The sequence below is a fragment of the Protopterus annectens genome, chromosome 6.part0 (assembly GCF_019279795.1).
Source record: "Protopterus annectens isolate FY-2018-M chromosome 6.part0, PAN1.0, whole genome shotgun sequence".
Lineage (NCBI taxonomy): Eukaryota > Metazoa > Chordata > Ceratodontiformes > Protopteridae > Protopterus > Protopterus annectens.
Window position 1 is genome coordinate 328,545,880 of NC_056737.1, and position 243,793 is coordinate 328,789,672.

General features: G+C 38.3%; 1 protein-coding gene across 1 annotated transcript; it reads left to right on the forward strand.

Annotated features, from left to right (window-relative positions):
- The first annotated feature begins 97,715 nt into the window (after nucleotides 1–97,715).
- On the forward strand, nucleotides 97,716–242,814 carry LOC122803831 (prostaglandin reductase 2-like). The gene is made up of 7 exons (XM_044073514.1): nucleotides 97,716–97,823; nucleotides 118,110–118,301; nucleotides 173,245–173,415; nucleotides 224,645–224,854; nucleotides 228,410–228,531; nucleotides 239,512–239,599; nucleotides 242,566–242,814. The coding sequence occupies exons 1-7, from the start codon at nucleotides 97,722–97,724 to the stop codon at nucleotides 242,812–242,814; spliced, it is 1,134 nt and encodes a 377-aa protein (XP_043929449.1). The 5' UTR covers nucleotides 97,716–97,721.
- The last annotated feature ends 979 nt before the right edge of the window (nucleotides 242,815–243,793 follow it).

Consider the following 243,793-nt stretch of genomic DNA (forward strand, 5'->3'; position numbering starts at 1 on the left):
TTTGAAAGTACAGATTTTCATCTAGACTGCTTCAGATGGAAGTGGCAGACAGGAGAAGGGTTAAAGGTGTTTCTGTATTGTAATGGAGGGTAGATAGAGAAGGAAATATAAGGAGGAATGAGAAGTGTTGTTATATATGGTAAATCTTGCTATTTAAAGGTTTGTGGTAATATGATTAAATATGTTTGGCTGATTGACTTGTTTTGTTTGTCAGGTACATTTGGATTTTTCTTGTAGATGCGTTTTGTGTTTAGAGCAGAATTCCTGTTATCTGTAAACTATAAAATACTTTTTCATTTTTTTTGTATACTTATGTTTGTGAAATATTTCACTAGGATTGTACCTGTAAATGGTCATTTATATCTGTCTGCTATCCTGGTAAGCAGATATAAATATATAAAATATTTGTTAGGGTTTCAATGTTTGGTGGAATGGATTCCCAGGTTTTGGGGTCTAGTTTTGAGCTTTAGTAGTGGATGCACTGTCTTTTTGTTTTTGCAGTTGAAGAGAGTGCGCATTGCCTGGTTGCGATTGGTGGTGATAGTTTCTTTCCCAATATTCTGGAAGGTAACCATTTGAAATGTTGAGACCTGCTAGAGTGAGTCCCGATGTGTTGAGACTGAATGGCTGAAAGATTGGACTTGTATTTAGTAAGTCTGAGATGCCATTTCTCGAAATATTACTTTTTCTCTGAGGTGTAATGATCTCAGAGTTGGTATATATAAGTTTGGGGGGTGTAGGGCTGCAGAGAGGGAAGGCTTGCCCCCTAGTAAAAAGAAGTTTTAAGGAGAAGAGTGATTTTCAAGATTCAGTCTTCCCCTCTGTTTTTAGTCTTTTTTTTCCCATTTTTTTTGGAACTGGGCATTTTGAGTGCTGACATTTCAATACGGAGCCATCTTGACGTCTTCATATGTATGACTTTTAATTGCAGCACATCTGCTGAAAGAGGCCACGGTTCTTATTCAGCTAGATTTTAATACAGCACTTGACATAGAGCCATATAAATGATTAATATTGAAACTGGACAGACCTATCAAGTACTTGGCAACATTGTAGCATGGTTGAAATGTTTGGGTGCTTAATCTATCACAGAAGGTTACAGTAATGAAGTCTGTAGTGAAGAAGGAGAGTTATTAGAGGGGTCCCACATATCTATCTCTGTACAGAGAGTGATCTTTCAGATCTGTTTAAGAAAGAGTGCAGAAAGAAGTGAAAAGTATCTCTGTATAGATGATGCTGACTTCTGCAACAACACAGGAGATGAAATAGGACTCTGCTAAAATGCAGTTATGGGTGATGGGATTCTGAAGGAATAAACATTAACACGTCTACACAATGAACTACTTTCAATGCAAAAAGAAGACAACTTGTGATATTTATTTCAGATAACTTTAATGTGGAAATGTTTTGTGAGAAGACATGAAAGGTAAAAGGATTCTGAAGTGGTTTGGTACTGGATTTATATTATATGAACAATGAGCGAAAATCCTGGAAATCAAAAACGATATTGTGGGGGGCTGCATCCCCCTACACCCCCTGCTAAATATATATTCAAACTCCGAGATCGCACTACAGTGAGGAAAGGGCAAATACTCCAATCTTCACTGTACTGCGATCCCACAGCACACATCTCGATTTCCAGGATTTTCACTCATTAGAGCATCCAATTATATGAACTTTTGTTAGGTACTAACATTACAAGTAAGAAGATGTAGTTATTAATCATCTTATAAGCAATTGGCATGACTGTCTGCAGTATTTTGTACTATGTTATCCTGATTCTGTAAGAATGTAACTATGATTGGTGAAGTGCAGCGGATGGTCATCAAAATCCTACAAGGTCTACACTGTTTCCTATGGTTCTTGTTTGTAAAAGTCACTGTCTTCCTCTGGTGTTGCCACTGTAAAGAAAGTGGCATCATAAAGGTAATTCTCAGGAGCATAGCCCCTCACACAGTTCATAAAAGGGGAAGGCTGTAGCTACGCATACTCAGTGTACTCAAATGAGTAAATTGTTTTCTGAGTTTTATTCTGAATCTTTATGAATCAAAGAGCACAGAATTGTTAGAATTGTCTAAAATTGTTATAAACTCCAACTTTTAAAACAGTGTGCTCCCTAATGAAGTATATAGCGATAGCATTTTATGGAGTGAGATTATTTTTGAAATGATAGGTGGGTACTGCTGGTGGGGCAGTGAGTACAAAATATGAAGTTCTGGCTACACCCTTCATAAAGGGAGTTATGTCCCATACACTACAGATCCCAGCCTGTGTGTTTCTGAGTCAGCTGTGGTGGGGACTAGAGAGCTGCTTTGTAGTCGCAAGTCTGTTAAGTGGTTGTTTCAGTGAAAATGGCATGTTTAGCTCAAAGTGATTATTAAAGCAAGACTGAGATTTACTTCTGTGAAAGACATAGATATTACAGTCTGCTCTCAAACGTATATTAGAAAGTAGAGAAACTTAAGTTTAAAATATCTTAATGAAACCAATAAAGTCTAGGAGGATGGTGAGGAAATCTTAAGAAACTGCACAAGTGTAGAGGTTACAGCTGAAAGCACAATGACAGCAGTTGCAATAAGAGGAAGTGTTTATGGAAAGGGTGGTTGAAACCTGGAAGAGCCTTAAATCTGTCTTGGAAGGACAAAGTTTAATTCAAGTTAGTTACAGACAGAGAGTAGCACTAGGTTGGGGTATGACTATCTACAGATTGTCTCGACCTGCAGTCAGACTTGACATGGAAGTTACAAATGAGACTCCTTGGCCCTTGGTTTTAAATCTTTTCCAGTCTTGCATCCATCTGCCCTTCTCATGCTTGAGACATGTTTGTTTGTAGGCATGTGCATGCTACAGCTTAATAACATTGTCCCAGTAAAGCACTCTTGTCCTTCTGTAGGCTTTTACGTGCACACCTTTGTAGTATATACAAAGAAAATTGCACACTGTATCTTTAGTGTGGGCTTAATGTCCAGTATTATTATGGCCAGAAATTTATCTTTGAATAGCTTTAGCAATATTTCCCAGTTTTGTGAATCTGTTTACATAGGGATACGTGCCTTAAATTGTTTTTGTCCCCTCACTAGCAGCATTTAAGAGCTGTGAGAACAGCAAAACTGCTTTCCAATAACCACACAGTTGAAAATAATGAAATAAAATTGCCATGTTGCACTACACTTTTAAGATGGCAAATAGTTCAACTAAATTTGATTGACACTAAGCATATCTGGATAAATTTTGCTGAGCTGGCACCTATTTTGGTTGAACATTTTTGAATTAATGAAAAAATAATCTACCTGTGGGCTGGCATGGTAGTGGAGAAGTAAGGCATCCCTTTCTGTCATTGGTGACTTGGATAGACTAAGGTTTCTATGGACTAAGCTCTTAGGCTGTTTTTTTTTTTCTGTTTGGGAAAGGTAAGGGTGAAACACTGCCACCTGGGGAGTAGTGGGTAGAATGACTATGCTTGACATCTTCAGGGGGAGGGGGAGGGGGAGGGGGAGGGGAAGGGGGCAGAAAGAAATGCAGATTCACTGGATTCCTATCTGTTGGGGAATATATATAAAAAAAATAAATGATAAGTTTGATCCCAGCAGGGCACTTTGGAAGCACACAAAGCCTGGTTGTCACAGTCTTCAGTCACAAATCCAAGATCCCTAACTTACAGCAGCTACAAGTTCACTTGGCGGTGGTTGTTTGCAGATGACTTGCACAGGACAGTTCAGAAATATAGATTTTAATGAATTAATTAACTTGTTTATTTATTTATGTGTTTGCATTTAACTGGGATAAAGCAGTGATCCACATGGTCCTTTTTCAGACTCAGCCCTAGAGCATTGTATGGTTTTGTGACTTGTTCACAGCCACACTGCAGGCAAAAGGAGGTGGAAGGAATCAAACTCTTACCTTTAATTAAAGAAAGTAGGTAATTAACTGTTCAAAGCCTTAATTCTTTGTGCTTATTTTTGGGAACAAGAGTAGAGTCAATCGGCCAGGGGTAGCTCTTAGAGAGGTTGTGGGAGTCCCCCATTTTTTGGACAACCTCCATGTAAAAATGAAGTACAGGAAGACCTTCCAGAAGTATATATGCAGGTGTGATTTTACAGTTTCTGTCCATTTTAATAGAGTAAACTAAACATTGTCGTGATCAACTTTGTGGGTGAGCAGAAATCAGTGTACAATTTTAATTAGCTTTATGCATGCATTGGACATAGAATATCAGAGGGATGGAATTGGTATGTATCCTGCTGCTGTTTAAAGACTGAATGGAGATTCTTTATTTATTAAATTCACACAGTTATAGAAAAGAAAAAGCAAACCGCTTTAACATTTCACATTGGTTTCCTGCACTATACATGTATATGTTTTCTTTTTTAACAATTATCATTCACTTTAGCATTATGTAACATGCTCAAGTCCTGCCTTCCCTTAAGTTTCATTCCTCCTCCTGAGCATTATTCTGCATTTATTGTTCCAAAATTCCATTTGTTTCTATCTAATTTGCTCTCTGTCTTCTCTAAAGATCCCACCTCCAATTCGTGTATATCCTTTTCAGTATTCAATACTTCAGTTATGGTTTGCTTATATTTTGATTACCATTTATTTGTTTGTTTGTTTATTTATTTATTTATCCATCCATCCATCCATCCATCCATCCAGTATGGTAATCAGGGTAGAGCACTGATCCAAATGGACCTATTTCAGTCTCAGTCCAGGCAAATATAAATGACAGTAGACAAGCAAGTTAACAAGTATTATGGATACAAACAAAATGTTGTGTGCAGATAGCAATGAATCAGTAACAGTAATAATAATAAAGTACACAGTACAGGGGACAATAGGAAAGGATGGTTAGAGTAAGGAGGGAAGAAGAGAGTGAAATAGTGAATGGATAGAGCACAGAGTTAAAAAGATAAAAGTAAGGTAAGGGTGCACAGAAATTACCTGTACAATGTAGAAGAGATGCCACACATGAGTGTTGGAAAATAATGTGAGCAAAATGTATAAATCTTGTGTTATTTATTGTAGTTTAGGTTTTCACTGATGTGCAGGCTTTTATATTTTATCTGAAACATCCATAAAGTATATCACATGACAGGATTTTAGACTATTTAAACACATGACTATGACAATAGATTAGTTCTGATGAAGTCCAGCTGTTACAAGTTGAGCAACTGGTTTCATCCTTAAAAAGTATCTGTTCATTTGTGAGACAATTTAAGTTTGGAATAAGAAGCACTCATTCTTGGTTCTTTGAGGTAGACCCATAAGGTATAGTATTTTTTCTTTGGTTATTTGTGTTTTGTCTTTGGTGCATCAACATGTTAACTTTTGTAGGACAACAAAGGTACTTCGATGGTGAAGGGGAGAGTTGGGGGTTAAGTGATGTGTCCAGAGGAAAACATTTGCAAATTGACTTGGACTTAAGATGCTCTTTAAGCTGAGCATGGAATGAGGGGTGTGAGGTGAGGTTTTTAAGATCAGGAGGGAGGGAGGGATTCCTAGAGTTTGGGAACCAGGATGGAGAACGCATAGTTAGTGCAATGAAATCTGGTTCTGGTGCATCGAAGAAGTGGACCAGAGTGGTTAAGACTTCATAAATTGTAACTTGGAGGGGGGGGTGTCATCTGAATATGTTGTAGGTAAGGGAAGGACAGGAGTGCAACCAACAGTATTAAATTTTGCCTGGAAATAGTAGGGCCTTACTATTCAGATCCTATATCCCAGCTCAAAATAATTATTTTGTTAGCTTCAACCATTTGCTCACCCAGCATGTACCCTTTTACCGTTGTCCTTCCTATCAGACCTCCATGAATTGCTGTCTTTCTGAGAAAAAATAATTCTCTGAAGTCTGCTTGGGGTGTAAATATGCCTTTGCAAACACTTCCATGCAAAAATCCTAAACCTTCTGGACTGTGTTGTATACTTGGGGGCTATACAGATGTGCATTGTTCATTTCCATTCTCTCTTCCCAATCTTTTCTAACCTCCTTAGATCAATTCTTACAGTTATGTAATATTTTATATGCCCTATTAATTATTTCTTTGTTAACTGCAGCTTCTTTTCTGGACTCATTACTCTCTGGAGTTACTGATTTGAACTATTCAGGTAGAATATATCAAGGGATGATGTTCCTCTCTGTGGGTTTAAGCAGAAATATTGTTCTGGCACAGCTCTTACTGCACACCAAAACTTTGTCATTTCCTATCAAAGTCTTTTGCAAGGGGACTAACCTGTCATTGCTCTTATCCCATGATGTTCAGAACTGCGTTATGAAGCTTGGTAAGATTATGAATTGACAGTATGTAATATTTATTTGAGTGGTTTGGAACGGGTACAGTGTCTGTGAACCATGAAATGGCAATTCCATATTATGGAAAATCCCTAATGATGATAGGGCAGAAAAAGAAACCTTCAAAGTTAAGTATTTAAAAATGGTGTGAAGTACAGTCCTGAAAATGTCATGCTTGCAATGTTTGTGTAAAAAGGATTTGGATCTTTCATTTGAAACATGATTTAGGGCTCTGTAATGATTGAAGGATTTTTATTTTTTGCAGTTACTTAAAGTACTGCAGTGCTGTGTCTGTGAAATGCTGTATAGTGTATGTCACAACATAGTATTTTGTGATGCAATTGAGTGACTCTCATCCAGGGACTTCTAAACATTACAGTGACATTTTTTTAGCTCTTTTTGTGGCTTTGGCCTTTAGAGTTTTCTGACTTAAAGTATCTGAGGCCCACATCACTGACTAGCATTGTATGCTTATACATTTTTGTGCTTGGATCCTGGGGTTTTTTTTGTGCTTGGATCCTGTTTTGATTGCACCTTAGATCTGTGGCAAAATCCATTGACTAAGCTGAACTGGAAATTTGTGAAGTTCAATTTTCACCTTGCTTTGTGTGATTACTGTAAATATGCATCTGTACCTTGTAGATCAATACCATCTATAGTTTTCACTTGCCATGTTCATGGGTTAGAGCAGCAATAGTTCCCAAAGTGTCTTTCCACAACTTGGCTGTAAGTCACCATTTTGTGGGCCACACCACTGTACCAAAACCACCTGGAAGTACTACTCTGAAATCTATCTGCATCATTACCCTGCTTTTGGCTTTACTTCTGTATGTGTGTCCTCTCCACGTGTTTCAGCTGACTGCCATACTGAGTTACAGTCTGCTGACTGCACATCCATGGAGACTCCAGCAGAAATTAGCACAGTGTATATCCCTGGGGACTCCATGAGAAGATAGTGCTGTGCAGATCCCTGGGGACTCCATCAGAACATAGTGCTGTACACATCCCTGGGGCTTCCATCAGAGCATAGTGCTGTGCAGTTCCCTGGGGCCTCCATCAGAGCATAGTCCTGTGCAGTTCCCTGGGGACTCCATCAGAACATAGTGCTTTGCAGTTCCCTGGGGACTCCATCAGAACATAGTGCTGTGCACACCCCTGGGGACTCCATCACAACATAGTGCTGTACACACCCCTGGGGACTCCATCAGAACATAGTGCTGTGCACATCCCTGGGGACTCCATCAGAACATAGTGCTGTACACACCCCTGGGGACTCCATCAGAACATAGTTCTGTGCACATCCATGGGGACTCTATCAGAACATAGTGCTGTGCAGATCCCAGGGGACTCCATCAGAACATAGTGCTGTGCACACCCCTGGGGACTCTATCAGAACATAGTGCTGTGCACACCCCTGGGGACTCCATCACAACATAGTGCTGTACACACCCCTGGGGACTCCATCAGAACATAGTGCTGTGCACACCCCTGGGGACTCTATCAGAACATAGTGCTGTGCACACCCCTGGGGACTCCATCACAACATAGTGCTGTACACACCCCTGGGGACTCCATCAGAACATAGTGCTGTGCACATCCCTGGGGACTCCATCAGAACATAGTGCTGTACACACCCCTGGGGACTCCATCAGAACATAGTGCTGTGCACATCCCTGGGGACTCCATCAGAACATAGTGCTGTGCAGATCCCTGGGGACTCCATCAGAACATAGTGCTGTACACATCCCTGGGGACTCAGGGACTCCATCAGAACATAGTGCTGTGCACATCCCTGGGGACTCCATCAGAACATAGTGCTGTGCACACCCCTGGGGACTCCATCAGAACATAGTGCTGTGCACATCCCTGGGGACTCTATCAGAACATAGCACTGTGCACATTCCTGGGGACTTCATCAGGACATAACACTGGAGCACTGACTTTCAAAACCTCTTGTCCCTACAATATGAGTAACCACCTATCAGCCACTTAGTCCTATCCATCAGGTCCTTCACTGCCAAGATTTCTTGCTGAACCCTGATTAATGAAGATATAGTTGGGAGCAAAGTCATACACCAAAGGGTGGGGTCTCAAGTGTTATTGTCTGTAGTACTACAGTGGCCTTACAGAAATGTTTCTCTTAACTATTAATTTAAGTGTTTTTTTTTATTTGGCTACTTTTAACAGAAGATGTACTTTGTATTACAGACATTGGCTTCTGGATTTGGGGACTTGCTTCCTCTATAGTTTGTGCCAGCTACAGGATAGAGAATATCTCAGTCACATTTTTGCAAGATGTACATTTCACAGAATTGAGCATTTGTCAATGCTTACTCATTGTAGCACAGGGGAGTGTGCAAAGTGTACTGAGAAGCTACTCAGTATCCCATTCATGCCACTGGCATACTGGGCACCATGGACAGTACTCTGCACTTGAGGAAAAGTGGGAGTACAACCGCAAGACAGGATGCACTGTATGTTAGCCAATGTCGGCAGGTGAATGATGCAGCCATGTTCTCTGGAAAGCAGACATAATTGTAAGAAAGGTACACAGCATCTCAATGTGCATAGCACCACAGCCTCTATGCTATGGAGTGTTAAGACACTGCCAATATGGGTCAGGGTTTGACATGGCAGGAGCATAAAGTGTACTACTGTGGATGCACCTGTTACTACTAGTACCTGTCTGAATCAGTGAGATACAAACATAGTTGATAGTTGAGGGAAAACTGTATAAGGGCAGAAAGGTCAATTAAAATACAGACTCCCAAGTTAATGAATGTATCAAATGTCCCAAACAAATAATAAGAGCATTTTTGAAGGTTTTTATAGACAAAGTCTGAGTAATATAGAAAGAAAGTTTGTTTCCCAAGCAAACTGTCAAATGTGAACTAAACCTAGAGTTCAAGAATGTTCTACACTTATTGATCTTAAAGTGCAATCTCTTCCCCTATAGACACATCAATAATCAAAGTTCCTCATCACAGAGTGCATTAAAAGAAAGGAACAGTTTACCTTGCGAATGCCTTGCGTACTTATTCAGTATAAGCCCACTTATTTTAAACTTACATTATATGCAAGGCTATTGACATTATTAATTCTTTTGTTATATTTATGCTGAATGTCTTCTAAAAACAAAATATGTTTACTGTAAGCACAAGATAACAAGTTGTATTCAGTCACTGGTCTCATGCATATAATAAATAATCTAACCAAAAAGGTAGCTTTACATTATGAAAATGCTTAAAAATTAAACCCATCACACCTGTAGCCTTAGATATGATTACTTGCACCTGAGTTTTAAACTTCAGATTATTACACATGGTAATGCCCTTTGGATGAGATGTTAAACTGAGGCCCCATCTGCACAAGTTGCTGGAAGCTCTGGTGAATGTAAATGATCCCACTGTACTTATCGAAAAAGGAGAAGCGGAACTTTCCTGGTACCCCGGCCAAATTTTCCCTTTTCAGTATGAATGCCATCTCATGCTTACCCTGAAAAGAGGCCACTGGTCTACTGGGACTAACCTGATCAACAAACTGTAAATAAAAAAATAAGTGATATATCTAGATCTTTATAATTATCCATTATCTTATGGTAGCCACCCCCCCCCCCTCACAGCTTACTAGCTGTTTCCTAAAAAAAATAAAATACCACATTTATTTTGTCTTTATTTATCCTTTGTTGTCCAGGTTAGTCCTACTAGGCTAACAGTCTCTTTTCAGGGGAGAGCCAAGGTGGGATTTTATACTACTATGAGATATTAGGCCAGGACATCGGGGAAGTTCCCCTACTTGTTACAATGAGTGTTTGCTTGCAGCTCACATTCCTAACACAGTGGTAGCTAGGAAGAGTATTTTGTGCATGAAATGTTATGGCAGATGGCAGTGGAGAAACAGAAAACGTTTGTTTGGAGGAAGAAAAGGAGAATAAGGAGGATTCAGAAGCTATTTTTCAGCAAAATTTATTTGAAACCAGTGATATGACTGAAACGGAGGAATCGCCTTTGTGAGAGGAATATGTTTTTACAACCCTCCATTCAGGAGGGTTGTGAGATGATGTACTAAAGGACTTGGCATGCCAAGAAGAACTGGAGAGTGGACAAGTAGTATCTTGGGCAGAAATCATTAACGGACTTGACCAGGGGGAAATGGAAAATGAAAAAAAGACTTTTACAGTTGCTGCAACAATGAGAGGTAGTAAATGAGTTTTGAAAGAGACTGTAGGTAAAAGATACAAGGTGAGTCTTCAAAGTAAGGAAGATAAACGTCTGGATAAGTATGAGACTTGGAACAAAATAATCTTGCATTAGAAATTACCCCTTCACAGGTAAGAGCATTCAATTTTAATTGAAAGAAAGACTTTCTGTGACATTATTTTTGAAACTGGGGCTGGGCTTGAAAAGTTGATAAATGGATATGAGGAGAGAAGCAACATATTTCCTTGGAATAGAGAGACAAAGAAAAAATAAACATACAATTCAGAATGGACATTGGAAAAGACGCTTTATTGAAATATTTAAAGGGAAATTGTCATGATGTTATTAATTTGGTAAACAATTATGATAAATAGAAGGTTATGGATGGGTGGAAGGGATTTATAGTAATTCTGAAAATGTTAAATGGAAACATACAGCACATACCAAATGTTATTTTTGTTGTTGGATTGAAAGGTTTTGTAAGGTGTGGGGGACAACCTAAGACATTTTTTGTGGGTCAGATGAACAGTAATTAGAAAAATGTGATAAGAGAATATGTAATTTATGTGAGGTGAGACAACATGAGAGTAAAAATTGTAAAATGGAATGTTGTAAACACAGAAAGGTGGGGCATTCATGGATGCATTGTAATGAAGAAATTATTTTGTGTGAAAGACAAGATGAGCAAATGGAACAGGGAAATGAGGTAAAAAGAAAAAAAGAATTAGGGTGAGGGGAAATGTGATGGAAACACTGGTTAAAACAGTTTCTGAAACAGAAAATGGGTAGAAACATGTACTTTTTATAGAAAACAAAGAGAGTAGTGGGATACTGTAGAAGAAAAATGTAGATGGTATGTTGTTAAAGGAAAATATATCTTGGTAAAAGAGTCAAAGATAGAAAAAGGAAAATTAAAGAAAAAATTAAAAGAGAGAAAGAAAGAGAAGGGATGATTATAAAGTTAAACACTTTAACCATTAATAGTTTAATTAGTGATATAAGAAGATTATTGCTATATAATAATGGTGTGAAGAATCACAACTGATTTTATAGTTTTAAGAGACATTACTGCAGGATTCATGAAGCCTCCGTGTAAGAGTTAGCAAGTCTTACACGGAGGCTGCAGTTAAACGGGGTGATGTCAGCATGCCATGCATATTCATGAGGACATGCTGAATCACACCCTAGGCTAACACGGTCCGTGTAGCAATGTAGGGGGCGTGTCCGCATGGCGAGTCCTGCAAAGGGACACGCCCCCAGAAGAATCACAGTCCCAAAAGGAAACTCCCACGAGCGAGTCCGCGGAAATGTCAAGAAACACAACAGCACACATGCCCCCACAGACTATTAACCCAACTGAAATGTAAAACGTAAAAATGAACAGTTTAATTTTTTTTTAATTTCAAAAATGTTTGCCCGTAATTGCGCTGCTTATGGGTGTGCCCTTCGCTCAGCCACAGTTAGCAGTCATTGAAAAAGCATATAAGAACTAAATATGCAAAATAAGCCAAGTAGCAATAGCGTAGCAGTAGAGATGTCGACCAAAGAGGAGGTAGTCATGGTTCGAGCCCCAACAACATAATTTTTTATTTTTAGTGAAATAAGCACGAAACAATCCCCTGACATATATGTATATATATATATATATACAATTATAATTTAAGTAAAATGCAATGAAATGGGCCATGTTTTTATGAAGAAATCTGACACAATAAAAAAAAAAATAGTTTATAAGTGCCCATAGCTGAGCAGCGCTCTAGCAAGCTGAGTATGTTTGCCCGTAGGTGACCAGTGGTTTAACAGGTGTAATATGAGTGCCCGGAGTTGAGCAGCGCTTTAACACACTGAAACTAGCCACATAACGCATTAACCAGCATAACCCATTTGCGCGGAGCTGCGCAGTGCGCCAACCGGCTTACTGGCGGGCAACATTGAGCAACCTGTATGAAAGCCGCCTTTAAACAGACACACCTCCTAGCCTGTCTAGACAGTAGTAAAATAAAAAAAAGCAATGCCCAGGCTCGAACCCAGGATACTGTGCATCATAGTCAAAGTACTGAACCACTAAGCCATGACAGCTGTACTGAAAAAATGCAGTATTAGCATATATATAGGAATGAATGGAAATAGAAGCATGACAAAGCAAGTTTTGTGAAGCTGATACAATTCCAAAATGGCCAATCACAGATAAGTGCGGGAAAAACGGCATATATAAGCTCCATAGCCGGGAATACACAGCATAACTGATTGTGGAACCTATTTGCAGTCAGGATGGCAGGTGTAGGAGAGGGTAGTCACTTCCGAGCACAGAGGTGGGGTGTTGAGGAGTCCAAATACATGGTTTGGCTCCTAGTCCACGATCATGAGGCTCAACTCATGCAGGGCCAGGTTCTGTGGGGTGCATATAAGGCAGAGGTGTGGAACCGGTTGGCACATGATCTCACCAGTGCCACAGGCATACCAAGGACTGGTGAACAGGTCCGTCACCACCATGCGGACCTGAAGAGACGGAAGCAGGACCAACTGAACCATTGGATCCAGGAGGCCCGGCAAATGCCCAATGCCCCACTACTGAGTAAGTATCCATGTAATTATGTATGTAAGGAATTATCCTAGCTGATATTATGGAGATGTATGTTCCAATATTACTTAATTTATATTACAGCTGCAGGTGTGCGTTCCTTGAATCGGCGAGCCTATGGTGATAGGCTGGAGCGGTTGCGCCACCAGGCAGGTTAGTAATTATATTACTGTAATTGTTATACAATATAAGTGAGACAGCTTGTAAATGAGTTCACTGTAGTTACATATTAATAAAGTTCAAATAACACTAGAAGAAAGATTCTGCTAGTACTGTATGATTAGATAAGTGATGCAGCCTGTAATCCAGAAATAAAAATTAAACAAGTCTGAAATAGTGATTACCAACCTGAAGTGTAATAACATATAACCTGCTGCAGCCTGAAATCAGTGGTAAACAAGCTAAAGACAATAGACATGTGTCAAATACATCCCCTTAGAAAATCTGCCATATGAAACAAGCGAGTCTGTTGGAAAGGACTGTTGTAATCAAGTATGGCATGTTAATAACATCTAGAACAGGGGTGGGCAAACTTTTTGATTCGTGGGCCACATTGAGTTCTAACATTTGACAAAGGGGCCGGAACAGGAGCAGATAGATGGCATGCTTTGAAAACATCACCTCATTGGGGGGAAAATACACATCTTGGGATATGGAGAAAACATGTGCTTTAATTTCCAATGAAATGAAAAAAAGCATTACAATAAAATCTCTGACTTCGAAATGAGTCTTTAAACACTGAAAATCAAATAAATGACCATCTTGAGTGTTTAATGGGTTATATAAAAATGCAATAATTCAAATTAAGGTATTTGCTTCCTCCCTCTTCTTCAATCTCACTACAGAAATCCCTGACATTCACTTTAATAAACAGGACTTGATTTCTCATCATATGCTGTTCCATTGCTGTGACAGAAAAGTAATCCATAACCACATAAATAAAAAAATTTTAAATCTCATAAATGTACAGCATATTTCACTTTATTTGAACTGCATTACACTAGACATGCCTGGAGAACTTTTCATAAACATGCTGTATAACTATAGCTGTCAGGGGACAGATTTGGGGTCTGTGCATTTAATGTACATTTGCATCTGGACTGGAGTACAATGCAGTTATACAAATGAAAGGAAAACTACAGTAGTATACTTTAAAGAACCAACATGAGCAGGAAGGAAATGTCCAAAGTTGAAAGAAAGACATTTCTTGTGGGAAGGGGCTGATAAAGAATGGGAGGCTGAGTCTGTGATGAATATTAAGCAAGCAAATCAACCAAACTATAGTGCAGTTCAGTGTGACAACCCAACTGTTGGGAACACACTAAAAGTACAAATATTCAATGGAGTGCCTAGTGATGTGGAGAGAATGCACATTTTACTTATTTTAAGCAGTCAGATCATTTCTTTTTTTTGAAGGATAAGGCAAGAGAATAGATAATGAAGCAGATCGCTCACACACACACACACACACACACACACACACACACACACACACACACACACACACACACACTCTTCACCTTTCAAATCTGCATTCACTAATTTCACTCACTTTCTCTCTCCGATCGCACACACACACACACACACACACACACACACACACACACACACACACACACACACACACACACACACACTTTTCACCCTTCAAACCTGCATTCACTCACTTTCTCTCTCCGATCGCATACACACACACACACACACACACACTTCACCTTTCAAACCTGCATTCACTCACAATCTCTCCGATCGCATACACACACACACACACACACACACACACACACACATTTCACCTTTCAAACCTGCATTCACTCACTTTCTCTGTCTGATCGCTCACACACACACACACACACACACACACACACACACACACTTCACCTTTCAAACCTGCATTCACTCACTTTCTCTCTCCGATCGCATACACACACACACACACCTTTCAAACCTGCATTCACTCACTTTTTCTCTCCAATCGCTCACACACACACACTCTTCACCTTTCAAACCTGCATTCACTCACTTTCTCTCTCACACACACACACACACACACACACACACACACACACACACACACACACACACACACACACACACACACACACTTCACCTTTCAAACCTGCATTCACTCACTTTCTCCGATCGCATACACACACACACTTTACCTTTCAAATCTGCATTCACTCACTTTTTCTTTCCGATCACTCACACACACACACGCACACTCTTCACCTTTCAAACCTGCATTCACTCACTTTCTCTCTCCGATCGCATACACACACACACACACACACACACACACACACACACACACACACACACACACACACATTTGTTACCTTAAAGAAAACTTCAAAGCAAGCTGTGCAGCAACTCCCATTCTGTCTGGAAAACTCTGCAGTTTTATGGTGTAAAAGTCCGTTGAGCTTAAATCCAAAATGGCGGGCAGTCCCATTATTCAAACAGACGCGCTCCCGCATGTCCCTTGATCTTAATTCCGACAGGCTGACAGAGCTGACGTCATAGCGCACGTGATGACGTCAGCTCCAAAACCACGAAAAATGAAAAAGTCTAAAAAAAGACGAAAAATCGGAAATGAAGGGGTGCCACTCGGGAATCGTGGCACCCCATTATTGGGACCCCAAAACTCGGAAAAATCCGAGTAATTTGGGACGGTTGAGAGGTGGCGGGTCGAATCAAAACGTTTAATGGGCCGCATGTGGCCCCCGGGCCGTAGTTTGCCCATGCCTGGTCTAGAATAAAGTACCATCTTGAATTGTAAAAATAAAAGTGAGAGTGTGAGAAAGAGGTATGAATCGACCAAGAAAGCTGTTATAACTTCTGAATAAAGTATACTGCAGTCAGTACATAATGAAATGAATGAGACAGCCACAACCAAAAAGTGAAATGTTTGAAATAAAGTACTGAAGCTGGAATGTGTCTGTCCCACAATTTGTATATGTTGCTGTATCCTTGCAATATGGAGATAGTATGGTTGTATGAAATAATGAACATCCACAGTTGTCTAGAGCCATATAAATGAAATGTAGCAGGATGCTGTACCTGAACATAGCCAGATATGAAGGTGTATGAATAAAAATGCAATGTATATTAATGTAGCAGTAACAGTCCCATCACCAACATTCCTAAGGTTACATATAGGAAACTGTACTAAGACCGGTAGGGTATATATATATCTGCAGCTACTAGAGATGTACAGCATATGTATAGGTAGTTGAAGTTGTTAATGAAGTATTTCTTCACCCTACCCTATATTCACAAATAATGCCATTCCACAACAAACTGGGTATGTGTATTCACAATTAATTCCTATGGACATTTGTCCTGTTGGTTCAAACATATTTGCACGTACGTTGCTGCATGCGCCCTGTTCACATATCCAAACCTGATGGCCTGTTGCCATCAATCGACCCTGCATGCTGTTGGATTGTGTACTGTTGTTCAAAATATGCATGTGTTATGCTTGCTGTTCAATGTTTGAAATTCATGGGTGTTTGGTTAATGGGAATACTGATGCATGCTGTTGCAACTAATTTTGAATGGTATTGTTTGTTACTAACCCAAAATGTCATAAAATATTTCTAAACATAGGACAACAGGGAAGGCGGGTTCCAGCGGACCCACCTCTCCCACCTCAGCTGGCGAGTGCACCTGGCACTAGTGCCCAGGCTGGAACCTCCTCCGGTGGCCCTGTGCCACCTTCGGGTGGAAGCGCTGCAGGGGATGGGGCTCATCCCCCCTCTGCAAGCGTGGCCGGAGGAGACCGTCCACTCACCCTCCAAAGTGTCCGGTCTGTGGTGCATAGCGAGATCAGGCATTATGTGCTTGAACCCCTACACCAGCTTGAGGCTCGGGTGGCACAACTCACGGGTGTCCCTGCTGCCCATCCTACACAGCCCCCAGCACAGCCCCGTCCTGGGCTGTGAAGGCACAGTGGCAACTGCCCATGGGTGGGTTCTCAGTTCCACTGTTGCTATCTGTGGGCTCATGGGCTCGCGATATCCCAACATCCGTCCCCGTCAATTGTGTTTCCCCCCCACATGTGTCATACTCCGCCCCTGTATGCATCTTGTTTGTCTTGTCTGTTAACCTCCCCTATCTACCTCCCCAAATATACCTACTTCCTGTACCTCACATTCCACTCTCACCTGAAAAAAAAATAAAAAAAGGGCACTCTGTTCCCGCAAAAAAATTACGCCCCATACATAGCTGACCATTTTGCAGACATGTCTGCTGGACATGTGAAGTGATAATTATAATTGGCTGTACAACATATTTTGTTGTCCTCACCCCTCTCTCAGGGGTGGAAGGTTTCAAATTTCACACCAAATTACAGACATATGCGCAGCTGTTGCTGATAAAGAAATGGGCAGCTATGGGCCTTTCCTACATCCTTCCTGCAAATCCCGAGCTTGTTTTCCTACTGTCCTACCCTCTTTGTGCCCCCTTTTTCACCACTTTCCTATCTCCCCATTTTCTTTTCTTTTCTTTCAAAGAAATTAGAGCGGGTGTGCGCGAGAGTAAGCACTTTTAAGCAGTAGTAAGCAGGTGTGCGCTTGTGTGTGTTTAGCTAAACGTGTGTGCACGAAGCTAAGCGACAGTGCGCATGTGTGAGCTCTGCGCAAACCAGCACTAACCCGCTTACAACTGCTTAAAAGTGTCTTAGTCACTCTGAATGACAAGGCCTGTAGTCTGCTCAGCAGCAAAATAAAATTCCTCTGTCAGTCTCGAACCCAGGACCTTGGAAACACTAGTCTGCATGACTTACCACTAAGCCATGACTGATATACAAGAACTTTGTGCTGAAAGCAATATATCATGAAATAGTAGGACTGAATGTAAAGGGAATATAGGAAGGCTATTACACAAAGCTTTTCTTGTACCTTTACTGGCAATTCTTGTGGATTTGTATAACATTAGTGTGAGAAGAGAAACAGCCATGTTAGTCAGTAGCTAGTAGGTAATAATGTGACAGTAGCATCTTGCAAACCACACACACTATCAGAGCAGGATAAACACTGCCATATTTGAACAGGTAAGAGGCCAGACCTCGCAACTGTGACTGATTTACAGGGATGTCCCTGATTTGAAAACAAATGTTAACTGTGCCCCACTGACTCCCTGTGAAATGTACTAACAGTAGGCAGAAAGGTGTTTTATCCCACATAATGGTAACTGTCAACTACTGAAAATATGCACTACTTGCATGTCAGAAATGGTGTATTAATACATATGCTCAAAATACCCCACAGTCACAACTGCAGAATATCTGAATTATATCACGGGTGTATCCCACTGATATGAACCATATCCTAAGGCTGGTAAAAGATACACCTGAGAGTATCTGAGGCCTACAAGTATCACAAACTCACAGGCATATCATTCTGCCTGCTGTCACACACTCTGTGAATAGCTGTAGAATAGCTTCCACAAGCACACCCACATGTAAGTGTGCAACCCACAAATATCAAAGGAGGTATCCAACTAATAGAAGGACAGTATAGCAGTTTACAAGCACTGCATGTGCCTGCTATCCATAACTGTTAGTACAAAGTACAAGGCGCCACTACTGCTCAGCAGCAAAATAAAATACCCTTGTAGGTGTCAAGCCCCACACCTTGGCCAGACCAGACTGCATGCAGTACCACCAAACCACAACAAACATATAAGGAATTGCTGCTGAAAGAAATATAGCAAGCATTACAAGGAGTGAATGTGAATGGAAAATAGGAAAGCCATAGTAACACATTCCAGTAAAGACACCAAGCAGGCATGCAAGGAGTGAATGTAAAGGCCAAATAGTGAAGCCATAGCAACAAATTGCAAGAGCCACTGCTGTAAACCAGTTACTCCACAAGTCCCACAGGAAAGCACATACTCCCATTTAAACAGTATTAGTATTATTAGGTGTCACTTAACATACACACTGAGAAGAATAAACTGGAGGAAGCAATTGTCAGGTGTCAGTACAACATGCATGTCAGTGCCTACAACACAGCCTGAAATATGAGAGACATACCAACCTTTACACTCACACAACAGTGTCCACAGCATACCAGCATGGTCCCCACCTTGAAAATCTGAAAGGGCTACACCTACCTAACCTAACATTTTATAGCACTGTCTTGAAATCACAGTGAGAACTGCAATTACCACACAGCAGGCTGCATGCAATTAGCAAATGCTGGCTAACAATTGGTGCAGAGGCCATCACATGCACATGTGCATATACCTACAAAAGCAGCCTGTACTCCCAGTCCACACATGCAATACTTTCATTGCAACATCTGGAGGGAGAGACAGAGAGAGAGAGAGAGAGAGACAAAAAAAAAAAAAACAGAAGAGACACAGACAGCCGAAGATAAAACAATACAGAACAGCAAGCTAACCAGCAGCAAGCCATCACAAACAGCAGTGTCAAACAAAGGTAATGTAAACTAATAATGTAATAGTCTACATACTGTGAACCCTCCATATGTGTTAGCAGTCTGTATATATATATATATATATATATATATATATATATATATATATATATATATATGAATATGTGCATAGGGCAGGGGACATACTGCAACAGTTAGTGAAGGCTGGACATACTTATGTATGTGAAGGATGCTATCTGCACATATCAATGTAGGTTGTAGTGCAACATACAATGTAGGTTGCACAGTAATGGATGTTTAGCAGTATGTTAGTGTGTGTATTCGTATGTGTAAATAAAAAGGTATATATATAAATATATTATATGTATATGTATGTATATTTATATATGTATCTATATATAATATGCATATATGTATACATAGATAGAGAGGGATGTAGAAATAGATAGACCCAGAATGATACCACAGTACCAGGACAAAATGATTGACTTCAACAATTGGCTAAGCTTCTGGTGTCATTTTAAGGGGATCCAGTATTTGTCTTCCTGGGACTACATGATCGACAGTCCACGATGCTTTGCCAGAGATGGCCTGCACCTGTCGCCCTTAGGATTCCGGATACTGGCTAAGACTCTTGCCACCCCTATAGTGCCTTTGTCAGGCAAGGTTCAAATGACAAATTCACCACCGTAAACGGTGACATCTGTGACATCTGTGCAGTGACAGAGACCTGGTTCAAAGCTCCAGAGAGCACCCCTGCATTACCAGGCTTCAATGCATACCACACCTTTTGGCCCCTAACCCAGAAAGAAGCACTAAAGGCGGAGGCGTGTCCATATTCATTAAGGATATCCACACCTCCAGGCTAGTTGCACAGCATAATGCATCTGAGATTATCCAAGTGCAACTAACTCTGGGCAAGACCGCAATCCAAATTGTAGCTTGCTAAAGACCCCCCACCATGCCCCAGGATTCACACCCCTCATTTCTTGATACACTGGAAAGTATTAGAGTACAACCCAACACCCTAATAATGGGCGATTTCAACTACCCCACTATTAACTGGGAAAACTACTCATGTACCAACTCTTTTGCTCAACGTTTTCTAGAATTCATAAATACCAATGCCTTGGATCGACTTATTCACACCCCCACCAGGGGCAGCAATATCCTAGACTTGGTCATCACCAACATGGGAAACTGGTGTTCCACACCAGAGGTCAATTCTTTGTTGGTCACATCCGACCACAAGGTAATCAGCCTAGACATCCACATCCCACCCCAGCCCCAATTAGGGAAACCATTGTAACAAACTTCTCAAAAACCAACTTCACACTTCTTAAGACAGAAGTGGCAAACTTCATGACACCTATGCAGACAGACAGTAGAGGTATGACTGCCGAATCCTACACAAATGCACTGTATAAGCACTTACACGAGTGCATGGATCATGCTATCCCTAATAGAACCAAGATGTTATCCTCCAGACAAAGGAAGCCAGTCTGGTGGTCCTCTGCCATAAACAAACTCTACAACAGAAGAAAGAAACTGTTGCAAAAATAAGTAAAATCCCATGACTGGAGGAACTCCCTGGTCAACCTCAGTAAGAAGCTGAGATCCCTCATAAAATCTTCCAAAGCTAGTTACGAAAACAAAATTGCCACTGACTCTAAAGACAACCACAAAGCATTCTATAGCTATGTCAAGAATCTAAATGGGAACACTCAGATCTGCTCTGAGTTACAGCATAATGGCACTAAATATACAAAACCAACTGATATTGCCAACATCCTGGCAGATAGGTTCAGTGCTAACTTTACCCCCCTCTCACCCCCTAGAGGGCCCATCTCTATACCAGAAGAATGCAAAGTTCCTATAATCATGGCTGCACAGGTAAAAAACACACTCTCCAAAGCCAAGAACACAGCATCCATGGGACCTGACAATATCCCAGGATGCGTTCTACATGAACTACTGAATGAACTGGCACCCTACCAAAGTACCATGTTCAATCATAGCCTCACCTCAGGCTTTGTACCCACTGAATGGTGCACTGCGACACTTAGCCCACTCCACAAAGGGGGAGCCACGACGGACCCTGGTAACTACCACCCCATTAGCCTGACGAGCCTGATCTGCAAGGCCATGGAACGTATCATCATGGAACTCATAAACAAAGACATTGGTAATCTCCAAACTCCGGACCCTACTCAGTTTGGATTTGTAAAAGGCAGATCATGTCTCCTAAACCTGATTGACTTCTTTGAAGCAGTCAGCAAAGCCATAGATGATGGTAAAATGGTTCACACAGCTTATGTAGATCTCGCCAAGGCTTTCAACACCATCCCCCACTCTGGAATTATAGATAAGCTCACTAAACTAGGTATAAATCCCTATGTCATAAGGTGGGTTGCCAACTGGCTCATGGACAGAACCCACACTGTGAAAGTAGCGTATTCCAAATCCGACATCAGACCAGTGACAAATGGAGTACCACAGGGTTCAGTCCTGGGTTCACTCCTGTTTGGTATCTACTTCTCTGAAGTGCAGGCCAACACGGAAAGTCTTTGGCTAACAACGTTTGCAGATGACTGCAAACTAGGAGCCATAATCGCAACTCCTAACGATGTGGGCAAACTACAAAAGGGCCTCACTGAGACAGATACCTGGTGTCAAAGCCATGGCCTGAAGCTCAATGCCAAAAAGTGTATTGTCATCCCCTTTGGTAAAAACTCTGTACCCATGAACTACCACATAGCTGGTAGTCTACTTAATGACAAAAATGTGATAAGAGACCTTGGGACACAGGTGGACAGTAGTCTCTCCTTTGATAATCATATCGCCACAGTGGTCGGGAAATCCTTCTACGTGGCTCATCTCATCACAAAAGGATTCCCATCCAGAAAAAAGAGGTCATTGTTCCCCTCTACTCATCACTTATTAGACCCATTATAGAGTACAACGCCCATTTTGGTATGTACCTCACAAGACAACTACAACAACTGGAAAGACTCCAGAAATACCTCACAAAGAGGATTACTGGCCTCAAACAGATGCCCTATGCAGACCATCTCAAAAAACTACAGCTTGACTCCATGGCATATCGCCTACTCAGGGGTGATCTCTGCCTAACATACAAAGCTATGTCAAACCCAGAGCTGTTGGACATGCTCCACTTAAAGAAATCCCAATCCCTCCGAGCTACACGCTCTAGGGACCTTAACCTTGTCACCACAATAAACAGAACATGTTGGAGGGATAGAGTCCTGTCCCAGAGACTTCCCATACTGTGTAACAGACTACCTATCTATGTCAAACAGAGCTCCTCATTAGCACTCTTCAAGAAAGATCTTGATGATTGGATGGGAAATGGGAAATTCACCCCGGGGATCACTTCTGTGGCTCTGCTCGACAGGGGCATAGGAAAATACTTTTCTTGGGTGGCAAAAGCCAGGGTACATTTATTGGCTAGGCTTGTATGGGCCCTAGGGCCGATAGCCTAGTACCTACCTATGAACATATATAGATAGATGGATAGAATATGTATATACATATATTATGTAATAGACACATACATATATAGATATATATAGATACATACACATATACAGACAGATATGAATGTCTACAGATATGTATGTATATGAATATCTCCCTCTCTCTCTCTCTCTATATATATATATATATATATATATATATATATACACTGAGAGAGGCACATGTGTGCAGATGTATTGCAACAGGTGCCTGGTGACAAAGGCATGGACTGAACACCAGTGTGGATACAGGAGTACCATACCCCATTCCAAAACACTTACACCACTAACCACCACATATGTGGTTGCCTGCCTACTACTGGATGTGTCAGGAGGGAACATGGGAAACAAGTATACAATAGCCTCCCCTTTGATATTCACATTGGCACACCAGTCTTGTAATACCTGTACATGGTACATGTCAGCAGAAATGGTGTGCCAGCTAGTGAAATGTAGGTCACTGTACCCCTCTACACCTCACAATGTCCTACATGGTATGTACCTCCTATGACAACTACAGAAAGGGAGAAGGACACAGTCATACCTAACAAACAGTGATAATGCCCTCAAACACATTACCTATGCAGAGTGACTGACAAAACCACAGGCAGAGTGCCTCTCAAACTACCTACACAGAGGTTACCACTGCTGGATATACATAGTTAAGTCACACCCATAACAGTTGTCCAACAACCATGGTAACACCTCACAATATCCCCAGCATAAATGACCTATGTCTGTCATCCTTGGCACCGCAGTAAACAGCACATGGTGGAGGTACAGGTTCCTACCCACAAATAAGCCATACCCTGGAGTAAACCACCCAACATTAAGAAGCAAGGCCCCCCATTAGTAGATGTTAGACATACCCCTGTTGAATGTTATGCAGATAGGTAGTATGCCATATGAGTCACCCTGTGTAACTGTTTGACAGGACCATGTACAATCACATTACATGTGTCCCAAGGGGCAGGGTAGCATAACAGTATGCTGCTGTAGGCCCAGGCCCAATAGCATACTACCTGCCTATGACACAATGCACACACACATGTACTCATTGCAATACCAACTATGTGAGGTGGAATGAGTGTGCCACTGACTGTGTGCAAGGTCTGTAATGATGTGATTGCTCAGCATGACATTGTGTCTGTCATGGTAGTCTGTGTCCTTGGTGTGAGGCCAGAGAAAGATGTGTCAGGTATTGGGATACAAACATACTATATTGCCATATGTTGTGCTGTGGTTTCCTGTATGTGACTGTGGTGTAGGTATGGTTATGGCAACAAAGACTACGGTGCATTACCAGTGACATTTGTACTGTGCATTGCATGCATTGCATGGGTTGACGATGTTCCCCATACATTACCTTGCTACAAACCCCCAGTGTGAGGATGTGCATTGGACCTCAAATAGTGTGCCAACTGCTGGAGTATACTTGTTTGTTGTATGGAGTTGTCGGCTGAGCACTGATATGTGGTCATTTACATGTGTATCCCCCAATAGACAGACAGATGCTATATATGGCAGTTCAGTGATATCACTACAGTAGAGTATTATGTGTGTCATATCACTTGCTCACATATTTTTCTTTTCCTTCCAGGGCAATGGTGCACCAGCGCAACCCCACGTACTCTGCTGCAGAGGAAGAGGAGATACACCAGAGCCTGGTGCGGGATTTTGCCACACTGTTTTCCTGCACCAGCCAGAACCAGCAGGAGAGGGCTGCACTGTGGCAAGACCTTGTCCGTCGGGTAAATGACATAGGCATGCATAACTGGACATATGAGCAGGCACGCCATCACTGCAGTGATTTAATTAGAAATGTCCGTCCAGCGTGCGTCTGATATCCACAGGCAACAGCTTGCCACAGGTGGTGGGGTGGCTATACACCCCCCCCCTCACCAGACTGGAGGGGCTCCTCCTAAGTGTTGTGGCTCCAGCCCAACAACAACAACATCCGCACACATGTGTAATGATGGAGGCTGGAGCCACCCAGCAGGAGGACTTGGAGCGTGCAGGTAACATGCCATATCTATAGTTGACTATTCTCTACACTGGTAGTTTATGCATGTGTGAGGTGTGTCCTGTGTTTGTAGCTGTTATCCTGGTAATTATTGTGCAAGAGTGATATTCTCAATATCGGCAATAGACCTGTGAAAGCCAACTGTTGTACTACTGAACTGTATCATACTCACAGTATCAATGGCACAGTTGTGCCCACTGACAATAAATGTCTTATTTGTGCAGGTCCCTCTGGTGTAACAGCAAGGCAGCCAATCCATGCTAGTGAGTGTGTAATAACAATCCTTTAATACTAATGATAATAATAGTAATAATACCCTAAAATGGTATTGCTATGTGTGTGATTGCAGGTGTGTTTGTCTCTGTGTGTTTGTATCTCATGTACTGAGGAGTGTGCATGTGTGCATGTGTGCATGTGCCCATGTGTGCATGTATGCATGTGCCCATGTGTGCATGTGTGCATGTGTGCATGTGCCCATGTGTGCATGTGTGCATGTGTGCATGTGCCCATGTGTGCATGTGTGCATGTGCCCATGTCTGCATGTGTGCATGTGCCCATGTGTGCATGTGCTCATGTGCCCATGTGTGCATGTGCCCATGTGGGCATGTGTGCATGTGTGGTAACATTGTGTACACATTGTAAACTGTGTTTCCTGTCTTCCTCTCACAGGTTCTGGTGCTGCTCTGGTGGTGTGTAGCAGGGAACCTGAATCTGCTGCTGGGGATAGTGATAATGATGATACCTGTGTAATGGCACAGGGAGGTGTGCCAGGGTCCGTTGTTGGTCAGCCAATTGACAGTACACAGTTGTCAACCCCATCAATGCGCACAGTCATCCTGCCAATACATCCATTGTCACCAATATCCCTAGGTGATGGACAGCATACAGTGGGCATTGACCAGGGTAATGTGGTATCAGTGGCACATGCATCCCCTCACAGCAGCCATGGCCAGAGTCCTGACATGGTACCACACAGGCAGATGTCCAGGGGTTCTTGTGGGAGCATCCGTGGTCGTACTACCCCTGTCAGACATGCTCACAGAGGTCTTTCAACCTCAGCTATGTTCCGGGCTGTAATGCAGGCACAGTCACATATGGAACGGTACACCAGACAGGGTCTGAGGGAGCTGAGAGCACATCGCACTGCTATGAATGACACTATGCGTGACATTGCGGCTGCCATCCGTAATTTCACCGAGGTCATTGACAGATGTTGGGGGGGACACATTAGATCGGTTCCACAACTACATGTCCATGAGCCAGGGCAACACAGGATGGTTGAGGCGTTGATGTGGACAAATGCCAGCAACAGCAGCAGCTGGCAGTTGTCGCGGACGACAACAAACCCGCGGCCACTCCCATAGTGCCAGTACCAGCCCCAGAAATGCTGGATCTGTGCTGTCATCAGACCGCCCTAGGAGACCACGTGCATGTGGCTCTGGACAGTCCCAGCAGGGACATGTCTCCAGTCATCAACCACCTGCTTCTGATGACAGTACCCAGTCTGGCTTAGTACCTGATACTGTCTGTAGCACCCCTGCCAGGCATAGGTATGGTGTCCGTGGCCAGAGACAGTGATCTGTATGACCTGGCAGGTACAGTCTGTGGCTGTCCACAAACACCCGTATATGGCAGCCATGAGGTGAAACTGTGTGCATGCATACACACATGCATAATGCTAACACCTAGGGCTAACATATACATGCACACACTGCATCAACATTGCCCCATCTTCTACAGTTGTCCCTCACTAACACACACACACATACATGTCGATTGGTTGTATCAGTGGCAGACTCAGGCATACCAAGTACACACCCTGTGCATATGATGAAACTGTGCCACCTCCTACAATCTGTAACATCGATGCAGGACCGGTTAACATGGTGCTGATGCACAGGGTGACTACATAGATGTGTAGTAATATTATCATGTTATCAACTGTACAGTGTAATGATATCATTGTGGGTATATCCCAGCATGCCTGATGCATTAACAGTACGATTGTCATTGTATTGTTTGGTACACCCCTATTAATTACCATAGTGTAATGTCTGCACATCTTTGCATTCTGGTGGTAAGGCTGTAAGCAGAAGGCCACCTACATAGGTAGCACAGGGGATAAGAAAATGGAAGTAATGATACTCAATGACAGACATGTAAACCGCAAGATGCATACAGTCCAAACTCTACTCTGCATGGAGAATGTTGATATCTGTGCAGTAATAGACAACAGGTTCAAGATTCCCAAGAGCACCCTAGCACTACCAGGTTACACCTCATACCATGCTTGACAGCCCCAAAACACACAACTAACTATGACAGGAGGTGAGTCTAATTAAATGTCAGGGATACTGCGGTGGCAGGACAGGTAGCATACAGCCTACTAAGTTGGGAACTGCTGACTGAGGGCTCAGTGTCTGTTATTATAAATGTGTATTAGTTCTGGTTTAAGCACTTGGGCTTCAGGCCAGTTATTTGACATTACGGAGGTTCATGGTCTGCACTCTTGTGGGAGGAGATGCTGGACTCTGCCCATCTGAGCTGGGAATTTCTGGCTAAAGGCTTATAGTGCCTGCATATTTGAACTGTTTCTTACTGAAATTGGTACACCTTGTTTGCTGTAGCATAGCCTAGATCCATGCCTGATGAATGTAGCTTTGTTTGTATGCTTGTTTGCTTGTTATTTCCCTGAAACACTAATTCCACCTGAAACGCAGCTTTACAGTGCCTCTGTGGATCCCTAGTGACATCTGCATTGCTTACTGTAATTATGTCCTTGTTTCACTTGACAGAAAGTTAGTGTTTGTCATTTATGCAATTAAGTTACCTGTAACACATTGCATTTGAGTTACCTGGCACTTGCTCCCTAAAGCATTTATATATGCCAGCACTAACAAATTAAAAACACTACACCCTCACAAACTCACCTTGAGTACCTTGTTCCCCATTGGCCCTTTTTGTTGTTAGTTATAAAGGAATTCCCAATACTATTCTAGCATGTCCAAAGGTCAGTTGTCAATCTCCTCTCTGGTTCAGCTGGTGAATCTGGGAATCTAGAGGCAATGTTACAACTGCCTCATGTACACAGACAACCCTCTCCTCCTCCCAACAAATTCCAACACATGTGAGAGATGCAATCATATAGCCAAACTGCATGCTAAGCTCTCTCAACTCAGTACTGGCAAAACCTGTCAGGAGGAGAAGGAAACCACAGTCACTACAATTCCAGTCTCACATAGCCCTACCACGACAGCAATCCAAACAAATAAACACACGAAAACATACTCAGAGTCTCTAAATAAAAGTCTGCCTAAGCAGCAGACACCTCCAAAGCAGACACACAAGCAACCGCTACCCCAGAACAGAACGCGTGCAACACATAGCTCACAAAGCCAGTGTGCCAGTCACAGCACGTAAGGCTAAACAACACACCTGCTACACTTGTGATAGGTGCCTCTATTGTCAGGTACACTGACATCCTGCTCACCAGGCTGAACAAGGAGAAGGTCACGGTGAGATGCCTGTCGGGTGCTATGATCTGCCACATAACACAAGCACACAGGCCACACCAAGGCATGTACAAATATGACTCAGTCAGTGTCCTTGCCAGTGTGAATGACCTGAGATGTACCTCCCTGGACTACATGATAAGAGACATAGAGGAGCTCTCTGAGCATGTGGCCCAGACTGGTATGACCCTGACATTGAGTATCATCTTACCCTCACCAAGAGTGATGCCACAATATGTAGACAAGATGATCAATTTCAACAATTGGCTTATGTTTCAGTGTCATTCAAAGGGGATCCAATGCCTGTCAGCCTGGGATGACATGCTCGACAAGCCACACTGCTTTGCTAGGGACGGCTTGCACCTGTCACCCATGGGCTTTCGGATATTGGCAAAGGCTCTTGCTACCCCCATAGTGCCTTTTTTAGGCAAGGCTCACAAGACAGGACCACCTCCATAGGTATCACAAGGGATAGGAAACTAATAGTAATGCTACTCAACGCCAGCAGTGTAAACCTCGAGATGCATGCACTGGACACTGTCCTTAGCATGGAGAACATCAATATCTGTGCAGTAACAGAATCCTGGTTCAAGGCCCCCAAAAGCATCCCAGCACTGGCAGGTTATACCTCATACCATGCTTGTCGGCCCCAAAACTTGCACCGAAACAGAACAGGAGGGGGAGTATCAATATTCATCAAAGATACACACACATCCAGGTTGGTGGCACAGCATGAAGCATCAGAGACTATCCATGTGCAACTAACAGTGGGTAAGACTGCCTTCCAGTTCTTCCAGTTCATAGCCTGGCACACACCACACTCCCAAACCCAGGTAACCCACTTGGCCTACTTAAGAATACATGAATATCTGCAGGTGTCTCCAAACAACAATATATTGGGCAGCTTCATTTACCCACACATAGACTGGGAGCATTACTGTGGCTCCAATATCCTAGGTGTAAGGGTCCTAGAATCCATACACTCAATTGCTATGGAACAACTTACCACTCCCACAAGAGGGGAAAACATGCTGCACCTGTTCATCACCAACATGTGGACTATATGCTCCAGACCAGAAGTGTATCCCTCGCTGGTAAGATGACACCATAGACTACTCTCACTGTATATTCACATACCAAATGCAGCCTCTGCACAGAAAACCACAGTCATAAAGTTGTGTAATGCAAATTACATGTATTCACATGAGGCAGGCTTCACACATGAGAACTATTTAAGGTCACAGGTACATATGTCTATGTGGCACACACATACCTCATGTGTGCATTGACATTACTGATATGATCTATGTCATACAATATTAAGAGCAACACCCCACACACATGGACAAACTGTGTGACAAAAACAGACATGGCGTTTGTAAGATTCAAACCCCTACCTAACTATGTTATGACACTTGGGTGAGACGCATTAGCAGAGCACACTATTCGCATTTCTGGGAGGTTTCCCTTCTCCTGCTGTACTTATAGGGTGCTGACATCATCAGTGTTTAAAAAGAGGAAAGTGCATCATGCAGTGTGTTCTTCTAGGTGCCAAAAGGGACATTTCTTTCACACACACTAACCCCACCTCACCCAAACACACACTGAGCATTTGCAGGATTCAAACCCCTACCTAACTATGTTATGACACTTGAGAGAGACACATTAGCAGAGCACGCTATTCACATTACTGGGAGGTTTCCCTTCTCCTGCTGTACTTATAGGGTGCTGACATCATCAGTGTTTAGAAAGAGGAATGTGCATCATGCAGTGTGTTCTTCTAGTTGCCAAAAGGGACATTTCTTTCACACAGAATTGCACACACACACTAACCCCCCTCACCCAAACACACACTGAGCATTTGCAGGATTCAAACCCCTACCTAACTATGTTATGACATTTGAGAGAGATGAATGAGCAGAGCGCGCTATTCGCATTATTGGGAGGTTTCCCTTCTCCTGCTTTACTTATAGGGTGCTGAAATCATCAGTGTTTAGAAAGAGGAATGTGCATCATGCAGTGTGTTCTTCTAGATGCCAAAAGGGACATTTCTTTCACACAGAATTGCACACACACTAACCCCCTCACCATTTGCAGGATTCAAACCCCTACCTAACTATATTATGACACTTGAGAGAGACGCATTAGCGGAGCGCGCTATTCGAATTATTGGGTATCTGTATTTCTTCTGCAGTATTTATAGGGTGCTGACATCATTATTTATATAGAAGTATGTACATCTATTACTATCTGTCAGTTAGGGGGATAGCATATATATGCAGTAACAGCCACCTACTTTAGGGTCAGATATGCACATCAGCACTGTCAGGTTATGTTTTATACCATGCTTCATGACCACAGGACTTGTAACACACAACACAACCAGTTCAGACCACCCCTCCCATATCCAGGACACACACTTTGCTTCCCTGGGAACAGTGTAGGATATGAAGGTGTTCACATACACCATTACAGTGGTTAACGTCAGGTACAGGTATATTGTGTGGGGAACTACTCAGGCCTCAACAACATCACCCTACAGCCACTACAATTTGTGAATCCATGTGCTATGGCAGGACCACTCACCACAGCCACAAGGGGGAATACATATTGGACCTGACCATCTGCAACATGGGGACTGTATGTTCCACACCAGAGGTAGACCACCATTGTTAATATCTGACCATACCCAACTTTCCCTGGACATCCATATCCCATCCCCACCCCCAGGCAAGGAAGTCACTGCAATCAAAGTATTTATCAAAAGCAGACTTTGCACTTCTGAAGACTGGGATGGAAGACTGCAAAGGACCCATGCTGGGGGATTATACAGGCCACTCTGCATAATCCTTGACAATAGCATTCTATGAGCATCTGGAAGGTTTGCATTGATCATGCTATCCCAAATAAACCCATGACTCCTCCACAACAGGAGACCTGTCTGGTGTACACCAGACATATATAAGCTGTACAACAGAAGGAGGGAGCTAATACATTACAGAGCAATATCCCACAGAGGGAGGATGCCTCTGCACAGTATTGGCATGACACTTCAATCCCTCAAACTCATCGGATCAAGGTGTTGACAGTGACATTGTCCAGACACTGTAGATAAGGCTCCCCTCAGTCTGTAATTGACGCCCAATTACTGTTATAAGTCCTTGCCAGCTATCTTCCAGCAAACACCAGCCACATGGATGTGACATTGCAAATTCAACCCCTGGGATCTCCACTGTGTCCCTGCTTGATGGAGGCACAGCACACTAGCCTTAAACGGTGCCTTCTGTGACCTACTTTACAGAGGCACAGTAGCCTACTGTACTAGGGAGGCAGATGCCAAGCACACTCTGGCTAAGCTTGTATTCCCTAGGGCAAACAGCCTAGTATTGACCTCTACACCCATATGTTTAATTTTCAGATGCACAATATTTGTTGCTGATAAACTGTTTGCAGGTCTTTATTGCCATAGCTTTCCCTGTTATTATGAACAACTTGTGTATCTGTGGAAGATGTTTGAATATGAGAGGGATCCACTATTTAACTTATGTCTCTGTAGTCATTTAACTGTGTGAACTGGGCAGATTGCTGTATTGTGGTTGGTTCCTGGATTAACACATACAAATACCAGATATGTGTGGCCAACTGCCAAACTGAGACATGGCCTAAGTGTGTGAGCATGCCCCGTTCATTCTTTCCATGGTTTGTTGCCTGACATATGTCTCATTTATCAAAGTGTGCAAGCATGCCCAGTGTGTGCTTTCCATATGTTGAAATCTGCAGTCCACCACATTTGTGGTTGTGTGTGAACTTCAACAATATTTCACATTTATAGTTGTGTGCTGGGAGTCATGTTGTGTACTTACTGCCCAACTGCTTTGTGTCTGAACCCAACAGGGATTATACGGTGCCTGCAGGGTTTCCATGGGATAGTTTGCATACAGTTGTCAACATCCTTTCATACTGACCAAACACTGTAATATCGTATAATGTACTGGTTCAGTACTTTCACTGTGGTGGACAGTATCCTGGGTTTCAGTCCTATCACTGCTTTAAATATTCATAGTGAGCACACCAGACTGGTTAAGAGCCAGTGGTGCACATATGACCATGTTGCATTTTGTTCGGATATGGACTACTTAAACCAGGCTTGTCCAACATTGGTAGTGTATTCCACAACTTGGGTGGACATTGGCAAACACTAGTGATGTGCCCTAGGCCATTTCTACTGCTAGTCAGAGAGTGTGTTTGTCCTTCAACACACATTGTAACTGGATTTTGACGTGACATATTTCAAGGTTAGTATACTGTGCCTCTGTCTACCAGTGACATAACAGTGATACCCAGGGTAACCTTACCATCTCCCATCCACTCATCAAGATTCCTGTTGAGGAGAGTCAATGAGGGACTCTCTGGCTAACCTGTACTGGGAGTTTACTCAAGAGTGGAGGGAGCTTCTGGGTTACAGATCAATCACTACAGCATGTCCTAAGTATGTCAGTGCTGGGATTCAGGTCTCTCATGTGCATAGCTCACTGGCATTCAGATTGTACAAGGTGCAGCATGTTCATTGGTTCCAGCTTGGACATGGCTTTATACATCAGGCACAGATTGCTTCTGGGCAGGCAGTATGGCACTGTGTGGAGCTGCAGTTTGTTTAATCAGGCAACACATGGCATCTGTTTAAGCTCTTTGATCCTCCTGATGAGGTACTTTTGGGGTATTTCCAGTTGCTGGAGGTGTCTGCTGAGGTACATCCCACAGGGGCCATTGTACTCAATTGTGAGGCTGATGAAGGATGACTGAAGAGGCACAATGACCTCCCCTGATCTAGATCTGACTACCTTCATGATTAGGTGGGTATATGGTATGTTTCTGTAACCACTACAGCCACATGGTTGTCAAATGCAAGATATCTATCAAATTGTGTCCCCAGGTCTCTTATTACTTCTAAAGTACTTAATGGGTTAACACCTATGTGGTAATTGGTGGGCACTTACTATTTATCCACAGGGGATGACTATGCACTTTTCTGCAATTAGCTTGATGACATGGCTCTGGCACCAGTTGGGTGTTTCTATGCGGCCCTTTTGTAGGATGCTTGTGTCAGCTGGAGGGTCAGATATGGTGCCCAGTTTGTAGTCCTCTGCAAACTTGTTCAGACACAGTCCTCCCATGTTGGCTTGTACCTATGGGAAATATATACCAAACAAGGGAGGTCCCAGGACCAAGCCTTGTGGGATGCCAGTTGTAGCTGGTTTGTAGTCTGACATGGCTGCAGCATTTCTGACCATGTCAGTTCTGTCCTTGGGCTGGTTTGCAACCCATCTACTGACATAGGGGTTTATATTTAAGCTGGTGAGCTTATCTATAATGAACACATGGGTTATTGTATGGAAGGTTTTTGCAAGGTCCAGATAGGCTGTGTGGACCACATTCCCCTCATCAGTGGCCTTGATGACTGTTTCAAATGAGTCAAACATGTTTAAGGGGCAGGATCTGCCCTTAAGAAAGTCACGCTGGGTAGGGTCCAGTGTCTGTAGGTCCCCAATATCTTTATTTCTGAGGTCCATGATGATCCTTTCCATAGCTTTGCAGACCAAGCTTGTCAGGATTCTGGGGTGATAGTTTGCAGTATCCATTCAGGCACTACCTTTGTGGAGTGGGACCACTGTTGCTGTACACTGCTCTTTGGGTACATATCCTGTGGTAAGGCTGAAATTGAGCAGTAGTGTTATTTGGTATTCCATTCTTCTTGGAGTTCATGTTGGACACAGCCCAGGACACCATCTCGTACCATTGATGCTGTGTGCTTTGCTTTGAAGATGCTGGCTGTTACCTCAGCATCTGCAATGTCAGGGGGCCAGCACTCTGCTGGGATAGATATTTGGCATTTTGGTGGGGGGGGGGGTTTGTACTGAACCTGTCAGGTTGGATGTTGGCAATGTGTGTGGGTTTGGTGTATTGTTTGTAATATTTGGTAATTCAGAGCATATTTGTGAATTCCCAACAAGGTTCTTACCATCAGTTAAGAAAGCCTTGTGATTATCCTTAGTGTCCTGTACAATTTGTATCTTCATAGGTTCATAGGTTCATACTAGGCTATCTGCCCTAGGGCATTTATAAGCCTAGCCAGAGTGTGTGTGGCTTTCGCCACCCCTTGCTATGTGAATATTATGCCCAGTTAGGGTTTACTTTACTGTGCCTCTGTCTAGACATGACACAGTGAAGATACCCAGTGTAAATCTACGATCTTCCATCCACTTGGCAAGATTCCTGTTGAAGAGAGTCAGTGAGGGGCTCTGCCTAACACGGAGTGGGATTCTGTTCCAGAGTGTAGGGAGCCTCTGGGTTATGAATCTGTCCCTCCAGCAAATCCTATTTATTTATGTGTTGAGGTTGACATAAGTCGCTCTCGCGGCTCTGATGGATTTGGATTTTCTGAGGTGGAGCATGTCCATCAATTCTGTATTGGACATGACCTTATACATCGGGCATACATCGCCTCTGAGTATGCAGTATGTGACTGCATACAGCTGGGGTGTTGTCAGCCAGGCAGCATATGACAAATGTTTGAGACCCTTTATCCTCTTGGTGAGGTACTTTTGAGGTCTTTCTGACTGCTGCAGGTGTCGGGTACGGTACATCCCAAATGGGGCATTGTACTCAATTATGGGCCTGATAAGAGAAGAGTATAGGGGCACAATGACCTCTCTTGACATAGATGTGAATCCTTTCATGATAAGGTGGCCAATATAGGTGCTCTTCCTAGCCACGTTGGCAATGTGAGTGTCACATGTGGGGTTACTGTCCACTTGTGTCCCTAGGTCCCTGATTACTTCTTCCATATGTAATGGATTATCACCTATGTGATGATTTGTGAGTACCTTGTTTGGTATTTGGGGAGACATTCATACTCTCCAGTGTCTTCAGGAAGGCTGAGTGGTGTTCCTGGGTCTGAGAGGGTGGTCTGTAGCATGCTACAAACTGTACAGCGGTTTTGCCTACAGTTAGTTGCACATGGATGGTCTCTGATGCTTCGTGCATTGTCAGTAACCTGGACGTGTGGGTATCTTTGCTGAATATGGATACTCCCCCTCCTTTTGTGGTTTGGTCCAGGTTTTGGGGCCGAAAATCATGATATGAGGTATAACCTGGTAGTGCTGGGGTGCTCTCAGGAGCCTTGATGCAGGTTTCCATCACTGCACAGACATCGATGTTCTCCATACTGGGGAGGGCCTTGAGAGCATGCATCTTGAGGTTTAGACTTCTGGCATTGAGCAGCATTACCCTTATGTTTTTTCCAATTATGTTTTCTAGGGAGGTGGGTTTGTCTTTTCAGCCTTGCCTTCAAAAGGCACTATGGAGGTGGCAAGAGCCTTAGCCAATATCCAGACACCCAGGGGTGACCGGTGCAAGCCATCCCTGGCAAAGCAGCGTGGCTTGTCAAGCATGACATCCCAAGCAGACACACATTGGATCCCCTTGGAATGACACCAGTAATTGAGCCAATTGTTAAAGCTGATCATTCTGTCTGTACTGTGGCATCATTGTTGGTGGGGGTAGGATGCTGCTCAGGGTCAGAGTCATACTGGCCTGGCCTACATAATGGAAGAGCTCCTCTATGTCTCTTTACATGTAGTCCAGGGAGGTACGTCTCAGGTCATTCACACCAGCATGGACAATGACTGAGTCATATTTGTACTTGCTTTGGAGTGACCTGCATGCTTGTGTTATGTGGCGGATTGTAGCAGCCTACAGGCAGCTTACTGTACCCTTTTCCTTGTTCAGTCTAGTGAGCGGGACATCAGTGTGTCTGACTATGGAGTCACCTATTACAAGTGTATCAGGCATGTTGTTTGTCCTTACAGGCTGTGACTGTTTGGCACACCGACTTTGTGTACTATGTGTTGCATGTGCTATGTTTGGGGGTAGTGGTTGCTTGGGTGTCTGCTTTGGAGGCCTCTGTTGATTTGGTGGTTTTTAATTAGAGCCTCCGGGAATGTTTTTGTGTGTTTATGTCTTTGGTTTGCAGTTGTGATAGGTCTATGTGAGACTGGGTTTGTGGTGTGTGTGGTTACCTTCTCCTCCTGACTAGTTTAGACAGTACTGAGTTGAGAGAGCTCAGCCTCCAGTTTGGAGACGTGGTTGCATCTCTCACATATATTTGTATTTCTTGGGGGGAGGAGGGGTTGTCTGTGTACATGGGGCAGGTGTAACATTGCCCAAGATTCACAGATTCAACTTGTTGTAGCTGGCCTTAGTGGATTTTATGAGTGGCCATATTTTATTGCCATAATACTGATCAGAGATTACTTCCCTTTTTGGGTTTGCTCTATCATGTAGTGGCTTCCTCATTCTCTTGCATGGTTTGGTAATGGCTGGGGTCCACCATGCCAGATGCCTGCATGTATGGTATTGGGCCTTGGTTTTATTTGGGATTGCATAATCCATGCATTTCTGACTGTGTTCATAGAATGCATTTATAAAGGGTTCTGAGGTGTGGCCCATATTTTCCACAGGCACAGGGCCTTTAATGGATTCCACATCAGTTTGGAGGAGTGCAACATTTCCTTTACATGTGTTTTTCACTGTGGTTTTCTGGCCAGGGACTGTGGTCAGGATGTGAATATCCAGTGTGATTACTCTATGGTCTGATCTTACCAGTGAGGGATACGCTTCTCATCTGGCCGTAGAGTACCCATGTTGCTGATTATCACATCCAGTATGCTTACCCCTCTTGTGGGAGTGGTACGTTGTTCCTGAGCATTTTGGTTTATGGATTCTAGGAACCTTTGGCCTAGGGTGTTGGAGCTGGAATAATGCTCCCAGTCTATGTTTCAGTATTTTCAGTCACCCAATATAATGTTTGGAGAGCTTGATATTTCCATGTGTTCCAACGTAGGCCAAGTGCAGTTCCTGCAATTAGGAGGGTAGTCTGTAGCAGGCTACAAACTGGCAGGCAGTCTTAGCCACTGTTACTTGACCATGGATAGTCCATGCTGCTTCTTGTTGTGGTACCAACATGGGGGTGTGGTTATCCTTGACAATTATTGCTACTCACCCTCCTTTTGTAGTTTGTTCCATGTTTTGGGGCTCTAAAGCATGGTATGAGGTGTAACCTGGTAGTGTTAGGGTGCTCTTGTGAGCCTTAACCCAGTTTTCTGTTACAGGACAGATATCAACATTCTCCATGCTGAGGGGAGTTTAGACTGCATGCATCTTGCAGTTTAGACATTTGGCATTGGGTAGCATTACATCTAGGTTCTTATCCCTTGTGATACCTATGGAGGTGGGTTTGTGTTTTGAGCCTTACCTATTCAAGGCACAGTGGGGGTGACAACAGCCTTTGCCAGTATCCTAAAGGCCAGGACTGATAGGTGCACACCATCCCTAGCAGGTGGAGCATCGTGTCTTGCTCAGCATGTCATCCCAGGCTGGCACGCTTTGGATCCCCTTTGTCTAACAGCAATACGTAAGACAATTATTGTAATTGATCATCTCATCTTCATATTGTGGCATCATGCTTGGTGAGGGTAGGATGTTAGTCAGGGTCATCAAGTTTGCATATACTACATGGTGTTATATTGCTTAACACATGGCAATCATGCCTCAGGTGGTGCTCCAGGGCTGTCTATGTTGGATACACATACTACACTCCCTGTACATGTTTGATAGCAGGTTGTGTCAACTTAGGCATCCCTTTTACTATATGTGTGAGTCAGAGAGAGGTATCATTTCCTGGGTTCCTACTGAGCTAGTGTATGTGCTATGCATTGCCACTTTGCCAAGGCATACTGGGCACGCTTCCTTCTGCCTACTGGGGCAGGCTCAGGTTGTTCCTCCTCCGAGTCACGCTCTGCCTGTGATTGGCTTGGCAATGGTGGGGAGCTGTTTGGCCCAGCCCTATGCTGGTCCTGCTGCAGCTGTTTTCACAGAATCATATTATGTAGCATAGCACATACCATGACAATTTGGGTACATGTAGTTGGTGAGTACTGCAAGGCTCCACCAGATGTGTCCAGGCACCAGAACCATGACTTGAGCAGCCCAAACACACGCTCGATTACATTTCGTGTTTGTGCGTGTGTCTCATTATGGTGTTCTTGTTCAGGTGTGTGTGCATTTCTGATGGGTGTCATCAGCCACGGCTCCAGTGCATAGCCAGCATCCCCCACTAAGTGACCATGTGGGATGTCCCCATTGGCAAATGTCTGGTACAGCTGCGTCAAATGCCAGATATGGGAATCATGGTAGCTTTCAGGGCAGCCAGCACACACATTCATTATAATGCCCTGTGCATCACACACGAACTGGCAGTTCATGGAGGGGAAGCCCTTGCGGTTAATGTAGGCTGGTGCTTTGATGTGTATATGCATGCAGTCTATTGCACCCACTACCTCAGGGTATTCCGCTATTTGCTGGAAGAGACGCATATTGCTGGCCAATACCTCACGGGAATTGGGGAAATATACATGCTCACCGACATGTGCTGACATGGCATCCAGGAACTGGTGCAGTACCCTGGATGCTGATGCCTGTGATATCCCCATCATATCACCAGTTGGTCTCTGGAAGGTACCTGCTGCTAGTATTCTTAGGCCAACACATACCTTGGTTTCCACTGGGATGGGTTCCCCTCTGTTGGTTCTGTGTGTGAGGCGTGGCCTGCACAGCTCAACAATTTGCTGCAGGAGGTCTCTGTCCACTCTATAGCGCTCCACTATCTCCAGCTCATGTAACCCCTGGGAGGCGACCCTGGGCCTGTACACTCTTCTCCGTCTCCTCACTGTGGGTTGTCTGGCAGCATTTGCAAAGTCACCACCCTCAGCAAGTTGTATATGTCTCCTTATAACAGATATGGCAGCCCCTAGCATTTTTGGTCTGAGTGAAGCTTTTTCAGTTTTCACTTCTAATAGCTTACTCCTCTGTTGCAGTATCTCTTGAGAGAAACATTCTGCACTGTTGTTTGCAGAGTTTTAAGTGCTGGGCTGGGCTACTGTTCTGCCTGTGTAATTGCCTGCTTCTGATTGTTTTCACCTGCTAGCTCTGCCAGTAATCCCTGCTAGCTTCCTACTATTTCCCATGCTTCCTTTTTCCCTTCTGTTTCCTCAGGGGGGAGCAACGGCGCATACCAGCAAATTCATGCTCATAGTGGCTAACACGCACGCACACATTCTTAGACGGACTAGAATCTGCTTATTCAGGTTAAAACGTGTGCACACCAGCGCAAACAAGCTTACAGGTGTTTAAACAGGCTCCTACATGCTTATTCTGCCTTAAACATGAGCACTCACGCTTACACACGCGCACTCTATCTTATTCGCGCCTCCCAGCGTGCACACGCGCGCATGCATGCCCAGCAAGAAACTTTGATGTTATCCATAGTGTACACCTTCCATTTCTTGGCTTTCCCATGCCTACTTGTTGACACTCCTCTTTCCATGATGTGTGACTGACAGCTTTCACATGCCACTGTGCTCCAATGAGCTGCATTCCTTTCCTACATTCCCCCCTGTGATGTCACCTATCTCCTACTCTGTTACTCCCCCTTATCCTACTCCTACACTGCATGGAATGTGCTCATTTTCTATGTAACAGTGCGATTCACTATCCCACCACTCATTTACATTGGATTGCCTACTAATGCTTAGTTACATGTCTTACACTCCACTTCCCTCCTTAGCAACCCCAACTCAGTGGCCATGTTGTTTTAGCCTGCTATTCCCTTCCATTGTCAACTCATACTTTGCATTTGTGGGTTTAATATTTTTATTTTTCTGTTTTTTTATGGCGCAGCCCGTTTGCGCGACGCTACGCTACGTTTAAACATCGGCATTTTTATTTCATGTTTGCATCAGGGTACGTTGGCAGTGGCCACATATATGGCCATTGGCATGCTGCCTGGGACATTTGCAACCTTTATTTGGAGCTGACAAGGCTCCATTGTGTTATTTGCAGAACGGTACTCAGTTATCAACTGAGTATATTTCTGCAGATAACACGGCTCTTACACGGGCAGGTTTCTGCTTCCTGGATTGCGAAATTACCTCATTTGCATGCCTTTCAGCTGCAAGTGAGGTAATTAACATAGCCACGCCCTGCCCGTGCAAGAGCTGTTTTAGGTGCTCTCTTACATGCACATTCAGGCTGTTCCTGGATCGCGATGGCTGCATGGAGTCTTACACTACTCTTAGACTCCGTGCAAGCCATCGTGAATCCTGCCCATTAGATTTTTGAATAAAGAAAGGATAAACCAATTTGAGACATTATGGGTGAGGAATATGATTTGGAATTTAGGGATATGATTTGGAATTTAGGGATAAAACGTGTTCAGGGTTATTGTTATTATGCAAAAGAAATGAAGTAATACTAAGCTGTGGTGGTAGTAAAATGATTGTCAGTAGTGGATATTCATATGAGAGGACACATTTTGAGAATTATGATATATGCATATACAGATAGCATAAAAACAAGAGGAATTATTTGAAAAAAAAATGAAACCATATGTTATTGTAAATCTGGACATAATTGTGATGGATGACTTTAACTGTAATCAGAAGAAAGCAGTAGGAACACTATCAGGGGATGTTAAATAAAATAAGTTATAAATGTAGGTGAAATGGACCTTGATTCCAAAAGACTTGCTCTCAGCATAAGTGACCACTTATGCTGAGAGCAGGTATTTTGGAATCTGGTCCCAGTAGTAAGCCTGTTTATAGATAGGCCTTACACCAAAGTAAGTCTCTTACATTGATAGCAGGTCTTTCGGAATCAGGGCAAACTTACATTGACAGCACCATTTTTGGAATCTGGCCCATGACGTTGGGGAGAAAAGAAAAATATATGTACAAAAGAAATATTATAAAAATGGAAATTGATTGGGCTTTTTTCAGATTTTTTGACTTGGTAAGAAGTACAATTAAGGATTTTTTTCAGATCATGATGTGGTTTGGGCAAGAATAAATGTGAATTTAGAATACATTAAGATATGGACAGGTTTAAAAATTTAAATTATGCAAATATAAGAACAATTTTTGAGGAAAAAAGCAAACATTTTATATAAATTATATAACAACAAAATTGGTCTAGCTGGGTTGAATCCAAAAAGAAATTTAAAATGATATACAAAACAAAGGAAAATGATTTTTTTAAAGATTGATATAAGGAAATATAATGAGAAGAAGGAAAATTTGAGGGACTTGATGGAAAATGAAAAATATGTGGTAATAGAGAAGGAGTTATATGAACAAAATGTTAAGAAAACAGCCATATTTAATACAGGGGAAGACACAGGAACTTTCAACTTTTTGGGAAAGAAAATAAAGAGACAAAATTTAATAATGACACAAGTAAATACAAAATAAGATATTTATGTTAAAAGGTGGGATGAGTTTGAAGAAGTATTTTTAAGAAAGAAAGAAATATGAAAAATATAGAAATAAATAAAATAAAACAGGAATGTGAAAAGTTCTCAGATGAAGAAAATGAAGTTTTTAAAAAAATAAGTATGGAAGAGTTGGATAAAACTTTAAAAATGATTAAAGAGAGTTCTCCATTAGGTTTAGATGGTCTGGATTATAACTTTCTTTCTTAAAAATATGGAGGAGAATTAGGAAAGTATTTGTTGTTGTGACTTTCGGCTTTTCTCGGTTAGGGGTTGCCACAGCTGAACTTCGGTCCGCTAATGATTGGCAGTTGATTTTTACGTACCGAGTTGCCAGCCCTGACGCACAAGCTTCAATGAAGGTACGCCCATTCACGCATGTCTCCACGCAGAAGACGCTATAACTGTGAGTCGAACCGGACAGCCTTTTACTGTGAGCCGACAACGCTACCGCAGCACCACCACCGCGGATGATAGTAAATGAATGGAAAGATCATGATTTTAAAGAAACTGATATTTGTGAAGTAGTAATGGGATAGATTTTGAAGAAAGAAGACAGAGAGTTTGAATAAGTGAAGACCAATATCATTAATGAATACATTTTTGGTAAGAATTTAATGAAAATAACAAAAATTAGGATGGCTAGGATTTAGAATAGAAGTGGAAAGAAGGAATTTATGGAGTAAAGAAAAACATATTAAATGAAGAGGAGCTCTCGGATTATGTAGCCCAGTGGGCATGACCCTAGCCCTGAGCAGCATCCTACCATCACCCAGAATGATACCACAGTACAAGCAGAAAATGATTGATTTCAAAAATTAGTGACTAAGTTTCTGATGTCATTCTAAGGGGATCCAGTATCTGTCTGCTTGGGATGACATGATAGACAGACCTCGATGCTTTGCCAGAGATGGCCTGCATCTGTCACCCCTGGGCTTTCAGATACTTGCCAAGCCTCTTGCCACCCCTATTGTGCCTTTTTTAGGCGGTGTTCCAAAGACCAAATTACCACCGTAACAGCTACAAACAAATGCAATCTGAGGGTCATGCTGCTCAACGCTAGAAGTCTAAATCTCAAAATGCACTCATTCAAAGCACTCCTTAAAATGGAGAACATCAACATTTGTTCTGTAACAGAGACCTGGTTCAAGGCAGCAGAAACCACCCCTGCACTACCAGGCTGTAACTCATTCCACACCTTTTGGCCCCAGAACTTGGAGTGAAGCTCCAAAGGTGATGATGTTTCCATATTCATAAAGGATGCGCACACCTCCAGACTGGCAGCCCAACATAACTCATCAGAGATACTTCAGGTGCAGCTAACATTGGGTAAGACAGCAATTCAGGTTGTAGCCTGCTATAGGTCCCCAACCATGTCCCAAGACTCTCACTCCATGTTCCTAAGCACCCTGGAGAATATTAGGATCCAACCTAACACTCTCATACTGGGTGACTTCAACTACCCCTCCATTAACTGGGAAAACTACTCATGTACCAATACACTTGCCCAACGTTTCCTGGAATTCATTAATTCCAGTGCCCTGGACCAGCTCATTCTTACCCCCACTAGAGGTAGTAACATCCTTGACCTAGTCATTACTAACATGGGCAACTGTTGCTCTAAACCAAAAGTCAACTCCTCCCTGGTTAGATCTGACCACAAAATAATCACCTTGGAAATCCACATCCCTCCCACCTCCCCTGCGAAGGTAACCACCATGAAAAACTTCTCCAAAGCTAACTTTGGGCTTCTAAAAACAGAGGTGGCTAACTTCACTGCACCCATGCAAATGGAGAATAGTTGCATGACTGCCGAATCATACACTAATGCACTGTACAATCACGTACACAAATGCATGCATCTCACCATACCCAATAGAGCCAAGATACTCTCCTCCAAAAAAAGGAAGAAAATCTGGTGATCCCCTGCCATAAACAAACTATACAACAGAAGGAGGAAACTGATGCGGAATAAGGTGAAGTCCCAAGACTGGAAAAACTCCCTTATCAGCCTCAACAAAAAGCTGAGATCCCTCATCAAATCCTCTAAAGCTAGCTATGAAAACAGAATTACAGCAGATAGTAAAGACAACCACAAGACCTTCTATAGTTATGTAAAGAAGCTCCACAGCAATACCCAGATTTGCTCTGAGCTACTGCACAATGGTACCTCTTATACCAAGCCAACAGATTCAGTGGCAACTTTACCCCTTCCCCCAAGGACCAATCACAATACCAGTAGATTGCCAGTCATCCAGCATTACTTCTGCACAAGTTAAAACAGCACTGCCCAAGGCCAAGAATACAGCTTCTATGGGACCTGACAATATCCCTGGCTGTGTTCTACATGAACTACAGAGTGAACTGGCACCTCACCTGTGTGCCCTGTTCAATCACAGCTTCACCTCAGAATTTGTCCCTAATAAATGGCACACTGCTACAGTCATCCCTCTCCACAAAGGAGAAGCGACTACAGACCCTGGGAAATATCGCCCCATTAGCCTGATGAGTCTGATATGCAAAGCTAGGGAATGCATCATCATGGACCTAATAAACAAGGGAATAGGGAATTTCCAAACTCTGAATCCCACACAGTTTGGTTTTGTGAAAGGTAGATTCAGTGGCAACTTTACCCCCCAAGGACCAATCACAATACCAGTAGATTGCCAGGCATCCAGTATTACTGCTGCACAGGTTAAAACAGCACTGTCCAAGGCCAAAGATACATCTTCTATGGGACCTGACAATATCCCTGGCTGTGTTCTACATGAACTGCAGAGTGAACTGGCACCTCATCTGTGTGCCTTGTTCAATCACAGCCTCATCTCAGACTTTGTCCCTACCGAATGGTGCACTGCTACAGTCATCCCTCTCCACAAAGGAGAAGTGACTACAGACCCTGGGAACTATCGCCCCATTAGTCTGATGAGTCTAATATGCAAAGCTATGGAATGCATCATCATGGACCTAATAAACAAGGATATAGGGAATCTCCAAACTCTGGATCCCACACAGTTTGGTTTTGTGAAAGGTAAATCATGCCTGCTCAACTTGGTCAACTTCTTTCAGTCAGTCACCAGACCAGTGGATGATGGCAAAGTGGTTCATACAGCCTGCTTTGATCTGGCAAGGCCTTTGATACCATTCCCCACTCAGGAATTATAGAAAAACTCACTAAGCTAGGCATCAACCCCTATATCACTAGGTGGGTTGCAAACTGGCTCACAGATAGAACCCACAGTGTGAAAGTAGCTGACTCCAAGTCAGATTGCCGACTAGTCTTGAGTGGAGTCCCCCAGGGTTCGGTCCTGGGTCCTCTCGTGTTTGGTATTTACTTCTCTGAAGTCCAGGCCAACACAAAGGGTCTCTGGCTGAAAAAGTTCGCAGACAATTGCAAGTTGGGAGCTATTATTAACTCCCCAAGTGATGTTGACATCCTACAGAATGGCTTCACTGAGACCAACAACTGGTGTCAGAACCATGGCCTTAAGCTCAATGCCAAAAAATGTGTCATCATCCCCTTTGGGAAAAACCCGGTACCCATGAATTACCACATCAATGGTAGTCTGCTGAACAAAGAAGGTGTTATAAGAGATCTGGGCACACAGGTTGACAGCAGCTGCTCTTTTGATCAACACATTGCTACTGTGGTCAGAAAGTCCTTCTATGTGGCACGTCTCACTACTAAGGGTTTTTCATCCAGGAAGAAAGAGGTCACTGTCTCTCTCTACTCTTCCCTCATTATGCCAATCATCGAGTACAATGCCCCATTTGGCATGTACCTCACTAAACACCTGCAACAACTGGAGAGACTGCAAATGTACCAAACAAAGAGGCTCCTAGGCCTTAAACACTTGTCCTGTATGGACAGACTCAAACAACTACAACTATTCTCTGTCTCATATCACCTACTCAGAGGTGATCTCTGCTTGACTTACAAAGCCATGTCTGACCCAGCTCTGTTAGAAATGCTACATCTAAAGAAATCCCAATCCCTCCGCACTTCACACTCCAGAGACCTCAATGCCATTACCACAATCAACAGAAAGTACTGGAGGGACAGGTTCATAACCCAGAGACTGCCCATGCTATGGAAGACTTCCAGTATATGTCAAGCAAAGCACCTCGCTGACCCTCTTCAAAAGAAATCCCGATGAGTGGATGGGAAATAGAAAATTCACCCCAGGGGATCACTCCAGTGGCTCTACTCGACAGAGGCACTGGGAACTAAGGTCGGGTGGCACGATGCTGGGATAATCCTATGGCCAGGCTTGTAAAGGATCCAGGGCCATTAGCCTAGTACACTGCTATGAATCTATGAAATGTTAATGATTACAAAATAAATCATTTATACTATTAAGCAATAAGGAAAAGGGAAACAAAGTGTGATTAGTTAATATTAGTTAATGTAGATGTCGAAAAACACTACAAGATATCTTAAAAAGTTATAATACTCAGAAAAGTATAATCAGATTAAGACAGCATATGGAAAAGGTATTTCAAATATTGTAGAAAACTGAAAGGAAAAGGAAAATATTATCATAGAAAGGAGAGTGAGACAAGGATTTTCTTTAAGTAGTTTGTTATTCACTTTATGTATGAATGCAGTAGTAAAATTATTAATAAAAGATATAAGAGAGGCAGCATACACTGTAATTACAAAGGAATAAAGTACCTATGTTGATGGTGTATGCAGATGATCTAGTGTTTGTTGCAAAAATATAGAATGGCTAATTGAGGTGGTAAAAAGGAGAGATAGGTTTAGATTATAAAGGCTTGAAAATAAATAAGGATAAAAGTAAAGGTTTAGGAGAAATAGTCAAAAAACAGGAAATTATTTTAATAGCAAGAAAATTAAGATATTAGGAATAAGTTTTGGAAGTTATAAAGACATGTAAGAACATTGGAAAGTTAGTATTAAACAAATACAAGAGACATGTAAGGTATGAAGGATGTTTATTTAATTAATGGCTATATTTTAGGAAAATTTGATTTATTTTTGGTCAGCTAAGTATGGAAAACAAAATTATGCAAACAATTTATATATTTTTTGGGGGGGCCATAGGTTGAATCCAGTAAAAAGAGGGTTAGTGTATGTATAATAGAGAAGAAGAAGAAGGAGTTCTTAATTTGAATAATCCAAATGTGTTTCTAGCACCTTTATGTCTATATAAGATTTTGAAAGGGAGAAAGTCTGAGCAAGAAAAAACAATTTTTAGGATATTGGAAAAAAATATAAAGAATTGTCAAGATAAAAAGAATAAAAGAATAATTGGGAAGAAGAAGAGAAAATGGAAAAATAAAATATTAGAATGCAAGTTTGATATACCTAAAGTTCAGGAAAAAAAGAGAGAGACACGGTGTGGAAATATTGTAGTAGAAAATGTTTACATGTACCCATGGAAGGGGTTCAAAAGAGATAAAGAAACTTATTAAAAGAGAAGAGAAATATTTAAAACTTGAAAAGAAAGACAAAATTGTATGCAGAGGTTGATGATTAGAAAGTTGCCTGTTAAAGAAGGAATGAAATATAAATCAACAGAATTAAGGAAATGTCTGACGTGTAGTAAAAGAAACTGTAGAACATGCACTTTTAGAATGTGAAATGGTTAGTAAAGTATGGGAGGAAGTAAGGAAACAGAATAAATGGGATTGGGAAGAAGAAATGAGAAAGGAAATATTTGATACGGCTGGTATACAGAAGAAAGTGTAAGGATGACAGACAAGAAAGATATGTATAGCTATTGTTTTCCATACGTGGCAGGCAAGAACAAATGAAATGCTATTTAATAAGTGCTGGGATAAAACTAATATCTGTAAAAAGATAACATTTCGGCTATGACAAAATAATGGGGGTTAAAGATTGTAATGAAAAGTATGTAGTTTAATAAAATAAGGGGTATTTTAAATAACTTATTTATGTTATAAACACTGGTTATCATTGTATATAAATAACTGAAATGTTAGTTTTCTGTTTTATGTGTTTAAAGTTTGGAATAAAGAGACCCTACTCATTTCAGTAGGTGCAATGAATTTTTTTACATCCATATGAGTTACCACAAACTCAAGCAACTGGACCATGGTTTAATGTCTCATCCAAAGGACAACACACTTAATGTTGCACTGCTGTGTCAGTAATTGATCTTCCTGGTGTGGGAATAGAACCCAAAGCCTTTTACACCAAAGTCAGTTGTGTTACCTGTTGTGCCATTGACAGACACATTTATCTCTGTATGTAACTTGTGATCCTTTGTCCACAAATCTACTTTCTCAAGATAAATATTAAATTTACATATGTAATCAGGACATGTTACAAATGCTCCTATTTTAATATCATTAGCTTATTTTGCCTGTCAAAATAGATTAGATACGGGAAAGACTGATGATACAGTGTTGAATAAAATGGGTCCTAAAAGAGAACCTACAGCGATCCCTGCATGAACTGATTCCCATTTCAAATTATTGCAAATCCTAACCTTCAGATACCTATCCAAAAAACAGTCTTGAATGAAATGTATAGCATATTGGTTAATTAAGAAGTGAATATAATTAATAATAGCAGTGTAAGGAATATTATGTAAAGCTTTTGATAGGTCCCAATAGGCCACCACAACTTCAATACTTGAATCAATAGCATTATACACATGATCATGGAAGTCAACCATATTGCTAAATATTGACTGGTTCTTTAATGTCATGTTGAAAAATATCCAGTAATGATCCTGATAGATTATTGTTTGTAATAATATCTAGAATACATTCTTAATAACACTTTCTAATTAATGATGTTAAAGTAACAAGCCTGCAGTTATTCACCTTATCACAGGTACCCTCCTTTGTGGATTGGTATAACATTAGCCTGTTTGCAACTCTTGTATGCCACACAGGAAGACAGGGGTGTGAATGGAGAGATGACAAGTCAGCAAGCAAAGAAGAGTAGTATTGCTGAAATTGTATTCATCCTCAAGTCTTGGTGAGTATCTTCATGAGATAGACCCTGTTTTTCAGAAAATCTCACCAAGATGACACTGATATATAGACTATATTTATATAGCATATATCATGGACAGAAGTAGGTTAACAATTAAAAAAGATAGCTGATTGCACAAGACCCAGAATAAAAAAGTGCCCAATCCTGGTAGACACACCGGTACCAGGACTGGAAAAGATAGTGTAGAATCCTCAAAATATGGAAACATTCCTACAATGGGGCCAGGCCAGGCCTAGGGGGAGTATGGCCACCCCTGTTGTAGAAGGAAGTAGTAGTCCACAAAAATCACAAAAACTGATAGGCCAAAGAAGAGCCATAAAGATCATAAAGTGGACTATTGAGGATGAGAAATAAATTATGTATTGATACTATTATGCAAAAAGCTCAGAATTTCCAGACACAAGATATACAAAATTATTAAGAGAGAAATTAGAGGAAAGAAAAATACTTCCACAAGAAAAACTGTCAGAAGCTTCAAATAAAAAATTGCATTCATTAATACAACAGATTTTTGAAAAACAGTATATAGATCAAGAAACATTGATCTGTTTGAAAAAAGAAGCATCTGAGGAAGTGTGAAAATATAAACACAACCTAGAGATTTTTAAAAAGTATAAAAAACAAATATGGACATGGGAAAGAAAGAGAGATTTGATGTGGTGTAATATTTATTCAAGGGAGAAAGACAAATTAATCAATATAAAGAAGGAAGCCCCAAAATATTTGAAGAGAAATACATGCAAAGGCATCTAGACATGGAAAATTCCACAGTAAAAAAATAATATAATAAAGAGAGGCTGTAGAAAAGAAGATTAGTAAAGTAAAAGTTAAAAAAATAAACTTGAAGTTATGGAGTGCCTGCGAAGTGAAGGATTTGGTGTAGAAGGTCTAACACAGGTTACATCACAGCAAGATGGAGTGTGTCCACAAAGTAAAGAAAAGCAGGAAGATCAAGAGACATCTGAAGAAGAAATATGGACACCGAAAAGAAAAAGAGATTTAATATGGTGTAATATTTATGCAAAGGAGAAAGCAAAACTAACCAATACAAAAAGAGCAGCACCAAAGATATTTGAAGAAGAATACAGGCAAAGGAATACAGATATGGAAAACTTTATAATACAAAAAATAAGTAGACAAAGAGGAAAAGTAGAAAAGGAGATTAGTAATGGAGAAGTTAAAGAAATAGAAACTGGGGTTATGGAGTACCTTGGAAATGAAGGATTCAATGTAGAAAGTCTAATTCAGAAAGCACTACAGAAGGATAGAGCAATGGATATCCAAATTAAGGAGAAACCAGTGGAACGGGAAGCAATTGGTCAGGTGCCATATGAAGATTTTTTGGAGCCTTCCACAAGAAACCAGTATAAATGTTCACCTGAAACTGGACAGCAAGGGAATGAATGGGGAACTGTGGAAACTGACAATGTTGAGGAGTGATAGATCAGTGAATTCCCATATGACAGAAAAACGGATGGCACAGGATGAAATTGAAGAGAATGTGCCACAGGAAGATGCTGTAGAACTTTATAGTGAATGCCCACAGGAAATGGAAAATAAAAAAATGTGCCCTTAGTTTAGAAGAAAATGAGCTAAGAGAAGAGTTACTTGATTTAATAGAGATAGATATATTAAGATCAATGAAAGAAATAGACTGCAGAAGGTCAATAAAACCCAAAAAGTCAGAAGTTTGAAAAAACAAATGAACACAGTAATTAGGACTGTCAACAGAAATCCATGCGATATAACAGAAGTAAACAGGATATGCTACTGTGCAGCTAAATTAATAACTAATAAAATTTTACCAAAAGAACACAGGGTAGTGAGGGAAAGGAAGGGGACAAAATGTATACCATCATAAAAGTATCGAATAGAGAAAACTATAAAACAATTATGACAAGAAGTGCCACTGTTAGAAGAATATAGAAGAGGGAACAGATTAACAAAAATATTAAGAAAGATAGATGTAATAAAAGCAATGCACAGTATTAGAAAAGACCAAGATCTATCATGCACTATCGCAAATAACAAGCTAAAAATCTCACGACAGGTGGGAAAACGTAGAAGATACACAAAAAAATATAAAGGAGAAGTACAAAATAAGCAATTTATTGATGACCCAAAAAGTTTTACAGAGAACTGGGAAACAAGATAAAAGGAATTGAAAGACCACCAAAAAAGAAGAAGAAATAGATACATGTTGGAGAAGTATTTATGAAGATCATGTGGAACATAACAAAGATGCTAAATGGATAGAAGAAGTAAAAGAAAGAATAAGAAGTTGAAAGGTACAGGATATGAAATGGGATGAAGTAACAGCCAGAGAGATTGAAACAAAGTTAAGAAAGCCTCCAACTGGAAAACCCCAGGCTCAGATGCAGTGCTTAACTTCTGGTTAAAAATATTAACATCTCTGCACAAAGATTTAGCTATGAGTAAGAACTATTTATATGCACACCCTGAACAGATACCAACCTGGCTAACAACAGGAAAAACAATGCTCCTACTTAAGAGTGAACCTGCAAGCTACCCTAAAAACTATAGACCAATAACTTGCCTTCCGATGTATAAATACACATGAGAATTGATGCCGACAGAGTTTATATTCATTTAGAAGAAAACTCAATTGTGGCACTAGAACAAAAGGGCAATAAAAGAAAGTCATATGGAACAAAGGATCATTTGTTGTTAAATAAAGTCAAAGTGGAGAACTGTAAAAAGGGAAAGAATCTATTTATGGCATGGACTGACTACAAAAAAGCATTTGACAGTTTCCCACATTCATGGATAAAAGAGTGCTTAAAAATGTATAAGATACACCCTACAATGATCAACTACATTACAGTGACCATGAAACAGTGGTAGACCACTTTGCAATTAAGCCATGATAAAGGACAAATTATTATCCCAGGGATAACAGTTTAAAGGGGGACATTCCAGGGTGACTCTCTGTTGTCACCACTGCTATTCTGCCTTGCCCTTAACCCATTAAGCTGTGTACTTGACAGCTTAGGCCATGGCTATAATTTGGCTCCTCATCTTCTCTTTATTGATGATTTAAAATGGTATAGCTCATCAGATGAGGAACTGAAAGTAAAACTGCAAGTTGTCAATACTTTTTCAGATGATATAAGAATGTCATTAGAGTTTGATAAATGTGCAAAAGCAACCTTTAAAGCAGGAAAACTGCAGCACCAGGACAAGACTGTGATATAAAAGAACTTGAGCAAGAGGGAGTATATAAATATTTGGGAACAAATGAAGGATCAAAAATAAAACATGAACATGAAATGCAAATAAAACTTAGTATCAATACTTCAGAAGACTTAAATTTATTCTGAAAACAGCATTGACATCTAGGAACAAAATCCAAGCTATAAACCAATTTGCTCTTCCTGTCCTAACTTACAGTTTTGAAGTTATTGACTGGCCCCAAAATGTGTTGAATAGATTAGATAGGAAAACAAGAAGGATGGTTCATGCTCACCAAATGATTTATAAAAATCAGTGGATACCAAGATTATACATTCCCCATTCTGAAATAGGGATGGACCTCCCTAAAATTGATTGCATGTATAGATCTGCAATTGTGGGATTCCATGCATATCTGCTGACCTCACAAGACCCAAATGTAGTGAAAGTTTTGAAACATGAGGATAAATCTAAGATGACTTCTCTGCTTAATCTCACAGAAGCATGGCATCAAGCAGGAATGGCAATCAAACCAGCTGTAGATAAAAATCAGGCAGCAACCGAATGTGCCAAAAAAACAAAAGAAAGAATATGAGGTGAAAGACCAAGGCAAGAAATGTGGAAAATGCATAAATATAGTTACAAGTATAAAAAACTTCTGGAAGAACCTCATGTTGATCAGGAACGAACACAGGAATGGTTAAGGAGAGACAAATTCAAACCAAGAGATGAAAAGTTAATATTGGTGGACCAAGACAGTGAGCTACATACACACTGGTTTACAAAGTCTGTTGAACATGTGGGAGAAACTGACAAATGTAGATTTTGTAAAACTGAACTGAAAGTTGCACACCTCATTGCTGGTTGTGACATACTAATAGCAGAAGGACTGCATACTGAAAGGCATAATAATGTGGCAAGACTATTGCAGTGTGGATTATGCAAACATTGTAGTATTGAAGTGGCTGAAAAACACTGGAAGCATGAGGCAAAAAGCATCATTGAAACTGATGAAGTCTACATCACATGGGGGTCACCCATTATCAACAGTTCAAAAGATAGATGCTAGAAAACTGGATATAGTGGTCCAGGAAAAGAAGACAAAAGTGACATTGCTCACCACACCCAGTGACTACAGTGTCTTGTGTATAGAGAGGCACAAAGTCATAAAATAACAGGATCTGCATGCAGAAATGAGGGCAATGTGGAAGAAAGATACCCAGACAGTTCCAATACTAGTAGGAGCAATGGGTCTTATAAAAAAGAATCTACAATTGTATTTAGATATGTTACCAATACATGTAACCCCATACGAATTGCAGAAGGAGTCATTACTGGGCACATTGCGGGTGCTGCGAAGAACAGTCTTGGCTGATATCAAAGATCGAAACAATACAAATTTCATGAACTTTAATCATACTTTGACTTAGGAATGGGGTCCATTCCTGTCATGGTATTAGAAAACCAAAAAAACTTGGAGAAATTAAAAAAGGAAGATAGTAATAGATTAAACAATGTGGCAAGAGAGGCTTTTATATGCTTAGAAATCACAGTCCAAAAACTACCTGGGATCTTGTCTGGGCCAGGACTACTGTCATCTTTAATCTTTGTCAATTATCCATTTACTAAGTCCACTGTAAACACCAGGCATGGCACAATTTCATTTGTTTTATGTAAGGAGTCCCCATTATCCCATTCTACTTGTTGCAAATACTAGTAAAACAGAAATTGAATGTATTGACAAATTTCAATGCCAGATACAGAGATTTTTCTTCACAGGTAAAAGGATGAATACTATTGACTTGTCCTTTATTCATTTTAATATAATCAAATTTTTTTTGCTATCCCTTGACACAGTTAATTCATTTTCATAACTGCTCTTAGCCAATTTCAAAGAATGTTTTAATGTTTTACTCATAGTATAATATGTATTTTTTTGTAGGTGCTGTATTGGATGTTTACGTATCATATATTTGCTTTCTTTCTTCTGTGATCATTTTTGCTTTTAGTGCCACCAAGGAAGAATAAATTTGTGATTTTCCTTACAACCTCCATCTTGCACCATTTTACATGCTGTAAGCAATTATCTTCAAACATATCTTACATTCCTGCAATATCAGGATTGATACACTATCTAACAAAAAATGATCTTATTTATAAAATCCTTATTATGAAATTTTGACCTGTCATGGAAAAACTTTGTAAGCTGGGAAGAAATCATCTTTAAGAATAAAGAAAATATCTGTGTATATGGATGTGTACATGTTGTGTTCTAATCATACACAAATCTCAGTGTGTGTGTGTGTGCGTGTGTGGTACATGTAAGCACAAGTATCATCCTTCCTGCTGTTACAGACAGGTAGTGGTAGTGACAGGTACATTATATGCATGTAGGGCACACAGCACTGTGCAGTTCATCACCTTAACATGTGAAATCCACATACTATGGAGTCCCAGGAAGACAGCTATGCACCATGCATCTTGAGATGGCTGGAGAGTATGCAGGAATGGGTAGCAACATTCCTAAGATGTGTGACTTGTGCATTGACCTCATAACCCATTCCTGCATACAAGTCCTCGTTTACTTCTCATTAGCCCTTAGCTCTCACATACTGGCATCAGTGTTGTGCTGTAACACATCCTTGTTGGACTGTACTTCAGGATGTAGCCCATGCTTGCATACTGGTGCAAGTGTGTTAGTGCTTTATGAGGCCATTTGTGGGGAACTGTTAGGAACCTGCTTTGCTCTTTTTCATTCTGTGTTTGTACTTGTAACTGTATTGCTCTATCTGTCTCATTTTTTCTCTTACTGGTTCTTTGCCTATAAATATTTCTATCCTTGTGTGTGTGTGTGTGTGTGTGTGTGTGTGTGTGTGTGTGTGTGTGTGTGTGTGTGTGTGTTGTGCACCTGAGGGCTGGCTTATGCACAGGATGGTATGATTGAAGCATTTGCTTCAGTAATTAGCTGCTACTACAGTTTTACGGTTTCTGTCTGGTTCTTGGACTTCCATAACAATGTTGTAACGCAGTTTCTGATGACAGCTCCAATATGTAATAATGCTGACACAGAATCACATGATAACAGTTATTCATGGTAACTTGTTTATTTCCAAATGCACTGAACACTGTCTCCTAGCTTGGTATCCAGTAATCTATCTCTTCTGTAGCTGTGGTATAGTAAACCATTTAAAATCCCAAAGCACTTAATACCAAAGAGGAAATATCAACCAGCTAAGCCAGAAGGTACAAATGACCACAGTATCAACAGCTCATTTTGAATGAAACTATGAAGGTTGTCTGCAGCTCTGTCATTTCAGTCAGAATTTGCTTGTTGATGTTGGTCTGGAAAATGTATATGTTTGAGAACATGAGACATACATAGTAGGCCTTGAAGACACTGAAAACACATGCATTCTGTAGACATTGTAGTATCTATACATCAGCATTAAGGGGTAACATATGCTCATACCTCTCAACCTGTTAGAACAAGAAATCTGGACAAAGGCACAAATAATGGGGGGACAAAGGCTAAAAATAGGGACACGTTTTTAAATATTGCTCTTACAAACTTAGAGAGTTGATAGAATAGCAGGTTATGCATTAGCATGAATTTTCTAAAGGATATGAAGTCTGAAACTCAACTGTGTGTCATTATTTAATGACTTCAATATCCAATGATTTGCCAGTGATTTGCCAAAAAAAACACAATTTTATGAGAAATAGACCAAAAATACGGGGGAAAATCTGGACATTCTGCGAAAATCTGTACAGTTGAGAGGTATGCAATATGTTACTTTTACAAGCTAGCCAAGACTAACAAAAGCACATGCTGTGTGTTGGTCCTTGTTTGTTACTGTACAACAATGAGTTTTCAAAATTAGTAAGAGAAAATGAAATGTTTATTGGCAAATTGCAGAGCAAATTTTAGGCAAATAATGACTTAAAGTCTCTTGTGTATAAAAAAACTGTAACAACTGATACTGTTGATTTCATAGAACTGGAAAATTGTTACTGAATGAGCATGTGTAATACTCTCAAACTCAATGTGAGAATTAGCAAAACACACTGTCTGTATATGTGTGAGGGGTCTGTGAAACACTTGTAGGCATTTTCCATATGTTTTTCTACTTACCAGCTCTGTGTGCTCTACTCCATGTCTGTGAATCATACCAAAAGCATCCCCTTTCAATAATAAGAGTTTTTTTCAACTAAATCTATTATATAGTTCTTTGGATGTTGACTGAAATATCCTGATATTTTAAGAGCAAATAATGGATGTTTTTGTAACTTCTTTTTTTACAAAATCTTCCAATATCTTCATACATGTGTTTAAACTGTATTATTTTATTGTATGTACCCATTTAAGCATTTTAAAGTTGAACCAACATTGTGATTAAAACATCCATTTGTATATGACATCTACATTGAGATTTCTTAGACTTTTCCATATTTACTAAATGTTGTGTCATATAACAAATGTTCTGTAGTGCTGTAATATGTACCAGTGAAACAGATTTTTATTGCTTGCACTTGTGCCAGTCCATTCTTGAGGCACCACTGCCTGTTTATCAGATAATGTTAGACAATGTAGTTTACCTTATTATTTATATATCTGTAAACTTGTAGGTTTGGCAGCCCTAATACAACCATCAGACTCCAGACTTTGGGCATTGCCATTTATGGTCATTGGTCATGCCATATCTAAAGAAAATCTCTTGGTCTGTCCAGCCCTTCGTGATGCAGTTGCCCCTTCCATCCTCTTTTCCCATCTTTGCCTTGCTCCATCCTACTTTTTCCACTCTGATGACCTGAACTGTAGTACATTCCAGTGCCTTACCACCCTCTCTGTGAATTCTTATCATATCAGTAGCAAAAACATTCCCAGAGGACTCAGATTATGCAAAAAGCCTATTTGGAAATACATCCGAGAGAAACTTATTAATGAATTGTACAACACCCTCAAAACTGCAGGGCACAAACCAGTGGAAATTCTCCTAAAATGCAACAAGCAACAAGAAGAAGCCACCATTAGTACGATTTTAAAGTTGAGGAAAATGCAAAGACCACAGCTCCTAACCAGAAAAGGCAGCCAAAATTGAACTGAAGATAACCTCTTACGAAAATAAACCTAGAGAAAAAAGTTAAGGAAAATAGTAAGGGACACAAAAGACTACATGGACTCTTCAACTGGACAATATAACTACCACCGACCCAGGAGAAAACAACACTGCAGAACTTACAATGGGCGTAGACATTCCAATCAACACCAACAGTGGAGGTCCAGACAACAGCACCCATTAACCTCCACAGATCAAGGATTCACCTCCACCCCAGAGGACCATCAGGTTTTCATCAGGGCCCCCACATCCACGGATCAAACTTAATCACACCCATGAAGAAACCAACCAAGCAACTCGAGCTCAGGAGGATCCACAATCTAGAGACACCAGCAGCACCACCACCAGCTCCCAAGTCAAACCACTCCACAGATCAATTCCATCGGAGGTTCCAAATATCATCCCAACCTCAGTACCAACAGAGGACTTGAACATAGCAAGAAAGGAGAGAACTTCTGGACCTCAAGAAGGGAGGGCACTGGAAAGAAGGACCCCCCCCCCAGGGACCTGGGGTCTGGAACCATTAGCGGATTCTCTTCTCGGAAATAGAGAAAAAAAAGTCATAGGTAAGGGTATGACTTTTTTACTGCATAATCCTAGCTGCTTAGTCAATGCATTAATTTTATATTTTTAAACAGGAAACATCTTTATTAAATTATTACGTATGACATTGGCAATCATACATTTATACAAATAAAAACAAACCATACTGACATAATTTTAGTTGCAAACATTATACATCATAAACCATATTGACATAATTTTATTTATTTATTTTTTGCCATAGTCATAATGTATAGAAAGAATTGTGCTGATTTCTTATATGGCCATCTCTGTAATGATACCTATTGAGTATTACAACATTATGAAGTAGATTAAATCTGCTGATAATTGTGTTTAGAATATGCACTTGAATGGTTATATTCCACATGACTCTGATTTCAGCTTGTATTATCTTTTTTTATAAAATAGAAACATATTTATGAAATTATCATGTATGACATAGGCAATTATACATTTATATAAATGAAAACAAACTATATTAACATAATTGTAGTTGCAGACATTATATATCACAAACCATATTGACATAATTTTAATTGCAAACATTATACATCACTTATAATCTGTCCAGTCATTGTCAGTCAGACATTGCATAGCTCATTCAAATCCTGCCTTCTTTGAAACTTTGTTCCTCCTCTGCATGTATTGTTCCCGCAATTCCCATTTTTTATGTAATTTGCTCCTACCATTTTTTAAACATCCCAATTCCAGATGTTTTATCTATGTTACTATATTCACTACTTTTAGTAAAGTTGGTTTCGACTTTGATTTCCATTTTCTAGTAATTACTTTTTTAGCAGCCACCATAATTAGACTCAGCAAGGCCTTACTATATTTAGGCAATTCCGATTCTGTATCATACCTCAAAAAAATCATTTCTTTACTTACACCAGTATGCTCTCCCAGTATCTCTGACAGAGCACTGTGCAGGGAATCTTTAAAGTCTGCTAGCTCATTACACTACCAGAAAATATGTTCCCAATTACCTCTTTCTTCCCCTTCACACCTCCAACATTTGCTGTCTACCTGAGGAAAAATTCTTTGGAGTCTACTTGGGGTGTAAAATACCTATGTAAACACTTCCAAGCAAAGATCCTAAACCTTCTAGACTTTGTTGCATATTTGAAAGGCATACATATAGCCCACATTGTTTCTTTGTGAATTGCTTATCCATTATCCATTCTCGCTTCCCAATCCTTTCTAACCTCCTCTAATTGATTCTTATAGTTATCATAAAATATTTTGTATGCTCTACTAATTATTCCTTTTTTAACAGCAGGTTCTGTTCTTGATTCTACTAAAAACTCTACTAGTGCTGGTCTTTCACTTAAGATCCCCCCGGTTCTTTCACTCGGAAGGCAATCTCTAGCCTGCAGTCTAAATAAATTCTTGGCCTCTTCCCATTCTATTACCTTTCCCTCACTAATTATTTCCTTCTAATACCTTGGTTCTTTTGCCAGTTTTTTCCAATAAATTCCTGCCCCCTCTTGCTTATTGTCTGTATCCCTAATTGCAGTCATCCCTATTGGCAGAATCTCCTTTCTCCATTCCCGTGTTGGCTTAGTTCTTTGAACACTTTCTGCTACTTTATGAATATAATATTCTGTAATGTTATTGTTGTTCTCCTTAAGGATCTGCATCCAAAAATCCAGATTGTCCTTGTTTCTTGAGCTTCCCTCCTGTTTGGTCAATACATTAATTGATCTAAAAATGTTTGTTAGATAGGAATGGAGAAAGAAAAGTTTGTCGATAGTGATGACTGCAATTAGGGGTAGAGAGAATAAGCAAGAAGGGGCTAGAATTTACTGGAGGAAGCCAGTGGCTATAAAATCTCATGTTGTTTGACTGTAGTACTAGTGTCAGAAAAAAAACATTGTCATGGTTACTGCACTTGTCCTTCTTTGGATAAGGTCTTAAATAAAAAACAACCTGCATCTTATTGTTCGGAAATGAGGGGATGATATAATCAAAGGTAAACCAGATAATTTAATTTGGAGTACTACTGGCAAGAAACTTTTAGGAGTAAAGAGACACTTTTGACCTGTCATATTTAATGAAATGTTTCCAGGAAGCTTGCACCCAGTCTGTGAAGTAATGTTTTCTCAGGACTAGCTTTTTTTTTTTACTCTTTGCTCTGCTGTTTGCCAATCAGAAGACATTCTTTTGGTCAGCCTTCTGGTTCCCAACCACCTGGTGAGAGCTGAACAAGAGAGGTCATCATCAACTGTGGTTCTAACATTTTATGTTTTTTCTCAACATCCCTACCACACTGACCAGCACAGTGCTGGGGAAGAAATAGAATGTCTGTAAAGGACAACCACTTCTGCTAGTGGGTGTTATCTTGAAGCAACCCTGCCACCTCACCCCAGCAGCATGTGCAGCAGTCTGTCTGGCCTCCGAGTGGGGATCACACTACCCTGTGTGCCTCTGAGTGCATGCAAACCCTTCCAACTACCTGGAAGAGGTGAGGTCTTTCATTCCTCCACCTCCCTGCCTGGCTTCTCTAGTACCAGAGCTGTTAATCAAATTCTAGTAACCTGAGTTGCAGTCAGTGCTCCATCTCTCTCTCTCTCTCTCTCTCTCTCTGACCCATGGAGCCAGGCTATTTTCTCAAGACTAACATGAAACATTCTCCTACCAGCTGCCATTTGTGTAATCTTGATCCTTCTGTTAAACTGTTGAGAGGGTTCAGATCATACCCCCACTTTCTCTGCTAATGCACACATGCTCTACTTTTGTAAGTCTGTTTTTGTACCACATACCTCTACACCCTTCACCGTGGATGTCTGTGAAGCATGTTTGCAAAAACCTATCTTAATTCATCTGCACAGTTCCTACTACTGTATACTGGATTCCAGATGCAGCCTTATTAGTACGTTGTACAATAGAAAGATCACAATAACATTTCTGGAATCTAGTCTATAGGCAACTCAGCATTTTATTGACTCTCATCATTGTTATATGAAGTATACTGTGAATTATTAGTTAAGAAGAATTCCCTCTAAATCCTTTCCATCATATGCCTTAGTTAATGTTACCTCACCAAGACTGTGTGATATCTAGGGTTCCTAAGGTACAGTGCATAACACTGCACTATTTTAGGGACTTCCAAAATGTCTGTACACTGGATCAACAGCTTAATTTCAACTCTTCCAGTGTGAAATCAGAAACTGTGAAAAAATTGGGCCAGTAAAATAATATACTGTTGAGATGCTGGCAAAGAATAAATTTGTTGAACATGAAAGCCAAAAAAGGTAAAGAGAAAACACAGGCTGGGAAGAATCCTGCAGCTGTTCAGCAAAAAGCAGCTGATACAAGAAATGTTTTCCATTAATTTAGAGGAAAAAAATAAATTAAAAATTGAAGGAATATATCAGCTCAAATAACAGAAGGCTGGAAAATTTGAAGCTTTAACTAGCTATTCATATGAACAAAAAAATCTGCAAAAAAGTTGAAATGAAAAGGTTGGTTAAGTACGAGGCTTCTCAAGAGGAGATGTTTTAAAAATAGTAGAGTTGGAAGGCAGAGCATTCAGAAGAAACCTCAGATTTTCAGCTTGAGAAACTGGAAGGAACAGACCATATTAATTTTATGAAAACACAAATAAGCAGGTGGAATGGTATTCAGCAGCAGGATTTGTTAAGTGAAAGGGCTCATTGAATGTATGCTCCAAATCTGACCTGACCTATATAAGTAAAGATGCAATAATTCCAGCAAAAATAATTGATTCTTGCAAAACTGTGGAAGAAAGGAAAAGTATTACAAATTGGAGACAGCAGAGTGTTTGCAGTAAAGGATTATTCACTGTACACCATGCAGAAAAGAAGCAAATTTATCCAGCAATCAGGTAATGTCGAGAGGCAGGTATGAGATTCTAGCTGCTGTATCCAGCTTTTTGTCCTGAATAATCAAAGACATTTTTGGATGCAGAATAAGTTAAGGAGGAAATAAAAAAGTTTATCCAACAAAATGCTTCTCATTCTTCTGAAAATAAAGCTCACAAAGATATTTTGCCAGTGTTCCAAAGGAAAATGTTTGATAGAAAAAAGGGCAAGAGTTGACTATAGAATGGGGAATATTAAGAGTGCCTTTGATGTGAACCAGAGTCTGGTGTTGGGATATGCAGATGAACAGGAAGAAGACCATCAATACCAAAATTAGTAAATAAATAGGAGACTATAAAGCATCAGTCACATTTGTGAAATATGGCTTTGAGAGGAAAAAGGTGCAGAGAAAGACTGGACTTTTGTTGACTTTGTTAAACTTGTCAGTGTATGTAAAGCATATACCACGCTTTGTGTCATTAATGTTTAAAAGGACACCAAAGAGGAAAAATTAACTAAGTAAAACAATTTTTGTTTTTATTATTGTTTGTGTAAAATATTTCATGATATAAAATCATATTATATTGTAAAGCAGAAGCAAGTTTAAGTTAATGTCATGCTCAGATCTTGGGCTGTTGGAGTGGTGTTGTGGTATAAAAGTTTACAGATTATACTACATGTAGAATTAAGATTATTTCACTTAGTTTTTACAAGTGTGGACATCTAGATTAATGTCCTTGGCTTAAGTTATAAACATTTTTGTAAGCAAATAGGCTTGTAAAATAAGACAAAATAATGAAAGCAATGAAAAAATAAGTTTCTTGCATGTGCAAAGATATTCACTGTTTTTTTTCCATTAGCATTTGCTGTCAGTGGGAGAAAAGTCTGCAACTGAAAGACAGTTGGCTAGGTGAATTCTCTATATTATGTTATAAGTGAAATGTACAAACATTCCTGCACCTGCAAAGTTGATGGCTGTATTTTTTGTTGTTGCTGACATTTTTTACATGATGACAAGCTATTTTCAGGTGCAAGAAATTAATCTTGAGAATATCATGCATTCTTTGCTGTGAGAAATACAAAATTTAGAGGTACAATGGCAAGCAGTTTGGTGAAAAATAAAATTTTCGATGATGGGAAGCCAATAAGAGATAGCAGCCTCCCCAACTGCCTTAATACGTTAATGCATTTAGTAGAACAGGGCACAATTTAGTTTTATTTAAAGGTAGCCAGAGCAGTTTTTGTTAGGGTTAAAAGTTACTATTTACAGAAAGCATACAAGCTGTTTTTCACATCTGTGGGGTGTAATGGAGATGAGAAAAGAACAGACCGCAATTAGTGTATTTGAGAAAACAGGCTATAACATGTGTTTTAGCATGCGTAATCTTAATTTTAAATTATGTAATGCCTGTTGGTACAGCGGTCTATTTGTGGCAATTGTTCTATCTGGAGGGTTAAACTTCATTTTTTGAAAATGTACATAGTATGTTTGCTCTAAGTTAATAGGGGATGGGATATTCTGAAAATGTATTTTTCTTGTTTGAGGGTTTTTCTTAAAGCAAAAAGTCTTGAAAATGTGACATGGGTTCAAATGAAAGTGTATGAATGATATGCTTGCTAAACATTATTGTGTGCATGCAAGACAAAAAGTTAGACATGCACATTGAAGAAAAACTGTCATGTTTAATAGGTGGAAACAATAGCTTTTTATTATAATGACTATACTATCCATATTGTCTCAGATTGTAAATGGTTGTACGTGTATAGATAAAAGGAAAGACCCTTGAATTGTATTAAGAAATGCAAAGTGCAAATACTCATGCTGCAGGACATACATTTCGAAAGAAATGAGCATGTGAATTTGACTAGGAAAGGCTTTAAGAATGGGTATTTGGCAGAATATCAGGGACAAAGGAAAAGAGAAATAATACTGCTAATTGGCACAGTCGCTCCAATAGTAATATAAGAGAGAAAAAAAAGACAATGTGGTAGTAGGGGGCTATTGACAAGGGAGGAGGATTATGTTGGCATATATTTAAAAATGTTACTATGGCGTGTTTTCTTTTCTATTGATGTATATGTGCCTATGTTTTCAGTGATAATTTAATAAACGTGTTTAAAAAACACTGCACTATTATACATTAAATCCTAGTTGCCACCTATCTGTTTATCACTGAAGACCACACCATCCATTACTACTGTACCATTTTTCATATAAACAGTGTGTGGCATTTGACACATATATTAAGCAGGACTAGTTCTATCACTGAACCCTGTGGCAGTGTTTTGCTATATGACTTCTCCTAGTAGCTTAATTCTATTAACTACTCTCTGCTTCTTGTCAGGCAGACAGATACTAGTCAAAGATTTAATAGCTTTTATTAACAAGAAAAATTTGATTTAGTATATTAAATTTGTCATGTTCCTTTAGCTGACTCGTCAACATTTTCAGTCTAGTTTATTTGACTAGATTCTAAGCATTGCCATCTTCATTTAAATAATTCCAAGAGATATGCAAAATGATCAAATGATTGCACCTAGAATGCCATGATCCCTAGACTCTTTCCCAAAATGTTCTTAAACAACAGGTCTATTAGGAGAGGGCTTCCCTTTCATTCCTTTATCTCATCATTTTAGACTCATTATGAATTTTAGTGCACATACTTGTCCTATGTGAATTAGACTTATAAAATGAAAGTAAGTCTGCTGTGATACTTTAAAATAAGCACACCAAGATGTAAACAGACAATGATATAAGCAAATTGTTATAGTACATAATTTGGCTGTATGCAGACGGATGTATATCTCTGGACTTCTGCATTAAGGCTGCTAGGTCTTATCAAAGTAGGATTGAGTCTTTTTCTGTAATGGAGCTGTTTACTGATTCTCTTTACTTTATTAGCTGTTCTTCCTTATCCTTCTTAGCTTTACATGTATATCAGGTGTAGTTGTGTACCTAGTTTCTACATTACTGTCATAAAAGAGCAGCTTCTAGAAACTGTTCTTATGTTGGTTAAACCAAAAGAGAATTCACTGCCTGCATAAAAGAACATTTATACTACAACATCAATAGGTACAGTGTAAATGATGTTTTATGTAGTTTTAAATTTATTTGAAATATAAACTCATGTTTAAGGCATTGCTGCATTAAAAATTTTGTCATCGGATGGTAACTCTGAATTTTTATTATTATATGAATTAAGTAAATGGCAACAGTAACTATTTTTATGTTTATCCAGAGCAGTGTGTTTATTGAACTAACATAGGCCTTTGATTCTAGAGTAGCATCTAAAAAAAGGGTATCCAAAGAGGATACTAGATATGTCCTCAGACCAAATAATACTGACAATGGCCTAATCATATTTATTAAAATGTTATTACCACAACAAGAAAATGTTTTCAGCCACCAACATAAGAATATTGGCATCAACCAACTGGATAGCTACCTATAAGCATTTTTTCAGAAGATAAAATGGAGACAAAAGTTGGTCCAGTTACAAAAGGACAGGAGACAAAGACTGGGGATGCCTATGTCTCCCTTAGAGCAAGAACATGTGTAATAAATCTAAAACAATCTCCTTTAAACAAAATCAAAGTAGACAACCATCTTTAAAGAAAATCATATTAGTGTACTTAATCCCTGCCAGATTTCTGAAACTAGTTAAAAGGCAAATCTTTATAGCTTTCAGAAATTTACAAATTGCTACTCATATGTTTTGTGAGCTTCCCAAAACTGCCACAAAAGTCTTCTCTTACTTCGCTGGTAACCTCTGTCAGTCCTCCATCTTATTTTCATTTTGCCTTACAATCATTTTCCTTCTTCTTTTATTACCTTTCCAACTACCAATCAGTTGTTCAAACATATCCCCTTCTTTTATCCCCTTGGCCCCTGTAAAATTATATCCCAGATTCCTAAAAGCATGTACAAAAAAAATCTTAGTCTTGATGGAGTTTTCCTGAAGTTTGGAAATCTGCTATGGTATTTAGATATGAACATCTATTACTGCCACTTTGAGCAGTCCCAGAGTAATCATTATGTTACCAATGCTGAGCAAAACCCTTAAAAAGGTTGTTTGCACATAATTTCTTGATCATCTAAAGACTAACTTCATGTTTCACAAATCACAACATGGAGCCAGGGAGGATCATTAGAACCGTTACTTGCCCTTCTCACCCTTACCAACAAAATCTATACCCATACTGGGGAAGAAGCTCTAACAAGTGCTACCTTTGTCAGTCTTAGCAAAGGTTTTGATTCAGTTTTACTCCAGCTTCTGTCAGATAAACTCTACTTACATGGATACAATCATTCCTTCTTAGAATGGATACAGCATTATTTTAGCCAACAGCATAGCCTAGGCTGTTACATATGAGAGTCAGTACAGCCTTTTTAACCTAAAAGGAGGGTACCTCTGGAATCCATTCAAGGCTTCCTGCTGTTTATCATGTTTCTAAACAAGGGGCTTACTGCATACCCTGGGAAAGAATGATGTGTTGTGGTGATGGCATGGTCATAAATAGACATGGACAGTTAGCAGCTTATATTAAACCTATATAATGACCACTTTTTTCTTTCAAATCGTTCTTGGATCTCATCCATTTAGTGTTAATGCTGAGAAAGCCAGAACCATGTTTTTTTGTCAAAATAGCAAAGCTTTCCTATAATTCTCAAATGTGGTGCATTCTTGCTTTCTCAGATACTTTCCTTAAAAGAGTACAGTTCATAAAATATGTAGGCATTCTTGTAGAGACTTCCTTGTCTTTAGTGTGCATACTAAGGACATACAATGAAAGGTATCCACAGTGTTAAGAACTTGCTACAGAGCCACTAATTTCTTCAGTAAGGAAGCCCAGTTCACTCCAGGTGAAGATGTTCTAACTCCAGTACTGGAATATGGTGTCCTACTAGTTTATTTAAGCAAAGAGAACAGAACAAATCTGCAGATACTAAACAGAATGTGTCATTTTCATGGCACAGTCACCCAAAAATGATTACATTACATAACATTAACAAGGGCTACCTTCATTCTCACAGCATGTAGTTATGCAGACATCCTGGCTTCAGGTTTATGCACATCATCCCCCACATACTGTGGTGACTGCAGTGTTTACATTACTAGTAGTACGACAGGTTCTGTGCCATAAAGCTGCCTCTAAGGTGTAGAGGTTTTGTATTCAAGTACACCATGGATGATCCAGGTTTGACTAGTGGCCCAAATGCTGGATGACCTGGCTGGGGGAGGGGGAGAGGAGGACATTGCTGGATTGATCATGTCAACAGGCTTAATATATAACACACACACAGACAGTAGATGTGATCTAAACTCCATAAATTCTACAATGCAAACTTATTTCTGCACAATACCTTTGTTCACGTGACATGCTAATCATTCTTACCAGCTCATCAGAATTTAAAAATCCCTATGCTACACCTAAATACACTTGTCCACCTTGGGGGAGGGGGACAGCATGCAAAGTTCTACCACAGCAGGGCTACTTCTGGGAAGGCCTGGATTTAGAGCCTCTACAGTGAGGATACCTGAACAGCACAAGCCCACTACTAAGGAGTGTACAGCAGTTGGGCTGAGCATCACGGGTGTCGCTACAGTGTGGTCACTATGTAATAGACGGTTATAGCTATTAACTTCAACTTAGATAACTTATATACAAACTAGCTACATTCATTCTCACATGCTTACTCTCTGGCTGCACTTTCAAAATGGCACTAGGTACAACGTGTGCCTGCTATTTATATATGTATGTTCATCACTTGCTATGCTTCTTCAAGACACATCACACACTGTGCTCTACAACAGGTGTGCTAAACTGGGTGTGGCCACACTAGTTTGCAGAACAAACATCACACCACACTGTCCAGCCAAGTGGGTGGTTGTAGGACTATATTAAAAAAAATCACCGAACACTCATAAATGACAGCCACAATTCCTTGTTCTCGTCTCTTTTTCCTGGTAACACCATGGGCTGGTGGAATAAATATGACAGTAATGGATGGATACTCGATGGTCACAGGAGTGACTAAAAGCAAGCTGTTTGGCTCATGCAGTTAGTTTACACAGAGTCTTTTACTGTGCCACCAAATTCAGTCATGTCCAAGGCAGACAAATTGAGAAAAAAAAACACAGCGAACAGATAGCTTAGTTAGACACATACCCAAACTGCACCCCTCCAGTGGTCTTACATTAATACAATCTCTCAGTGAATTAAAAATGTATGCGTCACAGATAGAACTGGGCAGCATTATCCATCTTCAGTGACTGCTATACTCTGCATCATGTAGCTGCAAGCATGGGCTAGTAATTTTAGTAAACGGAGACAGGATAAACAGGGATTCCATCCTCATGTGCTTCCATAAAGTGATTTGCAGCCATGGCCCTTCTGTTAAAGGTCCTTCCCAGTGATCCTTGCTACTCCATAGAAGCAAACTACATATTCCACTGCCATAGTAAGACCCTGTAGTCAAACTTACAGATCATCCCATAAGACAGGATTTGGGATTCATCTGTTACAATTGTGTGTTCCTGTTTTGCCATCACTTGTACTACATGACACAGTGAAGTATCAAATACCATTTCGATTTCCTTGAATTAACTAATGCTACTATTTTCTGGATAAAATGTTCTATGTGCTATTATCACTTTATTTCTAGTGGAGACACCTGCATAGATTGCTTGTCATACAGCAGACACCATGGTGTCTTCCATCCCTTTACTTCTTCCACAGTATTGTCTTTTCCCTAATGTAAGAGTCCATTAATTTAGGAATCAACTTGTCTGTATTAATTGCAAGATCGTATTACAACCCATAGCCTTCCTAACCTTATTCTAGTATCTTGCTGTTCATCCATAACTCTGATCCTTTCCTAGTATTTCCATAATTTCTTTAAGATGTGGACTAGCATGTAAAGAAATATAACAAAAAAGCGTTCTTCTTTTTCTCAGGCACACCTATTTTGTCTTTCCACCCTTGTAAAACACAAATTCTGAAAGTGTCCCTTTTTCCCATCCGCTGAAGGAAAATAATAATTTAGCTTATTGTCAAACTACATGTGCTTTATCCTGCTCTGTAACCAGAGCTGCTAGAACAGCAGAACCCTTTCAATCATCTGAATCATGCCTTTTACATATCTCGCACCATATTAGAAATAAGCCTGATTGTGAAATGTGCCATAATTTTCAGTGCTTTTAGTAAATCACTTAATTGTTTATTTTTTAGCCTTCCTTCCTTCTTCTGTTTTCAGTGTCTTCTACTTCCTTAAAGGCTTTGCTGCAGTTCAAAGCGTTTCAATTTGCATCACTGCAGCAGAACACACATTGCCATGATCCGTTTTCCTCCCACTTATTCTTAAAATATATTTACTGACTTTTTACTACATCCCAGGGAAAAATATAATTTCTGTATGTCAGCTTCAGCTAATTTTTTTAATGTCCGTACAGGCAAAGCATAGAGATGCATCCATACAATTTAATCAATGCACAACCTTATTCACCCAGGAATGCACTCTATCTCTGTGATTACATCACTGAGAAAGACAATTTATTTGGGCCACTGCTTAAAAGTTTAGAAGTTATTATTATTATTATTATTATCAAAAAATGGCTCAAATATATAAGGAATAATACAGGGGAAATGCATGACAGTACTTAATTCACCATGTGCCACAATGCATAAATGAACTGCATCTATACACCTTATGAAGGCTGGTAGCCTCATTAATGTCTGCTGCCACGGTATTTTTACCATAGCATGACTAAAGTAATCCGGTATCTTTTTCACTGGTTCAGTTGCTATAGGAAACTCTTTGTTATTTCTGCTGCACCATGATTTGCTGGCCCATACCTCTCAACCTCTTAGAGCAAGAAATCTGGAGAAAGACATAAATAATGGGGGGACAAAGGTCCAAAAATAGGGACAATTTTTAAATATTGCTCTTACAAACTTAGAAAGTAGATAGAATAACAGGTTTTGCATTAGCATTAATTTTCTAAAGGATATGAAGTCTGAAACTCAAAAGTCTGTCATTATTTTCTGACTTAAATCTTCAATGATTTGCTATAAAACCACAGTTTTATGAAACATGGACCAAAAATATGAGGCAAAAATCTGGACTTTCTGCTAAAATCTGTACAGTTGAGAGGTATATCGCCTTTTTAACTTCCGAGAAATACATTCTCTTAGATCTTGCACTAAATCCTTATGGCATTTCAGATCTTTTAATCTGCAGTTTTCTTAATGTTCAACATCATTATCAGGCAGTTCATTCACAGTGTACCCTGCAGTGTTCTTTTCTCGCTCTGTTTAAGATCTCCCCGTCAAATGTGTCATATTTCCTGAATTGTCACCTTTGGTCTTCAGCTCACTTTATTTAGTGTGCAGGAGGGAAAATGGAAAGATTCCCTCTAGGGTTGGTCTTACACTTCCTTTCTGGTTCAGAGTTTAAAGACATGACCATAGGTGTCCTTGCTTAACACATCTTCACCTGATTACTCAGCCTGCCCTCATTCCTCTGTTTAAAATGCTTCTCAGGAGGTGCATAGTGTTAAGTAGCAAATTTAATGTCATGCTTTATGTCACCTATATGGCCTTATATGGCCTTACTAAAACACTTCTGTTTTCTTCTATTAAATGCTCCCCCTCAGACAAGCTTTCATTTGTTAGATAATATTTAGTGATTGTTAAATACATAGGTATTAATCACTCAAGACAACTTGGAGTGGTAGTAATTGAGTCTTATTCAAGATAAGAGGCTGAGTATCACAGCTAATATAAGCTGTTAATACACTTCACTCAGGCTGAGAATATCAGTAGGAAATGCATTCAGTTACACTTTTTCATGATGCACCCAATCCTAAAAAAATTATTTTTTGCAGATTTCATTATGGGAAGCTGTCCTGTTTTACCACTTTTGTTTAGTTTGTTCATCTTCATCCAAGGTTATCTTATTAGCCTACACAAAGTGAAACATTCCTTCTTGTAAACATTTACAAATTCTAGCTTCATGAAATAATCAGGTTAAAATAGAAAGTATTTTTTAGGAAAAACAGATTTTTAAAGAGACAGAAAAAACATACAGGCTAGTCAGTAACAATATGCAATCTGTAATCAGAAATCAAATACTGTTCATTAAAATGCTATTTATGTATTGAGAAATTAGTTTCCTCTTTCAAGGGTAATGCTGCTCATCCGTGAATAAAATGTATAAACCAAAGGAGCAACACTAAATCATTTTGGGCTACTAATCGTAGCTCTCAACCAATCAAAGACAAATCTTGACAGAATCAGGGACAAGTCCATAAAAGGGTCAATCAGGGACACTTTTAAATATTAGTACTATTAACATGAGGCTTGACAGAATAAGAAAATATGAATTAATATATATTTTTTGAAGTAAAAGAAGTCTGTAAATCTAATTAGTGTCATGATTTATTAAGTGTAATTCGCCTCCTTTTCTCCAAAAGTCACCAGTTTTAGGAGAGATTAAGAGGGACAGTGCTAAAATATGAGTCAAAATCAGGGACAGTTGAGAGGTATAGGTAATGCTGCCCAAACCTTTTCTGATGGACAGGAAATCCCTAGAACTTGGTAAAGATGCAACAGGACTGACAGTGTGTTGTGGAAAAATATTACGTCTCATGTTTATTCTTCACTAAATTTTTTTATTTTATTTTATTTTATTTTATTTTACATTTGTTTACCGGGAAGGTCCGACTGGACAGAGCTGTCCGTTTTCAGCAGAGGCCCGGGGAGAAAAGCTCCAGAACAATTGCTAACATACTATACATAAGATATCTACACATTCAGTTATAAAAAATATAGCAGACAATAACATATGATTGCATACGATATTTACATAAGCATAGTGGTTTAGACATACAATGCATAAATAAATACATATTAACTTGTAGTTTCTTCATAAATGACTCAAATGAAATATTTATGATATGTTTGTCTTAAGGAAAAGCTGAAAAACAGATGCATAATTATGCAAGCTATACTGTTTGCATAAGTAGTAGCCTTATATTTTCAAGCGCCTTACAAATGCATTTCCTGTATTAACAAATTATAGTGTACTTGCAGACAATTTAAGGTAAAGTAAATGCTGAAGGAGATAAGGGATGTATGCTATATTTAAAAGTTAATTTTAAAAAGTTAATGAATTGTGTCATGTATCCATGGAAAGAAGATTAATCAACAATACAATCTAGCCTTCTCAAGCTGGGAGATGTCTTTGCAAAGCTATCTGTGAGATAATGTGGACTTTTATTGAATGCTACAAAACTGAAGGACTAAATCTTAAGCACAGGTGGTCTGTGTTTTAAAATGCACATTTGTGACATGTTCACGTGAAACTCTGAGCGAGAAGCACGAGGGATGAGGAAATCTCTAAATACATTGATTTGTTAAAAGTAGTGTAACGTCAAAGTTCTGCATGGATGAAACTGATAAAAAAGATATATATATGACATGTTTTCTTTGTTCTTTCAGACCAATCTGAAAATTTTGGCAGGCAGACTCCCAGCATTGTTTGTGGAATAAACAAGTACTTTGTACATTCTGAAGCATCATTCTTGACTGAGTCAAAAAGGTAAAACTCTTTGTTATTTAATGTACTTTAACAGGTATTCTGCCTAACTACATAGATGCTAAACTAAGGATAACCATTTCTAGCACTGCAGAGAAGTTCTGATCCTGTATAAAGTCAACACTAAGAAGCTAATATTCTTTGCAAGGGAAGCATGGTCTATATGAAAGCTTAATGCAGCCAGCAAAACAGTAAAGCCTTGTGGCAAGACCCCTTGCATACGGTTTTGCTTCCAGCGATCAGTACTAGAAGGTCTGAACAGAAAGCTTTTTCCAAGCTTTTTTTAAGCCCCTTAGTATCAACAAAGGCTGCAACTTCTGGTAACACCCCATTAAATATTAACCCTGTTATAGTACTGCAACAGAGGATTATGACTATTAACTTCTAATTAGAATTCATTCAGTTCACTTGAGTTCAGGTACCTCATCTTCCCCTGTATATTGTATAGTTCTTAACCAAGTTGCACTGTAGAATGTTCATGGTTCATTCAATAAAAGAAGTATAGGTCACTGGTGTAATGCGAAAGACAAGAAATGTAATCCTTTTAATTACAGGGCTGTAAGTGTAAATATGGGTAATATATACCAAGTCCGAGGTTGTAGTACCTTAAAGTATTCCCTCTACTCCAAAGTACAGTGACAGTGGAGATAGTATATAAGTGAGGGGTGTAGACTACAGTTTCCCATGCCATGAGGTACAGGGGGGCTTGTCCCTGTCAAAATATGAATTCAGTCTGTCAGCTAGCACACAAGCTTGAGGCTATGAATTAAGGAGCTGCTTCTTGTAGTCCATTGTTTGATTCCCTCAGCCTCCATTTGCCTTCTGTGTAACTCTGAATCAATCAGTGCTCTGGGGCAGGAGGGAAACTGGACTAGGCTCTACAATGGTCTCCTTGACCACATGCCTAGAAATTACCTATGAATGTTAAATGTATCAGGGAGTCTTCCAATCTGCCATTTATGTGTTCAGATTTATTTATTTATGTATGTATTGACATTTGCTTACTGGGAAGGTCCAACTGGGCAAACTACCATTGTCAGTAGAGGCCCAGGGAAAAAGCCCCAACAAACATAATTATATACAATAAACAGATCAAGTAGAAGGATTTAAGACACTGTACAATTTTTGAATAGTAAAAAGTATATACACAATGAAATTACAAAATACATCATTACTTCTGAGTAGGTAGCAGTGCTAGTTACAAGCAATAAGGACATTAGTTAAGATTTACGTGAATACAAATCTGCTTTTTTTATTTTATTCAGTCTTTTTTATGGCAGAAAAAATGTTTTAGTGGTATGTTTTTTAAACTTCACTTCAGGTGTTTTCATTTTGTCACAATTAAATCTGATTAAGACTATCAGCTGATTAGTGCACACACACACACACACACACACACACACACACACACACACACACACACACACACACACACACACACACACACACACACACACAAATTGATTTAGTGGGTTTATTGTATTCTGAAGAAATCTTACTGACAAAAAGTTGATTTGCATTCACTGAAAGCTTAAATAAACATTTCATTCGTGGTTTGAGGCTGCTGAGCAGCCCGTTTTGGTTATTAGTTCTGTGTTTTCCTGGTTCCTTGTTTGATCTGTGGTTTTGGTTTTTAAAAAAATCAGATACAAGACAAACTGTAATGCTTCAGTGATGTTATTATATGCTCCATGTAAGCCAGTTTATAACAGTCTGACATATTTATATAGAAACATCTTTAAAGGGTCAAAGCAACTAATGCAGACTGTTTGTTTATGGTATATATAGACTGTTGATCTGTTTTGGAAGATTAGTTTTAACTGCAGTGAGGATGACATTGATTCGGAAGATTGTACTGCATTTTCGACCTGGTAAGTGTAATTTTTTTTGACTGTTCATTGCTTGTGTTTTTTAACCTTCAGATTTTCATGATAAAGCATTCACTATCATTTATTTATTAGCATTGCTATTAAACCTGCATGCTCCAGTTCAAAGCTGTCAGTCCTTGTTTCTATTAGTCTCGTAGTCTGCCACTTTAATGGGCTTTTGTTTCATGCCTTTTAGTGCATTATTAAAATTTCCTCACTTATTTCTGTCCTCTTTTTTTTTTTTTTTTTTTTTTTGTGTTACTGCATACAAATGTGCACTTTGGCAGAGGACATCACAAATATCACACTAAATGCTCCCCCAAATCACATCCTTCCATGCACTTATTGTACTGCTGTTACTGCTCATTGTAGTGCTGGTACAAGTCTATTCCATTACAACCTGACCATTTGTAAGTTTAATTTCTTTCCACAACTTTTTCTTTCTCTGTTTTTTTTTTTATTCTCTGTTTACTGCATCTCTCATTTGGGTTGCAAAGTACTATTCATGTAGTACTTTGGTAACTGTTTTTGTTGGAGCATTCAAAAGAAAAGTATATATTTTAAATACATTTATTAAATTATCACTTAAGACATAAACAAACATATATTAACAGAAAAGAAACCAAACCATTTTAACATTTTTCCATTTGAATACAAAACATATCCCATATATTTTCTTTCCATATATTTTCTTTGCTACCATCATCAGTCCAATGTTACAAAATATTGCTGAATTCCTGCCTTCCCTTAAACCTGATGGTAGTAGCAAAGAAAATATGTGTGATGTATATTGTATTTAAATGGAAAAATATTAAATGTATATATATATATATATATATATATATATATATATATATATATATATATATAAGTTAGCCTACGTTACAAGTGATAATTTAATAAAGGCACTTAAAAAAGAAAAATAAATACTTGGTCTAGGGGTCTAAACCTGTTCTACAATATCAACAGAATAGTTTGGAGGGAAAGGTATGTCTCACAGAGGACACCCTTGTCTGGAACAGACTCCCCATTCAAATAAAGTAAAGCTCATCCCTGTCCATATTCAAGCGCAGTTTGAATCTATGGATGGGATACATAACCAAAGACTTGCTCCCTGTACAACTAATAGAGGCAGCTCCTGAAAGCTGCATCCCATGCATAGGTCCCATCAAATTATCTATAGTATGATCCCAGTTATTCTCATTAGGGGTAATATATAATTATCGACCATGGAATGGGTAAGGCTAATTTAATACCAAATAGGATAGGTTAATTTTAGCACCAGAAGGGAAACTGGATAAGTTGAAAATGGCCTGCAAGGGCAGCTAGCCTATTACTTACCTGTGAACCAATAAATATAAACTATGGCTTGTAATATGGTTTTATGAAAATTTGGTTGGAAACAGGGTAGAATATAGGTTTGTGTGTGTGTGTGTGTGTGTGTGTGTGTGTGTGTGTGTGTGTGTGTGTGTGTATGTACATGTGTAATATTTATGCATGTATGTTTACCAGGAGAGGGGGATCCAGGTATTTCCAGGTTGTTTTTGCCTGGGAACCCCTGTCAGCCCCCCCCCCTTTCCCTGATAAACATTGAGCATTAGGGAATGTGGTGACTTACCCTCTCCTTATGTAAACACCCTCCCTTTCAGCTTGTCCTCTAACCCAGAATTACTTACTCCTGAGAGGAAACATGCCTCTGTATGCTGCTTATTTGTTGGCCAATTGGTGTGTATACAGGTTAGCAGTGTGGGCTTGGCTGGCTCAGAACTCCACTGGGTGAACACCTAGGGCTCATGTTAGGTTTCACCCATGTTGCAGGCCAAGAGCTACCATCCTTCTTCTAGCATGGGTAAGCTGGCAGTGGCTACTCATTCCTATCCTCCATGGATAAATACTACAGTCACCCAAGCTGCTAGTCAAACTCGGATCACATGCAGCATAGTCAGGGCTTTGTCCCTCCTCTTATGCCATGGAGCTGACTGTATGGTAGTATATTTTTGAACAGATAATGTGAATTTGCATTAAGAACAGTATATCACATCTGCAAATAAGAGACAAACTATTGTAGAGTTTATTGTATTAGCAAGAAATATTAAAATATGAGATGAAATGAAAATAGTTTGTACATACTGTGAATATTTGTGTTTACCTCTTTCTATTAACAGCAGTGAAATTGTGACCATATTTAATATAGTTATTGCTGCAGCATGAGTTGCATACCCAGATGTAGTCTGTTCAGTAAGTCACATGGTGAGTCTGCTTGTGTATTGGCAAGAGTAACAGCATATTAAAGGATACTGAATGTTTACACATATGCGGTGGAAGTTTGCGTCTTTCATATTCTTATTATGGGAACTTACAGAGAACTAGTAAGTAAAGTTAAGTTTAGTTAAGTAAAATAATTAATATCCTGCTACAAATGATAGCTTGGGAAAAGGACAATTTACATTAGAAGCAAATCCTTTGCATTTTTTAATTGGCTCCCCATACTCTCTTCTTCATTTGACTCACTTGTCATATTATAGCTGAAATTAAGGAAGAGGAATGCACCGGGGAAAATGAACCTTACACTTCAGCCATCACAACCGTGCCTTGTTAGTGTAGGCTGGTACACTGCTGTTGTAGATTCCTTACTGTTGCTGTTGCTGTGCTCATGTAAAATAGTAAACAAAAGTAGGACCTGCTCTGCAGAATTTGGTGCTTATTTATTTCATAAGGAAATGGTGATTCAGACACATTAACAGGGTATTCATGTGTGTGTGTGTGTGTGTGTGTGTGTGTGTGTGTGTGTGCGCTTGTGCATGTGTATATACATGTATTTGACTACTGGGAATGTCTGCTAGGTTGAGATCCTATTTTCAGTGATGTCCTGGAAGAGGCAATCTCCACTGTTAACAGGTAATACAATACAGCATGATTACAACTTTAATTAAAAGTATTAAAAGTGATATTCGCACATTATCCCACTAAAGATCGTGGTACAAAATAATATTAATAGCAAAAAACGTAGGCAGTGTGAAGCTGTCTTCATTGACATTTTTAAAACCTTACCATCTGTATATTACAGTTCCTAAATATGGGCACATACAAGACTTCAGTCCTATCCTTTTGTTTGTCTAATGTTAGAACTTGTCTCAAATAGCAACCATATTAACTTGCATCAAAAAATGCCCATTATTGCTAAATTATCTAGTTTGGCACTGAAAGAGGGGTTAATTGCCTGACCGTCACATTTACATTCACATTCACATACAGCCCCCATGACTGGACAGAATTACTGATCGTTATAGCCATTGAACATGGGAGTATCTAACTCAAAGATACATCTGTATTCTGTCCATACTATAAACCCCCTCCCCAGTAATGCACCTCCATTTAAAAATAATAAAGGTACAGCTTTGACTCTTTCCTATTGTGGGTTAGAACCTTATAAAGTAGAGCAGATGATAACCACAAAAATCCAAAATTGGATTTAATTTTTATCTGTTTTGGTCTACCCGGTATGACAACTAATGAATTCACATATCCCAATATTTTGCTTTTCTCCTATATGAAAACTTGCTGGGCTGAAATAAAAGAACTCAATATTATCAGTGTAAACACTTGCAGTGTTTGTGACAAGTGTTAAAAGCTTTCATACAGGGTAGACCAAAACAGATGAAAATTAAATCCAATTTTGGATTTTTGTGGTTATCGTCTGTGCAATTTACTAATAATTATTACTTTCTTGTGATTGAAAGTATGTTATTATGTATCCATACAGTCTGATGATTATGTATTAACTATATACCATTACTCCCCACCCTATGCTAATGTATGTACATCTCTTTCACTTTGTACTTGTTCTGTACAATATTTGATTACCTGTGGAGCTTTTCTTCCTGGGCCTCCACTGAAAATGGGTATCTGACCCAGTGGACTCTCCCGGTCAACAAATGACAATAAATAAATTAAATAAATAATAAATAATGTATTTGTGGATCACTATAATCCTTATATCCTAGTCATTACTGAGAGCTGGCTGCAGCCTCATATTAAAATAGTACAGATATCCACATAGCTGGCCATCATGTGTTTTGACAAGACAGAGTACAATGTGTGCATGAGGAGAGGGAGGGGTGGATACACTATATTATCCAAGGAATACCTAAATTGAAATCGGCAAAAAAAATATGTCCTCATCTTATAGGGTGTGGCACAGAGCTACTTACGGTTCCTTTGAGGAAACATAAATATATTTAAATTGTAAGAGATATATATTTCTTCAAAACAATCAGAAAGCATTCTAGCAGACACCCTTTTCTTTGGGGTACATAAATCATGTAAATTGTTATGAACAGAATTTCCCTCAAGCAACCATATAGCTTTCTAGAAGATGTCATCTCCTGGTTGCATACACATATTAACTGAAACTGTATGTTTGGAAAATGTAAACATTCCCAACTACATTTACCAGTAACAAGGAAACAGAACTATTTTGAAAAAAAAAAAAAACAAACATCACAGCTCGCAGTCGGTGCAAATAACCTTGGCATACCCAAAATGAGTCTTGTCTCATTATACTAAAGAAAATGGGCATTTTCACTGAAGAATTCTTGCAGAAATGAAAGGGTGTGACTGTTCAGGTTCTGATGGCATATCTCTAAAGTTTATATAACTGTCCACTTTCTGTCATGGCATTCCTATGACTATCTGAATACAGAGGAATCTCAGGGAATGGCTTAAAAGTTGTCTAGCTGGATGAGGACTCCAGATCAGATAAGGACATGAGCTCTCTTCAAAGTATAAACATCAGTTTTGTCATTGCCATTTACTCTTTAGCCTTTATCTTAACTCCTTACCAAACAGTTATGCTTTTCTCTCCATTATTTTAACATACAGACGATAACAGCTGTACTGTGCTTTGATATAAACCACTCTATAGATCAAAGGAAATTCCAGACTGAATTTCTAGTACTAGTAAATGACTGTATGACTTTTATCCTATTTTCAATGCAGATGAATACTGCAACTCTGTCTTGCAGCAACTTTTCCCAAAAGATAATGTAATGACTTACTTCCCAAAAGATAATGTAAACTGAGATCACCCCAGTGATTGGAAACGTGGGTGAATTAACTACTTGTTTCTTTCATCCTGTTGGATTAGAGGGAAAGATTAGAATACATCAGCTTCATTTATTAACTTTTTTCCAATTTGCTTTGGTTTAACAAAAAGAGTAGCAGATGCATTGTATGGTGGAAGAAATTTCTGTTAATGCTACAGCAGACTTAAAGATGGAGCATTTATCTCATGAGTTTATTTGCACTGGGACTGGGCTAACACTCGTAGATGACATTTGTTACTTCTCCATCTTTCCTGTCAGAATCCATAGTCTGTACAGAAATGGCCTACAGACTGTACATAACAATGTGAATAATCATACCTCTCAACCTCTTAGTGAAAGAAATCTGGAAAGAGCCTAAAGTTGCAGGGGACAAAGGCCCAAAAGTGGGTACAGATTGGCTATTGCTCTTATAAACTTGGAAAGTTATCATAATGACAGGTTGTGTGCTGGCATGCATTTTCTGATGAATATGAAGTAATATTCAGTGATTTGCTGGAAAACAACAAATTTTGAGAAACAGATGGAGAATGTGAGTCAAAAATATGAATATTTTGCAAAAATCTGGACAGATGTGTGAATAACTCTAAGCTGTATGCAACATTCGCTTGGTTGAATAAAGTTGCTGTAAAAAGCATTGTCTGTTAAGTACAACCAAAAAAAGTGTGCATTTGAGGTATGAAGGCATGACTTTTGCCTCTCCACCTTTCCACATATTGTTTATATTTTTATTAATTCTGTATGGACTATTATATGCATTCCACCAGCATGTGAACCCCAAAAACTATCTCTATTTTAATTAGGGCCAAAGTAAATATTGTACTGATTTGCCTCACAGAATAAATTATATATATTTTATTACTTCATGCAAATTTTTATTTTCATAACTGTAGTTAACAAGACTATGTGGAACTGCCTCAAAAATAAACAACTCACTAGTACAATACTGGTTTCCTGTGTAGTAGAGTTAAGACAATGAGTAAAAAGGTCACACAGGAAAACCAACTGGTTAAAAAACACAAAAAGAAAAATCTAGCAAATCTAGACTTTCCACTGTGTGATACCTTGAACCTATTGTATCAGTGGCAACATGGGATATATGCAAACTACCCCTTAAGGATATCAGGTGTTTCAGCTAAATAGAAATTCTGAATATCAAAAACTTTTTCTTTTACTTTTACCTTTAGGTCAATTTATAGACAATTTCAGGCCAATAAAGCCAAACCCCTATAGCTGTGGGCATGCATGTTTCTGTCCACTGTGTGATACCCTAAACCTCTTGTATCAGAAGCAACATGCATGTCCACAGCTAGAGGGGTTTGGCTTTATTGGCCTGAAATTGTCCATAAATAGACAAAGTTAAAAGTAAAAGAAAAAGTCATGGACATTCAGAATTGCCGTTTAGCTGAAACACCTGATATCCTTAAAGGGTAATTTGCATATACCCCATGTTGCCTCTGATACAAGAGGTTTAGGGTATCTCACAGTGGAAATTTTTTAACCAGTTGGCTTTCCTGTTTGACCTTTTTACTCATTGTTTTAGTTTGTTAATCGGGATATGTTGTAGATACCCTAATGTTTATGGATATCAGTTGGGTATGACAACCCTGCATTTCCAAAAGTCAAGGATTCCTCTTATTCTCTCCTGATGATGCCATAAGAAGGCAGAAACATGTATGTCCACAGCTAAAAGTACCTAGCTCTGGCACCAAGCATCTGTTTCTGTAAGGCCCTTTTGTAGAGTATCCACATCATTTGGGGATTCAATAATGGCTCCCAGTTTGCAGTCATCTGCAAACTTTGTTAGCCAGAGTCCCTTAGTGTTGACCTGTACTTCAGAGAAGTAGATGCCAAACAAGAGCGGCCCCAGGACTGAACCCTGAGGTACTTCACTTGTCACTTGTCTGGAGCTGTATTTGGAGTCGGCTACTTTTACAATGTGGGTTCTATCAGTAAGCCATTTAGCAACCCATTGGGTGACATAGGGATTAATGCCCAACTTAGTAAGTTTATCTATGATTCCAGAGTGGGGGATGGTGTCAAAGGCCTTGGCAAGGTCTAGATAGGCTGTGTAGACCACCTTACCCTTGTCCATGGCTCTGGAGACTGATTCAAAGAAGTCAATCAGGTTCAGGAGACAAGATCGGCCCTTCACAAACCCAAACTGGGTGGGGTCCAGTGTTTGAAGGTTGCCAATGTCTTTGTTTATAAGTTCCATGATAATACGCTCCATGGCCTTGCAGATAAGGCTTGTCATATTGATGGGACAGTAGTTTCCAGGATCCAAGGTGGATCCCCCCTTGTGGATTGGGATAACTGTAGCTCTGCGCCACTCAGTGGGCACGAAACCTGAGGTGAGGCTATGATTAAACATGACACTTAGGTGAGGTGCCAGTTCATATTGTAGTTCATGTAGTACACAGCCCGGGATGTCATCTGGTCCCATGGATGCTGTATTCTTGGCTTTAGAGAGTGCGTTTTGTACCTGTGTGGCCGTTATTACTGGAATTTGTCAATCTTCCGTTATTGAGATGGGCCATTTAGGGGGTGAGACTGGGGTGAAGTTGGCACTGAATCGATCTGCCAGGATATTGGCAATATCCTTCGGATCAGTATATTTAATGCCATTCTGTTTTAGCTCAGAGCAGATCTGAGCATTGCCATTTAGATTCTTGACATAGTTATAGAATGCTTTGTGGTTGTCTTTGGAATCTTTGGCAATTTTATTTTCGTAACTAGCTTTGGAGGATTTTATGAGGCATCTCAGTTTCTTACTGAGGCTAGTAAGGGAGTTTTTGCATCCTGGGATTTTCCTCTTTTCTGCAAAAGTTTCTTCCTTTTGTTGTAAAGTTTGTTTATGGCAGGGGACCACCAGATTGGCTTCTTTTTTGGATGAGAGCATTTTGGTTCTATTTGGGATGGCACGATTCATGCATGAGTGGATGTGCTCATACAGTGCCTTAGTGTAGGATTCAGCAGTTGAACTTTCAGTTCCCGTCTGCATGGGTGTCATGAAGTTTGTCACTTCTGACTTGAGTAGCATGAAGTTGGCTTTGGAGAAGTTTTTTATGGTGGTTTCTTTACTGGGGGGTGGGGGTGGGATGTGGATGTTAAGGGTGATTAGCTTATGGTCAGACCTGACTAACGAGGGGGTGACCATAGGTATGGAGCATTGATTTCCCATGTTGGTAATGACCAAGTCTAGGATATCCCCCTGGTGGGACTATGGATTAGTTGATCCAGGGCGTTGGAATTTATGAATTCCAAGAACTGTTGCGCAAAGGTGTTGGGACATGAGTAGTTTTCCCATTTAGTGGCAGGGTAGTTAAAATCACCCAGTATTAGGGTGTTTGGTTCTATCTTAATATTTTCCAGTATGTTTAGAAAGGTGTAGTGAGAATCTTGGGGTATGGTGGGGGATCTGTAGCAAGCTACAATTTGGATTGCAGTCTTACCTAGTGTTAGTTGCACTTGGAGAATTTCAGACACATTGTGTTGGCCAACTAGCCTGGTGGTGTGAATATCCTTGGTGAATATTGACACTCCTCCACCTTTAGTGTTTCGGTCCTGGTTTGGTGGCCGAAACGTGTGGTAAGAGTTGTAGCCTGGTATTGCAGGGGTGCTCTCTGGAGCCTTGAACCAGGTCTCAGTTACTGCACAGATATCGATGTTCTCCGTTTTTAGGAGTGCCTCGAGAGAGTGCATTTTGAGGTTTAGACTTCTAGCATTGAGTAGCATTACCTTCAGATTTTGTATGCTTGTACCTGTTAAGGTGGTGGTTTTGTCCTTTGAAGTTTGCCTAAAAAAGGCACTATAGGGGTGGCAAGAGCCTTAGCCAATAACCTGAATCCCAGGGGCGACAGGTGCAGACCATCTCTGTCAAAGCATCGTGGTCTGTCAATCATGTCATCCCAGGCAGACAGATACTGGATCCCCTTTGAATGACACCATAAGCTTAGCCAATTGTTGAAGTCAATCATTTTATCCTTATATTGTGGTATCATTCTGGGCGAAGGCAGGATGCTACTCAGGGCTAGGGTCATACCTGCCTGGGCCACATGATCTGAGAGCTCTTCCATGTCTCTTTTCATGTAGTCCAGGGAGGTACGTCTCAAGTCATTCACTCCAACATGGACAATGACAGAGTCATATTTGTACTTGTTGTGGAGTGACTTGAGTGCATGCGTTATGTGGCGGATCCTGGCACCCGACAGGCAGCTGACTGTAATTTTCTCCTTATTCAACCTGGTGAGAGGAACATCAGTGTGCCGGACTATAGAGTCACCTATGACTAAAGTGTTAGGTACATGGTCTTGCCTTAGGGGCTGTTGCTGGGTGGCAGAGGTTTAGGGTATCACACAGTGGGAAGTCTAGGTCTGTGTAGCAGAGCTGAGAATGTGCAATAAGCTTTCATTTTTAATGTATTGTATTCCAGTATTTTATATGTTGCTTGTTCAGTTCTCTTATATAAGCATTAATTTCACTATTATGTAGCTACAAATTATGGTATGTTCTGTACATTTTTTAACTGAGAATATTGAATTTTTAGTGGTTCAAAACTTCTTCCTATCCTTCATCACACCTCCTTCTTCCTACACAACCATCATTATATATTTCTCGTAGCATAATTTCTTTTTTACACATTAACCTCCCTATCATATCTTTCGCTATAATTTTCTCTAATACGTCATAAGCTAGCTTCTCATATTAACCTCCCCTCTATCTCTTAACTCTTTAATAATGTCCCTTACTTCTTTTACTACTTTTAGAATGTTTTGCTCTTCCTAATATCTTATACTTGCTATCCTGTATCATTTTTACTTACAAAGTCAATATGCTATATTCACAACTTCTCTGCCTGCAATTCAAGTTGAAAAACTAAACTGATTTTTTCTGACATATACTGTTATAAAGTACCACAAACTGTAAATTACTTATATGTTAAACCATATTAGACCTAATATAGTATCTATGCTTTTAGGAATACTGTATAACATATTTGTCTGTATCCTTTCTGGAAATGTATGTTAATGTTTTTTATAATTTTATAATTGTGTAATCTCTGAATGACTATATTTGTACTACTGGAGCTTTTCTGCTTGGGTCTATACTGAAAATGGATCATTGACCTAGTCGGACTTTCATAGTCACCAAATGTCAATAAATAAATAAATAAATATATAATAAGAGGTCTGAATATAAGCATATTTTTGTTAGTCTTAAGAAACATACTGAGCTTGTCAGATTAAGGAAAGCGAAGAAATTACAGAGGGTCAGGGATGAATATCAGGCAGCTACAGTTTATCCCTTATTCTCAGAATTCCTTTGTTCAGTATTTGAAGACTATAGACACTTGGGGATGTGATGGCAATAATACACAGCCTGATGGCTAGTCAACATTTTTTTAAAGCAGCCCCTAAGGCGTTCAAAATGCCTGGCTCAGTGGCAGTCAACAACCTCCAATAGCAATGTACAGAGAATAATGAGGGACAACAATCACAGGAGGAGAGGATTATGTGCTATGAACTTTTTGGTTCCAGTAAATATATATATATATATATATATATATATATATATATATATATATATATATCCTCCATGAATCTTCTGTGCACACTGATTTTACCATATATTATTTCAGTGATGTAACCCTCCAAACCCAGCATGAGCAGTTATTCAATAAAGGGTTTACTTTGATTCCTAATAGGCATTTTAATTTTGCTGATATGATCATTGATTTCAAATTATTTTTAAGGAATCTCAGTTTTGCATTTTGTTTCAGAATGACAATGGGACAGATGGACCCATATGCAGTTTAGCTTGGAGATACCAGTAGAATCCCCCTTTGAACCTTAGTCTAGTTGTTTTCAAAAGACTATATATGAAGGACTTCAAAAGGTTCTCAGTGGCTTGTACCAAATGTAAGAACATACATTTGATACCACTTGAGGTTAGGGCTCTTAAGGAACTTTCCACCAATAAGACCATTTGAATTATGAAACCTGATAATGGTGGTATGGTGGTGCTAATAAATTGCATGGATTATTCTAGCCGGATGTTTTCTCGCATATCATGAATGATGCCTTTATTATTTTCCACAATGAGATCAAACAGGCTTATTGGTCTGTAGGTTTGGTTATTAAAGGTTTATTGGCTACAGGAGACATTTCTCTAAAGTAGTACAGTTTCCTTACTGTTTCTAAGCTCAAGATCTCTGTTATTTTTAGAATCCCAAAAGTATGTAATTCTGCCATTGATCCACCCATTTGCCCTATTATTTCTTCTAGGGGATTTGTTACTGAACCGCTTGAAGCTTTTGTTGACTAAAAGCTCAAAGCCATTTTTTGCATTGCTTTCTGGGTTTCTTGAAAGACTCATGGGACTTTCTGGATAAACTGAGATATGTGAGTTATGATTTAAATAACTTGCTGGTTACTGGGGATGTGAAGGGCCTTTTACTGTCATCTCTGAGGAGCTTGGTGTTTATTGGTCTGGGGATATGGTTATCACATCCACTACTTTATCTACTATGAACATTAACACTATTTGTTGCCTTATGGAAATTGTTCTGAAATCCATTTTTTCACTTTTGAAGGGGATTTTTTTAGACAAGTGTCCGGTGTGGCCATTGGGGCAGCCTACACCAACATCATGCTATGCTTTAGGGAATACAGATTTATTATGAGTTGTCCTTATCACCAAAATCAAAATTTACATATGATTTTTAGATATTTTTTCAAATGGATGGGGGTTCAGGATATCCTTAATGAATTATTTCTGTATCTCAGGAGTACCATAGATTTTTTCTGGATTTTAAGTTTCATATGGACACTCAGCAAATTCTATTTATAGACGTTTTGATGTATAAGGATGTGGACCATTATTGTTCAAACATTTACAGGAAGCCCACATATTCAAATCATTTTTGCATTTTGACAGTTGCCCATACTTTGAAACAGAAAAGGGACTTAGTCAAGGGACAATTTATCAGAATGTCTAGGATCATCTCAGATGATGACTAATTTTTACAACAATGGTTTGTCTTAAGATTTGTTTGTTGCTAATAATTGGCCAAAGCCCTTGATTGATGACATCATGCATTTCCTGAAGCTAAAATGACATGCAAACTATGTACCTAGTCTAGTTAAGCCAGTGGTTCAGACCCCCCTCCAAGTAAATTAACAGAGTTTTGGTTGTTCTATGACTTTACATTACTCATTTGAAATGCATGAACTACAAGACATTATCATTAAGACCTTGAATTTCAAAACTTGGGTTCTTTACCCCAGTTTGTTTTCAAATCCATCAATAGCATTAGGAGTAGTTTTGAACAGGGACATGGGGTGTTGCAAATGATTTTTGAATAAATGTGGTGGTTGCTCTGGTTGTCATTTTATTTTTGAAGGTGAAATCCTCTCTCCACATCCTTACATAAAATGTATTTAACACAGTTGAAAAATGGTTCACACAATGCTGCCTTCTTCTTAACCCTCAGAAAACTAAGCTACTACTCTTTACTCCCACCATAAAATCTCCTCAGTTCCACTTCACTATTACCTCTGACAATGGAACCTGCATTTCCCCTGATTCTACTGCTCAACTACTTGGCATAACTATTGACCATAACCTCAGCTTCGATGCCCATGTTAATAATATTATAAAAACTGTTAATAAAAAATTAGGCTCCCCGTATAGAATAAAACCCTTCCCTACACCTCTAGCTAAGAAATCCATAGCCCAGACTCACCTTACTTCCACCCTATTCTATGCTTCTGCCATTTACACCAATCTATCAAAGCATAATCTCACCAAACTTGAAACTAGCTACAATAACATAACCAGATTTGCCACTGGCTCTCCATACAGAACTCATCACTGCCTCAACCTTAAACTCAAATGGTTAGAACTACAAAATCAACTACAATACAATCAATTTGTGATTGCACAAAAAATCCTGCACCATCCTACTAATACTCCCATCCTTACTAATCTGATCTCCCCTTATAAAAATCTTTCAAAACTACGCTCAGCTAATAAACTTCTTATTGCCAGCAACCCTTCTAATAACAAAGCAGGCGATTCCTTCTTCTCCAATGTTGTGGGTAGAATCTGGAACAAACTTTCTAATATACTCACCTCACTCTCATCCTCTCTAATCTTTAAAAAACACCTTAGAGACCACCTTAAAATACATTGGCTTTGCCCCTGCTCAAAGCCTGATTGAATCTACTTTTCATCTCTCCCCTCCCCTGGTTCCTTCTCTCTTGCTTCCTTAACAATTACCCTCCCATATCTTATGAACAACACTATAAAAAGTTTCCTAACGTTCTAATGTTTTAGTTTTTGATTGACTTCACATGAACCCTACTAAAGCATTAAGACTTGTTTATTTTTTACTTCTACTCTAATGAAACTTTACATTGTTCAAGATTTATTATTTTTTTTTCTTTTCATGTCTTATTTTGTAATGCGAAACTAGTCATTTTTAGAATATTTTGAATGTATTAATTTACTCATGTTGGAGCTTTTCTCCTCGGGCCTCTACTGAAAAGGGATATGTATCCAGCTAGACTAGCCCGGTCAACAAATGTAAATAAATAAATAAATAAATAAAAGGTACTACAAAGTTTAACTGTAAAAAAGCAGGTATTGTTTATGTTGCCATCTGCAGCACCAGCCTCTCATTTTATGACAGAAAAACAGAATGCTCCCTACAGAAAAGAATTTATGAACAGTATTCAAGCATTCACAAGGGGACATGAAAATTGCATTATTTAAACACTCTGCATGTTGCACCAATTATAAAAATACTTTTTATTTTAGAAAAGATAATGAAAAATTTTAAAGGTGGTGACTGGGCAATTTTTATGCTATGCAGGGAATTGTTCTGGCAAATCACTTTAAAAAGCAATACTCCACCAGGACTTAATGACCAAATTTGCATAGTTCCTTTTTTAAGGATGAGAACCAATAAACTGGCTAATTAGCTTTTTGCCTCCACCCTGTTTTGGGTACACTTTCTGTTTGCTTGTATGTTGTTTCCTGTGATGTACTTTTGAAAAAGGGATGAAAGCTATCAAATTAAAAGTTACATTGTGACATAGAAAAACTGTACTGTATGATGGTCCCAACTTCTCCACTCTTCTTCCTAATTTGTTTACTGGGGTAGAGCACTTATCGAAAAAGTGCAATTTCATTCTTGGCCAGGAATACAAAGAGGATCAGAGTTACATTTAGTAAGTGTTAGTAAGAGTATACTGAAAATGTACATGTGTAGAACACTAATAAAAATGTATAGAGTATCTACAAATTATACATTATTTATAAAATGCAATATAAATCTCATGTAGAAAGTGAGGTGTCTGTGATAATTATGGTTGTGTGCTGTCTAAGTGGGAATGATAGGATAACTGAGTGGAGTGAAGACTGTTGTACAGAGGATGTGAGTAGATGGAAAGAAAAGTTATATATTCATAGGAGATTACTAGGCAAAAGGCTCAAGAGCCCTTACAAGTCTAGCCAGTTTACCCAGATTTTACCCAATTTTCCATCCCCTAGAAGAAAGATAGCAAGGGTCAACAAGTATCGTTTTGACAATTTTTACAAACTGCCTCTGTCCATAAGGGACATGGGTGCCACCCCAGGAGTGAATTTGCGATTTACCATTGTTTGGTCTAGATTGCGCTTGAAGATAGTCAGAGAATAGCTCTGCTTCATGTGAATAGGAAGCATATTTCAGAGGAGAAACAATGTCCGGGACATATATCTGTCTCTTCAGCATGATCTATTTGTGTCAGAGATCACGTTTAGATCCTTGGAGTGAGTAACCCTCATGCAGTTAGTTTCGTGAATATGCAACATTTGCATCAGCATTGGGTCAAAGACTGCCTTGTACTCAGGCATAGGGAGGTAGGAAACTGTGATTGGGTTTTACTCAGTCTGCCTATGACATGTTGGTTGCACCCCGTAATTTTTTTTTTTTATGATAAATCTCTGAGTACACTCCAACTGTTGCATATGCCTGGTGAGGTGCCTGCCAAAGGGTGCATTGTACTCCATTATTGGTCTGATAAGGGCCAAATACAGTGGCATTATGACATCCATAGATTTGGGATGCCATGCCCTTAGTTATAACCTGAGCCACATAGAAGGATTTCCTCACCACCGTGGACACATGGTGGTCAAAGTTCAGATTTTCATTTATCTGAGTACCCAGATTTCTTACCACTGCATCATGCTATCAGTGTTGTAATTTGCAGGGGTATTTGAGTTCCCAAAGGGTATTATTATGCATTTCTTTGCATTTAGTTTGAGGTCATTGCTCTGACATCAATCATTAGTCTGCATCAGTCCTTTCTCTAGGATATCAGCATTGTTTGGGGAGTCATTGATTGCCTCTAACTAGACGTCATCTCCAAACTTGGTCAGCTAAAGGCCATCTACATTTGCTTTGACAATTGAGAAGTATATCCCAAGCAGGAGGGAGCCCAACACTGAGTCCTGTGGTACTCCACTGGTGACTGGCCTCTTGCTGAGGGTGGATTTCCCCACTCTAATAACATGTATCCTATCTGTGAGCCATTTGTCTATCCATCTGGCAATGTATGGGTTTATGCCCAATTTTGTGAATTTATTTATAATACCCTATTGTGTTAAATGCCTTGGCTAGGTCAAGAAAGATGTTATGCACTGTCTTACCCTCATCCATGGCCTTGGTGACCTTCTCAAAGAAGTCCACCATATTGAGGAGGTAGGACCTGTTCTTGACAAAACCAAACTGGGTTGGGTCTAGAGTCTGGAGATTCCCTATGTTGTTGTTAATCAGGTCCAAGTTTATCCTTTCCATAACTTTGCATATGAGGCTAGTCAGACTTATGAGTCTTGTGTATTAGTTGTATTAAGCAAAAATTTATTACACTTGGCTGATAACAGGCAGTGGGCCTTTAGTTAAGTCCTAAATTTTGGGTAAGATGAGATGTCCTTTATTTGTGGGTTAATACTGTCCCAGAGTTTTGGACCTATTCTAGCAAAGCAGTAACCTGTACAATTGATTAGATTCTGCTGGTTGTAATGTGGGGGGTGAGTGATTGTAGCTTCTGAGGGTGTGAGAAGAAGAATTTCTAATTTGTTTAGCTGCTAGCTGAGGCTAGAAGAATGGTTGACTAGGAGCTGGGATCCTACGAGAAAGTCAACTCTTTGTTGAGTATGGATCCATTTTGCTTTTTTTTCACTGTTTTACACTAGTATTCATTTTAGGTGATGGAGTAATAATCTATATAAAAGAAAGTGAAAAATAAACTAAATCCATATATATATATATATATATATATATATATATATATATATATATATATATGCTTTTGAGGCCCTTTGGTTTAGTTTGAGATCTTGTGGAGGTATAGGTGAGTTTGTGTTGCTTGAAGACCATCTGTGTAGGTGAGAGAGTGGTCACCAGGTTAGATCTCTCACAAATCATGTGATATTGGACCAGCTGTAGTTGGTTGTTTGTGAACATTAACTAATTAAAACTGCTTAAACCCAATTACTTCCCCCCAACAAAAAAGTCACAAATAAATATGCAAATATAAATAGCATATGCAAATATGCAGATATAAATAAATATATATTTTTTATTTAATCAATTCTGACTATATAAATGACTTTGGAATGAGGATTTACTGCATCGGATGAAGTCCTTACTTTGAGAAAGATGGAAACGTGGTGAATACAGTTAAGCATTTATGGTTTGTTGATTTTTTAATAAAGTGAGTGGTTGTTCAGCAACTTTGTTTATCATGGTTAACTCCTTCTTTATGCCATTTCCTCTGGATTTATTGATTTCTTGTTTGGCACTGCTTCTGCAGTTTTTTGTGTAGTTTTGATAAAAAAAAAAACAAAAATGAAAAGCCTGGTCAAGAGGGCATGGTACGAGAAAAATCTGTCTGATTTTTTTTTTTTTTTGTTTTTGCATAGGAGAATGACAGGATTAAGGCCCTTGGCTTGATATAATAACACGTTTTAAGAGAAAGCAAATAAAAAAGAACATTGAATATAATAAAGTTTTCCTCTTTCAAATAAATAAATGCTTGTAGGAGCAACTCTATGTCTGTTTCTCATGTCACTTTGGGAAAATTGTTTCTGTTAGGAGAGTAAAACGTCAATATTTGAAGATGTACATAGTTTTGTGTCTTAATTTAATAGGTCTTGGGGGTGTATTGGGGTGCATTTATTGAGGGCTTTCAATAAAACAAAACATTTTGTAAGATGTGACATAAGCTCACATGGATATGACAAGAAACATCTGTATAAAAGTTCAACCTGACAGACATTGGTGTATGCATGTAACACAAAAGCTGGAACTAGCTACTTAACAGAAAAGCTGTTATACAAAAAAGGAGGGAATAATACCTTTTCAAAATGACACTTTCTGAATTATCTTTAAATGTTAGTGGTCTCACAGATATATATAAAAAAGAGAGAGTAGTATTAAAAATGTAGAGTGTAAATAGTTATGCTACAGGAGACACATTTGGAAAGAACTGAACATGTGAATTTGATAAAGAAATGTTTTCAGGACTGTTATTCAGTAGAATACCAGGGACAAAGGAAAAGAGGAGTGCTTATATTGTAAGAGGAGCTCCAACAGTGATAGAAGATGATAAAAAGATAATAATGGTAGATTTGTAGTACTAGGAGGGTACAGGCAAGGGAGGAGGATTACGCTGGCATGTATTTATATTCCACCTAAAACTGCTATAATGGAGTTTAAGAAAATTCTGGGAGAAATAATCAGCTTTCAACAAGGAATAGTACTTATAGGTAGGGAGTGGTATTTGAATTGCACCAGTGAAGATGTGTCTGGGGTCTCAGAAGGGAAATATAACAAAGGAGGGTATATTTCTGAAGACATTTATGAAAATATTTGGCATGAAAAATGTTTATTTAGTAGTAGGAGTTTGGAGTGAATTTACATATTATTTCGCAAGATACAAAAACTGGGCTAGGCTAGACAGAACTTACATTTCACAGGAACATGTGCATTTAATTGAAAGTTTTGATACTTGCACAGTAACTATTTTAGATCACTTGCCAATAATAACTAAAATAAAAATGAGATACTGGTGCTTTCACATGTTGAAAAGAGAGGAATTTAAGGAATGGGTAGTAGAGATTATTTGGGAGTTATTAGAGAAGATAGAAATGTCTTCTGAAAATATAGCTAGAGAGTGGGATAAAACTAAAGTGGAGTTTAAAAATAGGGTGAAAATAAAAGAAAGGGAGATATGGTTAAGAAATAATTATTTAGAGGGACTGACAAACATTAAAGTATTACAGAATATAGGGAAATCTCACAGAACAAGAACAGGAGAAATTGTAGAATGCTAAACAGAAAATAAGGGATTACCTTGATAATGTGCATGAGTTTAGAAAGACTGCAATTAAGCAATTTTTTTAATAATAACTCCAGAGCACAAACACTTTAAGCACAATGACTCAGGCAAAAGAAAGTAGAAAGGGTTGTCACCAAGCTTATGGAGCCTATAATAAGGAAGATAAGAGATGCTGCAGAGGTACTAGCAATGTTTCGGAAATTCTATGAAAGTCTGTATAAAGCAGGGAAATATGGAAATCAAGAAATAGTGAAAATGGAAATGTTTATGGAAGAATTAAATATGACAAGGTTAGAGGTAGATGAGGCTCAATTACTAACAGTTAGGATAGAAAGAGATTAGATAAAAATGGTGATGTATAACCAATCCACAGGAAAGTCTCCAGGAATAGATGGTATTCCTGTGGAAGTTTGGAAGCGAGGAGTGAAAAACTAATCAAGATCTAGAAGGTTTTGTTTAACAGTATTTTAAGAGTAGGAGAAGCACCGACATCGTGGAAGAAAACTGTGGTGGCTATACTACCTAAAGAGGGTAAAGAACCATCAGACCCAGCTTCATACAGGCCCATTTCAATCCTAAACCAGGAGTATAAATTGTTTATGTCTATAATGTCTAAAAGAATGGCAAAAGTGATGCCAAAATTGATAGATATGGATCACTGTGGTCTTGTGGAGGGGAGGCAACCATTTGACAACATTAACAAAACACTGATGATCCAGAGAGAAGCAAAATATAAGAAAATACTGCTGTTTTTGGTGGGTCTTGATGCATGGTATGGTACTCAAAAAAAGGTGGCTCTGTTTGCAGATTATATTATTTTTATACCTTTATTAAAGTTCATACATCAGAAGTACTACCACTGTTTGATGTTCCTTTGCCTTTGGAGTTACTTTGTTCTTTTGGTTCCTGGTCTGTAATTTTCTACTATTTTATACCTGACAAAACCAGAAAAGGACATTTCAGTGTTGTGGAACATTTTGAGGCAGCTTCAAATCATTTTGGGATACAAAATTAATGAAGCTAAAACAAAGGCAATAGCTGTAAATTATGTACCTACACAAACTGGTTCAGCAATATCCATATTTATGGGAAGATGATAAAATGAAGTACTTCAGAGTATGGATTATAAAGGATACTTGTGTGGCAGCTAAGGATATGTGGGAAGAGACTAAACAAAAGAGAATACAAAAACCGAGAAACTGGAAGCTCTGTTATATGGATATTGAATGAAAGACACAAACAGTTAAAATATTTTTAGCTCATTTAGTTGTATACACAGGTTAGGCATATTTTTTTATCAACCAGAGGAGAAGTTGTTGATTGCAATTTATAAATAGCTGAAGGATTTTATCTGGGATGGGAAGATGGCAAGTGGGATAAGCTGATTCTTCCAATAGAACAAGGTGGTTTGGGATTATCTTCTTTGAAAGGATATTTCAGAACTACCCCATTAAGGCTCCTATACATAGCAGAAGCACAAAGGGAAGATGAAACTGGGGGAAGCTGAAAAAATAAGGACAGACTGGGATTTTGGATGCAGATCCTTAAGAAGAATAACAATAACCATACAGAATAGTATATTCATAAAGTAGCAGAAAGTAGTCTAATAACTAAGCCAGAGCAGGACTAGTGAAAGAATATTCTGCTGATAGGCCCTGCAGTTATGGTTACAGATAATAGCCAAGAGGGGTCTGGAATTTACTGGGGAAACTGGAAAAGGAACCAGGGTATTTTAAGCAAATAATTAGGAAAAGAAAGGTAATAGAATGGGAAGAGGCCAAGAATACATTTGGACTGCAGGCAAGAGACTGCCTTGCCTATCAAAGATTGATATCAGAGTGTAGGCAAAGAGAAAGAAATTGGAGATCCTAAGTAAAAGACCAGCACTGGTAGATTTTTTTAATTGAATCTAGAACAGAAGCTGCTGTTACAAAATGAATAATTAGTAGAGCATATAAAATATTGCATGATAACTATAAGAATCAATCAATGGAAGTTAGAAAGGATTAGGAAGAGAGTTTGGTTAATCAATTCAATAAGAAACAATGGGAGGATATATTCATGGCTCTTAAATATGCAACATCTAGAATATTTGGGATTTTTGCTTGGAATTGTTTGCATGGGTATTTTTATACCCCAAGCAGACTCCAAAGAATTTTTCCTCGGGGAGATTGCAAATGTTGGAGGTGTGTTAGGGAAGAAAGAGTTAATCGGGAACATATCTTTTGGGAGTGTAATGAGTTGGCAGACTTTAAAAATTCCCTGCAGACTACTTTATCAGAAGTACTGGGTGAGCATTTTGATATAGCTAAGGAAATTATTTTTTGAGCTGGGATACAGGATTTGAATTGTCGAGATGTAGTAAGGCCTAGACATAGTAAGGCATTGCTGAGTTTAATTCTGGTGGCTGCTAAAAAGCATTTCCTAGAAAATGGAATCAAAGTCTAAACCAACTATATTAGAAGTAGTGAATACAATAACAAAGACAAAAGAACTGGAAGTAGGATCTTTACACTAGAGTAGGAGCAAATTACATAGAAAAAGTGAGGATTGTGGGAGCAATACATGGAAAATAATAATGTTCTGGAGGAGGAATTAGGTTTAAGGAAATGCAGAAATTGAATGAGTTTTGTAATGTACCATTGACAATGAATGTACAGAAGTGTATATGTGATGTACAATGTTTGCAACTAAAATATGTCATTATGGTTTGTTTTCATTTATATAAATGTATGATTCACAAGTGATAATTCAATAATGATGCTTTTTACTAAAAAAAACAATGTAGAAGAAGCACTATGCAGTCTCAACGTTAAGTTTACTGGTTGTGAAGACTAAGTTTGTACAGACCAATGAGACAGAACTCCAACAAATTTGTTGTGTGCTTGTTTATCATCAATGAACTTGCTACTGTAATGAAATGTGTGCTTTGTAAATGTTGTCCATTGTCTTCTCTCCCTTTCTCTGTCTCTGAGCTGCTGTTTGGTTAGTCTGTTTAAGGAATTTGCATGCATTTTAGACTGTGCTATTATGGTGGATTACACTACTTTCTCATCATATCCAATACGACTTGAAACTGATTTGGATTTTCTTGTTTTATTAAAATGGCTTTTATACAGACTTTAATCACATAATTCTTCTGTGATTTTTACCAGTTGTATAGAGATGTCTCTTAATCATTTTAGACTGGTATCCCACTGTTCTTGGCTCTGTTCTGTTTTCAAAGAATCTGTCTTGTGGGAATAGTACCTCAGAAGTTTATAAACCTTGCTTATTAACTAATTTGAATGTTTGCTTTTTCAGCACATTGAATCAGTATCTTGCTGTTTTGGCACTTTCTACTTACAATGATTTTCAACTTGCTTTGCCATAGAAGGAGTTTTGTTGTATTAATTCTTCATGGACTGTGATGAAGGACCATTGAATGGAGTAGTGTAGATCTTTGAAGAGGATTAAAGGAGGGAAGGAGAGAGGTAAACACATATGGCAAGCTGTGACTTGTCAGTCAATGGCTGATGTTTTAAAGCTTTATACCAGCCATCCAGATTGAGTGGCACAGTGACACAGCAGATAGCATTGTTGTCTCACAGCAAGAGGTTCTCCAGTTCAGTTCTCAGCTGGGGTGCCTTCTGTGTGGAGTCTGCATGTCCTCCTTGTGTTCATTTTGGTTTCTTCCAGGTGCTCCAGTTTCCTCCCACCTTCCAAAGACATGCAGTTCATAAACTGGACACTCTAAATTGGCCATAGGTGTGTGTGTGTGTGTGTGTGTGTGTGTGTGTGTGTGTGTGTGTGTGTGTGTGTGTGTGTGTGTGTGTGTGTGTGTGTGTGTGTGTGTGTGTGTGTGTGGTGTGGAAGAACTAGAGTGCCAGGGCTAGCCACCCAGCGATGCAAACCTTGGCTTTATATGATTGTCTCTGTTGAAGTGACACCCTGTTTTCATATGCAAAATCGGAAAAGGGGTTGTGGATGGATGGATGGATGGGTATTAGCCATCTAGATTACATAGTGTACCCTACTGTGTAAGACTGTAGCTAACAAATATGCATAATGTCTATCCAAATGATGTGACCTTTGGCAAAGCCAGTTGCTGTACTTTGTTATTGACAAGACTTAACATTTTTCCCAGAATCTTCACCATGGTCCTCCTCTGTAAAAAGACCCCTGACATAGTGGGACTATGTGGATACAAATATAAAAAAATAATAAATGAAAGTGTGTATTTGCATAAGAAGCAACTCTTTTAGAACATCTATGTTGATTGAGGGTGTTCTACATAGGTATGTGTATGTTTTGTGTAATTGTATTTATTTACCTGGTTAAATGCCTCTGACAATTTGTGCAGAGGATTAAAGAGTTGTTAACGAGCTGTTTCCCATGGCCCAGCCTTTGATTCCTCAGCCCCCATCACCTAACTTTGCGACTCTGAGCAAGTCATTTAACCTGACAGATCTCACACACTGAGTCTGAAAAATGTCCACGGAGATCGGTAATCTCTCATTTATTAACAAGTGCGAATCAAATAAAACAAAATAAACCTTGTAAGTTGTTGTGCTCACACTACTATTTTTTTTTTGCCCCGCTGCCTGCTGATCATCAATCTCATCCCAGACAATTGTTTTATTATTTTATTTTATTTACACTTTGTTGACCAGGTTAGTCCCACTTGACCAGTGGCCTCTTTTTTAATATTCATACTGACTAGGTTACGTTTGACCAGAGCACCGAGGAACTTCCTCTACTCTTTTTGATAAGTGTCATAGGATCTTTTACATCCAACTGAGCTACAAAAACTCAGGCAATGGGGCATTAATTTAAAATCTCATCCAAATTATGGTTTTATCCATTTGTACTATAAGCCCAACTTCTAATTCATTCATTCATTCATTAATTTGTTTTAAGTTGTGGTGGTGATGTGATCTATAGTGACCTACTCATTTCACCCACAGCCTGGATTTAGCACACGTGTAACTCTGTATAGATAATGATCATGATTATATCTAATCCACATACATTGCAGATATTTAAACAAGTATCGTATCAATATTTTAGTTTTAAATTCTTTACAACAAAAGTGCATAAGAGAAGAGAAGAGATGGACAATATAATTTCTTCCTGTGCTTCCTGTAGATATCAATGGTGAAGCAATGACAGATAACTTCAGACTGGAGGAGACTAGCCTACCTGCAGAGATTGCCAGTGGACAGGTAAAGGTGAAGACCCTTTACCTGTCAGTGGATCCCTATATGGTGAGTTGCAAATGATACTTCATACACAGCTACTCTTATTATAATATCATTTATTTACTGTTATAACTGTACTGGTAGACTACAGGCTTAGCAAGACTGTTTCATTTGCCATTTTAGTAGATCTCTTCCCGAAGTTAGCTGGTTGATCCTGGAATCAGTCATTCAAAATAGTTTGGACATGTGTGTTGTAATACATAATGCTGTGTAACTTCTGTCACTGTAGATTCTGATTACTTTTTGTTTGTTTATTAACTAGGTGGGCATGCAAATTAAACATGACTTTTTTGTTTTCAGAAATTACCCTGGAGGACTTAGTTTATTGTACATCACATGTTTTTTTTAACACAGGTTAGTAAAAGTCTTGTACATTGCACTGATGTACAACAGCTTTCAGTTTTCTACCAAGAAGTAGTATTTGATGTGGTATGAGATACTGAGAGGAAAGAAGCACATAACTCAGCTATTGTCCTTTACTGGACTGAAATCCTTTCCAAGCTTCATTCTCTGCCTTGCATCCACTTTGCGTTAGGATAAGCTCTGGCTCCCGCATTAGCTCCTGCATAACCATGAATAACATTAAGTGGGTATCTGAAAATGAATTGAATGGCTTAATGAAGTTGTATGTTTAATTGTTCAAGAATGGCGTTTAAACAAAGAAAAACAAAACTGCTGTAAACCTTTTAGCTAAATGTTGACTTCTTCTGGGTATTAGGTACATGGCTGGCTTTAGCAGAAACAGTGCCCTAGGTGAAGTAGTGGTTCAGTGTCCACCCTTAAGCCCCACCCACACTACACCCCTGACAGGTCCCAGTTTAAGCCATCCCACATGTAAGTAACTCCTCTGGAAAGCCACACCTTTTTTGTACTTGAATTATTTTAATGCATGGTAATCACTAAATGCTTCTTCAGTCATAATGTAGGGAGAAAAGAAACCTTGTAATATTAAACTGCAAGTGATGGTGGGCTTTTCCTTTAACAGTCAAGCTGCTTCATCTGTTGCCACTATAACAGTTTTCTTAGCTGTAATGGTGACAGAAAATCATTTTCTACCTTTAAACATTGTAGACCTATCACATGCATTGTTTTGCACAAGATGCATTCTTCTTTAGCTGACACAGAACTTGAAATTGTCATTTACTCAGGAGCCATGCTAACTCTGTAGTCTGTATGACTTTACCTTAAGAATTACACATTATATAAACAAGTACATACCATTTGGTCTTCCATTTCCTGACAGGTCGACCATTGAGTCATCACACTTCAATATCAGTGACAGATGAAAATTATTACATATGTGGTGATGCAGCTGAAATTCCATGCTGATCACATGGTCTAAATGGATAAAACTATTACTAGAACTGACAGAAGTCTTGAGCTTGGCATGCTATGATAAATAGGTTCCTTACCAATAGTATCAGTTGAGAGACATCCAAGATGGCTTAATTTCAGCTCTCCCAGTGTGAAAATAGAAACTCAGAAAAGAGATCCAGTGAATTTGTCTTTTTGGGTAAATTTCACTTACTGGCCAGTAAGGGCACTGCCTGGATGCCAGCAAAGAAGAAATTTAGAGAACCTTAAAGAAAAGCAATCACTAACGTTGAGGAGAAAACACTGGCTGGGAAGAATCCTGCAACTGTTCAGCAAAAAGCAGTGCAAGCACCAGCTTTGATCACAACATGACTTCCATTATTCTAGAGGAAAAGATAAGTAAAAAGTGCTTAGAATTGATTAAAATAAATGAAACACTGATAAGAGTATATCAACTCAAATAACAAAAGGCTTGAAAATGGTAGAATATTTAAACAACTATTCAGAAGAGCTGATAAAACTGCAAAAATCAGAGGATGAAATGAAGAAAAAGTTGACTGAGTATGAAACTGCTTAAGAAGAGATGTTTCAAAAAATGATAGAATTAAAGAACAGTGCATGTAGGAAAAATATGATATCTTATGCTGTACCAGAGAAACTGGAAGGAGTAGACTGTATTCATTTTATGAAATCACAAATAAATAAGTGGACTGGTATTCCACAGCAGGAGTTCTTAACTGAAAGGGCACATTGTGTGTATTCTCCAAACCTGGCCACGAGAAAGCAACCTAGACCTTTAATCTTAAAGATACAATCCTACCAGTAGAAAGAGTTGATTCGGATAAAACTGTGGTGGAAGGACAAAGTACTAAAAGTTGGAGACAGAAGAGTGTTTGTGGAAAATGATTACTCACTGTACACTGGGTACAGGACATCTTGACCCCAGCCATTTTGAGCCCAGCATTAACAGATTCTGAAACTATATCTGTAAAACTTTAAATATATGGATCTAACATTCTTACAGTATAAAAAATAGAACAACATATACAGAATAAAACAACCATTAAAAACTTTATATACGCTACAAAACATTAAAATCCTCTAGATTCAATACTAGAACTGACAGTAGTACATGACAGCATGAGAGTAAATCAAAGAAAACAAACCATAAACAAAGAATGCATTGCCAGCATGAAATCTTTCTAAAATACCTGCTTGAACTGATTTTACACAGAGACTGTATTGCCAGCATTAAGTCTTGAGCTCCTTCTTGTGCTACTATTATGAGATACAAGGCACAATGTATTGTTATTAGTAAAGCAAAAGAAATATAGAGGTTCATCACAGCACTCTAAAACAGTGTAACTAGTGCTGCCTGCTGGTCCCTATTAAAATAGCAATAATAAAATTAATGTTTGAGCCAAGACAATTTGAACTTAAAAAAAGTTACAAAACACTTGTGCATACAAACAGTTATGTCGTGCCAATTACACAAATTTAGAATACCTACATGGAGCTGTTCACAATTTCTTAATGGGCTAACTAAAAATAATAAATAATATGTTAACTTCATAATTAAAATTACAAATTGATTTTATTGTACACGTTAAAAAACTGTAATTAATTAAATAATATTTACATATTAAGTAATATGTTAAATAAATTAACATTTATATATTGAAATGTTAAATAATATATTAAATTCCTATGTAAAATTCCTGAGTAGAATATTAAGTAGTAAAATGCTTTTAGTAAATTTAATTGGAGTCAAGTAGTCTGGGGTCAAATCATCCATGGTCAAATTGTCCAATAAATATTCTCATAGACAATAAATATGAATTTAAATATGATAGTGTATCCAATTGCATTGGGGTCAAATCATTCAGGGTCAAACTGTCCTGCTTTCCTGTACACTAGGTTGAAGAGGTGTACATTTATTCCAGTAATCAGGAAATGTCAAGAAGTAGCTATAAGATTCAAACTGCTGTATGCAACTATCTTCAGAATATTTTTCCTGGAAGGTCAAAGTGATTTTTGATGCAGAACATGCTAAGGAGGAAGCACAAAGGTTTGACCATCAAAAAGTGAGCTATCAAACAGAAGGGGATTCTGCTTTTATTCTTCTGATAATAAAGCTGACAGAGAGACTGTGCCAGTGAAACCTTTTTCCAGTGTTCCAAAGGAAAATCCTTGAGAGACAGGAAAAAGCACAAGAGTTGACTAGAAGAACCAGGAGTACATTGGAAATGAACCAGAGACTATATTTGGGAGATGGACATCTACAGGAAGAATACCAAAAACTCAGAAACAATGACTGAATGTGGGATTACAAAGCATCAAATCACATTTGTGAAATATGACAGAATAAGAAAACCTGGAAATACTGGATTTTTTTTACTTTGTTAAACTTGTAGGGGACTCAAAAACATATGCCATGCTTCATGTCTTTAATGTTTGGAAGAACATTAAGTAGAGGGGAAGAGGAGGGAAACAGGTAACTGTAAGTAAACAGTCTTTGTTTTTAACAGTATTTTTTATAAAACGTGACATATGCTGCATGTTATAAAGTAAAACTTTTTTGTTTTTTTAGTGAGTAATAGAGATACAAAAGTAAACAAGTGCTCTTTTTTGTTCTTTCATTTCATTTCTTGTTCAGTTTTAAGAAATGTAGACACTGTAATGTAAAAAGAAAAAACCCTAGACAAGAGAGCACTATATAATTAGAAGTGATATGCTTTTTCTTACTTTTTCATAGTGGAATGACTGAATTGAGGCCTTTGTCTTTATCTAACAAGAAGTTTTAAGGTGAAGCAAGTAAATAAAAAACATTGAATGTAATGAAAAGTTTTCCTCTAGCAAATAAATGTTCACAGTGTAACACGAGAAACTAGAAGCTGAAGGCAAGTGTGTATCTGGTTCTCATGTTTCTGTGGAGAGAGCCTGATAGGGGTAGTAAAAACAGAATGCTCTTCTTTCAATGGCTAAAAGATAATACTTTCTGAAAGCATTCAAGTTTTTTTTCTACATAAAGATAAGACAAAAACAGACAACACTTAGTGTAAGTAGAAGCACAGGTTATACTATACTTCTTAGTGTGGATAAACTTCATTATAGGTCAATTAAAGCCTGTGAGTGTAGCTGTCAGTCTGGCCAAATTGCATATCTTTGGAGGGTAAACTTCATTATTGTACAGGTACATTGCTTTATGTGTTTATATTAAGCTAATAGGTTATGTGGGTGTTCTGAGTGTGTTTTTGGAGGGTTTTCATTAAAACAAAAAGTCTTGTACCATGTGACATAAGTTCAAATGGATATGATAAGAAACAACTCTATAAAAGATGACCCGCCAAACATTAGTGCATGCATGTAACAGAAAAACTGATATTAGACACTTAAAAAATCTGTTATACATAACAGGTAGAAACAATTTCTTATCATAATGACATCACTTTCCATATTATCTTTAAATGTGAATGACCTCATAGGTATATACAGAAAAGAAAGAGTAGTGAGTAGTGAACTATATTTAAAAAATGCAGAGTGCAAAGAGCTATGCTATAGGAGACATATTCGGAAAGAAATGCATGTGTGACTTTGATGAAAGGATTTCAGGATGGTTATTCATAGGTTCATAGGTTCATAGCCTAGCCATAACAATTCCCTGGATATGTCTTCCCCCAATATTTACTTCTCCAGGCCCCTGTCTAGCAGGGTGACTGACATGATCCCCAGGGTGAATTTCCTATCTCCCATCCAATCATCAAGGTTCCTTTTGAAGTGGGCCAATGAGGCGCTCAACTTGATATGTATGGGCAATCTATTCCAGAGTACGGGGAGTCTCTGGGTCAGGAACCTATCCCTCCAGCATGTTTTCTTCATTGTGATGACAAGGTTTAGATCCCTGGAGCGTGTGGCTCTGAGGGATTGGGATTTCTTTAAGTGGAGCATGTCCAACAGCTCAGGGTTTGACATGGCCTTGTATGTTAAGCAGAGATCACCTCTGAGTAGACGATATGCCACAGAGTATAACTGGAGTTTTTTTAGACGGTCAGTATATGGAATCTGCTTTAGGCCTGTGATTCTTTTAGTGAGGTATTTCTGTGGCCTTTCCAGCTGTTGCAGATGTCTTGTGAGGTACATACCAAATGGGGCATTATACTCTATAATGGGTCTAATGAGGGATGAGTACAGTGGGACAATGACCTCCTTTTTTCTGGATGAAAAGCCCTTAGTGATGAGGTGTGCCACATAGAAGGATTTCCTGACTGTTGTGGCAATGTGGTTATCGAAAGTGAGACCACTGTCCACCTGTGTCCCTAAGTCTCTCATCACACTTTTGATGTTTAGTGTCCTGCCACCTATGTGGTAATTCATGGGTACATGTTTTTTTTTCCAAAGGGGATAACTATACATTTCTTGGCATTAAGCTTGAGCCCATGGCTCTGGCACCAGGCATCTGTTTCAGTAAGGCCCTTTTGTAGATTATCCACATCATTTGGGGATTCAATAATGGCTCTCAGTTTGCAGTCATCTGCAAACTTTGTTAGCCAGAGTCCCTTAGTGTTGGCCTGTACTTCAGAGAAGTAGATGCCAAACAAGAGTAGTCCCAGGACTGAACCCTGAGGTACTCCACTTGTCACTTGTCTGGAGCTGGATTTGGAGTCGGCTACTTTTACTGTCTGGGTTCTGTCAGTAAGCCAGTTTGCAACCCATCGAGTGATGTAGGGATTTATGCCCAGCTTAGTAAGTTTATCTATGATTCCAGAGTGGGGGATGGTATCAAAGGCCTTGGCAAGGTCCAGATAGGCTGTGTGGACTGCCTTACCCTCGTCCACAGCTCTGGAGACTGATTCAAAGAAGTCAATCAGATTCAGGAGACAAGATCGGCCCTTCACAAACCCAAACTGGGTGGGGTCCAGTGTTTGAAGGTTACCAATGTCTCTGTTTATAAGTTCCATGATAATGCGTTCCATGCCCTTGCAAATCAGGCTTGTCAGACTGATGGGACGGTAGTTCCCGGGACCAAGGTGGATCCTCCCTTGTGGAGCAGGATAACTGTAGCTGTGCGCCACTCAGTGGGCATGAAGCCTGAGGTGAGGCTATGATTAAACATGACACTTAGGTGAGGTGCCAGTTAATTTTGTAGTTCATGTAGTACACAGCCTGGGATGTCATCTGGTCCCATGGATGCTGTATTCTTAGCTTTGGATAGTGCGGTTTCTACCTGTGTGGCCGTGATTATCAGAATTTGGCAATCTTTTGGTATTGAGATGGGCCCTTTAGGGGGTGAGAGTGGGGTGAAGTTGGCACTAAATCGATCTGCCAAGATATTGGCAATATCCTTGGGATCAGTATATTTAATGCCATTCTGTTGTAACTCAGAGCAGATCTGGGCATTGCCATTTAGATTCTTGACATAACTATAGAATGCCTTGTGGTTGTCTTTGGAATCTTTGGCAATTTTATTTTCGTAACTAGCTTTTGAGGATTTTATGAGGGATTTCAGCTTCTTACTGTGGCTGGTGAGGGAGTTTTTTGCATCCTGGGATTTTCCTCTTTTTTGCAACAGTTTCTTCTTTCTGTTGTATAGTTTGTTTATAGCAGGGGACCACCAGATTGGCTTCCTTTTTTTGGAGAAGAGCATCTTTGTTCTGTTTGGGATGGCATGATTCATGCATGAGTGGATGTGCTCGTACAGTGCCTTAGTGTAGGATTCTGCAGTCGAACTTCCAGATCCCGTCTGCGTGGCTGTTGTGAAGTTTGTCACTTCTGACTTCAGTAGCTTGAATTTGCCTTGGAAAAGTTTTTTTAAGGAGGTTTCCTTACTGGGGGTGGGGGTGGGATGTGGATGTCAAGGGTGATTTGCTTATGGTCAGACCTGACCAATGAGGGGGTGACCACTGATGTGGAGCATCTATCTCCCATGTTGGTAATGACCAGGTCTAGGATATTGGAGCCCCTGGTGGGACAATGGATTAGTTGATCCAGGGTGTTGGAATTTATGAATTCCAAGAACAGTTGGGAAAAGGAGTTGGTACCTGAGTAGTTTTCCCAATTAATGGCAGGGTAGTTGAAATCACCCAGTATTAGGGTGTTTGGTTGTATCTTAATATTTTCCAGTATGTTTAGAAAGGTGTAGTGAGAATCTTGGGGCATGGTTGGGGATCTGTAGCAAGCTACAATTTGGATTGCAGTCTTACCTAGTGTTAGTTGCACCTGGAGAATTTAAGGTGCATTGTGTTGGGCAACTAGCCTGGAGGTGTGAATATCCTCAGTGAATATGGACACTCCTCCACCTTTAGTGTTTCGGTCCTGGTTTTGTGGCCGAAAAGTGTGGTAAGAATTGTAGCCTGGTATTGCAGGGGTGCTCTCTGGAGCCTTGAACCAAGTCTCAGTTACTGCACAGATATCGATGTTCTCCATTTTTAGGAGTGCCTCGAGAGAGTGAATTTTGAGGTTTATACTTCTAGCATTGAGTAGCATTACCTTCAGATTTTGCCTGCTTCTATCTGTTACGGTGGTGGTTTTATTCTTTGAACCTTGCCTAAAAAAGGCACTATAGGGGTGGCAAGAGCTTTAGCCATAACCTGAATCCCAGGGGTGACAGGTGAAGACCATCTCTGGCAAAGCATCATGGTTTGTCGATCATGTCTTCCCAGGCAGACAAATACTGGATCCCCTTTGAATGACACCAGAAGCTTAGCCAATTGTTGAAGTCAATCATTTTGTCCTTATACTGTGGTATCATTCTGAGCGAAGACAGGATGCTACTCAGGGCTAGGGTCATACCTGCCTGGGTCACATGATCCAAGAGCTCTTCCATATCTCTTTTCATGTAGTCCAGGTAGGTACATCTCAAGTCATTCACTCCAGAATGGACAATGACAGAGTCGTATTTGTACTTGTTGTGGAGTGACTTGAGTGCATGCGTTATGTGGCGGATCCTGGCACCCGACAGACAGCTGACTGTAATTTTCTCCTTGTTCAGTCTGGTGAGTGGGACATCAATGTGCCTGACTATAGAGTCACCTATGACTAAAGTGTTGGGTACATTGTCTTGCCTTAGGGGCTGTTGTTGGGTGGCACACTGGTGTTATGAGCTATGTGTCACTTTGGTTGTGACTGGTGTTTATTTGCGTTTCGGCTTCGGAGGTCCTTGTTGCTTGGACAGGTTAATGTTAAGGGCCTCCACATATGTGGGTTTAGTGTTACTATATGTGGGTGTTGATGGTGTGGGTTTTGAAGGGCTATAAGTTGCTTGAGGTGTGATGCAGGTGTTAAACTTCTCCTCTTGACTGTCAAGCACAATCTTGGCCGGAGAGAGCTTTGCTTCCAGTTTGGCTATGTAAGTACATCTCTCGCAGGTTGTAGTGTTGGGTGGTAGGAGGAGAGGATTGTCTGTGTACATGAAGCAGTTGCCGCATTGCCCCAGTATGCCCAGATTCACCAGGTGGACAGGAGAAATAACCGGAAGCTGACCCTTGGACATGCCTGTTTAGGTGCTTTTTTGTAAAGTTTAAGAGCTGTTTTCCTTTACCTTTGCAAGGTACTTTGCAATTATAGGCTGTTTAGTGCCTATGATTAATTTCTCCTTATTGACAAGGAGAGCTGAGTGCTTGTATTTGTTTCAGGCTTCCTAGTGCTTTTCAGCAGGTTCTAGAGCAAGTGCTAGTCACAGGGGTTCAGATTTTAGTGCTACTACTGAGAAACCAGCTAGTTCTAAGGGAAAATTTGAAGAGCAGACTTTCTGGCACCTGGAATAGTTTAACTGTAGCCTCGCAGTGCTGCACGATGTGAAAAATGTGAAAACACACGCATTTTTAAGCCAGAAAGTTGAAAGGGATAGACATCAGCCCAAAAGGCTAATAAAATGACAATTTCAGAGCTGGAAACCACTCCTCTAGCGTTAGATAGGCAGTACAATGCTCACCAGTCTCAGTGGTAGGCAGTAGGACTTCCTTCTACCACAGCAAAGCTTGGGATATGTACTGGCTACAAAAGGTAGGGAAACGAGCAAACAAGATAGTATTTTTTTTTTTTTTTTTTTGTTGAAACAGGCTAAACAATGCAATAATACAGTAAATAAACACAGAAAAGGCTAACACACTTGAGTGTGTAGTCCTAAACAGTAAATGCAATTAAAACTCTACAAAATTAGCAATTTAAAACTTTTTTAAATGAAGCAAGGCAAGTGCACAACTGAAAAACGATTTAAGAGGAAGTAACACAGCAGAATAAGTAGCTAGTCTACATATATAGAGAAGTCTATATATACAGAAAAGCAGCTAAAACATACAAACACTTCAGATGCAGTGCAACCTAGAGCACTTGAGTTGTAGCAATATTAAGGCAATTAAAGTTATAATAAATGCTCTGAAATATACTCTATATTTCCAAAATGTTGGAGAAGCACAGTCAGAACACAAGGAAACTCAGGCAAAAAAAAACATTTTTTTTTTGAAAGGGAAAAAGGAGAAACAGAAGGCTTTATCAAATTTTCTCTCTGTATTAGGTAGAATGAGCTAATGACACTAGACTGGGAGGAGTGTCCCAGATCAGATTTACACAATAGCCTACAGACAGTAAGCACTAGAGAAAGCCTCAAAATGAAAGTTTTTAAACAGATAAAGATTTGTAAAGATACAGAATGCTTTTAACTGCAAACAAATCAGTTACCCGTGCAGATTAGTTAATAGCAATAAAATACACTCAAAAACTAAAGTGCACTAAAATAAAAGTGCTATATATAAATTGCTAGAAACAATAATCTGTATAAATAATAAAAAAAACAGGATACTTATATATCTCAGCTAACAGTTGTAGTCAACACCTCTCATCCACTCTGCTCAGTGTGTATCTAGGACAAAGTAAAAGAAGAGTGCTTACATTAACTGCTAGAGGAGCTCCAATAGTGATAAAAGGGAAAAAAAGATAATAATGGCAGATCTGTAGTAGTAAGGGGCTACTGGCAAGGCACGAGGGTTATGCTGGCATGGATTCTACCTAAAACTGCTACAATTTAAGACATTTTGGGGATAAATAATCAGCTTTCAGCAGGGAATATTATTTACAGGTGGAATATTACTTACAATTGGAATGTGATTTGCAACAGTGAAAATGTATTTGGGGGACCTATGAGGAAAATATTAATAAAAGATGGCAGATTTTTGAAAAAAAATTATGAAAATATTTGGTATGAAGATGTGAATTCAGTAGTAGGAGCTAAGAGAGAATTTACGTATTATTCCTCAAGGTACAACTGGTCTAGACTAGACAAATTGTTTTTCACAGGAATATTTTGATATGCATCCAATAACTATCTCAGATCATGTGCCAGTAATAACTAAAAGAAAAATGTAGAGTAATGAAATATAAATGAGACACCGGCACTTCCCCACCTATCTGTTAAACAGAGAGGAATTTAAGGAATGGGTAGTGGAGATTATTCAGGAGTTATTAGGGAATATAGAAGTTTCTTCAGAAAATATAGCTAGGCCGTGGGAGAAAATGAAAGTGCAGTTTATAAACAGGGAATACATGGAGGAAGAAGTGATACACTTGAGAAGTAGCAAGAATTGTTTACAAAAACTAAAAGAGGTTAAAGTGTTGCAAAATGGGAGGAATCCCACAGGCAAAAGAAGGTGGAGTGCTGGCAAGGAAATAGTGAACTGCTTTGATGGTATGTATGAGTCTGGAAGGATTGCTGTTAATCAGCTGTTGTTTGTCGGTAACTGCAGAGCGCAGACACTTTTGGCATGGCAGCTTGGGTGGCAGATGGTACAGTGGGTGGTTGCCAAGCTTAGGAAGCCTGTGGCAAAGGGGATGGACAGAGATCCTCTATAAGTATTGGAGGGATTTCAGAGATTTTGTGGGAATCTGTATACAACAGATAAATGTGGATATTGGAAAGAAGTGCAGGTGGAAATGTTTGTGAAATAATTGAATATGCTGGGGTTGGAGGTAGATGAGGCTCAGCTACTGACACATGGGATAGGAAGGGATGAGATAGAAATGGCTATGTGTGACCAATCTACAGGGAGTCTCCAGGAGTGAATGGAGTTCCTGTAGAAGTTTGGAAGCTAAGAAGGAAGAAAGTGATAAAGATTCAGAAGGCTTTATTTGGTGGTGTTTTGGGAGGAGGAGGTGGCTTTGGTATCTGAGGATGGTGGGGACCCATCAGGGTGTATTTTGTGTGGACCTGTTTCAATTCTAAATAGTAAATCCAAACATAAGGCAAGTACTACCACGCTGTGTATGAAGAAACTTCACATGATTGAAGCAATAAAAGCAGTATCATAAGCGCTTTCGGGTAAATCCCTTCATTAGATGATAAAACACTAGTAAAAACATAGTATCTAATATAGTACAGCACAACCAATGAAAATCAGTAGTTTACCCTCCTTTTTGCTAGAGCTGGTTTAAAAGGGACAACATCATTTAATCCTGGGTCTTTGTCAGCTCCTAGTCTAAGAATCCATTGCATCTCTTTGTATTCAATTTTTATATATACAACATCCTACTATCCCAGTCTTTAAAGCCTTACCAAAAATTCATAAGGATCTCAAAACACCACCTATGAGGCCAAGGACGTCGGTAGGCATACGCACTGTATGCACTTCAGTACAGTAAATGTAAGGGGGGGTAGCTGCAGACTGGCAATAATAGGGCATCATGACCCTGGAAGCAAGCTTGCAGTCTAAAAATTAAACAATAATTAAATTAAACAATTAAACATAGCACACATCGTATTAAAGTACTCAAGCATTAGAATGCTTCACTCTGTAAAGGTAGGAACAGGCATGCAATACTATTTAAAAACAGTAAAACAGATATTGCAGTATTATGCAAACAGACCAGTATAAAGTTAAAATGGAGCTTTCACCCAAATTTAACAGTAGTATTTTATTACTGATGCAGTATACATGGATTAGCTGCCCTTTTCTCTGCTCTATCTGTTCTAATGGAACACTTTTTTCATTTTCTTTGTTATGGTTAGAGTTTAGTGTTATATTTTTTTCAGTAATTTGAGGTTCAGGATTTGGGAGGCTGGTCTGCAAGGTAGTTAAGTTTGTACCTCATCTTTGGGAGTAAAGCAAGACTCTGTCAAGCAAAACAGTGTCACATTTCTGAAAACTAAGGGAAAGCAACTTCTAAACATTGAGGAGAAGAGTTATAGCTGATCTCGTAAAGTGAGAAATAGCAGCCTAAAGCAGGTCAAAGGTCTTTCTTTGGAATACTTTTTTTCTTAAAATCTCAAAGCTGGTTGCCCTTAAATATCGTATAGTTTAACTAACACATACTGCTGGCATAAATGGAGCCGTTATTGTATGTTACTTTTTTCTTAATGTATTTTTGAATAATAATTATTTATGTAGTCTTCCATGCCCTTTGGAAAAACAAATGTAAAGAGCCATTCCTGTTTTCTATAAGTTAAGCTGCTTTTTGTTGTCCAGGGTTTGATTCCCTCAGTCTCTGTTTGCCTACTGCCCGAGTCTTGAGTAATTTAAACAGACAGCGTTCACAGGCTAAGTCCATGTGGTCAGTGCTCTGCCCTGATTAAGAATGGCTTCAAAACAAAAATGAATGTGCAGAAAACCGAATGCCTTTTAATGTAGCTCAGTCTTGATGGCACTAGCTACAGAAAATACATGCTTATACTTGTCTTTTGCATCTGAAAAATGTACAATTGTCTCAAATGTAAAAAACATAGTTATGTGAAAGAGTACAAAGCATCAGCTAAATGATGAACACTAAACAGTATAACAATATGAGCAATGTGTGAGACAGTAGTGTGAGCACTTCATCTCTCTCAACACTTGATGGTCATCAACTCAAAAAGTAAGGACAGCTGCAGTCAGGTGTTTCATGAGTATAAAGTGATGTAGAAATAAAACATTCCTATTCTACTCCTGTAAAAGCTGGCATGTGTATGCTACATGATCTGAGATTTTTTTTGTTCTTAAATGGCTTATTCAGAGTTTCACATTAGGCATATGGACACAGAGCATCAAACCCTAAGTTATAGGAAGCAGCTTGTTAACAGCTCATAGCCTTAATCCTCTGCAGTAACTGCCTCTAGTCAGATGAGGAATTGTGGGTTTATCTTGGTGCTGCGAAACTGACATTTGACTATCACACTCTACATTACAAATACAAAATAACTGCATTGTAAGGAAATGGTTGAGATGGTAAGCTACTTGGTGCAGCTGGCTTAAGTGTATCATTTTAAGCCAGAGTGCCCAGACCTTTGCGTAGTAATATTACTTGCCTGTTATTTGCAATTGGAATAATGTTATAACTGGAGCTCTGCAGTGAGTATATTTCTTGGTGAGTGTTTGACTACAGAAACATGAACTGGACTTTTTGTGGTATTAATACATGTTCTCTGTCTATGGTAATGTATAAGCGTACTGTTTGTGCTTGTACGACTATAGAAAATGGATGTCGCTGGTATGAAAGGACCTTGTTGGCCAGATGCTACTGTATAGCATAAACTTTTCAATGCTGTGTACTGGTACTTGTGTGAATGGACCTCTGCGACTGACTACCAAATTGTGGCACAGAGTATTCAAGGTGACTATTAATATATGTATGAGTGAATTTGTGGGACTAGGTACCATGATATGGTACATAGGTTTGTCAATGCAACACTATTACCTAAAGCCAGTCTGTGTAATATAAGTAGTACATCCAAGAAAGCAGTGTTCATCAGGAAGATGTTGACTACATATCACACTATACAATGACCTATACTCTTTTAGAGGTGTACAATATGGCATTACTTTGTACTGCAGTGTCACGGCATAACATGCAACTTTTATGGGGAGAAGGGGGTAATATGGCATCAGTGTATGCAATTTAAAAATCCTGTTTGTGGCCCTGAGTATTTTCAGCAGATTTTCAGACCATCATAAGCAAAGTTTTCAGCTGTCCCTGACTGTACCTCATTCTTGTGGCCTGTTCCTTGTAAATGTTCTTGCAAATTATTAAGGATACTGCATTCAGTAAATAATGACAGACATGTATTTCCTTTAGAAAATGTATGCTAATGCAAAACTTTTTTATTCTATTATTCTTTTTTAATCTTTTTTATTCCAGAACCTTTCTGAGTATATAGAGCAATCTTTAAAATATGTTACTGATTCTTGCAGTACTTGTATCTTTGTCCCTGATTCTTTGTCTATTATTCCTGGTTGTAAGATGTCAAGGTTTCTAGTAGCATAGCTCTCATTTCAACCTGATTATTGCTTCACATTTTTGGTGTGTAAGCTTATAATTGTGGCTTTCTAGCAAATCCGCATTTTTGTAGTCAGTAAATAATGACAATGCTAATACAAAACCAATTGTTTTAGCAACTCTCTAAGTATATAAGAACAAGATTTTAAATTTGCTCTTGATTTTTTTGCCTCACGTTTTTTGATTTTGCCTCCAATTCCTTAACTATGAGATTGAGAACTGCATGATTTCTACTGTCTACAATAGAATACACAATTTTCACAGCTATTCACATTTCCTGGGATCAACATTGGGAGTACCCTGCAACAGAGGCAACTTCAAATATATTACTGCGGCTATTTTTTTTTTTAATCTCAGAAGTGGCTGTCTGTTTGGGGGCATATGTTGGGAAAGCATAAAGGGCTGTTAGAGTAATTACGGTAAAAATGATTGCTGCTGTGTCTCAGTGGTTGATGGAAAAGAACATAGTATCCGAAATAGCATATAGGTGGCTATAGCCAAATTCAGAATATAAAGTCCACAGTGAGCTAGCAGGACTATGACCAGAAATAGACAAAGTATAGAGTCCATGCTATTCAACAATTACAGTTATTCATTACTGTGTCATTTGAGTATTTGAGTATCTAAATACCTCACATGAGCCAGGGTATTTTTACTACTGCTGCCTGTTAATCCTTCCCTCTCTTTTCCTTTAGTCATCTGAGTTCCTCTGCCTTCTGTGTGGAGTTTGCATGTCCTCCTTGTGTCGGAATGGGTTTTCTTTGGGTGCTCCGGTTTCCTCCCACATTCCAAAGACATGCAGTAGGTGGGCTGGATACTCTAAATTAGCCATAGGTGTGAGTGTGCATGCGAGTGTATGGTAAGAAAGTACAGTCACAGCATGACTAGTCACCCGACTGTGTGATCCTTGACCTCTTGCCAGGACCATTAGGGCTGTTGGTTAAATAATCATGGCAGAAAACACTCCAGATGCTCACCTTATTAAACTCTCTTTTGAGCTCTGAACCACTTCACATTCACTGGAGGAAACTAAAACAATAACAGTGTAACTAGTTTCAAATCATTTCAGGGGAATAATTACTTAGTTTCTGTCCTTACCTAAATGTTGCTTATGTTAGCATCCCTGACAATAACAGGACCATTCCACTTCTGTCATTCGCTGCTTCCCCTACAAAGAGGCCAGCAGTATAGCAGGCATTGTATGCCTAAAAAAGGATATGTCAGATGTCAACCCTTTTTCTAGTAATTTGCTGTAACTTTGTTCTGGTATTGGTTTGTAGAAAAAAAATATTTAATCTGTGGTCAAATCTGAAATACTCAAGGAACAAATAGCCTCTTCATGTTAGAATAGTAAGCTGTCATTCATGTGAAATTTCACAGAATGTGCTGTTATGCTTTCAAAGTGATATTTCCTTTACCTTTCAATACAGTGCCCCTTCTATGATAATGGGGGCTTGCCTTATTTACATTTAACAGAATGTGACGGGCACCACACGTAATGAAATGCCTATGTTCATGTCTACAGAAGTAGAAGTGATAAATATATTCCTTTTTCCCCACAAAGGCCCAAATAAAAGAGCTGCATTAACAAATTGACATTCTTATGCTTAGTAAACAAAGGACTGATAAAGGCAAATCCTGATTTGTCTAAATTAGTACATACTGTGATGACTATTAAAATATTAACAATACATGCTAATGCTTAATTTTAACACAAAGGTCCAAAATGATGAATGTAATTGATTATTTTAAATGAAAGTGATTTTTTGTAATTAATTGCATGTGATACAATTAATAGTAGTTATTCTTTCTAATATCTTCTTCGCTGCCATAATTGTAGGATGTATGCTGCTTAGGCCTATGAAGTAACAGCTGGAGTTTGGGGCAGAAGTGAAATATGTATAAATTTCAAAGCATCATAACTGTATTGTCATTAGTTATTTTTTATTGCTTGTACAGAGGTGAGATGTTATATTTCTGGTTCCCTTTGTCAACAAGAAAATACTAAGGTTCCAAACACATAAGGATTTTTAGCTGTTATCAGTTATAATCCACTTTAATGTCAAATATTTCTGTGTTTTAGAAACCATTCCATAGCAGAAAAGCAATAAGAGTATTCATGTCACCAGTGACCTGAGTTTGAAAGTGGGATCAGGAACCCACTGGGATTACAGAGGAAGGGAGGATCATCAAGCATTCTAAAGGCAACTTTCTTTTCCCAGTGTTTGGTGGGATTGGCACAGTTGCACTGTTGGCAGATACAGGACAGACCAGATGAACATTCTGTACCAATGCAATATTTGGGTACATCAGGAAGGGTATGGCACAGTGACATGTACATCTTCTTGCCATGGTACCAATAAAGACTTAGCTTGGAAGAATAAGAGGAAAAGCTGGATACAGTATGTTCCATTACTCCTCTGATATGTTCACCACTGACAAATGGAGGACTGAAAGCAATCTGAATTGGAAGAGGCAAATCTTGCCTGGAGACAAAACTGAATAAACTCAGATGAAATGGAGGCAGTATGGGGGTAACTTCAATGGAGGAGGGACGACAGGCCTAGAAAGACTATACATTATGCATAAATATCAGTGTAATATACAATGCAATAAAATAATTTAAAAGTGTGACTTTTATGCTGCTTGATGCGTTTATCACCTTTACTTTCATGCTGGGTAAAGAGCAGGATTGCAATGGCGCTGTGACTTGGACAGCAGTATATATGGATGGGAGGAGAGCAAGATGGTGATGGGGCATGACATACTGGGGAGTTTGTTTGTGTTGGGAACTTTGAGTACAAATCTGAAAATCCTGGCTACACCCCTGCATGAGGCCTATAGTATTGGGTAGGTGTTGGGCAACAGAAAATATTTCTATCTGGTTAGAATGTACTCTCAGACCAATGTTACACACCTTCCCTAGAATTTTTAAAGATACTGCTACATTTCTGGAATCATTGGGTGTTTATTTACAAGAGAACAGTGACATTTCCTACATGTTTGTTACCCTAGATGTAAAGAATTGGTTCACTGTCATAGAAAATCAGTATGGTATTACTGCCATAAAAGAAATACTGAACAAAAAGGTGAATATACATATAGATGAAAATATACGGTTATGCTCCTTATTAAGGCTAGTATTAGAAAACAATGTTTTTCTTTGTTAAACAAAGTATTATTGCCAGAGACAAGGTATAGCTATGGATACGCCTTGTGTGAACACATATGCTAACCTAGTCCTGGCATACTAGGAAGATATGGTGATATTTGAGGCAGCACATGATTGGAAAGACAAACTTTTCTTTTACAATAGATTTGTGAACAATGTTTTCTTTTTGTGGGGGGCACCACATCAGAATTAACATCCTTTGTTAAGTATTTATAGTCTACTACCAGTTTCTTCAGATTCTCATTGAATTATTCTAGCTCAGTTACTGAATACCTGGATGTTAGTATTACTAAGAAAGAAAATGGGGAAGTAGAGACCTCACTAAATAGGAAGCCTTGTTGGACCAACAGCATGCTTAGATTTGACAGCATGCACCCTAGACATGTATTCCAACACATAGCCAGGGGACAAGTCTGCAGAATATCCAGACTTTGTATGAATGAAAATTCCATTATACAAGAATTGGACTCTTTAAAGAATAATTTTCAAGCACGAGATTATAGCAAAAATCTACTGAAAAAGGAAATGGACAACAGCAGTCTCTATAGAAAATAAAGTGCCAAACCATGGTTACACAGAGGTAAAAAATGGCCTAATAAGGTAGCTGCACAGGTTCAAAAAGCTAATGAAGGTTTGAAAATAGGTTTAACATACAGTAATGATATAGGTGTTATATGTAATATAATTAGAGACAACGGGAGAATTCTTTTAACAGATGAGAATATAACTAGAGTTGTATGGACAGTTTTTAAAAGAAATATAAATTTGAAAGATATTCTATGTCAAGAACCTATGCATTTTAAAACTCCAGGCATTAAGAAGAGGGGAACTTATCCATGCCTACATTGTAAAGCCTGTAAGCACATTTTACAAGGAAACTGTTTTATACACCCCATGACCAACAAGAAGTACTTTTTGAATATGTATACTGACTGTAATACGCAAAACGTTGTCTATATTGCAAACTGTCAACAGTGTACTGCATATTATGTAGGAAAAACAAATTGCAGACTTAGATAGAATTTTTAAGCATCTGTCAGATATAAGGTTAAGAAAAGAACACAATGCACTGTACAAGTATATAGAATTGCATAGTGATCATGTCTTTGCCTTTATGTCATTTGTGTTGTAAATAGAAGTCAAAGAACGGGTGACTTGTATAATGAAACTGAATACAAAGAGATGCAATGGATTCTTAGACTAGGAGCTGACAAAGCCCCAGGATTAAATGATGTTGTCCCTTTTAAACCAGCTCTAGCAAAAAGGAGGGTAAACTACTGATTTTCATTGGTTGTGCTGTACTATATTAGATACTATGTTTTTACTAGTGTTTTATCATCTGATGGAGGGATTTACCTGAAAGTGCTTATGATACTGCTTTTATTGTTTTAATAAAGTAAAGTTGCTTCATACACAGTGTGGTAGTACTTGCCTTACTTTTGGATTTACCATTTGGATTTTTTTGGCAGTACTTTCAGTGGAGGAGTCCTTTACTTTTTGTTCTTTACTGTTTCAATTCTGGACCATGACTGTATGATGTTTGTGCCTGTGGTAGCTGAGGGAGTTGCAATGTAGATGCCAGGATTAGTGGATGTGGATTGGTGTGGCTTTGTGGAGGGTAGGCAAACGGTAGGTGGCACTGATGGGGTGGTGATGGACCAGAGGGAAGCAGAGTGTGGGAAAGTGTGACTGTAGTTGGTGGGCCTTGATGCAGAGCACATGTTCCACAGAGTGGGCTGGGATCTGCATTCCCTGACAGAATGGTGGAGTTGACTGGAAGGATGTTTAAGGAATCAGAGGCAAGGGTTGAGGTGGGGGGGTGCCTCTCTGATGGGTTCTGTTTGAGCAGAGTGGCTGGGCAGGGGTGTCCTCTTTACTCTGTGTTGTTTCTGCTGTGTTTGGAAACACTGGCAGGGAAGGCGGGGAACATGGAGGTTCAGGGATGTAATTGGTATGCTGGTCAGAAAGGGATGGCTTTGTTTTCAAATGTTGTTGTTTTGTGTCTGGTGGAACAGGGGGTGGATGTTTAAGTGTTGTAGAATATTCTAGGACAGTTTCTGGTGTTCTTGGGATGTAGGTTTGATGAAGATAAAGCAAGGGAATGACTGTGGACTGTGTGCCTTGACACAGATTGGTTTGGCAGTGCCCATATTTATGAGAACGTGGTAAAATGGGGTACTTGGGAGTATGGATTAAAAGAGATTAAAAAAATAAAAAGCAAAACACTAAAGAAAAGTAACAGTTTAGTTATTTTGATGAGAAGTGTGAACTGTGTAACAGTACTGAAGATGAATATTCTTGAGATTAATGATTGATTGCTGTAAGATCCCACAGGATACACATTTTTTTTCCTGAAGGTATACCTTTTACCTCCCAACCTTCTATTAAACTTTCTGGAATTAAACTTTAGGAACTAAACAACATTTTTGCATTTAGTGTATCATAATAACTTCATCTGGCATAGTGCATGGATATACAAGCAGATTTTTTCCCTGGAAAACAATATCTTCAGAATTTCTGTTTTCTTTGTCTTTATTTTTTTATTGTTTTTTTGCATGTATGTACTTTAGAGATGCTGTATGAAAGAAGACACAGGCATTGATTACTTAAAGCCATGGCAGATTTCACAGACTGTACAAGGTATAGGCGTAGGAGTTGTTGTGGACAGCAGACATGCCGGTTTCACCTCAGGAGATACTGTGACATCATATTATTGGCCATGGCAAACCGAGACTGTTGTGGATGGGGGCCTTCTTCAGAAGGTAAGTACATCTATTGAAGTCATTCTGTTATGGATATGTTATTGCATTGCTTGCTACAGAATATTTTATAGAGTTTATCTACCGTTTACACTTTATCATATGCAAAAACATGTCTACAAGCACAGTAGTAACTGCAGTGTTTTACAGTATGCAGCCAAAATAAAACCTGTAGTCTTTAATTGTGGTGGTCATCATCATCATAAACTACCCCCTTTTTCCCATGTTCTGTATGGGGTAGGGGTGTTGCTTCAGTTGTTCCTATTTTTTTCAGTTTAATGCCAGTCACCTACATTCTCCGATGGTCATGCCTGATTGTCACAGGTCTTTCCTGACACTATATCAGCTATCTCTTTACTGGACCCTCATTTCCTCTTGATTTCTTCCTGCCTATTCTGAATCTTCTTCACCAGATTGTCTTCTACTTTTCCTGCACATGTGCCTGAACCAATATAATATCTTCTCCTTAACCTTTCCTGCAACTGGAGATAGTTTGTCTTCTGTTCTGATATCCTTATTTCCTTATCCATCCCGCAGTGTGCATCCTGCCACCCATTTCAAGACACTTCATCTCCTGTAGCTTTCTCAACTGCTCTGCCTTCACTGCCCAGGTTTCTGTATTGTGCATTAGTACTGGTTCCACCACTGTGTTGTACACTTTTCTTTTCACCTTCTTTGGCATTCCAACTGTGATAAATCCCGCAATAAAAGTTAATTTAACTATTTGCTTTATGTAAATAATTATACCTGATAATAATGTGTGTGGTGGTTTTTATCTCTGGTAGTTTAGTTTACCTTACACTGGGTTACATTTCTAGGAGAAGCTAATATGTAAGTTTAACTTCTTGCGTAAATGTATTAGGCTGGAGACTTAAACATGAATGGGGGATGTAAGTATATGAGCTGGTTTGTCTTCAGACTGCTGTGGGAGGTGTCTATTCACTTTATTATGGCAATAAAACCTTGTAGTCCATGTTGCTGGGTCCTGGAGGCTAAATGAGCAGCTCATCAACAAGTAATAAACTTTACCTCAAGGTGACTTAGTCATATTAGTGAGTGCAAGGGGCAGACCCTCCTTCGTGAGGATTAGGGTGATGAAGTTCCCTATACAAAAATGTCAAAGAGATGCCTTTTCAGGCTTCTAGCTGTGGACAAATGAGTTTAGCTGTAATGGACCATAAGTAAGCTAATCATATTTCTCTAAAGATGTCTAGCCAAGTATCAAGTTGTCCATCATTGCTCAGATATGCATTAAATATATTTCTGATGTTATACTCAGTCTTCAAACACTAAGGGATGTCACAGTGTGTTATTATGGAATTATTCAGATGTTCATCACATTCATCACTGCTGCAATAACCTTAGCTATATATGGGTTATATCCCAACAGAGATATAACAGCCAACCACCTTCCAAAGCTTCAGGGCACCTTCCACATCCCCAAAATGTCAGGAAGCTCAAGTTGAGATGAATAAAAGACAAATTTGGGTGTGAAGCCTTCCAGAGTTTTACTGCCACCAAAGAGTGTGCTGTTTTGAGGCTTTCAAGGGTCAACAGTCAGCTTGTGCTGTTCCTTTGGTGGGCAGATAAGTTCCCTTTGGAGAAAAAAAAAATCTGTTTTCTTGTTTGTGTTAATGTTTTGCCACTTTCCTGTTCAGGGAAATTATTTTAAAGCTAGGAGTGTTGTGTTTTAACAGACTGTTATGAGACTGTAGCATACTTTTTAATGAAGTGCTAATTTTTCCTGCCAGTTTAAAAGTGGTGTGAAGCAACTGAAAACATTTTTTTCCTGTGGCAGAATTGTGTTTATTTAACTTTTGTGGGGCTGGCATTTGCTGCTTGTCTTCTATAGGAAACACATTTTAGGCTTGAGCATGAAACAGAGTACTGGTCCATGATCAGTCCTTCTTCCAGCCACAGAACGAAAACAAAATAAGCAAACAGCCTTTGCCACCACAGCAGGCTAGCAATTTGCCTCAGCTGCAGGTCCATGAATCTGCTGTGGGGATTTGTTGTTCCTATGACCACTCATCCTTTACCCTGGATCCCTCTGGTGTAGCACCTACAGCCACTACGGACTAGAGGTTAGCCACTTCCTCTGTGGCTGATGTAGGTCCTCAGTGGGCAAGGGAGATCCACTCTTGTCAGTCCTGGGACAAGGAACAGGAAAAGTTTCCCTGTTGTGTCAGAATGCTGTGCCCATCCCTTTGGAAGCTGCAACTGCCATTAGTAATACTGCCGTCAAAAAGAAACAGAAAACCAAGCATGTATCTAGTCTTCCTCAGACTTCTTTAGATATGAATAGTTTACTGGTGTGGCTCAGGGTTTAATTCAGGCTATTGATCCTTCTTGTAAAGTAGTTTTGGTAAAAGAAAGAGGGATACCTCTTTCCTGAAGAGATTCAAGACTCTGTACCTCAACAGGATGATCTACGGAAGGATACATTTTTTTTCAGATTTCTGATTTAAACTCAGAGGAGAGCTCAGTTTCTGATTTTCTGTATGGGGGATTCCCTTCCTCTGAGACTATTGCTAGAATGTTTTTAGTGGGAAATCACTGAGGTTTCACAGTCCATCAGAAAATACTATGAATTGTTAAAGAAAGACTTTCCAGATCCTGCACCCATTCCTTCTGTTCTGTCTGCTTTAGAGGATGCATGTACTACTGCCTGCAAATTTCCTGACAGTCTGCCAGCTGTCCCTAATAAGACAGATAGCATGTATAAAGATCCTCAGTCTTTTTTAAATTTTTCTACACTGTTCCCAAACCTGACCCAGCAGCAATAGCTCTAGTTGATACTAAGCACGTAGTTAATTCCAATCCTACTCTTTCCGATAAGGATGGGAAAATAATTGATAGGTATGGGGAAAAGTATATACGTCTGCAACTTTGATTTTCAGAGTTTTGAATTGTCAGGCTCATGTGTTAAAGTTTGTTCCGATTAATTATGAACATATAAGGAATGTCTTATCTGCAGTTTCTTCTTGTGACAAACAATCTGCTTTAAATAACATTTTTTTTTATTACACAGGTCACTACTCATTGTTTGCAGTATGTGTATGACTCCGTTGATACTTCTTCCAGGGCAATGGCCATTGGTACTATTTTGAGGAGGTTTGCATGGCTGCATTCTGAAAACATCTCAGCTGATGTTAAAAATGAGATCTTAAATTCACCCTTAGATAGAGATTTAGTGTTTGGCCCCTTTGCTGCAGAGGTGGTCAAAATGTGTGATGAAAGGGGCAAGCTGATACAGGGAATCTCAAGATTTTTCAGCCCTCCTTTTCAAAGGGATTTTCTATCTCCTCATCCAGTTTTGGCAAAAAGCAGAATAAACAGTCTCAGCAAAATACGGGTAAACTGATGATTAAGAAGAAATGGCAAAGGGATTCTACAAAGATGTCACAAACCTACAAAAAAACAAAGATAGTCCAGCAAGTCTGAATGACTGTTCAAGAGACCAAGTGACCCCCCCCCCCCAACCCTGGCCCCTTTTTTCTTCCAGAATTTCTGAATCTCAATTTGTTCTCTTTGGCAACAGATAGTTTCAGGTAAAAGGGTTCTGAAAATCATTCATCTAGGTTACAGATGGCAGTGGGAGGAAACTCCTACTTTCCAAGGGGTCTTCCCTCATCTTTCAGATCAGACTCTTTTTTTTCAGTTGTTTTGAATCACATACTGGTCCAAAGAATTGTAGAACCAGTTCTTCTCTCCCAGGTGGAAGGGTTTTTATTCAAGGATGTTCCTAGGGTCAAAGAAAGAAAATGCTTGGAGACAAATTTTAGATCTTTCTTTCCTAAACCTGTTTGTGATAATGCCCAAATTCAAAATGCTGTCACTTCACAACCTGTTACTTTTTATTCTTCTTTCAAGTTTCCTGGTAACACTAGACATAAATTATTCTTACTATCACACCCGTATTCATCCATACAGTAGAGAGTCAATTATCCAACCTAACTGGGACCAAGGGTAGTTTAGATAATCAAACTGTTCAGATAATTAAACGTACAGTGAACAGGATAAAAAAACTTCTAAAATCTTGTTTTTTCTGTAGTCAGGGAATACACGTTTCAACAATTCAGCAAGTCCAGTGGACAATAAAGATTGTTTTTCACACAAAAGCAGGCTACAAGTTCAAAACACATGCACATGCTAATATGTATAACATTTAATATTCAGACTTTATGATTTTTCCTACCCAAAAACTTTGGAAGACTGGGTTCATATAACTAACATTTTGGATAAATGACATTTGGATAATTGACTCTCTACTGTACTTCAGACGTTTCTTAAGGTTTTGTGTATCTGGATCACATTGTCAGTTCTCTGCTTTACCCTTTGGACTATCAATTGCACCAAGAGTGCTGACAAAGTGTCTAGCTCCAGTTATAGCCCATTGCAGTCTATAGGGTATCCACATTTTTCCATCTTTATATGACTTGCTTATCTTTGGAGAGTCTTTTTCAAAATGTCATAAATCTCTTTCTCTTGGGTGAGTGATCTTTTACACAAGCTGGCATTCCAAGTGAACATTCAAAAGTCTTTCTTGACTCCTTCACACAGGATTTTGTTCCTGGGATGGCAGCTAGACACCTCAGTTCAAAGAGCTTTTTTCCACAGGAAAAAAGCAAAATAAGTGTATATCTTGATCTAGTTCTAAGGTTTTCCACTGAGACTTCGGTCACTGCAAGGGAGAACATCAAGATTTTGGGTCTCATGGCATCTATGATTCTCATGATACCCCTGGCAAAACTCCACATGAGGAAAATACAGTGGTATCTGAAATCTCTTTGGTCCCAGCACCAACACCCTTTATCTTTTCAAATACTAGGGCTGGGGTTTGTCAGAAGAGAAATCATTTGGTGGAGACTACAGACATCCTGAAATCCAGGTCTCCCCTTCTCCCTTCCTGCTGCAAGAAGTCAGTTAACACAAGTGCCTCAAACTTTGCTTGAGGAGCAGTTTCAGGAGGGATAAAAGAGCAGGGGGTGTGGGACACCAAGGACAGATGCAAGCACATAATTATCAAGGAGATGCTTGCCCTGATCAAGGCACTCAACTCTCAGAACCATCTTTGGTCCTCAGGACCTATTCAGTTGGTGACAGACAATACCACAGTCATGTGGTACATGAACAAGCAATGGGGAACCAGGTAGTACCCACTTTGCAGACTAGCCATGTTAACTTGAGATATAGTGTCAGAGCACGATTTTACTCTACTGGCATCCTTCATTCAGTCAGAGCAAAATTGTGTGGCAAACAAGCTGAGCAGGACCAGGGTAGACCCTCATGAATGGAAATGAGATCAGGGGGTCTTCAAAGATTTGAGCTATTTGTGGAGAGTTCATCAAGCAGACATTGCCTCCTCTCTGAACAATAAACTGGCAAGATTCTGTTCTAGGACTCCATGCAAGAAGGCCTGGAAATCAGATGCCTTTTCTTTTCTTTTCCTTGGACAGGAATGTTCCTGTTTGCCAGCATACTTCTGAAAATTCACAAGGAATCCCCCAATACCACTGTGGTGACTGTCTTCTGGCCAAGGCAATTGTGGTTCTCCTTTCTTTTGGAAATGGCCAGGGGCAATTGTCACAAGCTTCCTCACAGACTGGATCTACTCACACAAGAAAAGGGTTGTTTGAAACAACCCAGCATCAATCAACTTCAAATGACTGTCTGGATAATAGGGTCTTAATTCTTTTAGGCACCTGTTTTCTGAAGATGTGCAGCAGGTACTTATGGAGGCAAGAAAGCCTGCCACTAGCAAATCATATATTAGCAAATGGAAAAGGCTTTCTATTTGCTGCCAGTGACATAACTAGCACCCATTCAGGGCTAGTTGTTCTCTGGTTTTACAATATTTGTGTGACTTACTGTCCTATGGCCTTTCTTATTCCCGTATCAAGGTTAATTTATTGGCCATTTCAGCATGTCTGCACATGAATCCTCCACTTCCAATGCAGTTTCATGATAGAATGTTTTTGAAAGGGGTTTTGCATAAGAGATCTCAAAAAAATGGTGGACCCTTCTTGGAACTTAATTTTATGTTAGAAAAGGTGATGATTGCTCCATTTGAACCAGCTAACCTGACTGATTTGATGTTCTTAACATGGAAAACAGTTTTACTGATTGCTCTGACCTTTGCAGGAAGGCTATCTGAGTTGCAAGCTCTTATGGTGAGTCAACCCTCTGTCATTTTCCATAGGGACATGTTTTTTTAGAGAACTAATCCTTCTTTTATGCCTAAAGTGGTATCCATGTGTACTTTAAGCCAAACTATCCATCTTCATGTTTCTTTCTTGAACCTAAAAATGAGAGAGATGATACTCCTTACCTTGGTTGTCCACAACAACTCAGGTACTATCTTGACAGAACTAAATCTTTCAGATCTTTTGATCAGATGTTACATTTCTTGTGAAGGTAAGAAAAAGGGACAACCTGTGTCAAAACAGACTATTTCTAAATGGTTGTCCAAGGCTATTACATTTTGCTATACTCACCATAACAAAACTATTTCGGGCAGGGTTACGGCCCCCTCCAGCAGGGCCTTGACTTAATCTGTGGCTTTTTGGAAAGGTTATATTCTAAAAGTGTTCAAGAAGCTGCTACTTGGTCCTCTGTACATACTTTTACAAAGCACTGTAAGCTTGATTCCTTCTCTAGGCCAAGATCAGGCTGTTCTAGGACCATTCTTTAGGGACTCTTGGACTCTTCTCCTTCCACCTCCCAGATGAAGTAGCTAGGGAAATCTACCCATACAGCTAAGGCTACAACAGCAGTGATCAATTTGACGAATATAGTACAGTTGTATAAGTACACTTACCATAACAATAGATATTTGAATGATCACTGCTGCAGTAGCCACTCCCTCCCTACCTCTACCCACTTATTTTTTGGTGTGCTTTTTATGCCAGAGTGTGGCCATTTACTTAGTTATTTATTTATTTTTTCTCTTGGCATTCACGGCTAGGCCCCCACTGTGTTTTGGCAGGAAAGTTCTGAAAGGCTTCACTCCCAAACTTGTCTTTTTACTCCGCTCAGTTTGAGATGCCTGACACTTTAATCACATGTAAGGTACCCTGAGGCTTTGGAAGCTGGCCAGCTGTTATATCCTTGGCAGGATAAACTCCATTTAGCTAAAGCGACTGCAGCAGTGAATATCTACTGTTATGGTAAGTTTGCTTACACAACTGTACTTTACATCGTGAGATTCTGATAAGGCATATTTTAGTGATTTGCCCCTCAAAGGAAGTAGGTAAATCCCCTCATGTTGTACACTACACGGTATTTATTGTAACAATATAATTAGCAGTTATAACTTAGTTACTGAATGTGATTTGTCATACTTTTAAAAAACATTTTTCATTCATGTCTGGCTGTATAGTCCACCAAAGCATTGCCATGGAAATTAATTGGATATACCTAGGTAATAAAATTAAGTAAATTTAGGAATACACACCTCCATTTGTGTAATATTGCTTGTATATAGTTTCAGCAGCATTTGTAGCCTTCTATGACTGAGGGGTAGAGTTAAATCTTGGCTGCCACTGTTGTTAGACAAGGACATTTTAATTAGCCTTACCTCTGTCTTGCATGCATTAACAAACCCAGTAATGCACATCAGTATAGCAAAAGAGTCTTGAATGTTCAATATTTTTTCCCTGGTGCATTTTGCTTCTGTGCTTGCCATCCATCCAATCCTACCCTGTAAGACATGCTCCGTGCATCACCAATATTAAGGACTATATCCAGTTCAGTACAGAGTGAGCTGCCTGAAGGAGTCCAACATCCAGGAAACCATGAGTGTTCCTTGGGCTCCTGCTCATACCTGCTCTCTACACTCTTCTTTCCATGAGTTTACTCCCTCATCCCCCACCCAGGTAAATCTGACTTTCTCTACCCTGAAATTTGACATTATGGCAGTCTTTTCTACCTGTCACTGCATAGGAAATTATATGATGTATGCCGCTGACGTTTTATATTATCTAAGATGTGAGCTGTGGAGGCATTTCTATTTTTAGTTCTAGCCCCATCCCTGATGGTGATGTGTAAACCTGCATAACCACAGAGGCTACCTGTGTCTTGCTATCCTGCACATGGTCACTCTTTTGGTTTTCATCACCAGCTTGGTTAGCCTCAGCACACATCCTTAACAGTACCGGGTGGGACCTGCTTTCCATGCTCTGGGCCTCTACCTTGTCACTGGAGTTAAAAAGACAAATTTAGTGGTTTGTCACTGGAGTTGCCATTGAGCTGGCCTGCAACCAAAACACCTTCTTCTCACAGTGTGTGAGTCACAGCCACTCATTTTCCATTCTCCCTGGCTCTTCTAGGACCCAAGATGCTAATCAAACTCTGATCATGTGGGTCGCATTTGGGAGTTTATCCTTCTGTGCTACAGAGACGGTTATAATGTTCAATAGTTTTTTTTCATGTTATTATGTTAAACTAAAAAAAAAAGGATAATGTGGGAGAAAAGGTGTCACATGGGAACTATAAAAATAGTATTTATTGAGTGCTTTCATCCACAAAACAGGACTTCATCAGAATAGAAACCTTCCCAGATCTGTTCCTTGTATATTATAATATAATTAAGTAATTAAATCAATTAAAAACACTTGTCTGATATCCTAATACATTAAAGTGCCTTATGTACATAATTTACAGACCCCCCCCCCCCCAAGGAAAAGCAGATGTGTTGGAATCCTTGTTTATAGGAAGTAGAGCTGATGTTGGAATTATTACTGAAACTCAGTACAATAACAGATTGACACCTATCAGTATTAAAGGCTGTGAAGGTTTGCATAACTTAAAAAAAATAGTCAGATGGAAGGGTTCAGTTTATGTCATTCAGAATTACAGCACAGCACAGCACAGCAGTGGCTTATAAAAATGCATCATCCCAAGACACATCTGTGAAGTTGTTAGGAAAGGGTTTATATCTATAAATTGTAGACTTCTATAGAAATCCATCCCCAAGCATTTAGGAAGTTATTTATGTTTGAATTCACCAGAAGTGGAATTCAAAGCTTTGCGTTTACACCAGGGGTTTAAATGGTCTTGAAATATGTTGGAACTGTTAGTCTTCAAAAAACACAACAGATGTAATACTTAATACTATTATTTTGTCTTTAAACTAGCATGTACATTTTCTGACAATAAAGGATGCAGACTTGATATATTTTCCTCAGCAAACAGCAGGGGTACTAGGAGTTAAGGCAGGTCCTCCTCTTGGAAATACGGGCCATGTAAATATCAGCTGTCAAATACAGGTTGGAGTAAAAGGTAGCTATAATACTACAATGCTGAAGAGGTGGTTTTATGAAGTTGATTATTCTTCAACTTAAACTTTAAGTGGAATTATGAAGGTGAAGTCGAAGAAAGGAGTGTAACAGAGAACTGTGACTGCTTTTATACAAGACTTGGTTCACAAATTGATGAGTTTATCCTATGTAAAAAAAATAGGGTAGTTTCAAAAATTAAAGGCCTGCCACGGTGGAATAGGTATTTGTAATATTTTTTTAGGGATAGAAGGACTAAATGTTCTGAAATGGAGTCATGTCCGTTGCAAAGAAATATAAAGGGATATGGGGATAGCTAGTTTAAATTTACAGCAGGTTGTTATGCAGGCCAAAAGAAGATACAAATATATATTAACTAGAAATACAAAATATAACAAGAAATTTTACAGTAAGGTCTATGAAGGAGGTTCTTTTTCTAATCTTACTTTAGATGATAGAAACATTACAATAATAGATCTGAAAGATGTTGTTGAGTTACTTGTTAAGAACTTTTCTGCAAAGAATAATAGAGGTAGTAATGTAGGGACTATTTGCCTGTAGTATAATATTCCTTGTTCTCAGATTCATACAGAGTGGGTTGTGAATGCCTTGATCAAAACTGCATTTGGACCACATGATCTTAATAGTTATTTTATAAGTAAAGAGCAATGCCTTTCCTTAATTCTGCTGTATTAGTCATCCTTGGAAAAGGGTTACGTCCCAGAAGTATAGAAATGAAAACAGAGGCAATTCAGAAAGTGCGAGTCTGATCTGGAATCCCAACTGTGATCAAGAGGGTGACAGGACAAACAAGAAACAGAATACCTTATTAGTCCAGATAAAACAACTTTAGTTTGCAGATCTAGGAGACTGTCTCTCTGATACCCTCCATACTAGAAGAATAAGATGCTTTGCTGAAGTTTCAAGTAGTTTATTCAGTTAAGTTGGTAGATGGATGAGTGCTCTTTTCTCTTAATACATTTCATTTAACAGGTCAGTTATTTAAAGCCAATTGCAGACCCATCAGAATACTACTGATGTGGGACGTGAGCTTTCCTTTTTCTGTTAGGGGTGAGAAAAGGGGGCCAGACACTAGCCTCTCAGTTTGATTGACAGCCTACACCCTTACTGATTACATCAGCCTGTTACAATCATCTAACCCCTCCCTAGCCCCATGGCACTACCAACCCCCTCTCTCAGGAAATTGTTTAACTGCCCTTCCATTTTATCCCTCCCAGTTTCTAGCCCTTTATCTTCCCAGGCATAGAGTATCTAGTCCTCTTTTGCAGTGACTTCACCATCTGGAACCTGAAGAGAGGAAGAATCTGAAGAGAAGAGTGCTGCTTTCACCACCTGGAATCTGAAGAGGGGAAGAATCTGAACAGAAGAGCCCTTGCAACTTGCTAGACCCAGGAAGAAGCCTGATTGTAAAGATTCCAAACTGGAACACCATAGAATCATGTTCTGAGACCAGGGGCATGGATACCCCAAGGCAACCATGTATAGATGATGTTCTATTCACTTTTGCCTGAATTTAAGATAATTTATGTAATTTGTAGTACAGTGAAACTTTTTATCTGAGGGCCCCACTCCACACTACTAAATAATTTACACCATAGGCACAGTTTGCCTATAATCAAAGAAGATCTGAGATATGCATTGTTATTAAAGGTTTTGTACAGTCCACAGTTCACTACTTACTTGTATTCTGCTTCTAATCGCATATCAATACTAGGAAAGAGACCACAGCTGTGTCTCTTGTGAGTCACACAGAAAATTTTCCCACCCTTTCACCCTGGTTCTGTTGTGTTCTTAAACTCAAAATTTGACCACATATCTCCTTCTCTCTCCCCTTTCATTGGCTGTTATATGTAAGCACAAAATTATCATTTTGTGAAATCACCCCCCTTCAACTGTTTAAATTTATTGACCATCTCACTGTATTCCATAGAATGAGATTACAAAGTACCCTCCCCCTTTCACTCTAGCTTTCTCTTTTAAAATTAGTGGCTCTCCACTTAGACAGCTAAAGCTTAAGTTACCCCCTTGTTCATATCTAATTGCTTAGTGCACACTGTAGTGCTTAGGATATTAACCATCTTTTTTACATCTTATCTTTAAAATCTGTAACATCTATTGCAAGGCTACTAATTATTGGAGAGCCCACATTCTGCCTCTCAATAGTCATCTTGGGATTAGTGCTTCTGTTTTCTCCTGGTGAGAGAAGGAGCAAAGGAACATTATTTCCTGAAGACTGCTGATCACCAGAAAGCCTAAAAACTACTTCATATATGACAGCTTGTAATTTGTACTTATATTCTGCTCCTGGTGAGAAAAGGAGCAGAGTGCATTTATTCTTAACTGTTTCTGGTTGGGCTAGGTGTGTCTGTGCTTGATATTCCTGATTGGTCTGGTTGCTATGAACCTATTCAAGGCATCTACCAGTAAAAGGTTACAGCAAGCATACAGATTCTTGCATCATCTGGAACAAGACTGTGGATCACCAGAAGGCTGTGGCCTACTTCTCATCTTAGGATTGGTGCTAATGTTTTGTTTCTGGTGAGAGAAGAAGCAAAGGAGCATTGTATCCCAGCAGAGTGAAGTTGTGGTGAGACCAGCACTAGAAGTAGCCAGGCAGTAGCCATTCACCCGACTCCCCTCTTTTCATTCTTGACAAGCTATTTCTTTGTTTTCAGTAAGTACTGCTTGATTTGTTTCTAACTTCAGAATATCTGTCTAAATACTTCATCCGTAAATTTTTAGGGTCTACTTATTAGTTTCCTCTCAAGTGTTTGGCAGTGCGGTGTATAGACACATAAATCTTGAGTGACATTCTTCCTGTAAAAGCTCAATTGAAATTTCACCAGTACCTAGTTGCACACAGGACAACTTGTTTTCAGCGATAAGCACTGCCCCCAAAGTTGCAAACTGATATTCATGGCATTGCTTTATATTCTCACTCCAACTATCTAATCAATAAAAAGGGTCTGTTGCCATGGATATGAACTTTTCCACTATCTCCATTACCAGCTTGCTGGATATGGGCATCCTGAGGCAATGTAGAAATTGCCTTATGTTTACTAGCAACCAGTTAATTCTCAAACAAACTGATATAGTATGTGAGAGATGTATTTACACCATGTCACTTGAGGCAAAGCTGTCACATAAACGTACTCCTAATGTCAATAACGTTGTCAGTAGTACACATGCTGCACCCACCACACACAATTCAAAGCAGACATATAGACCCACATATGCTGAGGCACTTAAATGTAACCTTCCTAAACCCTAACCTCCTAGATGAAGTACATATAACAAATACCCTCAGCAGCCCTGAGTGCACTCTTTCAAAACAACACCCACATTAACACATACACGTCACATCTCATGGAGCCTCTACTTCTAAGCCCATAAGGCAAGCCACCACACAATCCAATATTCTGGTCATTGCAGACTCCATCGTGAGACACACTGATGTCCCTCTTACCAGGCTGAGGAGCTAGGATCCGCCACATTATGCACACACTCATTGGACAACAGGTACCAGTATGACTCAGTCATAGTCCATGTAGCAGTAAATGACCTGAGACATACCTCCCTAGAGTATATGAAGAGAAACATCATGGAGCTCTTGGAATACGTGTCCCAGCCTGATATGAGCCTAGCATTGAGCAGCATTTTATCTTCTCCAAGGATGATGCCATAATACTAACAAAAGATGAATGACTTTAATAATTGGCTTAGTTTCTGGTGTATTTCTAAGGGGGTGCAATATTTGTCAGCATGGAAGGAGATGGTCAACAGACCATGCTGTTTTGCCAGGGATAGTCTGCACCTCTCCCCTCTAGGCTTTCAAATATTAGCTAAAAAATTGTCTTTCCCCATAGAGCCTTTTTTAAGCAATGCTAAACTGAAAGTACTTCTGACATAATAAATCAAACCCAAGAAAGTCTAAAGGCAATACTGCTTAGGGCTAGGAGTCTGAACAAAAAACTCTAATTCCTAAAAGCTCTCCTCACCCTTGAGAATGTTGATGTATGTGTAGTCACTGAGCCATGGTTTAAAGCCACAGAGAGCACACCAATATTAAAAGGTTATACTGCCTTCCATACATTTAGACTAGTTACTACACAGACAAGGTGCAGTGTCTTAATTTACATCAAAGATAAATTTACATTAAGACTGGTCAAACAGGACAATGCACTAGAGCTACTCCATGTTGAAATTACCATAGGAAAAAGCCAATGCCACTTCCTTGCAAGCTCCAGGTCCCCTTTATGACCTTGGAAACCCATAGCATGTATTTAAACTTATTGGAAACACTCACCATCCAACCCAATACCATATTCATGGGCGACTTTAATTACCCCACTATTAACTGGGAATCCTATACGACACCAAAAGTACAGGCACAGAGATTCCTGGATTTTGTAAACACAAATTCCCTGGACCAGACTGTCAATAAACCAATCAGGGGTGCAAACATACTGGATCTGGCCCTCACTAATACGGGAGAGTGCTGCACACCCTATAGTGTAATGTCTCCTCTGGTAAGGTCGGACCACAAGATGGTCTCCTTTGAAGTAAAAAATAAAACCTGGACCCCCAGCTAACCTTGGAATATTCAGGAACTACTTTAAGGCTAACTTCCTGCTATTAAGAGATAATCTGAAGCTCCTATAAAACCAGAGAACACTGCTGCCTATGCAGAACTGTTCACAGAAACCCTATACAAGCATGTCAATAGCTGTGTAGAGGCAGCTGTGCTCATGTACCCATCAGGAGGAAGTACAGAACTAACTGAAAAAACAAGCCACCCTTGTGGAATCACAGAAACAGTAGGGTATATAACAGAAGGAAGAAAATCATGGCAAAAATTAGGAGGTGCAGCACGCAACAAGATAAAAGTACTCTCATCAAACTAAACAAGCAACTCAGAGGACAAATAAAGTCTACCAAAGCCAAATCTGAGGTAAATTTGGCCTCCCCCTGCTATCACCAAGGAACGGGTCCTTAATTCTCTCTCTCTCTCTCCCCCTCTGTCTCTGTCTCTCTCTCTCTCAGAATACTGGATCAATGGGCCCAGACAATATCCCAGGATGCCTTCTAAATAGCATGAAATATGACCTATCAGGCCCTCTGGAGTTACTATTTACTGTAGCCTGCAAACAGGCATGAATGGAAAACAGTGCCAGTCATCCCTCTGCACAAAGGTGGGCCATCTACAAATCCTGGAAACTACAGACCTACTACAGAAGAAGAGGTGCAGGCCATGATTTGCAAAGCAAGTTGGCTGTCAAGCATCTTGTCCCATGCTGACACCTACTTGATCTCCCTGGAATTACACCAACTATTTATCCAATTGTTGAAGCCAGTTTATCTTTTCTTTGTACCAAGGCATTATTCTTTGAGAAGGAAGGATTCCACTCAGGACCAGAGTGGAATCCTGAGTGGAATCCACTCAGGACCAGAGTCTTGCCTGCATTTGTGACATGCATGGAGTGTTCTGACATGTCTTTTTGTATATTATTCAGTATATGGCATCCCAAGTCATTCAATCCCATACAGACCACCGTCATATCATACTCATTTTCTAATGTGAAAGGTACTTAACAATCCTTGAAACAGTGGAGATCTTGACAGCTGAAAGACAACTTACTGTTAATTTGTTTTTGCCCTGCCTAGTTTGAAGAGAATCAGTGTGCCTGACTATAGAGTCACTGATCCCTAAAACATTTTTATTTGTGGAATGGTCTTGTGTACAGTATTTCAGATAATTTAACTCTTGGTGATTCTTTGAAGGTTAGATACATAGGTAGGTACTAGGCTATCTGCCCAAAGGCATTTATAAGCCTAGCCGGAATGTGTTGGCTTTCGCAACCCCCTTAGATTAGTTCCCTGTGCCTCTGTCCAGTAGAGCCATTGAAGTGGTCCCTGGGGTAAACTTTCTGTTTCCCATCCACTCGTTAAGGTTTCTCTTGAAGAAGGTTAGCGAGGAGCTCTGCCTAATGTAGATTGGAATCTTGTTTGAGAGCATGGAAAGTCTCTGGGACAGGAATCTGTCCCTCCAGCATGTCCTATTTATTGTTGTGGTGAGGTTTAGATCCCTGGAGTGTGTGGCTCGAGGGGATATGGTTTTCTTTAGGAGGAGCATGTCCATCAATTCTGGGTTGGACATGGCCTTGTATGTCAGGCAGAGATCACCTCTGAGTATGCGGTATGCCACCAAGTACAGCTGGAGTTTCTTCAGTCGGGTTGCATAGGGCATCTGCTTCAGGCCAGTGATCCTCTTTTGATCTGGATGCAAACCCTTTTGTGATTAGGTGGGCCACATAGAAGGATTTTCTAACCACTTTGACAATGTGATTATCAAAGAAGAAGTTACTATCTACATGGGTCCCCAGATTCCTTATTACATCTTCCATATTTAGGGGGCTACCAACTATGTGGTAGTTTCTGGGTACTTTGTTTTTTTCCAAAGGGGATGACAGTGCACTTTTTGGCATTTAGCTTGTGGCCATGGTTTTGACACCAGGTATCTGTCTCAGTGAGACCCTTTTGGAGGATGTCTGTGTCAGCCGGAGAGTCAAATTATAGCCCCTAGTTTGCAGTTATCTACGAACTTGGTCAGCCATAGTCTTCCTGTGCTTGCCTATACCTCTGAGAAGTATATGCCGAACAGGAGGGGTCCTAGGACTGAGCCCTGGGGAATGCCACTTGTAACCAGTTTAGAGTCAGACCTAGCTCCCGCAACTCTTACCATGTGGGTTCTGTCCGTGAGCCAGTTGGCAACCCATCTCGTGACGTAGGGGTTTATATTCAGGCTGGTGAGCTTGTCTATAATACCTGAGTGGTGAATGATTTTGAAGGCCTTTGCGAGGTCTAGGTAGGCTGTGTAGACCACTTTTCCCTCGTCTTTAGCCTTGATAACTGTCTCAAAGAAGTCCACCAGGTTTAGGAGGCATTATCTGCCCTTAACAAAGCCGAAATGGGTAGGGTCAAGTGTTTGGAGGTTCTCAATGTCTCTGTTAATGAGATCCATGATGATGCGCTGGTGTGTCTGAAGGTGTTGTGTTACTGGATTTTCAGTGACACCTACTCTTCATATGTCTTGAAGGCTTTGGCAATGACTTTTTACAGCCTCTGCATAAGACATTTTAGGGTGGGGAAGTGCAGAGTGGTGGTTATGTCTGCTGTTCATAGTTTGTGTTTGTGTAAGAGTGAGGCCTCCATATTTGTTAAGTATTTGCATTTTTCACAAACCGTATTTCTGAATGCTGAATAACAGTTCATTATTTGTGAGCATAAAACACTCATTATGCTGCTTTACGTCTACGATATCAGGAAATAAGCAGGCTGACCTTCTATCTTGGTCCAGTGGTTGTGGGTATTAATTAGGAATATACTGAGTTCTATATGTAGTTAATTGGATATACTGTGGAAGAATGTAGCTATGAAGATTTTCTTATGGAGGGTTTACAGTGAGTTATTATGTTAAGTAAAAAGATAAATTATGTTTAGTTGGTAGGGGTACACTGCCTGTTATTATATGAATCGAATGAGGTCAATTTGGTTTAGTTGTTAGATGTATACTACCTGACTAAATAAAGTAAATGAAGTAATTTGAATTAAGTTGAAACTATGACAATAGACAGTACAGAATCACTAGGCTACTGTAGAATATGAACTATGTGGAGCAACTATGGGCTGTTTTATGAAGTAATTTGAATTAAGTTGAAACTATGATAATAGACAGTACAGAATCACTAGGCTACTGTAGAATATGAACTATGTGGAGCAACTATGGGCTGCTTTATGAAATAATTTGAATTAAGTTGAAACTATGACAATAGACAGTACAGAATCACTAGGCTACTGTAGAATATGAACTATGTGGAGCAACTATGGGCTGCTTTATGAAGTAATTTGAATTAAGTTTAAACTAAGACAATGGACAGTAGAGAATCACTAGGCTACTGTAGAATATGAACTATGTGGAGCAACTATGGGCTGCTTTGAGCAGCATAGACCAGCTATGGGCTACTTATGGTTCATAGGTTCATAGGTTTATAGGTTGGTACTAGGTTATCAGCCCTAGGGCCTATACAAGCCTTTCCATAACAATTCCCTGGCTATTTCTTCCCACACTATTTACTTCCCTGGACCCCTGTCTAGCAGGGCGACTGACGTGATCCCTGGGGTGAATTTCCTTTCTCCCATCCAGTAATCAAGGTTCCTTTTAAAGAGGGCCAAAGAGGCACTATGCTTGACATGTATGGGCAATCTATTTCAGAGTCTGGGGAGTCTCTGGGTCAGGAACCAATCCCTCCAGCATGTTTTGTTTATTGTGATGCCAAGGTTTAGATCCCTGGAGCGTGTGGCTCTGAGGGATTGGGATTTCTTTAAGTGTAGCATGTCCAACAGCTCTGGGTTTGACATGGCCTTGTTTGTTAAGCAGAGATTGCCTCTGAGTAGACAATATGCGACAGAGTATAGCTGGAGTTTTTTAAGGGGGTCAGCGTAGGGCATCTGCTTTAGGCCTGTGATTCTTTTAGTGAGGTATTTCTGCGGCATTTCCAGTTGTTGCAGATGTCTTGAGAGGTACATACCAAACAGGGCATTGTATTCTATAATGGGTCTAATGAGGGATGAGTACAGTGGGACAATGACCTCCTTTTTTCTGGATGAAAAGCCCTTAGCGATGAGGTGTGCCACATAGAAGGATTTCCTGACTGTTGTGGCGATGTGGTTATCGAAGGTGAGACCACTGTCCACCTGTGTCCCTAAGTCTTTTATCACACTTTTGGTGTTTAGTGTACTGCCACCTATATGGTAATTCATAGATACATGTTTTTTCCCAAAGGGGATAACTATACATTTCTTGTCATTGAGCTTGATCCCATGGCTCTGGCACCAAGCATCTGTTTCTGTAAGGCCCTTTTGTAGAGTATCCACATCATTTGGGGATTCAAAAATGGCTCCCAGTTTGCAGTCATCTGTGAACTTTGTTAGCCAGAGTCCCTTAGTGTTGGCCTGTACTTCAGAGAAGTAGATGCCAAACAAGAGCAGTCCCAGGACTGAACCCTGAGGTACTCCACTTGTCACTTGTCTGGAGCTGGATTTGGAGTCGGCTACTTTTACAGTGTGGGTTCTATCAGTAAGCCAGTTAGCAACCCATTGGGTGACGTAGGGATTGCTGCCCAGCTTAGTAAGTTTATCTATGATTCCAGAGTAGGGGATGGTGTCAAACGCCTTGGCAAGGTCTAGATAGGCTTTGTGGACCACCTTACCCTTGTCCATGGCTCTGGAGACTGATTTGAAGCCCTTCATGAACCCAAACTGGGTGGGGTCCAGTGTTTGAAGGTTGCCAATGTCTTTGTGTATAAGTTCCATGATAATACGCTCCATGGCCTTGCAGATAAGACTTGTCAGACTGATGGGACGGTAGTTTCTGGGATCCAAGGTGGATCCCCCCTTGTGGAGTGGGATAACTGCAGCTCTGCGCCACTCAGTGGGCACAAAACCTGAGGTGAGGCTATGATTAAACATGACACTTAGGTGAGGTGCCAGTTCATATTGTAGTTCATGTAGTACACAGCCTGGAATGTCATCTGGTCCCATGGATGCTGTATTCTTAGCTTTGGAGGGTGCGTTTTTTACCTGTGTGGCCGTTATTACCGGAATTTGGCAATCTTCCGGTATTGAGATGGACACATTTAGGGGGTGAGAGGGGGGTGAAGTTGGCACTGAATTGATCTGCCAGGATATTGGCAATATCCTTGGGATCAGTATATTTAATGCCATACTGTTTTAGCTCAGAGCAGATCTGAGCATTGCCATTTAGATTCTTGACATAGTTATAGAATGCCTTGTGGTTGTCTTTAGAATCTTTGGCAATTTTATTTTCGTAACTAGCTTTGGAGGATTTTATGAGGGATCTCAGTTTCTTACTGAGGCTGGTAAGGGAGTTTTTTGCATCCTGGGATTTTCCTCTTTTCTGCAACAGTTTCTTCCTTTTGTTGTAAAGTTTGTTTATGACAGGGGCCCACCAGATTGGTTTCCTTTTTTTGGATGAGAGCATCTTGGTTCTATTTGGGATGGCACGATTCATGCATGAGTGGATGTGCTCGTACAGTGCCTTAGTGTAGGATTCAGCAGTTGAACTTTCAGTTCCCATCTGCATGGGTGTCATGACGTTTGTCACTTCTGACTTGAGTAGCATGAAGTTGGCTTTGGAGAAGTTTTTTTATGGAGGTTTCCTTACTGGGGGGTGAGGGTGGGATGTGGATGTTAAGGGTGATTAGCTTATGGTCAGACCTGACTAACGAGGGGATGACCATAGGTGTGGAGCATCGATTTCCCATGTTGGTAATGACCAGGTCTAGGATATTGGAGCCCCTGGTGGGACTATGGATTAGTTGATCCAGGGTGTTGGAATTTATTAATTCCAATAACCGTTAGGAAAAGGTGTTGGTACATGAGTAGTTTTCCCAGTTAATGGCAGGGTAGTTAAAATCACCCAGTATTAGGGTGTTTGGTTCTATCTTAATAATTTCCAGTATGTTTAGAAAGGTGTAGTGAGAATCTTGGGGTATGGTGGGGGATCTGTAGCAAGCTACAATTTGGATTGCAGTCTTATCTAGTGTTAGTTGCACCTGGAGAATTTCAGACGCATTGTGTTGGGCAACTAGTCTGGTGGTGTGAATATCCTTGGTGAATATTGACACTCCTCCACCTTTAATGTTTTGGTCCTGCTTTGGTGGCCGAAAAGTGTGGTAAGAGTTGTAGCCTGGTATTGCAGGGTGCTCTCTGGAGCCTTGAACCAGGTCTCAGTTACTGCACAGATATCGATGTTCTCTATTTTTAGGAGTGCCTTGAGAGAGTGCATTTTGAGGTTTAGACTTCTAGCATTGAGTAGCATTACCCTCAGATTTTGCATGCTTGTACCTGTTACGGTTGTGGTTTTGTCCTTTGAACTTTGCCTGAAAAAGGCACTATAGGGGTGGCAAGAGCCTTAGCCAGTAACCTGAATCCCAGGGGCGACAGGTGCAGACCATCTCTGGCAAAGCATCGTGGTCTGTCAATCATGTCATCCCAGGCAGACAGATACTGGATCCCCGTTGAATGACACCAGAAGCTTAGCCAATTGTTGAAGTCAATCATTTTGTCCTTATATTGTGGTATCATTCTGGGCGAAGGCAGGATGCTACTCAGGGCTAGGGTCATACCTGCCTGGGCCACATGATCCAAGAGCTCTTCCATGTCTCTTTTCATGTAGTCCAGGGAAGTACGTCTCAAGTCATTCACTCCAACATGGACAATGACAGAGTCATATTTGTACTTGTTGTGGAGTGACTTGAGTGCATGCATTATGTGGTGGATCCTGGCACCCAACAGGCAGCTGACTGTAATTTTCTCCTTGTTCAACCTGGTGAGAGGGACATCAGTGTGCTGGACTATAGAGTCACCTATGACTAAAGTGTAAGGCACACTGTCTTGCCTTAGGAGCTGTTGCTGGGTGGCACACTGGTGTTGTGAACTATGTGACACTTTGGTTGTGATTGGTGTTTGTTTGTGTTTCAGCTTCAGAGGTCCTTGTTGCTTGGGCAGGTTACAGTTAAGGTCCTCTGCATATGTGGATTTAGTGTTGCTATATGTGGGTGTTGGTGGTATGGGTTTAGAAGGGCTATGTGTTGCTTGAGGTGTAGTGTGGGTGTTAACCTTCTCCTCTTGACTGTCTAGCACAATCTTGGGTGGAGAGAGCTTTGCTTCCATTTTGGCTATGTAAGTGCATCTCTCACAGGTTGTAGTGTTGGGTGGTAGGAGGAGAGGGTTGTCTGTGTACATGAGGCAATTGCTGCATTGCCCCAGTATGCCCAGATTCACCAAGTGGACAGGAGAAATCACCGGAAGCTGACCCTTGGACATGCCTGGTTTGGTGCTTTTTTTTTTTTTTTATAAAGTACAGGAGCTGTTTTCCCTTACCTTAGCAAGGTACTTTGCAATCATAGGCTGTTTAGTGCCTACTATTAATTTCTCATTATTAACAAGGAGAGTTGAGTGATTGTATCAGTTTAAGGCTTCCTAGTGCTTTCCAGCAGGTATTAGAGAAATACCAATCTATGGCAATATAGAGCAGCTGTGGACTGGTAGGGGCTACTTGGAGGATCTGTATTATACAGTGCAGCTCGTCATGGAACTGTGAATAGCTGGCAGCATTTCTGTGTGTCACCATTCACAAAAGACAGGCAGGGATTAAGATGTCTGTGAGTATAGAGTATGTGCTGCAACATAACTGTGCCAGGCAGAGCACCATGCAAATGTGGGTGTTTTATAGCAACACTAACAAAAACTGAAACATTTAAAGGAGCACACTGACCAGTAGCAAATAATAGTTTTTGAAGTTCTACAGCAATCTGAGATCTAGAGATAGGTTCATAGAGTAGTACTAGGCTAACTGCCCATTTGGGCTATTATAAGGCTAGCCAATTATCCCATGTCAGAATCAAACCGTGCACCTTGTGTTTATAAGGTAAACACTTTAACCACTATGCCAATCTCCCACTTCAATTATCCCTAGGTAGACACTTTCTCTCTTTTATTGAAGTTCTGAATGCTGTGATAAATCTAACTTACATTCCTATGACTTTCAGAGCTAAATTAACAGCCTATTAGACTGATAAAATACAGTCAGTACTGATGAAGAAACCGACTTTAACAAAAGCAAAATATTTCATTTTTTTTTTACCTGAACTCGAGAGTTGGAAGTCCTCTTGGCAACAGATTTTGATAATGGCAACAGTTTCTTTTTAATAACTAAATGTTTGGAGTGCAGTCATTGAACCTAGAAGCGGTAGTTCCTGACTTCAGAATACATCCCACAAAGAAAAGCAAACAAGTGGTCACTGATCATCACCCCTCTTAACTGCCAAATCACCCAAAGGCAAATATACATTTATGGACCAGTAGGGCAACTCAGTATCGGATTTGTCAAAATTATCTGTTAATAGAAGGGAAAAAAAATCTTACTTTACAAAATTAAGGGGTGCAATGAAAGGATTTGGTATTTTTAGTAAAGACATACCAGTTTCAAATTTAAGGCTGGCTAAGTGAACACTGGTGAGCTAATCACAGTTTAAACATTAACAGCAACTAAGCAGAACTGGGGACATTTGAGAGTTTATGGTTGTGACCAGAGGAAAACCACCAATAAAGTGGAAATAAAAAAAAAAAATGACTGTCAAGTGCAGTGTAGAGGTAGAAGTCTTTGCCCAGTAGCAATGGCTGAAATATGATTTTTCCATTAAAATGTGCCTGGTTATGGAGTGCCTGCTTTAACAGTTACTTTCCTTAGATGACAAAATAGAAAGAGTGATACAGGTTACAAGACGTCAGAGATGGTGATTTTTACATTATGCTGAATGTCCTAGGCTCAAGTTTACATGGATAGTAATTTTTACATTATGTCGAATGTTCTAGGTTTAAGTCTGCAGAGTACATAATTTTATTGTATGTTGAATGCTCTAAGCTCAAGTCCTACTCAACGTGCTAATCTTCCTTTCACATGACATCATTATTTAAAACTGCCTTAGGCAGAATCCTCAGACAAGGGTAGAGCTCCTCAGCTACAGCAAATACCAATAAGTCTCAGGAAAACAGAACTGAATGAGGTAGCCAACACGACCATAAGAAGCTGACCATTTATTTATAGTAGGTTGTTAAAAACGAACAAAAGTACATCCAGTAAGCGCTTTCACATTCAGGTAGAATGCTTCATCAGACTGTTAACTTCTCACATCCTTGATTGTCTTTAAATACCATATTATTTCATTAAAAAAAAACAATCACATTGCAGCCTCATGAATATTAATTAAAATCATGTTGTTTTTTCGTTTGTCCCTTGTTCACAGTTTGCAAATTCTTTTTATATATTTAATATAAAAATAAATAAATATATATATATATATATATATATATATCTATATATATATATATATATATATATATATATAAAATGGATGAACGAAAACAAATAAAATTCATATCAATATTTAAGTACATGTAAATTTCAATATAAAAATATATATAAATAAATCTTATATGAAACCTTATATAAAACTTTCTAGTCTATTAGCGAAATGTATAAATATACATCCAAATAGACATCTAAAGAAACGTCTGAAAGACACATAAAACTGCATTTTTAAATATCAAGTCACTGGAAGATTGTCTTAATTCTACTTAAAAAACCTTAATTAAAACACATCTACATACATCTATTTGTTATATCAAAACTTAGTTTATATACAAAACATATGTGCGTAAGCAGATGCGGGAAAAGTTTAGTTTGACTTAAAATCTAAATCTACTGAATAATATGAGATGGATAATGTACATAATCTTGATTCTTGACCTATCTCTAGGTGCAGGGATCTTTAGTGTTTGAGATTCCTAGCTGCTAGAAAGGGTCTCATAGAGACCCTATCATTGAGTCCTGAGCCGATATGAATTTTATTTGTTTTCGTTCATCCATTTTATATATATATATATATATATTTATATTAAATATATAAAAATAATTTGCAAACTGTGAATAAGGGACAAACGAAAAAACAACATGATTTTGCTTATTTAATTAATATTCATGAGGCTGTAATGTGATTGGTTTTTAATGAAATAATATGGTATTTAAAGACAATCAAGGATTTGAGAAGTTAACAGTCTGATGAAGCATTCTACCTGAATGTGAAAGCGCTTACTGGATGTACTTTTGTTCATTTTTAACAACATACTATAAATAAATGGTCAGCTTCTTATGGTCGTGCTGGCTACATTATTTAAAACTGCCCTGCAGGAGCTTCAGTTGGCTCACATACAAGTTGTTAAGAACCGAATGTCACTTTTTATTGGAAGTCTGTATAGTGCCTTGCATTGAGGGTAAATACTTCACTCTTTGTACGTATGAGTTTGTCTTCGAGTTTGGAAAGTGGGGATTTGTGTATTCTCTGTTATTCTTATGGTGTTTCATGCAAGATTACGCAGGCAGTCTTCCCTTGCTTTACACCCGTGGGATTACTTGAAAAAGGCAGACCTGTCCTCTGATTCATTTTAAAGGCATACCTACGTGACTTCAAGTTTACTGTGCTGCTGTAACAGTGATATAATTTCTTTTGTATTTGCATGCTGCTGTTTATAAATTTTGAAGTGCGTTGAGCTGACATTAAAAGTCTTAGTATAGTTTCACGATGATACCCTTACAACACAGAGATGGCTTGGTTCCCTCTCTGCTCTTACTTGAGCATACCAGAAGCAGTTCTTAGCTAGGTTACTAAAAGCACAAAAAACATGTGCAGCTACCACAGAAAACTCAGTACAAAACTGGAAAACTTATCCCAAATCATGCAAGGATGATTGACTTGTATGTAACTATGGTAGAAGTCAGAAAATGTAGAGACTGCTTTGCAGTGAATTGTGGTAGTACCCCAGATGTTGCAGATTTAAATTGATACGTCTAGACACTGGAGTGTACACTAATCGGAAAGGAAGGTATGAAGGGCAGGATAATTCACGCTGTAGCAGGTTAAGGGGAACGATTCCCAGTTTGATCATCTAGTGCTCACTAGTCTGAGCATATGAAATGACACTGGAAGTAGCTTCTAAAGTCAACTTGTAGTAAGGAGTCACTAAGTATAAAAGAGCAACATGGGTGATCGGGTAGGCACCCTGTATTTGGGATCTATGAAAAACAATGGGAAGGTAAAATTATTTAAATAGTTAAAAGAAAGTGACTTTTCAAAATGTTAGTTTTGTGTTTAATGACAATAGCCAATGAAAGAGGAGAGGGAATGCGTTTTATGGTTAAATAAACATAAGTGGTAGACAACAAGAATGATACTGGGTTTAAGAACACAACAAGAACAGGGTAGGAAGGTAAGACTTTTTTTCAGCCCCTTAACTCTCTTGTGCAATAATCTAGGACTAGCACAAACAGAAACATACAGCATGACTAAAGAGCTGTTGGGCCTCAGACAATAGCAATTAACTACAACCCTGCCCCCACTCTGCCACCTGGAAGCAATCAAAATGTTATACAACTTGCCCTAGATCTCATTTGCTTCACAAAATGAAAAACATGATTTAATTCTAAAGTTAGATCACTTAAAAGTCAAAAATAGTGCAACTACTTACCAGAATTATCAAATAAAGACTTAAAGAGCTTACAACTCTTCACCCAGATGCTGTACGGTTAGAAACAGCAAAAACACTGACTAAAGTAACTTATGATTTAAATCTACTAAAACAGATATAAACTATTAACTTAAAATGACAGAAAGCAAGAAAGAAAACTGCTAAAATAGATACAGACTGTTAAAATGAATGTAAAAACAGATAAAGAAATGAGAATTTCCAGCCATTTAGCTCTTAGGTTGAATTTCAGCCACTTAGAAATTAATTTATTTAATTTACATGGATGAATTGTGTTTCAGCAAACTACAACCTGATGAACGTGTTTAAGTGAATTAGTTGCCATCGTCAACTTTAGTAACCTTACCCAAAGTTTTGTGACTTCAGAATTCGTTAGAGGGTGAGGAGGACTTGCCCATGATATATATATATATATATATATATATATATATATATATATATATATATATATATATATATATAAAATGTATTTATTTATTTATCATTTTACATTTGTTATCCAGGTAGAGTCTGACTGGTCAAGTAGTGCGTTTTCAGAGGAGACCCGGGCAGATAAGCTCCATAACAATAGTACAAAAAGATTACAAAAAATTTTAAAAGATTTACAAACAATACACAAAAAGCTTGACAGTTGCTAACAACCACAATTTACAAAAAGGTGAATATAAAAAGAAAACATCACATTTCTTATGCCTTATTACAGACAGTAATATGAAACTCATTAGATATATAACTAAAAACCACTGTGGTATTTTTGTTTGGTAGAAGTTAAGACAAGAAGATAGCAGAATGGGAAACATTTGATTGAAGGCATGAGAAACTAGCCAGGACTATTACAGGAGCATAGCCACTGTTGAGTAAGGTATTCCTTTGGGAGCTTTTTGAAGCTATAACAATCTGTGTTTTTTAAGATATTCTGGGGTAATAGGTTCCACTGTTTGGCTATTTTGAAGGAGAAGAGTCACTGAACTAATTATGGGACTTTGTAATCTTGACTATAAGTTTATTGGATGATCTAAGGGTCCTGCTGTTGGTAATTAGTTGCACTAGGTTGGAGAGTGCAGGGCAGTTTTCAGGTTTGTGGATTATAAAATGGGCAGTAGTGAGCTGATTGAACAATAACATATTGGGAAATTCAAGCCAGTGTAATTTTAGAAGAGCAAGGCAATGATGGGTCCTGTTGAGTATATTAGCAGTACATGTTGCTATTTTGTTATAGCAGGAATCAAGTAGATGTAAATCAGACTTGTGCAGGTTAGTGAAATGTTGAGAACAGTAGAGAAGAGTAGATAGGAGGTGGGATCTGGCTGTGGCTAGTATGGCATTTTGAGTAAGGTAAGGTTTGGCCCTATATAGAACACCAAGTTTGATGTGAACTTTCTTTATTGTGAGCGATATGTGTTTATTGAATGTTAGGTTGTTGTCTATTGTGACACCAAGTAGTTTTTTTTGGTTAACTGGTTCTATTATAGTGCCATTAGTAGAGTATATGGAGAGAGGAGGTGGTTTTGCTTTGGATTTCCTGTTAGAGAAGATAATTAATTTTGTTTTCTTTGGGTTTAGGATGAGTTGAAGTTCATTTAGGTAATTTTCAATATCTAGAAATGACTTTTACAGTTTATCTTGGAGTTCTTGGGATGTGGGAGCAGAGCAAATAAGAGTAGCATTGTCAGCATATTGAATAATAGAAGCAGATTTAGTGGCAGTGTTTAGACTATTTGTGAATATAATAAAAAGGAGAGGGCCAAGGATGGAAACCTGAGGAACCCCAACAGAGACTGGGAGGAGTGTAGAGAGGTTATTACCCCATTTAATTGCCTGTTGTCAATTAGTAAGGTAGCAAAAGAACCAGTTGAGAGCTGTAGAGTTGAGGTTGAAGGAGGCTAGATGTTGAGTAGTAGTTGGTGGGATACCGTATCAAAAGCTTTGGACATATCAAGGAATATAGTAGAGACAAGTTACCCATTGTTTTTGAGGAGGTTATTGTAGTTAGTGAAACCTATGGGGGCTGTGGAGGTACTGTGTTTTGGACGGAAGACACGTGAACTAGATAAGAGGCTATTTGTAGTGAGGTGGTCTAGAAGCTGGTTATGGATACATTTCACTAAAGCTTTGGCTAGGGGTGAGAGAATGGCAATGGGCCAATGATTAGAGAAATCTTTAGATGGGCCTCCCTTGTGGAGGGGGATGATATGGGATATTTTCCATAGTATGGGGACATATTGTTCATATAAGTATGTATATATGGCTCTAATTGACAAGCTCAAAGTTTCAGAACTTCGAACTGCAAATGGACGAGACCATAAGATCAAAGTTTTGAAACTTCGAAATTATAATTAAAAACAAAAACATTTGTTTACAGTTTTGCAAGGGAGGCAAGCCACCCTGCACCCACCCCCCCCTGCTAAATAAATATACCAACTCCAAGACCGCAGTACAGTGAGGAAAATAGTAAAATTCCCATTCTGAGGTTTACGGCGATCTTCATTCAAAACGTTCAAAGTTTCAAAACTTCAATCTTATGTCTTGACTATTTGCAGTTCGAAGTTTTGAAACTTTGAGCTTGTGAAAGGATATATATGGATCCCTATCAGATGACGAAGTTTCAAAACTTTGAAATTCATATGGTCGAGACAATATGATTGAAGTTTGGAAACTTTGAACGTTTTAAATGGAGATCGCTGTACAGCACATTTTGGAAAATGTATGCCTTTCCTCACTGTAGTGCGATCTTGGAATTGGTATATTTAATTTGCAGGGGGTGTAGGGGTGCAGAGGGACATAAAAAGGTAACTTTTTGTTTTTATTTTTTTAATGTTCAAATTTCGATCATATATGGTTTTCGAATTTTCAGAACTTTGATCATCTGATAGGTATATATATATATATATATATATATATATATATATATATATATATATATATATCTATATATATATATATATATATATATATAATATACATATGTGTGTATATATATATATATATATATATATATATATATATATAATATACATATGTGTATATATATATATATATATATATATATATATATATATATATATGTATGTATATATACATACATCCATATATGTAAAAAAAAAAAAAAGAAAGAAAAATAAAATAAAATTGTTGATGAACTTCCATTCATTTAAGGGTGTTCATTAAGTCATGCCTGACTGAAAGATGAGTTGATTGCATGGTTCATTATTCATTGCATTTCCTGTGAATGGAACCTTGTTCTCCATATACTTTTTATCTTGTTTTCTCTGAGGCATCTATTAATAAGAAGCATGATGGCAAGTAAGCTTTGCTATATAGCTGGTCTTCCCTAAATGCATTTAGGAGGTAGTCCATCAATGGTGAGGTGGACTATTTGTTACTGGTGAGGTTGCAAGCCCACTCGGTAAACATCTATTTATTTTTATTTTCATAAAAATTTCCTTACTCTGCTTACCCTGACACATTTAAAGTTGAAGAGAGGATAGGAGCATGACACTCTGAGAGTGAGTTGCTTCAGGGGTAGTTTCCTGTGGGAGACTGAGTGCTGGTTCTTCATAGGTTCGTAGGTATATATATTAGGCTAATGACCACCAGGGCCTTTATAAGCCTAGCTATGTAATCCAACCCAGTTATGTCCCTATGTATCATGGGTGTTTATTAGGAGAGGGTATGTTACTTATGAAATTTTTAGAGGTTATGTTGGGGGCATATGTTAGTTTGGGCATTACAGTGTGCCTCTGCCTATTAGAAACATGGCGGGGGGGGGGCAGACCCAAGGTGAATTTCCAATTTTCTATCCATTGGTCAAGGTTATGCTTAAATAGGATTAGAGATGGGATTCTGCTTTGGGGTTAGAGATGGGATTCTGCTTTACATGGATGGGGACCCTGTTCCAGAGCATGTGGATCCTCTGAGACACAAGTCCGTCTTGGCAACATGTGTTATGTATGTCACAAACAAAATATAAATCCTTGGATTTAGTGTTTCTGATGCTGTTCATTTTGTGGATGTGCAAAAGGTCAGTCAGAGCTGGATCTGAGGATGCTTTGTATTCCAGCCATAGATCACCTCTCAGTTTTGTATGAGTATAGAATATAGAGATAGAGCTTTAAGGCTTTCAATATAGGATAATGTGTTTATACCTTGGATTCTCCTGGTAAAGAACCTTTGTGATCATTCCAACTGTTATATACTCAGTGATAAGTCTGATTTATATTTTGTTTGTGACATACATAAGACATGTTGGCAAGATGAACATGTGTCTCAGAGGATCTGCATGTGACTTCTTTGGACTTGAATGGGGGGTCTATATTTTACACTTAGGTTGTCGAAAGCAGAAATGTCAACACCTAAATGTCGAAATCTAATAAACGCGACAGGCCAATTACGCAAATTTTTTCCCAAGGAAAAAATTTGCATGACCAGCAAAAAAAAAAAAAAAACCTCTAAAACCCTAATCAAGTGGGGGGCTTCACCCCCACAACCCCTCTAATTGGCCTGTCACTTTTATTAGACTTTGATGTTTAGGTGTCGACGTTTCAGCGTTCAACAACCTAAGCATTCAAAGATCTAATATAAACCCCTTGAATGCCATGCACTTACTTATAAGTTGGGTGACACAGAATGATTTTCTGGCCATATGTTGGTCAAAGGTCAGATTATTGTCTACGTATGTTTCCAGATCTCTAAATACAGGGTCACCTCTTATGGTTGTTTTATCAATGCAGTAATTAGCCTGGGTAGCAGTTTTCCCAAAAGGCACTATAATGGATTTCTTGGCACCAGTAAATTAGCTGTGTTAGACCCTCTCGTAAGATGTTTGTGTTATAGAGGGAATCCATGATAGCTCCCAGTTTGCCTTCCTGCAAAAAAAGAAATTTAAAGGAAAAGAGCAATCTTCGGGATTTTCTCTTTTCCTGTAGTTTCAGTCTTTTGTTTTTCATCTTATTGGCAATCAGCATTTTGAGTGCTGATATTTCAAGAGGGATCCAGATCTACATAGATTAGATTGTGCATAAGCACTGTCCTAAAATCTGTATTACTTGTCATCTTTACCATGGTTACCTTAATTCAGAATAAGGAATATCTGTGGGTGCAGCTGTCGATTTGGGGTAATTGCTTTTATGGGAGGGTAAACATTTTTTTGAAAATGTACATAGTATGCTGTGCAAATTCAGGGTTAAAAGAGAATGCGGGATTCTAAAAATCTATTTCAGTTTTTGTTTAAGTATTTTCATTGAAACAAAAATTTTGAAAAATGTGACATTGTTCAAATGGAGATGAGAAAATACATCTGTGTAAGAGATCAATCTGCTAAACATTAATATGTGCATGTAAGCTAAACATTGCATGTATACACTAAAAAGCACTGTATATATATATATATATATATATATATATATATATATATATATATATATATATATATATGGTTCCCTATCAGAAGCCTGAAACACTATAAGCCTGAAAATCAAAATCCTGAAACCAAAAGCCTGAAAATTCAAAATCCCGAAAACTCAAAATCCTGAAAACACAAATAATGCTAATATGTCACTATAAAAACACTAATATCTACCAACTGACCCTGACCCTAACCCTAACCCTAAGGTCCGTCACTATCGCACACTCACCTGACCCGCCTAACCTAACTCACTTAAACCGCCCCTAACCCCAATATTTGTCACTATTGCATACATGCCTAACCTGCGCCCTAACCCTAACTCACTTAAACCACCCCTGACCCTAACATAAAACTAACCGCACACTCACCTGAACCCAATGCATGACCTAATACCACAGGGCTAACAATAGCAAAGCCACAATGACGTCAGCATGTCCATTTTGTGTTTTCAGGATTTTGAGTTTCAGGATGATTTTGGGTTTTCGGGATTTTGAATTTTCAGGCATTTGGTTTCAGGATTTTGATTTTCAGGCTTATAGTGTTTCAGGCTTCTGATAGGGAACCATATATATATATATATATATATATATATATATATATATATATATATATATATATATATATATCACTGTCATATATAATAGGAGAAATACTTTATATCATAATGGCTACTTTGTCCAAATTATCATGGAAGGAAACGGCCTTACAGGTACAGACAAAAATGTACCTTACAAGTTCCTTATCTTGTATTTATTTTCATTTCTTTTTTGTAAAAGTTTTAAAACTAATAAAAATATTTAAAAAAAAAAAAAAAGCAAAGACTTTTGAATTATATTAAGAACAGTAGGGTGCCAATTGCAATGTTGCTTGGAACACATTTGGATAAAAATGAACATATGTATTTAACAAAGGATTTCAGGGTGGGCATTCACCAGAATATCAGGGCCAAAGGAAAAGGGGAGTAATAATACTGATTGCTAGAAAGGGCTTCAGTATTATTAGACGAGGAAAATGTTGACAACACAGTATTTGTTGTACAGTAAACTCTCAGTTAACCGGCACCCATGGGGATTGGTAGATGCTGGATAAGTGTAGTTTCTGGTTGCTTGAGAGTTACTATTAAACACAGACCTGGCGAATACTGTACCCTATACTATACCATACCATAAACACTGTATTGATTTGATTTTAATATTGAAATACAGTAATTAAAAGCCTGGCAGGAACAATAATATTTTAAACTTATATTTCCACTAGAAAGTGTGGCACATGGAATGGTTTTCAGTGGCACACTGAGTGTATTGGAATTGAATGAACTGAACAGAGAGAGAGAGTGTGAATGCATGTATGAAAGCAGAAGCAACTGTGTGTGAGAGATTGGAGAGATGTACGAAAGCTGAAGAGTGTGTGTGTGTGTGTCTGTGTGTGTGTGTGTGTGTGTGTGTGTGTGTGTGTGTGTGTGTGTGTGTGTGTGTGTGTGTGTGTGTGTGTGTGTGTGTGTGTATGAGAGAGATCGGAGAGAGAGTGAGCAAAATCATGTACGAAAGCAGAAGAGAAAGTGTGTGAGTGATCGAAGAGATGTATGAAAGCTGAAGAGAGTGTGTGTGAGAGATCAGAGAGAGAAAGAGTGAGTGAATGCATGTATGAAAGGTGAAGAGACTGTGCATATATGAGAGATTGGAGAGAGAATGTGTAATCTGATGCAAACTGACTGAGTGAGTATGGAAGGAGTGTTGACATTTTAGAGATTTGACTTGTGTGGTTTGACTTGTTCTCAGGTTGGGGAGAGACAGAATTTATTTTTATCTTCCGTTTTAAAACTGTAAAAATGTAAGGTATATTTCTATGGGGGAAAACAAAGTGTAACACATAAAAAAACTGGATTGTTCGTACTGTATTGTATTTATTCGATTTTTTTTCTGGTTGTTTGAGAGTTCTGATTGCTTGAGTTCTGGTTAACTGAGAGTTTACTGTAGTAAGGGGTTACCTGCAGAGGATGAGGATTAAAGTGTCTTCTATTTATATTCCACCTAGAACTGCTGTTATGGAGTTTAAGAGAATTTTGGGAGAATGAATTAGCTTTTAGCAGGGAATATTGTTTATGGATTGGGACTGGAACCTGACTTGCAACAGTGAGAATGCATTGGGGATCTAGAAAGGAACATAGAGCAAAAGAGGTTAGATTTCTCTAGAAATATATGAGAATGTTTGGTATGGAAGGTGTGCAATCAGCAGGAACTCAAGAATTGATATATTATTCCCTAAAGTGAAAGAACTGCGATAGACTAGATAGAAATTATACTCCAGAGGAGCATGCATTTTTAATTTTAAAGTTTTCACATTCATCTGATAAATACTTCTGTTTGTGCACCAATAAAAATGAGGATAAAGATGCAGGACAATGAAGTAAAATGAGACACTGGCTCTTTTCCATGTATCTGTTAAAGAGAGATGAATTTAAGGAATGGGAAGTAAAAATGGTTTAAGAGTTATTAAGGAAATTAGATCCATAGTTAGAAGCATTCACGCACAATATAAACCGCTGGCTATAATCACGGCTAGCTAGCACAGGGTGTTCTTACAAAGACTCCATGAATACCTGTAAGGCCTGTTCATAAACTAAATTTTAAAAATTTAGCACATTATTTTGGGTAAGGTGTGTAAGAGGAATACCTATGGTACTACAGCGAGGAACAAGCTTTCTGTAGTACCCCACTGTCCAGAAGAATGCTCTCATCCTGCTTTTGGTAACTGATGAAGACCATGCCTGGACAGCCTCCACTTTGGCACCAGTCATTGACCAAGACAGGTTATGTCTGTCATTCCTACATGACATTTGATTGCCTTAATAGTCAACCTGGCCCTTTTTAATTTGTTCAAAGTCTCTCTAATATACTGTACATACTGAACATATTCTTGATGGGGCCAGCTAAAACTGGCAATGTCACTTTTGTAAGCAAAAGCATAGTCTCCAGCTCTTGCTAGGATGTGATTTACCAGGCTCTGGATAGTTGCTAGGGAATTCTTCATGCCAAATGACATTTTGGTGAATTCAAATGAGACAAATAGTGCAACAAATGTTGGTCTCTCCCTTGCTGGAGCTATCAATAGTACTTACTAGTAACTCTTACGCATGTCAGTATTGTTTAGATACTTATCCCTGGCCATTTGTTCTGATGCTTCATTTGTTCTTAGCGTGGGGTATGCATCTGCTTTTGTGTGGCTATTTAAGTTCCTATAGTGTACATCAAACCTGGTACTCCCATCCCTTTTTAACATCAACACCACTGGTGAGGCCATGGATTGCTGATTACCCTCAGATTTGCCATCTATAGCTCTTTACAGATTTTTTTTGACTTGTTCATGAATGGACATTGGGGTTCTGTGTTTACATGATGTTCTACTAGTAGGGTACACCATGGTTTAGCACTGAACATGTCCCAAACTATTGTAGCACTGTTCAGATTTCCAGAACCTGCATGGGGGAGCACTGCTGTGACAGTACTCTCTATTCACTGTGGTGCCACTCCTACCCTCACTGAGGAGATTTGTTATCAGATCCCTCTTTGGTTCTTTTTTAACCCACTGAATAAGCTAAGTACTAGGTCTCTTTCTCTATAATGGTAGGGATTCACTATATTAACAAGGTGCAGCCTGCATTTCTGCCACCTGCCTTATGTGTTTCCACCACATAACCGACGTCACTTACCTTCCTCACAGAAGTGGAAGGACAATGCTAAACTGCCTATAGATTATTCTGTCGATTGGCAGTAAGCACCATTACCTTGTCTCTAATGGATACTTACAAGCTATTGCCTTCATGGCATACTAAAACTTTGTTGCTGCTGGCCTTTACTAGAGTGGTCTTATGCCAACTCCATGAGTTTCCTAAATTTAGTCCTGAAATTTAGTGCATACTGCACAATAGACTCCAGGAGTCCCTTCACCCTGTGACCATAAAGTAATCCAAATATATAAAATAAATGTAGATTCTTGGGGAACCTTTCTGTGTGAATACAGGTGAAGGGATGGACGCTTCCCCTATCCCCACTTACACTGGTCAGTAAATGTTCTCAGTATGGTCTTGTAAATAGAGTTAAATCTCTGCACCAAATAGTTTGTGAATGAAGAGGGGGGGTTTAACTGCTTTACCTCACAGTGCTCTCACAAACAAGTCTGCAGGTTTATCATGAAATTAGCTCCTCTGTTCATCAGTATTTCACAGATCAAACTACCGTTCTGCAAATTTCTAACAAAGCATTCGCCACCTTTTTTTTTGCCTCAATATGAGAGAAAGCCATAGTTTCAGAATACTAAGTAGAAGTCTACCACCACTAACAGACTCTAATATATCCAAGGATACCCTCTGAAACAGTTACCTCAGTAACAAATAAAACTACAAGGTCATCTGCCTTGTCAACTTTTTGACACTTCCCAAACATCTTGCAGTATTCTCTCATGCCGTTGGACAGTGCAAATTTTACATAAGGCCCCTCTTTGTACCATTTCTGCCACAATGACAGAAATGTCGTAGTACAAAGAATTTCCCTGTCCTTGAGGATTTTGAACCTCCTTGGCCACTATTCTCAAGTCTTGCAGGGTGAGATCCCAGAAACATGCCTGTCTCAACTCTCTCTCTCTTTGTGATCCTTCAAATTTCTCTTTCAATGATTTCTAGTATTTTAACAACTGGGTCTCTGTGTAGACTTGCTGCTACTAAGTCTCTCTCCCCCTTAAGTAGCCCTTTTCAGATGAAGTCCAGTATCTTCTAAAAGCTGCTGCATTGACTTGGATGGACCTGCTACCTTCTCTATGTGATTGTCTCCATGCCTAGCTACATCTAATTGCATGTACACAAGTTGCTGTGTCATTAAATCCATTACCAATTAGATATCTTCAATCACAGCCAACTGCATACCTCCCTGTCATTTTTATTCCAAAAGTTTCCCTCCCACACCTCTAACTGGTGTAATCTGTCCAGGCAAGTAATGTTCTTCTATAACAACTACAGGCCTAATAAAGTTAAGTCAGATGGAGCATCTCTCCATGCCTCTCAACCTCTTAGTGCAAGAAATCTGGACAAAGACTGGCAAAATGGCAGGGCAAAGACCCAAAAATAGGGACATATTTTAAATATTACTCTTATAAGCTTAGAAAGTTCCTAGAGTAACAGGGTTTGTTTTAATATACATTTTTCTGAAGGATATGAAGTCTGAAACTTGATGTGTATGTCATTATTTAGTGACTTCAGTCCTAAGATCATCCCAGTGATGTGGCAGAAAACCACTAATTTTATGAGGAACAGACCAAAAATATGAACCAAAAATCTGTACAGTTGAGAGGTATGCATCCCTCTTAGCAATGGCTTATTTAGCCCCCACAAGGGAAATTGTGATAATCTGAAACAGCTGAAGTTTCAGGATCCATGATTTCCATTGTCCTACCTCAATTAGTTCTCATATTTCACTTTTGTTCCCCTATCCTTTCTCTGTGAACATCTGGATCAATAATTCCCTACTTGATTACACTGGGAACATCTTCCCCCAAAATTTTGGTTTGTACAATTACCAGTATTTTTCCCCTTTACAGTGAAACCTGCTGTGAAAATTTAGATTACTCCCATGGTTTCCTTTACACTTGTGTGCCCTGCTGGCTAGATTGAGGCCACACATTTTGCTATTTCCTCAGCAATGTTGCACTTCTAATCTGCTAACCAGATTTACATGTTCGCAGACAGATTGTCTAGTCACTTGCTTCATCATTATAAAATCTCCCAGTATTTCATAAGTACTAGTTTGCTATCCTCCTATTAAAGCAAATACTTATTTTTGCAATTAAGTCACGGTTTCTATCCTCTGTCTTTCTCCAATAAGCTTCAGAAGTGCATTTAAAATATTCAGACAAAACATCATTGATTTCAACATGATCACAGCAAACTATAACAGTGTAAAGCCGCGGTGGTGCAGCGGTAGCATTGTTGCCTCACAGCAAGAGGTTCTCCTATTCGATTCTCGGCTGAAGCACCTTCTGTGTGGAGTCTGCATGTCCTCCCCCCGGTCGAGTGGCATTTGAAAGACATGTGTAGAATGGGTGTGCCTTCGTTGAAGGTTGGGTGTCGAGCTGGCACCTCGGCACCCTTAAAAAATCTACTGCCAATCATTAGTGCACCGGAGTTCCACTGTGGCGACCCCTAACTGGGAAAAGCCGAAAGAAGAAGAACAAACAGCAAACTATAACAGTCATCTTACTTAATGCGCACATTGCCTTACCCTTGAGAAGAAGAATTCATTCATTAAATTATGTTATTCATTTTGAAATATCCATGTAATCCATTTCAGGGTTGTAGGGGTCTCGGGGCCTCTCTTAGCACTGAGTGAATGCAAGGTATTGAAATCAGTCTTGGACAGGGAGCCAGCCTATCAAAAGACAACTCACTAACATATGACACACACACACAAAGGGCAATTTTGGAGAACTACCAATTCACCGACAGCACATCACTGAAATGTGGGAGGGAGGCAGAGCATCAGGTAAGAATCTATACAGCTTTAGGAAAGACATGCACACCCAGCACAGAAGGCATCTTAGCCAAGAACAAAACCAGAAAACCAAATGCTGTGAAATAGCAACACTAACCATGGTATCACATATAAATTAAACTTCATCCTGAAATGATTGTTTGGTTCCATAATACTTATAATGATCAACATGTGTTTAGGGAATTTACATCTTTCTTCACCATCAGAAAAGGAGAAGAAAGATGCACAAAGAACAGTTAAATGGGTAGCAGTAGGAACATTTAAAATGGGTCAGTAATTTATCTTCTTATATTTTACAATCTCAAATTCATTTCTACCACTTCCACCTTTCTCTATCTCCCTACAAACTAATTTAAAACTATACAACGTGGTGAAAAGGAAATAAATGGATAAATATCTACAGATATGCCTCACTTTCATGTTCATTATTTCAGATATGGTGTATCAACCCACATTGTGTATGATTAACCTTCTAATGCCAATGGAGTCAGGAACTGAACAAGCCAAGGTCCCATCAGCCTACCTCCAAGGCTCTGTGTGCAACCCCTCTTTCCAATGTTGCATGCATATCCTCAGACAGCCATTTGCAAATTATCACACAGTCATCTGTTGAAAGCTATGGAGACAGAGCACTTATGCTAAGGTAACAAATAAACTTGTTAGTACAGCCATCAGTGAATACTAACCAATCCCACTCAAATGCAGGAGTTATACAAACAGGCTTACTTTATTTCCCTGTATATCACGTTCTGCTGTAAAGAGCAAGATAAAAATATCTAGGAGATTTGTTCAGTTAAAGAATACAATCAGTACACAGAGGTGTCACTTAGTTTTACTTTCCTTTAACCGCTTCTGTTTTGAAGTTGTGGCCTAAAATGCTCCTTACTGTTGCAACATGCAGCAATAAATGCAACCAAGCTATTAGAATGCTTCAGTAGGAAATACTGTTGTTGACACAGAGATGTCCCATTGGCCTTACTACTGTCACTGATCAAGTCACCAGGTAAATTATTTGGGTCAATATCTAAGAAATCACATTTACTTTCTAAAGGTTAAATGAAGTATAACCAAGAGGATAAAGGGAAAACTAATTATGGAAAAATATGAAAAACAGTGTGGCAGATAAAAGGAGGAATATTACTAATGCTTGTTTAATTATCTGAAGACAAAAAGTACAACAGAAGGGAAAATTGCTTCAAATTAAGCAGCAACAGAACCACAGTTTATGGATTGTTGTTAAAAGTAAGGGGAGCTTTCTAAGGATGGTAAAGAAATTTTTTTCCCCTCAAAGTGTGGTAGGCAAATGCAATGTATGGATATAGGTGGGATCATAGAAATGGCAACACTCAGTGTCAAGAAGCTGTAAAAGGTAACATCAGACATTATGTAGAAAAGAGAGAGAGAGAGAGAAAACATTACAAAGAAAGGAAAAGCTAAAATTTTACCTTAAAACTCCTTAACTCCTTGGGCACCATGTTGGCTTAGGGGCAAACTCTCTACCTCACATCTCCAGAGTTAAGTTCTGAATTTATCTAACTGTGTGAATCTTTCCATGCCTTTGTGGGGTTTTATGAACATGGTATTTTAATTCCATCTCCCCAAAACATGCCAGTTGACTGGCTATACTAAGCCATTCATATATGTGTGTATGCGTGCTATGTGTGTATCTAAATATATTTATGTGGATCTACTTTGTTTCGTTGAAAACACATTTGGTCGAAAGTCAGTTTCCCCAGCACACTTCACTGAAAGCTCATTTTATTGAAAACACATTTGACTGAATCTCATTTCGTCGAAAGTTATACATGGCCTTTTCCCAACTGTAATGCAACCCTGGAGTTAGAATATTAAGTAAGGGGGGGGTGTGAGGGATGTGTAGCTCCCCACCTATGTTAAACATTTTAAACCATACACATGTATACTTCTAAGTTAAATAAATAACTCTTTCCAAAAGACAACTTATAACCAAACTATATGGGGGGCTATGCCCCCACAACCCCAATGTGGGGGGCTGTGCCCCCCACACACCCCTATACTTAGAACTCCAGGGTTACACTACAGTTGGGAAAAGGCCGTGTATAACTTTCGACGAAATGAGCTTCAGTGAAATGAGTTTTCAATGAAATGAGCTTTCAGTGAAGTGTGCTGGGGAAACTGACTTTCGAACAAATGTGTTTTCTACAAAAAGAAGTAGACCCATTTATATATATATATATATATATATATATATATATATATATATATATATATACATACATATATATATATATATATATATATATATATATATATATATATATATATATGCTTACCCTTGCCCTTGTGTATATAAACAGTCCAAGGACCAGCCCACTTACCTGGTTAACAAATAAAAACATCTATCCCAGTGATTATTCCAACTTTATACCTGCCTTAGCTGGCATCACTTTCTACCCTGCCCATTACTATTGAAGTAGAGATTTATCTGCAAGTCAGCACACCCTTTCATTTATTTCAGTTATCCCTTCATACCCCTTCTACCTTTGCACTAAACCATTACAAGGTTCTAAAAACAGTAACTAAGGTTATCAGAAGATGTCCACATTGGATAAGGGAATACACCAGTGTCTAAGTAATGGATAGTCTTTGTTATTGTATTCAAAGTTAGCTTCAAATTGGCCCAACCTTGAGGTGAAAAATTAGTATGAAGAATAGATTCAAATAGAAACTGAGGCAGTAGAATTGCCTTGCCTATTTAAGCATGAATATCATGTGTAAATAAGGCTTTAAATATGTAAAAACTGTTCAACTCTTGTTTTTTTAACTTTGTAAATTTTGCATCACATTTAATCTTAGCATGTCATATAAGATACCAGAGCAGTCAACTAACATCAGTCATTTACTATCAGTGGTGAGAATGTGCACTAAATGGGTATGACAATGCTAGCCAAAGATCTTTTGTCAGCTCTAAAAAGAAAACATCTCAAACATCAGGAACAGCAGCTAGAGAAAGACTGACCTACACCAACAAATCCTAAATCACTTTGGATCACCTTCTAGTACGATGTCACCCCCACTTAGATAAGTAAAATCTCTTAGCACTAAAGGACAGAACAGTTCAATTATTTTCCTCATTTGAATCAGACTAGCTGTTTTTGTATAGAGGGGTAAAACCCTGACTATGACCCAAGCACCCAGAGTGCAATTAGCAGCTCAGACACCTTCTTAACTGACATGGGGAAGGAGATGAATGATGAGGCTTATCTCCTCTTGGAGAGAAGGGGTGGGAAGCACTTGCCTAGGCACAAGTCTGGTTGATAAATATATGACAGACCTGCATATAAAACAAAAGGGGGTAGAAGCATTTTCACTGCTTTCATTTACTATCCATATCCTTAATCAGGAACTTCCTGCTTCATAGTTTTTGCATTATGTTTTGTTTATTCTCTGCACACACATGCTTAGCTGACATAATTGAATTATTTTTATTCCAAGAATCCATACACCTAAGCATTCTATTTTATCATATTATTATAGTCCCATAAATATAGGTATTGCTGAACCAATCCATGTGTGGTACATAGTTTACTGCTATCGCATTTGTTTTATATTAATTTATTTTATATACTGAAAAAACTTGATACTGCCTCAAAATCTTCCACGACACTGAAATATCCTTTTCTGGATTTATCAAATACAAAATAATATTATCTGCAAATAAAGCTAATGTTCCTGACTACCATGCCAGACATATCTCTAGATGTGAGTTCCTTATTTTTTTTTGATAATAGCTCTAAATATAAAGCAAATAACAAAGGGGAAGGGGACGACCTCGACTTGTTCCTCTGTTCAAACACAGCTTGTCAGAGAGGAACCCTCCAACCTTAATTATTGCCTATCGTATATCCTGCTAATTAATCCTATTATTCTCCCTGGAAATGTACATGCTAATGTTGCTCTACTTGTAAAATCCCAGTTTATTTGTCTTCCTTCCAGAAAGCCACACTGGTCCATGTCTATCCACTTTGGTAACTTCTGTGCCATTTTTTAGACATAAACACTTTATAATCCTGGTTTAAAATTGATATGGGACTCTATGAATCCCGATTTGAAGGGCCCTTATCCTCTTTGTGTAATACACCTGCCACAGTTAGATGCTGGTACTCCATCCTCATTTTTAAAAATATTAAACCAAATCTTCTACATCCTTATTATCTTCTTCTCTCCTAACTTCAAAATTTCCACAGGAATAAGGAGTCACCTTCCCCAAGCAGTTCTGTGATCACCTCATCAGCTGTGTGCTCCTCAAAAAATGTCCCTCAAAAAGCAAAACACTTTACCTGCTATTATTCACACTACACTCTGTGAATCACATAAAAACAAAGCATGAGCTCAAACGTTAACCAGACATCCTAGCAACAGATTAATTTCTCCAAATATAAGCTTTTAATATGTAAATACGGCAGTACAATTTTAACTATTAATTGTGTAATCCAGGAGTTTATACAACTGATCAGGTGTTGCATAAACTTCCCTATAGCTGATTATAATCAGGCTTGCCACTGTCCCAATTTTTTGTAACGTTTAGAAGACTCTACAGGACACTGAGTCAAAATAATAACTGCTCTGACCATCTTGTTTAAAATTTTGGTCCCCCATACCTCCTTCCTCTATCTCATTTTAGGAATCTATGTTACCCACAGTCATTCTGGCACAATAGTTCAATGTGCATGCTATACTAATACACACCTCTTTGAATTTGTAAAAGTATTAATCAACTGTTTTGTATATTGGCTGAGTACCTTAGACAGGCTACTCTTATGTCTTTCACTCCTCTGGTGAACTAATTTTCCTTAGCAGCATAACCAAAACAAAAGTCAATAATAGTTTTTTTTTTCACTTACCTGGTCATTAACTTCTCAAACCTAAATTCACAGATTTTTCTGAACTTACACAGCACCCTGCTTAGGTGGTCCCCACACCTTTTGCCTCCCCTCCCCTCCACCGATTCTCACTCCATATACACTACATTTAGACTTACTAATCTCCACCCTGAAAAAAATACCAGCAAATCACTTACCTGCCGTTCAGCACTCCCACTTTCTATACACACAACTAATTACTGCCTTCTTTCTGATTTCTTCTCCCACTTCTTATACATCACTTGCTGCCTTCCTTCCATACACATCTCTTCCCACATCATTTTCTGCCTTCTCACTACCCATTACCACACACAATTTTCTAAACATTAACATCTTACAACACCCCCTCAAGAATAAGACAGACAATGTTCTTGATAGTCCTCAAGCATGCCTTTCCTTTTGACTACATCTCTAAGTCTCACAGGTGGTTACTATACCATTGACCTAAGAGTCATTTTAAGGCTAGCCAAACTTACCTCAAATTTACCAAAATATCGCTGTGTCAATACCCCTAGAAATTTTATGGTCATGCTATAGCTTGCACATATCAAGAATTCACTGTCTACACCAGATCTCATCCTTTTCTCTGCTTCATTAAAAAAATTCTTATAAATAAATTTTTCACCCTTTCTCTACCTTCCACCCTACACAAACTCTTCTTTACTTAATATACTCATAAAAAACCACTCATATATAACACCACCTATTTCCAATTATGGCCTGAATACTCTAGAGATGTCTTAACTCCCTTTCAATTATCTATTCTATCTCTCACTCCAGCATGTTCAAGAACAAACACAGCTCCCCTTGTTCTCACAGAACATTTTCTCCATACCCTCACTCACAGCAAAACATCTTACATGACCAATGGTGCAATCTTAACTCATCACAAAGCTTCTACAAATCTTCACCTCTCATAAAACCTTTCACACTTCTTTCACTCTCCTCATGACACATACATCTATTCACTCATCTCTTTTATTCATTATGCTCATTCTTCAGCTCTCACTACTGTTTGCCCTAATCCTACTCATAAACTTAGTCTCATTTTACAGACACCTTCCCTCCCACTATTTCCCAGCCCTCAAACCACTATGGCACAAACCAAAATGTAACATTTTATATCCATATAATCTCTCTTAAGCTAAACTGTATTATATACTTTGCTCTCTGTAAATACATCTATCTAAACACCAATGCCTTGCTAACAAAACCTGACTTAAAATATAAACTCAAATACAAATGTCCCCCTCCCAACAAACATGTTATAGAAAAATTGAAACTAAGTGGTGGCATCCACCTAAACCCAGGTTCTGCAACACAAACAGGACTTACCTGCCCCACATAAACCATATACATTTCCATTCTGTACACAAAAGGCAGAAGGTGGTTGACCATTTTTCAGTATGGACTTTGGAAGCATATATAACAAAATACCATATATACATGCAGACACTTCCCTCCATATACATTAGTCACTACAGACACTTGACCAAAATCCAGATATAAAAAGAAAACAGTCTCCCACCTGGCTACAACATCATACGTACAGAAAAAAAAAGCCTAAAAGGCTTGATGGGTAGCCATTTTTTTATAGAAATTCATGAAATGACTACCCATCCCAACTCTGTTCTCCAGTTTAACATCACAGAAATACTGTCTCTCAGCTAAAGCTAAACAATAAAAAGGGCATTTGTATAATGGTGCTATACATTTGCCCCAGGTAACAATATTAACACTGATGAAGAAATCCTATGCTGGATATCCACCAATAGAAGTCTTGAAACAATGATACTGTGAAACCTCAGCACTGACTGACAGCTTATATGTTCAGATACCGCCCACACCTACATAATAAACCTGTATGATTTAACTCAGCTCATCAGGTCCCCAAGTTGACTAAACAAAAATACCAGCGGAGAATCTACATTGGACTGGAATCTCACTTTCATCTCCAAACAAAATAACCAACAGTGGATGTGTACTAGAGACTATCAGTGGCCATCTAATTACCTTTGCTGTAAGACGGCAAAAGAATACCACTCACAACCATAGTATAAGTAGGCCTGCAACCTCAGCAAATTCCAAGTACAAACTTTATTTCAAACCTTCACCAATGGGATATTCTAAAAAAAATTCCTTCTAGAGGAAGCAATCTCAGATTATAACAAAATATTCCTAAATATATTAAATGAACTAGGTTTCATCAGATGAAAAAAAATATAAAATGTAACCCAGCATCTTGGTTAACAGAATAAACTAAACTTATGCTCATCAGGAACAAAGCTTAGAAATAATGATCTCATAGTAACTGGCAAAACTTCAGCCATATCAGAAACCATACCAAATCCCATAATAAAACAGATAAAAACAAAACTTCTACACTAACCTCGAGGAAAAACACCAACATAATCCAAATTTTTTTCTGGGTATCATTTATAAAACATCTCCACCCTGGTCAGACATCCACACCAACACCAGTAACTAATAATAATGCCAACAGCATTGCCACACAGTTTGACAATCACTTCATATCAAACAGTTTTATTTCTTGTCAAAGATAATCTTTCTTCCACATGTCCCTTACCTACTCACTTAAATGACCTCTCAACACAATAATCAAAAAGCATTTCCAAAATCTAAAGCCCACAAGTCTAGCTACAAATAACTTTCCAGGAGAATACTTCAAAATGGCAGCAGACTCACTGGCCTACCCAGTCTCCTTAGTTATTAACCTTTCCATTACAGAGAGCCACATCCTGTCCCTTTGGGAAAAAAAATCCTATGTCATAAACCTTCACAAAAGTGGAAATTCAACAGAATTCTCTAACTAAACATACCTCGCAATATTGTATTACTGTATCCCTTATCAAAATTCATAGAGAAATGTATTCACACACAGCTCCTTAAGTACCTCAGTGCCAGCAACTTCCTCTCACAGACCCAACACAGATTCCATCCACATTTTAGCACTACATCAGCCCTTCTGCATTTCAGCACCACAATTAGTAATCAGAAAAATGCAGGTTTCTTAATTTCATCCATCTTCCTTGACTTATCCAAGCATTTAACACTGTATGTCATCCAAAAATACAAACTGATCTCTTGTAGGCCTCTCCCATCCTATGCTGTCTTGGTTTAATAGCTACCCAAGCAACAGACATTAGGCTGTAAGACAACAGCAGACATTCTCAACTTCCCTTCCAGCTTCTGTAGGTGCCCCCCCCCCAAGGCTCACTTCTTCACTCTTCTATTTAATGTATTTATAAACAAGCTCCTCTCAGCTACCAAAGAAGCTATCATTGTGCTGTGTGAGAATGACTGCACCCTATTCTGCAGTGCAGCAAGTCTTACAAACTCCAATCACCCAAGCATCCTTTTCATCTGTTAATACTGGCTATCCAGTAGAAACCTGTTCTTAAACCCTAAGGAATGCAAATTAATGTTGCTCACACCCAGACAATTCTCTGCCCTGACATACTATTCTAATACCACATTAGCCAAGAACACTGACATAGAAAAGGTAACCCACAAAAAGCTACTAGGTGTAACTGTAGACAAATATGTGAAATTTGACCAGCACATACAGCAAAAATTATAAACAGGAAAAAAAGGGACGTTTCTAATAGTGAAACCCATACTTAACTGCCTTGTCCTACTTCTTTCCCACACTCCCATGTGCATCAGCTGTATTTACAGACTTGCAAACTACACAACAAACATTGATGTTATAAAGAAGAAGCAAAATATGGTACAAACTTGTCATATAAGCGTCACAACCTTAAAATGACTACAGTGATTAAAAGTACCTCAGCACTTAAAGTACATCTACTTAGTCACAGTCCATAATTTTATCTACAAGCCCAATAATTTTCCATCTCTAAAAACATCCTTTGGAATTGTTCAATGTGCTGTGAGTTATGCTCCAGTGTAAAAACTAATGTCCACCACAAAAAATCAAACAATGCTGTAGGAGATGCTGTGTATTCCAGTTATGCCACCAAGCTTTGGAATAAATTACTACTTTGACTAAAACAAGTAATCAAATTAAAAGGCTTCAGACCGAAGTTAATACAGCATCTGACAGACTCCTGGCTGTGGTCATGTATGTCACCAAGATAATGTGAAATCTTCAAGCCACTACCATGTTGTCTTTAAAACACCTGGCTTATGGACACCTTAAGCACAAACCACAAACTGTTTGCATATTTGTGTTAACTCATTTTCTTCACAACTTTCAACCCTTTTCCTCCAATTTCTTTAAATTGCCACTTTTCCTTATTAACTATCTCCATCACCTCTTTCCACTTTCCATATATTTCCTCTTATTTTCTCTTATTCTACATCATTCTCTTCAAGCTGAAAGATCAAGTTACTCTATTTTAATGCCTTATAAATTGAAAACAGCTGTCAAAGATCTTTATGTTTGTAATGCCCGTGCACTGGCCCAGTAATCAGCCTCAATCCTCACCACCATCAGTGAGGGATGTGCACATAGGGAGGATGAACAGTACACACACAGTAAAGTACAATTTCCCTTAAGCGCACACAGAGATCACAGTAAGTCTGAGTCTGGTTTCTCCCTTTCTCTCCAGATCCCCAATAAGACTCTCCACTGGCACAGCTATAGGGGTAAGATCTCAACCGAGTGTTCAAGCCAAAATCTCCAGCATCCTGTTTGTCCAACCAGTGTTTCGTGTCCCTGCCCAAGTAGCTGACACATACTCACTTTGAACTTTGATTCATATACAAACACACACAGACACTCCTGGGGAAGGCTGGCACAGGTTCTCTACCTATACCCCCCTCTGCCCAAACTATACGGTAGTTCCACCTGCCACCAACCACCCTTATCAGCTACTAAAGGCTCTTACCAAAGGGTGCCCAGTCTTGCTGTGTAATGTTACTATTATCCAAATGGTAAGTGTGACTAAGACTTGAAGGCTATTTCGGAGTGGCTTGTACAGTATCACCAAATACATGCAAGTACCCTAGGAGCTTAAATTATTTCTACACAAAATCAGCCACAATTAAAAGGTTTAAATATACTTAATAATAAATAAAAGCACAAGACAATACTTATTAATGCAACACACTGACAATAGAGTTAAAAATACAGGAAATATTTTAAAACAACATTGTAGGGCAGTATCATAGAAAACATTTAGACTACTCTTGCTATTTTCCTAGCTAGCTCTAAGAGAGATACTAAGATCCAAGTCTTACTTACAGAGCAAAGCAAATGCTGGTGATGTTGTCAGTTCCAAAGACAAGATACAAAATGCACTCACTTTCTCTCTGAGATGGTTCTTAAATTGATTATACACATTACTGTTGAATCATCTCAGATTACATCATTCTTGTCATCTCTGCCTAGATTCCCAGGCTAGCAGGAGCTTAAATTTTAGCAGGTCTCTGTTAAAAATATATATTTCTCAGAAGGTGACAATTCTCTCTTTGAAGCTTGCCTGACTGGAAGTCGTAAAACAATTACCTTGGAAACCTGTAATTACCTCTGTTTCCAGACAATAGAAATAATCTCCTAGCCTAGACATCCTGTCTCTTATTTTAAGATAAACTGACTTTATAACACATTGTAAAACTCTTTACTTCTCACTTTATTTTCTTAGAGTTTTACAGGTTAACTCTGTATATCCCAATTTCTACTATGAAACATACATTTACATAGGCATAGAACTTATACACATTTCTGCTCTTTTCCAGCAGGGTGCACTGTGGTTACAATCTTGAAGCTCAGTGCAGAACATACAGTTTTCTTACATTTGTAAAACAAGCCTACAAATCCTATTAATATTTATGAATGACAGGATTATTACAAAATTCTATCTAGCTGGGCTGGCAGTGTCACAATGTTAATTTCACGTTTCCTTAGAATTCTGTGTATTCAGCCAGTACTTCATATTTTTTCTATACTTAATGTAGTGTTTTATTACTACTGTATGTATTAGACCATCATTGTATGTTGTCTCTATTTTGATTGCAGCATTTTCCTTAGAAGTCTGTGTATTAGAAAATTGTTGTTTTGTATTTTTATTATCATTCTTTGGATCTTTTCTTCCCCTGCCTCAACTGAAAAGGGGCTTTTCTTGGTCAGTCAGACTATTCCTGTCAAGAAAAGTAAATAAATGAACTGTTGTCTGCTCCTGGAGACATCGCTATTGGGTGATTATACGTCACCATTTTATCTAATCTATTCTTATCTTAGCTATTAAATTGTTGAGCCTCATATTCCTATAATTTTAACATAATTAGGTCTTCCATAACTATTTCCATTTGTGCCTTTTCTAGTTTTTCCCATTCATCTGCTTTATACATGTTTTCATATAATTCCCTCTTGTTGTTTTTCTTGTCATAGGCTGCCTATGTTTGCCAACACCCCTTTGTATTTTCTGCTAAGTGCTCTGGAGTTATCAACAATACTTCCATAACAGCAACCTTTATAAACTCATGCATATTATCCAAATGCTTCCTTATTTTTTTTTAAGCACTGAGCAATTGCTCTTCTGCTTCTTCTGTAAGATTCCCATTCATTTGAACCTTTAACCTTTGATAATCCTTCTAAGTAATTCCTATTACTACTTTCCCATATTTCTTTCCCTTTGTCTTTTATTTTATCATACTTTTAATTCCATTTTCATTTTATCCCACTCCATGGCAATCCCTTCTGAAGAAATGTGTGTCTTCCCTACTAATTCTTGAATGACTCTACTACCCATTCCTTAAATTCTTTTCTTTTTAACAAGTATGTAGAAATGTATAAGTGTCTGATTTTTACTTGGTTACCCTGCATCTTTGTCTTAGTTATTATTGGTGCATGGTCTGAAATAGTTATTCGATGTGTTTCAAATCTTTCAATAAAATACATCGCTCCCATGAAATGTAATTTCTATCCAGTCTAAAGTAGTTATTTTACCTGGGGCAATACTGTGTAAATTCTGTATGGCTCCCTGCTAATAAGTTTATTTCTTCAGATATCTACTTTCTTTTGTTATAATTTCCCTTCTAGGTCCCACAGATACTTCCTCACTGTCTTAATATTTCCTACTGAAAGCTAATTATCACGTTCACACTTTTCTTAAGCTCCTTAACAGTAGTTTTAGGTGGAATATGAATGCATGCCAGTGTGATCCTCCTTCCCTGCTCAAAACCTCCTTATTGCCACCAATCTACCCATCATGTCATGCACAAACAACCAAACCAAAAAACATCTCCAGAAGAAGCCTTAATAGGCAAAAATAGTAAAATGAAAAAAAAGGCTTCCACCACAATGAAAAGTTCACTGAGAAATTCTGTTAAAATGTGGGCTTTAATAAAACAAAGAAATAAAAAGCACAAATTGTGCTGTTCAAGTTGCAGGTCAAACAGGATACGCACTTTCAGAGGATCTGAAGAAGGTTTTTTTAACTGAAAGTGCTTATCCTGTTTGACCTGCAACTTGAACAGCACAATTTGTGCTTTTTATTGTCTATCATTGTCTTCAAGCTGGCACCTCAGAGTTTCATAAAAAAATACTGCAAATCATTAGCGGACCAGAGTTCCGCTGTGGCGACCCCTTACAGGGAAAAAGCCGAAAGACAAACATTGTCTATCATTGTCTTCCGTGTCCTTTTCTATCACTCCTGGAGCCACTCTCATATTCAGTATTGTTGCCTCCTTTTTCTTTTACCATGATCCTTTCCTCAGTATCTGTTATGAAATCATTTCTTCACCAAATTCACATGCTTATTTTTATCCAAAAAGCATAAATGTAACATTGCTATTTGCACCCTACACATCTTAATATAATTCAGTACTCCTTAATTCTTGCCCATACATACAGTGCTTTTGACATTACATGATATAATTGATAAGGCAGCCATCCTGATACAAAGCTATTACATTCACTTATTCTACATGACATTTTTTAAATATATGTTTTGCACTTGCAACTTATATGCACACATTACTGTTTGGCAGTCTAATCTTATATGCAGTTGTGGCTTCTCATTTCTTTTTGAACCCATGTCACATTTTTCCAGAATTTTGACTTCAATAAAACACTCAAGAAAAAAAAGCTATGCACATTTTAATTTTTAACCCCACTACTCAACCCCTTTTAATTCACTGCAAGCACACAAAACTATATACACTTGCCAAAAAGGAACATTATCTATCCATGTAGGGGCAATTTGCCCAAACAAACAGCTACACTCACAGGCTTTACTTATTTGAAAGTTAGATTTATCAAGCTAGAAGTGAATGTTAGAGTCTGAGTTTCCTCTTGCACCTATGCCATTTATTCTTATCCCATCTCTATTTCCCTCCAACATGTGAAAAACAACTTGCATTCTCTCAGTTCACTGACTTTTAACCTTATGAAAAAGTTCACTAACTACCCTTAAATGGATACACTATATTGTGCACTGTTGTGTTTTATAATGAAGTGCTAAAAGCAGCTAAGAATGTCTCTAGTTGCAAAAGTATTCCCTTCAATACAGCAGACATTATTTATTTTCACTGAACTGCTTACCAGTTCCTCTTTATGTATAAATCAGTGTTTTTCACACAAGTGCATTAGAGTTTATAGTTCAGTCATTTTCTGATTGTTTATGCTTTTAGACTGACCAGTTCCAGGTGCGGAGCTTTGCTGATGAATAAAAAAGTGGCTAATGGTTTTACAAATGTATGAAATAATTTTCCAGCATCTTGGAGAAGCCATCATTTTACATGCTTTTCATTTTCTAGTTTGTTTGCTCAGAAAAAGAAATAAAGCGTAATTTTCCCCTTGCTTGCAGCATAAGCCAAGAACATAGTCTACATCTACATCTGTGTAACACAAGGAGAACCAGCCATACTTTAATATACACATATGATCACTTCTAAATCCATTCCCCAGCACCCCAAAATCACAACACTATATTGATTATGTTCAGCCTTTATTTTGTTCCAGTATAAACCCCAGATATATTGCAGTATAAACCCCAGATATATTGCAGTGAAGAAAAAGTATTTTCTTACTTTAACATCACCAGTATAAACATCAATCACTGATAAGATTCTCCCAACTCATGTTTAAAATACCTCCACATACTATACAGAAGTAACATGCAATTTACTTCAAGAACATTATTATACACATATTACTAAGAAAAAATAACTTTTTACTTACTGTTACAATTTTAATCCCTTTGCTATCCTTCTAAACATTAATGACAAAAATGGGAATTGTGCCTTAGAGTCCTCCCAACAATTTAACACATTTTACAAATGTCCAGTCTTTTTAACCAGTTATTGAAGAAGGATAGTTCTCAATTCTAATTTGCATCTTATGGAAATGATACTTTGCAATTTTTCCACTTATTTCCTACTTTGACATTATTGCTGGTCTTCTTCCTCTTCATCTCAACTGCCTAACACCAGTCCCTGGTTCATGTTTATCTAGTAAACCCTTGGGTTATTTTTTGTCACTCATTTGTTTTTCTCTAGAACAATGGTAAGATTTTACTGGCAAGCTCTGTCTATTGGTTTTGGTGTTCTCTCAGGAATGAGAAGCAGAGTTGCCTTTCTGCCTGCTGGCTAAATATTTCCTCCTTAGCATGCAAAAATGTCTTTCATCTTCCAGGAAAAGTACTAAAACAGCTGGATATAGCAATTTCTACCTCACACCTGCCTCTTGTTATCCTCTGATTGCAGGGTTTAACTCAATTCTCTTTTGCCTGGTATACAGTGAATAATCATTTTCCACAAACACTGTGGAGTCTCCATTTGTTTATTATTATTATTTATTTTTGTTTTTATTTTTACAGTGTCCCGAGTTGTTAATACTTATTGATTTCTTCCACAGTTTGTCTTGTCAGGAGCAGTGCTTTCTGCTGGTACAACTGCACCTTTATTACTGTAGGTCTTAATGTCTTTCTCACAGCTAAATTTGGAGCATGCACAGAGAGTGCCCTTTCAGTTAACAAATTATTCTGTGGAATATGAGTCCAGCTGTTTATTGGTACTTTCCTAAAATTAGTGTAGGCTATTCCTTCCAGTTTCTCTGGTACAGTAGAAAATCTTAGGTTTTTTCTGAGTGCTATGTTTTTGAACTCTACAGTTTTTTGAAACTGTTCTCCTTGAGAAGCTTCATATTCAGACAGTCTTTCCTTCATTTCAGTATAGAAATGTAACCCATGCCAAACTACTAGGAGTTACCAATGATGAAAACATAAAATTCATCCACCAAATTAAACAGACTGTAAAGAAAACCCATCAAAAATTGGAACCCCGCTATAGAGCTAAACCCTATATAACAGAGGAGGCTAGGATAAGCACTGCCACATCTATTCTCATCCCTACTCTCCTAGTTGCAGCCCCCATACTTGTCAGTTTAAAATCCAGCCAACTCTCCGTACTTGACCAGTGCTATAATAAAACAAAAATTTGCTGCCAACCATTGTTATAGGGCACACGACTACCTTTATACTAAAGCAACTTCGGTGACTGGAACTAAGGCACTACTTAACCTACTCATAACTTATTGTGACACAAGCTCATATATGACCCAGACAGATGTCCACGTCTAAGCAATATTCTCAAACTCTAATGTCCAAAACATCACTACACTCTTCTTACAAGATATTGCTAACTGTAACTAAATCAAACAGTATTGCTACAGACTCCCTGTACTCCTTCTTTCTCTCCCTAAAATCTTGAATTCCATACTTCTGTCTCTTAGGTTCATAGATACGTACTAGGTTACCTGCTATTGTGGGCCATTTAAGCTTAGCCAATTTATCGTTTTGTGCTTGAACTAACCATTCTCATTTGGTTAGAGATTAGCCTTACCCATCCCATGGTTGATAATTATATATTACCCCTAATGAGAATTACTGGGATCATACCATAGATATGTTGGGGGGACCTTTGCATGGGAAAAAGCATTTAGAAGCTGCCTCTGTCCATTAGTAGTACAGGCTGCAGTCCTGGGTAACTTTTCAGTTTCCCACCCATAGACCCAAGCTGTGATTGAATATGGACAAGGATGGAAAATGATATTCTTAGAATATTAGAAAACAAAAGTCTTTCAAAGTACACTAAAAGCATCACCTAAATCTACTTGCCTATGCTCCTGCACCTCTCATAGAAAAATCTCAGAGTTGCCTCTCTACTCTCTATATAGCCATTCTACTCACTAAATGGCTTTCATATGCCTCCTAGTTTAACCACTACCTGGTCTATTGCTCTTTGTTCTTCAAAAAACTCCTATGCTTATTGTCAACCTTACAATTTATAAAATTTGTATCTGCCATAAAACTTCTCCCATAAAACTTTGTAACAAATTGCATTATATGTCAGTTATGAATAATTTGTTTTCATTTTCATGTCCTCAAATGACATTTTATTCTGTTGTGTAATGTTTTCATGTGTGGTGTAAAAAATCTTTTTCAAACTGTGACAAACTTATATTGACTTAAAATGTATTTAGTCTTAATGTCTAAAAATGTATTAACTATTGTTTTACTGTTTACTCATTTTATTATGGATCTTTTCTCCCTGGGCCTCTGTTGAAAAGCGGTACCTTGTCTACCCAGTCAGATCATTCCAGTAAACCAAATACAAGCAGTAAATAAAGAAGTGCATGTCCTAGTTTCAATATTTCAACATAAGCAAGAAACAACTAAGGCAATGTTAGTTTGAACTACTCCCAGTGTGTTTTTTGAGTAATGTCTTTGATAAACTTAGTTTTGATGAGTTTCCCATTTTCTTAAAATCATTCTTTGCTAAGCTTTACAGAAAGTAACTAGCCTTTGTGGAAAATGAATCTATCTTTTATAGGTATAGAAGTTAACTGTTAAAAGAATGTGTAGAGTTTTAAGTTTTGATAATCCTTATTTAATCTCATCTATCCCTGTTCTGCTTTGTGTTGCCCCAGGTCATGGCTGAAGTGGGTCCATGGACCAGCCCATAAAACTGTCTAGTTAACTAACTAACCAACTAACTAAAGTTAATAAATTAGATTGTTTTTCTTAAATTTTGTACCACACTTAGTAATATAAGAATAAGAATAAAATATTCTTTAACTATAAAGATTTCATAGGAAGAAAATAAAATAAATTTTACCATCATCAATATGAATTATGACAGTGGTAAATCCAAGGGAGGTTAATCCTGGGGTGTGTGTAACAGATGTCTAATGATTACTGTATGCTTAGTTGACAAGGTTGTGCTATGACATTGCAGTGACATGTGCAAAAAGTAGTGTGAATGTGTGTGTGTGTGTGTGTGTGTGTGTGTGTGTGTGTGTGTGTGTGTGTGTGTGTGTGTGTATGTGTGTGTGTCTTTGTGTCATGCAAGTGTGTGGCTATTACCTTCAAAGGTTTAGTCACCTTTCTTGTGTCTAGGGGCTATAACACTGAAAACTTCTACTTCAGAGTGCATTAAACAGCAGAAGAAATGATGAATGCAGATAAACAAACATAATTATAGATAACTGAAGATTTGTGAAGTTTGAGCCTCATTTGGCATATTTGCTGTAAAGGGATTATTTTTACTAGCCATGGATGATGCTTGTACTACTTATAAATAACAGTTTAAAAATGCTTTCTAAACCTGAGTAACTTTTTTCTCCTTCAGCTTAATCCTGCTCTAGTTGATGGGCATCTGTCCTACTTTCTGAGTGCAGTGGGCATGCCAGGGCTTACTGCTCTGTTTGGAGTAAAAGAAAAAGGATTTGTGACCCCTGGAGCCAATCAGACTATGGTTGTTAGTGCTGCTGCTGGTGCATGTGGTTCCTTGGCTGGACAGGTAAAATTATCTTGGTGAGATTACAATCTGTTTTGAGAATTTGCTTAAACCTTCTTCTTCCTGTCTTCCCGACAAGAAGGTACAGTTAAAAAATTCTTATTTAAATAGAAAGTTTTCATGGAAATATAGGCTAAGCAATATTCTGAAAGAAGGCAGTTCAGTACATAATGCACCTATATTTACCCATCAGAAGCTTGCATCTACTTAGTCATATTCAAGTGCAGTTACAGAGCTTCATAGAGCTTACATCAGTTTATAATACATTTGCAGGAATACCCCCATAAACACACACAACATCCATCCCCCACTTAAACACAATCCCACTGACCTACTAATACTAAATCTAAATATCTGTAGTATCACGAACAAAATAGAAGAACTACATTCAGCTATTTCTATATATAACCCAGACATACTGCTCATAACAGAGACATGACTTAAACCCCATATCAGAGGCAACAATGTAACTCCACCCGGCTATAACATCCTAAGGGCAGAGAGACCACACAAAAGAGGTGGAGGCATTGCTGTACTTTATAAGTCTAATCTAAAGATCTAACTCTTATAAAAAGAACCCACAAACTTCAAAAATGCTGAGACAATACTCACTACACTCCTCCTAAAACAGCACAAACAACTAAACTTACTTGGCATTTACATTCCACCAGGTGACAACATAAACACCCTAGAATCAATACTCCACTGGGCTTCCCACTCCCTCCCCACATGAAACCATAGTGCTATGGGATGTGAACATAGACTGGAACTCTATCCACTCCCCAACACCCATCCACCTATATAACTTTACCCAAATCATTCAAACACCCACTCACATAGACAAAACCACCAAAAGGGAATCCACTTTAGACTGGATCCTCACTAATCAGCCCAACACTGCCCACCAATGCAGCACATTACCCAACTCTCTCAGTGACCATAACCCAACCTTTATCCTTCGACACAAACTTAAATGTAGCAACCCACCATCCCTACTACAAACCCGTTCCCACAAAAACCTCCCCTCAGATCTATTCACAGAAGCCTTAAAATCCTGCAACTGGACACCCACCAAAACCCACCAACTAGACAAGGCAGTAGAATACTTTAACTCTGCATTCTTAAATATCCTAAACCAGCTAACCCCAACCAAAACAATTAGAATGTGAAGTAATCCTGTCCTCTGGTTACAAAAACACAAAAATCCTACTAAAACAAAGGGACAAAGCATGGAAATCCTGGTAACAACACAAAGCACCCACAACTAGACAAGCCTTCCTAGAACTTAGAAAGAAAGCAAAAAAAAAAAAAAACAGGTTAAGACAGACAGACAAACAAAATCACTTTATAACACTACAAAGAAAATATAGTAACAACCCACAGAAATTCTGGGCTTCAGTGAACAACATCCTTCAACCCAGAAAAACCACCACACTACCACCAAATATAGAAGGCACTAACCTTGACATAACCTCCAACTTTAACAACTACTTCACCTCCTTCATACTGAAGCTCTTAAATGACACAAACCCGACCACCCCCCCCACAAACCCTCAAAGCCCAATCAACCACCACACCCCCAACCCCCAAAGCCCTATCAAACACCATCTACTTTTCACTCAAACCAGTATCTATATCAATCACCCAAAAACTCCTAACAAAACTTAAACCAGCTACCCTAGCTGTAGACAACCTCTCAGCTGAATACCTCCAACTTGCATCTAAGGCCATTGCTTACCCAATCTCAATACTAATAAACAGATCCATTAAAGAACACTACATCCCATCCCATCCTTATGGAAAACCTCCTACATCATCCCCCTCCACAAGGGTGGCCCCTCCACCGACCTCTCCAACTACTGCCCCATTGCAATCCTCTCACCCCTATCAAAGATTCTAGAAAGATATATCCACTACCAACTCCTCTCCCACTTAATCTCCAATAACCTACTCCCTAACACTCAGCACGGATTTCAACCCGGCCATAGCACCATTATCGCCCTAATTAACTTAACCAATACCATAAATTCATACAGAAACTAATGGAAATTTATCTCTGCCACCTTCCTAGACTTATCCAAAGCATTCCACACAGTTTCGCACAACAAACTCCTATCCTTTCTGTCCAAACTTAACCTCGATAACCTTACCATACCATACCTAGACAACGGCTCTCAGTCTGTTAAATGGCTCATCTTCCTATCGCCCCTCTCCCAGTGAAATGTGGCATACCTCAGGGATAAATACTTGGCCCCCTTCTATTCAATATCTTTACAAACCAACTCCATTTAGCTACCACAAAAGCCGATATAGTTTAATATGTGGATGACACCACCCTTATCTGCTCTGCACCCAGCATCCATCTCCTACAGATCTTAGCCCAAGAATCCTTCTTAGAAATAGAAAACTGGCTAAACAATTCTCAGCTAATACTTAACCCTAAGAAAACACAACTAATGCTATTCCACCCAATAAAAACAAATGGGACCTTCTCTATTCTCTCAGCCAACAAAACCCACATAACACTTGTTTCTGAGGCCAAACTACTAGGTCTCACAATTGACCACCAACTTAAATACATTAAACACATATCCCTAACCATCTCCAAAGTCCACAAAAAGCTAGGATGCCTGTATCACAGTAACAAATTCTTAACCTTCGAATCCAGAACTGCCATAGCCAGAACTCATCTCTTATAAACCCTACTCTAGGCATCCCCAGTACTAACAAATCTAAATAAAACTGACCTGAACAAACTCTCAACTTGCTACAACAAAATAGCTAGATTGGCAAACAATGCTAAATCATGCTGTCATCACTGCCAGTCCCTTCATAAACTCCACTGGCTAGAATTCCCAAACTTATTTCACTTCCACAAACTCAACTTAGCCCATCAAATTCTATATCACCCTGATAAACCCCCTGCACTAAGAGGCATCCTAAACTTCTATAACATCAACAGGAATCTATGCTCCAGTAACAAAGCCCTAATTGAAGTCATTCCATGTAAAAACAGCTCGGGGGAATCTCTATTTCCTTATGAAGTTGCTAAAACATGGAACACGCTACCCCCAGACCTCAGGCTACAAAACCACACTGCCACATTCAAAGAGCTCCTCAAATCACACCTTTATGTAAACCATATATGTAACTGTAATTTCCCTCACTGAACCCACCTCATCCAGCCTACTATACTATATGGCTGACCCTGAAGAATCATGTTCACTGATTATAATCTACCTAGGCAGATTTGTACATAGTGTAAATAACTACTAGTCTCTTATGACTGCTTTTTATTTCTATGAAGTCAATTGGATATACAAAATGTACTGTGATCATATGCTTTTAAAACCTTGCCATTGCCCAGCTGTTAACCTTACTCAAAGATATTTTCTCAACTTTTGTTAATCAATGTTACCCTTACTTAAGGATATTCTCTTAAAAATTTGTAATTATTTTAACTATTGATAATCATTTTTTTCTAAACTATTGTTAATCACTTTTTAATAAGATACTTTGTAACTTTGTGGAGCTTTTCTCCCCAGGACTCCGTTGAAAAAGGACACCTGTTGTCCAATCAACTATCCTGGTAAACAACTGTTAAATAAAATAAAATTAAATAAACAGTACTTGTTGCTTGGCCATATGACATTGCTCACCGTGCTTTAACTTTTCATGATGCAGTTTTGGGAAATAATTACCTCACTTCAAACTCATTATCACCAAATCCTCCACTTGTTATTTATTACTGTAAATGTGGGTCTATATTACGTGATTGAACGTTTAGTTAATCGAATAACTAAACGTCGAACACTAAACATTGAAGACCCAAAACCGTGAATGGCAGTTTCTACTCATAGAAACAAATTGTTTGTCTGTTATGCAGATTTTTCCCTGTTTTCAATGTGGAGCGAACTTGGAGTTGGTATATTTAGTTAGGGGGGGGTGGGGGGGCAGAGCCCCTCACATTGGGGGTGTGGGAAGCAAAGCCCCCCATTTCATTTGTGTTTGTTTTTTTTTTTTTTATGTAGAACAATGGCATAGTTTCCCTGTGTGGAAACTGCTGTTCAGTTTTGGGTCTTTGACGTTTAGTTATTTGATTAACTAAACATTCAATCATGTAATATATAGACCCGTAAATGTCACACATCAAAAACAGTAATGTGTCTACGGTGGCTGCAAACTGATTAACTGGCTGATTAGAGCTCTCCCAGTATGAAAACTAAAAACTGTTAAATAAGCCATTAAAAGTTATCAGTTTGGGTAAAATTCAGTTACTAGTTATTAATTACACTGCATACATGGCAGCAAAAAAAAACAACTTTGGAGAAAATAAGAGAAAGTCAGTCAGAAAAAGAGAAAATAAAACAACTGGCTGGGAAGAATCTTGCAGCTGTTCATCAAAAAGCAGTTAATGTTTCAGTTTTGGTGCAGGAGATAGCTTCCAGGAATTTAGAAGAAAAAGTAAATCAAATGCACTCAAGAGATGTTTATAGTATGTGTAACAATGAAATAATATATAAGGTCAAACAACAGAAGGCTCAAGAAAAAAAATAGGAAAAGCTTGAACTGGCTACTTAGATGAACTGATAAAAACTGCAAAAATCAGAGGGTGAAATGAGGAAACAGCTTGACTGAATATGAGACTTCTCAAGAAGAGCTATTTGTAAAAGAGTAAATTAAGAAGATTTAACACACAGAGAAAACTTGTGATTTTCTCCTGTACCAGAGAAAATGGAAGGAAGAGAATGCATCAGTTTTATGAAAGTAGAAAAAAGCAATTGGACTGGTGTTCAACAACAGGGCTTGTTAACTGAGAGGTCAGATTGGGTGTATGCCCTAAATCTGGCCTTAAGAATGCAACCAAAATCTCTATTAGTAAATATACATCATATCAGCAGAACAAATGTGCCTGACACAACTGTGGCGGAAGAGAAAACTATTAAAACTTATGGATGGGAGAGTGTTTGTGGAAAATGATTTTTCACTGTATATCAGGCAGAAGAGAAAAGCATGTTTATCCCAGCAGACATGAAGTGTCAGGTTTGAGACTGAAGTTGCTATATCTAGCTGTCTTCAGAATATTTTTTCCTAGATAATCAAAGGAATTTTGGATGCACAATGGGCTACAGAAGAAAATACAAAAAATGTTTAGGAAACAAAGAGTGAGCCAACAATCAGAAGGGGACTCTGCTTCTCATTCTTCTGACAATACCAAAGTTCATAGGAGATTCTGCCAGATAAGTACAGTTTTTATTATTCCAAAGATAAATTCTAAAGTGAGAAAAAAAATCACCAGATTTGACTAGAAGTATTAGAAGTACCTTAGACTTAAGCCAGATAGTTTTGTTGGGTGATGGAGATTCTTGGGAAGAAGACCTGAGGCATTGTGAAATTAGCGAATAAATGGGAGACTATAGAGCATCTAATCCTGTATCTAATGAGAGTGACACGTGAAATGTGGTTTTGAAAAAAGTGGTGGCTGAGAAAGAACTTGGATTTTGTTTACTGTATTAGACTGGTGGATGAACTGCAAAGCTAAGCCCCACTCTTTATGTCATTAATGTCTTAAAGACTGAAGGGAGTGAAGAGAAATAAAGTAGTTTTTGTTCTTATTAATATTGGTATAAAAATGCATGATGTAAATTGCATGTTGTATTTTAAATCAGTTTTGCACAACGTAATCAAGGGATTTTTAAATGTGAGTTGTAGAAGTCTGATAAGAGACTGTTATGTGTATAAAATATTAGAAAGTACTTTTTCTTAATTGTAATGTACATAGGGTGGCTGGTGTCAGGGAATGTAAACGTGCACTAATCATATTTGTAGATTTGAGATCAAAATTTCATGTGTTTTTAAGGTTAACCTTCAATATTTGAAGATGTACATTGTTTTGTGTATTAGTATTAGGTTAATAGGTTTTAGGGCTGTTCTGGGGAGTGTTTATTTTTTTTTTTGTTTGAGGGTTTTCACTAAATCAAAAAGTTTTGTAAGATGTGACATAGGTTCAAATGGATATGACAAGAAACAACTGTATAAAAGATCAATCTGCCAAACAGTGTATGCATGTAATACAGAACATGAATCTAGACATTAAAAAAGCAGTTATACATGTCAGGTGGGGATAATAACTTCTAAACATAATGACAACACTTTCTATATTATCCTTAAATGTGAATGGTATTACAGGTATATGCAAACAGAAAGAGTAGTGAACTGTATCAAAAAATGCAGAGTGCAAATGGCCATGCTACAGGAGACATGTTTTGAAAGAAATGAGCATATACATTTGATAAAGAAAGTATTTCTGGATGGTTATTCAGCAAAATACCTGGGACAAAGGAAAAGAGGAGTGATTGCAAGAGGAGCTACAATAGTGAAATGGAGAAAAAAGATAATAATGGTAGACTTGTAGTACTAAGGGGCTACTGGCAAGGGAGGAGGATTACACTGGCATGTATTTATATTACACCTAAAACTGCTATAATGGAGCTTAAGAAAATTCTGGAAGAAATAATCATCTTTCAGCAGGGAACATTACTTATAGGCAGGAACTGCAATTTGCTTTACAGCAGTGAGGTATTTGGGGGACCCAAAATGGAAAATATAACAAAAAAGGGCAGATTTTTGAAGAAATTTATAAAAAATATTTGGCACAGAAGATATGAATTCAGTAGCATGAGGTCATAGTGAGTTTACATATTATTCTCCAAGGTCCAAAAACTGGGCTAGGCTAGACAGAAATTATGTTTCACAGCAACATATGTATTTAATTGAAAGTTTTGATGTGCATCCAATAACTATTTCAGATCATGCACCAATAATAACTAAAAAATGCAGGGTAATGAAATAAAAATGAGATACTGGAACTTTCCCACCTATCTGTTAAAAAGAGAGGAATTTAAGGCATGGGTAGTGAAAATTATTGGGGGGTTATTAGGGATGACAGAAATTTCTTCTGGAAATATAGTTAGGGAGTGTGATAAAATTGAAGTGGAATTTAAAAATAGGGTGAAAATAAAAGAAAGAAAGATATGGTTAAGAAGTAACAAGATTGGCAGGGGCTAAAGTATTGCAGAATAGGGGGAATTTCACAGAACAAGAAGAGGAGCAATTGCAGAAAATACGAGATTACCTCGATAGCATGAACAGATTTAGAAAGACTGATGTTAAGCAACTGTTTTTTGATAATAACTCTAGAGCACAAACACTTTTAACACAACATAAATTGTGGATAGCAATTAACAGTTGAAGGATTTTATATGGTAGAGGAAGACAGCAACAGTCAAGTGGGATAAGCTGATTTTTCAATAGAACAAAGTGGTTTGGGATTACCTGATTTGAAGGGGTATTTCAGAGCTGCACAGTTAAGGCTCCTATACATAGAGCAAACAGAAAGCTATAATTCAAAGGGTAAAGAGATGATGATGAAACAACAAGGAAGCTCAAGAAACAAGGAGAGATTGGTATATTGGATGCAGATCATTAAGGACAATAACAATATAATCATACAGAATATTATATTCTTAAAGTAGAAGAAAGTATTCTAAGAATCAAGCCAATATGGAAATGGAGAAAGGAAATTCTGCTGATAGGAATGACTGCAATAAGAGATACAGAAAATAGGCAAGAGGTGTCTGGAATTTACTGGAGAAAACTGGCATAGGAACCAAGGTATTGGGAGCAAATAATTAGAGAGGGAAAGGGAATAGAATGGGAAGAGGTCAGGAATTTATTTGGACTGCACTCTAGAGATTGCTTTCCCTATCAAGAATTGATATCAGAGTATATGCAAAGAGAAAGGAATAGGTGATCCTATGCAAAAAAACAATATTGGTAAAGTTTTTTGTAAAATCTAGAGCAGAAGCTGCTGTTAAAAAGGGATAATTAGTGCAGCATATAAAATATTGTATGATAACTATAAGACTCAATCAGAGGAGGTTAGAAAGGATTGGGAAGAGATTCACAATTCACAAAGAAACAATGGGGGATATATGTATGACTCCAAAATATGCAACAAAGCCTAGAAGATTTAGAATCTTTGCTTGGTGAATACCTTTCAACCTGGAAACATCAAAAATCTGGACAAAGCCCTTTAAAAAGGTACAAATCTGTATGCTGATTAATATAAAATTAGCATACATAATTTATCTCTAGAGCCATGGACAAGGGTAAGGCGGTCCACACAGCCTATCTAGACCTCACCAAGGCCTTTGATATCATCCCCCACTCTGGAATCATAGATAGACTTACTAAGCTGGTCATTAATCCCTACATCACTCGATGGGTTGCCAACTGGCTTACTGACAGAACCCACACTGTAAAGGTAGCTGACATAAATCCACCTCCAAACACTTGACAAGCAGAGTACCTCAGGTTTCAGTCCTGGGACCACTCTTGTTTGGCATCTACTTCTCTGAAGTATGGGCCAGCACTAAGGGACTCTGGCTAACAAAGTTCGCAGATGACTGCAAACTGGTAGCCATAATTGAATCCCCAAATGATGTGGAAATTCTACAAAAGGGCCTTACAGAAACAGATGCTTTGTGCCAGAGCCATGGGCTCAAGCTCAATGCCAAGAAATGTATAGTTATCTCCTTTGGGAAAAAACATGTACCCATGAATTATCACATAAGTGGCAGTACGCTAAACACAAAGTGTGATAAGGGACTTAGGGACACAGGTGAACAGTTGTCTCAACTTCAATAACCACATAGCCACAACAGTCAGGAAATCTTTCTATGTGGTACACCTCATCACTAAGGGCTTTTCATCCAGAAAAAAGGAGGATATCATCACACTGTACTCATCCCTCATTAAACCCATTATAGAGTACAACGCCCTGCTTGGTATGTACCTTACAAGACATCTGCAACAACAGGAAAGGCCACAGAAATACCTCACTAAAAGAATCACAGGCCTAAAGCAGATGCCCTGTGCTGACCGTCTAAAAAAACTACAGCTTTACTCTGTTGCATATTGCCTACTCAGAGGTGATCTCTGCTTAACATACAAGGCCATGTCAAACTCAGTGCAGATGGACATGCTACACCTAAAGAAATCCCAATCCCTCAGAGCCACATGCTCCAGGGATCTAAACCTGGTCATCACAATGAACAAAACATGCTGGAGGGATAGGTTCCTGACCCAGAGACTCCCCATACTCTGGAATAGACTACACATACATGTCAGGCTGAGTGCCTCTTTGGCAATCTTCAAAAGAAACCTTGATGATTGGATGGGAGACAGGAAATTCACCCTGGGGATCATGTCAGTTGCTCTGCTAGACAGGGGACCAGGGAAGTAAATATTCTGGGAAGAAATAGCCAGGGAATTGTTATGGCTAGGCTTGTATAGGCCCTAGGGCTGATAACCTAGTACCAACCTATGAACCTTTGTAACCCCACCCACTCCAATGAAATTATGAGATACCAACTTTCAAATGCAAACTGAAGAACAGACACCCAAAATATGGCACTATGTCCCATTACCTGGCTATTTCGCCCCATTTACCATGAACACTAATGTGCATACTGCTTTACTTCTACATTGATTATTTGGATTTTATTTTTACATTTTATAGCACAATGCACAAACACTAATAGACATCTGCTAAACAAATCAATACTGTCTCACAATGAAAATAAACATAGCATTAAAACTTATCTGCCCTTGAAACTCACATTCATTGAAATGGCATTGAAACCCACACCACTTCCAAAGAAAATGCATCTGGCCAGTGATGGATAATGATTACCTTTGGGCTGTTTTTCAAATCATAGGCCCCTTGCACACAAAACAAGAAACATAGATGTGTTCTTTGATACACCTTCCTGACTTTATTAGATTATATTCCTTGTATAATACAGCACACTTGTTAGACTTAGAGAGCATTTTAAATTTATTATTTGGACATTTTTCCAGTAGGCAATGAAACAAAATGAACCAATGACAAACTGCCCAATTCAGAACATTTCCATCATAAAAGTCTACTTCCATACACACATTTGTTTTCTTATAATGCAGCACAGAATATAATCATTCTGATTTTCTGTTCCTGAATTTGGGTTGATATTTTTTGTTCTTTCCACTGCGACATAAATGCCCTTGTGCATGACATTTTATCACTTATTTTCTATCTGTAGCTACACCCTTGACTTGTTACACCCACCCTCTTTAAAAGTACAACACAGTACAGTATCAGCAATGCATCTACATACTGTGGGAGTAGAACCCACAGTCTTCTGCATCAAAAGCAAATATTCAACCTGTTATGCTATTAATGCAGGCAGACTCAGCATAAGCAGCACTAAACTTCTCTTCCCCTGAAGCTCTCATCTCCTTGTAAAATCCACTCAACACTCAACTGTATCTCTCAACTTTGTAGCACTCTAGAAAAAAGCAATCTGGAAAAAGTCAAATTTTATTGGGGGAGGGGCAAAAATCAAAAAAACAGGGAGACATTTTAAACATTGCTTGTATAATTTTGGAAAGTTGCTAGAATAAAATGTTGTGTTACTACCATGCATTTCACTGCCAAGACCCTGTGCACTACAGTCAGAGCAACATACCACTATGCCAAATAAGCAGTTTCTTGAAGGATAGGAACTTTAGGAAGACTGAAACTTTAATGGCTATCATTTAGTGAATTCAGTTATCACTTCTCACCATAGCTCTCAACCTCTTAGCACAAAAAAAAGGACAAAGCCAATAATGGGGGAATACAGAATTCAGTTCTCATTTCTCACCATAGCTACTCTTAACCTCTTAGCACAAAAAAATCTGGACCAAGCCAATAATAAGGCAATACAGCCCCAAAAATAGGGACAAATTTGTAATACTGAACTTATAAACTTAGAAAATTGCTAGAATAAAAGGTTTTGTATTACCATTTATTTTCTGATGTATATGAAGTCTGAAATTCAAATGCCTGTCATTATTTAGTGAATTCAATCCTTAACTGATTTGCCACAAAAATCCAGAAAATCACAGATTTTATGAGGAACAGAATAAAAATATGAGACATAAATGTGAGAAATGTTCACAAGTGCTGGTGGGCTCTTGTCATCTGTGCCTACACATACAACTCTGCAAACAAAACAGCTGTCCATAAATGCACAGCAGCTTAAATCGCCATTCCAGGCAGCTCGCAAATCTCAGGGAAACAGCAGCTCACCCATACCTCTACAAAATGCACGCCCACTTAAATCTCTGTTCCAGGCAGCTCACAAGTCTCAGGGAAACAGCATCAAACAAAATGGCAGTTTAAATCTCCATTCCAGACAGGTAGCTCACAAATCTCAGGGAAACAGCAGCTCACCCATACCTTGCATTGCAGCTTGTTCTGTTCCTGTTAACAGCTAAGGAACAGCCAGAAATGCATGCACGTTGAACCCTTGAGCTCAAATCTGACAGGCTGGCAGGCCGTTTTACAGAGCTGACTACATCACGCATGTGATGACAGTTCAAAAACCCAGAAAAATTATTTTAAATAAATAACGCCGGAAAATCAGAAATTAAGGGGTACCACTCTGGAATCGTGGCACCCCATTATTTGTACCTCAAAACTCAGTAAAAACTAAGAAATTCAGTATGGTTGGGAGGTATGGCTTGGAGGTGTTTACATAGGTATTTTGTATACCCTAAACAGACTCCAAAGAACATTTCCTAAGGTAGATAGAAATATTGGAGGTGTGATATGGAAGAAAGAGGTAACTGGGAACATATTTTTGGGGAGTTTAATGAGTTGGCAGATTTTAAAAATTCCTTGCAGACTACTCTAACAGAAATACTGTGTATGCAATTGGTATGACTATGGAAATTATTATTTTTTTTTTGAGCTATGATACAGAATCAGAATTCCCTGGACATAGTAAGGCATTGTTGAGTCTAATTATGGTGGCTGCAAAAAATCAATTACTAGAAAATGGAAATACAAGTCTAAACCTGCTGTAGATAGTAGGGAATATAGCAACAGAGGTAAAACCACTGGAAATTGGATCTTTAGAAAAATGTAGGAGCAAATGAAATAGAAAAAAATGGCAATTGTGGGAACAATATATGCAGAATAATGTCTTGGAGGAGGAATGAGGTTTAAAAGAAGGCAGGATTTGAATGCGCTATGTAATGTTTGACTGACAAGGACTGGCTTGATTATAAATGATGTATAGCATTTGCAACTAAAATATGTCAATATTATTTGTTTTAATTTATATAAAAGTGTGATTACTTATGTTATAAGTGATAATTTAATGATTTTTAAACAAGGAACATCTTTATATGTTTTTATAGAGGTGGATATCTAGATTCATATCCTTAGTTTAAGCTATAGACAAGTTTTTAAGCAATAGGCTTGAAAAAGTAACAAATGATGACAAGCATAGAAAATGATAGTTTCTACTTGCATCTGTAAAGTCAATAGCTATTTTTCTACACATGCAAGCAATTAATCATAAGAGGTCTGAACAGTGTGGTAACAGTGAAATCTGCAAAAGTTCTTCCATGAATTTGCAAAGTTAGTAGCTGTCACTTCCATTACCAGTTTGTTTTTACTTGGAGATGAGTAATCTGTAGGTGCAAGTAATCATGAGAGGTCTGAACAGTGTATGGTGGGTAAAATTGATAAGATACAGTTCATTTGAAAATAAATGCATCTTGAAACTATGAAAAGTGAAGAAGTTATACGAGTAGTTTCCTCCCCAACAGCATTAGAGCTTTAATGCAGTTGATATAAGAGTGGATAATTTAATTAAATTTATCTATTTAAAGGTAAATATTGCACTTTTTCTTAGGGCTAAAAGTTATTTTTACTGAAAACATGTAAACTGTTTTTTTACATTTGGGAAGGGAATGGAGATAAGAAAAGAAGCAAAATCAATCAATATAAATGGGAACAGAGACTTTAATATGTTCTTAAGTTTGAGTACCTTAATTTTAAAATAGGTAATGCCCTTGGCTCTAGACATTGTTTTGGAGTAACTGGTTGCATCTGGAGGGGTAAACTTTATTTTTGGAAAATGTGCATAATTTTGTGTGTTTGTTATATATCAATAGGTGATGGGGGTTCTGGAAATCTTTTTCATTTGGTTGGAATGTTTCATTGAAGCATAATGTATTAAAGTGTGACATGGGTTCAAATGGAGTTGAGAAGAAGAAACTACATAAGTGATTTCCCTCCCAAACAGTGTGTACAAGTAAGTCAAAAATTAAAATAAAAAAAAAACTGCCTTGTATAATGGTGGGAGTAATATATTTTTGTCATAATGGCTACTATGTCAATATTAACATAGAATATAAAGACCTTATAGGTAAAAACAAAGATCTAAAAATTAATCCTACAATTTATAATATAGTCCAGTAAATAGCAATGTTACAGAAGATGCAGTTTGATAGAAATGAGCATGTGAATGTGGCAAAGAAAGGATTTCAGGGTGGACATTCTGCTGAATATCAGAAGGAAAGGAAAAGGGGAGTAATGATATTGATTCCTAGAAGGGTGTTGCTTTTTATAGAAGAGAAAAAAGACACTAGTGGTAGATTTATTGTAGAAACAGTTCATTGGCAGGGGAAGAAGATTGTGCTGGTATGTATTTATATTCCACCTAAAACTAATATTATTGAGCTTAAGAGAATTTGAGGAGAAATATGTTTTGTACAGGGTGTATTTATTGATGGGGACTGGAGCCTGATTTGCAAGTGAGAATATGCCAGGGGGACCATCAAGTTATTTATTTTGCAATTGTTTCTCATTAGGACAACAATCACAGTATCTGTCAACTAAACCAGATGTGAAACATTTGCTGGAGGCATTAGAGCAAATGTTCATTTGTTAGAAGCAGTTAGGTGAAACAAAGAAACATTATCAAATATCTGCAGATATATGAGCTAACAGATCAGCACTGCAGCATCAGTAATGGAGATCACCTACAGTTTAGGTGATCTCCATTACTGATGCTGCAGTAATGGAGATCACCTACAGTTTAGGTACCCCAGACTCCATCAGAGCACTTGGGAGTAGTGACAAGGACCATATATGAGTGATGTCCTTACAGGAGGATCTGAGGGCTTGAAATTCAACACCTGCACTCACAGTTGTTCAAAGGTTTGTGACCAGCATCCTTAGCTTGAGATAAATTCAAGCCTGAAAACTGATTTAAATGCATTATTTTGCCCTTATATATCCATGTTTTGTGTTTAATCATCATTAATTGTGCTGATGTTCAGTAAGCCAGAATAGCAAACAACTATCAGTTGCTTTAAACAACACAGACTGAAAGAAAGGGCTAAAACATACACATGTGTATAGCTAATATTAGAAAATATTCATGGAATCACAAGCCAGTGAAAGACAACAACCAATAGTCTTATCTATCAGACATGAAACTATCGCAACATGCAAAGTAATGCATACTAAAATGGCCTTTCCATCTAACTCTTCACTCCTACATCATTGAAATGTGCCATATGTCTATAGTGCCAAAAATAAAACATGTTATGTATTTCTTAGTCCACAGTTTGATACCAAGAAATGATGTCAGATTGCTAATCACGTTAAAATTAAATGAAGTGTTAACACGGGGGACATCACAGTAGTTAAAAATAGCCGTTAAGGTGCCAAGCACATCAAAACACCACTTTTGAACAAAGTGTAAACTTCTGATAGTCCATGTATGCACATATGAATGTACTTATCTGTTGGTGTGTATATTTTCACATCACTTATTAAATAGTTTCTGCTCATGTGGGATTCCTTGCGGTTTCTGGTTTACTTACACATCCCCCATGTTAAAATGTGAACTGTCAATCCTCAAATTGCTCTCAGGTATGCATGCACTTTCCCTTTATATATGTGTCTATCCTGTGATAGGCTGGCATCTCTTTCAGGACTGGTTCTCTGCCTTACACTTCCTTGGATCCTAGAGAGGCTTTACCTCCTCTTTGACCCTGAATCAGATATCAAAGAATGAATGAATGAACAATGTGAACCAGAAAGCATGTCCTGTTAATGTTGGGTTCGTCATTTGAGACATTACATTTTTTATAATCTAGACTGCATAAATGGGATCATGTTCCTATAAAAGGTATTATATTCACTTCAGTGCTACTGTTTCCTTCAATTTAAAGTTCACCCCGATTCTCAGTATTCTCAGAAGTAAAATACCTGCAAGCATGCCTTCATCCTGATGCTACTACAGCTTTAGCATCATAAAAATAGTGGCGAAGACTTGTGTTTAGCAAAATGGAAATATGTGCATGCTGTCATTATATCAAGCAACCATATTATCATTCTAACATTAATCAAATCCCTTTTACTTATACTACTACTGTTTGGTGTCTCCTGTTCTTTAATGGAACCATTATCATGGCTCATATCATGCTATATGTACAAAAAATAAAAAAGTCATTAATTCTGAAGCAGTACAGTATACATTTTTTATTTTTAACATCTTTTTAAAATCACTAATTATGTAATGGCCTAGGTATACATACATTAATTGAATAGACAACCATAATGACATTTTCATTGTTTTCATGTGGTATAAATACATGTTTTATAACAATTATCATTCACTGCAACTTTATATAAATTGTTCAATTATTGGTCAATTTGCCAATTTTCTCCAGTAAATTACATCTCCAGCATACCTATTTCGTATACCCATGCAGTCATTCATATTAGCAGAATTTCATTTCTCCATTTCTGAGTTGGTTTAGTTCTTACAGTAGTTTCTGCTACTTCATGACTGTAGTATTATTTATGGTTATTGTTATTCTCCTTAAGGACCTGCATCCAGATCCTACATGTCTCCTTATTTATTGAGCACCCTTCCTATTTCACTATCACCCCTTTCTACTTTGATTTATAACCTTCTACTTGTGTTATGTATATGAGCCTTAACTGCATAGCTCTCAAGTGTCCCTTCAATTGGATCTGGTAATCGTAATCCATTTTGTTCATGGGGAGTATCAACTTGTCCACTTAAATCTTGCTCTCTCTCCTTTCAAAATAAATTCCTTTAACTCTTTATTAATATTTGTCAGCAACTTCTCCTCTCGTTGATAAGATATGCCTGATCTCTATATGAAGCTAAAGGGACAAAAATATTTTCAGTGCTTGTATCTTAGTAGTCATATCTATAACAAGAGCTTCCAGTTTCTCACTTTTTGAATTATTTTTTTTTTGTTTATCCTGCCCCAACTTGTACTTACTTGCCATAACAGAATCCTTTTTAATTCATACACCTAAATACTTCTTCTTACCACATCCCCATAAGTATGGGAATTATTGAACCAATTCATATTTGGGCAAATAGTTTACTGTTTCAGTCTTTGTTTTATCTTCCTTGTATATCATGAAAGCACTTGAAACTGTCTCAGAATGTCCCTTGAGACAGAAATGTCATTTTAAACATTTCAGTTTGTGAATTCCATGCTTTCTTTGCCATTGACTGTTAATATAAAGCAAATAGCAAAGGGAAAGAGGACATGCTTGTCTTGTTCCCCTCTTCAAACACATCTTGTCAAAGAACAACTCTCCTACCTTTATTTTTACTTCTGATCCTTCACATATCCTCCTTAATAACCCTACTATTCTATTATTGAATGCAAATGCTACAATTGCCCTAATAATAAAATCCCAATTGACTATATGGAATGCTTTTTTTGCATCAAGACCCACAAATACTGACATGTTCTTACATACTGTTTTTCTCTGGATCATCATTGCCCCCCAATCTAACCACATCGGTCCACATCTATCAATTTTGGCAACTCATTTGCAATTCTCTTAAACACTTCATAATCATACATGAACTATACACCGTAAAGCTAGAAATAAAATACAAAACAAAAAGCTAGAAGATGGAACCTTACACTAAAACTAAGAAAGTTATTAAAACACAAGCTGAAAACAGGCATTTTTGTTTTGTCATATGCAAAACCTCATCAGACTAGTATACCTAACCATAATTAAACATTTAAAACCTTACTTGATCATGTGAAGCAAAAAAAAAATGGCAAATTTAAAGAAACACTACCATGTTTCCAAAAACATAAAAACAATAGCATACTGATAAAAATTATTATTATTGGCTTGTTTTTTTAATAAATGTCTTAGTTTTGGTGTAAGGTTCTATGTTCCAGCTTTTTGTTTTGCAATGTGTTTTGTACTTCATAATCATAGAATTACCCATTCTAAAGGCTTAAACCTTATCTGTGATATAAATAGGTCTTACTAGAGAGATAGGTATGTATCCCAGAGACTACCCCATCTATTGAACAGGCTCCCCATCCATGTGAAGCAGAGTTCCTCCCTAACCCAATTCAAGTGCAACTTGGACAACTGGATGGAAAACCAGATAATCATCCATGGTTTGGCACCTATGTCTCTAATGGACACAGGTAACCTGTAAATGTTTCATCTCCCAGGCCCATGCTTACACTTATCAAGGGTGTTAGAACTTTTCAGCGATTTGGGATGCATGGCTAGGCTTAAAAAGGCCCTAGTGGTCATTAGCCTAGTAAACACCTATGAACCTATAGTTTAAAACTGAAATGGGTCTATATGAAGTTGGGTCTGAGGGTTTTTACCCTCTTTGGGTAATAAAGCCCCCACAGCTTTTTTCTGGGATCCTAAGTGTTTCTCCCTCTTAAATACTGTTAAACAAAAACCTTCTAAATCTTTATCACTTTCTTCCTCCACAACTTCCACAGGACTGTAGTCTTACTGTAAACTTACCTGTTGATTGGTTATATATTGCTGTTTTACCTCATCTCTTCTTGTCTTAGCTGTTAGCTCATCCTCCTCTAACTGGCATAATTAAGTCTTCTATAAATATTTCTTTTTGTACCTCTTCTTGATTTCCACATTCTTCTGCTTTATACAAATTTGCATAAAACTTCTGAAATATCTGTAATACCACCATAAGATCTCTTGGAGCTCCTCTGACAACTAGTATCCTTACTCTCCTTTATCCTTTATCCACCCTAAAATTATTTATTTATTTGTCAAATTCACATGTTTATTTCTATTCATTTATGTCTCAGGCAACTTTCAATACTTTCTGTTTTTGTTTGTCTCTATGTGTAAGCCTGTTTACATGTACACACTAATGTTTGTTAGGCTGATCTCTTATGAAGTTGCTTCTTTTCATCTTCATTTGAACCTATATGACATTCTTCGTGACTTTTTACTTCAAAGAAAACACTCAAACAAAAAGCTAAATAGATTTTCAGAACCTCATTGTCGTACATCAAACACACAATAAATGTGTATATTTTCAAAAAATGAAGCTTATCACCACAGATAGCAAGTGCTGCAATTGATGCATTCGCCCACAGGTAATGCATAATCTAAATTTAAGGTTAACTATACTAAAGTGCAAGTTACAGCCTATCCTTCCACTTGACTGCAGTCTGTTCTTTTCTTACCTCTATTCCCCTCCCAGATGTGAAAAAAACAGCTTGCATGCTTTCAGGAAACATTAACCTTTAGTCCTAAGAAAAGTGAACTGTCTATTCTTAAATAAATAAACCAAATTGTGCACTATTATAGTAAATGTATTAAAGTATTGCTGCTGCGTTTAAGGCAAACACTTATGTAGCCTATTCACTTCCCACAGTCTCAAACTTCATTTATTTTTCACTGAACTGTTCGCCAATTTACCATTAAATGTTAATTACATTGTATCTTCTCTCAGCACAAAGTGTTTAAAGGTCTCATGATTAATTGCTTGCACCTGCAGACAGTTTGTCTGCAAGTAAAAGCATCTGTTAATGATAAAAAGCAGCTACTAAACTTTGGAGATGCATTATGGAATCTGTCGAAATTTTCCTCATAACATGTCATTCTGGCTTCTCTTGGTTAATTGCTTGCATCTGTTGACTTCTTGTCTGCTAGTGAGAGCATTAGCTAATAGGAAAAATAGGTAATGACATTGATAATACACAAAAACTACAATTGTCCATGTCTTTCATTGTTTCATCTTATTTTTCAAACATATTTATTAAAAAACTTGTTTGTAGTGTAAACCAAGGATATTATTGTATACATCTACCCTTATATATGGATCTACTTCACAAGCTTAAAGTTTCAAAACTTCAAACTGCAAATGGTCGAGACCATAAGATCAAAGTTTTGAAACTTCGAAATTTTGATTAAAAAAAATTACATTTTTGCAGGAGGCAAGCTCCCCTGCACCCCCCACACCCTCTGCTAAATAAATATACCAACTCTGAGATCACACTACAGTGAGGAAAACAGTACATTTTCTGTTCTGCACTGTATGTCAGTCTCCATTCAGAACGTTCAAAGTTTCAAAACTTCTATCTTATGGTCTCGACCATTTGCAGTTCGAAGTTTTGAAACTTCGAGCTTGAGAAGGGAATCCCTGTAAACACAGTCAGTGTGGGTTATTATCTTAATTCTACATATAATAGAATCCATACACTTTTACATCCCCTCCACCACAGCAGCCAAAGATCATAGAATATTAACGTTACATTGCTTCTTTCAAGACTTGTTTACCTTGTTACAGTGTAAAGTCTGGATACATTATGACTAAGAAATAAGTACTTTTGTGCTTTAATATCTTTAGCATATAGTGCAGTCAATGATAAGACGCCCCCACCTCACATTTAAAATGCCTCTGACAGCACCCTGTACATAACTGGTTTACAATATAACATACAGTCTGTACCATGACAAAAACAGTTTTACTTACACTTAACTTCTTCATTGTCCTTCCAAACATCAATGACAAAGTTAAATATGTGATTTATATTTCACCCCCTAGTTTAATACAGGCAACAAAATTTCAATCCTTCTCAAGCCACCACTTCTTGCAAAGCCCCATTTCACAAGTCTAATTTTATATGTAATGGGACTGATGCTTTACGGTCTCCCTTTAATAACTAATTTCATAATGTTGCTCGTGCTCTTTGTGATCATCAACATCTTCCAACACCAGTCTTTGATTCAAATCCAAAGTACTCTTAATTCTTCTAGTCAACTGCTATTCTTTTTTTCTGTCTCTTAGTTGTTTTCTGTTTAAAAATGTAAAAGGTTTCACTGATAAAGTCTTTCTTTGGGCTTTGTTATTGTCAGAAGAATAAGAAACAGAGTCCCCTTCTGCTTGCTGTCTCACTCATTGGCTAAACAGTATTTCCACCTTAACATGTTCTGCATCCAAAACTGCCTTTTAGCCTCCAGGAAAAATTAAAAATAATGTCTTTCGGCTTTTCCCGGTTAGGGGTCGCCACAGCGGAACTCCGGTCCGCTAATGATTGGCAGTGGATTTTTACAGTGCCGAGTTGCCAGCCAGATGCCCAACCTTCAAAGAAGGCACACCCATTCACACACGCACCTACCTGCACGTCTTGATGATAAGTAGATACAGCAGCTTGAATCTCACACCTTTTTCTTGACACTCCCTGATTGATTGGATAAACTTGTTTCTCTTCTGCCTAATGTATAGTGAATAATTATTTTCCACAAGTACTCTGTGGTCTCCAATTTTTAATTCTTTTCCTTTTTATCACAATTTTGTCAGCAGCAAGTCTTTCTGCTGGTATGATTGCATCTTTACTAATATAAGTCTCTGCTGTTTTCTCATGGCCAAGTTTGAAGCATACATACAATGTACCCTTCAATTAACAAATCCTGCTGTGGAATACCAGTCTATTTGCTTATTTTACTTTTATGTAATTAATACAGTTCTTTCCTTCCAGTTTCTATGGTACAGCAGGAAAATCTCAAGTTTTCTCAGCTTGCTCAGTTTTCTAACACTAGTATTTTTTAAACAGCTCTGTTCTTGAGAAGCCTCATGCTCAGCCAGGATTGTCTTCCATTTGAGACTCTTATTTTTGCAGGTTTATCAGCTCCTCTAAATAGCTAGTTTAAGCTTCTTCTGTTTTTCCAACCTTTTGTTGTTTTAATGTATTTATTCCTTCTATATTTCACTTATTTTAAACACTTCTTAGTTTTTCCTTTAAATTACTGAAAGCCATCTCCTGTACCAAAGCTGAAACTTGAACCGCTTTTTTGCTGAACAGCTACAAGATTCTTCCCTGCTAGGTTTTTTCCTTCTTTTCTGGTTGATCTTCTGTTACTTTCTCCAAATTTCTTCTTTACTGGCATCCAGGCAGTGTAATTACTAGCCAGCAAATGAAAATTATCAAGATAAATATGCTTTATGGGCTTTTTTCACAACTGCAGTTTTCACACTTGGACAGCTCTAATCATAGATTCATAGGAGCTAACTAGGTTAGTGGTCCTAGAGACTTTACAAGCCTAACCATGTTAATCCTGAATCGCCTCAATTGTGCTTGTTTAGATGGACAAAATTCACAGAGCGTGTCTATGAAAACATTGACTATCCCTGCCATGAGGAACATGGGTGCCACAACTAGGGTGAATTTGTGGTCTCCTATCCGTTTGTCCTGGTTGCGCTTGAATAGGGTCAGTGAGGTGCTCTTTTCATGTAAACTGGAAGTTTATTCCAGAGTAGTGGCAATCTCTCCAGCATGTTCTGTTAATGTCACAGGATAGGTTAAGATCCTTAAAGTGAGCGAGTGACTCTTGTGCCATTTGACTTGCAGATGTGCATTTCCATCAGAGCAGGGTCAGAGGCTGCCCTGTAGGCCAGGCACAAGTTGCCTCTCGGCAGCCAATATGATACAGAGTACAGTAACAGGGCTTTCCATCTATCCATGATGGTTTGGAGGACCTGTATTTTCTTTGTGAGAAACCTCTGAGGTCTTTCCAGCTGCTGCGGGTATCTGGTGAGATACATGCAGAAAGGAGCATTGTACTCTATTAATGGTCTGATGAGGGTTGAGTACAGTGGAGTTATAACATCCTTAGACTGGGATGCGATGCCCTTACTTATGAGATGTGCAATGTAGAAGGCTTTCCTTACCACTGTGGAAACTTGGTGGTCGAAGTTCAGATTGCTATTTACCTGTGTTCCCAGATCTCACATCACTGGGTTTGTACTTGGGGGTGGGAGGGGGGTGGGGGTGCTGCCAATATTGTAATTAACAGTGAATTCCGCTTTGCCAAAGTGGATAATAATGAACTTTTTGCATTCTGTGTTAGCCCCTCCTGTAATATGTTAACATCATTGGGAGACGCAATGATTTCATCCAATTTGCAAAGATCAGCCAACTTGGTAAGCCAAAGGCCATCTACTTTAGCCTGGACTGCCGAGAAATAGATTCCAAATAGTAAAGGGTCCAGCACAGGTCCTTGTGGTATGCCACTGGTGACAGGCCTAATGGTAGAAGTGAAGTCACCAACTTTGACAGTATGTGTTCTGTCTGTGAGCCAAATGGCTACCCATCTATTGATGTAAGAGTTACTTCTCAGCTGGGAGAGTTTCTCAATGATACCTGAGAGGGGGACTGTGTCAAATGCCTTGGCTTGGTCAAGATAGGTAGTATGCATTGTCTTACCTTCATCCAAGGCTTTGGTGACTTTCTTGAGGAAGTCTACTAGGTTTAATAAGCATGCTCTACCCTTAATGAGGCCAAACTAGGTTGGGTTTAGGGTTTGAAGGTTGCCTATGTCCATGATGATTCTTTCAATGGTCTTGCAGATGAGGCTGGTTAGACTTATGAGTCTATAGTTCCCAGGGTCAGTTGATGGCCTCCTTTGTGCAAGAGGATTACTGTTGCTTTTCTGCATTGTACTGGAACAAAGCCAGTTCACAGACTATTGTTAAAGAGAATGCTAATTGGATCCACTAAGTCCTGTTTTAGATTGCTTAATAAGCACCCTGGGATGTCATCTGGTCCTACTGAGTCTGTGTTTTTGGTCTTGGAGAGCACAGATATGACCTGATCTCTAGAGATACAAGGCAGAGTACTGGTGTTAGGTATGCTTTGGGGGTATGGCTGGTGGGGACAGGGGGGTGAAGTTTAAGACAAATCTGTCAGCTAGTGGGTTGGCAATTTCCTCTGATATAGTATGAGTGGTACCATCTACTACCAGTTCAGCACATAGCTGGGCATTCCCTTTTAAATTCCAGATGTAGATGAAGAATGCCTTATGATTATCCTTAGCTAGGGATGCTATTTTAGCTTCAAAATTAGCTTTAGAGGATTTTACAAGATTTCTGATTTGCTGTGGAGAGAATTGTTCCCCGGTTCAGTCAGTTTCTTCTTGTTCTTAGACATCAGTTTCTTCCTTTTGTTATATAACCTGTTTATACTTGAGGTCCATCAGGTTGGCTTGTTTTTTCGGGAGGATCTGGCTTTAATCTAGTCAGGTACAGCCAAAACTATTCAGTTGCTTACATGCTTATACAGGGCAATTGTGTACACCTCTGCATAGGAATCATTGTTGTCTGTGATTACAGGGAGTATAAAACTTTTCATACCATCTCGTACTAGGCTGTAGTTTGGTTTGAAAAATTTGTTTCATTTTTTTGCTCCTGTGATGGTAATTGGTTCAATAGTTACTTTGAATGAGACTGATTTATGGTCCGACTTTACCAGGGAAGGCATCACACTGTGGTGAGTGTAGTTGGTGAGTACTATGTCTAGGACATGTGAGCCCCTTGTGGGGAGTGCAGACCATCTGTTCCAGAGCATTTGTATTGACAAAGTCCAGGAACCTCTGGGTGAGCATGTTTGTGCTCATGTATGTCACCCAGTTGATGGAGGGATAGTTGAAATCTCCCATGACTAAAGTTTTGGGCTGTATGGCAACTGACTCCAGTAAGTCCAGGTAGGCTGGGCTTTTCTTGGTTCATGGTGGGGGACCTATAGCTAGCAATGATGTAGCAGGGCATTTTGTCTACAGTTAATTGGACATGGAGTAATTCAGGAGAGTTGTACTGCTTGACCAATATGCTGATCAGGGGCAGACAACTTGGAAGCCCTAGTGCCTTAATCTTTTTAACCCCAAAAGCTACAGTGAAGAAAAGAGTTGAAGAAAAGAGTGAAGCTGGTCAATTGCTCTACAATTTTCAGAAAGCATTAAGTAACAGAAAGAATGGAATATCAGGTTAATGGTATGAATTTTAAAAAAGACAATGTTTCTCCTGTAACTTGTGTAGTGCATGTCATTGTAAATGCACCACAGCTCCAGTTTGTCTAGCACTCAGAGTCTCACACACACACACACACACACACACACACACACACACACACACACACACACACACACAAGGAAGTCGGTAGGCATACGCACTGTACGCACTTCAGTACAGTAAATATAAGGGGGTAGCTGCAGACTGGCAATAATAGGGCATCAGGACCCTGGAAGCAAGCTTGCAGTCTAAAAATTAAACGAAATACAACAGACGAGTGGGGCACAAAAACACCTTGATTGAGACTGCACAGCAATTTGCAGCTCATTAGGTATTAAATGTTAGCCATTGTTTGACAACCAGTCAGTTGTAGGGAGAAAATAGATTGGTTAACATAGTCCGGAAGGTAAGGCAAAGCCACAGTAAATGCAACGAACTTCCTGGTTCTCCGATGTGGCTTTCTCTTATCTTTTGCCGGTTCTGTTTCTTGTACTGGATGAAGAGTGTCGGGGATGATGTCAGCAGCAGGGGAAGTGTTCCTTACATCTTAGTAATAAACGCAATATGTACAGAGGTGCCTTTAAATCTGGCACCCAGTCTGGTCTTCATCCAAAACAGGCAACCTCTTCTCAACTTGATCAGACAGTCTCAGATATTTGAAGCTGTTGTCCTTGCTCGGTCCTGATTTGTAACTGCATCGGTTCCCAAGGGCGCTTGATTAAACAGAATCATTGATTTTGGCCTTGGCTCCCAGCTCTGCTGAATAAAAGAAAACAAGTGAGTGGTCATGCTGTTTATTAAAATGAGTTCCCACTTTTGCCCACAAACAATCTACAGATGTACGAATCATCAAGAGACAGTTTTCTGTTTCATCTACGGATTTCCACTCATTGTCTTGTCAGAAAAGCACTTTTTTTTGGAGTAGTACTGTGTTAAGGGGAGGGGGAGTGGCTAAGCAAGTTGCCGGTTCGAAGACTTTCCGTTTTGTTTTAGAATGTGTGGGATGGGGGGGTTACCTTTGCCGTTACTGATGCTGGTAATCTGCTACATTTATAATTAAAATAATCTGAAATGCAATGCTTTTCCCTCCTCAATACCAACATTTTGAAAAGGATAACGGTGATCTGTGGAGGTCATTCTTATCTGTTATCCAAAAATAAATTAACTTGGAACGTAAGTTTTTGAATATAGTTAGATAGTGATTTAGAGGCTTTGCAACTGCACAGACTATAGTGGTAAGTCAAGCAAATAAATTAGTGTCAAATACTGTGTTGTAGAGAGAGAGAGAGTGAAAGGTGGCAGGCAAAACTACAAAGATGTCTGCAACCAATAGCACACATCGCATTAAAGTACTCAAGCATTAGAATGCTTCATTCTATAAAGGTAGGAACAGGCATGCAATACTGTTTAAAAACAGTAAAACAGATATTGCAGTATTATGCAAACAGACCAGTATGAAGTTAAAATGGAGCTTTCACCCAAATTTAACAGTAGTATTTTATTACTGATGCAGTATATATGGGTTAGTTGCCCTTTTCTCTGCTCTATCTGTTCTAATGGAACACTTTTTTCATTTTCTTTGTTATGGTTAGAGTTTAGTGTTACATTTTTTCAGTAATTTGAGGTTCAGGATTTGGGAGGCTGGTCTACCAGGTAGTTAGGTTTGTACCTCATCTTTGGGAGTAAAGCAAGACTCTGTCAAGCAAAACAGTGTCACATTTCTGAAAACTAAGGGAAAGCAACTTCTAAACATTGAGGACAAGAGTTATAGCTGATCTCGTACAGTGAGAAATAGCAGCCTAAAGCAGGTCAAAGGTCTTTCTTTGGAATACTTTTTTTCTTAAAATCTCAAAGCTGGTTGCCCTTAAATATCATATAGTTTAACTAACACATACTGCTGGCATAAATGGAGCAGTTATTGTATGTTACTTTTTTCTTAATGTATTTTTGAATAATAATTATTTATGCAGTCTTCCATGCCCTTTGGAAAAACAAATAAATGTAAAGAGCCATTCCTGTTTTCTATAAGTTAAGCTGCTTTTTGTTGTCCAGGGTTTGATTCCCTCAGTCTCTGTTTGCCTGCTGCCCGAGTCTTGAGTCATTTAAACAGACAGTGTTCACAGGCTAAGTCCATGTGGTCAGTGCTCTGCCCTGATTAAGAATGGCTTCAAAACAAAAATGAATGTGCAGAAAACCGAATGCCTTTTAATGTAGCTCAGTCTGACGGTACTAGCTAAAGAAAATACATGCTTATACTTGTCTTTTGGATCTGAACAATGTACAATTGTCTCAAATGTAAAAAACATAGTTATGTGAAAGAGTACAAAGCATCAGCTAAATGATTAACATTAAACAGTATAACAATGTGAGCAATGTGTGAGACAGTAGCGTGAGCACTTCATCTCTCTCAACACTTGATGGTCATCAACTCAAAAAGTAAGGACAGCTGCAGTCAGGTGTTTCATGAGTATAAACTGATGTAGAAATAAAACATTCCTATTCTACTCCTGTAAAGGCTGGCATGAGTATGCTACATGATCTGAGATTTTGTTTTTTTTGTGCTTAAATGGCTTGTTCAGAGTTTCACATAATGTGCTGTGATGCAAATGGACACAGAGAATCAAACCCTAAGTTATAGGAAGCAGCTTGTTAACAGCTCATAGCCTTAATCCTCTGCACTAACTGCCTCTAGTCAGATGAGGAATTGTGGGTTTATCTTGCTGCTGCGAAACTGACATTTGACTATCACACTTTACATTACAAATACAAAACAACTGCATTGTAAGGAAATGGTTGAGATGTTAAGCTACTTGGTGCAGCTGGCTTAAGTGTATAATTTTAAGCCAGAGTGCCCAGACCTTTGCATAGTAATATTACTTGCCTGTTATTTGCAATTGGAATAATGTTATAACTGGAGCTCTGCATTGAGTATATTTCTTGGTGAGTGTTTGAATACAGAAACGTGAACTGGACTTTTTGAGGTATTAATATATGTTCTCTGGCTATGGTAACGTATAAGGGTACTGTTTGTGCTTGTATGACTATAGAAAATGGATGTTGCTGGTATGAAAGGACCTTGCTGGCCAGATGCTACTGTATAGCACAAACTTTTCAATGCTGTGTACTGGTACTTGTGTGAATGGACCTCTGCGACTGGCTACCAAATTGTGGCAGAGTATTCAAGGTGACTATTAATATATGTATGAGTGAATCTGTGGGACTCGTTACCATGATATGGTACATAGGCTTGTCAATGCAACACTGTTACCTAAAGCCAGTCTGTGTAATATAAGTAGTACATCCAAGAAAGCAGTGTTCATCAGGAAGATGTTGACTACATATCACACTATACAATGACCTATACTTTTTTAGAGGTGTACAATATGGCACTACTTTCTACTGCAGTGTCACGGCATAACATGCAACTTTTATGGGGAGAAGGGGGTAATATGGCATCAGTGTGTGCAATTTAAAAATCCTGTTTGTGGCCCTGAGTATTTTCAGCAGATTTTCAGACCATCATAAGCGAAGCTTACAGCTGTCCCTGACTATACCTCATTCTTCTGGCCTGTTCCTTGTAAATGTTCTTGCAAATTATTAAGGAATACTGCATTCACTAAATAATGACAGACATTTGTTTCCTTTAGAAAATGTATGCTAATGCAAAACCTTTTTATTCTATTATTCTTTTTTAACCTTTTTTATTCCAGAACCTTTCTGAGTATATAGAGCAATCTTTAAACTATGTTACTGATTCTTGCAGTACTTGTATCTTTGTCCCTGATTCTTTGTCTATTATTCCTGGTTGTAAGATGTCAAGGTTTCTAGTAGCATAGCTCTCAATTCAACCTGATTATTGCTTCACATTTTTGGTGTGTAACCTTATAATTGTGGCTTTGTAGCAAATCCGCATTTTTGTAGTCAGTAAATAATGACAATGCTAATACAAAACCAATTGTTTTAGCAACTCTCTAAGTATATAAGAACAAGATTTTAAATTTGCTCTTGATTTTTTTTCCTCACGTTTTTTGATTTTGCCTCCAGTTCCTTAACTATGAGGTTGAGAACTGCATGATTTCTACTGTCTACAACAGAATACACAATTTTCACAGCTATTCACATTTCCTGGGATCAACATTGGGAGTACCCTGCAGCAGAGGCAACTTCAAATATATATATTTTTTTAATCTCAGAAGTGGCTGTGTGTTTGGGGGGGCATATGTTGGGAAAGCATAAAGGGCTGTTAGAGTAATTACGGTAAAAATGATTGCTGCTGTGTCTCAGTGGTTGATGGAAAAGAACATAGTATCCGAAATGGCATATAGGTGGCTATAACCAAATTCAGGATATAAAGTCCACAGTGAGCTACCAGGACTATGAACAGAAATAGACGAAGTACAGAGTCCATGCTATTCAACAATTACAGTTGTTCATTACTGTGTCATTTGAGTATTTGAGTATCTAACTACCTCACATGAGCCGAGGTATTTTTACTACTGCTGCCTGTTAATCCTTCCCTCTCTTTTCCTTTAGTCATCTGAGTTCCTCTGCCTTCTGTGTGATGTCTGCATGTCCTCCTTGTGTCTGCATGGGTTTTCTTTGGGTGCTCCGGTTTCCTCCCACATTCCAAAGACATGCAGTAGGTGGACTGGATACTCTAAATTAGCCATAGGTGTGAGTGTGCATGCGAGTGTATGGTAAGAAAGTACAGTCACAGCATGACTAGTCACCCGACTGTGTGATCCTTGGCCTCTTGCCAGGACTATTACAGCTGTTGGTAAAATAATCATGGCAGACAACACTCCAGATGTTCACCTTATTAAACTCTCTTTTGGGCTCTGAACCACTTCACCTTCACTGGAGGAAACTAAAACAATAACAGTATAACTAGTTTCAAATCATTTCAGGGGAATAATTACTTAGTTTCTATCCTTACCTAAATGTCGCTTATGTTAGCATCCCTGACAATAACAGGACCATTCCACTTCCGTCATTGGCTACTTCCCCTACAAAAAGACCATCAGTATAGCAGGCATTGTATGCCAAAAAAGGATATGTCAGATGTCAACCCTTTTTCTAGTAATTTGCTGTAACTTTGTTCTGGTGTTGGTTTGTAAAAAAATAAAATAAAAGTAGTCTTTAATCTGTGGTCAAATCTGAAATACCCAAGGAACAAATAGCCTCTTCATGTTAGAATAGTAAGCTATCATTCATGTGAAATTTCACAGAATGTGCTGTTATGCTTTCAAAGTGATATTTCCTTTACCTTTCAATACAGTGCCTCTTATATGATAATGGGGGCTTGCCTTATTTACATTTAACAGAATGTGACGGGCACCACACCTCATGAAATACCTATGTTCATGTCTACAGAAGTAGAAGTGATAAATATATTCCTTTTTCCCCACAAAGGCCCAAATAAAAGAGCTGCATTAACAAATTGACATTCTTATGCTTAGTAAACAAAGGACTGACAAAGGGAAATCCTGATTTGTCTTAATTAGTACATACTGTGATGACTATTAAAATATTAACAATACATGCTAATGCTTAATTTTAACACAAAGGTCCAAAATGATGAATGTAATTGATTATTTTAAATGAAAGTGATTTTTTGTAATTAATTGCATGTGATACAATTAATAGTAGTTATTCTTTCTAATATCTTCTTCGCTGACATAATTGTAGGATGTATGCTGCTTAGGCCTATGAAGTAACAGCTGGAGTTTGGGGCAGAAGTGAAATAGGTATAAATTTCAAAGCATCATAACTGTACTGTCATTAGTTATTTTTTATTGCTTGTACAGAGGTGAGCTGTTATATTTCTGGTTCCCTTTGTCAACAAGAAAATATTAAGGTTCTAAACACATAAGGATTTTTAACTATGTTATCAGTTATAATCCACTTTAATGTCAAATATTTCTATGTTTTAGAAACCATTCTATAGCAGAAAAGCAATAAGAGTAATCATGTCACCAGTGACCTGAGATTGAAAGTGGGATCAGGAAGCCACTGGGATTACAGAGGAAGGGAGGATCATCAAGCATTCTAAAGGCAACTTTCTTTTCCCAGTGTTTGGTGGAATTGACACTGTTATGCTGTTGGTAGATACAGAACAGACCAGATGAACATTCTGTACCAATGCAATATTTGGGTACATCAGGAAGGGTATGGAGTGGCACAGTGACATGTACATCTTCTTGCCATGGTACCAATAAAGACTTAGCTTGGAAGAATAAGAGGAAAAGCTGGATACAGTATGTTCCATTACTCCTCTGATATGTTCACCACTGACAAATGGAGGACTGAAAGCAATCTGAATTGGAAGAGCCAAATCTTGCCTGGAGACAAAACTGAATAAACTCAGATGAAATGGAGGCAGTATGGGGGTAACTTCAATGGAGAAGGGACGACAGGCCTAGCAAGACCATACATTATGCATGAATATCAGTGTAATATGCAATGCAATAAAATAATTTAAAAGTGTGACTTTTATGCTGCTTGATGCGTTTATCACCTTGACTTTCATACTGGGGAAAGAGCAGGATTGCAATGGCGCTGTGACTTGGACAGCAGTATATATGGATGGGAGGAGAGCAAGATGGTGATGGGGCATGACATACTGGGGGGTAGCATCCTGGGAACTTTGAGTACAAATTTGAAAATCTTGGCTACACCCATGCACACACACACACACACACACACACACACACACACACACACACACACACACACACACACACACACACACACACACACTCTCTCTCTCTCTCTCTCTCTCTCTCTCTCTAGACAGGTGATATGTTATCCTCCAAGACAAATAGAATTAGTATGGACTCGCACAGCACTACTGATTCTATAAAACTGCAGGAACTCCTGACTCCTTCCACTCTGAATACTCACTAGAAGATAAGTTTGTATCACTTAATGAACTCTACACCCTTCACTTCTCTCAAGCCACAATAACCAGTTTTCATAACTTTCAGGCAGACCACAAGCCATCAAGTGGCATCAGTCTTACTCGGCCTTCCTCCCAGTAACTACAGGAATACCACAGGGTTCTATACTTGGTCCTTTACTATTCAATATCTTTAGCAACTCTTTAGACAAGGCTTCCAATATTGGCATGATTATTCAATATGCAGATGACTCCACTCACTCTTATCTGCTCTGCCCCTACCCTCTTTCTATTACAAAAAATTACACAAGACTCTTTTTTTTTCCTCTACTGAAACTTGCCTGACTCGCAGCTTCTTCTCAACCCCAACAAAACAAAATTCATGTTCTTTACACCTAAAACTAACTCTGAACTTAAACAATCCTTCACCATCACCTTGAAGTAGTATCTAAAACCAAACTGTTAGATAATAACCTCAAATATAGCCACCATATACCTCATGTAATAAAAGAAAACATCAGAAACTATGGACATTATCATCATCATCATCATAAAAAACCCTTTTCCCACTTTCTACATGGGCTCAGGGTGTCTTGTTAATTGTCACTATCTGTCTTGATTCAATCCTACACTCCTGTCTGACTGTCACAGATCTTCTCACCCAATCTATCTACCTCTGTGCTGGACGCTCTCATTTCCTCTTACCTTCTTTCTGTCTGTCCCAAATCTTCTGCACCAGATTGTCTTCTGCTTTCTGTACATGTGCCCAAAGCACTGTAATCAGTTCTCTTTGATCTTTTCTGCAACTGGAGCTACTTTGTCTTCTGCTCTTACGTCCTCATTTCATTGTCTGTCTGACAGTGTGCATCCTACCACCCAACTCAGGCACTTCATTCCCATCACCTCTAGCTTCCTCATCTGCTCTGCATTTACTGTCCACATTTCTGTACCATACAGTAGTACTGTTTGCAATACCATTTTGTACACTTTACTTTTCAGTTTCTTTAGCATTCTTCTGTCATACACTACACCTGACAATCTATGCCAATTGACTGCAGCTCTTCTGATTCTAGGTTTGACCTCTTCTTTCAGACTTCCCTTCTCCTCCCAGACACTTGAAGCTATTAAACGGTACCACTATCTTTCCTTCTTGCTGTCATCACCACTGTCTTATCTATACTTAGTTTCATCCCATGTGCCTTCAGTTTTGCATTGCATTCCACTATAATTTGCTGAAGTTCTTGACCTATTTCCAAGGTCCCTGCCGGAGCCTGGAGTAGGCCGGGTCCTCAACTCACTTATCACTGATAACTACCTATGCCCATTTGGCGACATTAGCCAACATATCATCGGGTGGTGCAGTCTGTCATCTGTGTTCTCCCATCTTGAGGAAACTGCACACAAGAGTAGATGCCCAAAATAGTTGATTTATATAACTCTTCTTCCTGTAGGGCACCACATAGAGCCTGTGCTTCTGCCTACAGCTCCATTCATTGGTGAGTTTGAGATGGAAACACTCATCATGTTTTTTGGAGTTGGGAGAAACTCCCAGAGACACAGGAAGAACATAACACAAGAAAATAAATTAGCAACTACTTCCCTTCTACTCTCACTGCTATATGCTATATAACCTTAAATCTAACCTATTACCAAATCTAACTTCATGCTATAAGAGAAATGAAATATTTGCCATTAGCTTTCTTTCCTGTTCTCATCATTGTGATGTAGTAAAAAAAGTGAAATGGCTAGAACTATTAAATTACTCAAACTTTTTCCAAGTAATCACAGTTAATACCCTACTATATCACAGCCTAACAGCTGTCTAGGAACACTTTATCAAATTACACACCAATAAGACCACTAAATTCCACTTCCCAATCACTCCTTCTAACTCCCAAATCTAATAACTCAGCAGTATATTCACTCCATTCTATGTCTGAAAATTATAGAATGCAGTCTTTCCATATTCAAAGCTTACCTCAAATCTGGCTAGTTTTAAAATTCCTAAAGAACAACTCTCTCAAACTTGGCTCTGTTCCTGTCATCACTAACGTAAGTACAATTTGTCTGTCTCTACACCCACCCCACTATCTTCCTTTCAACTTCTATTTTTTCATATTTTCTTTCAGACTCTGTGTCTCCATAACACATACCTAATAGTCAATTATCTATCATCCACATAACAGACCAAGACACTTTCCTCCAAAAAAAGGAAGCCAATCTGGTGGTCCCCTGATCATAAACAAACTCTACAACAGAAGGAAGAAGCTGTTGTAAAAAAGAGTAAAATCCCCTGATTGCAGGAACTCCCTGGTAACCCTCAGTAAGAAGCTGAGATCCATCATAAAATCCTCCAAAGCTAGCTATGAAAATAACATTGCCACTGATTCTAAAGACAACCACAAAGCATTCTACAGCTATGTCAAGAATATCAATGGCAACACTCAGATCTGCTCAGAGCTACAGAACAACAGCACTAGATATACAGAACCAACTGATATTGCTAACATCCTGGTGGATGGGTTCAGTGCAAACTTTACCCCCCACCCCCAAAGGGCATAACCCTGTAATCACAGATGCACAAGTTAAGGCGCACTCTCCAAAGCCAAAAACACAGCATCCATGGGACCAGACAACATCCCAAGCTGCGTTCTGCGCGAACTACAGAACGAACTGGCACCCCGTCTAAGTACCATGTTCAAGTCATAGCCTCACTTCAGGCTTCATGCCTATTGAATGGCACACAGTGATGGTTATCCCACTCCACAATGAGGGCACCACCATGGACCCCAGGAACTACCACCCCATTAGCCTGATGAGCCTGATCTGCAAGGCCATGGAATGTATCATCATGGAACTTATAAACAAAGACATAGGTAACCTGCAAATGCTGGACCCCATTCAATTCAAATTTGTAAAAGGAAGATCATGTCTTCCAAACCTGATTGACTTCTTTGAAGCAGTCACCAGAGCCTTGGACGAGGGTAAGGTGGTGCACACAGCCTATCTTGACCTCACTCTGTAATTATAGATAAACTCACTAGACTGGGCATAAATCCCTATGTCAGAAGATGGGTGGCCAACTGGCTCACTGATAGAACCCACACAGTGAAAGTAGCTGACTCCAAATCCAACTTCAAACCAGTGACAAGCAGAGTACCACAGGGTTCAGTCCTGGGTCCTCTCCTGTTTGGAATCTATTTCTCGGACATCCAGGCTAATACAGCAGGTCTTTGGCTAACAAAGTTTGCATGTGAATGCAAACTGGGAGCCATAATAGTATCGCCTAAAGATGTGGACATTCTACAAAAGGGTCACACTGAGACTGATGCTTGGTGTCAAAGTCATGGCCTCAAGCTCAATGCCAAAAAGTGTATTGTCATCCCCTTTGGGAAAAACACTGTACCCATGAACTACCACATAGGCGGTAGTCTACTTAACACCAAAAGTGTGATGAGACCTTGGGACACAGGTGGATACTAGTCTCTCCTTTGATAATCACATCGCCACAGTAGTCAGGAAATCCTTCTAAGTGGTACACCTCATCACTAAACGATTCTCCTCCAGAAAAAAAGAGGTCATTGTTCCTCTCTACTCATCCCTCATTAGGCCATCATAGAGTACAACGCCCCATTTGGCATGTACCTCGCAAGACATCTACAACAACTATAAAGGCCACAGAAATACCTCACTAAGAGGATTATCAGCCTCAAACAGATGTCATACGCAGATCTCCTCAAAAAATTTCAGCTCTACTCTGTCGCCTATCGTCTTCTCACAGGCGACCTCTGCCTAACATACAAAGTCATGTCAAACCCAGTTCTGTTGGACATGCTACACTTAAAGAAACCCCAATTTCTCCGTGCCACACATTCCAGGGACCTAAACCTTGCTACCACAATAAACAGAACATGCTGGAGGGATAGATTCCTGTCCCAGAGACTTCCCATACTCTGGAACAGACTACCCATTCACATCAAGCAGAGCCCTTCATTAGCCCTCTTTAAGAGGAATCTGGATGATTGGATGGGAAATAGGAAATTCATCCCAGGGATCACCTCTGTGGCTCTGCTCGACAGAGGTGCAGGAAAATATCCTTCTTGGGTGGCAAAAGCCAGGGAACCTTTTGGCTAGGCTTATATAGTCCCTAGGGCCGATAGCCTAGTTACCTACCTATGAACCTATAGATATATATATATATATATATATATATATATATATATATATATATATATATATATATATATACACATATACTTTCATACCTTTTTCCATCTGTCTTTAATGTTACCCATTCTAATAGCACTATCTTTTCTTTACCATCTTTTCTTAATAGACTGTATAAAAATCTCTCTATTCAATGTTTTAAATCCGTCACTGCATTTAATGCAGAAGTAATTGCTTGTTTTTCTTCTTATCTGTAAATACCCTTGTGTTGTTTTTATCAAATCCAACATGTTTATATATTGTTCTTTGTATTTATAAGTAAATCTACAAATAGTTGTAAATTTCTAAATTGTATCTGTGTGCTGGAACTTTTATCCATGGGCCTCCACTAAAAAGGGGTATGTTTGACATCCCAGTAAACAAATGCTATAAAAATAAAATTATTAGCATGTTTATATTCATTTTTTTTGGTGCCTGCTGTGAATGTCATGGTGTTGTGGCTTGCTGTTTGCCAACCATCAGGCCTTTTCACAAACACCTGACCCATTCATTCCTCACTGGATGACAACTGTACCCAGCCCACTCATTCCCTGTGAGGTGAGAGCCATCATACTGGCAGCCCTTAGTCCACTCCCCCAAGCTTCTAACCCCCGTGGCAACTCCCTTGAGCTGCACAATGCTGCTTACTTCAGGGGTGTGCATATGTCTCCACACTCGTGCCTTTTCCCAGGCTGCTTTTGCACAATGCACTTGTTTGGCAGTATGTGCTAAGCACACTCAGGGTCTCTCTGGATGTTACTCCAGTGGTGAGCCAGAGTCACCTCTCTCCCCCAGTATTAGTGAGTGGACAGTGGACATTCACTTCCATCATTGTCATGCTGTCCCTTTTATTGTTCATGCCATGAGCTAAACACAGCTTGTCTGGGTCACAGGGCTTCATTCTCAAGACTTGCATGAGTACATGATATCTCTCTTACTGGTAGCTGGTGTTTGAAACCATTATAAGGTGTTTGCTCCTTTAACATATTCACAAAGTCTTGCTTATCAGTTACTCCCTCTTGTGTTTTTGATGACAGTCACACAGTATACAGAGCAACTACCACACGTCAAGAGATTGTACATCTCCTGCTGGAAGACCGAAGTGTGTAGTGCAGTATATGATAATCCTGTGTAACGAAAAATAGTGCTTTATAATGGACATTAAATGTTATTTGATTGTGATGGAATGTCTGACCAATTTTGAGGTTTTCATAATTTTAAAGAAATGTGCATACTTTTTTAATGCAACTTAAATGAGTGGTAGTGAGTAACAGCCCACTGTTGATAGCTGTAAATACTGTTTGACACAGTTTAGTTACATTTATGATTCATTGTGTACAAGAAATATTGATAAGTTGTCACAGAGGAATGAAATGTTATTTTTATTTTTACTTATTTATGTATTTGTTAACCTTCAAGTAACATACTAGGCATAAGCCTCTTTGGGAGTGACTTAGGAGCACTGTCTGGTTAAGTGACTTACTGAGAGTTGTGCTGTAAAAAGATGGAGGTTGAGGGAATTCAACTTTGGACTCCAGAATGAATCTCATTAACATCTCATAGCCTTAATTCTCCTGTTTATATAAACCTTTAATTATATAGAGAGCTGTTTTTGTCAGTTGTGTGCAGAAGCATGTGCCTTGCTTGACAGTTACATATCTGGCATAATGGGGGCGGGTGCCTCTCCCCATACTATAACGATTTCCAGGGATTTGATGTCTAGCTCTTGTACCATGGAGGAGAATTGCTGACTGTGTTTAACAAGTATGTATTGAATGACATTAATGTAGATGCAAGAGTATAATATTATAACAATACATTTTCTGGTACTGAGAAAGCAGCCATGCAACAGTGGCTGCTTCAACATGATCATAACTTTCCTTTATCTGTAAAGTGTTTATTTTAATGATAATAGTATACTGCATTAATAGTGTACAAGTTATGGCTATAGGCTATTAATGGTGTACAAGTCATGGCTGCACACTGTTAGTGTGTGATGTAATTTTATGTTGAGACAGTTAAGGAACTGCACTGTTTAATCTAATTCTGGTTTAAGTAGCAAGCAAGACAGTTCACCTAATATAATTGACATTTAGAAGTGCAAACAGTAATCAATAACTAATTTTCTATGCAAACTAATAATTCTGAGATGGAAGGTAGGCAGGAATTGAGCAATTTATGTAACCCTGGGCTGAAAAATAGTTGTAATAAAGAAATAAAATGTATAAATGTGTGTAAATGGAAGAAATATGGTTTGTTTTCATTTAATGTCTGTGTGTCTGTGTCTTAAGTGATAATTTAATAAATGTGTTTACAAAATAATTCTGAGACTGAGAAATCTCAAGAGAACTCACTTTTCTATTGAGATACAGCAATTGTGCAGTTAATATGTATAAGTTGCATGGTGTGGGGGTGGGGTGCAGGATTGGCAAAATCCTCTTGCAGAAAAAAACTGTTTTAGATTTTGTAATGAGTTTTAGTTTTTGCTGTTGGAGTTTAGACTCCACGCTTACACTTTCAGATCAGTTGTCGGCTATTGTGAAGTCCTCATGTTTTCACTTGTGAAACATCTCAAGGATTATGCACCTAATATCTCAAGCTGATCTTCATGCTGTTTGTTTACATGATGATCTCCTCAAGGTTGAATTACTGCAGTGCCCTTTACCTGCGACTTCCCAACACTGAGTTGGAGCATCTACAGGAAGTGCAGAACTCAGATGCTGGCCTACTTACTGGTACATCTCACTACCAGCATATTACTATTACACCTTATCATAACAGTCTGCTTTGGCTTCCTGTGCTGTCCAGGATCATCAATAAAGTCCTGTATTAGTGTATGTGCCTGTCCATGACATGGGTTCCTGTTACCTGAAGGACCTTATTGTGCCCTTCTGCCTACCTGGGTCTTGTGCTCAGCCTCTCTGGGGGGGGGGGTGTTGGCAGTTCTGCAGGTGTATCTGGCAACATCTGGATACCATTCATTTTCTTACTGGGCACATCACCTCTGGAATTTGCTACTGAGGTGCATCTGAGAATGCCTGTCACTGGCCACCTTCAGGATGGCACTTAAAATATATCTTTTTGATAGGGCATCTGACAGGGTAGGGTGAATAGGCTTAATGACTAATTATGCTTTGAATCCATTACCAAATCATTATCTGCTACTTGTTATTTTTAGTTCTTTGTATTTATATGGATTGCTCATTTATTTATTGTTTTAAAACAGCTTTATTGAAAACATTAATATAATGAACAGATCTTTTGAAAGTAATTGAATAAGTTAAATTTTTAAAATACAATATTTAAAAAAGAAAAAATATAATACAATAACTATAATAGCACAGTAAACTATGTACTTGTTCACTATATATCGAATCACAGGATCAATTAATTTTAGTTTGGCAGAAGAAAATGAAAACATAGAATAAAATATTTAAAAAAAGAAAAGATTACTGCATTAATCATTTATCCAGTTCTTTAACCAATAATTCATGTACATTTTCCCATTTGTAATATAAGTTTATATTCCTTGTAGATTTCGATTTGATAGTTAACATTTCTAACTTAGATATTTCTAAGAGAAGACCTTTAAACTCTTTAAATGAGGGAACTGATGAGAAATTCCAATTTCTTGTAATTACTTTCCTGGCAATGGAAAGTATAGACCAGAGTAAAGAATATATTTTTTTATTTATACAGTCTGGGACAGATGTATTGAATAATACAAGTGACTTTGTAAGCATAAAATTGTCTGTAACATTGCCTGTAAAAAAGTGTTAACTTCCTCCCAAAATTTCTTTAATAATACACAGTCATAAAATATATGATTCCAATCAGCATTTGTTACTGTGTTACATCTCCAGCAAACAACATCTTGTTTAGTTATCTTACTAATTTTCTGAGGTGTAATGAAAGATTTATGTAAAAATCTCCTTGTGAAGATTCTCCATTTAATGGAGGAAGTGGTTTTGCTGGCTGACTGAAGGAAATTAACTTTGTCTTTTTCTGAGGGAGTAAAACTATGGATAGCTGCAAATGAATTCCAATAGTTATCTGAATATACATCTAGATCTTGTTTAATTGCTTTATAAATATATGATATACTATTTTTAACTGATGAAGTATTATAAGTGTATAAAATCAAATATTGGATATGTTTCGGTATTGAATTTTTAGCATTTGAAGGGATTAAAATTAGCTTATCTAGAATATATTTTCTAAACCCTTGCAAATCTGACCAAATTAGAGAGTTAAGGTTATATTAATCTATAAGAGCATTAATAGATTTTACCTCATTTTTATTTAACATTTGATGCCAAAACCTCAATTGTTTTTGTTTAAATAACATTTTAGAATGATCTGCAGATAGAATTATACCTTGTGTATAGGCAATAGGGAAGATGAGGAACATCCAATTTTCAAAGATTCTAAACCTAAATATAAAGTTTTTAGAATTAAAGTTGTATAAGTAGATTTACGCATTTGAATAGAATAATTGGAAAAATACTCTCTCATATTCCATATAAATGAATTATTTATTAACTGTGGTAGATGTTTGTTATTTTAATTTTTGATATTTTGGGATAAATTTAACATAATTTCCTTCCATTTTGCAAAATACTCTCCATCTATTAGATAAACAATTGTTTTAATAACTGAGGAAACTGAATAAAGTTCTAGATTTGGTAAATATATACCTCCATTTTCCCAGCTATACATATGATAGGACAATGCAATTCTAGGCTTTATCAGATGCCATAAAAATTCATAATCAGTGTGTTAATTTTTTTAATAAAAGAGCCTGTATGGGGAAATAGAGATAGATTGTATTATGTATATCTTTGGAAGCAAGATCATCTTTATAATGGAAAGTTTTTCATCCATTGTAAATAAAATCTTGTTCCACTTACTAATTAGAGTCTCTATGGTAGTTATATATTTACTTTAATTTAGGTGTAATATGTCTTTAATATTGGTTGCTATAATTATACCTAAATATGTTATTTGTTGGGACTGAGGTATATATTTTTATATCGGTCTTCTATATTGTAACTTTGAAACCAATTAGAAGAATCCATGTTTTAGAATTATTAAAATTAAGACCCGAACTTTTTTGAAATATATCCATATTTATAAACATTTCTTGTAAGGTAGGGTTTGTACCACCAAAAGTGATTAATACATCATCAGCAAACATTTGGATTTTTGATGTTTCATTACAATTTAACCTATATTCTTGTATATTATTGTTATCCCTTATTAAGTTAGCCCAAAGTTCCATAATTAATGTGAATAAAAGTAGAGATGGAGGGCAGCCTTGTCTGGTTCTTTTTACAATAGGTATATTCTGGGATATACTTGTACATATTTTTATGTAGGCTTGACTTTCATTATATAATTGAGTTATAAGGTTAATAAAGCTATTAGAAAAGTTTAAGTCCATCAGTAAGATAAAATATAATTCCAATTAACTGAGTTAAAGGCCAGTTAATATCTAAACTAACAAGAGTCAAATTATTCTTTAAGGCTTTTACTGATTCATTAAAGTTATTGTTCTTTTGATGTTATCATAAGTTCTATTAATTATAAAACTTGTTTGATCCATATCTACCAGGGATGGTAAAAAAATTGTTAAATCTATCAGCATAAATAGACATGAACATTTTATAGTCTGTATTTAATAACGAAATGGGCATATATGAAGCACATTTTACAGGATCTTTATCAGACTTTAGTATGGGGGAAATAAATGTATATTTCCAAGAGGTAGGTATAATATTATTTTGAACTTATTGAATACTGTATGTAGTAGAGTTAATGCCTTAGCAGGCAAAAATCTTATAGATTTCAGAAATGATACCATCGTTACCAGGAGCTTTATTTTGCTTAAGTTTGGTTATCTGATCTTTTACTTCTTTAAAAGATATTTGTTTATCTATTAATTTTATTTGTGCTTCAGATAGTCTCTTCTTTATATTATTATGTATAAAAGATTGAATATCTTTTGTACTATTAATGTTATCATTGGGTTGGTTTAATTTTAAAAAAATTCACTAAACTCACTTAATGTATTTGATAAATCAGATACTATTTTTTTGGAGAATAGATTTCTTTAATATGGTGAAGTTTATTTAATCTTTTAGTTTTGTTAGCTATTATATTCATGGATCTAGGATTTACAGAAAAAGTTATGTTTATATTTTTCAAGATTTATCATAACTTTATGGTTTAAAATTTCCATGTATTTATTGTTTAAGGTATATAACTTTGTTTGTATATCTTGAAGGTATTTATCCCATGAAATTCTTTTCTTTTTATACCAATCAATAATTTTACCATATAGGTAGGCTTTTAGAGCATCCCAAATGTATATTTCTGAAGTCCCCTGTGTACTATTAAGTTCAATAAAATTGTGTACTTCTGTAGTAAAGAAATCAATAAAATCTTTGAGTTTAATTATATAGGCTGGTATCCTTTTAATTTGAACATTAAATGTGGAGTTTAGTATGAAATCAAATGTTATGGAATTATGGTCCGAAAGGGGACAAGAAATCACTTTTGAGTTTGATAAGAAATCGGTTAACTTATTGGAAATTAATACCCTATCTATTCTTGAATATGAATTATGCCTATGTGAGTAGAATGTATAGAACAGTGACTTAGGGTCAGAAAAGTTATTATCTTTCATCATATATGAATCTGAGAATTCATTCAATAATTTAGCTATAGTTGGAATTTTCCTTTTACCACTGGTAATAGAGTCTTTTATGTCAGAAATACAGTTAAAATCCCCAGCAAGAATAATAACTACCCTTAGAAAACTGAACTATATGTTCTATATGTTGTTTCACTGTTGTAGGTCCAATGCCAGGAATCCAATACATATTTATTAAATGTCAAAATTTCTTATTAAATTCTATAATAACTGAAGATAACATCCCCTTGTTATCTTTGTAGGTGTCAATTATTTTAGGCAAAGGTAATGTATTTTTCCATAGTATGGCCACCCCCCTTTTTTGTGTATGTTCTGATCTAATCAAAAGTTTGTAAGATTTTGATTCCAATTTTGTGACATCTTCAGTTAGTAAATGAGTTTCTTGAAGAAATATTAACTGAGTATTATGCAATTTAAGATATTTGTTCAAAGATCTTCTCTTATTAGGATTATTTAACCCATTGATGTTTAATGGTATAGACTTTAATGATGTCATGAAACGTTAATGTTCTGAATATCTGTTGTTGAATAACACTCCTTTTTTCCCATTTTTTTATACGTGAATAGAAATTGACTATTAGGAATACTATTATAATTTATACATAAAACATGAAAAACATTTATCCAATGAAATGTGTTTATATCAAATTCAATTTTGTAAGATTTGGTGAACATCATAATAACTATTAACAGAAACTTATAAAATTCATTAATAACATAGACTCTTTCAAACCCCCACGAGTTAAAAACTCCTAATTTAAGTGACATCTGTCACCCAAATTGACCATCAGGCTAGCAACAACATTCATCTCTTCACTGTCTAAATATATATGTTGTTGCATAATTTCACAAACATCCACTAGAATTGTATGTACCAATTCAAGAAACAAATTAAAGTAAATCAAATGTAATGGTTTCATTTTAACTTTTGTCATATAAATTCAACATATCATAAATGCCAGACATGTACTATATCATAATGCAAAAATCATAACTAATTTACATGTAATGGACTGTTGTAATAATCAGTAAGTGGACTAATCCCCTGTCTCTTTATGTATTGTGCCAATATATAACAACACTATTTCCCCCATCTCCATGTATCTTTAAGACCTTTAGTAATCTGAAAAAACATCTAGATTCATCAGAATATATCAAAATACTAGTTTATATGGTAAACATCTGCATCTGAGACTGTACTGTATGTAGCAAACTATAGACATATATAATATTTTATGTTTTAGTCATTATTTATTTATTTTCTACCTGTAATAGAATTATATTTATTTCTGATTTTTGTGTCTTGTAAAAGAATATTAACTTCTGCTTAGGTGTCATAAAAAGCTTTGTATATATTAATTTCCTTTCTTTTTCCTTTCTTCTTTCATAAATACTTTAATGGTGCTACTATATATGCCTTATGTTTGTTGTACTAATCAAAAGAGATTTAAATTACATAAAATAGAATTATAAATAAAAGTGTGGAAACATAGGGGTATAAATGTATCAAAAATGCTCTGCTTATACACTCTCAAAAATGCTTTTAATATAACAATTATATTATACTGGTTTGGGGGCGGCCACGGTGGTGCAGCAGTTAGTGTTGCTGCCTCACAGCAAGAGGTTTTCCGGTTCGATTCTCGGCTGGGGTGCCTTCTGTGCAGAGTCTGCATGTCCATGTGGCCTCTGGGTGCTCCGGTTTCCTCCCACATCCCAAAGACATGCTGTAGGTGGATTGGACACTCTAAATTGGCCCTAGGTATGAGTGTGTGCATGTGTGTGCCTTCTGTGGAAGGTTGGGTGCCGGGCTGGCAACTTGACACCATAAAACTCCACTGCCAATCATAAGCAGACAGGTGATCCGCTGTGGCGACCACTAACTGGGAAAAAGCCGAAAGAAGAAGAAGAAGATTATACTGGTTACTTAGCTGCAGTTCATTCATTTGACCTGTAGATGACATCAGAGAGTCTTGCTTTCTGTTGAGGCAGTCACAGTACAAACAGGCAGCAGAGTCATTCAGCAGTTCAGATGCATGAGATCAAGGAGTGAAAACTTTTGCAGCTATTTTCTTCTTCCATTTTTTTTTTAAATTTTTGTAAGCCACAGACTATCCTGCGGCAAGACCAAGAAACACAAAGCAGATAAAACAAAAAGGCAACAGAGGGGGAAAAAGCCAACATGAAACACCGCAAAGCCGAGAAACTCCATCTCTTAAACCCAGCAAACCACTAGACCACCACGGACACACCAATCCACACCAAACCCTTCATTTTAACAACACTACTATGTATACTATATGCTTGTCATACCAATCAATATAAAACTTACACAAACACAATAGAATTATGAATACAAGTGTACAAAATGTAAGGGTTTAAGTGTGCGAAAAGTGCTTTGATTATGGACATTCATAAATGTTTAAATATAGCAGACATATCAAATATGTTATTTAGATGCAGTTTTTCAACCAAGCTGTAGATGTCATTAGAAACAGTCTATTCTAACTATTATTCAGCTTTTATGAAGCTTCTCAGCACAAGGTTCAGACTAAAAATGTTTCCATGGAAACAACAATTTTTTCTTGCTCTCCATTGTAGCAGCTGAAATGCGAGGACAAACAAGGTTGTTTAACAGCTCAGATGCCCGAGCTTGTGGAGGGAAAACATTTACAGCTTTTCACTGAGAAAACTGTTAATTAGCTCATGGGAAAACTGGGAAACATAAAACAAACAATAAGAGAGACATAAGGGAGGAAGAAAAGTAATATAAAATGTTAAAGGACCAACAAACTCCATCTCCCAAACCCAGTAAACCACTAGACCACCACAAATATATCATTCTATACAAAATCCTTCATTCCTTCACCACCACCAACAGTAAAAGGGAAAATAGAAGGAAAAACAAAAGAAATAAATTAAAATCTCGCCATAAATATTTACATTTCTAAAATAAATATCGAATGAATTACTTCAAAACATATCAGGTCACTGAAAGGAAGAAAAGATAACCTTTTCATATGTCTATTACCAGAAATAACACCACATTCCAACAGCAGAACAGGAGATGGGAAACATAATTATTAAAGCAACAATATGGCAACAATACCAGTGAAGAGTCTGTCTTCACAGAGAGGCAGGGAAATAAAACAGCAAACAGTTAAAAACAAATGAAATAGATTCTATTGTAACAAAGACTCTCATTTTCTCATCTATATGTCTCCGTATCTACTATAGTTCCCCAAAATACCATAAATTTCTGTCCCAAACATATGGAGCATTTATTATAACAGACAACAACCACTATATAAAGATAATAAATAAATGAATAAATAAATAGTTTTTACTTGTTATAGAAATTGAACTAGAATAAACTAAAGTTAATAATAACAAACTATAAAATACCATTAAGTACCATAAAAAAACTTTAAACAACAAAGACACAAAGACTCACCTGTTGAAGTATTTCCACTTCCCCAACTTCTGGGTTAGTTTTTAAGACTTGGGTAAAAAAAGACCACAGTAAAATAGCTTAGTAAGTCATTTATTTTTGAGCTTCTTTCTTATGTTCAGAGATCTTCCAGGAATTATCAGCATTTCTTTTAAGGCTGGCATTTGCTCACTTCATATCCTCTATTTTATCAAGCAGTTTTCTTGTTTTGACAAAGGTAATGGCAGAATCTATGTCACCAAATATTTTTGGACCATCTAGAAGAAATATTTTTAATCTGGCAGGAAATAATAGGTGTGCCTTTATTTGGGCTTTCTTTAGTTCTTTTAGCATTGGCAAAAGAAGCTTTATTTTGGTAATTACAGAAGATTAGTAATCATTATCAAAGCGTATGACATTTTCTTTATATTTGATAGGTGATTTAGCCCAAGCAGTCTTTAACACTATCTCCTTGTCATGAGAAGATAAAAACTTCACTATAACAGATTTAGTAGAATTGGATTTACAGTAGCCAAAGACCTGTGTGCTCTTTCTATCCAATATGAGAGAGCTTTAGGAAGCTGTAATACATCAGGGAGCTAAGACGTATATTACCTTATTCAACATTATCAGGCAAACCAAAAAGTCTGATATTATTTCTTCTTGATCTATTCTCTAAATAATCATTTTTTGTTTATAAAAGAGTATTTTGTTTTAAAAGAAAGTCTATATTGTGCTCACCTTCCTGAATTCTAGTGTGCATATCATTTAGTGAAGTCTCTGTACCAGTAATCTGTCTCTTTTGCTGTTTAAGGTCTTCGTGTAATACTTCCATTTGCTGGGAACATTTTTGTCTTTGAAATGATCCAGTTTCACATCCATTCTATCAATCTTTGCTGTCAGTTCTTGAATGTTAGTTAATAGTGACTGAAGTTCTTTCTTAATAGTTGTTTCTTGAAGTGTAGATTTGGAATAGCTCATCCTGTAGTCTGAAGTCCACATATTTTCACTAATACTTTTTGACAGGAAAAAATAAAAAAAATGTCAACATTTTTATATACTATCCTAAAGAAGGATTAATAGAATCCAAATATATAAAAAAAAAAACAAAAAACAAAATTAGGATAGATATACTCAAAAAATCCTGTCATAAATATTCTGTAAGGACAGAGCAGAGAGAAAGTGCTGTTACTCAGTGCTCATCTTGGCCACCCATTTATTTATTGTTGAGGTGTTTTGTGATAAAACACCTTAATAAAGTTGAAGTTGCTGTGTTACTTTTATTTCACGTTTGTGTTTACAGATATGAATGTTAAACACATGTTACACAAACTTCTTTCTGTCATGTAAGCCTTTTCACTGATCTAATAGAGGCCTTTGTGAAGCCTTGTGGATAGGTCTATATCATATAATCGAACGTTCAATGCCGCGAACCTGCATACATCAAACCAAAAACAGCGAGTGTTCACTTCAACCAATGTCAACTTCAGTAAATTTCTAAAACAGAGAATGGCATAAATTGGCCAACACTGTGACCATCAGACAAACTGCAGTATGTCAAACCCCCCAACTATATATACAAACTCTGAGATCACTATAGTGGGGAAAAGGGCAGATTTCCTGATGGCCAACTAAAGTCATTCCCTGATTTAAAAATTCACTGAAGGTTCACATTCACTGCTTTCTTTGATGAAAGGAGGTTCATTGAGTAGAACATTTGAATATATGATAACGACCCTTTGTGAGTGATACTGGTGAGACATTACTGCCTAAACATTTTCATTGAGCTCCAGAGGCTTTGGTATAACCAGCTTATCTACAGTGACTCATAGCTCAAACTATTTAAGATATTGAAGAATGTGAAGTGAAGCTGCTAGAGTGTGTATATACCGTGAATATGTAATATAGCCATTACCAGTCTAATAATATTGTACAGCACTGATATTTTAAGAATGTATATGCCCCATAATATACTGTATCCTGAGGCTAGTGCCAGTGTGTTTGTGATTACTGAAGTGTTAGCATCATTTCTACAGAGCTGACAGAATTAAAGTTACCTGTTTGACTAAAATGTGTTGGCGTACCTTGACATTTCTGACACTGCTGTTTGTAATTACTGGCTAAACAGATGCTCATCATGACAATTAGGAACTGGGGGTCAAACAAGAACTTGTCCTTGTGACAGCCTTTTTCTCCTCATTCCTAGCAGTTGGCTTAATCCTTTACACTCCATCTTTCTGCATATAAACTAATACATAATGCAGAACAGATGGATGGGTTTCACTCTTGGATTCCTACATTTAAAGTGCAAATTTTTCAATATATCAGTGCACAGCAAGTACTTTACCATATCTAACTAAACGGAGATTGCATCAAAATGGAGAAGGACTGAAAAATAGTTAAAAAAAGGCTTTATTTTTCATTACAACAAACTTCTTTTATCAAGAACCATAAGTATTACAAGTGATGGATCAACTTCCAGTTATAGAAACAGAAAGGTTGTATTAGTAGTTGTCACCTAGATAAGTCACCCTGCTCAGATACTGCCCCATGGAGTGAGGACGTTAGACAATCTTCTCTTTGTAGCAGCACTTATTCTGAGGAATCTCCTTCCATGGGATTATAACAACACTTCATCAACTGACAACCCATTTTTTATTACCTTTCACAATACAAAAAGCCATAATGAGAGGAAAGTCCTTGAAAAATAAATAACTGCAGATGCTCTACTGCAGATGATTCTACACTTTTCTCACACTTTCAAGATTTTTTAAATTTTTCTTCTTAACTATTTGATAATTTCTCTCTCACTATAAGTAACTTTCTTGACCTGTTGAAACAAGCAACAGTAGTTATTTATAAATCTGGAAACTCCAGTACCATGTCCAGTGCTTACACTACTTATATGGTTCCATTGCTCTTTATGTTTATGTAAACTATAACCCCTTCCCAGCTGCAAACAAATCTGTGTAAATGTGACCTCTTCTCTGATGACTGTCATTATTTTCTGTCAGGCTGTAATATCACAACAATGCTTGGCATTGTGACAAATGTTCTCAACATACAGTAAGCTCTCCTGCAGAAGACACTGGTGAAATTGTTACACATACCTTATTGTGTAATCTTCTCATACTTTATTGTGTTATTGGTGTGGATTACCTTTCTTCTGGGTTTTGATGTGCACGTTGCTCATTTGCTGGTGTTGATATTTCTACTTGCTTTTTTTCTTTTATCACATTACTTTGATGTGGTGGTGTCAGTTTGGTGACGTGAATCCTTGTGGGTCCACTGTTCCTTCTCTGTTTTGCTTATTGCCTGTTTTTAAAAAACTGGATGTTGGATATCAGAGAGCTGACTGAATTGCAGAGGAATGCAGAAAGACTGAATACATTTTTGTACTGCTGTACTACAGGGTTAATTGCAGAAAAATAAGAGAGAAATGCAGGGCTGCTTAAATAACCAGTTACACTGGAACACTGAAATGATGTAATACCATTTACTGAAATAATGTAATACCATTTATTGGAACAAAACAGGTTTTAGATGCAGTTATTGAAGCATTTTGGAGTAACATGAGTCCTTCATTTGAAGCTAAAACTTTCGTAGGAGAATGGTGATACAACAGATTACTAACCTGAAGTAAGGACAGAGATATTAGGTAAGCAGAAGCCAGATATGGCAGTGGGTGGGGAGCAACAGCAGTACGTCTGCATATAGTTCAAAGTAGCACACATAGCAACTCAGATGGTAGTATAGCAATAACCCATGGCTGGGTGTGGGTAATGCTGGATTTACCCACGGTTGGCGTGGTTTGGTCCCGAGGAAAACAAAGCCAACCATGGGTAAATCCAGCATTACCCACACCCAGAAGTGGGTTATTGCTATTATACAATGACATTATTTAAGAAAAGAAATAATTACTTTTCTTAAATAATGGCATTGTATAATGCCTCTTTACTGCCCTTCCGCAGCTGTCTGGTATTCTGCGGCAGTTCTGATGTACTGCGTGCCTGTGCAGTACATCAGAGCTGTGGGCAAAAGCAACGGAGAACGCAAGATCTCCGTTGCTTTTTTTTACTGTTTCGCTATGTTAAATGGGTTTAACATAGCGAGACAGCTTTAAAATAAGCAACAGAGATCTCCATTGCTTATTGTAAAGCTGTCTCGCTATGTTAAACCCATTTAACATAGCGAAACAGTAAAAAGCAACGGAGATCTTGCGATCTTCGTTGCTTTTTTTAAAAAAAGCTGTCTCGCTATGTTAAATGGGTTTAACATAGAGAGACAGCTTTAAAATAAGCAACGGATATCTCCGTTGCTTATTTTAAAGCTGTCTCGCTATGTTAAACCCATTTAATATAGCGAGACAGCTTTAAAAGCAACGGAGATCGCCAGATCTCCGTTGCTTTTTACACACTGTGTCGCTATGTTAAAGAAGTTTAACATAGCGAGACAGCTTTAAAAAAAGCAACGGAGATCTCTGTTGCTTTTTTTAAACCTGTGTCGCTATGTTAAACTCTTTTAACATAGCGAGGCAGTGTTTTATACTAACGGAAAAAGTCCGGGCGACCGGACCTTTTTCCGTTAGTATATTGAGGGATTTACAACGGGCACGCTGGTTGGACTGGCCAATCAGCGTGCACGTTTTAGGGGAGGAATTGTATAATAGCAAATAAGGCACACTTGTTCTGTTTATATTCTACCCATTTAGTAAGCTGTAGATTACATTTAAGTTATGACTTATTTTTCCCTTCTCCCACAACAATTCATTCACATTTTCTTTATGGATTATTAACGTTTCTCATTGCTTTTGAGCCTTTTTCCTCTTCTTAAAGGTGGTTCTAATCATTTAGTACCTCTTATGTGAAAAAATACTGCCTTGCATTACCCTTGAGCTTCTGTATTGTATCTTGAGATGTCCTGTCTTATTCTTCTGTATCTCATTTTTGAAAAATAAGAAACTTGAACTCTATGGATCCCCTTGAAGTTTTTCTAAGTTTCTCCCATGTCCATGCTCTCTGCCTCCTTTTTTGAGATTATATACCTTAACCTTTTCTTGTCTAGTCTCCCTTTGTATGCCTTCTAGAACAGGCTATGCTAAATTTTTGTTACTCTCCTTTGAACTGTGTTTGTCCTGTGTCCTTGCAAATATGAGCTCTCACAACAGCAAAGTGTGTCCTAAAGAGAGGGTAATGGCTTCTTTCTTTTTTGCAGGTTAACAGCCTGCCTGTGCACAAAGTATCTCAACAGTCTTCCTTGCTGCTTTTTAACATGGCTTGCTTAACTTATCTTATACAATAGTTTCCAGTTTGGTTTCCATCTTTGCTGCTGTTGCTGTTTCTCTTTCTCCCCAGCTGTGTACTTTCTTTCTTGCATTTTGTTTCCCCAATGCAGGATTTTGCACTGAACTAATATTGCCTTGTTTTTAAATTATTCCTCCAACATTTGTATAGCTTCTTGTGTATCAGTTGTAATGCACCTGTTTGTATTATAAAGGCAATTTTTCATTCTAGACCTCTTGTAATATAATTTGTACAGACTCTGAAGCTTAGTGGTGTTGCTACATACCACTGCACTGGTGACATCACTTTGCTGAGTAGATTTTGTTCACTGTTGTACTCTGTGTCCTGTTGTACTGTTATCTGCAGATCCCAGTGGAAGCGTAACAGGTGGGCAGTTCCCTTGTGATATAATGGCACCAGGACATTAGCAACATATATTCCCATTCATATGAGTTTGCTGGGGGAGATGAGGGTTTCTTATGGTTGGAAATGTAGAACTTTATTCTGGTGTAATGCAAAGTCCATGGAACAACAGTCAGCAGGTATAATAGAGAAGATACTGCTATGACTGGGCTGGTCAGTGACTGGTCTCTGGTGAAATAAAGTAAAAGTCTTAGATAAAAAAAGTAATTTAATTACAAAGGTAATAAGAATATTTAAACTCTCTTTCAGATTGGGCGTATTCAAGGTTGCTCCAATATTGTGGGGATTTGCGGCTCAGATGAGAAGTGCAGGATTTTGGTGTCAGAAATGGGATTCAATGCTGCTATTAATTACAAGAAAAGTATAGTGCTGGAGGACCTGAAGAAATTCTGTCCATCAGGAATAGATGTCTACTTTGACAATGTTGGTGGCGAGATAAGCGATATTGTTATAAGCCAGGTATGCTGTTGACATTTTTGCTTGATAACTACTGTTATGTTTTACTTTGCCATTACTTAGTTTAAACATAAAATACAATAATCAGTTTTAATGCCACACTCAGTTATTACACTATTTTTAGCTCCCCGATCTTTGTTGCTCTGTCAACTTTTTTTATACTGTATAGACTTAATTATCAAGTAAAAAAAATAACAAAACTTGTTTTATATTTTAAAAGTTTGTGTTAATTTTCAAGCATGTGAGTATGTCTATAAATGGATTTATATCATATTGTCAAGTTTCGGAAACTTGAAATTCATATGGTCGAGACCATAAGTTTCGAGATTCCAAAAATGTGAATGTAAAAAACAAAAAACATATATACTGTATCTACAGTATGTGTGTATACATATATATATATATATATATATATATATATATATATGTATGTGTGTGTGTGTGTGTGTGTGTTTGTAGGGGGGCAAGACCCCCTGCACCCCCTATGAGGGGGGATGCTCCCTGCTACACACCCTCCAAATTATATATACTGACTCTGAGATCACACTACAGTGGGGAAATTGCTAAATTTCCTGACCCCCACTGTACTGTGATCTACATAAAAATACTTTAACAGGAATTTACTCTTTTCCCCACTGTAGTGCAATCATGGAATTCATATATATAATTTGCAGGGGTGAGGGGTGCAGGAGTGTAGATTTTTTTTTTACATTCAAGTTTTGGAAACTTGACCATATGAATTTTGAGTTTCCAAAACTTGATAATATGACATAAACCCATATCAATATATATGTTTACTAAATGGGCTCAAAAAGCTAAATCATATGAGAGGCTAAGAGGGAGTGGAAAATATATAAACAAGTACAATAACACAAGCTGAGGCTGTATGCTGAACTATAACTGCTATACGTCCATGCTTATAAAGTGTTAAGGCTCACCCACTGGGTCTGTGCCCTGCAGGAACCTTGGATGGGCAATACTGGCTGCTCAGAATAAGCCTCAGCATTTGAGTATATACCCTGAATGTGTAACAGTCTAAAACAAGGATCTCAGACTCATGGCCCTCAGACCTCATGCAGCCCTCAAGCCCGCAGAATTACAGAGGAAATGACTACACTTCTACTTTTCTAGCTCCAGATCCTGCATTTCTTTTTTTTTTTTTTCTTGGAGCTTGTGGCCTTTGGCTTGAATTTGCTAATCCTCATACAGCATCACTGGTTATTTGAGCTTCAAACCTTTACTTTTGACATTATGGGCTATTATATGTACAGGGAGTATTGTAACAGTATTCTGTACATTACTTTCACAAAATAATAAGTTAGGAGCCCTTTTAAGAAGAGTATAAGGGGCTAACTGTGCAAGACAGTGATATCACTGTTTGTTGTGCATTGCAACAAACTAAAATTAGAAACAAACTTTTTCACTTGTAAGAAATGAAACCGAGCTTCCCCAAAACAGGTTTCCCTTATGCCCCTGCTTACATCTCAAACGGTTGAAGCCAAATCGCATTTCTCTGGAAACATGCACCCACTTAGGTATTTCTACTCACGCATACCTCTGAATAGATATGTGGTGTAGCTTCTTGATAGATAATGAGGGAAGAAATGTGTGGCGGTGGTTAGAGGATAGGGAGTCCCTCCTACACTGCAACAGCCCATGTTTGTGAGATTATTGCATGTAAGCTGTAGAACTAAACAGCATAAAATGAAGCAGGAGGACGGAGCCTAACGGAAGAAATGTGAAACATTTTCTACAGGCTGGGAACATACACGATATTTAGGTAGAGGAACTGCAGGAGGGTAAAGCATTAACAGCCTGTAAGAAAGTACATTATTCACAGCGGTGAACTGTGGAGAGCACGGTACCTGGCAACTTACTTTTTGGTGAAAAAAGTGAGATTACAGGCTCTTCCACATCCCTTGAATGTCTAACAAGGGTTGTAGCTGGGTTTAGGGCTGCAGCAGCATTTCAGCATAACAAGAACTTTCAGTGGTTTATTAAAAACAGTTTATTGCTTTAAATTTCCAAAAATGGTTAATAAATTTAGTTCATCTTCATTCATTTCACTAAGCCAAAGGATGATCTGGGACAAAACCACACAACATAAAACTAAGGGTAATTGTGGAGTAGCCTTTCACTCAGATTAGTATATCTTGGAAGGAAACTGAATTATCCAGAGGAAACCCTACTGGTAAGGGGACAACCTACAGACTTCACACTGACAGCAACTTGAGGCAAGGGCTGAACCCCATACTGGAGCTGAGAGGTAATAGCATTAACACTGTTAATTTCCATTAACACTAATGTGCCTCATTGTACAGCATGTGCTTTGAAAGCAGTTAGATTTTTTTGTATACTCCCCCCACCTGCCAATTGTTAAGCTTCCTACCTGATGTCCTTTTGTTTGCCTTTGGTGAAGGCAAGTGCTGTCCAGGGGAAGCTGTCATACCTATAGGCATCAGGTTTGCTTGTCCTCTTGTCAGCATGCAGGCTGTGAGGGCATTTCTTCTATGTGACCTAATCCCACCTTTGATGGTAAAGTGAGCACCTGCAGCACTGCAAAGACCACCTATGCCCTTTTGTTTATGCATGCATGTTTCTGTACATAGGTTTAAAACGACTACCATCTCCAGCATGGTTGGTTAAGCTCTCTTCTTATGTGCACTATCTTCTTTTGTCCTGACATGATGCCACCCTCCAGTGGAGGCTGTGTCAGTAGGGCAGTGGTGCAAGCTGGTTAAGACCACCATTCCTTCGTAGTGTGGACATTCCCATCTCCACTGCCTGCGCTATTAAGCCCGTGAGCTGCTAAATTAACTCAGTCACTTTTGCTATATTCTGAGTTTTATCCCTCTATGTCACTAACAGATACTAATCTATTTATAATACACAATGTCAGTGTTATCTCATATAACATGGTCACAAACGTAAATAATAAAACTTTGTGCCAGTGCTTGTTAAAATATAACAGGAGTTAACAATGAAGAAGCAGGAAACAGTATCTTCTTCTATACAGATCATTTTATATGTAGGGTTCAATGTCAGTTATAGGAAGAAATAGAATGATAAATGAAGCTTCCGGTAGAAACACCTAATGAGTAGCAGAAAATTGGAAAGAAAGGATTCTCAAATATACTAGAAGGAACATTTGGTTACTTCAAAAAATCCACAGTAACTCCAAAAAGTATAGAAACAATTGCATTACTACTAAAACATTAAGCAATTTCTTGTAGCAAACAATTTCTTCAAAGAAACAAATACCTATATAACTCAGTCCTAGAATGGCATTTTGGATGTTGTGGTATTACAACGCAGTTACTTTATGAGATGTTGCCAGGTTTGTACCTTACTGCTATGATCTGTACGTGCAAAACACTGTCTTGACTAACAAGGTGAGAGAATCTTGCCTAGAAGTCATAAGAAATATAAGATGTGACTGGTCACCTTATGAATGGTAGAATTGCTTCAGTTACTATACTAACAAGTAAGAGCTTTTTAAATGTACACTTCCATTACTGGATTGGATTATTATTGTTTTGAATTGTTTCCTTTTACTAGATGACGCACAAAAGTCATATAATCCTTTGTGGACAAGTCTCGCAGTACAATCGGGATGTTCCATACCATCCACCTCTGCCTCCCAGCACTGAGGCCATACTACGAGAAAAAAATATCACCAGGTAAGAATTTTGTATTAATAACTGTGTTCCTCTTGCAACTACATACTTTTTTTTTCTTAATCAGTAAACCATGTTTCTGGATAATGGCACAAACTATACATTGTAAGTGTTTCCATTTGCATTTATATTGTTTATTTTTGGAATCACACTTGTTCAAAGACATTTCTACTTGGTTGTTCAGAATCTCACTGTATTCGGTTCATAATAGGAGGCATCGGGGTTTATTGATCACCCCTAGCATTTAATAGTGTAAGCTTTTGAATAAGGGTCTCATTATGGTCTGATAGCAGGAATTTAGTAATAGTTATTGGGATCCAGGATCTTAGGAACTGGATGTGTATACTTTTCTTTGATAGTCTCCTTTGTTCTCTTCTGCTATTCCTTAACTATAGTTTTTTGGCTTTTGGATGCAGAAGCTGTGTGTTCAGATGTGCTCAAATGTGTCACACACTTTTTTTTCTGTTTGCTGCTGTTGCACTTGTTGGGGTGCCACAATGGTTAGCTCTGTTGACTCACAGCACCAGTGTCTAGAGTTCACTTTTGATTTTTATTTACTACCTGCATCTTTGTGGGCTTTCTCAGAGTAATCCAGTTCCCTCCACGGCTCCACCTGTCCCAAATGGCCCCTCTTCTTAGCTGTGACAGTACATGCTGCAAGTCCCAAATGTTTGAAAATAATCTCACAGCTGAATGGAGAATTGTGATATTTGTTGGTATATTATTTAAACGGTGCACTCCTGTAGCTTTGCCAATATACAAAGTCTGAGTTTGCCTCCTCCCTCAGTGTAGGAAGTATCCTTTAAGGTACCATAATCACAGACTTAGTATATGTACCCCAAATGTGCTGTTATCATCACACAAGTCTGAGGATCATGATTATAGCTCTTGGAATTACAAAGGGAACCCCTCCATAACACTATCAATTTTGGTACTGTAAATTCTCCATGTATACATTATATGAGCTTGATTTTGAGGCTAAATTAATGGTTAGAAATGGTGTGCAAGGGTAGTTCAGTTAGTCTTTTAATGAATGAGAAAATAAGCCCTGTCTTCCACTATTTTTACTGCTAGGCAGTCAGTCTGTTAGTCGAGTTCACTTTCTGACCTAAATGTTTCCTATACAGGACAGAATGTCTGTCTTAGTACATAGTGTCCGACAGTGCACTACCCACCTATGGTCATCGGGCGGCAGTAATACATAAGGTGCCACCCTCACAGCACAAGTAGAAAAGTAGCCTAAAGGCCAGATGATTCACCCTTTTAAAAAGCCACATCATGATTCAAGCTGATTCTTAGGCTCATCTTCAGTGAACTTTTCCTGTGTTTCAATCAGTCCTCTCAAGTGCATTCTCAGTGAGGTCTGTCTCCTCTGCCTTTTCCTTTGTTGGACCCACCAACTAGTCCCTATCCACCATTGTCGTACTGTTTGAATGTTTTTCTGGGTTTCCCACTTCACACTCTACTGGCGCATGATCAGAAATTATTCTTGAATGCATGTGTATCTGCTTGATCAAATAATTCTGTTCATGTGAGATGCATCTTCTATTTTCCAGCAGTGGTCATGCTTACCCGAGTGATAGGTAAATGTGTTCCTGTCGAGCCTTTGCAGATGCATATTTCACAGCCCTTTCACATGACAGAGTAACTGTAGGTATTTGCCTTCTGATGTAACTGCTCTAGGCCCCCTGCTTACATCCGCAGTTAGTGTGCTGCAGTCTGCTTCCATAGTAAGCCTGCCTTGGTGAAAGTTTATTATTTCATTATTATTTATTCCTGGAGGGAGGTATACATTTCCTAACATAAACCTCTTGCTTCCCCAGTTGCCCCTTAACACATTTCTTCACCCTTAAATCTTGTTTTCCTCTTTATCCAAGTATGTGCCTCTTTTAATTAATGTTTTGACACCTCTTTTCCTCCCTTCCGTTGCAGCACTAAAAACTCTTAATAATACCATCAGTGTATTAAACTATCACTTGCTATTTGGGTAAGATAGGTTTGTTGAAGCACTCCCATTCGATAATAATGTTATACCTTAAAACTATTACCAACATAGCAACACAGTTACTACTAGGAGGTGACATTCACTCCAACCCCGGCCCAGCAACAGTCTTAAATAACACACACAAGTCTCACCTTCCTTTTAAACATAAACCCACTGACTTACTAATACTCAACTTGAACATTCACAGTATTATGCACAAAATAGAAGAACTGCATTCCACTATCTCTTTATATAACCCCGACATAATGCTCATTACAGAGACATGGCTTAAGCCTCATATCAAGGATAACGCCATATCCCTACCTGGATACAATATTCAAAGGGTGGCTAGAGTACACAAAAGAGGTGGTGGCATTGCTCTGCTTTACAAAACTAACTTAAAACTCCAGCTCCTACAAAAAGAATCCCCAGACTTCAAAAATGCAGAAACTATATTTGCAAAACTCCTCTTAAACCAGCACAAGCCCATAAACTTAATCGGGATTTATATACTCCCAGGCAACAACCTGACCACCCTAGAGTCAATGCTTTACTGGGCTTCCCACTCCCTTCCCCAAAAAACTATATTGCTAGGCGATGTCAACATCGACTGGAATGCTAGCCACTCTCCAAAACCCACCAACCATATTAATCTATATAACTTCACCCAACTCATACAATCACCCACATGTATTGATAAATCTACAAAAAGGGAATCCATATTAGACTGGATCCTTGCTAACCATCCCAATACTGCCCATCAGTTCAGTACACTGCCCAACTCCCTCAGTGACCACAATCTTACTTTTATCATTAGATGCAAACTTAAATCTAATAACATCCCCTCCCTACTACAAACCCGTTCCCACAAAAATTTCCCCACAGATCACTTCTTGGAAGCCTTAAAATCCTGTAACTGGTCTCCCATGAAAATCCTCCCACTAGACAAGGCAGTTGAATACTTTAACTCCACATTTCTAAACATCCTTAACCAACTAACCCCAATTAGAACAATTAGGATCCATAGTAACCCTGCCCCCTGGCTACAGTAAACCACAAGGCCCTTACTTAAAGACAGGGATAAAGCTTGGAAAACTTGGAGCCAACACATCCACCACTACTACACAAGCCTTTCTCGAACTTTGAAATAAGGCAAAAAAAAAACAAATTAAGATTGACAAACAAAATCACTACATTTCCCTACAAAGGAAACAAAGTACCAACCCACAAACATTCTGGGCAGCAGTGAATAACATCCTCCAGCCCAGAAAAACCACTACATCCCCACCCAGTATAGAAGACTCAAACTCAGACATAGCCTCCAGTTTCAACAACTATTTTACCTCCTCTATACTTAAACCTATACAAGTTCCACCAACCTCCCACAATCTCCTAAGGCACCATCACTGCCCTAATTAACTTCACCAACACTATAAACGCATACAGGAACCAAAGCAAACTAGTCTCTGCTACCTTTCTAGACTTATCCAAAGCATTTGATATGGTTTCCCACAATAAACTCTTAACTTGTCTCTCTGAACTCAACATAGACAGCCCTACCCTGGTCTGGTTCAATAGTTACTTAAACAACCACTTTCAGTCTTTCAAATGGCTTAACTCCCTATCCTCCCCACTCCCAGTCATACTAAGCATACCTCAAGGTTCAGTTCTCAGCCCCCTTCTTTTTAACATCTTTATGAACCAACTTCACTTAGCCACCACAAAAGTTGCAATAGTATAATATGCTGATGACACAAACCTGATCTGCTCTGCAGCCAATATCCAACTTCTCCAAAAATAAAGCCCAAGAATCATTCACAGAGATAAAAAATTTGCTAAATAAATTACAATTGATATTAAACCCAAAGAAAATGCAACTTATGCTGTTCCACCCAACAAAGACTAATGACCTCATCTTCTCTATATTTTTAGCCAACAAGATCCTCATCACCCCAGTCCCTGAGGCCAAATTACTAGGACTTACAATAGATGAGCAACTAAGATACAACAAACATATATCCCTAACTATCTCCAAAGTCCACAATAAGCTAGGGACCCTCTATTGCTGCAAAAGGTACCTAACTTCCGAGTCTAGAATTGCTAAAGCCAGAATCCATCTCTTATCAACATTACTTTATGCATCCCCATTACTAACAAACCTAAATAAAACTGACCTGAACAAACGTTCCATATGCTACAACAAAACTGCCAGGTTTGCAACCAATACCAAATCATGCTCCCACCACTGCCACTCCTTACATAAATTACACTGGTTGAATTTCCCAATTTATTATGGTAACATCAACTCAACCTAGCACATCAAATACTATACTATCCTGAGAAAACCCCTGCCCTGACTGGCCTTCTAAACTTCTACAATTCAAATAGACAATTATGATCCAGTAGTAATAAAGCTCTGATCGAAAATATTCCATGTAAAAACAGCTCTGGAGAATCTCTCTTCCCTCATGAAGTTGCTAAAACCTGGAACACCCTGCCTCCTGAACTCAGATTACAAAACTGTACTTCCACTTTCAAAAAACTCCTTAAATCATACCTTCACAACAACCATCTATGTAACTGCAATGAACCTCCCTGAAGCCTCCCCCCACTGCAGGATTTTTACTTCCTTATTCTACTGGTGAATACTAATACTGTGCTCAACCAATGCTCATTGTATATATTATATATATTGCACATATGTTTTTACTAAGGAAATGCCCTGAACATATATTGTACCTATGCTTTTTCCATGAAAATGCTATGCTCACATTTTTATACTTTGACTTTGTACTTTTAACTTTTTAAACTTGTCTGTAGCATATTTGCTAACTGCTGTTATCATTTATATTTTGTAAGCTATAACTATTACCATTAATTACTCTTTATTTTGTAACCGTGTGGAGCTTTTCTCCCCAGGACTCCGCTGAAAACAGACCCTAGCTGTCCAGTCGGATTATCCTGGTAAACAAATGTTAAATAAATAAAAATAAATAATTATTATATTTGTTTTGTCTCCCTAGTATAATATATTACTCCTCTTTCCCTCCTCTACAACAGTTTTGTATTCCAAGATAACATTTTTAATGCTATTCTGCAGATAAATTTATACCCCTTTTGCCATCACCCTTTCCTTTATTTCTGCCAGTTTTATGCAAATCAGACCATCTAGACCATTATGTCATTTGTCTTGTATCACTCTGTTTCTTTTTTGTGTTTATGAGTATACAGCAACTGTTTGCGAAAACTCCATTAATATTCTCTTTTTTCCAATTCTGAACATTAGACCTATACACAGTTCCCCCTCTCCCCTTATTTCTACTTTAAATGTATAGAATTGTATCTCCTCAATGCTGCACCTTGATCAGTCTATCTCCTTCTATATGGCCCAGCTTCTTTTTCCTCAATCCCCCATCCTCACAATGATAAGTGTTTTCCTGGGTTTACAACCTTATTCTGTCTGTTGTTAAACTGACCTTTCCCCACTGTGAAATACTGATTCCCTGAGCTGTATGTCTTATTTTACTTTAACTCCTACCCCAGATCTCACTGACGTCAAAAGTATGGTATTTTATGGTCAAGTACGTTAGTAGAGCAGTTGCTGATATTTCCCAGTAATGTCTGTCTCTCCGGGGATTAAAGACAGTTCTGATACATGCATCTCCTTCTATTCTTATCTTTTGGGCCACATTAACTAACTTACTGGGTATTAATCTTGCAATGTTTCTTAGCCTCTCTGCATTTCTTAGTATCCTACGAGATATGCTTATTAATGTAATTAAAGCCTTAAGTTTCGCCATGTGACTTCACTCAGTTTTACATCTGTTTAGGACTCTCTCATACCTTAATTTTTTCCTTAAAAATAAACAATTAAGCATATTGTGATTTCTAAGAACTGATTGTGAGCTTTCAGTAGTGCCAAGTTTTCTGACCTTTTGCAAAACCTAACTATGAATGCAGATGAGATCCTGTACATGGCTTTAAGCAGGCTTGTATTTGTTCTTTCAGACTCAAGTTCTGACATTCTTGAAAAAGACATTAATAGTCTACGCACCAACGCAAGCATTAGGGAGGGTTCCCTGTTGTAAGTGCATGCACTAGAAGTGCAGTCCTCAGAACTTTAACAATTTAAGTACGAGGGGAAATATATACTATCCGAAATTGCTGAATCCTGGAGAATACCCTTTTTTCAATGTACAGCAGTCTAGGAGTTTATATAAAGGGTCAGGGGGTTGACAGGCTACAACCTGCCACATTAAGGGTGGTGGAGTTTAGTCTTTATCCCCTGCAAAAAACTCTTTGTGACAGTGACTTTCACAGTTTGTTATTTCTCTTGAATTGCTCTTAATTTTTAATAGTTTTGGGACTTGCACTGTTGAGTTTCAAACTTCCCATAGGGTACCAGCATTAGGTCTTGAAACTGAAGAGACATGAGAGAGGCTGCAAGCTCAAATGTTTAACTACAGGTGCCAAAGCCTGCCTGGTCAAATGACTTATATCCTTGATACTGCCTTAAGGGCATACCACATCCAGAATGTATTAGGAAAAAAGACTATATATTATTTTTATTGTAAAAAATATAGTGCAGTTTAAACAGATTCAAAAGTTACCTTTGTACTAATGATTGAAGGGACAGACATGTCAAGGAAGAAAACCCAGTGAAATGGAATACCCTTATGAACAGTGGCTTAACTCACTGGTGTTAGCAGCCGAACTGGAAGCCAACAGTTCCTCAGATGCACTGATTGCAGAAGCGTAAACAGTCCTTGATGTTGAATCTGAAGTGTCAGCCTTTGACTGGCTAAAGATAGTTTCATAGGAATCCTGAACTTCTTAGGCATGTCATATCTGACTGTCAAATATACTTTAATTATTTTCAACAAATGTATGAAAATTTTCTCTACAGCTCCCTATCTTCTCCTTAAAAAAACAAAGGATCTCAGACTTTAGGGATGATCCAACACAGTTGTTTTGCACTGCTGAAAATCCTCATTCAGTTACCCTGACAATTTCATCTTCTTTTAGATAAGACAGGGTTCTAGCAGTTCTGACATACTATTGTTTCTGCTTTATCTGTTTTTTTCTGAAAAATTTGGAAGCTTGCATTCTATTTTCTGGAAATAATCAATTAAAAAGACAGTAACAATTTGGATCAGACTCTTCTTTAATCAGTAATTGTGAAGGTGATGAACTTAGAGCTTGCAGAGGTGTGCTCCTAACAATGCAAGCCAAAAATACTTTTGATCTGATGTATCTATCCAATTTCTTTAGCATATTTTTACTGTCTTCATCATTCATTTTACTTGCCCATTTAATTGCGGATTCTTGGACTTGCAGAGACAATCTAAAATTTATAGGCTGTCAAAAAGTACTCTTACTTTTGACAAATTTTGCACAATTGTCTGGCATCCTCTTGTACTCAGGGCTTTATCTGTCTACACCACCAGGCTATCAAGTTAATAAGTTTATTTTTCTAGCTTACAGCCTACTGGCTTTCAGGAAGCTTAAGTGCTGTGACTCCATGTTGATATTTTCTATTTTTCATTCACCTGTATGTATTGTTTGTCCAAGAAGACTCGAGAAGCAGGACAGATATAGAAACATGGATTATTTAGTCCCACTTGGCTTTGTAGCTTCAAAATCGAATTAAAAATACTTTAGTCATTTACTAGTAACAGAGGTTCAGTCCATGCAGCCCCTCCAGGGAACAGGCTATCTTTTTGGCACAAGAAAAGTCCAAGGCTGCATGCTTCCCTCAGGCCCACCTTACAGCTCTAAACATAGGTACATCCACAGGTAGCCTCAACTGGGCTGTCACTCAATTATTCCAAATTCTTCCTTCAGTGCAGAGCCAACTTGTTGATCTGCAGCTTATAAGCAGCCTCCTTTTTAACTGACTATTAAGGCTGTTTATCTAGCTAATTGATATGAGAATATTTTATTTATTTACTTATTTTTACTTTTTCAATGATGACCAGGTTAATCCCACTAGGCAAGTAGCCTGTTCTCAGGGGAGACCCAAGGTGGTATTTATACTACTAGAAAAAAATTGGCCAGGGCATTTTGCAAACCAGTATTGCACTTGAGTAAACCTTCTTTACTACAAATTGTCTTCTGCCTATTTATCTGGAGTTCCCATCAGCTTGGTGTCCTTGCCACACTCTGACAGACTTGGAGCATAGTTGTGTAGAATATTATTTAGTACTAGACAAGCAGATGGATTCTGGATAATTTTATAGGTGCTAAGAAGCTATGTATATGTTAGTTGATAAGGTAGTTCTAATCAATTTAGTCTTTTTAGTGCTATACAGTGGTGGGTTCTGAATGGGGTATTTGTTGCAAATTTAGCAACTTTGTTATAGAATTCTTCAAGTTTTGATTTTTGTGATGCCTAAAGGTTAGTAAGGATATGAGCACCATAAAGAAGAGCGGGGAGGAGATGAGTAATAGCAAGTGTAGTTTTAGTTGTCAGAAAGTTTTTGGCTCTGTAAAGCATCCCTAGTTTTTGATGAGTTTTTCTTAAGCAATTTTCTATATGCAGATCAAATTTAAAATTATTATCCACTACCATCCACTACCATCCATAATAATTTGCTATGAGAAGTGATTTCACTGATTGTATTATGAAGAGAGAAAGGACTTTACATTTTGTTTTTTTCATGAGAGAGTGATTTGGGGGAAGTAGTATGGAATCTTTCTCCATCGTTTACCCCAGTGTAATGAAAATTAGTGGAGAGCCATGAGCATTAGACAGGATTTTGCAGAACTGAGGAGGATCAGCAGCATTAAACAAAGGATTATTATAAACAAGATTCCTCAAGTCCCACAAAATAAACACATTCAGGTACTCTATGAAGATTAATAGTCAGAGACAGCCCCCCCAGTCAAGCCAAGATTAGAAATGGATAACACTGACCTCGACAATGAGACTGGAACAGCCAGACAGCCCAGCCTAATTCCTTGTACAGTATTACCTTTTTAATCCTATCACTCTTTCTGAAATCAGGAACCTAAAATCCAGAAATGAATGTTAATAAAATGTTTGGCTGAAGAACTTCTGTAATTGTGCTGGATGTCCTTAATATGATGATCATTTTGTGGGGGCAATGGGGCCAAATACTATATATCATTTTCATCAGTGTCTGGACCCACTGTGGAATGTATATGATGTATGTAAATTCCTCTTCCTTTTGAACACGAATAGGAAGAGAAGGAGGTACTTTTTTATTTTGTTCCTCTTCTCTTCATGAGACAGGAATATCTTGGTGAAGGTGTAGCTTGCATTGGTTCTACACCATACCTAAACAAGACCTGTTTTACTGGCAGTGGTATTTGTCCCTGATTTAGCAGTTTGTTGGGCAGTATTTACATATTCAATACTCAGTATTTTTTAATCAAGGACCTGCATCTGTGGAGTTGCTAATGTTGTTGCTGCTGATGTTACTAACCCAGGTGATGCTGATCACAGGTCCTTGAACAGTAAAGGCTGGGAAGTATGCTAACAAGTTTCAGCATATGTCTATATCACCAAGATATGAAGGGCTCTTGAATGTAAAGAATACTTGTTTTTTCCAAAGAAGAGGCATGATGTTGGCATTTTTATTTTTAAAATTGACTGGACAGATGCAGATGACCTCCTCTTCACCCATTTGCGAAAGATGGAAGCCACTGAAGGTATACCATCAACTGAATTTGAAGATGATATGAGTTCCTCAAATGTTTCTGACTACTATTTGCTTATAAACATTCTGCTTTTGCTTCTTGCATTTTGCAAGAAGCAGATTTTGTGTGTGTGTGTGGGTGGGGGGGGGGGGTGGCTTTCTCCACTTTATGCGAGAATTAACTTTCCAAGTTTGTGTGATTTCCTTACTGTTAAATATGACTACACTGCTTTTAAACATCTTAATTTGGTAGCTTTACTACTTTCTGCTTTGAAGTCAGGAATTATAATTGTGACTGGATCCCCCCCAAAAAAACACGCTTTAATTAAAGTCTTGGGACAGTTTACTACATGCACATGTCCTGTTTTTGACTGAAAAGACATTGGGCCAAATTCCAAAATAGTTGCTCTCAGTGTAAGTCCATCCTGATTCCAAAAGATCTGCTCTAAGCCTGCTCTCAAAGTTAAGTGGTCACTTGCACTGACAGCAAGTCTTTTGGAATTGGGCCCATTGTCCTAAAGGCAGACACTATCTGGAACATGATCTTGTGATGAAGTTCTTCCTTTCAGTAAAAAAATGCAGCTGGTTACAAAGTTTAATTAACTATAACAACCTCACAAAAACAGAAATATAACTGTATAGCTAATGGATTTGAAGTGGTGAAAATAACTGATCTGAGCAGATGTCAGCAATTTTTAAATGGGAAGCACACTCTACCAGAAGTTACTAAGTACTCCAGAGAGAGACGAGAACTGACCTGTGCAAGGAAACTGTAATGCTAAGTTAAAAATACCTTGAATCCACACATCTTCACTAGTGAGTAAATCCAAATGCTATGATTTACTACTACAATGACCATTCCCAATGTAAAATTTTTAAAAATGCATTTTGGGAGTAAGTAAAATACAGCAAATGTATTAATCTGCAAACAGGCAAGCAAATATAGAATAAAAACTGTATAAATGTCTATGAAAAAAGTGTTGATTACTGGGTTACTTCTGTTAGTGAGAATGATGTGGGTTTAGGCTGGTAAAAATCAAGATTGCAAGTAGGGTAGGTATAAAGCATAGTCATTGTATTAAAACCAGGGAGAAAAAAAAAGTTTATGGACTCCATAGGGAAGATGTAGGAGATGGCAAGAGCTTGTATAATTGGAGGAAGATGACATGTACAACTGATTCTTTTTTTATACAAAGACTACCTAAATTCTGGATGCCTAATTCAGACAGTATGTTAATGGCAGGAAGAGTTTGTGAGTTGCATTCGTATGCAGAAAACTTTGTTTTTCATTTTCCCTATAGAATACTGATGTTTCCTTCTCTGTCTTTCATTTCTTAGAGAGAGATTTCTGGTGCTGAATTACTCTGACAAGTTTGATGAAGCAATGTTGCAACTTAGTCAGTGGGTGAAAGATGGGAGTCTGAAGGTAAGTGCCTGACTGATCCATTTGAAAGGTTAAAAGATCCATATGTAATACCTTCTGAAATTTTACAACATAGATGTCTGTTACAGCAAATCAACAGTGAGTGAATCCACAAAACAGTGATTTGACAATCTTGCCATTGTCTGATGGTTTATAAAATGGGTAAATTAAATATTGAAAAATGCATGCTAATATAAATCCTGTTATTCTAGCAACTTTTTAAATGTATAAGAGCAGTATTTAAAATCTGTCCCTATTTTTGGGCTTCAGTTCCATCATTATTTTAAACTTTGTCCAGATTTCTTGCACTAAGAAGTTGAGAGGTATGCTGTATTCCAAAGAGTCCTTCTGGCCCAGCTCGAATATAGACTACCTGTAATAGCCATACAAGTCCTCCACACTAAAGACTATCGAAAACAAAATTTGTTGCTAAATCACTAGCTCACCCACTAATCAGCACTACTGTCTCACTCTCACAAAAGCCAAGTGTCTCCCAGTGCAGCATAGAGTAGACCTGCTACTAGTTTTACTCATCTTCAAACTTCTCCAACATAACTCATTCCCACTAGTAGATGCTAAACTTAAATCAAATACACACACACTACAACCTCAGATTTCTCCAACCCCCCCCCCAACTCATGTCCCCACAAGCCAGGCTGCACTTCACCAACCACTCTGTTTCTTTGCTGCTAAACTACTGAAATTCCCCCCAACACCTAAAGGAACAACAGTTCCCCTTCTCCACCTTCAGAGCTGAAATTAAAAATGATTTACTCTCTCTCTCTCTCAACTCCATGACCTAAGGAACTTTCAACCTGTAGCCTTTCTGTCAACTATAAACAGCTTTTAACTCCACTTCACACACCCTTCTCTGCCCAGACAGACTGTCATCACTCCACAGCATTTCCACCATGATGTAAATCTCTAATATAATCAAGTAAAATTGTAAAAATGTACAGTTTTTGTTATATATCATTACCTGCTGTTCTGTTTTGATGCTTACGTCCTCTCCGTTACGCTTTTGCTTATCTTTCTGAATTATATCTCTTGGGCAGTATCTGCAAACGGTCAGCTGTGATCGGTGTGCTACCCTGGTAAACAAATGGAAAACAAAATTAACAACTCAAAGAAAAAGCTTATTTTGATCTATAAAATTACATGTAAAGTAAGAAAAAAAGGAGAAGGAAACAACAAAGACTATAGTCTTTAAATAAATAAATAAAATAAATAAATAAATAAATGAACAGTTTAACCTTTTTTTCCAGACTTCCTAGCCATCAGGACAGCTTCTGCATAAAATTCCCACATGTTAGCAGTCATGGGGGGGGGCACCTGGCCCTTTCTTGGCCTTTATAATATATAACACATCTAATCTCCATACTGACAGAAAGCAGTAATCAATTATTCATTTCCAGGGCCAAAGTGTTACATTTATTTCTTTTATCCTTTTTTTTCCCTAAAAAGACTGACTCTGTAATATCTGAGATGAGAAAGTCCGTCACAGTCATCTAAAGTCAAAGCCAAAGTGAAAGTAAACTTTTTTGTCATACAGATCAACACAGAGGAAAAAGTGTGTGTCACTGCATGAAATTTCGATACTCGGGCTCGTACCATAAGAATTATAGTTTACAGAAGGAAGATTAATAATAATTTAAAAATACTGAAATAGAAATCAAAATAAGATACTAAAAATAAATACAATAAAGTATAAAGTGTAAAGTGAGCTATGTAGATAACAATGACATATTGCACATAAATAATGTTTGTTTACCCACTTAGCAGGTTAGGCCATGGCTTTGTTGTTCAGCAGTGCATGTTACAAGACCCCCCACCACCACCACCACCCTTTTTACGTATAATGCTCTACCAACTAACTTTATGTTCAGCTTTTTTTTTTTTTTTTTTTTTTTGCCAAACTAAAGTGCTTGCATTGGAGAAATGGTCCCAGGCCATGCTTCTTTTCATGCTGATAAACTCTGTGAGAAAAAAATAGACTTTTCACCTCAAAATTGTTTCTTGTTGTTTGTTTAAATTTTCTTTCAGATTTGATATACCATCAGCCCAGTCTGCTGCCTTTATTGTTTAACTTATTGCAAGTTTTACTTATATCAGCCACACCCTGTGCATTAGCATTAATTTTTGCCTCACCCAAAGTGTTGTTTCTGGTTTCTAAAGTGCTAGGTCTTCACCTTCTTTCCTGATGTTTGTTAACTAACTGCACTCCAAAACAGATAAAATGAAGTTTTGCAGGATAGGAAGTAGAGCTTCTAAAAATGCAAGTGTGAGCAAAATAATCCACTCCATGGCAAAAATCTCCTAATGTGTCTTTTACTTTGAAGAAGAGCATTTTGCAGACAATTGTGGTACTTGTGAGTCATTTACTCCTTCTACACTTAGAGATAGGAAGGATATGTTGTTTTGACCAAAAGCTGTGTCCCCCTCCTGACAAAGCCTCAGTCTTGACCAGCATCTCAAAGTTGACCCCATTGGATTCTAGGTCACATCCCATGGCTGAAAAGCTTTGAGTGAAGGTTAGAAAAATCAAGAAATAAAGGAAAATCATAAGATTAATAAAAGTGGTCATGATAGAGTAAAGGATTCCTGTCTAGGTGTGCTATTATCCAAAAATGTAGCACAGAAGAATCTTCTTTAGCTCATTCTGCTTTTGGGATGTGGTGCAGCAGTCTTCAGTTAAATTAGTCATAACAGACAGGGTCCATTTTCTTTCTAACTCTGAAGTTAGAAAAATATTTCTCTCTTCCAGGCCTTAATTTTCTAGATAGTTCAACTCCTTCCGTAGTCTGTTCATACCTGACATTGAACTAGACTGTGAAAGGATAATGAAGGCATTTATCAAAGTCCAGCATAACATTTTCTTGCCTCTTTTTCTCTCAAGTACCAGGGTAGATAGAGGCATTTCCTCATTGCTAAGCTCTTCTGGTGAACATGTTCTGGTTCTCTTTACTTAGGTGCCATTCCCTGCTAGGCTGGATTCTATTCTCCTGGCACCAGTAATGATGTTGATAAAAGTGTCAGTGGATGCAGTCTTGTCACCTTCTGTATCGAGCATGCTGTCAGTGTCAACAGCCTCTGTACCAGTACTGGAGGTGTCAGGAATTCTTTCTGCCCAGAAGCTTAGGGTTGTCTCTTCATCGTCTTCTTTTTTAGCAATGATTCTGTTGAGGTCAGTTCTAACATCACTGAAGTTGCCCTTATAGCCTTTTAGGATGAAATTGTTGAAATTGGAACCAGGGTTGATCATATTGTCCTTACTGAGCCTTCAGTGTTGGGTTTGAGACCTGTGCTCTTGGTCTGAATGGCAGCCCTCTCAGGCAGTGGAGGTTGGTCCCATGATCCCATCATCCATAAGTATGGCATTAGACCCATTCTTGATGCCAACAGTGCAGACCTTGCTGCATTTGCCACCCTTGGTGTCTGTAACTACAGGAACATTGGCCTCAATAAAGGATACTTCTTTGCTTGGAACTTTGGTTATTCACCAGAATTCTAAACAGGACGGGGGGTGTGGAGGGTGTGGTTGAAGGGTCCTCCCAGGATTGCCCATACTTATCTGATTCCTTGCAAGCTTCATTGTCATCCAATCCATCACTTCCATGGGCTAGTAAGAAACACAAATACAAGAGGAGGTGCTTGGACTTCCCTCAGGAGTCTTTCACTCCAGATGTTGATGAGGATAACAGCACTGATTTTCCACTATCCCCCCAGACAACCTGAGATTTGGGAATGTCTTAGAGATAATGAGGTAGAGTGGTTCCACAGACCTCTTGTCCTCTCTACAAAGGATCCTGCAAGAGGCCTTTCTTCAGTCTTCCTGGATCCTCACAGGACAAAATGGTGCACGTAGTAAAGATAGCATCGGAAAACCCTGAAATTCTATCACTTGTCGTAAGGAAGGCCACACAAGACATTCTGGTCTCTGAACAACTAGACCTTCTTGACAGTGGCTCCCAAGGCAGATTCCATTGTTGCTATGACAGCTGTTATAAAAATTCCTATTCTGCAGAGTTTTGCTTTCCACCTACCCCATCGGAAGACTCTAGAGCCATGGATAGATTTGGAAGGTGAGTTTATGTGCCTTTTATGCTCACTTTGAGACCAGTAAGCTAAAGTTTTGTATGTTATGATTCCATTGAGAGCTAGCTGATGAAATGAGCTAGTCTCTGGAAGGTTTTTGTG

What these genes read in the sequence shown, in the direction of transcription:
- LOC122803831 (XM_044073514.1), top strand. Translation starts at nt 97,722, where the DNA reads ATGACAGATAACTTCAGACTGGAGGAGACTAGCCTACCTGCAGAGATT. An exon ending in GCGATATTGTTATAAGCCAG is followed by an intron (nt 224,855 to 228,409) that starts GTATGCTGTTGA and finishes TCCTTTTACTAG; the next exon opens with ATGACGCACAAAAGTCATAT. An exon ending in CGAGAAAAAAATATCACCAG is followed by an intron (nt 228,532 to 239,511) that starts GTAAGAATTTTG and finishes TTCATTTCTTAG; the next exon opens with AGAGAGATTTCTGGTGCTGA.